Source organism: Megalobrama amblycephala, linkage group LG12 (genome assembly GCF_018812025.1).
Source record: "Megalobrama amblycephala isolate DHTTF-2021 linkage group LG12, ASM1881202v1, whole genome shotgun sequence".
NCBI lineage: Eukaryota > Metazoa > Chordata > Actinopteri > Cypriniformes > Xenocyprididae > Megalobrama > Megalobrama amblycephala.
This window is the reverse complement of record NC_063055.1, coordinates 18853695-19097487: the sequence shown is the minus strand read 5'-3', so window position 1 is coordinate 19097487 and position 243793 is coordinate 18853695. Positions and strand designations below refer to the sequence as shown.

Sequence of the window (243793 nt, the reverse complement as noted above, 5' to 3'; positions counted from 1 at the left end):
TTGGAGGCCACTGAAGTTCACTATAAGGAGAATAATCCTGGAATGTGAACGGGAATTGATTGGGTTGTTGGATTGTTGTGGTTTGCTATTGCTGTCATGCACATGACAGGTTGCCCCGCCCTCACACCCATAAACACGTCATCAGAGAAGAGATGCCGCTGCAAGAAGGAGGGGAAGTTATTTTGATTTAGGATTACAAAGGCAAATTAATAAAATAAAATAAAAATATGTGCAAGGACAAAATCATTTATAATAAATACCGCAATATTCCAAAACAGTTAGCCGATCAATTTTGATTTCATGGTGCATGCTTTAACCAACCAACTTACATCGCATAAGATAAACGTCGTTTCAATTCCTCCTGAGAGTCGAAACCATGACATTGGCGTTGCTAATACCAAGCTGATATATCTACAGGAAAACGAATGGAGTTTTCCCATAAAACAGAAGGTGGGAATACCAGCTCTTTTAACTTCAGAGTTCGTTTTATTGCTACTTTACAGTCTCGACATTGCATCACATCTACCAGCGGAGGTTTATTTGCTTCTTTTTAATCTGCCAAGATAATAAATGACTTTAAAATGGATAAAGCCTCAGACACACATTTCATCCAGTCTGTGTTGGCGCGCACTCTCTTTGACACACGCGCGCGCGAACACTCACAGGAGAGGAGAGAGAGGCTTGGGCATTCCCTCACATTCCACTTGACAGATCTGCGCGGTGAAGCTGCTGCTCCTGTCGCGAGTGCAAGAAAGACATTTCTCCTCAGCGCTTGAGGAGGATTCATCACAAGAACATAATGCAGGTGAGGAATCGCTCATATCACCTTTATTCTTAACGGCTGCCTTTTTAAAAATAGAAAAATAAACGCTGTGGCATCTTCAAGTGTCAAGTAGCCTACGAATCACAAAAACGTTTAATACAATACAATGGAATGACGCTAATAAATTTGAAAAATTATATTCCAAATATGCTGGTATGTATAATCATTGTGGCTTCAAATACGACCATTCGCTGTGTAAGAGACTGAGTTGATGATAGTTACATAATTTCACTCGAACTGTAGCTCGCGCGTCCTCAGAGCGCGAGAGGTCGCGGTGTCAATCATCTTGTCCTCTTAGTTGTGTCTTAATGTGCCATATATGATGCGTATTATTACATATAATGTACGATTACAGTTCGGGCAGTGATAATGACGGACTCTCCACTCTCCACTAATACAAATATGCTTCTCGCGCGCGCTTCAAATCCACTGAGTGCCCCTGCAATTTAGTCTGGTGTAATACTCATGGGCGAAAAACCTCTTCAAATGAAATGAAACGCTCTTTTAGTGAAGAGGAAAAACACGGAGAGTCAGAGTAGAGGGATGACAAGTTGTGCAGAAACAACTGCACGACTAGGTCGAGTGAGGTCGCGTAAATTTAGAGAGCATTGCGCGCGAGTCTCTGAAGATAAGAGGCTTATTCTCAGATTTGATTTATTTTTCCATTTTTCTTGTTTTCATATCCTCTTGGTTTGGAGAGTCTGAGCACACCTAATGCTTTGAACGTTTTACGACATTAAAATCAAATTTGTTTATCTTTCAATGATTGGGGTGATTTGCAGATTTAATTTGGACCTCAAGCATTATTTAATATAATGAACGGCTGGCATCAAGCTGTTGACTCATGTTTGTGAGTCAGAGGGTTTCAAGCTGATGAGTTTTGAACCTTGCTGTATGATGGCTTCTAGCTGTGAGAATCCTTCTCACTCACTGCATGGAAGGTTTGGCATTTAAAGGGTTCAATCATTAGTTTATGTCAGCTTTGAAATAATTGTGTGGATTAAATCCTGTTCTCACTTTGACAAATGATTGGTTGTACTCTGGGGATCAGTCCGGTGCACTTCCCCAGAGCTTTGATCTAACATGTAAAAACTAGATTTGTTCATTGTTCTCTGATGATAATGAGCGCTATGCTTTCCTGATGTTTTGAGACAACTGTATCGTTTCTGAAGGGTGCAGAAAATGGCATAATATGAATATTAAAACCATGTGTGTGAGTCATCAGGTAGTCCTGGTTGGATTTTAAGCCATTTTCTAAATAATAGTATTACTTCTTTATTATTTGTTTTTGTGTCTTGTCTGATTTCTTCATTAGTTTACTGACTGGATTTGAGATCAACATTCAAAAATGAAAATTCTGTCCTGATTTACTCACCCTCATGTCATTCCAAAATTAAACGACTTTATTTTTTTTATTTTTTTATTTGGAACACAAAATGAGATGAAGAATATCTATGCTGCTGTTTTACATACAACAGAATCAAATAACGGCCAAAAAAGAAATATGTTTTGTAGAAGGTTATTTCTTTTTTTTTTTTTAGATAGTAAAAAAGACCTAACTAAATAAATAAAACAGTGATTAAATAAATATTAAAATGGATCAAAACAATACAAAAATAAATAATGAAAATAGATTTAAATAATACATCTATCAGTGCAGTACTACTGTAACGAGGCGGGACTCAAGGTAAGATCCATCTGCAGGCTTTTATTAAACAGAGTTTGTAGTAAGACAGGCAGGGGTCAAACAGTGGCAAACAGGTACGGCAGAGAGCAGGCAGAATCGTGGTCAGGATACAGGCACTGGGTCAGGGCTGGCAGATAACAATCACAAATCCAGGAAACAATCAACAGTCCAAAGGGCAGGCAGCAGAGTATCGTACACGGGAACAAACAGGATCAGAAACAGGCAGGGTAAATAATGCTTAGAATTGCTACAGAGTAAACAAGACCTCGCAAAGTATGACAGGATGTGAGTGGCTTAAATAGTCCACATAATGTGCTGCAGCTGAGTGTGGTGATTACTGATTGGTGAAGTAAGTGCAGGTGATTTCCAGGGAGGATTGTGGGAAATGTAGTCCGGGAATGACTGGGAATGTGACAACTACAGTCAGGTCAGTAGAAAAAAATGGAATAATGTAATGTAATAGAATTTTAAATATTTTGCACTTAATATTTTCCACATATTAAAATATACTTTTTTTCAGTATAAATTGAGTCTGTATACATGAAAATACATACAGTAGCTACATTTCAAATTTTAGGATGGGGTCCCTCGCATGAGGATGGTCACATTTGAGGGTCCTGGTCTAAAAGACCTAATTTTGGTCATAACTCAGTTTGACATCAGCGATGGCAAAAACTGTTGGTTCACGACACCATTTATGAATATTTCATTTTATGTAAACTCTTTCTTTAAGAGTTAAACCATATCTAGTTACTGGTTATAACAGAGGTTCTTTTGTGAGTGTTTCTTCAGATTTAGTTTTTTTCTTTTTTCATAGCAATATTGATAATCAAAACCTCTTTAGTTTGTGTCCATTAAATTTCATCAAAGTGGATGTCAGAGCCATGGTGCCCTCAGTTACTGGTATATGGAAACCAAACACCATTCTTCAGCTATTCACACCAAATCAATTGGTATAGATTAGGTTCTTTCATTAAGGGTAATTCAATGTCCCCTCACACACACAATGGCACAGTGGCCTGGTCTCAACAGGGTCCAGGTGAGTGAGAAGCTGAATAATAAATAATTTGGGGTGGTGTGTAATCCATACTACTGCCGAAGTGAAAGGGAAAGGAAATGCCTGGAAAAGGGGAACAGAATAACACAGTGCTGCAGTGAACCAGAGCTGGTGCTACCGACACCGGCAGGGCTCATTTATCCTCTGACGAACATGATTGAAAGTGTTCAGTGCGAGGTCAGTGCTTTTCCTTTTGTTTACAAGCGAGTGCATGTGGTCATGAGGCAGCAGCAGAGAAAAAGATTGCAAGCTGCTGTTTAAGAATCACAAAGTAGCAGAGCCTTGTTGTAGTCTTTTGATTAAACTGAAAGAGAACTTTCTTTTGGCCTGCTTCACCCATAACTAAGTTGGCTGGCTGCAGTGTACTGTTTGGCCTCGCTTCTCTGAGTTTTAATCAGTCTGTGGTTCTGAATTTTAAGTCAGTGTAAGCCTTGGAACAGCGATACACACCGCCCTGAATTAAGCAAGATACATAAATTGGAAGAATGTAGACGGAGTACTAAATGTAGTATCAGCTTGTGCAGTATAGTCGCAGGGCCTCATGAATTAATGCTGATGTGTTCAATGTGAAATGCTGTACAGTATCTCAGTAAAGATGCAACACACCGTTAATTGACAGTAATGATGATATAATGTGCTTATTTCACACCCAGAACATGCATATGGCAAATAAATGCAGTAGATGCTCAATAATTTAACATAATAATATTACAACTACATTATCAATCACTCCTTCTCTATCCAGATGGTCTGACAGACATGGCAAAAGGCCTGAAGATCTATGAGTGAAGCTTTATCAGCCATGTGTCACTAATTATGAAAAATTGCTACTGTACTTGGATCAAACAAAGTGAATGTATCATATTTTCAAGTAACAGAAAAATCTCCTTCGTCTGTAGTCTTTTAATGTAGCAGGACCGACCTGCCAGCTGTTAGCAGCAGATGAGAAATGGTGCGTGTTCTCTATTGATTCTAACCTGTCCCCGTAGACCCATTATCAACAGACTTGTGCGTATAGCTGGCCAGAGACAGCAAGCCAAAGGCATTATTAAAACAGGTTTTTTACTGTGTTATTCAATAAGCATTCCTCAGAGAGGCAACTGTTTGCTTAGCATCAAACATGCATAGAGTTTGCACATTTTGTATCATGCATGTATGTAGACATTCTTCATATAAATATGTATAATCTGACATATTTGCACTAATATTAAAATTCTGCCTTATATCAATACCTGAAGCCAATAAGCCAAATGAGTGAATGTTAGTTGATGACATCTATCTATGGACATTGGTCTGTCTATAGAATTGAGTATTCAGACAGACCATGGTGTCTATATACACCAATCAGGCATAACATTATGACCACCTTCCTGTGTTGGCCCCCCTTTTGCTGCCAAAACAGCCCTGACCCCTTGAGGCATGGATTTCACTAGACCCCTGAAGGTGTGCTGTGGTATCTGGCACCAAGATGTTAGCAGCAAATCCTTTAAGTCCTGTAAGTTGCAAGTTGGGGCCTCCATGGCTCTGACTTTTGTTCAGCACATCCTACAGATGCTCGATTGGATTGAGATCTGGGGAATTTGGAGGCCAAGTCAACACCTCAAACTCTTTGTTGTGCTCCTCAAACCATTCCTGAACCATTTTTGCTTTGTGGCAGGGTGCATTATCCTGCTGAAAGAGGCCACAGCCACCAGGGAATACCGTTTCCATGAAAGGGTGTACATGGTCTGCAAAAGGTAGGTGGTACCTGCTTAGGTAGGTGGTATGTGTCAAAGTAACATCCACATGGATGGCAGGACTCAAGGTTTCCCAGCAGAACACTGCCCAAAGCATCACACTGCCTCCGCCGGCTTGCCTTCTTCCCATAGTGCATCCTGGTGCCATGTGTTCCCCAGGTAAGCAACGCACACGCACGTGATATAAAAGAAAATGTGGTTTATCAAACCAGGCCACCTTCTTCTATTGCTGCATGGTCCAGTTCTGATGCCCATGTGCCCACTGTTGGCACCTTCGGCAGTGGACAGGGGTCAGCATGGGCACCCTGACTGGTCTGTGTCTATGCAGCCCCATACACAACAAACTGTGATGCACTGTGTATTCTGACACCTTTCTATCAGAAACAAGGATTAACTTCTTGAGCAATTTGAGCTACAGTAGCTCATCTGTTTGATCAGACCACATGGGCCAGCCTTCGCTCCCCATGTGCATCAATGAACCTTGGCCGCCCATGACCCTGTCGCCGATTCACCACTGTTCCTTCCTTGGACCACTTTTGATAGATACTGACCACTGCAGACCAGGAACACCCCACGAGAGCTGCAGTTTTGGAGATGCTTTGACCCAGTCATCTAGCCATCACAATTTGGCCCTTGTCAAACTCACTCCAATCCTTAAGCTTGCCCGTTTTTCCTGCTTCTAACACATCAACTCTGAGGACAAAATGTTCACTTGCTGCCTAATACATCCCACCCACTAACAGGTGCTGTGATGAAGAGATAATCAGTGTTATTCACTTCACCTGCCAGTGGTCATAACGTTATGCCTGATTGGTGTATATACATACAATGGAGTGCAGCGCGGGACAAGATTTGATGGGCAAGTAAGGGCGGTAAGACACTTATGTGAATGAAGGTTGCAGGAGAACAAAATTAATCGTGGGACTAAAAATAAATAAAATGTTCTACATTTATTGCACAAAAGCAAAAAGTACAACTAAAATAAAATAAACATGATTAACAATCGCAAGAATAATCGGAGCGTGTGTAAGTCTGGGCAAGGCTTAAGCCCAAAATATACGTCATTTTTTATGCGAACGAATGCATAGCCTCTCAAAGTATACTCTGTACATTTGACAGTGTGTGCGAACACAGGCATTCGACACATGCACTCTAGAAAGTTTCATCTTTGTCAAGTGTCTGCTATTTTTCTTCAGAAGTTATGACCTTTTAGTTTCTGCTATCTCATAACCCTCTCACACAAGCACTTTCAATTGTGGGCGTCTGTTGTTGTTCTGTCTCTTTAGTTTTCTACTGTGAAACAATGGCCCGGGGCAGTGCTGCCACCTTGTGGAACAACTGGTTAGCGCAAAACAAATTCAATGCATATGTGCGACCTTGCACGTACAAAGTACGCACAGTTACAAAAATTGGGCGGCACGTGTACATCGGGAGGCTCATTGCTCACTGTACATGGACCCTTGTGTACGCATAAAAATTAGCCATTCCCTGTTTGCCGCTGCTTCTAATTGCTTTGAGAGGGAAAAGCTGCCCATAACTGCTGGTTAAGGATCAGTTTTCTCCATAATATAATAGCATATTGGCAAAACAGATTCGGCAAGTGATCCAGTGCATATCTGTGTATGCAACATTTGACGGAGAGCATCAAAGGTTTCTATTTACAACATGTTTTTGCAGCATTGAGCAATGTAGACAATCCCAAACATATCTGTTGATTTAACGCAATGCCCAGTTAGAAGTGTTTAAAGGTGCTAAAGAGGATGTTTTGTTTTATACATTTTTGCAATATTACTTGAAACTGTCTTTACTAACTGATAAAAGACTATTTATTAGGTGCACTGAAAGGAATAATATTAATATACATCATCTGTGCACGAGGTAGGGCCTTAAAAACATCAGCCAATCATTTACGCGATCATCGCATAAACGATTGGCCCTCTGGCTTGTCAATCACTGCCGTGACGTTCCTTGTGAGAGACCTGGGCGGATTGGCCCTCTGGCTTGTCAATCACTGCTATGACATTCCTTGTGAGAGACGAGCGTGGCTGCGCGCTCCAGTAACTTTCCACACTCCACAGGCACCACATTCAATGTTTTTGTCAGGAGACAGGAGTAACAACTGCAGATTATGAGTTACCTGCGGTGAGTCCGACATAACGAATCCACTAACACGACACAGCGAATGCCGGTGGTAAACAAACACTCGTGTTCCAATACTTGTGCACGAGTTTTGGGAGGCGTTCCCTCGAAATTCTTACGCATGCACTCGTTTCAAAAACTCAGTAACAGTCTTTGGTTTCTCAGTCGACGAAAAGATCCTCTTTAGCACCTTTAAGTTAGAATCCACTCACCAGTCAGAAAGCCAAAGTTTTTGTTCAGTGCTGAGATCTGTACGCTCGCAAATCATCTCATAACAAACGAAGTGTAGACACAATGTAAATAAATGATTCATTGTGCAGTGTAGAGAGTTTCATTGATTAGAACAGAACTGACAGATTTTTTTGTGTTTATAAAGTGTAATGTAATGCTTTAACAACAAAAAATTTATCAGGAGCGTTTATGCTGGGATGTGTAGGCGACTCGTAACTTGAAACTATTTCATGGACATACTGACAAAATCTATGTATACTTTTACCTGTGGGCTTTTGCGGGACAAAACGTGAATTACAACACTAAAACAAATGTTAGTGTTAAAACCAACAATTAGTGTTACTACAGGGTACTTTTAAGTGAGTGTTATGATGGCACAGGTAATCTAACTGTAAAATATAATACAGATACAATTAATAAAAACAGTCCAATATCAGCCAATAACTCATTTAGTACAGATATATCAGGATCTCTAAAAGAGGAGGATTACAAGCAAGCACAAATGGATGAAGGAGTCATTTGTGCATACAAACAAGGTACACTGCCCAGAACAATTGCTTTCACTGCCCCCCACTGTTCCCTGCAGCAACACACAGTCATTCACACACTCGCACACACAATGTAATAAATAGTTGTGCTCCCCTAGCAGACCTACCACCCTACCCAGACATGCATATGGAGCTGCCGTCCACCCACTCACAGATGCACCAGCTCCATAAAGCACACAGAAGCATGCGTTTTCTCCTTTCCTCACAGAGACACACAGCCACAAATAGCATCTCGGCACCTTAACGCCCCTCCTGCTGACTATCAAGGGTTACTGTAGACACGCTAGTCCACTATTACAAGAGCAGAGGACCGTCAAGATGGATCCTCTCTGAAAAGGTCATTACTCCCTTTGTGTGGAATCATGGACGAGGCATTTCTCCGGAGGCAGGGGCACGCAGAGGCATCCGAATGTTTGAATTTCCTGAAAGAGGAGAGAAAGCTTTGAAATCAATCCTCTTTTCTAGCCTTTGTCCCTTTGTCCCCATCGGTGTGCCTTTGAATCTTCACCTTGTGAGATGTTTTCTCTGTTTTCTGTCCAACTTTTCAATCAGTCTCTCACTTAGGCTGGCAAAACAATGCCAGACATCTCTCAGTCCAATCAATCAGTGATCAGTTAAGACCAGTAAAGTCCACCACTAGGATTTAGAGGCTTTCCATGTCGATTAATTTTGTCTAATCCTGAAAGACACAGGCAGAGTGAAATAGACTTGCGCTATATAACAGAGCGAATGTTTCGTAAGGGGATTTTACAGGTTGTGAAAGCCATTTGGGATGAAAATGCTCAGCTACTGTCATTGGTTTAGGGGATTTTGGGAAACTGATTTTACCTATATGTGCATTTCTCAGAAAGGAGATTTTTGCTTTATTTTGATATATATGTAACTGTCCTGGATGATCGTGGCTTGTGGTTGATCAGAGGGATTATATAAGAGACAGGATGTAACAAGGCAACACACATTCAGCTTTTTGCTTTCAAGTGGTAACAGGAAAAGAAGACAGAGAGGTTGTTTTTAGGAAAAGCAATACAAAGGGAAACTACTGGAGAAGGATGAAAAGGGGAAGACGGAGAGATATGGTATCTGACATCAGGCGTGGGAGGACAAGAAGCAAGTATGGGAAGGGAGAGATTGACAGCAAAAGATATTGAGCGGGAAAGGCAGATGGAGTTGGCGCAGGTATCAGGAGGAATAAAGGAGAGAGACATAGATAACGGAAGATGGAGAGATTATGTGTTACTTTCAGCTTTATTTTTGTGTGTGTGTGAGTTTGTCTCTGCGGAAAGAAGATGAGTGTAGTGTATCATTTACAGTACAGAGGCTGACGGCGAGGATCGAGGAGCAGCAGGTGTGTGAGCTGATTGCGGGGCCTTTCTTTCGTCTCTCCGTCTCAGGGGAGAATGTGCACAGGGTGGTCTCAGCTAAAAATAAACTCCTCCGTGTCTGTGGGACTCGTTCTGGAGCTCAAGGGCCCCTCATTGAAAGCTGCAACAAGTCAGATGCCAATCAGAGCAAGTAGTGATATTTATCAGCAAGGCCTGATTTAAAATTAGCTGGACACTCTTTAAAATAAAAGGTTCTTTATTGGCATCAATGGTTTCATGAAGAATTTTTAACATCCAACCTTTACATTTCACAAAAGGTTCTTTATAGCGGAAAAAAGGTTCTTCGGATTATTAAAATGTCCTTTATGTGAATTTTAACAAATGTTTACTGAATGGATCTTTGTGGAACCAAAAAAAACAAAAAAACAAAACCCTTTGGAACCTTTATTTTTATGAGCAGCCAGCTTTAGGTTGGATTAATATCTGTAAATAAATATTTTAGACAACCATTATACAGCCTTGACCAACTGATGTTTCAATAGCAATATTTGCGATTCATACGTTTTGTAGTTAAAACAAACACATTTAGATACATTCATGTGTGAATGTTTGGTTCTATAATTCTTTTGGATGACACTTGATGAAATATATATATATTTTTTGTACTAGAATATTTATACTTTTAGATTCCTATTAATGACTGTATAAAAATAAGACATTACATAATGGTTGAGCTTAATTAATCTCTTTCTTTTCGATTTCCATTCTTCATTAAATCATAGTCAAGACTGCTGATATTTATACAATATCAGTTTCCTAGTTGGAAGCTGGACATGAACACCTTCTCAAGTCATATTTACTACTGTGAAACTCGGAAGTAATTTTGATACCCTAGTTTCCGAGTTGGGCGTAGCATAAACTTGCTGCTGTGACTGGTATTCTTTATTAGTTTTTTCCACAACAGTTGCATCGCCTTGTAGTGCATATTTACATAACCATTTGAAGCATATTGTATGTTTTATACACAGCAAAAATATCATGTATTTGACTGGAAAAAAAATCTAGATAGTGTAGTGAATGTTTACATTGTTGTCAATGAATGCTCACGTTAATAAGATTTCCCCAAGAAATTGGCAATAATAAACCTGGTGTCCATGATTCACATTCTTTCGAACAAAAAAGCATTTCAATGCGACAAGCTTGTAATCACGACTTCAGAAGTGGCAAGTAGGACATTTTCGATAGCATGTGAAGTCAACATTAGTTCAACAGCATTGGGACTTTTTTAAGTCAAGTCAAGTCACCTTTATTTATATAGCGCTTTTTACAATGCAGATTGTGTCAAAGCAGCTTTACATTGATAACTGGTACATCATTTGGCTGCACAACAGCTCTTACATAATAGTGTCAATGCAGGCAGATCAGAAGCACTGTTGAATAAATGTCAAGAATACTATTGAATATCAAATGTCAAGTGTCCCCAACTAAGCAAGCCAAAGGCGACAGCGGCAAGGAACCCAAACTCCATCAGGTGACATCAGGTGGCAAACAAGTGGCAAATAGGTGTTAAAATGGAGAAAAAAAAAACCTTGGGAGAAACCAGGCTTAGTCGGGGGGCCAGTTCTCCTCTGGCGAACAGTGCTTTGTTACAATCAGGTTGCTATCATAAGTCTGATAGGATCGCAACAATCAAAGTATTACAGGTTACATTTAAGTAAAGATTTTTCAATTAATCTTTTTTGCAGGTTACATTGTTAGATTATAGGTGGAGACAAGTGATAGTGTTACAGTATGAGTGAGTCAGTAAACTGATTAATTCAAGAGATGCATTCAAAAAAGCTAAATCATTCAGGAACTAAAGTGTTTTATACGTGAGTCATTGAATCATTCACTCAAGCAATTCATTCAAAAACACAGAATCATGGTTGTTTGGATACGCTGTGAAAGTTCTGAACTATTTCCGTTGGTGGAGCAAAGGTAACTGGCAATATTATGTCTAAAATGTAAGAATTTATTTTTTATTTTTATTTTTTTAGAACTTATTGACCATAAAATTACACTGGCAAATTATCACTTAATCCTTTAAAGTCACCATGAAATCAAAATTGACCATTCTTATTTTTGTATGGAATATTACAGTATTATAAATGATTTATCTGTGCACATCATTATTTTTTAAATGTTCATGTAACTTTTAATCTTTAATCAAAATAACTTCCCCACCTCTTGCAGTGACATCTCTTCTCTATGTGTTCACTGGCATGAGAACAGGACAACCTGTCACTCACATGAGATCACAGCTATAGAAAAACCACAGTGATCCAACAACCCAACCAATTCCCGATGGACAAAATCAAGTCCCGCCCTATATTTTTTCTTGTTTGAGAAGCTGTTTCACTCGGATATACAATATGTCACAATTGGGAAGAAAGTCTATCGCAACTTCTGTTTCATGTCAACTTTAAAAATATTTAGCGGCAGGACAAGCTCTTAGATAACGGTAAGAGGATTCGTTTGTTGTTGTTTACTTGCCTGCGCATGTTTGTGTGGGGGGTGGTGAATATCTTATGCGTGATCTGAAGAAGCACTTACTGTATATCACAGGGCCCTTGACTTGTACTGAATAATTGATTTATCTAGCAACATTCCTTCATCACTTTCTCTCTCTCTCTCTCTCCCTCAGTAGTTAATAGGTAGAAGTCATAACATCTCTTTGAAAACTGAAGCCTTTAGGCTTGTCTTGAGTAAAGGGGCTCCAGTGCATTGAGATGGAACATAAAAGCCAACCTACATTGACTGATAATGCCTGGCAGAGTAGGGCTATCTCTTTATCTCCCTCACCACTCTATTCTTTACCCTCCTCTGCCCTCCATGTCTTTTTTTTTTTTTTTTTTTGCATTACAAATATAAACAAACTGACACGTGGTTACATAAGAGCTTGTGTTTCCTCTCAAGGACATGGTTGATCACGACCTTTAATTCCACATGCACAAACATCAGGTTTGCCATGCATGATTGCATTTGATGCAACATCTTACAGACTAATGTCTTCTGAAGGCAAACAATGACCACCAACTTTTTCATCCAGCCATTATTTTTTCATGTTCTACAGTATATATTATTCGCTTTTAACACACACACGCACGCACGCACGCACGCACGCACGCACGCACATGTTAAGTTTCCTTAGACATAGGGCCCTATTTTAACGATCTAAACGCAAAGTGTAAAGCGCACGGCGCAGGTGCACTTAGGGCGTGTCCAAATCCACTTTTGCTATTTTAACGACGGAAAAACGGTCCGTGCGCCGGGGCGCATTTTTGAAATGGGTTGTCCCTATTCTCTTAATGAGTAATGGGCGTAACGTTCAATAAACCAATCAGAGTGTCATCTCCCATTCCCTTTAAGAGCGAGATGCGCTCGCGCCATGGTGGACTGCTATTTACATGGCGGAATTTGTTGGCGATGAGTCAGTTAATATATATATGTGTGTGTATTGGCACGATTGTTCAATTAATTAGGCAATTTCGTTCATCATTATAAGTAGTAATAGGCTGAATTGAAAATAGGTAGCCTAATTCTAATACACGCAATGACTATTCATCATTACATTTTTATATTTATGTAGCCTACACAATAATATTCTTTTACACTGTAATCCTTTTGTTTTTAATATTTGGCATGTTTGTGTGATGCGCATCCCTGTGTGTAATAAGCAAAGTCAACACGCACTGTGGACGCGCCCAGAGGCGCAGTTTCTACCAACGCGCTCTAACAAAAAAATATTGCGCCATTGACTTTAGACCAGGTTTGAGTTGGTCTATGGCGCAGTCTATTTTCAGCTCCTTAAAATAGCAATGCGCCGGCAATGCGCCTGAACACACCTCTTTTTAGACCAGCACGCCCATGGGCGCACTAACTGGCTAACTAATTTAAGGACGTGGCGCTGAACAGGAAAACGCAAACGGCGCCGGACGCAAACTAGCAAACACACTTGCGCTGCGCCTTGCGTCGCATTGCGCCGGGTGTATTATAGGGCCCATAGTCTTAGCTGTAATAATACCTAACGGGTTTTTGCATTTAAAAACACAAGATGCAGGGTGGTGAAATGGACAAAAAACTGAAAGCTGAACAGCTTTTAACTTGACAGTGTTCTAAAACTGCAGCGCTCATGTGTGAGAGACAAAATGTAATAACAGTATAGTGATAACAGAAATGTTTGACCTTGGGACATGTAAACATGAGCTAGTCTCACATCTTTTGCAGCGTCTCATGTCTGAACGCTGCATTTTTAGAACGCCGCATCAAGGTAAAATAATGTTCAGCTTTCTAGAAAATGTGACCTTGCCTTTTTTTGTTCATTTCACCATCTTGTATCTTGTGTTTTTAAATGCAAAAACCTGTTCTTTGTGAATGGCCATAGGTAGTTTGAGAATGTAGGGAGACTCAGGCCACATATTAACTTTAAAGTTTCAGGAATTGAAACTGTTGAGTTTTGTTTATGATTAAACGGATTCTTCACAAAGAGCGCTTTTAAAGGTGCCATTGAACGTTTTTTTACAAGATGTAATATAAGTCTAAGGTGTCCCCTGAATGTGTCTGTGAAGTTTCAGCTCAAAATACCCCATAGATTTTTGAAATACATTTTTTTAACTGCCTATTTTGGGGCATAATAAGAAATGCGCCGATTCATGCTGCGGCCCCTTTAAATGCTCACGCTCTCTGCCCCCGGAGCTCACGCTTGCCTTAAACAGTGCATAAACAAAGTTCACACAGCTAATATAACCCTCAAAATGGATCTTTACAAAGTGTTCGTCATGTGTAATGCGTCGGATTATGTGAGTGTTGTATTTATTTGGATGTTTACATTTGATTCTGAATGAGTTTGAGGTTTTGCTCCGTGGCTAAAGCTACCATTACACATTGTTGGAGAGATTTATAAAGAATGAAGTTGTGTTTATGCATTATACAGACTGCAATTGTTTAAAAATAAAAATAGCGACGGCTCTTGTCTCTGTGAATACAGTAAGAAACAATGGTAACTTTAACCACATTTAACAGTACATTAGCAACATGCTAACGAAACATTTAGAAAGACAATTTACAAATATCACTAAAAATATCATGTTATCATGGATCATGTCAGTTATTATCGCTCCATCTGCCATTTTTCGCTATTGTTCTTGCTTGCTTACCTAGTCTGATGATTCAGCTGTGCACATCCAGACGTTAATACTGGCTGCACTTGTGTAATGCCTAAAACATGGGCTGGCATATGCAAATTGGGGGCGTACACCCTTACGTAACAGTCGGTGTTATGTTGAGATTCGCCTGTTCTTCGGAGGTCTTTTAAACAAATGAGATTTATATAAGAAGGAGGAAACAATGGAGTTTGAGACTCACTGTATGTCATTTGGGCTTGGCACATAATGCAGTCCAGTTTATGGAGTTAGTCATGTGGGCAGATGCGGGTCACAATATATTGGTCTTATTTCCAATATAAAGCATTTGGATTTATTTAGTTATATAATAGGCTTGTTCTGGTTTTCTAGCAAGACCTGGCAAAATGTGAAGGCTCATACCTCGGTTCCGTAAATAAACTGCATAGAGTATTGTAAATGCGGTTGTCACTACCTGAATTATTTGGAAGTTAATTTGGTTGTAGAATGCTGTTGTCAGTCCTGTAAATTTCTGAACTGTGTGTGTGTACAGAACAGTATTAAGCGCTTAAAGAAAACCAAATTTAGCTTCAGTGCATACATGGCCTCAGCGTCTGATTAATGGAGGTCTTTTCAGAATTAATGTAGTTTTTCCACCAGTAAACTGAATATTAAATATGAACCTAAAAAAATGTTACATTGTTTTAAATGTAGTTTAAACTATAGTAATCTCTCTTTGTAGAAAATGAATGAATTTTTGAAAATTAATTTTTGCTTCCGTAACGCTACTCTTTCCTTTACAGCAATGTTGGGACAAGGAACACTAATTATAAAGATATTATAATTTATTATATCATCGGATAAAGGAAACCTCTCACATGTTATATCATCTTAGCTGTCGTTCTGCTCATGGAAGCGGACTCAAGGGCAGAGAGCGTTATGCATGTTTGATGGTGTTTTAATGGAGCACACGGTCTTATCTAGAGTTCAGGTCCTCTTCCCCAGTACACGTGTGGCTCCACTCTTATTAATTATGCAGCTTTCCCAGCATTTAATCTATTTGTGATCAATACTAAGCACAGGTTACAATAGGAGGTTAAACAGCACTGTCTTAGGTTTTTGTTTAGAATAGCATACATCCACACTACTTCTGCAGTATGCTAATATTAGAATACCCTAAAGACCTAATACAGTTGCAAAAATGTGCAGTAAACAACAGTCTCTGACAATGTCATGTGCTCGACTTCACCTTCCACTTTCAGAGTAACTGAATTAGAATTATTAACCATTTTTATTGCATAATGCATTCTGTTTCACATACTATGGTTAAAAATAGTAGGCTGTATTGTATATACACAGTATTCAGTAGCCTATTCTGAACATTACATGCAGTAGTCCCTATGTTTGTAGTGGATTGCATCTTTTCCATTTACATTTAATCTATGCAATTGTCAGACAATTTTATCTTTTTAATTCAACTTATAAAGTATTCCTTGGGAATCAAACCCATGATCTTGTTTTCTTTTTTTTTTTTTTTTTTTTCTTTGTAAGTGTCTATGTATTTAAGTTTAGGATTTAGGTTGTTCAGTTCATGTTTTATAATTGTGACTCTGTACCTGATCTAACACATAGATCTTCCCTTCCCTTTGAAAAGAAATAATTTCCCTCAGGCTTTAATTACACAGTTCTGTCTGCTTCTCTGGCATTAAATACTAAACAAGGACATGCTTTGTATATCTGTAAAATTACTGAATGGAAGAATGGCTGGAATGTGTTTGTATTTGTTGGCAGAACCTGATTTTACTAAGTACAACATGTTCCTGGAACAACATTCCAATCAACCAATCAGTTTGAGGGAAGGTTTACAGTTTATGTCATGTTTAGGCTTAGAACCAAGGTTAGTTATTCACCTATCATTTCCCTCTAATTTTAGGGATAACTTATGGGTAGGGTTAGTTTTAGGGGTAGAGATGTGGTGAGGATTAAATGTTCGGACAGAAATGTTGTTCCAGGATCAACAAAATATGTTGACCCAGGAACACGTCTAAATCGGTAAATCAGGATGTGCCTTTTGTTGAGTGAAAGTATTAAGGATAAATACATTTTTATGTTTTCTGAAGAAAATGAGATAAGGTACACAACATGCTGGCATGATGCCAAGGTGTTGTCTGCGGTTTCCAGCACAGTGCTATTAGTGTAGTTTGGTTTATGAACTAATCAGAGCTTTTGAATGAACCTTTAAGTGAACAAACTGTTCATTAAGTGAACAACATGTTCAATGACTCATGTGAGAGCAAATAGCATTCGAGTGTGGGTTGTGAAAGAGCAATTCATTAGTGAACGAATATGAACCGGGTGGATTTTTCCATGCCATGCCCTGCAGTTGAACAAAATGTAAGAAAAAATAGATCTGTACTCTTAAAAATAAAGGGTCTAAAAGGGGGTGATTTTGCTGCGATGGCATAGAAGAACCACTTTGGGTTCCCCAAAGAACCTTTCAGTGAACAGTTCTTAACCCTTTCCCTGCTGTTAACAAGATTTTCTGTCATTTATGATGGCGCTTCCCCACCATGGACAAGTTTTTCCTGAAATCCATGTTTTCACTGTTATTACGGTAGAAGGCGCTGTTACAGACCTTCTAAAATAGTACCGCATTGCAGAATCCAAAAACAGGAGAAGGAGAAGATCTGCAAAAACCAGAAGGTGCGGATAGTAGTTATTTATGCACAAGTAAGCTAATGTGATCACCAAACATTCAACAGCATATAAATCAAAACTGCCTATAACCAATGTTCCCTCAAATTTTTTTTTCTCGATCAGCAAAACTTTTCTCTGTTGAGCGCACATTTTGGTAATTTGAGCAAAAACATACTTTATATCAGACCTGTACAATGAATATAAACAGACACACACAAAAAAAATGGTTTTATTATGCAATTGTAACATTTAACTTTAATGTGCCGTTCCTATTTTATTTGACCCTTGATGTAACTAGTGATATATTAAATAATATGTTTGAAAACAAGCAGTTCAGTCACTAAATTAAGCATTTATGTTAATTTTAGGTTACTTGAGATTTTTTCACATTGCTGTATTAACTGTACCAGTCTTTACCAAGAAATTCTATTAAAAAAATAATTTCATTCCTCCTGCAGGACAGTTCAATTCTTTATAATAATATGAGCAGTTACAATGATGGTTTGGAACAATAATGTGTTTTTGTACAGTCAATTATTAGCAACAGACAGTGTTAAACCATCAAAATTACATGTTTATTGCTTATGAATTTCCCAGATTTTATATACCAGGAGGTTTCAAGATTTTTCGTAGCAAGGAGCCCTAAAGAATACCCTTGTAAGATCGTTTTTTTTATTAGGCTTACATTATAATGTAATAAAATATAATATTTAAGTATTTAAACTTATATACAGTATTATATTATGTATTATACAGTATTATGCTTCCATTTGTTTTAATATATTATAAAGTGAAAACAAACTGAAGCATTTAAACAGATCTGATAGCTAAATATTTTTAAGAAAAGTGAACGTTAACTCTTTTATAGTTATCTAAACATCCCTGAAACCCACAGCACCACCAAACACAAAAATCTATTTAAACTGTGGTATATCACTGATGTATTTTGAGTTTGCAAGCTACACCTGTGGTGGGTGTGTGATTGTAAATGTCTCAGAGTTTTGTTAGCATTCTGTGCCCATCATCCGTTATTTCCACCACTTTTCATTAAAACATGGCGTTTTATTTCACATTTCTTTTCGTTTCGCGTTGCCTCTCGTGTTGAGGTATTTAGTCCGCAAACATTACAGTATTCTTACCGCGACTGATTTGGCTCAGGGCCAGCCAGCTCACACGCGCTCAATCGTTCTCTTTCTATGGAACTATAGACTGTAAAAAAATATGGACGTAGCGTCCGTGACGTCACCCATAGAGTTCTGAACAGCAGTTTTGACGCGTAAATGAGGCCGCGGCCATCTTAGCTGCGCGTCACAGCACGTCACTCCCGGATAACTGAAAATGAGCAAAGAGGCGGGGAGGTGGTTTGAGCTGATATGACTGGTTGCTGAAACCACGCCCGCCTAGCTCGACGCGACCATATTAGCAGCAAAGGAGCTATCTATCTTAGATACAATCTAAAATATTAATGAAGATAAGTTTTATCATCAGAACGTTCTAAAGGTTTACTGTCAATCTACGGTGTTTTTTAAGATATAGATCCTCCAACACCAGTAGTGTTGGTTGTGCAAATAACAACATGGAAAATCAAATGGGACTTCATACCTTTATAATGAAATAGAGATCGTGAGATGAATCCAATCCGTGGCACTTGGGTAAAATATGAGTGTCCATTGCAAAACAAAAAAACATGTCACATTTCTTCTGAATGATCTGCTCTCTGTCATCGTTCTTCAAGAAAGGATGCAATCTGAGCAGCGTTTGTTGTAAAACTGTATACGATCGTATCTAACAAACAAATGAGCCCGTGTCCAAAGTATATTTTTTTCAAAATAGTGCAGCAGTTTTAGTTATAATATCCAAGCAGTGCTGTCGGATTTTGATATCCTCCCGCCATTGTCATTGTAGTAAATATCACAACCAAAACTTTCAGCCAATGCCACGATCCAACAACGTGTGTTCTGTGTCTCTTCCCCATGCATGCACATCTACACAGACACACATCAGTCTCGAATGTTATGCAGCAAGCCATATTTTATAATTGTATAAAATAATCGAGCACAAATACGGCTGAGATGCCAAATTCAGCGGCAGCTGAGGTAACATGACGGCTCACAGACTGCAGCGCAATCTACCTGTCACTCAAGTGACCACGCCCTTAATTATGCAGAACTTTAAGGCTTAATATAATTTAAACGGATAAGTTATAAAAAAATTCACCCCCCTCAGAGTTGTCATGAAGGGCAAAAATAGCAGTATAGACCAAAACCACAATTTGAACCAACTTGTAAACATGTTTTTTTCTGCTATAAACTTGGCCAATTTAACATGGGACTCTATGAGATTCTGCTCTCTTTTGGAGCCTGTCCCTAGCGGCCAGTCGATGAATCGCAGTTTAAGTTACTTCCGTATTGGCTTCACGAGAGAAAGGGGGAGGTTGCCGCTTGTATGGAACCTGTAAACCGCATTCACCGGTTCAAACTCTATAGCGACAATAACTCTATAGCGGTTGTCCAGAGCACTGCAATTATTTCTCCCCACACATGATTTTCATGTCTGTTCTCTGCGCGGCAATTTTTTTTTTCTGCGCGACCGCGGCTTCAGAAGTGCGCGGCTGCGCACGCGCGCAGCTTAGAGGGAACATTGCCTATAACGTTACCGAATGAAATGTCGAACTCACAAAGAGATAAATGACTGTGCAAGATTTGGGGGTGTTGATGGACTTATATTTTGATTTTTTTCTTTTTTTTTGGTCAAAATACACATTTTAATTAAGGATCAAAAGAGTTGTTTAGGTTGTGAACAAATCATTAAATTAAATGATGCAGTTACTACCTTATAATGCACAAAACAGTCACTTGTTGCCACCTATTATAACAATTATGTAACCTGGAGAAAGACAAACATTAAATGGCTGTTACTTTTTATAGCAAAGAGGATGAATGTTCTCAAATAAAGGCATAACAGAAGAGTAAAGTACATTGTGAACTTCACACTTTTCCTTTCTGTTTGTTTTAGTTGGCATTAAATTAGTTTTTAACACCTTTCTGGTTTTATTTTATTCCTCATCGAATCTTTTTCACTCTCTGTTACTCTTTCTTTCTCATTCCTCTCTCCTTTTCTCTCTTTGCTTTCTATTTCTCTCTGTCTCTTTCTTTCTCTTCCTCCCCGATGAAATGCACAGAAATAGCTATGCAAATTTTCCCACTTCCAAAATGGTTTCATATCATCTCTATATCTTCCAATAAACCTCCATTCTCACTGTCATTTATCTGTTTTCTTCACTCCTCCACTTTGTCTTCCCTTTCTTTTATTGTATTTCTGTGCTCATTATGCTAATTGGAGTCAGTGTATCTAAGAACAAAATCCAGTGGTGGTTTTTTATTTCTTTATTTTACTCTATATCTGTTATTCTGCTTCCCCCCTCTCTCTCTTCTTTTCTATTTATATCTCTGCGTGGTGGGAGTGTTTGGTCAGAACGTTTACACTACTCTATTTGCCTCCTCCCTTTCTCCGTATTTCTCATCCTTCGTTCCTGTCCCTTATGGAAAACAATCCTCCTCTCCTGCACTCTTTCATTTTGTTCTCTCATTTACATGAGTGTATTCTGCATTCCGTCCATTTCCGGTGGTCACCAAAGCTGTCAAATGCTGCTAGGTCAATAATCTGTGTGGAATTAAAGTGTGTGTGTGTGTTTGTGTGCAAATATGTTCCCATGCACATGTCTATGCTTGACAGCATGACTCCATGTGTATGAACTAAATTGTGTGTGTGTGTGTGTGTGTGTGTGTGTGTGTGTGTGTGTGTGTGTGTGTGTGTGTGTGTGTGCGTGCGTGTGTGTGCGTGGGGAGATGAAGAGCAAGTCAGACAGCATTGGGTCAATTAGAGGGATTGAGAGAGATTATCATTGGCAAGTAGTACTGCGATTATCCCACGACTGAGGCATCATGGGAAGGTTTGGGAAAAAAATAACATGTGGATGGAGCTACAAAAAGGTCTGAATGGCCCACGCATTTTTCATGCGTTCACCTCTCTTGATGATTTGTCTCATATCAAATACAAATGAGCTTTATTGCCATGACTGTGTGGTTGCAATCCAAGGGTAAATTAACTGTTTTTTTTGTTTTTGTTTTTTTTAATATGTTCAGCTTTAGCATCAGGCTAATGTTCTACAGGTGCTGGTCATATAATTAGAATATCATCAAAAAGTTGATTTATTTCACTAATTCCTTTCAAAAAGTGAAACTTGTATATTATATTCATTCATTACACACAGACTGATATATTTCAAATGTTTGTTTCTTTTAATTTTGATGATTATAACTGACAACTAAGGAAAATCCCAAATTCAGTATCTCAGAAAATTAGAATATTGTGAAAAGGTTCAATATTGAAGACACTCTAATCAGCTAATTAACTCAAAACACCTGCAAAGGCCTTTAAATGGTCTCTCAGTCTAGTTCTGTAGGCTACACAATAATGGGGAAGACTGCTGACTTGACAGTTGTCCAAAAGATGACCATTGACACCTTGCACAAGGAGGGCAAGACACAAAAGGTCATTGCAAATGAGGCTGGCTGTTCACAGAGCTCTGTGTCCAAGCACATTAATAGAGAGGCGAAGGGAAGGAAAAGATGTGGTAGAAAAAAGTGTACAAGCAATAGAGATAACCGCACCCTGGACAGGATTGTGAAACAAAACCCATTCAAAAATGTGGGGGAGATTCACAAAGAGTGGACTGCAGCTGGAGTCAGTGCTTCAAGAACCACTACACACAGACGTATGCAAGACATGGGTTTCAGCTGTCGCATTCCTTGTGTCAAGCCACTCTTGAACAACAGACAGCGTCAGAAGCGTCTAAAGACAAAAAGGACTGGACTGCTGCTGAGTGGTCCAAAGTTATGTTCTCTGATGAAAGTAAATTTTGCATTTCCTTTGGAAATCAGAGTGCCAGAGTCTGGAGGAAGAGAGGAGAGGCACACAATCCAGGTTGCTTGAGGTCCAGTGTAAAGTTTCCACAGTCAGTGATGGTTTGGGGTGCCATGTCATCTGCTGGTGTTGGTCCACTGTGTTTTCTGAGGTCAAAGGTCAATGCAGCCGTATACCAGGAAGTTTTAGAGCACTTCATGCTTCCTACTGCTGACCAACTTTATTGAGATGCAGATTTCATTTTCCAACAGGACTTGCCAAAGTGCCAAAGCTACCAGTACCTGGTTTAAGGACCATGGTATCCCTGTTCTTAATTGGCCAGCAAACTCGCCTGACCTAGAAAATCTATGGGGTATTGTGAAGAGGAAGATGCGATATGCCAGACCCAACAATGCAGAAGAGCTGAAGGCCACTATCAGAGCAACCTGGGCTCTCATAACACCTGAGCAGTGCCACAGACTGATTGACTCCATGCCACGCCGCATTGCTGCAGTAATTCAGGCAAAAGGAGCCCCAACTAAGTATTGAGTGCTGTACATGCTCACACTTTAAATGTTCATACTTTTCAGTTGGCCAAGATTTCTAAAAATCCTTTCTTTGTATTGGTCTTAAGTAATATTCTAATTTTCTGAGATACTGAATTTGGGATTTTCCTTAGTTGTCAGTTATAATCATCAAAATTAAAAGAAATAAACATTTGAAATATATCAGTCTGTGTGTAATGAATGAATATAATATGTGACCCGCTCTGGCGAAATGAGTCGGAAGTCGCAACGTTCTATTTTAAGATATGGGCCGATAATGTGGAAAAACAATGAAAAAATCGATTTTTTTTTTAAGCTAATTTCAAAGAACAGACTTTCAAAAATAATCTCCCAAAGTTTCGTAGTCCAGATAATTGAGTAAAGGTATTTAAATGGCTATTAAATTTGACATGGTTTTACTAAATTCGCTGGAAATGAACTACTCAACTCCTCTCGTCGACGCTCCCATTTGCGTGTCTCTCTTTAAAAGCCAATAAAAATTGAATCCATATAGGTAGCACAAAAATTCTTTTTCCATACAAAACCAGAGACTTTAAACTTTCATATAAAGCCTCCAACATGCTTCTGTTGCGTTGTTTTCACCCTCTAATGAGTCTGAGTAATATGTGTTTACAACAAAAATAGCACAGCCGCTAACTGAATACAAGTATGTATATTTCACATGCTCATAACTTCATGAAAAATGCACAGATCATAAAAAATTGCACATCAATATTTAAAGCTGATTCTCAAAATTAAAATGAATCCAAAATCAATATAATATATTGCGTTGATCACAAGATATTACTCACGAAATGATTTAACATACTTGGCTAAAAACATGTCTCTCATCTCTCCGGGATGCAGTGTGTATCCAATGTTCCCGGACCCATCCATGTTCATTTTCCAATGTGGAATAACACATAATAGATATAATTTTAAAGCTTAGAATCTCATCTTTTTAATGCATCTAACCATTTTGAAAAACTCCTAACGAGTGCTGAGAAGCACCTCTAAACCGGAGTTTACCGCCCGTTGGCGCCACCTGGCTGCGGAAAAAATGAACAACAATTTTTCAAACTATTCTTTATGCTATCACCACGAAATTTGAAATAGATGCAGCTTACATATAGGAGAGTATCATCAAAAAAGATTTTTTTAGCGATCTTATTGTGTTCCTGAGTTATTCCATGTCAAATTTAAAAAAAAAGAAAAATTATTTTTAAAAAATATATATTTTTTTGTATTTATCAGCTGTTTCTCAGCAAGAAAATGTCCAAATGTAATGTAATTTATATTTTCTTAAAATTTGCTACAGTTTGGGAGTTATGAGTCTGTACTTTTGTGTGTGTCGCTCAGAAAAAAAAAAAAACTCTAAAAAAGCCTTCAGGTCTTAAAGGGTTAATTCAAATAAATACTTTAAAATAATTTGAGCTTCAGCCTGGTTTAATAGCATTTATATATAAAAAATGTCTTTGGTCAAATTAAGCTGTAAAATAAATAGTTTATCCCTTTAAATGCAATGGATTTTGAAAGATATCAACAAAAAACGGGCAAAAAACTTTAAAAGCGATTTTCTCAGGATTTCAATTGGAAAAAGAGGGCAGACGACCATAATTCAAATGGGTATATCTTTAAAACCATTCAGGGTTTTAAAGATTGACTAGGATATCATTTTAAAGCTTATTGTCTCATCTTTCCATTGATACCAAAATCTCAATTTTGAAATTTGGGTCACTGTGACTCATTTTGCTGGATCAGGTCACATATATGTTTCACTTTTTGAATGGAATTAGTGAAATAAATCAACTTTTTAATGATACTCTAATTATATGACCAGCACCTGTATGTATTTGAGGAGCAGAGAAGAGTCCAGCGCAGGGGTACTCAACAGGCCCGTCAGCATTAAATTCATCCGCCCCGTCAGCATTAAATTTTATTAAATGTATTTTTATTATAATTTGCGTCCAAAATTAGTGTGAATATTCGTTTTTTTTACACGTACACTAGGGTACTTAGCACTTGTGTTCGTGAACGCCATCAAAGGCTCGAGACTGTGCGCGCAAGTAAAAAACGAAGTAACCTTATTTTTCCATGATGAAATGCAGTTGACATTCCTCAAACTTTGTAGTGTGTAAGTTGCTGAGCATCATGAAAAACAAACCTTTTATTCTTAATGTCAATGTGTTGTAAACAGAAAGCAAGCAGCGCTCCCATTACAGATCTGTCATCACATCATTGAGCTCACAGAGAATATCTTATTTATCATGTTTACAACATTGGTTATAGTTAGATAATTCATGAGAGTGTGATTGAACATTAAAGAAAAAAATTTTTTACAAATACAAATATTGTCTTAAGTAGGCCTAAATAAAAGTCTTACGATCCAAGTTATAATTTGTGGCCCTTCGCGTTTCATTTGGTTAAAATGCGGCCCTCTTGGCCTCTGAACTTGAGTACCCCTGGTCTAGCATTCGAGTCATAGCCATTACTGTCCTAAATAGCCTGTGCAAAGCACTTCATCTTTTATAACATGAGATTTTGGCCAAATAACAGAAAAGAAAAAAAAAACTATAATCTGTGAGTTGATGAAAACGAAATGCATTGCACTTGTTGCCTTAGATGTGGTCATTCTAATGACAGACAAAACGTCTCAGGTTGCGAATGTAACCATTGTTCCCTGAGAAGGAAACGAGATGCTGTGTTCATGATGACACTTTGGGGAACACTTCTGCATAATTGCCATCTGAAGCATGTGTGCAACTAGTCCAATCTTGATTGGCGTTGCATCACCTCATGACGTTTGATGGCAAACTAAGGAAGCTATAAAGGGAAACCGGCACAAGGCAGTGTTAGTTTCTGATAGGCTGATGCAAGTTGCTCACAGGCATGCAGGAAGTATGGCAAAGAGATGCAGCATCTCATTTCCTTCTCAGAGAACAATGGTTATATTCATAATCTGAGACATTCCCTTTCGAGGGAACTCACGCTGCATCAATGACGACACTTTGGGGAACTAAATACCCACTGCGCCATACTGGCAAATGCCTGTCCTGGTGTGAAACTGAATGGCACATCTCAGGACGACATAACTTGAGCTCCAGGTGTGGAAGGCAGGTCTAAACTGTAAGTCCTTTTAAATGTGTGCAGGGAGGCTCATCCCGCAGCATCAAACACCTCATGGAGAAAGGCCCCTGCCATTAAGGCCTAGGTGGTCCGCATACCCCTCGTAGAGTAAGCTCTAACCAGCAGAGGTGAAGGAAACCCACATACCTCATAAGCTGTAGAGATTGCCTTAACAATCCTCCTACTGATTGTATGTTTGGAAGCTGGGGACTCCTTCTTGGGTGACCCCAATCATACTAGCAGCTGGTCAGACTTCCTCCACTGGAAGATCTGAGGACATATGCCTTCAAAGCCCTCACAGAGCAAAATAAGTAAAGCCTCTCTTAGTCCGTTGACACATGAGGGGGAGGATGAAAGGCCTGCAAATCAGTATACTATGCTACATTAGTTGCCACTTTAGGCACATAACCAGTTCTCAGGTGCAAGAAAGCTTTGACCCCACCTGTGGCAAAATCCAAGCAGGAAGAAGCAACTGACAGTGCCTGCAAATCTGCTATTCTCTTAAGGGAGGTTATAGCCAACAGGAATGCCATTTTGAGCGTGAGAAACTTCTCAGAGCTAGAGTCAATTGGTTCAAAGGGAGCCAGGGACAGCCTTTCCAGAACCATTGCCAAATCCCAGGCCAGGACCCTCTCATAAGCCACAGGTCTCATCCTCAAAGCACCACACAGGAAACGAATAACCAAGTTATTGTCTCCCCAAAGATCCATTGCTTAGCAGTGCATGGAAGGCAGCTATGGCTGCCAAGTAAACCTTAAGTGTGGAGGGGGAATGACTGGCAGAAAAACTGTTCTGAAGGAACTCCAGCACTGAAGCCGCTGGGCAGTCAGCTGGGTCCAGCTGGTGTTCTCTGCACCATGAAATGGAAAATGAAGGCATACAGCTTCCTCATGGAGGGAGTTCTAGAGTTTAAGATGGTCTCTGTAACCTTGGTCGAGAGACCAGCACTGACCCTCAGGGGCCAGACCCACAGTTTTTATAGCTCTGGCCAAGGGTGGTATTATCCCCCTGGCCTGCGATAGGAGGTCTCTCCTGATGGGCATCTCCCATGGGGGGCCGTCGATACTCGGGATGGCCAAAACAGGCCACCAAGAGTAACCTGACCCCTTCCTGGTTCACTCTCTCTAGAACTCCTGGGAGCAGAGCAATCGGGGGAAATGCATACAGACATAGCCTTGGCCACATCTGTACCATAGCATCCAACCCCAGCGGGACTGGGTGTGTGAGAGAGAACCAAAGTGGACAGTTGGTGGTCCTGGTGGCTCCAGGATGTCTGGTATGGTGGGCAGTGTCAGAGCAGTTGACGCAAAGTCGGGGGAGATATATGATGCTAAAGTCTCTTCCACCCTGGGCATCTTCCCATAGCCATTCTCCTTCAGCCCCAGGATCGACGAATACTTTGAAACTGTAGATTTGGAAATACGGGATGAGAATGGCCTTTTACACAATCTTGATACCTCAGTATGGAGATTGGGAAAGAAATGCAGGCCACAGTGTGAAAGTTGTGCTCTAGTTTGCAGGAAAAGCTCATTCAGCTTACTCTTTCTCTGTGCTTCCTGCTTCTTGACTGGCCAGTCGATATTTAGTTTGTTGACAGCACGAGTCACAACCTCCAAGAGCTTCGCGTATGCAGGGGAAAGAGGTGGCAAGTCCTCAATATTTCCTGCATCTATACTAAGGTTGTCTAATTCCTCAGAACTAGATAGTCCCAGCATCAGGCTCACATTCGGGGGAAGAAGCCGCGGGGTGGGCTTCCGGATACCAAGCAAGAGCACTGGAGTCAGCAAACTTTGGTCGAGAAAGGGCTGAGGCCGTCTCAAGCTCCTCTACTAGCTCATGCTATGACCCCAATGATCTGAGACACAGCGCCGCCTCTCTGGACCCGAACTGCGGGGAGTGCGAGCCTGGATGCTCTTATCAAACACGGCCAGGTGGGAGCATACATATGTCCCACATTCACTGGTCAAAAACCTTGTAACTCCATTTGAGCTTGAATTTGGTAAAATGTTAATAATATAATGTCTGACCATATAAAGCTACAATATCAACTTTGACAACACAGTGTTTAATTACTTTAAAAATACTGTATTTTTTCCATTTCCTGAAAAGTAGCTATTTTGGACATACGAGATTTCCACCCGACTGCAGCAATATTCACAATATTTTTACAATGATTTTACTGCTGATATTAAATTAAGAATAATACTGCGAATTGCGCACTTTATATTTGAACATTTCCTAAAGACTGTCATTAGGCTTGTTTTGTTATCCTACAGCATTAATGACAACATTAAGATTCAGTTCATTTCCATGAATCAGTTCAACAGTTTAACTGATTAATTTCATCATCACTCAAAAATATTCATGGAAGTCAACAAGTGGTATATTTTCATTTATTAAAATGTTTTAGTAAAATCTTTTAGTAAGTAAATATTGCAGTTTATTTATTGAGAAATTAGTGAATCATTACAAATCCTCGTTTTCATAATTAGAAACTGAGAAAAAAAAAGTTTGATTCCAAGGCAATATTCAACAATATTAGTGATCCGACTGTACTGACGCTGTTGTATGAGAACTAAAATGAGGTGGATGATTTTTTTTTTTTTTTTTTGCAGAACTGCTTTATAGGTGAAATGAACTAATTTAATAATTGATGATCTTTACAACGGAACTGAATCAACACTGAACTGACATCAGCTGAACAACAGCCATAATGCATCATTTTCCTGTTATCACTGTAAAGCTGCTAAATAAATGTAACTTGATTTGACTTGATACGTATGCAGATGAAAATTGCATGTGATTGTATGCTATAAGTTTGTAATTGTAAGATTTATATTTCAAATAAACACTGTTTTTCCATTCACCGAATATTTCTGAAAAAAAATGTATGAGAGTTTCCACAAAAATATTAAGCAGCACATTTGATAATAATATTTCTTGTGTACCAAATCAGCATAGACTGATTTCTGTTTTTTGAAATGATGCTGGGTCAGTCAACCTGATATTAACAGTTTTTCAGTTTAAATAATAAAAATGTACTTTGTTATATATGTAGGATGGGAACATTTCATAATCAGGGTATCTTCCGTTCATTCATGTTTTGATTTGATATTGAAATCAGAAAAATGAGAAAACCGCACCTTGAAAACTGACTTGATTTTTCTTTTTTCGTTCTGGGTTTGGAAACAAATAAGCAGTTTGAATATTCGATCTCTACATGTGGGCGGGAATGAAATGCCTCTTTCCGCTGAATCAGGGTATCTTCCGTTCATTCATGTTTTGATTTGATATTGAAATCAGAAAAATGAGAAAACCGCATGTTAAAATGAAAACGAAAAAACAAAAAACTGGCTTGATTTTTCTTTTTTCGTTCTGGGGTTGAAAACAAATAAGCAGTTTGAAAATTCGATCTCTACATGTGGCCGGGAATGAAACGCCTCTTTCCGCTGATTGGTCAACCAGACGTCAAACCATGTCGTCATCAGTTGTTCATCGGTTCCGCTCAACAGAATAAAAGTCCCTCGCTCTACAGCTGTACGGATTCTTAACGCGTTTATTCTACATTTAATCTAGTTCTATTTAAATATTAATTTACTTTGCTGCTGCACACAATTATCCCCATTCTACAACTTTAGCACACTGCCTGTTTTATTGAAGTGACCAACTATAAAAATCTAGCGAAGCTGCTCAACGTACTGGGCAGCGAATGTATAGGCATACATTGAATTAAAAAGTGCAAATCAGTAGCCGATGTAAATATGCAGCAGTCATAACTTTTGTTTTAGACAACACCCTGAGTTTTGGACATGGGATGAATTTGAAATATGACAGATATGAAAATATATTACATGCTATTAGTTCATTAAAGCGGTGCTATAGAGAGATGGACTTAAAATGCGAATTGGATGATTTGATGACGGAGGTGAACTCGTTTATGCCAATTTGAAATAGGCCATCACACATTTAAAAAAAGTAAAATAAATAAAGGGGAAAATGTTAAAACAGTGTTAAAAATAACCATTATAGTGCTCTCTTAAGAAGATATCAATTATACTTTATCAATATTAGGCTATATATCAAAACCCTGAAATAACACTAACAATAATGAGATTAAGAGTATTTTTATAGCCTATTTATTGTCATCTGTCTGTGTCAGAAATTAACTGTAATTGATTTAATTTATTTTCAGGGGATTTTGGGATTTTTTCCTAATCTTATTAAATATGTATGCTTTCTTTTATGTTAAGTTCTTAAATTTAGTCAATTAAATTAGAATAATATGACGCTATAGGTTGTTACCAATTAAATCAGTATCAACCAGGCTTGCAGAGGTGTCAAAGAAGCACCACCTGCAGTTGCTTTTAGATTTATGAGTTGTTAGATTGCTCAGAGACGGCAGTATATGTGTAGGAATTAAAGTTTAGTCGGCAGAGAAATTAAAACACCGGTTTGTGTGACATTCATTAATACTCAGTATTAATGAATAATGAAATAAACTCAGAATATTGCCTTAAACAAAAGTTATAACTTTAAGAAAAGGAAAAAATAGCATGTTGCCTATTATATATAGGCCTATATATATATGATACACAAGGATAACTGAATATTTGACATTTGACATGTCCTACACTTCTCTATGAAAAAAAAAAATAGAAACAAAATAGAATTGGCATAATATTCATAGCCTATCTATCATTTCATATCCATCCCATGTTGTCTAAAACAAAAGACATTTTTACACTCAATGTTTCAAAGTTGTAGGCTGGGGGTAGGCTAGTTGTGTGAGGCTGCAAAGTAAATTAATATTTATGAGATAAACTAATATTTCTCATGATGAATTAATGTCTACACAGAATTAAGCCCCGACTTGAACGATTTGTGTCAAGCCATTCACTAGTCTGGCTATTTGATGAGAAAGACATAAAATGTAGAATAAACGCGTTAAGAATCTGTACAGCTGTAGAGCGAGGGACTTTTATTCTGTTGAGCGGAACCGATGAACAACTGATGACGACATGGTTTGACGTCTGGTTGACCAATCAGCGGAATCAGGCGTTTCATTCCCGCCCACATGTAGAGATCGAATTTTCAAACTGCTTATTTGTTTTCAACCCCAGAACGAAAAAAGAAAAATCAAGCCAGTTTTTTGTTTTTTCGTTTTCATTTTAAAAATGAAAAACGAAAAAATGTGCGGTTTTCTCATTTTTCTGATTTCAATATCAAATCAAAACATGAATGAACGGAAGATACCCTGATTCCGCTGATTGGTCAAGGAGAGAGACGTCAAACCATGTCGTCATCAGTTGTTCATCGGTTCCGCTCAACAGAATAAAAGTCCCTTGCTATACAGCTGTACAGATTCTTAACGCGTTTATTATATTATGTATGTATGTGTGTGTATTTTACAGTCACAGCATATCTATGAGGCCTATTCTATTTTGAGTTTTGTTTTCATAGAGAAGTGTAGGACATGTCAAATGTCAAATATTCAGTTAATCAATAGGCAACATGCTATTTTTTCCTTTTCTTAAAGTTATAACTTTTGTTTAAGGCAATATTCTGAGTTTATTTCATTAATATTGAGTATTAATGAATGTCAGACAAAACAGTGTTTTATTTTCTCTGCCAACTAAACTTCCAATGCATATCAGAAATGTTGTGTGACTGACTCGTAGCGCACAGAGCAGTCTTTGAACAAATCAGTTGACTGAGCGAGTCAATGGCCCAAAAGATTATAGAGATCCAATTGATATATTCTTGCATGAATCAGCGTTTTGAACGAATCGCTTAAATAAATGACTCAATGATTAGCACAATGACTTGCTAACACCTACTGGCGACATTAATTTCATAATCCAGTTATCGTTTAATTTTGTCATTTAAAATTTTCTGTATTCAAAATGATGTTTAAAACATTAATATGATTACATTATGCAATTGTAATTCCTACACATATACTGCCGTCTCTGAGCAATCTAACAACTCATAAATCTAAAAGCAACTTCAGGTGCTGCTTCTTTGCTACCTCTGCAAGCCTTTGTTCGATACTGATTTAATTGGTAACAACCTATAGCATCATTTTATTGTTATTTAAATGACTAAATTTAAGAACTTAACATTAAAGAAAGCATACATATTTAGTAAGATTAGGAAAAATCCTAAAATCCCCTGAAAATCAATTAATCAACTAAATCAATTACAGTTAATTTCTGACACAGACAGATAGCAATAAATAGGCTATAAAAATACTCTTTATCTTATTATTGTTAGTGTTATTTCAGGGTTTTGATATATATCCTAATATTGATAAAGTATAATTGATATCTTCTTAAGAGAGCACTATAAAGGTTATTTTTAACACTGTTTTAACATTTTTCCCTTTATTTATTTATTTTACTTTTTTTTAAATGTGTGATAGCCTATTTCGAATTGGCATAAACGAGTTCACCTCCGTCAAATCATCCAATTCGCATTTTAAGTCCATCTCTCTATAGCACCGCTTTGATGAACTAATAACATGTAATATATTTCATATCTGTCATATGTCAAATTCATCCCATGTCCAAAACTCAGGGTGTTGTCTAAAACAAAAGTTATGACTGCTGCATATTTACATCGATAGGCTACTGATTTGCACTTTTTTAATTCAGTGTATACCTATGCATTCACTGGCCAGTGCGTTGAGCAGCTTCGCTAGATTTTTATATTTGGTCACTTCAATAAAACAGGCATTGTGCCAACGTTGTAGAATGGGGGGTAATTGTGTGCAGCTGCAAAGTAAATTAATATTTCGTGAGAAAGACATAAAATGTAGAATAAACGCGTTAAGAATCCTTACAGCTGTAGAGCGAGGGACTTTTATTCTGTTGAGCTGAACCGATGAACAACTGATGACGACATGGTTTGACATCTGGTTGACCAATCAGCGGAAAGAGCCGTTTCATTCCAGCCCACATGTAGAGATCGAATATTCAAACTGCTTATTTGTTTCTTACCACAGAAAGAAAAAAGAAAAATCAAGCCAATTTTTTGTTTTTTCGTTTTCATTTTGTAAATGAAAAACGAAAAAAAGTGCAGTTTTCTCATTTTTCTGATTTCAATATCAAATCAAAACATGAATGAACGGAAGATACCCTGATTATTTCATATACAACATTTTGTTTTCAATATCAAGTCAGTGTTTTTCAATAAAAAAAAAAAATAAATAAAAATAAAAAAAATCAAAATCATTGAGTAAACGTTTTAGAAACGTCTGTGGAAAGAAAACTGGTATCAGTAGGCTTGACCACAGCTGCGACACTAGCTCAGATCAATAGCACTTCTATTGTCAGTGGAGGGCACGACAACTTTGTTACATACAGTATGTTAGCGATGTTGAATCGTGTTTCAGCCCTGGTCACGAATTTGTTAGGTGGATGGTCAAACTTCCATGCTGGCGCCGGAACGTCATTTGCTTTAAGTGTAGTTTAGGTTTATACTGCATTTGTAGGGGGCTAGCGTTGCATGCAGATGTTAGCTGTGATGTACTTGTAAACAAAAAAGCCAAAACGTGAGACTACAGATGTTTTCCTGTTTGTACAGCAATCATTTGATAGGAATACAATGTAATACAAGTTTTCTCTCAGAACAGAACACAAAATGACCGTTGACAAATGTATCCATTTTTAACCGGTTTGGCACAGACCATTGGGTACATTGGGTTGCATTGACCCAGCACTGGGTAGGTATGTGAGGGGGTTCATCATTTGTTTTGACAGTAAAAATGACCCAAAAAAACCCAAAAACAAGAGTGTGTTGATCAAAAGACTGAAAAATGGACTGAAAAATCAGTCCACAAAAATTGCAAATAGATGAAAAGGCAAAAAAAAAACTAAAAACAAGATGAAAAATAAAGTACATTTATAGTAAGAAAGTTGACATGCTGTCTATAGGATTGGCTTTCTCACCAGATGAGAAAGATCTGAATAATAATATGTGTTAATTCAGCAGAACAAATATGATGCAAATGTGTCTCTTTATTCTAATTCTAAGTCTTTCTAATAGCTAATTTGCCATTTTTATCAGACACCCAGTCATTAATCCCAATGACACTTTTAATTCAGTCTTCTTAGACTTTATGCAGCGAGAGCAGCGGCTCTTCCATTTTTAATTTAGCCGATTACGCTCACTGTCAGGATTGAGCATCCCCCCATCCCCCCCGCCCTTTCAGCATCTCACTGCAGTGGCTGACTGATGTGTCATTTTCTTTGACAGTCCCTCTCTCACCTGGTATTTAGCTCCGCTTCTAGCGATTGTGTTTCGACCCGGCTCATGCTGCTCAGCATTTACAGCGTGGCCTAAACCAACATCTCCCTGAGAGCCAAATCAATGTCTGTGTTTATCTCTATAAAAGCCCTCTCAGGATGATGACGGGCTCCTTTGTGAGTTTATGAAGAGTGAGGCGGCTCTCCAACCTCTACCTGCCATGCTTTTGTGTGTGCATGTAAAAGAGGCTTTTGTCCTACCGTTTCCTGCTCGCTCGCTCTCTGCCGATCTTTTATTGATGGGGTTTTTATAGAGTTAGAGTCTGAATAATTGAGTGCAAGACGAATGAGCGGAGCTCTGCTGTGCAGGAACGAGGTGTAGTACAGTACGTGTCAGGGGGATTCCTTTAGTAAACAAGACCCGTCCTGGTTTTTAAAGCGTGGCGGTGACAGTTGTTTCAGCGTGGGGTCGTCACTGGAAGCAGGGGTTAAATTGACATAAAATGATCCAGAACCGCTTCCACCACCAAATTACAATTATTGGCAGTTTGTTTATCTAGTCTATTCTGTATGTGTACATTGTGTATATTGCTCCAGTCCAGGTTTTGTTGGTTCCAATACAGGTGATACTGAGGTGGGCTGAAATAACTCAAGGGGAGCAGTGAAATGCCATATTGTCCTATTAAGTTGCTCAAATGTTGGTATTTTTCATCTTGCTCTCTATTTCTTCACTTGGCAAAGGTCATTCTGAAGTCAAGCGGTGTGTATTATATGGTCCTGTGACAGGTTCTTCTGGTCACTATTCTTCAATAAGAAATATTCTGACTATACTAAAGGAGCATATTGCTGCTTAATTCAGTTCACTCTGTTACATGAACATGCACTACCTTTCAAAACATTGTGGTTGGTAATTTTTTTAAGTCTCTTATGCTCACCAAGGCTGCATTTATTTGATGAAAAATACAGTAAAACAGTAATATTGTGAAATATTACAATTTCAAAGAACTGTGTTCTATTTTACTATATTTTGAAATGTAATTTACTCCTGTGATGCAAAGATGAATTTTCAGCATCATTACTCCAGTCTTCAGTGTCACATGATCCTTCAGAAATCATTCTAATATGCTGATTCGGTGCTCAAGAAACATTTCTTATTACATTATTTTTAATTCTTATTACATTTACCAGCCCATGGACCATCCCCTCAAAGAAATAAGGACAGAAGTGGTTGAAAGTGGACAAAAGAGACGGATTAAAATACTAGGTGTAAACAGGAATGTGTCTCCTTTGTCTTAATACCAGGTGTAACCAGGGCCTATAAGTAATCATTATACATTTTTTGATAAATGTAAAGTTAAAGGTGCCATCGAATGTTTTTTTACAAGATGTAATATAAGTCTAAGGTGTCCCCTGAATGTGTCTGTGAAGTTGCAGCTCAAAATACCCCATAGGTTTTTTAAAATTATTTTTTTTAACTGCCTATTTTGAAGCATAATTAGAAATGCGCAGATTCAGGCTGCGGCCCCTGTAATTGCTCGCGCTCTCCGCCCCCTCCCGAGCTCTCAACTCTATCATTGTATAAACAAAGTTCACACAGCTAATATAACCCTCAAAATGGATCTTTACAAAGTGTTCGTCATGCAACATGTCTAATCGCGTAAGTATAGTATTTATTTGGATGTTTACATTTGATTCTGAATGAGTTTGATGGTGTTTCGTGGCTAAAGCTAACATTACACACTGTTGGAGAGATTTATAAAGAATGAAGTTGTGTTTATGCATTATACAGACTGTGTTTAATAATGAAAATAGGGACGGCTCTCTTGTCTCTGTGAATACAGTAAGAAACAATGGTAACTTTAACCACATTTAACAGTACATTAGCAACATGCTAACGAAACATTTAGAAAGACAATTTACAAATATCACTAAAAATATCATGTAATCATGGATCATGTCAGTTATTATCGCTCCATCTGCCATTTTTCGCTGTTGTCCTTGTTTGCTTACCTAGTCTGATGATTCAGCTGTGCACAGATCCAGACGTTAATACTGCCTGCCCTTGTGTAATGCCTTGAACATGGGCTGGCATATGCAAATATTGGGGGCGTACATATGAATGATCCCGACTGTTACGTAACAGTGTTATGTTGAGATTCACCTGTTCTTCTGAGGTCTTTTAAACAAATGAGATTTATATAAGAAGGAGGAAAAAATGGAGTTTGAGACTCACTGTATGCCATTTCCATGTACTGAACTCTTGTTATTTAACTATGCCGAGGTAAATTCAATTTTTTCGATGACACCTTTAAAAAGAACAGCATTTATTTGAAACAGAAATATTTTATAACATTATAAATGTCTTTACTGTCACTTTTGATCAAATTAATGTCTCTTTGCTGATTAAAAGTATTAATTTCTTAAAAAAAGAAAAAATCTTATTGACCCCAAACTTTGGAATGATAGTTTACATTCAATAGCTTTGAAACCATTATGTAAATCTGTGACATTGAATTGAATTGTATTGTTTAAGTGAGATTTTTTTTTTTTTTTTTTTTTTGGTGCAAATTTCATTCAACACTTTCCAGCTCTTTACATTTACAAGATTTAATGTTGTGTTAATTTAATTACTGTAATACTTAAAGTTGATGGTTCCCATTTAGACATTCTACTCGCTATGGCCCTATTTACACCTGGTATTAAGGTTTTGGTCGATCGGATAAAAAGTGGACGACGCTAAATACAGGTGTAAACAGGGCCTAAAACATTTTAAGCTTGTCCACTTTCGACTACTTCCAGAGGTAGTCGAAAACACATTTGACTGGATTGCTTTCGTAGAGTAAATGTGGCGTAAATGCTCATGTGGCTGAATGTGTTCGAATAGTCACAAAAGACCACCTACTCTCCACATACTGATCTAATGCTTAAACATTATGGGAAGCGCACTAGCCAGACAGGATTTAAACTTTGTCAGCTAGAGACCCAAGTTTGGTTTGAAAACGAAAAACCAAACACAATGTTCTCTCACCATTCCTGATTTCTAACACACACTGGACGCGCTCAGCTGGTCTTGCGGTTATCAGAGGAGAAGCAAAAACTGCTGCTCTCCTTTTGTTTTTCCATCATCTCTGGTCATGTTCATATGTAAACTGAACAAGCTTATTTTCTCCAGTAGATTGAAAGATCTGGAAAAAAAACCATACATTTACCCGCCCATAGACCGTCCCCTCAAAGAAATATGAACAGAAGTGGTTGAAAGTGGACAAAAGAGATGGATTAAAATACTAGGTATAAACAGGAATGTGTCTCCCTCGTCTTCTTGTGATCAGACTGACCAAAACACATCTTAATATCAGGGGTGAACAGGGCCTATAAGTAAGTCAACTTATTCTACTAACCCTAACCACTTATTCCACTAACACTAACAGTTTTCTAATTCTCCAATGTGAGTTAGTTGACATAGGTGCAACATTACTTATAGTCAACAGACTGTCTAGGGGACTAAAAAATAAAGTGTAACCAAAGTTTTTCCCTGATGTGAATAAAAATGATGCTCCATTCTCTCAAAACAATACTGTAAAACCAAAACTGTATTCAGTAGCTAAGCTGAGTAGCCTAAAATGACAGAAAAAAAAAAAATCAGCAATACTTTTGTTTCTCTCAGCTTTACACAAACCATCAATAAGAGAGAGCAGCTCCAACAGTGCATGTGTGTAAGCTCAAAGCAATGAGTCACGATTAATAACAAAATAAGACATCTTCACACAGCACCCGCAGCATGAGAGAAAACAGCGTTAGTTCTTTCAAAACAAGAAGTAGAGCAGTTCTTCAACAGTAGAAAATTCAGCAAGAGCTGAGAATGCTTGTTTAATAGTTAAGATCTGTTGCAACAGTGATGTAACAGTCTCTCTGTATTGTTTTCTGTGATTAATTTTTGATTGTCCAATCCTAGATAAACAGGCAACAACAGTGTAAAAATAATAGTCAATGGCTTGACAGTTGCATTTGTGGATCTTATCATTGTGTAGAAGCTATTATACACACAAGTGTGTATGGGGGATTGGGGACTGTCACAAGATATTTCTTCTATCAGTGGGAAATTTGATCATGGCACCCACCAGGGCCATGTGACCCAATAATATGCTTTATGAGATTGCTGTTCAAAGCAATGCTGATATGGCTTCAGAAACAATTGGTTTTCATCACTTGTCGAGATGTTTGAAATGAGTCTTGGCTTGAGTTGGTAATAATGAAGAAACAGAGTAGAGGCTGTACACAAAGGAAACATAAACTGAATTGTAGTGTAACCAAGATATTTTTGGCAGAAACTATGTTTGCTATGATATAGTTTTGTCATTTTTATAGAGCTCAAAAGCATCACATTTTATTCCAGTTCAAAATGTTACATTCTTAAATCAGATGTTAAAAGTATTGGAATTTAGCCTCTATATCTTGATTTTAATGTTAGCCCTATGTTTTAATGATGGGATTCTAAGAAGGCGTGATGTAATCTCTAATGACAGATCATCTTGTGACATAATTTCTGATTATGTCATAGTCTGCCAGTGCGCTGTGATGTCAGTGAGGCTGATATCAGGGCACAGAGCTTTTCAATGCATTACTTTTTTCATATTTTATGGTTCATGCCTGTATTTATTCACATCTCCATCGCAACAACATGACAACCTCCTGAAGAAAAATATGTAGGCATATTGGGCCTCATTTACCAATCTAACTTAGAAACGAGTGCAGAAATCATCTTATGACAGGGTTCACGTGTGATTCAACAAATAAACAATCGTCATTTGAATATCATGCCCCTAAAAATGCATGGTTTAAAAACCTCACCCGGCCATGAAGAGGAAGTAACTCATGCAAAAGAAATTAATTTTACACCAAAAACACCCGTGTCTGTGAAGTTTCAACTTAAAATACCCCATAGATTTTATTTTTTTTTTTATTTAGTTTTTTAATTGCCTATTTTGGGGCATCATTATAAATGCGCCGATTCAGCGTGCTTCCCCTTTAAATGGTCGCGCTCCCCACCCCCAAGCTTGCAACTCTATAATACATTGCATATACAAAGTTCACACAGCTCATATAACCCTCAAAATGGATCTTTACAAAGTGTTCGTCATGCAGCATGTCTAATCACTTAAGTATGGTATTATTTGGATGTTTACATTTGATTCTGAATGAGTTTTGATAGTGCTCCGTGGCTAAAGCTAACATTACACACTGTTGGAGAGATTTATAAAGGATTTGTTTATGAATTATACAGACTGCAAGTGTTTAATAATGAAAATAACAACATGGCTCTGGCTCTCAGTAAGAAACAATGGTAACTTTAACCACATTTAACAGTACATTAGCAACATGCTAACATGCTAAGGAAACATTTAGAAAGACAGTTTACAAATATCACTAAAAATATCATGTTATCATGGATCATGTCAGTTATTATTGCTCCATCTGCCATTTTTCGCTATTTTCCTTGCTTGCTTACCTGCATAAAGTCTGTTGATTCAGCTGTGTAGCTCCAGACATTAATACTGGCTTGTCTAATGCCTTGAACATGGGCTGGCATATGCAAAATTTGGGGGCGTACATATTAATGCTCCGGACTGTTACGTCACAGTTGGTGTTATGTTGAGATTCGCCTGTTCTTCAGAGGTCTTTTGCACAAATCAAATTTACATAAGGAGGAAACAATGGTGTTTGAGATTCATTTCCATGTACAGAACTCTAATTATTTAACTATGCCGAGGTAAATTCAATTTTCACTTCTAGGGCACCTTTAATACATATTCATAGGCCATTTATTCAGTTTTTCTCCGTTCACACAAGCACTGCAGGTGCGTGATGTGACAATGTGTGAATCCTCATGTTATTTTGTTTATGCTGCTATTTGCACACATAAAGCTAAACTCCTGAAAAAAAAAAAAACATTTTATGATCGTCAAATGATAATTTGATCGCAGCCACTACTCACGTCCATATTGATAAATGCCGCGTTTTGTGTGAAAACGGTCGTACACACAGTTTTCTGTCATACGCTCGTTTCATAAATGAGGCCCAATGTGTTTTATGTGTTAAATTTGTTACATCAGCACTGTGTGTCTTGATTTTCCTGAAATGGATAGTTCATGTAAAAATTAAAATTCTGTCATTATCATATCCAAAACTGTAGGACTTTTTTTCTTCTGTGGAACATAAAAGAAGATATTTTAATAAAAGTCTCAGTGTTTTGTTTATTTTTTGTCCATACAGAGGAAGTCAATTGTAACCAAAACTGTTTGATTACCAGCATACAAATTTGTTCTTATGTTCCACAGAAGAAAGAAAGTCAAGAAGAAAGAAGAAAGTTTTGGAATGACATGAGGGTGAGTAAATCATGACATAATTTTAATTTTGGGGTGTACTGTCCCTTTCAATATTCTGATTGGTGATATCATAATAATATTTGCATTGTACTGTTTGGTCATCTTTCTTACATCTGTTTGCATACTGAATGTTTGAGCTTGTCTTTTTATAAAAACAAGTGGTTGAGCGATAATGATTTTTGATGGCAATGACACGATGGCCGAGAGAGCTCAACATGCAAAACACATGCAAATAGAAAAAACACCAGCAAATTAACCTGTTGGCGTTCCAATGTACCACCTGCAGTGGACATACCTTTCAAAAGAGACCAAAACCATGCATACTGTATACTCCAAATAGTTCAAGAACAGTATGCAATTTACTTTAGGTATGCCCTTTTTACGTGTTTTAGGCCAATTTTACAGGAATTCTAAGGGGTTAAGCAAACATCTTCATCAGGTTGACAACACATGTGCTGCAAATACTCACAATGCAGCCAAATACAGAAACGCACTGCAAGTAGCGTTTATTTTGACCTGGTTTAACCATTAACTCCCTGAGGTCTGAAAACGCGCCAGCGCGTTTTGTAGGTTTTTTTTCACATTGCAGCAAAACAGACCTAAAATTCTCCGTCATTTTTTGTCATAGAGACTTAAGTAATATATCAATTGAAACTATAGAATGTCTTCTTTTATTTGTGTACACTCAGAGTAAAAACAAAATGTTGTGCTTTTTGCAAAATAAAGAAAACTAACATGATGCGTGATCTCTCGTCTCCCTCTGAACAAAGTCCAATCTGATAGTTCTCAGAAAATGAACTATAACTTAGTGAATACTAATGACAAAAATTCTGTGTTTATGTAATCTGTATGAAAAGAGACACATGTCAGAAGTCCGTGTTTCAGCTCATTATCCGCTAATGCGGCCACGCCCACGGAGCCAGCGCTATTCAGACGCAAATTCAGAGGCAATACAGGCATACATCATCTCAATCATGTATTTATTGTCTTGAAAAGTGTTTATCTGTATGTTAAAGCCATGGTTAACGACCTCTGGAAGACATACCGTTAGTTCCTGATATGTCCTCTTCTTCTTTAGAATAATTTGTGGACTAAATGTGCACAGAGAGCGCCCTCCGGCTACAAGTATGAATTGAAAACACCATTCCTGAATTGTCCTCTTCTTCTTTAGAATAATTTGTGGACTAAAGGTGTACAGAGCGCCCTCCGGCTGCAAGTATGAATTGAAAACACCAGCGCTCGTAGTAATGACAATGAATATAGAATAAACTCTGTATAGAATAAAATCTGTATAGAAAATTGACATAAACATATGAGAATCCATCAATATTTCTCCAAATGTGCTTCTTTTAAACTAAAAACCTATAGTCAGACTCTTTGCATCACAAAAATACATTACATTTTAAAGAATATAATAGAATACCATTATTTTAAATTGAGCTGAGACATGATTACAGAGGTTTTTTTCACAGCCTACCTGACTGAAAGGCCTCATTAATATGCAAGTCATTTCAGGTCATTATTATGAGATTCTTTTGTCGTCTCAGGTGTAAATCACCCATTATTCATGATGATTCACGCCTCCACGCATACTGTGTTTCTTGACAAAAAGTGACCTACAAAAACTAAATCAATATATTGTTTTATATGAACAAGTAGGCATTATAATTTTTACATAATTTTGAAGCAAAAACTCTAGCCTACAACCTCCAATACGCAGAAGTCTTGTAAACACAGATTTAATATATATTTTTGGCCTTATTTCAGTGACTTAATTAATAAGTTAGCCAGCTAACATAACATTTCACAGTTAATTGTGTATTTCGTCAGATTATTTAGGCTAATGAAATCTAAAAGGCTAAGGAATCATGTGTTCAGGGGGTTAAAAATAAACAAAAAACTCACCTTTCAGGTCATCGACAACACCACTGACAAGCAGACATTGAATAATAAGTGGTCCGTGCCAGGTTCGTCACTTGTTGGGGTCCCCTTGAAACATTTCCGATGTGGTCTGTGCTATTTGAAGTACGTTTCTGTATTTGGTTGTGTTGTGAGTATTTTCAGCACATGTGTTTTAAAAACTGATGAAGATGTTTACTTAATTTGCTGCTGTTTTTTCTATTTGCATGTGTTTTCTTCAGTTGCAGCACACTGAGCTCTCTCAGCCACCGTACAATGACGGCCAGTGCAGCTGGGTGGCCGATATATCACATTATTTATTTCAAAGATAGTAAAAACACATGTATAACAACTACTAAAATGAAATTAATATTATTTACTAAATAATATAGGCCTACTAAATAATTTGAAAATGAATATGAAAATAACATAAAATAAACAGATTTATACTTTAGATTGCAAATTCTTGATTCTGTAATCCTATTATACTATTTTTCACAAATACATCAATTTCACACAGTACTTATCAGCCAAATAGAAAACCTTAAAAGCCTTAAACTACTTATTCATCTTTTCCCCACAAAGTGGCTTAAAAACTTTGGCTGCCTTGCAAGCACTAGCATTTTTTTTTTTTTTGTCTATTTGTGTTGTTGGCAGTCATCCATAAAAAAATGCAGAGAACCCAAAAGCGAATAAGTCAATTCACGTTTGAGTGATGTCATCTACAAAATTTTTCCTCTGAACGCAGCAAAACCATCTGCTTACATATGCAATATTAACACCCCTGAGGACAATCGTCTCTGAAGTACTTTCAACACTTAGTCAAAGACCACATTGTAATATTAGCAAGACACATTGCACCATTTGCCGTTCTGATGCTGAGTAGAATTTAATTTAACACAAACACACATCTAGCAAGATTGTATTAGCTGAGTGAGAAGAAATTGGCTCTTTATCATTGTCTGTTTCTCTCCCAGGAGGATGGCAAGGTGCTGGATGGCAGTCTGCTGGGTGATGCCAATGGAGTGGAGCCTGGCACAGGCCGACAGAAGGAGAGTGGCAAATGGCAGAGGCCTCGCTTCACACGGAAAGCGCTCATGAGGTGCTGTCTGGTCAAATGGATCATCGCCAGCACCGGGCCCAAAGAGCAAGGTGAGATAGAGAAGTGGAGGAAAGGGCACAGGAGGAAATTAGGTTTTAGGAAGGCCCGCTGATGGGGTATTTCTGCACACATGACGGTGTGACGTCATATGCTGGACACACTGGACACATACTGTCCAAAAAAAAAGAACATACAATGCTCAGCGTGGTACAGGAGAGTACACCCCCTTTGAAAAGTAACATTTTAAACAATATCTCAATGAACACAAAAATATTTCCAAAATGTTGACAAGACTAAGTTTTATATAACATCTGTTTAACTTATAACATGAAAGTAAGGTTAATAATATAACTTAGATTACACATTTTTTAGTTTTACTCAAATTAGGGTGATGCAAAAATGAGTACACCCCACAACAAAAACTACTACATCTAGTACTTTGTATGGCCTCCATGATTTTTAATGACAGCACCAAGTCTTCTAGGCATGGAATGAACAATGAGGACATTTTGCAACATCTATCTTTTTCCATTCTTCAAGAATGACCTCTTTTAGAGACTGGATGCTGGATGGAGAGTGATGCTCAACTTGTCTCTTCAGAATTCCCCATAGGTGTTCGATTGGGTTCAGATCAGGAGCCACTGAATCACTTTCACCCTGTTCTTCTTCAGAAATCCAACAGTGGCCTTAGATGTGTGTTTAGGATCATTGTCATGTTGGAAAAGTGCACAACGACTAAGGGCACAGAGTGATGGTAGCATCTTCTCTTTCAGTATAGAGCAGTACATCTGTGAATTCATGATGCCCTAATGAAATGCAGTTCCCTGACACCAGCAGCACTCATGCAGCCCCACATAAGGACACTGCCACCACCATGTTTCACTGTAGGCACCATGCATTTTTCTTTGTATTCCTCACCTTTGCGACACCATACAGTTTTGAAGCCATCAGTTCCAACAACATTTATCTTGGTCTCATCACTCCAGAGTATAGAGTCCCAGTAATCTTCATCTTTGTCAGCATGGGCTCTGGCAAAATCTAGATGGGTGTGCCTGGGCTTGCCATGCATGCCATTCCTCTGCAGTGTACGCCGTATTGTGTCATCAGAAATAGTCACCCCAGTTTGGCTTCTTTAGTACTTCTTAAGATAACTGCAGTGAACTTGCATGTCGATTTTCTTCAACCCTTCTTATCAGAAGACGCTCCTGTCGAGGTGTTAACTTCCATGGATGACCTGGACGTCTCTGTGAGATGGTTGCAGTTCCATCTTTTTAAATTTTTTGTGCCACTTTTGCTACAGTATTCTGACTGATAAGTAAAGCTTTGCTGATCTTCTTGTAGCCTTCACCTTTCTGGTGTAAAGAAATTATTTTGTGACATTTCTCTTCCATGTGGTGCCATTGCTGACAGCATGAAATGGGAAGGGGTTTAAACACCCTTTTATAGCCAACTGTCTGCTGGACACCTGTGGAATGAATAATTAGACTCACCTGTGGTTGAATTCTTGTTAAATTAGACATTTGTAGTCTAAAATTTAGCTTTGCTCAAGAGACATTCAGTGGGGTGTACTCATTTTTGCATCACCCTAATTTGAGTAAAACTGAAAATTTTGTTCTCTGAGTTATATTATTAACCTTACTTTCATGTTATAAGTTAAACAGGTGTTATATTAAACTTAGTCTTGTCAACATTTTGGAAATTGTTTTTGTGTTCATTGAGATATTGTTTAAAATGTCACTTTTCAAAGGGGGTGTACTCATTTATGCTGAGCACTGTAAATTGACTAACAGTTAGATATTTAATAGAGGAAATGCAGAGAAAGCGGGATTAAAGTGGAAATTGATGGCATATTTTAAACTTCTGCACAATAATATTTGAGCTCATCCAAATATATGAGTAAATTATGAGTAATTTGTGCATAAAATGGACCTTCCTGAAAACTTGTCTCCGGATTCACAAACACTTCGTAAACATCAGATTTGAGAATCTTCTGGACTCCCTTCTCAGGCTTGGCTCCAATATATTGCATATATGCAAAAGAGAATAATAGGCCATATGCCTAACAATAAATATTCAATTAAAACCACCAAAACCAGCTGAAAAAATGCCTGGTGCTCTTCTTAAAACGGCCAGCTGGTGGCACTTGAGAGAGCATTGGAGGTGCAGAATTTTTGCAGCTGAGACACTTTGGTTGCTATGATTTGAAATATCCATGGCTTTAACGTGTATCTCATTTTGAAGAATATTACTGAATAGAAAAATGCAGTAACCAGCTATACTAACTTCTCCATTGTTGTTTAGTCATTGTACAATTAGGATGAATGGTCGGTGTAGTATTTGTCCTGCCCCTTCTCCACTGTGATTGGATGGCTGGGTAAAAAGTGACAGTGACAAGCGCTGTGTTTTATCCAAAGTTGGACAGTTTTCAACTCTCAGCTACAAAAAAAGTGAAAAAAATAAAGAAAGAAAAACAGGGAAAACGAACTTGTGAAAAATAATTATACTACATAGTGCATCAAAATACAGTGTCATCATCAGTTTGCTTAAAAGTACACAGAAAGTTCAAATGTTTTATGCACCATTTACACATGGTAGGAAGCAGGTGTAAATTTGTTTCGCACCAATTAAAATTTTGAAAATATGAATATTTTCATGGATCTGAAAATTTATGTCAGTACGCCTTTATGAAAGATTTACACAAAAATTCGTTCTGCTCGTGTTTCATTAATGATGCCCACTGTTTGAGTTCGAGACGAAAGAAAATAAGTGTTTTGATACAACTCATGCTCTATATTATTGGTCATATATCATATGATAGTTTTCTTTGATGAACAAACCAACACTTGGCTGATATTCCCTCAAAATCGTCCCTTCCAGTGAGCTATTAACTTGAGAACTGCTTCAGCTGTGAACTCAAGAACCATCAATCTGATTCATGAACAAATCATTCAGGTTAGTGTTTCTTAAAAGCATCTGAAGCTATCGTGGAAACCAGTGGCACAAATGGTCTCTACTGAGGCTTACAATGCTTTTGGGAAATGCAGGAAATGCAGGCTCAGTATCTCAAAGATCCGACTCAAAAGAAAGATTTGTTCACAAACATGCTGTGGAGAGCTGGGGCTGATGTCAAGATTTTTAGTGAATAACTTTATTTCAGTCTGTTATTCACACAAAACTTGGAATATGAGTCATATGAACCATTTTAATGTTACTTTTATGGTGCTTTTTTATTGCCACCAACAGAGAATGCATGCAAATGCATGCAATCTACATATATGACATCCTCCACCTGTTAATCACAGTGTCTCCATCAGTAAATGAGTCTCCGGGCAGCTTGTAACGACAGATGTTGGGTCTTGACCTCGAGAGGGTGACATTGATCAAACAGACCTCAGCAGAAGTTTCACTGCTGAACATGGCACAGGGAATGGATTCAAGTTAATTCGGTTTTGATCGATCTGTGTTGCCACTCTCTTCACGGAAGCTAGCCCTCTGTGGGTCATTAATGAGATTGTATCAAAATAGAGGTTAAAGCCAGCCTTCTAAAAAGTACTGCTTCTTCAAACTTTGTTGGTTTTATTAACACTGTCAGCTTTGAATGCAGAACAGTTTTCTAGCTTCTACACAGTAATTGTGCCAGTTCAGGGTAGGATATCTTACATTTCATGATGGTTACAATAATCTGGGACCAGGGTCGGATTGGGACTCATTTTCAGCCCTGGAGTTTCATGCCTTAGACCGGCCCACTTTAATTCACGACTGCCAATATTAAAATAATGTAATTAAAACCTCAGTATATAAATCTGCAGTAGTGCACTGTTCTCTACAGCCTTGTAATTAATTGTATTTTTCAAAAATATCTTCAAAAATATCTTCAAAAATATCTTCAAAAATTATAGTACAAAAAATGCTAAAATTTGATATAGAGTCATTTTTATTGTTATAATAATGTTTTTATAATGTGAACCATTGATTAATTATCTAGCCATCTAGTGGCTGCAGTTAAAAATTCATGTTATTTTCATTTTAATTTAATTAAGTGTTTGCTTTCCAGTAGATGGCAGCAATCGTCCATTTTACGTCCTTTATTAAAGTCGCTTTAACAAAAAAATTTGCTATTTTATATAAATGTATATACTTAATTTATTACAAATTGAGGCAAATAAATAACACAAAATACCATAAATGCCCCAAAATTGCACAACTTTACAGTAAAATATTAAAGTATTACATTTGTTTAAAAAAAGTTACTGTATGTTACAAAATCACATTTTACTGTCTGGTTATGTAAGCTAGTTGGAAAGAAAAATGAATATTGTTGGCCAATGTGTAATAGCATAGCTAGCAACATAACATAAGTGATAGGCCCTATATTTTATTATTTGCCTACTATTATTACAATATGAGTAATAGCTGCTTTGTATTTTGCGTGTTTCCCCTCTTCCTTTTGATTTATTTACGTTACTTAAATCGGCCTCCGGTGGCTTAGACCTTTTGCCTTACCATAATTTAGTGTTGATTTAGAACTTGTCCCGCTGTCCCTATAGACGTCACCTCATCCTTTCTTCTCGTACACTTTTGAGTGAGTTGTCTTCTCCGGGCGCACACTCCGAGTCCCTCCTGACCAGGTTAATGATATCATTGATGTTACGTAGATGACGCCCTGGGCCATTGCCCATGTCGTCCAGGCCTAAATCCGTCACTGACTGGTTTTAAGGAAAAAGTTAGGCTACTCAGCTTATTACATTTGGCCGTCGACAGTTTCTAGAGCATCGATATTTCGACCCAGTGCCATGATAACCGGCCCTCGCGGCCAAGTAAACCGACCGGCCCACCGGGAATTCTCCCGGTGCTCCCGATTAGCCAATCCGGGCCTGTCTGGGACTGATTTTTATGATTTATAGTAGGGTTTGTATGTCTACAGTTTTTGTATATTGTATTTATGTGTATTTAAAAATTGTTAGTTGGTATCTAGTGTTGGGGAAAGTTACGTTTAAAAGTAATGCATTACAATATTGTGTTACTCACTAAAAAAGTAACTAATCACGTTACTTATAAAGAGTAATGCCTTACATTACTTTTACGTTACTTTTTCTTACCTGGGCTGAGCTTGCTTGTTTGTTTTTAATAACAACAAAAAAGTACTATTTTTGGCAAATGTTCAGGCCCTTTCACCTCAAAAGTGAAATGAATAAGCCTCACACTGAAGGAAATGCATGTTTACGCCTGTACAGTAGAGGGCGCAGCTCAAACAAACCTTTCAGCTGTGCTGCCTTCCTGGATTAAAGAAGAATAGGATACAGGAGAAGGAAGTTCAACACTCTTATTTCTAAATCTAAAGTAATTTTTGCTTATTAGTATGGTTGAACTGGATTATTGAAGGTCAGCAGCAAAGACATTGGTTAATAAAGTAAGATTAAATACATAAAGTATATTTGTGTAATTTAATATAGTTATTTATTACAGGTTTGCGTAAAATTCTGAGATTGCATTTCATTGTTTTTATTCATTTTGAGGAATACTGAATGTTTTCGTGCAAGTGAGTAAATGCATGTTCACATTTAGTCTAGAACTACAATAACCATCATGTTCACACAGCGCACACAACGCCTCTGCATTCCCGATTTCGCTCAACATGGTGTAAAATGTGAAAAAGTAACTTGCGTTACTTACTTGAAAAAGTAACTTTTGTTACTTTTTGTTATTTTGTTACTTTTTTGTTGTAAATTGAAAAAGTAATGCATTACTAGTTACTTGAAAAAGTAATCTGATTACAAGTTACTTGTAATGCGTTACCCCCAACACTGTTGGTATCTATATTTTGAATTTTGTCCCGAACCCATACCCCCCCCCATATCCCTGGCTGGGATAGGAACAGTTGAGAGTGATGAGTTGGGGTGGTGGAGGGATGCAGGAAAACACTGTCATGGGACAGAGGTCAGTCGGCTATGTATATATAGGCTGATAGGGTCATACTGATTGGGTAGATTATCTGAACATGCTGCTCCCGAACTTTAATAAAACATAATTTAATATGTATTGGGACATAAACAACTTGTTAAAAAATGTTCAACATTTTTGAACATTTGTACAATACACTCACATTAAGGTGTAAGGAAAATATGTTATTCATTTTTAGTTGATGGTTAGGGTTAACATCATTTTTAGAGTCATTAAATAGGAACTTTTCTTGATAATGATGTAAAATCAAGGGCGTCCTTTATATTTACACCCTAAAGGTGGCATGCCTAGTGCCAGATGTTGCATATCATTATGCTCTTCACAGTGCTCAGCTGGTGCCGTCTAGTGGTTATATGGGGAAACAAATTTCATATGAAACAAGAACATTTATCATGTTGTTCACATCTTTTTTTGAAGACACAATGCTTTTATGAATATTTAATGAAGTGTTATTAGCTGTGATTTATATGTAGTAAGTGTTTGTCAAAATGCTTTATTGATTTAATTGTTTTTTGCTCTCAAGATTGCTGAAAGAGCTGAGATAATCACTTATAACAGCGTCAAAAGAGGCACCGAAACAGTTTGTGGCACCATTAAAAGAAAGTGGCTCTCTAGGCAAGGATCAGGAAATCAGAGATTGGCTTGCAAATGGGGAAATGAGAGAGGGCTATAGGAAGAGTGAAATAAGAGAAGAAGGATGAGAAGTGTCTCAGAATCAGGCTAGTGGCCTTATATATCTACAGTGGCCCTAAAAACTATTTGGATGCTTAAACTACACTTAAAAACATATTATGAAATAGCAACATATTAAAGCAAGTGAACATAATAAAGTATCAATTAAGTAAGATTCATGTATTTGGACAATTCCAAATTGTCAACATTTTGTAGATCAAATTCGTTTTTAATGTAAACTCTGCTAGGACACCTGTGTGAACTTCAGGGAAATTTAAAAGTAATTGAAAAAAATGAGTTTTGAGAAGTTGTAGCATCATTTGTTTAAAATCCACTTTGTTAGATAATTTGATGTCTTCTGACTGTACAGCATACTGTACATGCTTCCTGCGAAACTTGAGCATTCTGCTTGTCATCCCCCCACCTCTCTCTCTCTGATCAGTGCTACTTCCTGTTCATAGCTTTAATTCCTAGACAGTCCATGATATGTTCAGATATATACAGCAGCACTCTGTCAGGACACTGAAGACCTCACTAGCTGTTTGGTTTGGATTACTGTCCACGTCTGGAATGGTAGGTGTAACGTTATCCAGATAGCAAATCAGCAGTGTGTTCTGCATTGGGTCACATTGAGACTTTTCTGCACTTCGCAGCAAAACCCTCCAGCACTGGATCTCAAGAGTTGGTATGGATTTGTTGATTCATTGAGAAAGAAATGGATAAAGTCTAATTTGACAATCACAGAAGCCCAAAGGAAACTCCTCTTCTAAATTTTATCTTGACTGACTCAAACCTGTGGGAACTCTCTCCTAAGTGAGGAGGAAGTTTGAGGACAAAGTAAGTGTCAGACCGTTTTTGAGGTGAAGGTTTTAGAGATTTGTCTGTGTGCTGGTGATGGTTTAATGGACTTTTTCCATTGTGTGAGTTGCTGTAGTTTAACAGAATCTGTTCGGTCAGCATTTGAGACATTACTGAAGGACAGGAGACATGGATGCGTTGAACGACTGCAAGAATGAGTGTCAGAGGGAGTTGGCCAGCATGCTGAGTTGCTTTTTCGGCTTGGTCACCGGCTCTTTTGCCCAAGGTACTTCCTTTGCTGTTGCTCTTTTTACATTCTTTTAAAATTATTTGACTCCTCTTATACTGAACTTTATGAAGTTGCTGCACAAGTGAAGTTTTATGTTGTTTTGGAGATAGAACAACCAATATAAATTGATTCTCCATAACAGATCTGAGACCATGTTTTTTTTTTTTTTTTTTTTACTTTTTTTCCCAGTAAAAATGTCTAAAAGTCCTTGAGATACATTTACCTGAGAAGCAGAATTAGTTTTTTACCCTCCTGCCAAATAGTTTTTCAAGTGAAAAACATACAAATCAGGACTTACAAATCAGTCACATTATAACACATTATTTCTGGACAGGCAGTTCTATTATCACCCTATATGATGTTTTTATCTGCTGATGGTGCAATTCTGCTGGACTCTGATTCAGTGTAAAACGGTCTCTGCCCGTTATTCTGTTGCAGTGTTACACTGTCACTGGGACTGTATGTAACAGGAGCCCTTTAACTTTCACCAAGTACCAAAACGTTGTTCGGTCTCACTTCTGGTCAAAGGACAGATGCTCTAGTCTTCAAGGTGAATAATCGAATCAGTCATGTTCAATTTGTCCTGTCTTTTCCTTTGACACTACTGAGACGTACTAAGCATTATGTCTCTCAAAACCAGTTCCTTTCTTCTGAGGAATACAAAAAGATAAATTTGGCAGAATGTTCATGCTGCTCTATTTCAATGAAAACCATAGCTTTGGGTGGGGGGAAACATACCTCTCAACCTTGTCATTTTTCTACTTTCTGCTCATTTGTTTGTCTCTCTTTTTAATTCTCCACCAAAATAATTATTCTCTGTTGTGTTTCCCTAGTGAGATCTGCTCTCAGCTTCTAAAAAATCCCAGTAGTCGCCTATTAACTCAAATCCGTCATCACATCTTGGTCTATTAGCTAAACATGATTATCTTGATATGTTCTTCATTGCGCATGCTGATTTACACCACAGAGACAGAGTATATTTCATTTCCATTTTGCACATTCATATAGAGATGTAAACTCCAGGGTCAGGAGGGAATGAATCATTTCCAGGCAAGACAGAAATTGGTCAGTTTTGATTTCTGCTCTGATTTTGTGTGGAAAATCTTCAGAAGACTGTGGAATGGATTTAAGCATGGTAAAAAGTGTTAAAATGGAGCTGAATGATATTAGTGGGCCTAATTATTATAAATCTTTAATTGCTCTGTATAGATCAGGCCTAGCTAACAAAAAATGTTTGTCAGTGTTTGCCAATTAACGGCATTAAATGGTTAATTCACCCCAAAATGAAATTTCTGTCATTTATTACTCACCCTCATGTCGTTCCACACCAGTAAGACTGTTCATCTTCAAGTTCAAGGTCAAGTTCATCTTCGGAACACAAATTAAGATATTTTTGATGAAATCCGATAGGTATATTACATAGACAGCAATATAATCATCACTTTCAATTTCGAGAAAGGTACTAAAAACATTGTTAAAACAGTCGACGTGACTGCAGTGGTTCAACCTTAATTTTATAAAGTGACAAGAATACTTTTTGTGCATCAAAAAACAAAACAAAAATAACAACTTTGTTCAACAATATCTTCTCTTCTTTATCATTCTTTTATGTTGTTTACGTCCAGCACTCCAATACTGAGCTGGAGTGGTGTAACTTTGTTTTAAAAAGTGGGTGGGACAGGAATGTGTTTGGTGGTGGTGGTGGTGCATTTACAGTAATAAATGCACAAAGTTTATTGACATAGACCTCATGTTTAATATGATAGTTTCATCCTTACATCTACTATAATGCAATATATTGGTAGTCTCAAGAGTATTTACAAAAGTCAGTAAATACATGGATCTTCAATAGTCAGTAAATACACTATCTTTTATGAGATAGTCTTGATGGACTAGGAGTAGAATTTTTGTTCAGCATGCCAGAGGTGCTGGGTTCTAATCCGCCCTTGTATAATTATTATTTTTTTTTTTTTAAGTTTTATGGTAAGTTTTGATAACATTATTAAAGATCAGATAACTTTGAACAAATGTTCTATTAAATTTACTGGAAAAACTTTGAGAGAACCTTGCCAGAACGTTAGTTTCATGTTAGCTGGGGAACCACAAGCATTAAAATCTCATGACTATTTGACTAAAAATTGCAAATTCGCATTAAAAAGGGTCTGGGTTTCCAAAATTGAAAGATAATAGAGTCATGGACAATATTAGAAAGAATCTGTTGGATTTTATTTGTAGTGTTACACTCACACCACATTTTTGCAATCTGTCTACAAATAGCTGTTTGATATATTCTCTTGACTGCTTGCAGGTTTTTTTTTTTTTTTAAACCTGCGACAGGAAAGGAAATTGCGGCATCAGCAGGGGCCATCCAGGTTATGCAACATAATATGATCATAAGTCTTGCTAATTAAGCATTTATATGTGCCTTAAATAGTCAGATCGACTCAATCTGTTGTCTCATGTTTCAGTGGCCTTCAGCCAGGTCAGCCAACGAGGACACAATAGGCAGGAAAGACACTTGTGACTGCCGTGAATGTATCATATGCATCGCACTGATACACTAGCGCCTCACAGTGGACAGTGCAATCCATTACACTACACACTATTGATGTCAAGAGTTTATTATTATACTACCATTCAAAAGTTTGGAGTCAGTAAGATTTACTTTAAAGAAATTAATACTTTTATTCATTGAGGATTCATTAAATTGATCAAAAGTGACAATAAATACATTTATAATATTATAAAGATTTAATAATAAATGCTGTTCTTTTGAACTTTCCATTCTTCAAGGAAACCTGAAAAAATGTATCATGGTTTCCACCAAAATATTAGGTAGCACAACTATTTTTAACATTGATAATAATAAGAAATGTTTCTTAGGGACCAAATCAGCATATTAGAATGATTTCTGAAGGATCATGTGACACTGAAGTAATGATGCTGAAAGTTCAGCTTTAAAATGACACTTTTAAAATACAGTCAAATAGAAAACAGTTATTTTGAATTGTAATAATATTTCCATTATTACTGTTGTTACTGTATATTTGTGATCAAATAAATGCAGCCTTGGTGAGCATATAAGAGACTTATTTTAAAAATATTAATTAAACCTTACTGACCCCAAACTGTAGTGCACACAAAAATGGAAAGAAATGTAAAAAGAAATAACAAAGCTAAAAGAAAGTAAACAAAATAGAGGTAAAAACAGAAAATTTTAGAAAAAGATTTCACAATATTACTGTTTTATTGTATTTTTGATCAAGTAAATGCAGCCTTCAATAACATAAGAGACTTTTTTCAAAAACATATACTATGGAATTTTATATTTTATTAATAATAGATATAAATATAAATTATAAATTGATAAAATAATTAAATTCATAATAGGTGGATTCCCGGCAGTACCACAGTCCTACTTACCTAACTGACGCTAAAAAAAACTGCCCATGCACATTTTTAAAGACGCTTTGGTCTGTGCTCAACGCAGGGGTCTTGAAGCACATCTGTTTTATTCATATACTCGTATTAATATTTCCACCTCTATGGTGTGGTCTTGATGTGAAAAGAAAAAAAAATTCAAACATAGGCCGCAGGAGAGCGAGGGAGAGTGTGTGTTGTGTTTTAAGTGAAAGGTCATTGTAGCACTGAGTCTTTGAAGTGTCTTTCTCCCTCACATGTATCTACCTTAGTGTCTGACCCATAGTCACCAAACAGACTATTCAATGTGCTTTTTCACTGGCACTAATACACACACACTTTGTCATCTGGTTTCTCGGAGAACAGCTGTTGGTTCATGCTCATTGTGGTTCCTGTTTGTAGCATATCTGGTGTGGTTTCTGTATCAGTCTATAATGGGGAGTGTGATGGCTACGCTCTCTTTAGAAGCGCGTCGGCGTTTCTCTCGTCCCAGCTTCCTGGCTGATTGTCGTCACAGTACGGCTCGCTATCATCGCTCAGGTAACGCTTATCAGAACAACACTCTGTCTTTGAGCTGTCTGTGTTTTGTCACTTTTAATCGCTTGATACCCAGACCCGTTCATTTTGGCGTGTTAAGTTGAACATTACAGTGTTACTTTTATTGTAAAATACAAATAAAAAACAAAAGTTTTTTTTCTGGTGTTCATTGTAAGTTTATTAAGTTTATTACAGAACAAATATGGATGAAATGCAGATACATAGCTGACATGAAGTAAAGCAGTGTCCTGACTCCTGCAGTGTATCATGCTATACTACATTTTTATATTTTATTTTTGCTGGTTTTTTTTTATTATTATTCTTATGCATATAGTTGTTGAAACTAGTATTAAGTAAGAGAATTATCCATTGAGAAAAATTCATTTGTCTCACAACTGGGTTATTTAGTTAATTATCACATTCTTTTTTAATCATAAATCTGAATGTTTGTAATTCTTGAATGCTTAGACAATTATTGCAGAAGTGAAAGCAGCTTTAAAACATTATAATGTCAAAACGTTTTACAAGTTTAAGTTTACTGTAAAGCAAATGTATTGAACAAAATATTGTTATTTTATCCTGTTAGCATTCCACTGTATCATCCGTGGTACACTGTAAAAAAAAAAATCCCCATAAAATTTACAGTAGGAAACCAGCAGCTGTTTCCAGCAACCAGTAACTTTACCGTAAAAATACGGTAGCAACATTTTAGGTTTTACGGGACAGCACTTAGTTTATTGTCTATTTTACAGTTCAAAACCATATCATTTAAAGATTTATATTGTAATAATTACGGTTCATAACTGTTTATTTTACACACTGTAAAAAAATTATGTTAAATTTATGGTAAAAAAAAAAAAACAGCAGAAGTGGTTGCCAGAAATTTACAGTAAAAAAATATGGAAGCAACATTTTAGGTTTTACTGATTTAACCTAAATTTACAGTAAAAAACATATTTATTTGATTGATATAATGTTAATTTACCAACCTATTGAAGTATTAATATCTGTTTTGTACAAAACATTGATTTAACAACATTAGATGTAACGTAAAACCCTAATGCTGATTAGAAAAAACTAAGAAAAACTACACTATAAAATTGTTGTTGCCAAATTAACAGTAACTTACTGGCACCAATTATCCAGTAGTTGCTGTACTTCATACCACAGTAAAATTACCGTAAAAATAACTACAGTTTTAAGCATACTGTAAAATAAAGTACAGTATTATACTATTATTTTTATAATTACTGTTATTTTTACAGTAAAAAAAAAAAAAAAAATGAACTTCAATAGAATATACCAGATTTACCAGCATATTAACCATATTACACACAAAATACACAGTAACACTTTGTGCCAGTGGAAAATAACTGTTGAAAATATAAAAATATAAGTTTGAAGAGTTAAACTAATTAGTTGCAGTATACAACAATAACAATAAAGTGAATATATAATTTTAAAATGTTTAAAACCACATGCTGTAAAGAGGAAGGTTTTCTTTATTGCTACGACTCTTCTCGCCTGTCTCACGATGGTTCAGCCGGTCGGTCTCTATCAGCACTGCTGCGGGAGGAAAATGCTATAGTGCAGCTTAAATGGGACATGAGCGCCCGCTCTGATGTTCTTACGAACATTTATTTAACTCAAACGTATTTATACCTTCCAAATAACATTTGTATAAAACAAAGGTGACTACATGTGTTCTAAAGTATACCTACCAATTTAATGTACTTCTATGACTTTCATCTTCATGACGCTGCAGGAGGAAAAGGCCAAAAAATGAATACTTGCTCAGATTTTATGGAAAAGTATTACAGGATTAGTTCACTTTCAAATAAAATTTTCCTGATAATTTACTCACCCCCATGTCATCCAAGATGTTCATGTCTTTCTTTCTTCAGTCGAAAAGAAATTAAGGTTTTTGATGAAAACATTCCAGGATTTTTCTCCTTATAATGGGTTTCAATGGACTCCAAACGGTTGAAGGTCAAAATTACAGTTTCAGTGCAGCTTCAAACGGCTTTAAATGATACCAGACAAGGAACAAGGGTCTTATCTAGAGAAACGATCAGTCATTTTCTAAAAAAAAATGTAAATGTATATGTTTTATATAAACAAATGATCGCCTTTGTAAGTGGTTCCGAATACGGAAAGCCGAAACACTTACAAAGGAATTGTAATTTTGACCTTCAACTGTTTGGTGCCCATTGAAGTCCACTATAAGGAGAATAACCCTGGAATGTTTTAATCAAAAACCTTCATTTCTTTTCAACTGAAGAAAGAAAGACATGAACATCTTGCATGACATGGGGGTGAGTAAATTATCAGGAAAATTTTATTTGAAAGTGGACTAATCCTCAAACATAGCTCTATATTTTGCAAATAACATCAGAATAAAACATATACAGTGAAAAAATGAAAAGTTAACCTACAATAATCTTGTGGGCTTCATGAGTCTGTCACAGAGCTGTTACGTGTTAGGAGGTGTGGTTGTTTTTCGCTGTCATTTAGTACTGTATTTAGATTTACAGTAGGCTAATATATTTCCCAGAATGCATTGAAAATCTACAGTAACATACTGTACACCGCTTATACAGTTTGAAACAATTAAGAAAACAGTTAATAATGTTGTAAAAAAAGACAACATGTACAGTAACATACTAGATTTAGATTCTATAGTAGGGAACTGTTGAGAACACATTATATTACTGTAAAAACAACAGAAATCATTTACAGTGTAAGAAAAAGTTTCAACAAAGTTATCGCAGTTTCAACAATGTCACGCAGGGAATTGTGGGAATGTCAATTTGCGGTATTTCACTGCAAATTATACAATGACTTATTATACACTTCAGAAAACTGTAACATTTTTAAAAAACTAAAAAAAAAAAAAAATGTATTTTACTGTACTGTATTTTTTAAAAACTAAAAAAAAAAAGTATTTTACTGTAAAATAACATTAAATGTAACTGTCACCATATATGGTACGGAAACTTTCTGTAAACCAATTAATTGGTTTTCAACATAGCATTTGTACAGTCTTTTGCCGTTAAAATCACGGTCATTTTTTACAGTGAAGAGACCTAAGGAATGCTAAGAGGTTATACTAAATATGTATTTTACATAATTTGGACTGTACAACTGCTAGAAAATCAATGCCCTGTCTTACCAATTTGTGTTCCAAATTTGAAGTTAATTTCACAAAAAAAAATAGGTTTTCTTCAAATGGTGAATTTTGAGTGTTTAAGATTTTGATAGGTACCTAATTTATGATGATTACTAAAATATGTGATGGGGGAAAAGGCAATTAAGCGTGCAAAGTGACAGTTTACAGTGCAAAAAATCATATTTTTAGTAGACATGTTTAGTAGATTTTCCCTATGCACCTGACTTGGAGGTGTCCCCTGACACCTCTAATTATCCTTTGACCACATTGGAAAACCAAATGCCTATAAGAATAATATTCTGACTGCATAAGACGCCTAACACTATATACACTGACTGCATAAAATGCTTAAAATATTATTATTATTATCATTATTATAATACGATGGCTGCCCGTGAGACCGTAGGGTGTCCCATTTGTCCCCAGCGGACTTCTTCCCGGCAATCAAAGTGGTGTTACATCATGAAAGTGTGGACTTGTAGGAAGAACGTGAGTGTTTAGGGTGACATTTGAGACAGGGCCTATATACTGTAGCACCTAAATACTTCCTTGATGTGTAAAAATAATAGAAGTAGCATTGTTTTCCCAAGTCTTTGGGAAATTGATTTATGGGTCATAATTAGGCTGTCAATGTTAGACTTTAATTTACTACAGTTATATAAAATAATGCATTAAAAATGGTCAGTAGTCAAATATTTCCATCTGCATGTGTATTTAGCTATAAAACTGGTTGTTCTGAATCTAAAAAATTTGAGCCACAGTCAATTGACTATAATAAAATGACTATAAACACACACATGGGACAGCATATTATATATTGGACTCTTATATCTCAGAAGAAATGTTTATTCCTTATGATACATTTGGCTATTAGTTGAACATTGATATTTTTTATCTGTTTTTGCTGTTGCTTCAGTTTTATAAAAGCAATAAGCCACTTGTGTCTGTGCATTACAGTGATTTTACCATCACTCAAAATTCTCATAAATGTCTGGAATTTGAGTTCCCTCTTGATGAATACTCTCATAGATTGACTGTCTCTCAGAGGTGGGCAGGATGAGGCTCTGGTAGACGGAGCTCATTCTGACACTGTTATTTTCTTGGAGAACTGCTGACGATGAGTCGCGCCCATCCTAAACACAAGAGAACCGATCAATTCCACAGACTCATGTTTGCATGAATATCTTTGAAGTTAAAAACTCTTTTTTTTTTTACTATCACCCTACTTGCCTTTGTGTTTTCTGAGTTGCAGCCTGGATTAGAAGTGTCGCCCACCTCCAGTGTGACTTCTGCTGTTCAAAAGAGTAGTTACTATTTTCTGTGTTAAGATGGAAGCTAATTATTGTAATTATTATAAGAATATTTTACCTGTTTTGCAGTTTTGCCTGCATCTCTTGGAGAGTCCATAAAAGCAATGACACAAAAACACAATCACCGTAACAGCACAGACGCAATATAGCATATAAGTGATCCACTCTGAAAATGATAATTTATAAAATTGATTAGCATTGCGGCCATGATTTTAACCTCATGCCCCTGTTATACACTTAACATACAGTAAGGTCCAAAACCCAATTTGAATCTTTAAATAAACAGTTTTTGAAAAAAGTTTAACAAAGAAACATTATGGTGTAAGTGAATAATTACTTCAGATTCTGCATATTTCTAGGCCACTAATCAAATAAGTACATTTGTGACACTGGTCATGTGACTGTTTGTACAGATGGTCAGATGTTCTTCATCTATTGATGCTCAAGATGCACTTTGGATCATATCACTATGGATCATTATGCTGCCGGTGATCATTAAGTTGTATGCCGCTTTTGTGCTGCTGTCATTAAAGCAAAAAGGACAAAAGGCATTCTGAAATCCATGTACAGTTGAACTCAAATCAGCTTATAACAGACAGTAACTTGACATTTAAAAAATTAAGTACCAAAAAATGCAAAATAGAAGCATTTTCACTAAAGTGTACCTTATACTGTATGTTTTCTCAGTGCATCAACATCTTCACCATACTTATATTTCAAATGACTGTGGCTCTTAAAATACTGCAGAATGACTATGAAGTATTTTGAGCTGAGAATGACTGGTGGTACATTTGAGTACATACGTGTCACTAATAAAGTGTCATTGTGCGCTGGTGCCTCTGTGATCCAAAACACTTGTGGAAAAATGAACAAAAATTAAATGCAGAGCTTTTCAAGTAAAAATCAAGCTTAGAGAACAAAAATTATGTTAATAGCTAAAGTAATAATTCCCCCCAAAATACAAATTATGTCGTCATTTACTCACCCTCCTGTTGTTCTCTATAGAACAAATAACATATTTTGAAAAAATGGATGTTGAAAGTCAGTATCATTTGAACACTAACGTTCTTTAAAACGTTCTTTAATTTTGTGTTCCGCAGATGAAAGAAAAGCAGGTTTGAAACAAAACAAAGGTGAGTAAATCATGACAGAATTTGTATTTTTAGGTGTTCATTCCTTGAAACCCCTCAGAGAAGTGCATTGGGTTAACTGCTCTGGATATTTTGCAGATTGCAATATATGCAAATATACAGAAGCAAGTATATCATCGTATTCAATCCAACCACAAAGACAAGCATATATGCAGCATTTCATACTTTATGACCAGAGCTTCATTAGAAGATATTTTATTCAAAAAACAATTGTTGAACAAAATTAATGGCTACTCACTTGCGGTAGGAAATTTGAGTAATGTTGACAAAGCTTCTTACTTCTGTAAGAGCTTTCAAGGGTCTTTTTAGTTTTGGGCAAAAAGAGACTCCGCCTTAAACATACAGAGCACTCCTCCTCACTTAATTCAGAAGACAGACAAACAGATAGACAGACAGACAGACAGACTGATGATTGATTGATTGATTGATTATATTTCGCCAATATAATTGTGTAGTTACTGCCCAATAAAGCAGTCACTGTACTTTATTACAAAAAAGAAACTTCACATTTCTCTGTTGATCCATCCCAAAAAAGGTTTGCACAGTAATGTGTATTGTCCAGCAGAGGGCCCTAGGTCATACACAGTCCTCTGAAATCAAGTACTTCTCAAACAGAAGGCTGCATCCTAATAAGGCTGTATGGCTAGAGTCCTCCTCAGCATTGAACGCTGAGATGGTGTAGTGCACATGGTTATGTCCCACATGTTCCCGCCTGTCAGGATTCCGTTTTGTCATGTTTTTTATTTTGTAATTTGTCATTCATGTTCTGTTGTAGTTCTTGTCATGGTCATTGTAGTTTTTGTTAATTAGTTCCAGGTGTTTCTTATGTGAGGTAGGCCTATTTAACCCTTAAATGCATGACTGTTTCGCCAATCATTCTTACATATTCGGGTCTTTATCGACCCGGATCTATATCTAACATGGAAGGATCTCTTCCTGTCGCGATAATACAAAACTCCTCTGATATTAGAGTAACAATTACAGAAGAATAAAATAAAGCATATTTTGTTACCTTTTGGAGCTTGAAAGGGCTCCGTTTGAGCAGATGTTTTATGCCATCACCACTGTCCTCGTCAGAGCTCATTTCCCAGTAAATTCAGCAAATAATAGGCTAGTTTTATGTTTGAGGTCACAAATATGCACCCATTTGCGACCTCAAACGTATTCTCAAAACTATATAATTTTCAACATCTTCAAAATCAATATTTCGATCGCTAACAGCTTCACCAGATCCATCCAGTGACAGTAACAGTCATATTTGATTGTGTTTAGTACTTGCTCTGCAGTAAATCACTGAGCCATTTCATGTTTTTCTTATTATTTCGTTTTCTGTCTGAATGAATCGTCACTTGTGTGGAATAAAAGTGAATTGCACTTATTCCATCATCTAAGATTCAATTATTGTTGTGAAGAAAAAATATACACTCATACACACCTCGGGTCGTTAGTGACCCTATACAATTTTTACAAAAAATTAATACAAAAATAGGTATTCTTTTATAATTTTATGATTTTTTTCTCATTTCTAATTTTATGATACTTTATAATGAATTGATTGAGGAATACTAAGAAGGTTGATGTCTAACTTTAAAAAATGAACGAGGAGGAGGGTAGTATATGATGTCACGGGTCACTAAAGACCCGAGGTATGCATTTAAGGGTTAATCATGTGCTAGATCTTGCTTTCTGTGGATTATTGTTGATTCGTACGTGTGCTTTTCATGTGATTATGGATGCTTTGAGCCTATATTTCATCAAAGAATATATACTAACAAGAAGCGACACTCAGTAGAACGTTCCATTGAAACACCGGCGCCCAGCAGCGGCTCTGCGTTTCCGCCATTTTGTGGTGAAAGCGAGTCGGCAGTCCACTAGTTTCGAAGGCAATATCAGCTGCTTTGTTAAAAAAAAAAACATACATTAAAGCTGAAATCAAATTTGAATGATGACAACACAGAATAAAATACTATCACTAGTGATCATCAAACAGTTTTTACAGACTTGTGTTTAAGTCTTCCACTTTTTTCACAAAACTTTTGCTCTCTAGAAACCCAGTCAGTTTGGGTTAAAATTCTTTAAAGGTCTAGTATTAGCATTAGGCTTATAAACACTGAATTAATACCAACATATGAAATTAAATTAAGGACATGCATCAGAAAAATTGGGAATGTTGGACTATAAATATATGAATATAACAGCTTGTTTTTGCAGTTTTGTCTAATGTCCGTTAAAGCAAAAGTATCCAAAAGTGGGAATTATGGGATAACGGACACAGCAATGCATCATGTATTATAAGATCATTATGTTTGTAGCGTGATCCATTAAAACGTGCAATATATATATTTCAATTCAGACCTGAGTGACTCCCCTAGGTCTGATCTATATTGTAAACATGATGATCTTAAATGCATTAATTATTAATTTACTTTTAATAAATGTGTAAAGTTGCATAAAATGGAAATACTCAAAGTAGGCTAACTAAGTTACCTCAGATGGATAAATGGTTGGATTCCACAACTGGCAAAATAAAACATATGTAAGACAATACAACATTTACTGTAGGTGCCATAAAATTTACTGATGATTTAATTTGAAAAATGTTCTTTTGCGCTTCTGATTTGGCTGTGAAATTCGCCGATTTTGGGTCCGTAAGATGTGAAGGATTCAATGGTCCAGTTAGTATTTTCACCCCATAATGGCGGCCGCGCTACCGGAGCGCCATCTAGTGGCTGTTGCCCAAAAAGTATCAGAGTGTCGCCTCTTGGGTTCTATACTCTTTGACTTCATGTTCATTGTAAAGTGATGGATACCTCTCATATTTGGAGCTATTAAACATATTTTTTTATCTGCATATAGATCCAGATTGTTGTTTGATTTTTTTTTATTTTTATTTTTTTTTTTGAGGCCACGTTACACCACCCCATGGTCACGGCACGAAAATACTATTAAAACTTAATTTTGGAAAAAATTCTTTGAATATATAGCACTGACAGGTGAAGTGAATAACATTGATTATCTCTTCATCACGGCACCTTTTAGTGGGTGGGATATATTAGGCAGCAAGTGAACATTTTGTCCCCAAAGTCGATGTGTTAGAAGCAGGAAATATGGGCAAGCGTAAGGATAGGAGTGAGTTTGACAAGGGACAAATCACGATGGCTAGACGACTGCATCAGAGCATCTCCAAAACTGCAGCTCTTGTGGGGTGTTCCCGGGTCAGTGGAGTCCATGCCTCAACGGGTCAGAACAGTTTTGGCATCCCTCTACTGCACATGTTGATCATTTTTTGGTTCATTTGGGAACATTTTATTGATAACAAATTATTTTGAACCCCCACCCTCCCCCCACCCCAAAATATATGTTGTGCAACAATGCTACAGAATCATACAGAAAATTATCATCAAAATCACAATTTTTTTTTTTTTAAATTCAAGAAATCATTAAGTAAAAATGGAAAAACACTTGAAAGACATTGATATATTGAATTTGATACATGCATCATGTAGTGTGTCATGCCATATAATGTACTTCATGTAATAAGATTTCACTCTGTACGAAACTTCAGACAGAAGTTCTTCTCTGCTGTGAAATAGAGGTGTATGTTACAATTTTTGCACATCACTTTGGGTGTTCCTGCACACCTGTATTGTCCAAAACGCACAACGTTGCCCTGAGGCAACGAAAAGAAAAACTGAATTTCTGAACATGCAGAATAAAAAAAAACTTCATAAAACCTGACAAGGGGCTTCTCTACACCTTCATACACACACACATATTTTTTATGTACAGTACATGTCATTTTCAATAAGATTACTAAAGCAAATAATCTTGCCTTCTTCTCACACCATGTGCTCCTGTGACCATGTGTTAGAACAGGATGTCCCACCTTTAAATGGTGCTTGATAGTGACTCCCACACCTTACTGGACTGTTCTTTGGTACTTTCCTGTCCTTTCTAATTGGTTGTAATCATTTAAAGAAAAAATGAGGTTACACTTTATTTTACAGTGCTGTAGTTACATTGCAATTACTCAAAAAAGTACTGAGTACTATTAATTAACTACATGTACTTACTATAGAGTTACAGTTAGGGTTAGGGTTTGGTTTAGGGTTAGTTACTTGTAATTATGCATAACTTTACTTTAACTGTACTTTCCATTGCTTGAGGGCAATGCTGTGCTGTAGAGGGATATATATATATATATATATATATATATATATATATATATATATATATATATATATATATATACAGTACAGTCCAAAAGTTTGGAACCACTAAGATTTTTAATGTTTTTAAAAGAAGTTTCGTCTGCTCACCAAGGCTACATTTATTAAATTAAAAATACAGTAAAAAACAGTAATATTGTGAAATATTATTACAATTTAAAATAACTGTTTTCTATTTGAATATATTTCACAAAGTAATTTATTCCTGTGATGGCAAAGCTGAATTTTCAGCATCATTACTCCAGTCTTCAGTGTCACATGATCCTTCAGAAATCATTCTAATATGCTGATCTGCTGCTCAAGAAACATTTAATGTGTACAATTGTACAAAATATTTGTGTACAATATTTTTTTTTCAGAATTATTTGATGAATAGAAAGTTCAAAAGAACAGTGTTTATCTGAAATCTAATCTTTTGTAACATTATAAATGTCTTTACTGCCACTTTTGATTGATTTAATGCATCCTTGCTGAATAAAAGTATTCATTTCTTTAATTTCTTTTCAAAAAAATAAAAATAAAAATTCTTACTGACCCCAAACTTTTGAACGGTAGTGTATAATGCTACAGAAGCTTTGTATTTCAGATAAATGCTGTTCTTTTGAACTTTCTATTCATCAAGGAATCCTGAAAAAAAAAGTACACAACTGTTTTCAACATTGAAAATAATCATAAATGTTTATTGAGCAGCAAATCAGCGTATTAGAATGATTTCTGAAGGATCATGTGACACTGAAGACTGGAGTAACGATGCTGAAAATTCAGCTTTGCATCACAGGAATAAATTACTTTGTCAAATATATTTAAATAGTACACAGTTATTTTAAATTGTAATAATATTTCACAATATTACTGTTTTTTACTGTATTTTTAATTAAATAAATGTAGCCTTGGTGAGCAGACGAAACTTCTTTTAAAAACATTAAAAATCTTAGTGGTTCCAAACTTTTGGACTGTATATATATATATATATATATATATGTCGGTGGCTTACATTATTGGTACTTAAGTGGTGTTAAGTGGACGCAAAGGATACACTAGATGCATCCCTCAAAATGAGCTGAATGAAGGACTGCCTTCCAAGGATCCTTCAAAATAAGACAGCCTTCACCAGCACTTGACGTGGCATCCAAGATTTGCAGCCTTAAAGGCCTGTACACATTGGGATGAATATCACACATGCTTATCGCCAGCGTTTTTCGATTTCGATTTTCACTGGTGATGCGCAGAGTGAACATGCAAATTCATTCCCTGACAAAGAAGATAAAAATGACGATATAAAATGGCATATATACGGCATGTGACAGATGGTAGTCAGAAACGGTAGTGAATAAGTCACAATAACAGTAGTGTAAGTGAACGGTAGTGCAAATAAACATATTTATGAAATAGACATTCTCACCTATATTTCTTGAATGTAAAAGAAAAAAAAACAAACAGTAAAAATACATAAATAATACACATCTATTGGTGTGGCCAAGAACTGGCAGAGCACCCATAGCGCCCACATTCATTTTCACGGTATACTGATACACGACCTAGGAAGCTAGGGAGCTGTGATGCAGGGATAGTTTGTAGGGGTCTTCCTAGTCTACTTACTTCCTCTTCGTCGTCTTGGTATCAGTGTGTGCTGTTTTGCGCTTGAGCGCCACCAAGTTGTGTTTTACTGTAACTTTAGCAGCTCCATGCACGTGAACAAAAGCGCCACTCTCATTGGTCTGCCAGTTTTTAACACAGCGCATCAAACCAGAAAAACGAACCCGAGGCGTTTTTTTTTAAAAAATGACTCTTTTACGCCTGGCGTTTTTCGCGTCGGTGTGCACACTCACATTGGTGCCCTTTGTTTAGTCACGAGGCGTTAAACGTCTGCGATAATCGCGCACGATATTCGTCCCGGTGTGTACAGGCTTTTACTGGGACACAGCCTTCCATTTGAGAAGCACCCCTACAGTTGGCTTTTCTGGGCAGGAAATCAAGAAGTTAAAAATTGTTCAATTATCTGATATCTTTTATTTTCCATTGGTGACCTAAATGGAAAGAAAATCCAAAGCAGCAATAAAACACCCATAGACTAACACCACAATAGTTAAAATTATTTGATTAAAAATAAAAAAGAGATTAAAATGTAACTTTTCATTGAGAATAAAATGTAATTCAAATGCTTTCATTGAGGTTGCTTTCTGCTACCAATAAATGTTGTGCGGAATATTCCTCAAAAAATTATCACCGTAAATGCACAAGGAAAAAATCCACAGATTTTGTTGAGCCTATTGATGGGTATTTGATGTGGTCAAATACCCACCAACTCAAGGTAATGTATAAACGTCACTGGAAATGAATGAATGGACCAAGAGCTTATCAGGAGTAATTAGTCATTTCCTCCAATCAATGGGAGCCCATCGCAGATTCTGAAACTTTTTTGTTGTTGTCATAAAAGTTTTGTCAGTGCATTCCAGGGTGTTCTTATCATTAAAAAGTCGATCCATCACACCTCATTAAAAGAGAGGGAGAGACAGAGAGAGCACTTCTGTCGAGTCTGAGGACTTAAAGAGCAGGGCCGTGTTTGGCCTCAGAGTGCTTATGTATTAGATAGAGGACCGGCTACCTTATATCAGGTTTCATTTCTGTACGTGCAGAGTTACTGAACATGTAGAGGGGAAGTGCAGTGTTTGTATACATTGAGGGATCACTTTGCCAGACTATTCCTCCGTAGTAATAGCCATATGCTGGTTTGTTTGCTGTGAATGAATACTAAAGCACTGATGGATAAATCCAAATTTTGCCGTTTGTAATAGGAGTGCATTGGATCAATACTCGAAAGCACATCTCCCTTTAACGCATGAAATAAAAAGAGGGGGATGGATTTGTTAAAATTATATTTTAAAAGAAAAAGTCTGCTCTTTTCCATGCATCTGTGCTAAGCTTTCAGATTGTACCATTGTTTTCCTAATGTCTGTGTTCAGGTTCAATGAGTTATGTTAGACCATAGTGTCTTGTCAGCAAAAGCCTCATGCTTTAGCTCCTATTAAGAAGTGTTCATCTTCTAATGGCATTACTGGAACCTGCCCCGTTCTCCTAAAAGCTCAACATTAATTCCTATACACAACAAGCACTGACGCCAGCCATAAATACAGCTGCTTAGTCAGAGCATGTGTTTTTATGTTATTATAGTGAAAGGATGATTTTTATGTGGTTAACTCTTTTTAAATTTCCAAAAATCAAATATCAAAATGGTTCAAATAAGAGTCCTGTAAGAATTCATTCTACTGAATTATCTAAAATCCTATGTGATTTCTATCATAATTTGGAAATAATCCAAAATTCAAAAATGGATCAAATAAGAGTCACTGGGATTCTAATAAAATAAAATGCATGTTATTATAAAATGTAATACAATTCATTTACTCACTCACTCACTCCGAATTATGATAGAAGTGTAATGATTTTTTATGTGGTTAACCTCTTACTAAAATCACTAATGTCATTTCTATCATAATTTGGAACTAATCCAAGTGGATCAAATAAGAATCCACTAGGATTCTGCTGGATAAAGTAAAATGCATGTTACTAAATTTATTTGTTGGTTGGTTGGTTGGTTGTTTTCAGATTATTGTTTCCAAATTATGATCCATTGGCATTCCTTTAGGATTTGTATGAATTTTGTATCTAGTGGAGGGTGTATTGAGGCATAACATTCATTATAATTTGAAGATGACATTTCAGAAATTTAGACTTTTTCCAGAGATTACCATCACATTGCAAATATCTTCATTGTAGCACCCCGTTTCTATATACAGTACAGTAAAACCAAATTTTATTCAGACACCTTCATTAATACATTTTATTCTCTATAGTTTAAAAAAAATGGTAATAAAATATGACAAGATCTTTAAAAAAAAGTTAAACTGTCAGATAACACAAAACATGGTCAGGTCAAAGTGTCTGAATAATTTTTGGTTCCAATTTTTTATCAATTTTACTGGTAGTCCACTGTATGAAGAATTTTTGGGTATAATATGTCACAGTTTACTTTATGTTGCTATCCTCACTTACATAAATGAACTAGTGTCCTGCACCCACTAGTAAAAATATATCAAAAATGTCTGAATCATTTTTGGTTTGACTGTAGTGCTGACAAATGATTTATCGCATCCAAAAGTTTGTGTTTACATAAAATATGTGTTTGTGTACTGTGTATAATTATTATGTATATATAAATACACACACATGCATGTATATATTTAAGAAAAATTTGTTATATATAATATAAATTATATAAATATATATACAATATATACATGCAATTATTTCTTAAATATATACATGTATGTGTATGTGTATTTAAATGTACATAATTATACACAGTACACACACATAAAAAAACATTAAAAATAAACTTTTTTTGTTTATGCATTTAAACTCAAGTAATCATTTGACAGGCCAAATATATGTATATACATTTATCAACTTTTATGGCTCTTTTAAATAGAAAAACAGCTATTTGATAAAGGGCGAGGGGGAGGTGTGAGAAATGGGCTGATGCTGGCAGCAGACATCGTGTTTGATCTCACCTTCTGTTTGGTTGACTTAAAGCTACCATTAAGACTTTATTGATTCTTTTATCTAACTGAGCTATTATAGCTCTCTCCTGCTATATAATAAACAGGAAAACCTGTGAGCTAATGTTGTCTCCTCTGGTTGTCCCATTCCATGAAGAGGCCTTGCCCTGCTTAACTCAAGAGGAAGGAGAGAGAGAGAGAGAGAGAGAGAGAGTGCTCCAGATGGAACAGATATGTGGGTGGATGGAGGCTGGGAAATCGGTAGGGGAGGGCGTCCCTGGAATCTGATCCCCCTAGTATCTCTCCCTCTCTCCTGCATTCTGCCCTGTTTGGAAATGTGACTTTTCCCCAAGTCCCCAGGCAGAAGGGAAGGAAGGTAAAGAGAGATAGAAAGAGGGAGAAAGGGATTGTGGTCAGGGGAAAAAGGTCCAGTTCTCACAGGGGTCTGACTTTGCAGTCAGGGGTAGTGAGGCTAGGAAACTGAGCGATGGATAAAAGAAGGGATGGAGTGGTCATAGATGAGCAGAGAGGAAGAGACACAGAAGGAGGGGTGGGATGGACAGAGAGGTGAAGATAAACTGCCAATTGCAGATTATTACGGGACAAGAGAGGGCAAGAGAAGCGAGGGAGGGAGGGAGGGAGGAAGAACGTGAACTGTACAGTACAAGTTGAAAGAAGAGACAAAAGCACTTGATGCTGACTCTGAGAAAACAGATAAGGGAAGAGATGAGGGCGCTTGACTGACGGCAGAACCCCTGAGAAGGAGGAGACGAGAAACCGCATTCTTCGGGACCACTCCCAAGACGTATCAACGAACTTAATGGGCCGTTTCAAAGGGTTGACGGGGGCCAAGAATTGAGAACTTCACTGGATTTGCACCCAGGTAAAGAAGGATTCACTCAATCTGCAAAGGATTGGGGTATTTTTTTTTTTTACCACTGCCATAGGAAGTACATTGTAGCTTTTTTTGCTGGTTTGCACCAACCTGGTGTGACACGCAGGAGGCCGCCGAATGCTTTGGACCAGGATTCGAGATGCCAACTCAGTTCTTGTCGCAGTGACCGAGGCAGTGCCAGATGTTGATCCTGCATATAGCTAAACTGAGTATTTCTTTAATGACTTCTCCATGGACTATTATTCATGTTTGAGGCACTAGGCTGCCCATTAGTCTCAAATTTCAGTGTCAACATCAACAAAATCCAGATTTACGAGCCACTTAGGACATGAAATGAAATATGATCATTTTAACAGCAAAATTAGCACAGCGTGTCCATTGCTTCCAAGTCTTAATTCCACGTTGTACTCGTCTGGATCTGTGGACTGAATCTTCGTTCTCTTGTGCCTCTTGCTTTTCACCGAAACGTACACCCTTGGAGCAACAATCCTGAAAATCACAGCGTCGCCGCAGCACTTCTTCACGTCAGAGTTTAAAATGCTCTTGTCTGTTGTTGACACTTGCAAATAACAGTTGCAGCCCAGGATGGCTTTTACACATCTGGACTGTGTACGAGAACTGCAATCCAGCTCTTTATTTATGCGATGGGGCTTTCAAGAAAAAATGACCTAACATGGAAACACTGACTTCTCCTCTCATCTCCAAAATAAGTGTAACTAGACCGGACTCTTTTTTCCCATGCACACTGCTAGCTTGACGTTCTGCCAAAAATATCCCCTGATTTTCCTTTTAAATATTCTTCTGAGGAACTAATGAAATGAATCTTTCTTTTTGAGACACCCTGCATCTGGCGCCATGCTATATCGGCCAGTTGGCTTTGTCCTGTGTTAGTACACAGATTAATACTTTCACTTCCAGTAGCTCTCGAAGTTCTTGTGCCAAGTGTCGTAAATCATCGCAGCCATGGGTATTCAGGGAATGGAGCTGTTTGCCATCGGAGTGGTCATCATTCTGTTTGTGGCTGTTCTCAAACAGTTCGGCATTCTGGAGCCCATGTCACTGGAAGGTAAGGAGCATTCTAGAATTGAGGTCCTCCCCTTTGTTGTCATGGTGATATGCTTGACCAATGAGGCCCGTGGGGCCGGGGTTGTGTCAGGTGCACCCCGATGATGGAGATAACAAATCTGATGATTATTCTCTAGTAATGGTGTGACCTTTGTGTTAAAGTGAAGGAAAGGTATTGCACTCTCATAATAGGCTACTTTAGAATGTAATAATAGATTGTTCCTGTTGAGGTTTCATTGCTTGTGAGTTTTGAAGGTCATTGGGTCATTAATTGAAGGTCATTAATTGAATTTTAAAGCATTTTATTGCAATGTTTGCTCTACTGTATGCAAATATAAGCACAACACATACCTGTTACTCCATATGTTACAGTGAGACACCATGTGGGAACAAAACCTCCCTTTTGGGATGTTCTCAAATGTAAAAAATAATTAATAAATGACAAATGAAAGGTAAATTCATAATTATTATTTTTGACCTATATTTGCTTATTATAAATAATTAGATTGTTGTATTTATAAAAATAATTGAATGCCACATGTCCTCATTTAAGTAGTATGTTGTAGTAGTAGTTGACTTAAATAAAAGTTAAATAAAGTTGACATGCTATACATCTAAAACTGTTTTTAACAGCATTTTGTCTATTCTTTTATGACCTTATTTGTGCTTAAAATGTAGTTCTTAATGGGTAAGTTCACCCAAAAATTATGTCTTATTACTCACCCTCATGTCGTTCCACACCCGTAAGACCTTCGTTCATCTTCAGAACACAAATTAAGATATTTTTCCTAAAATCCAATGGCTCAGGGAGGCCTGCATTGCCAGCAAGACAATTAATACTCTCAATACCCAGAAAGCTACTAAAAACATATTTAAAACAGTTCATGTGACTACAGTGGTTCAACTTTAATATTATAAAGCAACAAGAATATTTTTTTAAAAATAACAAAATAGCGAATATACTCCACAATATCTAGTGATGGCCGATTTCAAAACACTGCTTCATGAAGCTTCGAAGCTTTACGAATCTTTTGTTTCGAATCAGTGGTTCGGAGCGTGTATCAAACTGCCAAAGTCACGCCCCCCAGTGGTGAACCATTGAAATTTCGAAACACTTATGATGAAATCTGAAATCACATGACTTTGGCAGTTTGATACACGGTCCGAACCACTGATTCGAAAAAGATTTGTAAAGCTTCAAAGCTTCATGAAGCAGTGTTTTGAAATCGCCCATCACTAGATATTGTTGAATAAAGTCATTATTTAGTTTTTTTGGAGTGCAAAAAGTATTTTCGTTGCTTTATAACATTAAGGTTAAACCACTGTAGTCACATGAACTGTTTTAAATATGTTTTTTAGTAGCTTTCTGGGCATTGAACGTGTTAATTGTCTTGCTGGCAATGGAGGCCTCACTGAGCCATTCGGATTTTATCAAAAATATCTTAATTTGTGTTCTGAAGATGAACGAAGGTCTTACAGGTGTGGAACAACATGAGGGTGAGTAATAAATGACAGAATTTAAATTTTTGGGTGAACTAACCCTTTAATGTCACACTGCAGGACCATTTAAAATAATGAAGGCCAAATGGTGTTTAAAATGGTGAAATGGTGCCCATTTAAATAAAATAAAAAATAGAAATAGAAGAAATACAGATTTCTCTTCATACATTCATTAAAATTTTAAACTAAAATCCTGAAATGTTCATGGACTTGCTGTATGTGCTAATACCAAATAGCTGATTATACATGTTTGGGTGTCTCTGTTATTAATGACATGTTTTAGTACATTTTTACTGTTTAGGTTTATGACATTCTAGTATGTTTTTCTTATTTACAACATACTCAAAGACAAAGAACTTATTGAAACTGTTATATTGGTGTAAGAAATACTGCATTCTCTCTCTCTCTGTCTCTCTCTCACACACAGACACACTCTCTCTTTCTCTCTTTGAATCAAAACCCAGTCTAACATTACCCTTCATTCATTATGTATGCTGTATCGAACAGGCTTTCTTTACGGCTACCTAAAAATGGGTCCATTGGTCTCTGGTCCTGAAGGGCACTGTCCATTTCCCTCTCACCCCTCGCTTCATCACAAGATCATATCCTCTCAATCATTTCTAAAAGTACATATCAGAGTCAGCGCCTTCATATAGCTGCATTTCCTCTCAGTCAGAAAGCTTGAGATTATTTTTATTTTCTTCACTCTTCCCCACATTTCTTCTGTCGTCTGGTGGACGTGCCCTGTGTCATGCGCATCTTTGTTGTCTTGAATTACTTCAAACTATCGAAACATAAAGAGTAATGTGAAGGTTGGCCTAGTATGTGCAATATGTAGCATTTGGGTGTCATGTTTTAACATTCATATTATTGGCTGGTTAATCTGATGGTACAGTCGTTTATTTTTGATTGATGTCCTTAAATGTTCTTGACATTTGTGTCTCTTCTGTTTGACTTTCGGGAACAGAAGGTTTTGGGCACTGTTATTGACAGCCAACAATCTAAATCTTATTCTAGATTCATTCTTTTTTTTCCCCTTCTTTTTCTTTCCTTTTTTTAAATATAAAATGTAAATAGTTATCTAGATCACTTTCAGTGGCTTAAGCTGGTCTTAGCTTTACTCCGAACCATATCAGGCTGGACTGATTTGCTTATTTTCAAGCTGGGAAATCAGAGTAGACCAGATAAAACCAGCTGAGACCAACAACCCAGTTTAGGCTGGTTTAATGCAGTTTTTCCTGCAGGAACATACAGCATAGGCACTAGGAAGGTCATATATTCATCCAGTGACACAACATTTTGCCATTTTTTTACATATAGTTATGCAAATAAACACTTCATCAGCTGGAAGGGTCTGAGTGCCTCATGTAATCTATACATAAATCTTCATCCACTATTGGCCCTTAAGCCGGACCACCCAATGGATCAGCAGGGGACTATTTTTAGCTCAGTGGCATCACTTACTACATCTCTGACTATTCCTGAGTGCCGTGTTTCAGGAGGGTGATGTTTATTTTGGGTTTCTGATTGGGTTTCTGGTTGTGTGAATCTAATACGCAATCAGAGACAGTGAAGTATTACTTGTGAAGGGAAGTGTGTGTAATGATCAATATGTGCCGGCTCTGTTGCATGAGAGGAATTTGATCTGTCAACTCTTATTTATTCAACTTCCTTCTCTCCGTTCATAGTATATAATGCAAATAGTCTAGTGTGGTGCACCGCAGATGTGAAGCATCAGCCACCAGAGGGTGATGTTTCCTTACATGATCTCAAACTCAGACAAGGAAAATGTACAAGTTTTGAGTTCTGGCAAGTTGTGAATTGTAACCAAGGGGGCAAGGTTCGACAGGTTAAAAAGCATTTCTCTATTGATGGCCAATAAGATTTAGGGTATAGGGATCACAAATTGTAGCACTATTTCACTTCAAGCATAAGCAGAATACAATGGAAAATATATACTACCATTCAAATGTTTGGGGTTAGTAAGATCAGTGCCGGCCCTAGCCTCTTTGGCGCCCTAGGCAAGATTTTTTTTTTTTGGCGCCCCCTTATATTGTGATTTATATCACCAAGTATTTAGACAAAATAATAAAAAATTAATAACACTTTTATAGCACTTTTCTAGATACCCAAAGAGGCTTTATGAGAAATGGATCGTAATTTACTCAAATATAAAAAGAAATCAAACAACAATGATTGAAATAATACAGTAAAAGTATGATACAGCACTAAAAATAACAAGACTAATATAAAATTCTTCAATAGCCTAAGTAAGAAAACTAACTAAACAAATCACAAATTAAACTTAAATAGCTGCAGTTTGCAAAGTTTATAAGAAGTACAAAGAGATATTTGAAATAATCCAACATAAATATTACCTGTCTACGCCTCTAGACTCACTGCTCATTTTAACATTCTATAATCGAAGATTTCACCGGTAGGTTTCTACCTAGAAATATCCATCTTGTAGTCTTAGATGATGATTCTGAACAACCAAATGATTCTACTATTATGCCAAGGTGATAAATCATCTCTTGCCTGCTAATATTGTCTCATATAGTGAACAACTAAATTATTAGGCCTTTGCTAACTGCGTTTAACCCTTAAATGCATACCTCGGGTCTTTAGTGACCCGGGACATCATTCACTACCTTCCTCCTCGTTCATTTTTTAAAGTTAGACATCAACCTTCTTGGTATTCCTCAATCAATTCATTATAAAGAATATAACAAGAAAAAAATCATAAAATTATAAAAGAATGCCTATTTTTGTATTCATATTTTGTATAAATTGTATAGGGTCACTAACGACCCGAGGTGTGTATAAGTGTACGTATATTTGCTGAAGTGATATACGTAATGCTGAAGTGATGACTCATTCAGACAGAAATAATAAGAAAAACATGAAATGGCTCAGCGATTTACTGCAGAGCAAGTACTAAACACAATCAAATATGACTGTTACTGTCACTGGATGGATCTGGTGAAGCTGTTAGCGATCGAAATATTGATTTTGAAGATGTTGAAAATTATATAGTTTTGAGAATATGTTTGAGATCGCAAATGGGCTCATATTCGTGACCTCAAACATAAAACTAGCCTATTATTTGCTGAATTTACTTTTTTTTTGGTCCCTTGGCCTCTTTGGCGCCCCCTAGCGAGATTGCGCCCTTAGCATTTACCTATACTGCCTATATAACGGGCCGGCTCTGAGTAAGATTAATGTTAATAGTGCGATTTAGCATAGTTGGACACTTGAACATTTTGAGTTTACTCGCTTCATTCGCATGTGACATTCGCTTCATTCGCGTGTGAAATTCACTACACAACAGACGCGAATTTGCGTCATGAGAGGGGCTCTCCCGCTCCTTTATGTGTCCCAGACTCTTCCACTTCTTTCTGCACACTTCCTCTGAATAAACACAACTTGTCAGCGGGGAAATAGTTGTAAATTACAGTGAATAAGCTCAATTGGATGGCTTTAGCTAGCTTGTAGTCTCAATATGTATATTTATATAGCTCAAAGACCGTTTTTTACAACTTGCCAGATTGTCCGACCTCTTCACTCACTTTCTTTCAAGCAAGATCATTTTTATTCCTGTTTATATAAAAGTATGGAGATGTACAGCGATGATGATTTTGTCCTCCATTGTTGTTTCGGATTTCTACCTCAGCTCGCTACGTCACGTCACTACTAGAGCAAGCTCCTGATTGGTTAACGCGGCGTGAATTTTCGCCAAAGTTCAGATTTTTCAACTTGCGCGTTACGCGCGTCAAGCACCCGAAGCGCTCAATTCTCGCCGCATCATTCGCGCGAACCACGGGGTGTCTATTCGCGTCTTTGCATTGACTTAACATGTAAATCACTCGCGCTTAACGCTTCATTCGCGTCTGGTGTGAACGCACCATAAGAGTCTTAAAAAATGCTTTTATGCAGCAATGATGCATTAAATTAATCAAATGTGACATTTTTAACGTTACAAAAGATTTCTGTTAAAATCCTGTTCTTGTGAGCTTTTTGGCTAGAATCTTGAAAAAAATGTATCACGCTTTCCACAAACAAAAAAAAAAGGAAAAAAAAGCAGCACTCATAAATCTAAATTCAATTGGATGGCTAATTATCCACATGGACTGTCTGTGCTTGGAACCAGAAGATTGCTGCATGCATATTTATTATTACAAATATAAAATATAGCAAGAATCATGGACCTTTGACCTTTAAAATACATTATACTGTTAATGAACTTACAAAACTGGAAACTTTAGAAGCTGAAACTTTGAAGAAAATGGCAGTTTTACAGAGGGAATTGAAAAGTTTCAATTCCCTGTAAAATGGACATTTTCTTGCTGTCATGAATTTGTTTATCTAAAAGATCACACTTGGCAAGTGAGCAGTGAATAAGGCTGCCTGTAGGAGGATAAATGAAGAACAGTCTCTGTAGATCACTGTCATCACAAAGGCTGAAATACAGAGAGAACAATTAGTCGTGGGAAACTGGTTCACAAGGCAAGGGAAGCAGGATTTAGGGCACCTTGTGAGTGTGCATCTGTTCCAACAACTTCAAATATTAAAGAGGACCTATTATGCTTCTTTTTTTTTTTTTAGTGTGTAATGTTGCTGTTTGAGCATGAAAAAGGTCTGCAAAGTTACAAAGTCCATTCCAAAGGGAGTTATTCTCTATGTCAGTAAGCACTGTTTCTGATTCTGAACTCCCTCGACTGTAGTCTTGAGTTTTCTTCTGGGAACGTACATGTCACAATATTCTTCATTTACATAACTCCCGCCCAAGCAGTGGCGTAGCGTCTGGGTATGCACGTGTATATGAGCCCGGACGCCCGCTATTACGGGCTTAATACGGGTGTCCGCGCACCGTCCGCATTGCATAATTTTCGTCATCAGGAGTGTCACAAGTTTTGTGACGGCATGGACAGTGTGTGTACTCTTCAAAGGTTCGCATGCGCGTCTGTGCGTGAGACAGAACCCGTGTACATATGTTCAGAAAAATTAAGTATAATAGAAAAAATGTTGTCAATAACTTGCTATGTTAAATGTAATAAAAATAGCCTAAATGGACCATAAAATGGTCCATGCATTGTCTTAGCGATGATCTATTGTATTTGACAAGGAATATACAAAATAAAGGGACGAGGCCTGGTTGAGTTGCATTGTAGTGTGTTGAAACTTGTGGTTTTGGTAAGGGCTGTGACATTTCCAAAACAAGCTCAAAGCAGCTGTCCAATCACAACAATGATCCAGCCCACCAGTCAGAGGACATTGCATTTTCCAGAAGGAAGGGCTTCATAGAGACAGGAACTAAACAGGGGTGTGTTTCTCATACAATGACATAACTCACTGCTTAACCAACATACTATGATGTATTGTTGTAGAAACTAATTAGCTAGTAATTACTGTTTCCTGTTGTTTGAACCATGTTAGTTCAACAATATAGGACTGTCATTAATGGCATCACTTGCAGGTGATGGAGTAATAACTTCTGCTAATTAATTGAGTCAAGATTGCAATTAATATATAAATAATATATAAATAAAATATATATATTCAAATGGAATGAAAGATATTGAATGTACTGAATGTTAGCTTGCTTATTGTGCCAAAGAGCATGAACTTGTTAAGTCCACACATCATTTTAACAAGAAACTATGCTTCTAACCACAGCTTAAGAGCTGTAGTTCCAACCACGTTAGTTTGTGACACTGTTTGTGAATGTTCATTGGAACTATGGATTTGGGAAACGCCAAATGGTATTGGTAACAATGGAACTTGCGACCATAACTATGCTTTTGGGAAACGTATCCTAGGGCATTACATATAGACTGTAAAGAGAGGTGCTGCAACAGTGTAAAATATATGAAAATAATGATGTGTTTTAACCTTCAAGCATGAAAGCAGGGTATGCTATTCTTGTAGACCCCAAATCAAAACCAAGACTTTGTAAAAGGGCATTAAATTCCATTCCAGACAAAAAGCATTTCAAAAGCATAAAACTATTTTACTTTTGTCAGGGAACATGCATTTGAAATACAAACCCGATTCCAAAAAAGTTAGGACACTGTACAAATTGTGAATAAAAAAGGAATGCAATAATTTACAAATCTCATAAACTTATATTTTATTCACAATAGAATATAGATAACATATCAAATGTTGAAAGTGAGACATTTTGAAATGTCATGCCAAATATTGGCTCATTTTGGATTTCATGAGAGCTACACATTCCAAAAAAGTTGGGACAGGTAGCAATAAGAGGCCGGAAAAGTTAAATGAGTTAAAAGAGCCTCTCAGAGTGGCAGTGTCTCTCAGAAGTCAAGATGGGCAGAGGATCACCAATTCCCCCAAGGCGAAAAATAGTGAAGCAATATCAGAACGTTTCTCAGAGAAAAATTGCAAAGAGTTTGAAGTTATCATCATCTACAGTGCACAATATCATCCAAAGATTCAGAGAATCTGGAACAATCTCTGTGTGTAATCTCTGACAGCACTGCATCACATACAGGAATGCTACTGTAATGGAAATCACAACATGGGCTCAGGAATACTTGTCGGCGCACACAATCCACCGCGCCATTCGCCATTGGCGGCTAAAACTCTATAGATCAAAAAAGAAGCCATATCTAAACATGATCCAGAAGCGCAGGTGTTTTCTCTGGGCCAAGGCTCATTTAAAATGGACTGTGGCAAAGTGGAAAACTGTTCTGTGGTCAGACGAATCAAAATTTGAAGTTGTTTTTGGAAAACTGGGACGCCATGTCATCCGGACTAAAGAGGACAAGGACAACCCAAGTTGTTATCAGCGCTCAGTTCAGAAGCCTGCATCTCTGATGGTATGGGGTTGCATGAGTGCGTGTGGCATGGGCAGCTTACACATCTGGAAAGGCACCATCAATGCTGAAAGGTATATCCAATTTCAAGAACAACATATGCTCCCATCCAGACGTCGTCTCTTTCAGGGAAGACCTTGCATTTTCCAACATGACAATGCCAGACCACATACTGCATCAATTACAGCATCATGGCTGCGTAGAAGAAGGATCTGGGTACTGAAATGGCCAGCCTGCAGTCCAGATCTTTCACCCATAGAAAGCATTTGGTGCATCATAAAGAGGAAGATGTGACAAAGAAGACCTAAGACAGTTTAGCAACTAGAAGCCTGTATTAGACAAGAATGGGACAACATTCCTATTCCTAAACTTGAGCAACTTGTCTCCTCAGTCCCCAGATGTTTGCAGACTGTTAAAAAAAGAAGAGGGGATGCCACACAGTGGTAAACATGGCTTTGTCCCAACTTTTTTGAGATGTGCTGATTCCATGAAATTTAAAATCAACTTATTTTTTCCCTTAAAATTATACATTTTCTCAGTTTAAACTTTTGATAAATCATCCATGTTGTATTCTGAATAAAATACTGAAATTTGAAACTTCCACATCATTGCATTCTGTTTTTATTCACAATTTGTACAGTGTCCCAACTTTTTTGGAATCTGTATGTATTTAATCTGTATGTATTGGTTTGTATTTATGTATCACAAAATGTAATGCTCTGCTGTGTTGTCTCGTTTAAAGTATCATTTTTATCATCATGTCAAAGTTCAAGATTCATGTTAGGGTTGTGTCTAAATCTAATTGGGACAAACTTGTCTCCTGAGTGGGAGTTTTCTCAATTCCCTCTGAAAATTGTGTCAGAGTGAACTTTTAAATAGACGTGAGAAGAATAGAGGCAAAGAAATAATGAGAGAGGAGAGTTATCAGCGCATACTGTATATGGACTTCAGAGTCATTTTAGACACAAGGCTAAGACACGATGACATCAACATAAGACACTCTTTGTTTCATCCAGGTTTTATTGACTTTTTGGAAAAGTGGACTAAATGTTTATCGAAACAGGACATCTGCCCGTCTTTGTACCTCAAATGTTATCGTCTTTACCGGATACTTATGATTCATTCATGAAACTTGTGGAATTAAAAGTCTAAAACAGGACTAACCAGGAAGAACAAGTGTTGGAAGACGTGAAGTGAAAGAGTGTTGAGGGACAGAGTGTCAGGATGAGTGTGAGGTGGGAGACGGAGGGGTTACAGACCGTGGGCATCGTCTGTCTAGTCTTCATGTTTCTCAAACTCATGCATCTGCTCGGACTAATAGACATAACTGAGACAGGTGAGAGAGAGAGTCACTAGCAAACATCATTCAAGGGGTTGGTTGAAAATAGAGCTTTTTGATATTGCTTATAGATGTACAGTACAAGTTATATATTTATGTGACCTTAAAAGAATATTCCAGGTTAAATACATCTCTGTTGAAAGCATCTGTGGCATTTTATCGAAATATCTAAACTTAAAACAGAATTATTTGAGAGGCAAAATTGCATGTAATATTCAGAGAATTAATTTTAGTTGAAGTTTTAGTAATTTCGTCATGTACTTTTTCATTTTATTTTAAATAATTATGTTTATCTTTAATTTCTTTTTATTTCAGTTTTAGTACTTTTTTAGTTTTTTAAGTTTAAGTTTTTCATTTAATATTTATATTTTCTTAAATGTCAGCTTTATTTCAATTAACAAAAACTATTTGAATAGTTTTGACTTGAGTTAACAATAACAACACTGATTTTTATTTATTTATTTTTTGATTATTGTTCTAATTTTTGTGCTGTTTTTGACTTGACAGCTGTTCTCCTTTCTCTCTCTTTCTCTCTGACCCTTTCTGTCCTTCTTTTACTTCCCTATCTCACTTTTTGTCTGTTTTTGTTAAGACGGTGAGTGTAAGCATCGGTCTATTATTTGAGTTATCAATCTTCTTTTCTTTGGCTCTTTCTTCATTATGTGATTGATGACTATGCTGCTGGAACTCGTATCCAAACACTAGCAGAGCTGAGAAGAAACAAATAGTTAAACCCACCAATTATAATTGCTTTAGTGTAATAGTATGAGAACTCATTGAATGAAAGTCATTCACATTGACATCAGCAGTCAATCACATTGAAAAAGAAAGTGCCACCCTGTCTATCAAACCTCCATCTCTTTCCTCTTCCTACCTGTCTTTGACTTTTATGCTAACTCTTTTGCTTTCACTCCCCTTCCTCTTCTCTCTCTCCTTGCAACCACTGTCTCCCTCTTTAAAATGCTCTCTCACCGCATCCCGTCCCACATCCCATCCACTCACCCCCTTCCCTCTTTTCTCTCTGCTTTCCCCTTCTTCCTCTCTCTTTTTTTGCTCTTTCTCTCCCATAGACAGCAGTGACAGTGACCTAGAGCTGTCCACGGTGAGACATCAGCCTGAGGGTCTGGAGCAGCTGCAGGCTCAGACCAAATTCACCAAGAAGGAGCTCCAGTCCCTTTATAGGGGCTTCAAAAATGTAAGTGTCTGTGAAAGAGAAGGGGGGAAATAAGGGTTAAAATTTAGGTTAAAGTTGTTTTATTTTACAGAACAACAGTAAAATCACAATAGTAACATTTATGGTTGTCTTGATTTCTTTGCTTTCAAACGTTAAACCATTGATGGTTGGCGCATGTTGCGTTCCCAATTGCAAATTATAAGCGACTCAAACACTGTGAAAATAAGCACAGTGCTGTGCTTTACTCTGAAAAATGCAGCATGTCAGACTATATATTTATATAATTACATAACAACCGTTGCAATTTGATGATTGCAATAAGCCAATCACATTCTCACAACCATGTATTGTTAAAATTCATAAAAAAGTTACCGGGCAACTGGCGTGTAACACCATTTCAATGCCGAATTTTACTTGCATTTGGCACTTTGAATTCTGGCTAACATGTGAAAGGAGTCCGGCAGATGGTGCCGCAACCTCGTAAAGTGCTGTCAGAAGCAATACGTGCATGAAATAAATGTTAGTGGTGTGACTTTTACACAGTATTTTTAAGAAATCCCCAATGGGAAATACACGACTAGAAAAATAGTCTGCTGGTGCATTTGAAATGTTTTAACTAGGGCTGTCAAAATAATGTGTTAATTTCGATTAATTAATCTGAGTAAAAATAACGCGTTAAAAATAATGCAGATTAATCCATTCCGTATTGACCTTTGAACCTGGAGCCGTTCTCGTGCGCGCGAGCTCTCTCTGTCTTCAAAGTAAGCACCATCTTTGCACTCTCTCTACCTCACACATAATAATCTAAATCAACTGACACAATGCTAAAAGTTCGTAAAACCGAATCCATGTTTCACGAGGCGCATTCGGAGAATGTTTTTCCTGAATAACCGCTGGGTGTGAATAGTGCTCAAAAGAACGTCACCTCATCTTCTCTGACAGGCGCCCTGCACGTGCAGCTGACATAAACCACACTTTCAGTAAACAAAAAGAAAATCCTATCCAGTGGTGAAGTGTTTTCTGTGTTGACAAATCTTTTGCGATGTCCTAATAACAGTCGCGATTCACACGCAACGCGCCAACGTCCGCTAATGTCCAATTCGCGACCTAATGACTCATTTGAACAGATTCATTTTAATGAATCATGACAACAACTGATCTGTCCACACAGTCTATAATGAATCATTTACTCGAACAACTCTGAAATGAGAACATAAGTGTGCTTACCCCATTTAGCAAGAGTGGTTAGTAAAATTAGCCTTAATAATCCACAGTATTTTCAGGTTATTTAAATGACAATGTGTAGTAAATTAGGCCTACCTATAAAATCAGTTAGTTTAGACTGGAGTGAGGTGAAACCAGAACAAAGCAAGTTGTTGTTAGCTAGGTGCATTCAATTGTATATGGTAGAAAATAATATTATTAGTTAATATAATTTCTAAATGCTACTTTTTAATACTTTTCAGGTTTAGCAAAAAAGCATCTTCTCTTACAAAGCTATAAAATCACTTTTTTTTTCTTTTTTTTTTTTTGCAAAGAGGGCAAGAAATAATTACAGTGAGTGATGAGTACTTTATTGTCAGTATCGGACTCGCAGATCACGTGGGTAGGGCACTTTTTACTGTTTGTGTGGATGACCATGTCTGTCACCACCGAAGACCATGTTTGACCCAGGAAAAACCTTGCATTGATTCATTTGAATTGAAAAATGTAATACTTTCACAGCAAAAATTATGTATGCGATTAATTTAGATTAATTAATCACAGAGTATGTAATTAATTAGATTACATTTTTTAAGCGATTGACAGCTCTAGTTTTAACTAATCATCTTGCAATGAATGTCATTTCAGTTCTACTTTCTGAGTATGAATTATCATATGCAGTAAAATACAACAATACTCAAGCACTGTAAAACGTTTTGCCGCAAACTCAACTGACTGGCTTCTCTCCTGTATGATTTCATATGAGTCTCTTCAAACCTTAGAAGTTAGAACTATACATGATTTATGAGCTTCTACAATTTTTGACCTCCTAACTGAACTCCTTTCCACAAAGTGATCATAGAAATAAAAAGTGTATAAATAAAAATGAATAACAGCTTTGCTCTTTGACTTGGGCTATTAAGTGCAAACAATAAGTGCAACCACAATCAAAGTACTCTCTCAATATTCAAAATAGAGATAAAATTGTTCTTCAAGCATGATACAGAGCTAAGAGATGGTTATAACTACACAGCCCAGCCTATAGCTTTCATATTGGGAGATATTTGCATGCATCAGGGAGCCGCTTTCAAAATACGGGGTATTGAAATTACGTTTGAATGCACGCTCGCGTTTTACTTTCGCTTTCACGATCGCACGTACTACTCTGTGAATAGGGAGCAGCGGTGCTGAGCATGCATTCTACAATATAAGACATTTGTCAGATGCCTAGACTCTGTTGTCTAACAAATCCTCCGCCATGGTCTTGTAAGTCATCTCGCCTTACTCTCGTCACGTGATCAGTGAACTCTGATTCCTGCTGCACTGCGTACGACTCTGCAGCTCGTGTTTGATGAGCTGGATGGAATTGAAGCGACTGTTATCCAACTGAATTAAATGTTTTTTTTTATTTCTATAAAAAGCAAACGACAGTGGAGGTGTAATGTAAACGTAGCGGTGGCATATTCTATCCTATTTTCAAGACAGATTTTTACCTTCACGAAAAATCTCATCACATTTTAATCTCATGAGATCTCGTGGCACAAGATCTGGTCACACCCCTAAAAAATGTATTAGAAAATGTAACATTTTGCAGAATATTTAGTAATTGTCTTTAGCCATTTTGCAATTTTAATCATAAAACAGTAGTAACATTAAAGGTGCCATCGAATTGAAAATTGAATTTACCTCGGAATAGTTGAATAACAAGAGTTCAGTACATGGAAATGACATACAGTGAGTGTCAAACTCCATTGTTTCCTCATTCTTATATAAATCTCATTTGTTTAAAAGACCTCAGAAGAACAGGCGAATCTCAACATAACACCGACTGTTACATAACAGTCGGGGTGTACGCCACCAATATTTGCATATGCCAGCCCATGATCGAGGCATTACACAAGGGCAGCCAGTATTAACGTCTGGATGTGCACAGCTGAATCATCAGACTAGGTAAGCAAGCAAGGACAACAGCGAAAAATGGCAGATGGAGCAATAATAACTGACATGATCCATGATTACATGATATTTTTAGTGATATTTGTAAATTGTCTTTCTAAATGTTTTGTTAGCATGTTGCTAATGTACTGTTAAATGTGGTTAAAGTTACCATCGTTTATTACTGTATTCACTGAGACAAGAGCCGTCACTATTTTCATTTTTAAACACTTGCAGTCTGTATAATTCATAAACACAACTTCATTCTTTATAAATCTCTCCAACAGTGTAGCATTAGCCGTTAGCCACGGAGCATAGCCTCATTCAGAATCAAATGTAAACATCCAAATAAATACAATACTCACATAATCCGATGTATGCATGCAGTATGCATGACGAACACTTTGTAAAGATCCATTTTGAGGGTTATATTAGCTGTGTGAACTTTGTTTATGCAGTGATAGAGTCGAGAGCTCGGGAGGGGGCGGAGAGTGCGCAATTTAAAGGGGCCGCAGCATGAATCGGCGCATTTCTAATTATGCCTCAAAATAGGCAGTTAAAAAAAATTTATTAAAAAAAATCTATGGGGTATTTTGAGCTGAAACTTCACAGACACATTCAGGGGACACCTTAAACTTATATTACATCTTGTAAAAAAACGTTCGATGGCACCTTTAAAAAAAACAGATGAGTGTCCAAATAAAACATTTATATCCATAAATAATGTTTTGTGCTAACGTTTTGAGAACATTATTAAAGATATCAGACAACTCTGATCAAATGTTCTATTAATGTTACTGGAAGAATGTTTGCTCATAACTTTGAGAGAACCTTGCCAAAACATTAGTTATAAAGTTTTGAGAACATTCCCTGTTAGCTGGGAAGAAATCAATGATATGAAAAAGTAATGTGTTGAGAACTAAATTTTAACTAAGCACTAAGTTTAAAGATAAAAGGATTTCATTTTTGCACTGCTAACGCCAAACCACTCACCACCACAATACTAGGGTGTTTGTGTTGGATAATTGTTAGCGTGTTACTATGTGGTTGTGAGGTGAATGTGATTTCACCAAGTACAACAAGATCCTGAATCTTTGTTGATCCTGGAACAACATTCCTATCAACCAATCAGATTTGAGGGGCAAGTTTACAGTTTATGTCAAGTTAAGGCTTACAATCAGGGTTAGGTGCTTCTACATCAGTGTTATTCACGTATTGCTCCTTGCAAACTCTGGGGTTTTGCCAGGGCTTTGCTAAGTGGTTTCTAGGATTCTCTGGGTGGTTGCTGGTTTGTTGCTAGGTTGTTTCCAGAGTGTTCTTGATGGTTGCTTGTTTGCTGTCCATCAAGTCAAAAGAGTCTACACCAAAGTCTCTATATTATTCTGGTCCCTAGATATGACTTGAGTTCCTCCCTTAAAGGTTCTCTAAGCGATCCTGGGCGGAGTAACTTCCTGTTGACGTTCGAAGTGTTGTCAAACAAAACAGAGGCTAGCTAGACCCTCCCTCCTCCTCCTCCCCCTCCCCTCCGTGCTTCCTGAAACAGTCATAAACGCGCATTTAAAATCATTCTTGTCGGTTATTGGCTGGAGCATGTTTATTATGTTAAGTGGTCCAGGCTGCACCAATTTGTTTTTGTTGCCATTTTCGGAGCTTGTGGCGACTACAGAGACCGCGTTTTTTTACAGTGTGTTCAGGGGACAGGCAGCTAGCGGATAGTGAGGAGATGTTTGCTGTATGTGACAAAAAATGTTTGACATCACTTAGAGCACCTTTAACATATAAGTGTATTTTTTTTCAATCATTTTATGGTTCAACAGGTGAAAACTCAAACCGATTGTTTAAAAAGTATTAGCGCACCTATCTTCAACAAGCAGCGCAATTGAGTTATTGTTTATGTCTGTAGCACAAACAGTAGTATAATTCATTTTTAAAAATGACACAGTTCATCTTTAAGGAAAAGCTTTGGGGTTGAAAATGTTGTTCTTTCTGTTTGCATAAGCAGATGTGTACAATATAGGGCAGAAAATTAGCACAATGCTCTTATTTAAAGCCTTCATGAGCTGCCAATGTGGCACAGTGAGAATTAGTCCATTATCTGTTTAATTAGATGTTTAATTAGATGTGCCTCTCTTTCCATTTAAGGAGTGCCCAAGTGGTTTGGTTGATGAGGAAACTTTCAAGACCATCTACTCTCAGTTCTTTCCCCAAGGGGGTAAATACATATGTTTTTCACTAAATCAATAAATTTGTTTATTGGTTTTCCAAGTTTATACTGTTTATCTTATCTATTTTTTATTATTCCCTCAGATGCCACCACATATGCCCATTTCCTGTTTAATGCATTTGATCTTGACAGAAATGGCTCCATTCGTTTTGAGGTGAGAATCTCTTTACTCAAAGTGTTTCTTTATTACCCTCAATTTTTATTTCTTCATTGTCCAGTCTTTGCCCTGACTCTCTCATTGGCAGGACTTTGTGATCGGTCTGTCCGTGTTGCTGAGAGGATCTGTCACTGAAAAGCTCAACTGGGCTTTCAACCTTTACGACATCAACAAGGATGGTTACATCACTAAAGAGGTGCTCACTAAACCTTCATGCTGTAATGCTCCAGAGGTTCCATCACTGATACTTTTGTCAAGTGGACTCAAAGAGTAATAAGTGGCATGTTTGTGTTTGTGTGCATGAAGGAGATGCTGTTAATCATGAAGTCAATCTACGACATGATGGGCAGGTACACCTACCCCAGTGTGCGAGATGAAGCTCCATCTGAACATGTGGAAAAGTTCTTCCAGGTACCAATAACAAGCATATTTATAAGACACTCAACACACTCAATCTTACTAGAGCATTAAGATCTTCTACACTTTATAACTTTCTTATAGAAAATGGACAGAAATCGAGATGGTGTGGTCACTATTGAGGAGTTTATTGAGACCTGTCAGAAAGTAAGTTGATGTTAGTATTTATTCATAAATGTAAATGTTTGTAAAAAAAAAAAAAAAAAAAACATTCTTACATGAATTAATTGAAATGAATTGAAATGATTAAATTATCACATGCAATTTGACATGAAAATTATGTAAATAGTTAAAACCAGTGTAAAATTATGTGAATTACTCGTAAAATGCTTATTTTGCAAATGATCACATTCAAATTTACAAATCGTATGGTATATTGTTTATATAACTATTTCTTTTTAAATTTTCACTTTCAATTCAATGCAAAAAAATGTATGTTAACAGTTTGATACGTAAACTATTGCTTCCAATTCAATGTGCTCCATTTAATCCATCATATGAAAAGTTTGCATTATTTAATTGTAAAAATGCAAACATGCAGTACATCAAGAGAAAGAACAGCCTCTGCTTTTGAAAAAAAAAAAAAAAATCTAGCTTCATGCATTCTTTTTTATCATCACTTGAATGTGGGTAAGTTTCATTAAAAAAGTAAAATTTTGAACAAAAAGCTGAGAAAATCACCTTTTTTTGTCAAAGACTACAACATTAATAAGCAATGCATTTATCGCTTGTTTCTGCTTCTTTTTCACCTGTGTTTTGTTTCGGAGATTCTGTACTCTTTCAGAAGATAAAAAAAAAAAAGCGTCTTCTTTTTCTTTCAGAAGATGCGTAATGGCGCCCCCTATAATATAACAGTGAAAACACTGAAAGCTGGAAAATTGACCATATGCACGGTTACTTTCTGGTTTTTGTTAATCCATCTTGGGCATTTCCGGTGAACTGTTAAGCCGAGCTCACACTAGAGAAGTTTTTAAATCCTAACCGAATATGAAATCTGGTTGCAGCACACACACTATGCCAAGTTCACACAACAGGATTTTAAGCAGTTTACAAATATCACTAAAAATATCATGTTATCATGGATCATGTCAGTTATTATTGCTCCATCTGCCATTTTTCGCTATTGTCCTTGCTTGCTTTCCTAGTCTGATGATTCAGCTGTGCACATCCAGACGTTCTGCCCTTGTCTAATGCCTTGAACATGGGCTGGCATATGCAAATATTGGAGGCGTACATATTAATGATCCCGACTGTTACATAACAGTCGGTGTTATGTTGAGATTCGCCTGTTCTTCGGAGGTCTTTTAAACAAATGAGATTTATATAAGAAGGAGAAAACAATGGAGTTTGAAACTCAGTGTATGTCTTTTCCATGTACTGAACTCTTGTTATTCAACTATGCCAAGGTAAATTCAATATTTAATTCTAGGGCACCTTTAAAACAATCAATGGTTTACTTTTTGATGTTGTATTTATATTGTAATGCAGTTATCACACTTGCCTAATTTACCAATAAACCAGTTTTATTGATTGCAATAAAGACCAAGCTAATGGGAACATTTGAATAAGAAACGCACAAGCAACATTTTTCCAGCACTTCAAATTCATTTGTAATGTGATAACCAAAAACATTATTTGTTCATCCTTCTGAGATTGTCCCCATTTGTAAAACTGAACATCTCAAGATGTAGGAAATCCAACATTTGATAGAAAACACTTTTATTTAAAAATAAAAAAAGATGTTAATTACCACTATAACCAGCAGATGGCGGCAGAGGAGCATGAATTACACAGAAAGTGGGCACCACACTCTCCCTTGATTTTGGCACATTTGTGAAAACTCACATTTTATTCATTGAATCTAACTAAGGTGCACTATAAATCTTTAATTTACAGTGTGTTGATGGTTTTTTCACACATAAGGGTGAAAACTGATGGTCAAATTGAATTTTGCTGAGGAGGAACACTGAGACACATCTTTTTTTTCTTTTTTGTCTTACGTTTGAATAACTAAATTAACATTAGGACTGACTATTTAAGTGACTACATTCTGATTATAAACTAAGTATTACACTATTAATGCTGTTAAAGCTACCTCAGGACATTGAAGATACCGACACACTAACAAGTGACATTTCACCGGAAGTTTTCCAGCTGGTTTATATTATTGCGGAAGTTCTTAAGAACGTTCCGTGCATATGATCAATTCCGTCAATGGCGGGGATGCGTTGTCTCATAAATGACGGAAAATTCCATCAATTGCGGGGAAAGAGTTGAGGTTGATGCCAACCATTACAAATGGTCATAACTGTTTCTTTCTGCTTTCCAGGATGAAAACATCATGAACTCCATGCAGCTCTTTGAAAATGTGATATAGGACGGGTGTGGAGCAATCTAAAGCTAAAACAACCCTCAATGTCCCAAACCACATGTCTATATACACAACTAGCACAGCAGTCACTCTCCGTCTTGTCCTGTAGCACTACTCCCATGCCTGCTGCACTCCGTAGAATCGTATATAGACCAACACATAGCCTACAGTATGGCATCACAGTTTGTACTTCACAGCAGGACTGCTTTTAAAAAGAAAAGCCTGGACGGCTGGGATCCTTCCTGTTGCTAAATACTGGCAGCCATGTGGTGGAAACTACTGATCAGAATGAACAAATGAAGTAGCAAAGCCACATTTTGTATCACTGGTTGATGGATTCCAATGGAGTCTCCAACACTCGTATGAAAATCATCACAGCTCTGGACTGCTTTCTTCTGCCTTATAAATGAGGGACATTACAAGACTTGATCTCAACCTTCCAAGACACCATAGTTTGAAGGAGAGTAAAGCAACTATGGATTTCAAGGACCCAAAGGAACGTATAGCACCAATAAAGATTTGAAGCACACCAGAGACTACACGTAATACTCACCAAAAGAACAAAATAAATGTGATGAAAAACGACCTGAAGCATGCCTATCCAAATATGTGAGATATTTGTGATTTTCTTGCATGGAGACTGAAAAAGTTGTACATTTTCTTCCTTGTAAGCCAGTAGGTCCCACAGAAGACTGTAAGCAAACTAAAGCAACTGTATGCGTGAAGTTAGATAGTGTACCAGTGTTTATAAGTTCTACTCAAACCTGTATTGCACATATCAGTGGGGCCAGAATGATTTGTTTGGTCACATTTGATTCTTGCACAGCAATGAGGTATATAAAAAAGTTATATTTACAGTATAGGCATTTTAGAAGTATTGAAGTATGTGTTTTATTTTCAGGAATGTATTTATTTGTCAGGTGGTGTCTAATGGAATGCAGGGTTTGGGCATAAACAGACATGTCCAGGTTATTAAAAATGTGGTTTACAAATGCTATTATTATTTCAAAAAAAAAAAAAAAAAATATATATATATATATATATATATATATATATATATATATATATATATATATATATATATATATATATATATATGAAACAGACTAAGATAAATATACTGTACGAGAGGCTTGTTTATCTTTATTTATTTTTTTTATTTTTTTGCTTTTGCCCACATATTGTTTTGTAAAGGTTATACAGTATATTCTTATTATTTCATGAAGTACAGTACATGATGGCAACTTTGAGCATCTGCTGCTTATATGACAGTTATATTATCAGGAATATGGGGCGGTTATTGTAACTTTACTCTTACGCAACAATCCCCTTTTTATTTTGGGGATGGTGGGTAACTATTTCACAACTATAAAAGAACAAATACTAAGGTGAAGTTCAAATTTCAAAGTTTATTAAAAGTCTGTTTTCAGTTCACTTTCAGCAACATCTGAATTGTAAAAGCTCTTATTTATTTAATCTTTATTTGGTTGGAACAGATACAGATTCATGTAGATCCAATGAATAAAAGATGCACTACTCTTAACCAAGACCAGTGTGTTTCTGTTAATGTTACTGATGCTTTTAATGATAGTCTCACGTTAAAGAAAGATGGGAAGTTGTGTGTCATTTAACCAATAACTGTGAGTTATTCTAAGAGCTTTTAACAGGCCATTCTTAAAGGGACACTCTCATTTCTCAAGGTTCTTCTTTCTTCAGATGAACAAAAAAAGTTTCTGCCAAAAACGGAGTGTCTATTTACACTAAGTGCAAATAGCGTCCCTTGTTGGCAAATGCTATTTACACTAGCTCCGCCCACCAATGTCTGGTTGTGCCACTCAAGTTTACAAAAAGACATACAGAATTCAACATTTTCAGTGGCGTAGCAGTAGCGAGTAAGACTTGCAGGCCTGACTTTTAACGCAATCGACAAGGGTTCGAATCTGCCTTTTGCCAAGCTCACATTTATTTTCAATAAAAATGAAAATAATGTTCTAAAAGTGGAAATAAACTGCGAATGAGTGTTTAACGATCATTTTTATTAATATAATCATTTACACTCTTTGATATTATTGCATCCTGTTAATGTACAAAAATACTGAGGTGCAAATATTATCTACCAATATAAAGTAATAGATAGCATCTAAATATTTATTCTTATTGCAAAGAACTGCTACTTTACATGGTGTAAATAGAATCTATCGCTATTTTCACTTTGTTTAAAAAGCATCTACAGCTATTTGCACTTAGTGCAATTTAGCCTTACATTTAGCCTTTTTGAATCATGTCCACAATTTTTTGTGTGTTCACATAGCAAGTGCCACAAAAGTCACTTGTTTTATACAACCCGACACAAAGGTTTTACACAACCCGAATTGCGGAAATGTTGGGACGTTTTTTAAATTTTCAAATCACATGAGCCAATATTTTATTCACAATAGAACATAGATAACATAACAAATGTTTAAAAGGACAAATTTTATACTTTTCTCCACTAAATGAGCTCATTTCAAATTTGATGCCTGCTACAGGTCTCAAAAAAGTTGACACGGGGGCAACAAATGGCTGAAAAAGCAAGAAATTTTGAAAAGATTCAGCTGGGAGAACATCTAGAAACAAATTAAGTTAATTGATATCAGGTTTGCAACATGATTAGCTATAAAAGGGATGTCTTAGAGAGGCAGAGTCTCTCAGAAGTAAAGATGGCCAGAGCTGTGAAAGAGTATGTAAAAAGATTGTGGAATACTTTAAAAACAATGTTCCTCAGCATCAAATTGCAAAGGCTTTGCAAATCTGATCATCCACAGTGCATAACATCATCAAAAGATTCAGAGAAACTGGAGAAATCTCTGTGTGTAAGGGACAAGGCCAAAGAACCTGTGGTTTTCGGGCCCTCAGACGACACTGCATCTCTCATCGGCATGATTGTGTCAATGACATTACTAAATGGGAGCAGGAATACTTCCAGAAACCACTGTCGGTAAACACAATCCGCCGTGCCATCTGCAGATGCCAACTAAAGCTCTATCATGCAAAAAGGGAGCCGTTTGTGAACATGGTCCAGAAGCGCCAATCGTGTCCTGTGGGCCAAGGCTCATTTAAAATGGACTGTTTCAAAGTGGTAAAGTGTTCTATGGTCAGACCAAAGTCCAAATTTGACATTCTTGTTGGACATCACATGTCCTCCGGGCTAAAGAGGAGGGAGACCGTCCAGCATGTTATCAGCATTCAGTTCAAAAGCCAACATCTGTGATGGTATGGGGGTGCATATGGTATGGGCAGCTTGCATGTTTTGGAAGGCACCATAAATGCTGAAAGGTATATAAAGGTTTTAGAACAACATATGCTCCCCTCCAGACGACGTCTATTTCAGGGAAGGCCTTCTGTATTTCAGCAGGACAATGCAAAACCACATACTGCAGCTATTACAACAGCACGGCTTCGTCATATAAGAGTCCGGGTGCTGAATTGGCCTGCCTGCAGTCCAGATCTTTCACCTATAGAGAAAAATACGTCAAAGACGCCCATGAACTCTTCAGCAGCTGGAAGCCTATATCAGGCAAGACCAAATTCCAACTCCAAAACTCCAGAAACTCATGACCTTGATGTCTTCACACTGTTTTGAAAAGATGAAGAGATGCTACACCATGGTAAACATGCCCCCGTCCCAACTGTTTTGAAACCTGTAGCAGGCATCAAATTTGATATGAGCTCATTTTGTTCATAAAATTGTAAAATTTCTCAGTTTAAACATTTGTTATGTTATCTATGTTCTATTGTGAATAAAATATTGGCTCATGTGATTTGAAAGTCTTTTAGTTTTCAATTTATTCAAATTTAAAAATCATTTAATATAAAATAAGTCTAAAATGACCAAACAGTACCAGAGGGTTGAACCTGCAAGGTGTGTGTGATCAGAAAGGAGTCAGTTATTATAAGGCCATTAAATCCCATATATTATAACAATACAAAATTCACCCAAGCAAAACAGAAAGGGAAAATCAGATTTCACCTCTCCATGTGTGATTTGCCTTCAGAAACTAGATATCTGTGGGTATGAGAATGTGTTTACATAGAATATCATGTCCTTACAGAAACGTTTTCCCCCATTTGCTGTGTTTATGTAAATCTGTGTGTGTTTTGGTTCATGCTGGAAACACGTCTCCATTTTGTTTGCCTTGGGTATCTAAACTAGGCAATATAATCTCTCTTCTCTAACCTCTGCACTTGTCACATTACTTTCATGTATCTTTTCTATTGGCTGTTCATCTTAACATCTTGTTTCTATCTTATATCATCTTCTATGTGATTGCGTGAACTGCAAATCAGTTAACATGTAGAATCTGAGTGAGGCATGTAGACCCACTAACCTACATCTAACAATTAGCACCATAGATTAGCTACTGAAGCTCTTAAATAACCAGGAAGACGACGAAGTCAACACTGTCTAGTTCTTGTTCGTGAGAGCACTATTGATAACTGGGATTATTTCCTCGTCTGTTCAGGTCTGTCTCGCTCTCACCTGCTGCTATTTCCAGGAGTGACACTGACATCACTTCCCGTATGTGTATTTCTGAGCAGATACATATTGATTCATGCCATTTACAGCCAGTGCAGATATTAAATTAAAGAAGACGCACGTGCAAACTCACATCTGTTGTGTTGCGTCAACGTCATAACAATGTTTGTGATTATAAGCAGTGTGGGATTTATATAAAAAAAAAAAAAGTAGGCTATTTGAGCGAGAATGTCATGGTTGAAATTTTTATGTAAACTTTAAACAAGAAATACAATGGAATTCATATAAAATGATCAGTAAAATGCAGAAATAATTGTTTATTAGTACTGAAATAACTAAATTAAATTTTAACAGTTATTGACTGTAGATTTATTCAGTTTACAGGCATGATGTAGCCTATTGAGATAAGCTGTCATAAATTATGACGTTGCATTATAAATTATGTAGGCATGGTTAGCCTACTCTTTCTTCTACAAAGCACTCATTTTTACACACAGCCATTAATGTTTTAAATCCCACCCCAATTATTTGCGAAATGCATTCGCGGTCAACCTGGCAAAAGGTTGTGCAAGAGAGAAAGTGCTGATGCTTCAGTGATGTTCCCCTTCTCTGCTATATAATAAAACACATTTTGTGTCTGTGGGAATTAACTTTGTATTTACTGTAGCCTACTGAAGCAAAAAAAACTTATCGATTACCAAAGTTTGGGATGTAAAGAACAATACATTTACAATTGTTAATTTTATTATGGAAAAATAGGCTACATAAGAACAAGTGGGCTCTTTGCAAACCAAATTTATTTCGTTTCCATAACATTGCTTATTCTCACCATCAGGGGGCAGTACAAAGTCATGTTACATTTTTAGACTTCCTTTGTAAGTGTATTTGGGACTGCTCAAATTTAATAATTAATCATTAATATGTGCATTACAGACATGCCGACTTAATGTAACAACATTTTTAGGCTTCAAAATCCTTCTAAAGAAATTACCTAGTCTATATGTAGACAATATAGCCTACCAAAGTTTTTTCATTTAGTGTAGCATATGCTACTGCTCTGTATTAGGCTACCAATGATAACGTAAACATATATAATAAAAGCACCTAAAACAAGTTTCTGTATTTATTCAGTGCTGCTATTGTAGGTGTTCAGATCAGATGTTCGGTGAGCTTAGTCACTGTGCTGCTCTCTTAAACGCTTCATTAAAAGCTTAGCAAACATACATAAGGAATTACACAACAAATTCTACATCTGCTTCTTCAACGGCCCTCTGTTGAGCAAACATAATCAGTGACCTTCCTGTACGCCTGCATTACATGTTCTTTTAGTGGTTTATTCACTCAGATTTAGGGTTGTAATTATATAATTTGTTTTGTAATGAACATGTTTAGTAATAATGATTATGCAAAACAGGTCACGTGTTGTTACTTCAAAACTGCACTCAAATAGCATATAGTTTTAAAACTGAGAGATGCTTCCCAAACGTACAATTCTCACTAATAATGCGAGAAATGCAGCTCAGATCATTGCTGCCATTATATCAGTATGTAGTGGTGACATAACATAATGTAGGTCAATTAAGTAATAACGTAGTGCAGTCTGAAGACCACTAGGGGGCGCCAAGGAACACCACGGATATCTTTAGTGAAACTTAAGGGCTCCTTTTAAAAATATCGTTATTTATATTTTAATATTGTTAGATGGGTTTATTTCATTTATATGTGTGTTATACATACATATATTTTTACTTACCCCTATAAGTTTTGTTATTTTTATAATTGCATATTGTATGTTGTAAATATGTCTGTTCGATCGCCTACTTCTAAGAAAGATATTAAAAAAGAGACTGAAAGCGCCATCTTTACTGTTACACCACACCGGAGGAAATGGGAGTCCTGTGAGGCAGATGGGGGGCGTGTGAAGGAGGTTGCACCATGGATTGTAAAAAAAAAAAAAAAAAAAAAAAGATTGCACTGAGCGGGCTTATGGAATCAAAGGGGCAGGCACTACACCGGCAAAAGAGATGACTGGAGTGTTGCGTCATCGCTTCTGAACAATCCTATTGGCTGAGAGTCATCAGAAGGCGGGACTTTTGAGCGTCGCGACGTCAGGGTTTGTTTTGAGCATGCGTTGAAATGCCACAGTGCCCCTTGTGTGTACGTCCGTGTGTGTTGCTATATAACGAGGAAAAATCGTTTCAGTCGTCTCCTGCTCATCAAATGTAAGCCCGTGTAGTCAGAAGACTCAATCCTGCCGAAGGCGTTTGATCAGAGAAGGTCGCTGTTTCTGTATTTCCCCTCAGGACACTCAGTGTAGCTTCCAGGTACCACGACAGACAGACAGAGCACAAGGGGAAATTACAGAACAGGAGGACACCGATTTTTTCTTCCCTGAAAGGTGAGCAGTAACCATTGAATGTATTTTGTGACGCAATGGTGTACTTGTAACTGTAAATATATGTTTTATTAATGTCAAATAGGCGTTATAATAATGGAAAATGTGCTTGTCGCACTTGCATCCCATCAACACCTCATTCCAGTCCTAGAGATGCGATACAACTATGCAGAATCTGATTTATAACTGGCTTGATTACATATACAATAAAGATGACGCTGTTATATGAACACTTACAGTTTTTCATGTTTTTGTTCTATGGATTATGTGTGTGTATATAAGACTTAATTTTGAGGTATGGATAACGTTCAGCACTCACTATCGACCTGTCTGGTGAGCTGGGCCATGTAGATGTTCAATCACTGGCTCTTTTAAAGGACCACGTGCTTTCAGCCGGTCTGATTTGAGATGTATTTTCTCATCTTATAATAACCTCAAGTGACAGCGAGTTAATCCCTCTCAGTTTTCCAGGCTGCGCACTTGCTTAAACACACATGTTTGATCACTTAATTAAGATTTAATAATGCAAGAGGACATTAAAATGCCACATTGAACTAAACCAAACACAATAGAGTATTAAGTATATGGTTCCACCCCTCAAAAGCAGTGAGACATTTATTATTTTTCTGTCATGCATCCGGTTTGGAGAAAGGATCGTTTAAATATTAAGCGTTCTTATCTTAGTTGATCAAATGAAGGGACACTTGTAATCTATGAGAGGTATGTCAAGGTTAGTAATAGTTTGATAGAAGAGGTGATCTAGGGTAAAGCATGTGGTGAGGTTCATGTCTGACGTCATCACCTGTGACTCATATGATACAACCTGTTGGACTTAGTTTGTGCCTCATTAATTATCATGAATGGATTTGGTAATTGGTACATGTTTTCCAGCATGTTTTCCAAACGGTCTCTATGGAAATGATTAGTAGGTGTAGATGTTGTCTAGTGGCTGTTTACTTTAAGTTTCTTCTATATCAGTTGTGCCCTTATTGTGCTAGATACTTTACTAGGTTATTGTTCCTGTAATAACATGGATGCAGCGTAAATTGCTGAATGGCAAATTAGTAGGACAAAAAGTCAATGGTGTTAGTGTAAGGATTTTACGGCCTTTGAAAATATTGAAATATTGGGATATTTAGTGTAGGGCTGGGTAAAAAATATTGACTTCTCGATTCTCATTTTGATTTAAAAAAAACAATATCGCTTCTTAAGTCCCAAGAATCGATCTTTTAGTCTATGCTGTTTTCAGTTGGCGCGCTTCCCATCCAATAAATCACAATAAGCTTTGTGCTTTGTCACTTTTCATATGAAACAAATTCTCAGATTTCATTATTTCAGATATCATAATTCTGTCCATTTTATTATGAAATTCAAACAAATACAAGGGTTAGTTCACCCAAAAATTAAAATTCTGTCATTTATTACTTACCTTCATGTCATTCCACACCAGTAAGACTTTCGTTCATCTTCGGAACACAAATTAAGATATTTTTGATGAAGTCTGAGAGGTTTCTGACCCTCCATAGAGATCCAACTCAACTACCACTCCAAGGTCCAGAAAGGTAGGAAAAACATCATTAAAATACTCCATGTGACTCCAGTGGCTTAAACTCAATGAACTTATGAAGCGATTCGAGTGCTTTATTTGGCAAAAAAAACTCTTTTGAATGGTAAAATTTACCACTTTATTTACAAAAAAGCGTGTTGTTCACGCAACGTAACACAACACGCATGCACCGTGAAGCTCTCGTGAACGGGTGTTGCAGATCAATATTTTTGTATGTAAAGTGGTAAATTATGTTTTGTGTTTTTTTTTGTTTTTTACACAAACAAAGCACTCGCATTGCTTTATAAAATTGAGGTTAAGCCACTGGAGTCACATGGAGCACTTTAATGATGTTTTTTCTACCTTTCTGGACCTTGGAGTGGTAGTTGCGTTGGATGTCTAGAAACCTCTCAGACTTCATAAAAAAGATCTTAAATTGTGTCCCAAGATGAATGAAGGTCTTACGGGTGTGGAACGACACGAGGGTGAGTATATCTTACCAAAATACGTATCATGTCTCATTTAATCGCTCAAATGTTTCAACCATGGAAAGGCATTAATAAAACAGCTTGAGAACAATATGTCACATTATGCACATTTACATAGGAAATGCAATTCAGTGACCATAAACTTGGTAGTTAGCTAGAAAAGTAACTCTAGAGAGGAGCGTTTTCATAAAAATATGCACCTATTTACTGTTCTTTAATATTTAATGTATTTTTGAATAAATCCATCGTTTTTTTGTAATGACACACCATTTAAATGTTTATATTTCAAAAAACTAATTGAATTAGAAACATACTGTAAGCCAATCGAATTGCAAGCTTGTGAATTGAAATCGAATCATGAATTGTGTGTAAAAATATCAAGCCCTACTTTACTGTAACTGTTGATATATTTAATGCATCTTTGCTGACTAAAAGTATTAATCATACTAACCCCAAAATTTTGAGTTGTAGTGTGTATGTTTATAATTTTCAGCTCTGAAAAAAATTTCATCAGCACAATGTTGATCTTTGTAGAGTAAAACTTTCCACAAGCCATCGTGATGACATCAGCTTGTGTGTTGAGGGTCTTATTAGAAACATTGTAACGCTTTACAATGTTTTCATTAGTTAACATTAGTTAACTACATTAGTTAACATGAACTAAAAATGAACTGCACTTATACAGCATTTATTAATCTTTATTAATGTTAATTTCAACATTTACTAATACCTTATTAAAATCTTGTTAACATTAGTTAATGCACTGTGAACTAACCCAAACAATGAACAACTGTATTTTCATTAACTTATGTTAACAAAGATTAGTAAATACAGTAACAAATGTATTGCTCATGGTTAGTTCATGTTAGTTAATACATTTAAACTAATGTTTAACTAATGAAATTTATTGTAAAGTGTTACCGGAAACATTTGGACACTAAGTAAAATCGTTGAATAATATCAAAGCTTGCTACCTGACATACAAATTTAAATCTTCTTCAGAAATCTCTATGAATTTAATTTTACTCAGCAATCATAAATGGAAATGTCATGGAAAGGATTTGATCAAACGATGTGCATGGGAACACTGCAGAATGAATTGCAAATCATGACCTCACAAATCTTCCAGTTATATGGAGGAGGTCATCTATAGCTAACCTTTGCTCTCCATCTTTGGTTCATTGTGATGTGACTATTAGTCACCCACAGTGCTTCGGGTGTTTGTGTAAATGATTCCTAAATTATCCATTCATGAGATATAGTATAATGTGTGACCAAGGCTTTGTCTGGTCAGTGACATCTCCTCCATATGGAATCTTTCATCAACCATGGAATAAAAAAAGCTGATTGCAACTTTTTTTCTCTCACATTTGCAGGTTTATAGCTCACAATTCAGAGAAATAAAGTCAGAATTGTAAGATATATTGTGAGGGAAAATTGTGAGTGTATATATCGCAATTCCCTATATGAAATATATTCTCATATGAAATATATGAGAATAATGACAATATTTTATCAGTGTATTTTATGAATGTCTGTTTGATCCCATTTGCTAAAGATAAAGCATGTTTCCAGAATAGAAACAATTTCCAAATAGTACCTGAAAACCATACTTAAGTAAATGTACAGATAGCTTACAGTCTTAAAGTATCTAATTTTAACAGTATTTCAGTATTTTACTCGTACTGGCTCAAAGATGCAGTAGTCCTCAACACCTAAGAGACATCCCGGTGAAAAACAAGACACAGTTTTGTCAGGAGCGCAATCACGATTATTTTCTAAAAATAAATCAAATTTGACTTAACAGCTTTATAAACGTCTACAAACACTCAAGTCTCAGTAAAGCTCAAGTGCTCAAAAAGGACACAAGCAAACGAATATACTTAAAAAAAATTCTCTTCAAAATAATGGATAAATAAATGTTAAATAAAATAAATAAATATTAAGTAAAATGAAATAGTCAAAGCCTTCTTGCACTGGACGTACTGGTTTCGGCCTCATCACCGGCTGCATGTCCTCATCTCATATACACCCGCGATTCACAACTACCTGTTAATGTACTCACATTTGTGTAAAGTAGCCTTGTTAAAGGAACACTCCACTTTTTTTGAAAATAGGCTCATTTTCCAACTCCCCTAGAGTTAAACAGTTGAGTTTTACCGTTTTCTAATCCATTCAGCCGATCTCTGGGTCTGGCAGTACCACTTTTATCATAGCTTAGCATAGTTCATTGAATCTGATTAGACCGTTAGCATCTCGCTCAAAAATGACCAAAGAGTTTCGATATTTTTCCTATTTACAACTTGACTCTTCTGTAGTTACATCGTGTAATAAGACTGACGGAAAATGCATTTTTCTAGTTGCGATTTTCTAGGCCGATATGGCTAGGAACTATACTCTCGTTCCGGCGTAATAATTAAGGAACTTTGCTGCCGTACCATGGGTGCAGCAGGCGCAATGATATGTTAAATTAAATCGCAACTTTTCATTTTCCGTTGGTCTTAGTACACGATGTAACTACAGTCAAGTTGTAAATAGGAAAAATATCAAAACTCTTTGGTCATTTTTGAGCGAGATGCTAATGGACTAATCGGATTCAATGAACTATGCTAAGCTATGCTAAAAGTGGTACCTCCAGACCCGGAGATCGGCTGAATGGATTTGAAAACGGTAAAACTCAACTGTTTAACTTTAGAGGAGTTGGAAAATGAGCCTATTTTCAAAAAAGTGGAGTGTTCCTTTAAGTTTGGGTGAGTAAGGCCAAAATGCACAAGATTCAGTACCTTCAATGCCCTGTAGATGGCGATTATCACTTTTTGTAGCAGAGATAAACTACTTCAGAAAAAGTTAGGTGCCATGCAAAATGTAACAAGTAATTGCATTACTAATGCTCATTACAGATGTATTGGAGTAAAGAGTACATATACTTATTCAGAAATGTAGTCAATTAGAGAGTTAAAGTAGTAAAATTTTTGTAGTACAATACTTTACACCACTGCGTTTCTAAAAACATAATTGATTGTGCTCTTTTTGAGCTTAACCTTTAAAATTATATAAACTGAAAGACAACCAGGAATGCATAAACAATTTAGATAAACAGATGTAGCTCAGAGGAACTCATACTGGATTGTGGCAGCTGTATTTTATAGCATAGGCTGTTGAGCAGCAGAAGACTGTTTTGAGTGGAATGCTTTACTTAAACAAATCTGTTGTGCTTGGTTTTGACTTGCCTAAATATTGTACAGAGAAGTTAAATGCGATGAATCCTGAAAGTTGTAGTCTTATTTTATTTTTTATTTTTATTTTTTATCTTAGGCCCTGTTTACACCTGGTTTTAAGATGCATTTGGTCGATCGGATCACAAGTGGACAACTCTAAATACAGGTGTAAACAGGGTCTAAAATGTTTTGAGCTTGTCCACTTTCAAGCACTTCCAGAGGTGGTCAAAAACACATTTGACTGGATTGCTTGATGCAGATGTGGTCAAATGTGTTCGAACAGCCCCAAAAGACCACCTACACTCTGCCTGCTGACCTCATGCGCCAACATTATGGGAAGCTGCGCTAACCAGACTGATTTTAAACTTTGTTAGCTGGAAGCCCAAGTTTGGTTTGAAGATGAAAAACATACCAAAGCACAATATTCTCTCACCATTCCTTATTTCTAACACATACTCTCAGCATTCGGTGTGAGAGTGCACAAAAGAGATGGATTAAAACACCAGTAGTAAACGGGTATGTGTCTCCCTCGTCTTCTTGTGATCCAATCGACCAAAATGCATCTTAATACCAGGTGGAAACAGGGCCTTAGTTTGAATCAGCATTTGTCAGCAGAAGTGATTGCTTACTTGTCTATCCAGACATGCCCAGAAGTGGATTGTTTAAGAAATTGCCAATTAACTGTATTGATTTCTCAGACAGCTTAACTAAGTAAAGGGAGAACCATGTAATTAAACGGTGAAGCTGAGAGAGCATGTTAACACACCAGCAGACTGACACTCACAAAATATGCACACCACTGAAAAACAAGGTCTTTCTTCCTCTTTTTGATTCTTTTTTTTTTTCTCAGTCATCTGATCACTCACAAAATGAGACTTAGTCTCTTGAAGCGAAAAATATGCCATCACTCATGCACTCTCACTCACGCTATTTCAGTCTTTTTTTCACCAGTTCTTATTCTCTCTTCTCTTTTCTTGTCTCTTTCCTTTTTTTTTTTTTTTTTTTTTTTTTTTTTAATGAGGAAACATTTGAATTTGCCTAAGTCTGCTCATCATTTACTGAATGAGCTTGTACAGGTTGTTGTTTTAAAATAGAGTCTTGGTAGTTGGGGTTTGGTAGTTAAAGGATGCAAACCAAAAACTTATTCATGACAAATTAATGAGCTACATCACTTAAAGCAGAACTCAGTAAGATTTGCGAAGCTCCCCCTACAGTTTCCTTCAGTGAATCACACTGTCGTAAATATGCCAAGCGCAGCTCTGGACTACAACGACTACAACGCACACCAGCGCAGTAGTTTTGCAAATACAGTACAAGAAAGAGGAGGTGGGTAATTCGCAAATACAGTACACTCGATGGAGGTGGGTAATTTTCGAAATTGTCTTATAAAGTCATAATATACATTGTTTTTGAATTACCGCAAAGCATTTTGTCACTCTCGCGTGAACGTGAACATGAGGCGAGATTGTTTCGGGTCGGTGCAGCTCAAGTTGCAAGTGCTGTATTCTGGCGTAGACGTGCCAGATGGGGTTAGTGCTCGCCTCAAACACACCACTACAAGTCAATTAACCATCGTAAGGACTTAGAAAACTATTTATGAAGGTAAAAAAAGTTACTTAGTTCTGCTTTAAGTTCAAAACAAAAACTCAAAAACTCAAAAAAAAAAAAAAAACATGTATTAAAGGGATAGTTCACCCAAAAATTAAAATTCTGTCATTTCTGAATTTTCATTTTTGGTTAATTATTCCTTTTAAAGAATGGAATTCTGTAGTTGTATGTAATAACAACCTATGAATTACCCTTATTGGCATCCTTTCAATAAACAACTCCTATAGAACTTGCAAAGCTGAGATCCTGTTGGTTGGCCTCAATGTAAATTGTGAGGGTATCACACCTTGCATATGTCACTGGTTTCTTATGACAGAAGGCTTCACTGACATTACTCAGTTCATTCATTGGCTTCGCTCTTGCATTTATTAGGTCTGACTTTTTCGTGTCTCAGGCAATTTGTCAGATTTGACATTTGTTTGATTTTTACATCATGTAAAGGGCATTTTGTGTCAATTTGCTTTTTTTTTTTTTTTTTTTTGAGTTACTAGATGAGTCAGGGCTCCTAAGAACTGCCAAATCATGGTTGAGACAAAACGTACCATTAAATGTATTGATTTTAGTTTGAACAATGATCTGGTTCATATTCTGAGAATTTATCACTGGTGGTTATATTGTCAATTGCTCCTATAATCCTTGCTTAAATAAAAGAAAATAATATAATAATAACCTCAAATGATAATGATTATGTCCTCATGTTGAATACTTGCCATCAGCTTTTATGGTAGAAAACGGCACTGAATTCCAAACTTCAGCACTTTGTATGACAAACTTTACTACTTTTTTTTTTTTTTTTTTTTTTTTTTTTTTTTTGAGAATTACCATGACCTACCATAATGTTGAAACAACAGCACTTAGGCAGAGGGTGAATTAACTATTGCTATATTTTCGAATGAAATGATTTTACAGTATTTTGCTCTAATGAATGGGGCCCTTTTCAGCAGCTTTCATTCATTTTCATGTAGTTGACTAACTTGACCTTATATAAGCAGACAATCAAGGTCACATGATGTGCTTGACTGCATGGATTTTAAATTTGTCTGATGACGTCCTTGATAGTGTCTTTTTTGGTCACAAAATGTGCAGACAGTGGTTTTTGTAAGTGCCTCTGTGTCCGACTGATCTATAACCTGTTTGATTCAGTCTATTTGAGTTGATATCATTAGGTTAGGTAAAGAGTTTAACTGTTCATTTTAAATGTTATCTCCCTGATATAGTTAAAGGTGCCCTAGAACTTTTTTTTTAAAAGATGTAATATAAGTCTAAGGTGTCCCCTGAATGTGTCTGTGAAGTTTCAGCTCAAAATACCCCATAGATTTTTTTTAATTCATTTTTTTTAACTGCCTATTTTGGGGCATAATTAGAAATGAGCCGATTCAGGGTGTGCGGCCCTTTAAATCTCGTGCTCCACGCCCCAAGAGCTTGCGCTTGCCTTAAACAACATAAAAAAAAAGTTCAAACAGCTAATATAACCCTCAAAATGGATCTTTACAAAGTGTTCGTCATGCAGCATGTCTAATCGCGTAAGTTCAGTGTTTATTTTGATGTTTACATTGATTCTGAATGAGTTTGATAGTGCTCCGTGGTTAACGGCTAATGCTACACTGTTGGAGAGATTTATAAAGAATGAAGTTGTGTACAGTACAATTAACAGTACAATTAGCAACATGCTAACAAAACATTTAGAAAGACAATTTACAAATATCACTAAAAATATCATGTTATCATGGATCATGTCAGTTATTATTGCTCCATCTGCCATTTTTTGCTATTGTCCTTGCTTGCTTACCTAGTCTGTTGATTCAGCTGTGCACATCCAGACGTTCTGCCCTTGTCTAATGCCTTTCATAATGTTGGGAACATGGGCTGGCATATGGAAATATTGGGGGCTTACATATTAATGATCCTGACTGTTACATTACAGTCGGTGTTATGTTGAGATTCGCCTGTTCTTCGGAGGTCTTTTAAATAAATGAGATTTATATAAGAAGGAGGAAACAATGGAGTTTGAGACTCACTGTATGTCATTTCCATGTACTGAACTCTTGTTATTCAACTATGCAGAGGTAAATTCAATTTTTGAATCTAGGGCACCTTTAAACTTATTTAGTTAAACACTGCATTTTGACTTTCACCAAAATTCATCTGTTCTTTCTGAACAGCATCAGTTGAGATCCTGTAGTTGATACACACCTCTATAAATTTCTCTTGCTGTGCTGCAGTAAATGTTGTCATGCTATCTGGTGCAGACTAGATTTAAGTCCTCCTGAGCCCTCCTGACACCCCTGTTGATTTAAATTCCCCCATCTTTCCCCTGGGGTCCCTTTGTGTTTAATTGATGCGCATTCAAGATACCCTGTGGATATATTCATTTCTAAAGGAATTTGTCATTCTTTGATATTCACTGTACTGAAACTCAATAATTTGCCCCTGCAGAGGTGCGCTGTGATGTTTAAATGTCCCCTCACAGTAGTGCAGGGCAGCGGTCCAGTGATGTCAGGCTCCTACAGTGCTGCAGTATTGTCACTAAACTCACTTCACCACTGAGAGGGCTAATTAAACGGCATATTTGAGGGAGTTAGCTGGTGTTGAGGAATGTGTTGTCGTGGGTGTGGAAAGGTCAGCTTCTTTCCTGGAAAACCAGTGAAAATCATAAATGACGACTAAACTTTTTAATGCTAAAGACAACCAAATATGAAGCCAACAATATATTTGTACCCATTATACTGTGTGAAAAATATCAGTTGTTTTAGTATTATTAATATACTTTTTACAAATATTTAGAATTAGCTTAATGAATACTTTTTTATAATTAGCTTTTATTTTTATGTTCAAGTTTTCTTTTAATGAAGTTTAAGTCATTTTGTTTGTGCTTTTGTCTTTTTTTTTTTTATTCACTTTGTTTGTGCTTTTATCATTTTTTTTTTTTTTCAGTCATTTTAGTATTTCAACTTAAGCATATTTATTTCAGTTAGTTGCCAAAGCAACATTTCTTAAATTTTTCATCTAATATTTATAATTGATTTTATATATATATATATATAATTTTTTTTTTTTTTTTTTTTTTTTTTTTTTTTTTTTAAAGGATTTTAATCATTTCTTTTAGTTAACAGTAACAACACTGGAAATAGTAAATGTTAATGTAACAATAACACATTGTTTCCAAGAGTAAATCAGTTTTTTAAATGTTATTGAATAAATAAATATTAAATTGTTTGACTTAAGAGCATTATACAAAAATACACTTAAGCTGAAACCAATTATTTAAATGTTATATGGAGAATATTATATTAAGTAAAGTACTAATATAATTACTTTTGCATCTACCCTCTAATTTCAAAATGCAAAGTATTTTTGTTTGCCCAATATTAGAATATTACATAAATGTTTAATTGAAGTCAGATTTATTTCTATAGCATTTTTCGCATTAAATATTAAAAACAGTAAATATCAATTTAATTTAGTTAATATCGAAGCAAAAAATAATGCCAGACAACCAGTGAGTGAGTTAAGGATAACGGTATAGTGTTGAAAAAGCTCCCTCCAATGTATTTACTAACTATTTAAATGTACCTTACATATCTTATTTCTTACTGTTAAAATACCTTTTTTATTATTTATTTAGTTTTTTTATTCGTCTGTGGACCCCCTAGCACCCTCTTGTGGACAGCTGTTGGGTTCTTAGACCCTAATTTTAAAACCCTTGACTTATGGGAAGGGTGAGTCACATTGTTGTGCATGATCTTAGAAAAGCTTATTAAGAGGAAGTTTGTGAGTGTATAAATGCTGAGTTTACGGTTGTATAAAGAATGTTTGTGGAATCTGATGAGTTTTATCAGTCACGAGTGACGAGTTCCTCTAAAGCTATTGACAGAGAACTGAAGAGTTCAATTAACTCAGTTTGGATTGATTATCTCAGAATAACCTGGTTTCAGTTCCATGAATTGTGTTTGACATTTGGTCATGGGAAGAAAAAAAAAAATCATACATATTACTGTTCAAAAGTTTGGTGTCAATAAGATTGTTAAAGAAGATTTCGATTTCTTATAAATGCTGTTCGTTGGAACTTTCTATTCATCAAAGAACCTTGAAAAAAAAAAATATATAACAGTTTTTAAAATTAAGCACTGTTGAACTGTTTTCAACATTGATGATAATAATACATGTTTCTTCATTTCAGCCAATTAGAATGATTTCTGAAGGATCATGTGACACTGAAGACTGACGTAATGATGCTGAATGTCTTATATATTGTCTTGATAGCTAAGTGTCTTGCTCTACAAAATGCATCATTTTGTTTAGCTTTGGGACTGGCTTTGTCACATCTTACTTCCCACGAGACAAAAAGTGAAACTTTCAACGGGCACATTATGCTAAATGTGTATGCGATGAACTGTCGTATTCTGACAGTCTCTATCAATGGACTTCACAACTGAGCGACTGTCTAGTTTCATCATTAGGGCTGTGGCAGAAATGAGCTCAGTGTGTGTTTTGTCTATAAATGTGCTGCTGAAGAGGCTGCTTGTCTAGTTTTAACCGTTTAAACACCAGTAAGCTGTAATTATGAGGGAATAGGATCATTTGTGCTTCAAACGGTAGTCACCAGTGTGTCAACAGACATTGTTGTGGGAGTATTGCAAAACAGATGTCTGCACTTTATTTTCATTCAAAAATAAAAGTCTATAGAAACTAGTGCCGAATTTAAAGCACCTCAAGTTCATCCTTTATTCTCTTCCTGTGGTGTCTTAAAGCTGTTATGAGTTTGTTGGATTAGTCTCGCTCCAGTAATAATTGTTTTCCAGAGAGATGGTGATCTCCAGGTTTAAGGTTTCGTTTTTTTTGTTTTGTTTTGTTTTTTTTTGTTATTTTGACCTCACATGAGTTAGCCAAATATTTTTGTGACTCCACCTCAGGCTCTTTCCCGATTTGTGTGGTTGCTTCGTCCTTGTTTGTAATGTTGGATTTGTTGTTTATCTGCTTGCCTTATAGTAAAATGGACCTGGTTCTGTTTGAAAGTTAAGATATTTTTGATGAAATCTGACAGGTATATGACTCGTCCATAGACAGCAATACAATCAACACTTTCAAGGTCCAGAAAGGTACTAAAGTCATTGTTAAAATGGTTGACGTGACTGCAGTGGTTCAACCTTAATTTTATGAAGCGACGAGAATACATTTTGTGCACAAAAATAAAAATAACGACTTTATTCGACAATATCTTCTCTTCTGTTTGTGTATGTGTCTGAGATACAGTACAGTCCAAAAGTTTGGAACCACTAAGATTTTTAATGTTTTTAAAAGAAGTTTCGTCTGCTCACCAAGGCTACATTTATTTAATTAAAAATACAGTAAAAAACAGTAATATTGTGAAATATTATTACAATTTAAAATAACTGTTTTCTATTTGAATATATTTCACAAAGTAATGTATTGCTGTGATGCAAAGCTGAATTTTCAGCATCATTACTCCAGTCTTCAGTGTCACATGATCCTTCAGAAATCATTCTAATATGCTGATCTGCTGCTCAAGAAACATTTAATGTGTACAATTGTACAAAATATTTGTGTACAATATTTTTTTTCAGGATTATTTGATGAATCGAAAGTTCAAAAGAACAGTGTTTATCTGAAATCTAATCTTTTGTAACATTAAAAATGTCTTTACTGCCACTTTTGATTGATTTAATGCATCCTTGCTGAATAAATTCTTGCTGAATTCATTTCTTTAATTTCTTTTCAAAAAAATAAAAATACAAATTCTTACTGACCCCAAACTTTTGAACGGTAGTGTATAATGCTACAGAAGCTTTGTATTTCAGATAAATGCTGTTCTTTTGAACTTTCTATTCATCAAGGAATCCTGAAAAAAAAAAAAAAAGTACACAACTGTTTTCAACATTGAAAATAATCATAAATGTTTATTGAGCAGCAAATCAGCATATTAGAATGATTTCTGAAGGATCATGTGACACTGAAGACTGGAGTAACGATGCTGAAAATTCAGCTTTGCATCACAGGAATAAATTACTTTGTCAAATATATTCAAATAGGAAAAAAGTTATTTTAAATTGTAATAATATTTCACAATATTACTGTTTTTTACTGTATTTTTAATTAAATAAATGTAGCCTTGGTGAGCAGACGAAACTTCTTTTAAAAACATTAAAAATCTTAGTGGTTCCAAACTTTTGGACTGTACTGTGTGTATATATATATATATATATATATATATATAATTTTTTTTTTTTTTTTCTAATCTTATTTTGATTTGACTTTTTTTCACTGTTATTTTTTTTACTTACTGTTGTAGTGGTTGATTGTTTGCCTTCATCATTTTATGTGTTAAAACGATATCAAAACTAGAGATCGAACGATATATCAATTTACCATAATCGGATATCAGTTTTGTAATATCGGCTTTACCGATAAACGCGGTAATGCATTAAATAATACAGCCATGAATGAGCACATGTTGGAAATAAAAGCACTGAATTTAATTCTCTCTCTGTTGTCTCATCATTAGTCTTGTGAAGTCGTCTGCATTTTGCTGTTAACTCAGAAGGTTGATATTTCATAATCTAGAACGACAAAAAAATGCAAAACAGACAAAAAGAAATGCAATAAAATACAATGTTTTGTTTGTTATATTCCAATATTCCAGAGATGATTCAGTTATTTCACATTATATTCTTCACACTTAAGCCTATTAAACGGCTTATAAATCTACTAAAACTGTAGTTTAAAATGAAGCATTACATTTCTGCAAAGTTGATATGACTCCTGTCTTCAATTTATTTTCTCCATTTGAAAACATTAGACATTCTACATTTATTTTGCCTATTGTTAACATTAGTGTTGCTGCTGATGCTTTTTATAAATAAAATAATTGTTATAATATGAAGATTAAAATTAACATGAAAGACTACTAATTTCCAACACTTTTTTTTTTAAGATGGCTGAAAGATTTCACTGTTAGAATTACTTTTATGTGCTTTCTTTATTTATTTATTTTACCTCATCGAAGATTTAAATTTTTAAACAAAAACAGTTTAGTAACAGTGCACTTTTTTATTTTTTGCACTTTCAGACCACTCTATTTATTGGTGTATAAATACGATTTGTTTTGTTTTCTATGCAAGGAGTGAGTGATTGTTATAAATAAAATGGTTTGTTCAGTGTCAAAAACAGAAGTATAACCGTAAATAAATATCGGTTCTGCATATCGGTTATCGGGCACATAAACACAAATTATCGGTATCGGTTCTAAAAAAAATTAACATCAGTCGATCACTAATCAAAACATCAATAAAATATTTGTTCTTAATGTAAAAGAATAGCAGAGTCCACACCACAATTACAACGATACTGGCACAGAGGAACAATGTCATTTGAATCAGCTGATTGATTGACAGCCAATCAGAATCCATCCTTCTTTAAAGAGCTTGAACATTTAAAGCGACAGACGACATAACTGCAAAATGTACTTATAATAAAAAGAATGTTATGGTGTGTTAGTGTGGACTCTAATATAGTTATCATTATAGTTCCTACCTTTAATAAGCCACATTTCCACTGCAGGAACTTCCCCCAGAAACTAGGGACTTTGGGGTGGTACGCGGTGTGTTTCAACCACAGGAACCAGAGTCTAAATGAAGTTCTGGGTAAAAAGTTCCCCCTCAGAAAGCCCCTGCTCACGAGGTAGAACTTTTTCAAAGTTCGAGAACTTTCTGGGTTGGGATTTGGGCACTGATCATGCTGATTGGTTGACTCCACGTTGCATTTTATTTCAGTTACCATTTTTAAAAGTCTGTTGCGGTGCGTGCAGTAAAGGCCAATTCACACCACACAGACAAACGGCAACAAACACCAACAAACAAGTTGGCCATTGGATTTTAGAATTTTATGAAAAATAACTCGTTCACACTGCCTCAACAGACACCAACAAACGCTGATTGAACATGTTCACTCGGGTGAAAACAAACCCCGACCAACGCCAACAGACACAGACAGGGTACACAGATCCAACAAAACCCAACAAACCTGTTAGTCTGTGCGGTGCGAATTGGCCTTGAGTTTGCTATTCGAATCAACAGTGGAGTATAAAAAATACAGCCGATGGACGAAATCCAGTGGGAACTGGAAAGTCACACGCAGTCCTACGTCACCGCACTAATTTATTTAATCTTCACGGTACTTTAGACCGCAATTAAAACACAGACAGCAACAGATCTGGGGGGGGGGATTGTTTCTGGGACAAATTGTTCTGGGTAATTTCGGTGGAAACGTGGCTATAGTTGTTATTATTCTTGATGTGAACTGGCCTTAAATCTGCTCCGATAAACCTTGTGTGACTGCAGTGTCTGTGGATAGATCCGTCCTGCTGTGTTTTGGACCGTCCGCTGATGATCACATTACTAGGACACATACTACTTGATGGGTCATGACTAACAGCAGTAATGCTGAATGTTGATATAAACCGACAGCTCACTCTGTTTGTCTACGTGCCTCACAGGCAGACACACACACACACACACACACACACACACACACACACACACACACACACACACACACACACACACACACACACACACACACACACACACACACACACACACACACACACACACACACACACACACACACACACACACACACACACACACACACGTACTTGTACACATGAGCCCCTTTCACACATTAAACCCAGTAAATTACCAGATAGACATTTCCAGGTAAATGCACAAATGTGCTGTTCAGCGTTCTGTCTTTTTACCGGTAAGATATGATTCACACATCAGTAGCAAAATATAGGTAAACTGTGATGTCAATCATCGGAAATGACCTTTAAACTCTGCGCCGTTTTCTTCGTCCATCTGGATGAGAAGCACTTTAGTTTCCACTATCTGTCCAATTTGATTTTTTTTTTTTTTTTTTTTTATCCCTGAGTGACAGGTGTAAGGTGTTAAAACGACTGTACTTAATTTTGGATAGAGCACACTTTTACCCAGCAGTCCACATAGCTAAGAGTAAATTCGCACAAGGAGGAACAGAACAGACCATTTGCTAAAGGATCTTAAAGTGTGGTCACGTTTACTGTTGATCGGCAATTTTTTTTTGTCATTTCAGTAGGAAACCGGGAATGTCTTGTGATTTAGCAATGGGTTCACCGCACTGACCGACAGAAAGCTGCTTGGTTTGTTTGTACAAACTAAGGGAAGAGTCCAAATTGTTGTCTGTGGCAATCAACTGCATGCCAGAGATCTTGTTTGAACTTTTTAAAGCTGAACAGATTTAAGCTTCGTGAAGTATTAGGCACAGATTTTCTTATATGCAAGCACTTTCAAAATATCAATATGTTTATTAAACAGCTCAAATTAGATTATTATTTGAAATTGAATTAAAAAAAAAAGGTGTGATTTGTGATTTGCATTTTGGCTGCTGATTAACACCTGTCTCCTATCTTTCTTTTTGTCAACCCTTATTCCTTTTCCATGTCCCTACCTCTTTTCTTCTGTCGTCTTCTTTTGCATCTTCCCTCTATCCTTCTCCCAGTTTAACCCCTCCCACACAGATGCTTCTGGCCGACCTGATTGGTGGGAGTGATGTGTGAACTAGGTACTCATTTCTTTACTGTCCCCAGCTGCACTTGGATTTGCACTTGGACACCTGCTTTCCAAATAAAATCAATAGACTGTCACAGATATCTAGTATCAACATTCTCAGTATCAATTTGCTCAGTAAACTGTAAATATGATTTTGTTTTAAGAAGACGGCAGCTCATTAATGAAATATCTAAAATTATTATAGTTAATGTTAGATTTAATCACAATTGGGCATATTGTAAATGAAAGATTGTTCTAACTGTAGATCTTTTTTATATATTGGACAAAATCCATGTCATTGTTTTGATTTACATTGCATGAATCACATCTAGTGTAAATTTGGTTTTAATGAAGGGGGGGGGGGGGGGGGGTTAGTGCTGCCGCTGACCCAGAGAGAGCAGTTGTCACATATAGTTATGAAACAGATTCACAAATAGTCTTTTCAACCACACAGTATTGTTATTTCTGTGTTACAATCATTTAAATTATCACAGAAGTACTGGGATAAACTATATATATATATATATATATATATATATATATATATATATATATATATATATATATATATATATATATATTATTTCAAGTAATATAACACTTGGTTCTAACCAAAACTATATGTATAATAGTTAATATGTTAAATACATAGTATAATAAAATATAGTAAATAATATTCAATAACATATTATATAATAAATCTAATATTTGTATTTTGTGTGTGTGTGTGTGTGTGTGTGTGTGTGTGTGTGTGTGTATGGGGAGCTGGATTTTTAGATCAATGAGATTTGGCTGGCCACCCAGCAAGAAATAGAAAGCAAGTGATTGACAAAATATCTATAATTATTATTAATAATATCTGATAAATTCCATGTAAATATCTAATTTATATCTAACATAAATTTATAAAATACTAAATAAAAAAAAAAAAAAATATATATATATATATATATATATATATATATATATATATATATATATATATATATATATATATATATATATATATATATATATATATATATATATATATATATATATATATATATATATATACATAACATATAATTTAACTTAATATAATGTTAATAAAAAATAATTATTTCAATGTTTCATGTTCAGTTATGCGAAGCTGGATGTTGGACCAGTGAGATGTCACAGTGATTGTGACCACACAGCAAGAAATAGAAACCAAGCGGTTTACACAATATCTTGTGGTGTGCCGTGACCGTTCCTTGTTTGGATAAGTGTAAGAGTCTGGCACTGCATGTGTAGCTCTGAGGGGGGGGGTTTGTGGACCCAGATGGCTTCGAGATACCAAGCAGATGTGATTGTCCTGGAGTTCAAGGCTACTGAGGGATCATGGGCTGTAGGGGGAGGATGAACCCGTTGGTGGTGAGATGACGTGTCTAATCACTGTCATTAATAGGGGAGGGTGCTGCTGGCCCAAGGCCACAAGAAAAGTAAACAGGACTTGACTGTTACCAAAAATCAACATCCGCTGATAAAGCGTTCTGACCTTCACCAGTCACTCGCTTTCTTTCATTTGCTTGTTTTACATCAACCCAATCCTATATTCGTCATCCCTCTTCCCCCCTGTCCTCCAACTTATTTCTTTTTTCATCTCCTTAGCCTTTTATTCATTTTTTATTATTCTTTACCTCTCAATTTTTTTTTTCCAAATCCTCTTTTGCTTGTGTTTGTTACTGTCGATGTTTGATTGCACATTAATTTTGAATAAATGGTTGTTTGAGTCCAAAACCAGAGTAATGTAAGTGTTAATATGTGAGTATGTGAATTTTAGTATGTAAACCATTATTCATTTGATATATGTTCTCAGATTTCATTGCTTAAATTATTTGTCAGTTCATTCTGCCTTTTGACTGTGTGAAGTACTCCTCCATTTTTATTTGACAAAAACATGAGATTTAAAAGGGATGATTTTCAGTGAATTATATTGGTTTATGATTATGGATTGTTTTATTTTGTTGAATAATTGCAGGAAGTCATCAGATGATTGCTTCAATTTCATAATTAATTCATGAATAACATTGCTGTGTTGTTTCACCCTAGATGATCTGGCTGGACAATCAGTGGAGCATGAGTGTGTGCTGACAGGCAGAGCAGCAGTGTTTCTACCAGAGCGTGAGAGGGAGCGGAGGAGAGGAACAGAGCCAGAGGAAGAGGAGGAGGAGGACGACAAGGCAGAGGAGCAAAGGGGAGGAATGGGTGTTGGTAAAAACACCACATCTAAATCCATGGACTCCACCGCAGAGCCTGGCAAATATGAAGAGGAGAACAAACACAGTGCACATTTCTATCCCATCCCTGTGAGTGTGTGTGTGTGTGTGTGGAATTGCTAATCATAGGGCCAAAACAATGGCTTCAACCCTGTCATTTGAGTGACTCTACAGGACAGTGTGCGTGTCAACAGCATGTATGCATGGTCAAGTGTACTTTTTTAAGTAGGACAGTGTAGTATGCAAATTGCTACTTTAAGGAGGTGCCATTTAAAATCTGGCTTTCAAGAATGCCAATAAACTACCACGAATGACAAACAGATTTACCATAATGGCATACATAACATTTATTTTTAAGATGCACACTCAAATTCTGTAATTGTAACACTTACCATTCAACTTTTTGGCTTCAGTAAGATTTTTGTGGGCAATTTTATTCAGCAGGGATGCATTAAATTGATCAAAAGGGACAGTAAAGACATTTATAATGTTACAAAAGAATTCTGTTTCAAATAAATGCTGTTCTATTAATCAAAGAATCCTGAAAAAAAATTAAGCAGCACAACTGTTTTCAATATTATTAATAATAATAATAGGAAATGTTTCTTGAGCACCAAATCAGCATATTAGAATGATTTCTGAAGGATCATGTGACACTGAAGACTGGAGTGATGATGCTGAAAATTCAGCTTTGCCATCACAGGAATAAATTACATTTATTGAAATATATATTAAAATATTTAAAAAACTTATTTTAAATTGTAATATTTCAATTTAATGTATTTATCAAATTAATGCAGCCTTATGAGACTTCTAAAAAATTGTAAAAAATCTTAGAAACTGTTTGCAACATTTGCTCCTAAAACTCCGCCCCCTTTTGGGAGCAGCAGCTCATTTGCATTTAAAAGACACACACAAAAACTGAGCGTTTTTGCTCACCCTCAAAAAGCGACAAATATAACATGCTATAAAAATGATCTGTTGGGTATTTTGAGCTAAAACTTACTCACTCATACACACTCTGGGGACATGAGAGACTTATTTTACATCTTGTAAAAGTGGCATTATACCACCCCTTTAAGTCAAATTTCAAAGTAAAACTCTATGAACCACTTTATTGTGAACGTGCTGTACAGAGCTGTCTGAAACACTGCCAGCGGGATGTTAAACAGGAAGTGTTTGTCCGGAGAGAACACAAAGTTTCTCGGTGGAACGCAAAATTTTGAAAAATATTTTTCCTCCCATCCCATATTTTTTTCCGCCACCATGTCCCTTTAGTGGCTCCGTACTACAATACTCTCTTGAGAATAGTTATTAAAATAACGCATAGAAACTGCCTCAAAAGAACTATAAAGAGGAGAATATCATGTCTGAAAGCGGTCTTTGTCACTGTCTGACATACTATAGTGTAGGGCAGGAGATAAATTACTGCATGCCTGGCCAGACGTGCCATAGGCCTATACATAACGCTTAGAGCGCTCTGAATACATACACCCCGCTCCATCCCCGGCGGCACTGGTACAATCTAACCGCAGAGCGCCAACAAAGTCCCTTTAAGACAAGTCATTTCACTCGGCGGCCATCTTTGAAACGCCTCTCGGGCATCCTGGGCATCATGCAATATCTTTGAATGGGGAAACATCAAACTCTCCAAAACTGTTCACCAACCTTACAATTAAATTTCATATTTGAAATCACCAATGAAATCTAACAACAACCGGCTCATAGATTTAGTTTCTAAACGCTCGAATCATGACAAAAAAAACTATTTTTCAGGCTGGATCAAGCTAATGCGCATGCGCAGACCTAAATGCGCGTCTCTTCGGAGGCGAGCGTCTGACTGTTTCTATAGAAACCGGTGATTCTAACAGCCGCTGAAGTGACGCGATGACTTTACCAGTCGGCGATTGGCTCTTATTTAGAAGGCGGTACTTATTCCGCCATATTGCGCGTTACACTTTCTCCCATTCAAAACAAGACGAGTGACACGTCTTGTGTTATTCTATAGTCTTTGGCGCCAATTATATAAATGGAAAATCAGAATGAGTCATTTATGTTTGTTCAAAAATCAGACTCGGACGCAACAGCCCAAACTTGTAGAATCGAAAATTAAACTGAGTGATAATTAAATTATTCTAAAGAAATGGAAAATGACAGTTTGTGGCCAACTTTTCATTTGGTTCGTTTTGATGGTGTGAACTGCAAAGCATTACACAAAACGTAATAACAAATAGATCTGTATTGAATAATATTACTAATTTAATACAGTTGGTATTTGTAAAATATTAGACCCTCAACATGTGGGTCTAAACCTCCTGTTTGTGTTATCTCATCACCGCAGGACAGGTTGATTAAAAAGCAGTACAAACCAAACAAGTTGACATGACCAACTGCTGCTTTTTGATAGTGTTTCTGTTGCGAAACTTGCAAATTTAAACATTAATAAGCATGTCAAGAAGCCCATGTTAAGTTTCTTGTGTGTGCTCTTCTATAAGAGATTATCTTTTTTTTTTTTTTTTTATCCTTCCACAGAAGTGTCCCTTTATCAGTCGGTCCACTATGGTCTGTGCTCTGTAACTTTATCTGTTTTCTCATTTAAGACATTCATGTCAAGACTCATGTTTCCCTTAGTCATGCCCAACACTCCCTTGAAGACAATTACATAACAAACACCCTTTTGTAACATTTTTTTGTGGATTACATCATTCTTTTAAATTGTTCATTAATTATTAGGGACTATAATGTTCTTTTGCAATACTCTAGTCTTTTTGCTAAGATATTTCTTTATGTAATTATTGTTTGAAAGACAAAAGGTTGTTTGTGCAGTCATGTGAAACTTTGTTCTAGTATGATGTCATGAGAAAAAAAAAAAAAAACCCTTGTACAGATAAACCACACGAAATCATTGTTTTGGTGAACTCTTCCCTACATGATTGTGGTCACTTATCTGCATAACCGTTTTTCTGAAATTTGTGTGAAATTGCCCTGGTGGGCTTCAGTGGGTTGATAAGTCTTGCCGGTGTCTGGGTGTAATGTCATGAGGTCGTAAGGTAAAACTAATATGCTTGACACTGAAACCCTGGTTTGGCAAAAAGAACCAAAGCAAAGTTAACCCTTTGTGTGCCGAGCTAACCTACATATTGTTTGATTTCTAACAAAGAAGTCCATGTCCATTTTTATTATCTTTTGTGATAAAGAATAGAAAAGTTTGCAAGTAGCGTCACCTGTTGTCTTTGTTTGTTACTTGGAAAAATATGTGATCTTTGCAAACATCTCTGTATTTGACAGGTGGTTAACGGTGCCGTGCAAACCCCTGGTGATCAAGACGCAGAGGACACACAGCTCATGGCCATTTACGCGAAAGACAGCCAGACCGAGGACAAGGTGAGACTTTTTCGTGATGCTGTTGGTGTAGAAATGACACGCTTCACCTTTAAATCAAGGGGCTGCTCGTACCAGTCATGCTTATCCACTCCGTATTAAGCCCTGTTCTGTAATAGCTCGGTCATTATGACTCTGCACTTTTCCCCCACAGAGGGATCAGGGATTTGGGAGGTCACAACATAGCAGTGGAAATTCCTCAGTGTTTGTCTTCAGTACAGCAATGCTGGTGCAACACGTTGGGTTTCTGTCTCTTTCTCTGGTTCTGTGTTGTCAGTAATATCTGTCTGAAATGAGAATTATTTGACTGGTAATCCAGATTTTCAATGTCTCAAAACAATGATAGCCTCTGATACTGTCCCTAAAACAGAGATAACTGTTGCAAGGGTCAGCTGAAGGCTAATCTTACTGCATCTCAGAAAAAAAAATGTTCAAAGACAGACAAGAATTGTACTGTGTCATTGCATAGTTTTTTAATTAGAATTTAAATTGTTAAATGAAGTTTTCAATAACGTACATATTTTCCATTACAACATATGTTAACATAATGACTCTAATAGTAAAGTCTTTCAATTTGGAACTGAATTTATTAAACCGTTTCAGTTCATTTCAGGATAATTTCATATAGTGTCACTGATCTCCCTCTGATGCTTTTTGAATTGCCAGCAGTTTTGTGTGTGTGTGTGTGTGTGTGTGTGTGTGTGTGTGTGTGTGTGTGTGTGTGTGTGTGTGTGTGTGTGTGTGTGTGTGTGTGCTGATGCCATTTATAGTGTAGAGCTCTCGCTCAGGTTCTCTGTAATAGCGATGGGTTACCCAGAGTCTAACTCCTATGTGTCTTGTGTTTCCTCTCCCCTTCAGTGCTCCATGTCAGAGACTGTGGACAGTGCAGACAGCATAGATACCAGGAGAATGGACATGATATACACCATAGAGGACACACCACCTTGGTATCTGTGTGTGTTCCTGGGTTTACAGGTACGAACGCATACACAGTCACATGGGGACCTACTTATTAGGCCATTCCTCTGTAGAGTGATGAGCCCCAGACATTTAAGATGTTCATATTCCAGCTATGACTCAACTATAGCAGTGAACTGTAGTAGTGACTGTAGATTTAGACTGTAGAAGTGGTCCTCAAATTTACTGCAGTGACATGCAACATTGAAGCAAGTAGGACTTTTAGGATCCTCGACTTTGAAGAAGTGACCCTCAACTTTCACCAGTGAAACCTAGACTTTTCAGCAGTGACATGCAACTTTGAAGAAGTGACCCAATATTTACTGCAGTTACCCTTGACTTTTGTAAGATTTGATGTTCTCCATCACAGAGATAAAGAGCTAGATATATATATTTTTCTTTCCACTGTTTCTCCTCAGCACTACCTTACCTGCTTCAGTGGAACTATCGCTGTGCCCTTCCTGCTGGCCGAAGCCATGTGTGTAGGTTTTGACCAGTGGGCAACCAGTCAGCTCATTGGCACCATTTTCTTTTGCGTGGGCATCACCACCCTGCTGCAGACTACCCTTGGCTGCCGGTAAGCGTGATTTTGTTAAAGCAATGCATGTTCCAGACATGTTGAGCAATGGGGTTACAATGGGGGATGCAGGTTTAAATCTGGCCTGCGTGGTGAATCCCATGCACTGCTTCACTGTCAGTGGAGTTTACTCAACTTACTAACAAGTAAGCACAGCAGTTAACATGTAACTTTATGCTTTATATATATATATATATATATATATATATATATATATATATATGTGATTGATAACAGTACTTGACCTTAACACACTTTTTATATATTTTATATAATATACATTCTTTTTTTCAATTGTAGTCTTTTAAAACGGCATCTGAAATAATAAACTAAGTTTACACACTTATATACTTTTTGATACATATAGATACTGATAATCATTTCCTGCAGAATAGATACACAATTTTCGGTTTTACCGAATGACATTTTTGGTTAAACCGAATGACGATATTTTCAAACAATGCTAACAGGCTGATATCTCTATCTATCTATCTATCTATCTATCTATCTATCTATCTATCTATCTATCTATCTATCTATCTATCTATCTATCTATCTATCTATCTATCTATCTATCTATCTATCTATCTATCTATCTATCTATCTATCTATCTATCTATCTAATCTATCTAATCTATCTAATCTATCTATCTAATCTATCTAATCTATCTATCTAAAGACAATCAAAAATTTTATATTTTAGTACAAGTTTTTAAAATATTACAACATCTTCAATGTTTTATAGCGGTTGTACCGAATTACCTGTTCCGGGACATGCCAATGAGCAAGTGAAAACATGAATTTTTCAAATAGTTAAAAGAGATTTAGTTACTTTGCTTCAGGACAATGTGGTGTCTGAATGATGTCATATCCTGTCATATGATAGTGACTGTATCACTTGATCCAAAATGATCACTTTATATTGGTTACTCCGAATGACATTAATGAAATTCATTTTTCCGGACATTCTTTCTCATAACAAATCAACGACTTCTACACATAATTTTAATATGATTTTGCACTGTGTTGATATATGATATATTATAAAATCATGCCAGAATAAAAAATATATAAATTTATTACATTTTAAGATATTTTAAAAACAAATTAAGTGGCTGTATTGGTCTTTGGATGGACACTTCAAAATCTTTAAAATACCTTTATATGTAGCAAAATATCATTAAAACCTTTTGGATTCAATAAAAGAGATCTAGTTGTACTACCTTACATACTTTGGATGTCATATCTTTGTTTTTTATTAATATTAAGGCCTTTGGACAAAAAAAAAAAAATGACCTGTCATGTCATTGACTCATTCATGTATTCTCGTAGTACTTATACTAACAGTATAATGGATCTGTGCGTCATGAGAGTTTTCAGTAAATGGCAGAAACCCTTCTGTTGTGTTCATGTTTATAGTACTTTGTGTAAAGTATTTTGTGTTGTGTGTAGGTGGTTTTATTGATTATTTTCAGGATGTTAGATTCAGGCTTAGTTTACAAGACCACTTTAGTTCAGCAAGTACTGCATCTGCTTCACTCTTTTTGTTCACTCCCAAAAAATACTGTAGAGAAGATAATAACATCTTCTGTAGAATAGGCTTGCTACAGTAGTCGGTTACACTGTGTTCGGCCGTACACCGATTACATTACCTGCCCACCGCGGCACCACCCCCACTGTCGATTTTGCTTTTTTAATAGAAATAAAAACCATTTAATTCAGTTGGACAACAAACGCTGCAATTTTTAACTGAAAGCGTCTGCTCTGCTCTCTGAGTCACAGCACAATGCAGCAGGTGTCGGATTTTACTCTTGTTCTTGGGTTGGGCAGGCAAGTCAGAATAATGGCACAAACGTCATGAACGCACAAAGGTGAACTTGCTGTAAGTGAAAGGTGAGAGCTATCAGGGCAGGCAGAAGTTGGCATCATTGATTCGCAGGCTGTTTTTTTTTTTTTTTTTTTTTTTTTTTTTTTCTGTGTATGTCTGGGCATGTATCATGACGTGTTATCTTGTGATAGAATCCTGCTCTTAAATACAGTAGGGCTGAGTGATGTGGCTAGAAAAATCTAGATATTTTTCAGTCTTTTGTCAATGTTCAATATATATTTCCATGATATTCATTTTCACAGAAAAAAACAGAGTGTCTCTTTCTTCCTCTTTTTACCACATTGCTGTTTCGTTAAATGTTTTTTCCTGTTGTTCCTCCACCTTACATTGTTATTTTGCTCTCTCTGTCTTTATTACTCTCCTTTTCCATGTCTTTCTCCTCCCTCTTACTGAAAGTGAAGTGACCCAGTTACCTAGATTTGAAGAGGAAGGGCGTTCCTGTTGCATAAAGGGTTTTTTTTTTTTTATTCTTCTTCCACTGGCTTTTATTTAGCACAAATTCAGCCAAAGACACAAGCTCTTAAAATGTGCTTTTAAATGCATTCTCTCCTCTAATTACATTTTTGAAGGCCGGTTACATTTTTTGAAGAGCTGCTTTTGTTGGAACAAAAACTAGCAGGAGGACTGGAGAAAATGGGTCAGTTCAATTTTAGCTGTGGTCTTCTGTGGACCTTTATGTTTTTGGTTCCAGGGTCTTTAATCGCTCTGTAATAAAGGCCTTCAGCTCTTTATAATGCTACAATTCAGACAGCAAACTGGTGCACAAGGAAGGGACACACTGTGAGAGATTTAAATCGGTGTTCCAAGCTGAAATTGGACGAACTGTTCTGTGCCTTTTATTATTTAACTTAGGCCTATGGTTTGCTATTAAATTTGTTTCTAAATGTATGTATTATTTTCATGTTTATGGCCATTACATGCCTAATATTTAAAAAAAAAATTAAAACAAAAAAAAAATTGTCATCTTAGTTTGAAATTCACAGTAATATCCATTATCGTGTGATACTAATAGATCATTAAAAAAAAAAAAAAAAAAAAAAAAAAAAAAGCTCTAATATCAACCAATAACTGTTGTAGAATTAATTTATAATGTCACAAAAAAATTGCATTTCACATAAAGGCTGTTCTTTTGAACTTTCTATTCACCAAAGAATCCTAAAAATATATATAATATTGTTTCCACAAAAATATTAAGCAGCACAAATGTTTTGTGATGATAAAAAATATTTCTTGGGCACTAAATCAGCATATTAGAATGATTTCTGAAGGATCATGTGACACTGACTGAATACAGGAGTAATCAGCTTTGCATTTAAAAAAAAAAATTAAAATATAAAATTTTAGCTTTTTTGTTATGGTATTCAATATTTCAGTAATATTAATATTCATTTATATTTCACAATATTGCTCTATTTACTGTGCTCTATCAAATAAATGGTGAACATAAGACATGTCTTTCAAAAACATCATAACAACCACAAATATTTTGTAAATATTAATCAGAATCATGATTCAATAAATGTGCTGACAAAATTCAGTTTCTGTTTTTGTATTTTCATGTAATTTGCAAACTATTAGACACTAATATTTAATAATCTAATATCTAATTTAAAATATTAACTAAAACTATTATAGTATATCAATGATACTAAAACAACATTGCACCACTGATACCTGGTATGTTACATCTGACTGAACACTTTTCCACTCAGAGAAGATAAAGAATTGATGTTTTGACCTTAAATATTCTTTTTATCTATAAATGCAGCCTTGGTGAACATAAATAACAACCACAAATATTTTGTAAATATTAATCAGAATCATGATTCAATAAATGTGCTGACAAAATTCAGTTTCTGTTTTTGTATTTTCATGTAATTTGCAAACCATTAGACACTGGGCGGATCATAGATCAATCTGGAATGTCCAGTGCCTCCATGGCCCTCATGTGGCCTCACCTCTGATTTGAATAAGGATTATTAAAACAAGCGAGTACATGCTGGTCCCTTATAAAATAAGCAGCGCTTCAGTGTCTTATCTACAGAGTTTGGATCTGTTTAAGCCCGTACCAACATATAAAACCTCAATCACAGCAATTCAGGAAACTGTTATTTCCTCCATTAGTTACCACTGTTAATATTTTGCCGCTGTAATTGATGTCGCAATACCGTTTTACGTGACGTAAAACCCCCAAAAGGTAAGCATGAATTGACGGTGAGCGGGTTATAAGGAATCTGGAACAGACGCATAGTCTGCAGGATTGGGAGGGTAAGTATATGTAGAGGTCTGATCCTTTAGGCTGTTCATGTCATAAAGACATTTAGCCGTGGCCTGTTCTGTGTCTTGGACTCAATGTTCTTTTGTGGCCACTTTGCCCAATTTGTCTGATGTCTTTCTTGCGCATTTGATCCCTCTGTTCTGACGTCACTTGCTCGTGGCACATGCTGTCTCCAGGGAAACCTGAGCGAGTGACCAAAAAAAGGGAAATGGGAAGAAGATAAGAGTGGAATGGTTTGGGCAAGTGTTGCCGTCAGACCTGTATGCTGAGTCACTGAATGTGAGCGGCCTTCATGTGTGCATTTTTTTTTTTTTTTTGTGCCTGAGGGGCTCTGTATGCACAATTTGTTGGTCATTAGCACATGGGTTATTATCATTAAAACTAAAACCATTAACATTAACACTCAAATAAAATAATAAAAAAGAACTGCTATTTGCCAAGATAAAATTTCACATTTCTGTTTAGTTTAACTTAAAGTACTATAATCATTAAAACACAACAAAATTCATAAAACATGAAATCTAATTTAAAATATTAACGAAAACTATTATAGTATATCAATGATACTAAAACAACACTGCACCACTGATACCTGGTATGTTACATCTGACTGAACACTTTTCCACTCAGAGAAGATAAAGAATTGATGTTTTGACCTTAAATATTTTTTTTATCTAGTCATACATAACTTAAACCTTTTAAAATGTAATCTGTGTTGTGCTTTAGTAAAGCGGGTTTTTTTTTTTGTTTTTGTTTTTTATGTTGCCATATTCATTGTCATGGCTGGTTCATAATGACCCTCCTTCCCAGCTGTTACTGGGAGGTAATTAGCAGCAAGTGTTAGGTAAAGATAAGAGGAAAGGAATGAGATAAAGAGAGTTTGGCCCTTTTTGTTTTTATTTAGCAACGGTCGTTACAGCACAAGCAAACAGACTTAGAAGCCCACATCAGTGATGGTGTGAGAAGTGTGTGTGGAGACATCTAGTGGTTAGAGCAAAGCACTTCTGACTGATTACAATGAATATGAATCTAATTCCTCTTAGGTTTTAGTTATTACTAGGGATGCTCCGATACCGATACCAGTATTGATACTAAGCTCATGTACTTGTACTCGTACTCGTACTCGTACTCGTACTCGTACTCGTAAAAAAAACCCCGATACCAAAGACCGATACCTCATGTGACGTAACAGAGACTCCGGCGGCAGCAGCAGAAACCATGTCAGCCTCAGAGGTGTGGAAATACTTCAAAATTAATGATGACGACACACACATTGCGAACTGAATGCTTTCAATCACAATTCGTTATCGATTAGTGATGGCGGGATAGGCGGAATCGCGCTGAATGACACAGAATAGAAGCGCTCTCTCTCGCACGTGCTCCCTCTCTCTAAATAAATGTATAAATTAATAAATGTATAGGCATCGGTATCGGCGAGTACTAGAAAAAAGTATCGGTACTCGTACTCGGTCCTTAAAAAGTGGTATCGGTGCATCCCTAGTTATTACTCTAGTTTTATAAATTATTCTCGTTTTTCTAAACTTTCTAAACTGTCCTTATGTTGTGTTTTTTGCATATTTGTATTAAATATTATAGACGTATATTTGTTAAATATAAAATATTCAGCTGTTAAAATATTTTAATATTTATAAATAATAATGATTATATTTATTTATTTCTTAAATTTATTTAGATTTTTTTGTTTGTTTGTTTGTTTTTCTAAAATGTCCCTGTGCTGTATTTTGCATATTTTTGTTAAATGTAATTTAAATATTGTTTATTTGATCAATACAAAAATATTTGGCTAAATTAATACATTATTTATTAATAAGTAATTAAACGTATTAATAAATGATTTATTTGTATTTAGATAATATTTATTTTTAAAATTGTCAGTGGATTTGCCAGTGCTTCTCATGTTAGTGGCATCAAATCTTTGAAAATATTTGTTGCTTCGTAGCAAGTTAAAAGATTTCACTTTCAATTTAAAATTTCCTGATAATTTATCTTTTTTTTTTTTCTTTTTTTTTTTTTTAAGAAAACTACAGATATTTTTGCTAGATAAGACCCTTATTCCTCATCTGGGATCATGTAGAGCCCTTTGAAGCTGCACTGAAACTGCAATTTGAACCTTCAACCCGTTGGTAACTGCTGAAGTCCACTATATGGAGCAAAATCCTGGAATGTTTTTCTCAAACCTTAATTTCTTTTCGACTGAAGAAAGACATAAACATCTTGGGTGACATGGTGGTGTATAAATTATCAGGAAATTTTAATTTGAAAGTGAACTAATCCTTTAACTAGATTTCCACAAGCAGATCTGAATATACTCTATATGGACAAAAGTATGGGGACACACCTCTTAATTTTTCAATCAGACCCATTGCCACAGGTGTATAAAATCTAGCAACCAACCTGGCCAACCTGGAACCTTTTCCTCCCTGCTATATATTACACAGTCAATTGTAAATAATATTGGAAAGTGGAAGCGCTGTGATGCTGAGATGCATGGTGTGTAAAAGTTGCCTATACTTTGCTGATTCCATTGCAGAAGAGTTCCACTAGATGAACTGGGAGAAACTGCAACGCGCAATATGGTGGGATATGTCCCGCCATCTAAGTAAAAGAGCCAATTGCTGATTGATATAGTCATTGCAGCCGCCGTTAGAGGCTCCAGTTCCCATAGAAACTTGAGACTTTTTCGTTTGGGACTGCACATGCGCATTGGCTAGTCTAGCATAAAAAATATGCTTTTTTTAATGCTATTTGAGCATAAGAAACAGCATTTGTGGGACAGTTAATGTCAGATTTTGTTGCTAATTTGACATATGTTATTTAATTGTGAATTTTTTCCAAGCAGTTTTTGAGATTTCAGGATTCCCCCATTCAAATAGATAGGACTTGGTCTTGGATGCCCAGAATAGTTGCCCGGAGGCGTTACAAATATGGCCGCGAGTGAAATGACTTTCCTCATTTCACAGACATCAAAACAGGCTGCAATGACGGCCAGATATTGCATTCAGTTAAAGGTCTGATTGTCAAATTGTCCATCCATCCATGTCAAATTTTCTTCTTTACAATAGGGTGATTTACAAAAAAAAAAAAACAATAAATGGAACTGAATGATTTGTTCTGTTATTGGTGAATCATCACTGTTTCAGTGGAGTGGAGCTTTTCTTGGTACACGTCTTTTCTCATGAGACACACATACTGTAGATGCTTTCAAGGCACAAGAGTGGAGGGTTTTTTTATGTTTTATGTGTTATGTGAGTGTATGTGTGTGTTTGTATGAGCTGTTCTTGTGATTTGATTATTGTGTTTTGTGTGTTTTGCCCCCAGACTTCCATTGTTCCAAGCTAGTGCTTTTGCATTTCTCGCCCCAGCAAGAGCCATCCTTTCACTGGAAAAGTGGAAATGTAACGCAACAGGTACATGTCGCACACAAAAGGGTTCCCGCAGGCATTAAAAAGTCTTAAAAGTCTGAAATTTGAATCTCCTGATTTTAAGGCCATGTCTTAAATATGTGTATGTTTTCTGGTGTAGCCTATTATGCAGTTTGAATACATCCAAAACTCAAGATATACAGGGGCATTTTTGCCCCCAGTTCATGTCTTATATTAATTAAGCAATATCACAAGAGCAAGAGTGCCTTTTACCAGAGTATCATCACAATTGAAAATGTGATATTGATTTTTTTTTTTACTACAGTTCAATTAAAAAAAGTAATGTTGGGAGTAACATTTTAGGCACAATATTGTCTGTTTTTGCTTCATTTCTCCAACAAAAATATTGCAAAAGTGGACCTTTGTACAATGAGCACCAGATAGCTGTGCTTCATTACTGAATGAATTTGTGTTGTTGAACAAATCAGTTTGATGAATGATTCAGTGACTCAGTCACGTGCTTTGTTCCTGAATGAATCGGCGTTTGAATGAATCGGTTGAGTGAATGATTCATTGACTCAACTCGCTCATTAAGACAATCACTTGCCGCCATCTACTGACTGTTTTAGTTACATATTTAAAGTAGCATTTTTTTAATTCATATTTAAATATTCATTTTTTTTAAACCATTAATAGAGTTAATAGAATTCATAGAATTAAGCTATTTATGTAATTGTAAAGTAGGCTATCATTTACATTTACTTTACATTTCTATATTCAAGATATAATTATTAAAGCATTTATTCTCATAGCATTTTTATGCAATTATAATTGCAGTAAGTGATGCCACCTCTAAGCTGCATTAAACAGTCTGTGTAAATGCATCAAAATTCAGCTTCTGTGTCACTTCTGCAGTGCTAAAATGGATTTTGTCGATACTGATTTAATTTAATTGGTAAGAATTTGACATAACATAAAATCCACTTGTAAAGGCAGCTCAAAAACACAATCAGCAAAATATTTTCTTATTGACAAAATCCCAAGAAATTATTTTTGTCAACCCCAAGCGTAAGGTATTCATTTTAATTTCTTCAGATCTTAAAAAGGTCTTGAAAAGCCTTAAATTTAACTTTAAAAATGTGCAGCAACCCTGTACACACTCGTGTACCTTCTCAGTAACACTTAAAACCATTAATCTGATTGTCATGTTTCTCTGCAGCTGTTCCTGTATTCAATGCCACAGTGCTGCCACACACAGAAGACATCTGGCACCCCAGGATACGAGAGGTGTGTTAAAACAAAGAGACCAAAAGAAATGAGAAGTATATTTTTTTATTAAGGAACATTAACGTAAAACTACGAGGAACTAATGGTGTGAAACTAATTAAATGAAATGAGGCTGAAAGCTAAGGTCTAGAGTGGGTTTTAACAGGATTGCCCAATAGGATTATGGATTGTAATAATTGTAAAAAACCTCTATAGGACCACTACCACTGCAAACATTACTAAAAAAAACTGGATAGTTAAAAAATAACATCCCGGACCCAGGGTTTCACAGCAGAACGTTGCCTAGAGCATCTCCCTCTATCGGCTTGTCGTCGATCCACAATACATCCTGGTGCCATCACTTCCCCAGGTAAATGCCGCACATGTACACGGCTGTCCATGTGTTGTAAAAGAAAACGGGACTCATCGGACCAGGCGACCTTCTTCCATTGGTCTAAGATCCAATTACGATGCTCTCGTTCCCATTGTAGGCTTTTCTGATGGTGGACAGGGGTCATCATAGGCACTCTAATTGGTCTGTGGCTACGCAGCCCCATACGAAGCAGAGTGCAATGCACTGTGTGTTGTGACACATTCCTCCCAAAAACATCATTAAAATTTTGAGTGACTTGTGCTACAGTAGACCTCATGTTGGCTCGGACCAGACAAGATAGCCTTTATTGCCCTTGTGTATCGAAGAGCCTTTGGCACTCAATTTTTCAAATGTGGATGGATGGATGGATGGATGGATGGATGGATGGATGGATGGATGGATGGATGGATGGATGGATGGATGGATGGATATCAGCTGTGCTGCTTAATATTTTTGTGAAAACTGCTACATTTTGTTTCAGGATTCTTTGATTAATATAAAGTTCAAAAGAACAGCATTTATTTGAAATAGAAATCTTCTGTAAAAGAAGGTTTACTGTCACTAGTATACATAATTTTATATAGTAATGTACATATAACTTACAATAAAATGTAATTAACACAAAAATAAAAGTAATAACTGTAGACACAGACCTCCTTTTGAAGTATAATGCAGTGGTAAGTGTGGTTTAAAGGGTTAGTCCACCCAAAAATTAAGTAATTTATTACTCACCCTCATGTCGTTCCACACCCATAAGACCTTCGTTCATCTTTGGAACACAATTTAAGATATTTTTGATAAAATCCGATGGCTCAGTGAGGCCTGCATTGAGAGCATTTGGCGCACAAAAGTATTCTCGTCGCTTCATAACATTAAGTTTGAACTACTGTAGTCACATGAACTGTTTTAAATCTATTTTTAGTACCTTTCTGGGTGTTTGAAAGTCTAAGTTAACTTGCTCTCAATCTGTGGTGTATGAAGTACTCGAAAACCATACTTGAGTAAAAGTATAAATATCTTACCAGAATTTTTTTTTTGATATTAAACGTACTTAAGTATTGAAAGTAAAAGTATAAGTAAATGTAAAATACAAAATGAGCAAAGAAATATTATTAAAAATTGTTCTATACACAGTTTGAGCAGCAAGATTGTGTTCAGTTTTAACTCTTTCTTACATTTTGTTTCTTTGAATTAAAAAAAATGTTTGTAATTTTTAAATATAAAAAATATTAATATATTAATTATACATTGATCATTCATGTTAAATCACAGTGCATTAAAACTAATGTAAGAGATTTTAAAATGTTAAAATGTAAATGTTGAAATTAACAATGAACAATACTTTTATTAACCTTATTTAATGTTACAAATGGACTCTTATTGTAAAGTGTTACAATTTCATATAAATCCAAACAGTCATGCTTAAAAATTACCATCTTTACACACAAAAGCATAGGTCTATTATAGGTATACCTTCACACACCTCTATTTTAGGAAACTTGATGGTTATCTAATCAAAATATGTGTTACAGCACCGATTAAAAAAGAACTGAAACTGAATACATTTCTGATTTGTTTTGTTTCTGTCGCTGCATGATGAGGATACAGTTTAAATATGCAACTTCACTGGATAATGAATGCATAACGGCGAACAAATGGATATAAACATGCCAATGAATGCTAACAATCGTGACATTAAACAGTTGCTGTTTTTGTTACATTGTTTTAACCGCTTGAGGTACTACTAATGTTAACATCCTCTCAGCCTCGACGGCAAACATACTACTGATCTCCTCTAATGCAGCATCTAGTCAACAAACTAATTACTTATTTACTAATTACTGATATGAAAACAAGTACTGTGTATACACTATATAACATACCGTTTTGTTGTCTATGTTTTAAATTCGTTTTTGAAGTGTCCCGCTCTGTGCAGCACGCAGCTTCACATCACGTGTCAAAACAAACTCTACGAGTCATCGGTGATAGTTTTTATTTCACCTCTAGAGGCCGCTCTCGTACTGTATAATTAATGACAGCGCACTTTTCTCAGTCACTCCAGCAACGGACGCAACCCAGAAAATGAAATCAACCGTGGATGTGCGCGCACTTGTTTGCACATGCTTGCTTGCAGTCTGTGTTCTTCCTACTTTATTTTGTAGTAAGTAACGAAAATACTTTGGCAAAAAGTATTGGAGTAAAATTATACATTTTATTTAGGAAATGTAGTGGAGTAAAAGTAAAAGTTGACAGAAATATAAAAACTCAAGTAAAGTAAAGATTCTCCCAAAATATACTTAAGTACTGTAATGAAGTATTATTACTTTGTTACATTACACCACTGCTCTCAATGCAGGCCTCATTGGATTTTATCAAAAATATCTTAATTTGTGTTCCGAAGATGAACGACGAAGGTCTTACGGGTGTGAAACCCTTCAAGTGTTCTAATACTTTTTATGGCCACTATAAATATTGCTTGAATGTTACATTTGTTTGTTTATTTATCTGTCTTTTAAGAGATGTTTGTGTAAACAGATTTAATATTGATCTGGCCTAAACGGTGACGGACATGAAGATTAATCAACTTAAGCTGAATTCGATTAAATGGAGCTTTGTGCTGTCTGGAGGACTTGTCAATGACACTTTGACATTAATGGCTTTTAACCTTTACCACGTTTTTGTAGATTCCTCTCTTTTTCTTCTTTATTTGGTTCTTTTAGATTGTTTGTATAATTACACTTACCCACTACCTCTTTCTCTCTCTCTCTCTCTGTAGATCCAGGGTGCCATAATAGTCTCGTCTCTGATAGAGGTGGTCATAGGGGCCTTAGGTTTGCCAGGTGTCCTGTTGAAGTACATCGGGCCCCTCACCATCACCCCTACTGTCACTCTTATCGGACTCTCAGGCTTCAGGGCTGCTGGAGAGAGGGCAGGCAAACACTGGGGCATTGCCATGCTGTGAGTACGGCTCGCACACAGACATTTGGCTGTGTATGTAACCAATCTTTGGTGCTGTGGACTCGGCGTGTAAACTCTCTCTCCCCTTATTTAAACAGAACCATATTCCTGGTGCTGCTGTTCTCTCAGTATGCACGTAACATCCAGCTGCCGCTCCCCATCTACAAATCTAAAAAAGGCTGGACGTCTTATCGTTTGCAGCTGTTCAAGATGTTCCCAGTGAGTTTCTCCACAGTAATCCAAGATAAGAAATATCATAAAGATGTAGAGAATATATAAAAAGTACCTGTTAAAAGTAATGTTTTTGAATTATGCTGTACTTAAATACTGTAAAAACAGTAATATTGAGAAATATTATTACAAATTAAAATAACTGTTCCTATTTGAATATATTTTAAAATGTAGTTTATTCCTGTGACGCAAAGCTGAATTTTCAGCATCATTACTCCAGTCTTGAGTGTCACATGATCCTTCACAAATCATTATAATATGTTGATTTGCTGCTGAAGAAACATTTCTTATTATCGATGTTGAAAACAGTTGTGTTGCTTAATATCTGTGTGTAAATGGTGATACCTTTTTTTTTAGGTATTTTAGGTATTTTTGATGAATGGAAAGTTCAGTGAACAGCATTTGTTTGCATTTATTTAATAACATAAATGTAAATGTCTTCTGTCACTTTTGATCAATTTCATGCATCCTTGATGAATAAAAGTATTAATTTCTCTCTTTTTAATCTTAACACAAATGTTTGAATGGTATCATTGTTTCCACAAAAATGTTAAGTAGCAAAAACAGTTTTCAACATTGATAATAATAATAATAATAATAATAATAATAAATGTTTTTTGAGTGTCAAATTAGCATATTAGAATGATTTCTGAAGGATCATGTGACACTAAAGACTGGAGTAATGATGCTGAAAATTCAGCTTTACCATCAGAGGAATAAATTACATTTTTACATTTATTAAAAATAGAAATCAATTATTTTAAATTGTGATATGTAATGGTACTGTTCACAGCTAAAATTAGATTACAATATTCCCTGTTTTTATTATTTTTATTATTGTTGTTTTTATTGTGTATGTTCAAGTGATCATCTCAAAATCATTTTTACTGTGCAAATGTTGCTTTCTTTAATGTATTGGCAGGTCTTTTTTTGGGACATGTTTTGATCCAGATCTCAAGAATATATGTATTGCATCTTTTATTTCCAAAATGATCCACATTTCCCATGAGTGGAATTATCATGATCATTAGTAGTCTGGTGTCTCCAGATCCCAGTAGCGTGAGTTGGCACTTTCAGAGTCTTGGCACAGCTCGTAATCCGCCGTTAGCTCTGATGACAGCCATAATTACCCTGCTGTTTCAGAGATGGGGTCTTTTTGGCCTGGGTTTTTAAATAGAAGCACAGCAGACAATGACATGGCAATGAAAGTGAGCGTGGGTTGCAGATAGAGGCAAGCCAAAATACACAAATTGATCCTTGACAATGATTTGTCATTGCAGTGTTGTCTGCTGGTGTGAAGGTTAGTGAAGGAGGTTGGATAACATGTCTGGCTTTGTGTTCAGCAGTCTGGCTTACTCATCAGAATTAAGCTTGAGTTTTTTTTGTTTTTTTTTAAAGGTGCCCTAGAACCAGTTTTAACAACATGTAACATAAGTCTAAGGTGTCCCTTGAACGTGTCTGTGAAGTTTCAGCTCAAAATACCCCATAGATTTTTTTTTTATAAATTTTTTTTAACTGCCTATTTTGAGCCATAATTATATATGCACCAATTCAGTGCGCAGCCCCTTAACCAGCATAAACAAAGTTCACACAGCTAATATAACCCTCAAAATGGATCTTTACAAAGTGTTCGTCATTCATGCTGCATGCATGCATCGATTCCTGTGAGTATAGTATTTATTTGGATGTTTACATTTGATTCTGAATGAGTTTGAGGCTGTGCTCCGTGGCTAAAACTAACATTACACACTGTTGGAGAGATTTATTAAGAATGAAGTTGTGTTTATGAATTATACAGACTGCAAGTGTTTAAAAAATGAAAATAGCGATGGCTCTTGTCTCCGTGAATACAGTAAGAAATGATGGTAACTTTAACCACATTTAACAGTAAATTAGCAACATGCTAACGAAACCTTTAGAAAGACATTTTAAAAATATCACTAAAAATATCATGATATCATGGATCATGTCAGTTATTATCGCTCCATCTGCCATTTTTTGCTATTGTCCTTGCTTGCTTACCTAGTCTGATGATTCAGCTGTGCACATCCAGACATTTTGCCCTTGTCTAATGCCTTGATCATGGGCTGGCATATGCAAATATTGGGGGCGTACACCCCGACTGTTATGTAACAGTCGGTGTTATGTTGAGATTCGTCTGTTCTTCGGAGGTCTTTTAAACAAATGAGATTTAAATAAGAAGAAGGAAACAATGGTGTTTGAAACTCAGTCTATGTCTTTTCCATGTACTGAACTCTTGTTATTCAACTATGCCGAGGTAAATTCAATTTTTCATTCGATGGCACCTTTAAGTTGTTGGGTTTCTCTCTCTTTCTATCTCTCTGTAGATCATCATGGCTATCCTTGTGTCATGGTTTCTGTGTTTCATCTTCACGGTGACTGACGTGTTTCCTCCTGAGAAGGACAAATATGGGTTCTACGCCCGAACAGATGCTCGACAGGGCATCCTGGCAGCCGCTCCCTGGTTTAAGATACCCTACCCATGTAAGTGTTTGTTGTTAGCTGCTTTTTTACAAGGGAAATTATAAGGCAGCCTCACATGTATCCTTTATGGTAAAGACAATCCTATAATACGCTGTAAGCTGGGTGAAAAAAATAGATAAAGAAGAAAAGATAGCGGGCAGGAAAATGATTTCCTTCAATACTGAAAATTGTCAATAAAAATGATTACACCTTCTCTCTCTACACTGGACGCGAACGTTGTCGCTCATGTCGCATCAGCTAAAAGCCACACCGGACGCAACAAAGCATCCATTGCACAGCATTTGTCCTTTGTGTCAGTACGTCATAAGGCCAGAACACACCAAGCCGATGCTGACGAACTAGTGGCGATGAAAGCAGACTGCGAGGTTGGCTCACGTCGGCAGCGTCTGTGTCCAAAGTTGGCCTGACACACCGAACCAACACTCAACAGCCGACGGCCAAGTAGCACGTCCGCTCTGCGCCTGCGTGAGATGGAATGCCTTTCCAAACCAGCAGATGGCAGTATATGAACAGCCAATCAGAATGATCAGACAGGACTGACGAGCTCCGACGCCAATTCAACATGTCGAATCGGCCGAAAAAAAGCAGACGAGGACCAACTTCAGCCAACTTCACTTGGTGTGTTCCTGCCTATAAATAGAACAAGGCATCGGTTTACTGTTGGAGATTTGTCGCTCACGTCGTGCCACATCCAATGTAGACAATATCACTGATTTATAATGCTTTCTATTGTCTTTAGTTGCCGCTCGTGTCTGGTGTAGACACAGTGTTAGTGTAAAATAAAAATGTTGTTTTATGCAATATTTGTGTTTTCTATTTACTTTTGTGTTAAAGTATGCTGTTAACGTAGCAACATGCTAACGCCAACTTCTATTGAAGTCATTTGTTAATCGAGCCAGTGTGGCATGTGGAGTTGTTCACTATGTAGATTGCTCCATGACATTTAGAATGCTGCCTATGTAGGCAGCTCACTAGGTTTTGGAGATAAGCTTCTGTGTTATATATGAGCAACCATCCGTTCTTACAATTACACTCAGAATATTTCTGTATACTAATATATATGACTGTTTGTGTGTTCTAGTCCAATGGGGGTTGCCCACAGTGTCAGCAGCAGGGGTGATTGGGATGCTGAGTGCTGTGGTTGCCAGTATCATAGAGTCCATTGGAGACTATTACGCCTGTGCCCGTCTCTCCTGTGCCCCTCCTCCACCTGTACATGCCATTAACAGGTACAACACAAAGACACAGGAGCGTGTGATTATAAAAAAAAAACCTGATAAGACATCTAGCATGTGCTAATTTAATTCGCTCCACATTCCCATAATGGAATCTCTTTTTCCCCAGAGGGATCTTTATGGAGGGCATTTCCTGTGTCCTCGACGGCGTTTTTGGGACAGGAAATGGCTCCACATCTTCTAGCCCAAACATTGGAGTGCTGGGCATCACAAAAGTAGGATCTTTTCCGATTTACCCTCTCTTATATTTCTTTTGTGCATTTACTTACAATGAAGGAAACACAAATATCAGTTAATTCATCAACAATGCTTGGCTTCAAGGAGCTGGATGGTAAAAGCACATACATAGAACAGCCCATGTGGCACACAGCACATAGCAGCATGTGTTAGACTGGCCCTCGGTGACTGCAGTGGATCATCAAGACCTTAAATGCTGAAGAGAGCTGTTCAAGTTGCCAGCGAACTTCATTAAAGAAATAAGCTCTGACCTGTTATGTACTCCCACAGGGCCGTTCCCACAGGAACTATTTATTACACACCCTACTACTACTAATAAGCCCATTACTTTGATTTTAATAATTTTAGTATTACAGTTGCATTTAGAATTGCTGTGATGACGCATTAATCACTGCAGTTTGGGAATTAAACTAAATATCATCTTGTTCGTGGACACTACCATTCATAATTTGGGGTCATTAAGATTTTTATTTTTTTTTCTAAAGAAATTAATACTTTTGTTCTTTAAGGATGCATTAAATTGACAAAAAAGACAGTGACAAGATGTATAATGTTACAAAAGATTTCTATTTCAAATAAATGCTGTTCTTTTGAAATTTTATATTCATCAAAGAATCCTGAAAAAAATGTATCACAGTTTCCACAAAAGTATTAAGCAGTGCGACTCTGTTCAACATTGACAATAATAATAAAATAAAAAAAATTCTTGAGCAGCAAATCAGCATATAAGAATGATTTCTGAAGGATCATGTGACAGCAAGGACTGGAGTAATGATGCTGAAAATTCAGCTTTACACAGGAATAAATTACATTTTAAAATATATTAAAATAGAAACACTTATTTTAAATTGTAATATTTCAGATATGTTCAAATATTACTGTTTTGACTGTATTTGTGATCAAATAAATACTTCCTTGGTGAGCATCAGAGACATTCAAAACAAAAAAAAACTAAAAAAAAAATCTTACCCACGCCAAACTTTTGAATGGTAGTGTATATTTTAGTTGACAGTTTATCATTTAACAGATTCTCAGTTGTTACTATATATTACTGTGTAAATAACTGTTGTGTCATTTGTGTGATTGTCATAATTTATAAGTCACTGATATCAAACTGCTCAGAAAAGAATCTTTAAGACCTGATTTTATTGAGATCCTTTAACCATAGCATGATCCACTGACATCCATTGCTTTCAAATCCTAACCTTAATGTATAAAACTTAGAAGGCCTACATGAAGAGAATCGCAACATTAGCATTAAATGAAAATAAATTGTGGGCTTTCTTCACTCTCTGTGTTTTATTGTGTAGGTGGGCAGCAGGCGGGTTATTCAGTATGGTGCAGCACTGATGCTACTACTAGGAATGGTGGGAAAATTCAGTGCTCTATTCGCATCATTGCCGGACCCAGTTCTGGGAGCGCTGTTCTGCACGTTATTCGGCATGATCACCGCCGTTGGCCTTTCCAACCTGCAGTTTGTGGATCTCAACTCGTCCCGCAACCTGTTTGTCCTTGGCTTCTCCATCTTCTTCGGCCTGGTCCTGCCCAGCTACCTCAAAGAAAACCCCCTAGTCACTGGTAGAGGCACAAACACAAATACATACATACTTTGATGGGAAACGGTTACATTTGCGTCTTGAGGAACAAAGTGTGCATCCTTATTTTTTCTTCCATCATAGGTATAGTGCAGATAGATCAGGTGCTGAACGTTCTGCTTACAACTGCCATGTTTGTAGGAGGTTCTGTGGCGTTTGTGCTGGATAATACTATTCCTGGTAGGTGCAAATCTCATAATACACTCACAATAAAAAAATGTTTGTCTAAAGCTCTGTTTGGTTTTAGTCTGTGTCCAATCAATTTTTGGTGCAAATTCGTGTCATTTAGTAGCTCTCATCCTTGAAAATAATGAAACTATGCTGTAGTTCATGTATAATTTGAAACCTCAAACAATTTCTCATTTTCTTTTTATTAACAAATGGTGGTTAATGTGGTAACATTGTAATAACATTGCAATAACATTGTAATAACAAGGTAATAACATGGCATTTTTAAAAACATTCAAATATTTGCTAATTTACATCGTTTTTTTTATCAGATACAATATGGTTTTAGTTGAAATTTTAAGTTATGAATGTTTTATAAGCTTGTAAATACCGCTGGTTCAGAACTGACCTGGGAATGCAAAAGCTGTATGCAGATTTTTAATGCATTGTGAGGACTTTTTTTGTGTGTGTTATTTGCTCTGTTTAATCACCACTTAATGTTGAAATATTAATGTTAAGACTTCTATAGTACTATATAAAGTAGAGCTGCATGATTTGGAGAAAAAACAAATTGCAAATTTTTTTCTAAAAAAAAAAAAAATTGAGCTGCACAATTTGGCCAAATAGTTAAACTGTAAAGTTACAATATAGTACTTTTTTTAATTATACAACACTTTATAATGCAATACTAATATTTATCCCTTTCTAATTTCTTCATTTTCACATTATACCATCAAGCTTTTATTTTGGCAGAAAAGCTTCTCTTCTGTTGACAAGTTTACTTCCCGTTACAATTTTGAGAAGAAGAATGCAGTGCCATGTTTCATTCTAAAACACACAATACATTAATGAATTAAATCGCAGCCTTTGCGATTTGAAAACAGCACAAAGCCATTTTACAATTCTAAACTTTTTTTTTTTCTCTTGTTGGTTATGTTTTAGTTAATTCTATTTCTATATTATCCCAGGCACCCCGGAGGAAAGGGGCATCCGTAAGATGAACCGTGGAAACAGCGTATCTAAACGGGAGAGAATGGAGTCTTACGACCTTCCGTTTGGTATGGATTTCCTGCGGCGCCATCGCATTTTCAAGTACCTCCCGATCAGCCCCACTTTCGCTGGCTACCAATGGGGCATCTTCACCCATGGCTGCCATGAATGCCATGCCAGGAGAGAGGACGAAATGCCAACAAAGCCAGAACTGGGAGAAAGTGGGGTATAGTGTTTAGCACTGGTATGTTTGTCATAGATGGTTGTCACAAGGCTTCATTCCACCCAGTCAGTGAAATCTGCGATCCAGTCCCTTAATAAACAGCCATCTATAAACTTTTTTCATCCCACAATCCTTTAAAAACTCTATCCTTTTTGATCCACTCATCAAGTTTGTCATCAACACTAAAGTTGGTTTCTTATATGTTAATACGGCTGCTGAAAACTCTGACAGCGCAGCAGCTCGGGAGCTGATCTGAAGGTGTCTCCATGACAACAGCGAGTGGATGCAATGCAGGATGTACTTGTTCATCTCTTTCTGTGTGGGAGGATATGACAACAGAGACTTGATAGATGGAAAATCACTTTATAAAACCTACCGAATTTCCAATATCAGTGTTCCTTTTTTTTGGCTGACCTGAACCGCTCCGTCTACACCAAGCATCAGTATGTAGATAATTGGATGTGTTTGAAAATAAACGACGTACTAATGAGTGCCTGCGTGCACGCGGTGGCCACTGTCACACACCTTCACATTCACAACACACACGAACATGTCCATACTCGCTTTATGCATGACACAGTCCTGGATCCCGTTAAAGCGAGCGGATCGTTAAGGTTTACTTAGTGATGCAAGGTTATTGTGCTTTATGTTCGAATTGCACTGCTTGAATTAACGCACAAAATGTAGTTTGCTTGTTCCTAATTTAACTTCCAGTGTCCGAGTCTTGCTTCCAAACGCGCAAGTACTTAAATTGAAATGAAATTTAAGTCCCAATGCCTTAAATGTAAGGAAAATGATTCAGTCATACAAATTTGTTTTAGCCATGTCATTTATGTGGTTAGTTAGCTGCTGTTTTGTTAAATAGTTAATGTTGAAGGGGGCTTTTCTTATCACCAGTTATAAGTACTGTTTTTTGCCACCTCGAAATTGTAGTGATTGCAAGTTTCAGAGGCGTACACTAGCTATGCAGTAGGTAAAATGACGCGAAAGACGAATGTATCAGTGCGTGGTTTGCAAAAGAAGGAAGACTGGAATGGAAAAACTTGATGGTTGCACTCAGGCAGTCCCATTGAAAAATGGTGGGGAAAAGATTTTTTGTCAGAATCTATTGAGCCCTCCTTTGGGCGCCACATTTTTGGTCTGTCATTTGTTTGATTATAGGTGGCACTTGCTCACTGCTGTTCAAGTGAATGTGGTTTAATAATGTAGACCCCACAAGCACTGCAGATGTGGTTGTTTTTGGGCACAAAGGAAGGGCGGCGATGGGCATTTAGTTGGCATCTATTGACAGGCGCTGCAACTGTATAGATCCTATTAAAGGGTTAGTCCACCAAAAAATGAAAATTCTGTCATCATTCTGTCATCATTTTGACTGTCGGTAACCAAACAGTTGATGGACCAACCCCATTGACTGCCATAGTATTTTTTTTTTCTTTCTTTCTTTTCTCCATACTATGGAAATCAACTGTTTGGTTCTTTTGTGTTCAGCAGAAGAAAGAAACTCAAACAGTTTTGGAACAACCTGAGGGTGAGTAAATGATGCAAGAATTTTCATTTTTGGGCGAACTATCCCTTTAAGGCCAATTCGCACTGCACCGACAGACACCGACCAATGACACATCGGCGGCTTTTGACGGATCCGTGTGTTACCCCATTGAACGTCTTTGGTCGCCGTTTGTCAAATTGGCCTTTATACTGCATTATCACAGTAATTGCTATTCATTACTGTTTAGTTGTAACTATAAAGTTGATGTTTCTCATTTTTGGTTTACAGACATTTTTATAATCTTTACAGTAACATATAGCCAACAATACAAAAAGTCTTTAAATGTACACTATCAGTTATTGTTAAACGACTGAAACCCATTTTTGAGCATCTGCAATTTTGGAGACTCTGATGTCGTGACTGTTGACATCAGGGGTCATGAAAGAGCCTTACTTGATTTAATAGTGTGCAGTTGTGCTTTCACCTCTGTGATATCCTCACTTAGAGCTCCATCTGATGGTTGTATCTGTATCAGAGGCTTGCCATCTCATACTGTATCTACTTCAGATGCAGAGTTTCTTTTGTTGGTGTGTAATTTATTTATTTATATGTACTACGTCTACTATCTACTTTATCCTTTGCTGCCTGTAAGATTGAAAGTAGGAAATGGGATAAATATCTCTCCTTTCTAAATGTTTGATTTTGATCTGCTGAAGTTGTGCGTGTTGCAGCTGCTCGGCTTGGTGCAGAAAGAAATTGCTGTTTTATATTACCACAGTCTGAATATTTACAACATAACTGGTGCTTCCTCAGTGCTTCATTCCAACTAACATGTTTGAGTTTTCTCTCTCTGTCTCTCACTCTAGCTGATCTGTAATACAGCCTTCTGATCTGATGGCGGTTTGTTAGATTTTCTTTTGTCACTTTGTTTTAACCCGAAAACCCTAATTATGCAAGGACCATTTCACTTGGTAACAATGTTACAACTGTTACTTTGTTTTCAGCCTTATGTTTTTTAAACGTTCTGTGCATTATCACAGAGTGTTTTAACTTGTTTGAGAGTATTTAAGTGACAGTATTTGGGACCTGAAAGCCAGATCTGAGTGCTTTATAAAAGGCGATAATAAATTACTTATTGATTAGTGAACACTTGGAACGGAGTGTTGCAGTAATTGAGTAGAATAAGATTTACAATCCAAATTATGTTAAAACATACAACATACCGTATGTCATAAGGTATCCATTACTATAGCACTTTTTGTTCCTAAAAGATTTTATTTTAAAACATTTAGCACTCTGAAGTGTGGTGTAATGATTGTCTGAGAATCCAAAGTAAATGCAACTGAGAAAGTGTGCAGTTTGCCTCTAAAGCCCCTTCTGTTCACACCGATAGTGCTTGCAGTGGTGTCAGTTCTCATCTCCAAACTATTTCATCCTTAAATAGTTTATTGTATTGTTATTGAAAACAGAATATGACCACTTATGAAGACCTTTTACATCCTGTACTGTTTATCTGTTAATCGTAAAAGTTTCTATGGCAATGACATACATACTTATTTGTCCAGTGATGAGGATTTTATATATATATATAAATAAATAAATTTTAACATCTGTCTTTGGCCAATATTCACTATTATTATTATTATTATTATTATTATTGTTGTTATTATTATTATTAGCACTTAATATTGATGCTACATATGATTTTGATATGAGAATATTTTGGTAACACAAGCAGTTGTGATGAATCCCAGTATCCACTGAGATTTAAAGGTTGTAATGGGTCTTAATAACATGGTGGCATGTGATTAGAAGAAAAATAACCCTTCAATTATTTTGAAGGGGTATATCTGAAGAATATACTTGGTCTATATCAACAGTAATATCTTTTTAATGTTTTATTGATTTTTTTTTTTTTTTTTTGATTTTTTTTTTACATATATATACATCATTTTGTTTTTACAGACAAAAAATAAAAGATGTTTGGAAAAAATGCATTTAATCTTAAATCATCATGCTGCAAAGCGCACCAATTTGTTACATTATTATTTAAGAGTACAACAAATTCTTCGTTGTTGTTGTTGTTTTTTGTTTTTAAATCTGTAGTTTGATTGAATATTTTTGTTAACTAGACTGTTTTCATATTGTATTTTTCTAACATTACTTCCTGTTCATGTTAATAGATTTAGAAAGAGGTGCAATGCTTTGAGACTATTATAAATATAAGAATATATATATTAAGTGCAGAATGTGCTCTATTCTTGGACCAGCCATTGCAACTCCTGTTAGTAGAAACAGCAGAAATTGTTTTGTTCCATCTTCCTAAAGATATTTAATAAGATGTTTCTGAACAAATCATAATGTCTTTTGTCTTTTTTTATTTGAGTGCATTTGTTTGTATGTATAATGAGTCCTTATGTGTGTGGGGGAAAAAAAAGGAACTATTAATATTGCTGTGTGGTTGCACGATTTAATCATTAAAAGATCGCGATCTTGATTCAAACACCCACATAATCTTACAATCGAAGTAAAAATGAATCGTGTCTATTAAACCATGAGAGCTGTCATGTAATATTTTCAGCTACACAGTATCATTATTTCTCTCTTGCAATAATTCAAATTATCACAGAAGTACTGGGATAAAAGTGTATAGTTTGGATAAACACTGATGTCTACAGGTACTAGCAGATCCCACTTCAAGTAATGATTGTATCATTACATTGTTACACCAGTAGGTGGCGACAAGTGACTGTTAAAAACATGTATTTTGTCATTGAATCACTGCTTCAAGTTGAATCACTGCTTCACTGCTTGTTCAAAAACGCTGATTCATCCAGTAATGAAACAAGGGAATTATTTATGAGTGAGCCATTAAATCACTGATTCAAGAGATTTGTTAAAAAACGCTGATTCATTCAGTAATGAAACAAGTGAAGTATTTGAGTGAGCCATTAAATCACCGATTCAAGAGATTTGTTCAAAAATGCTGATTCATCCATAATAAAACAAGTGAAGTATTTGAGTGAGCCATTAAATCACTGATTCAAGAGATTTGTTCAAAAATGCTGATTCATCCAGTAATGAAACAAGTGAAGTATTTGAGTGAGCCATTAAATCACTGATTCAAGAGATTTGTTCAAAAACGCTGATTCATCCATAATGAAACAAGTGAAGTATTTGTGAGCCATTAAATCACTGATTCAAGAGATTTGTTCAAAAACGCTGATTCATCCAGTAATGAAACAAGTGAAGTATTTGAGTGAGCCATTAAATCACTGATTCAAGAGATTTGTTCAAAAACGCTGATTCATCCATAATGAAACAAGTGAAGTATTTGAGTGAGCCATTAAATCACTGATTCAAGAGATTTGTTCAAAAACGCTGATTCATTCAGTAATGAAACAAGGGAATTATTTATGAGTGAGCCATTAAATCACTGATTCAAGAGATTTGTTCAAAAACGCTGATTCATCCATAATGACACAAGTGAAGTATTTGAGTGAGCCATAAAATCGCTGATTCAAGAGATTTGTTCAAAAACGCTGATTCATTCATAATAAAACAAGTGAAGTATTTGAGTGAGCCATTAAATCACTGATTCAAGAGATTTGTTCAAAAACGCTGATTCATCCAGTAATGAAACAAGGGAATTATTTATGAGTGAGTCATTAAATCACTGATTCAAGAGATTTGTTCAAAAACGCTGATTCATTCATAATGAAACAAGTGAAGTATTTGAGTGAGCCATTAAATCACTGATTCAAGAGATTTGTTCAAAAACGCTGATTCATCCAGTAATGAAACAAGTGAAGTATTTGAGTGAGCCATTAAATCACTGATTCAAGAGATTTGTTCAAAAACGCTGATTCATTCAGTAATGAAACAAGGGAATTATTTATGAGTGAGCCATTAAATCACTGATTCAAGAGATTTGTTCAAAAACGCTGATTCATCCATAATGACACAAGTGAAGTATTTGAGTGAGCCATAAAATCGCTGATTCAAGAGATTTGTTCAAAAACGCTGATTCATTCATAATAAAACAAGTGAAGTATTTGAGTGAGCCATTAAATCACTGATTCAAGAGATTTGTTCAAAAACGCTGATTCATCCAGTAATGAAACAAGGGAATTATTTATGAGTGAGTCATTAAATCACTGATTCAAGAGATTTGTTCAAAAATGCTGATTCATCCAGTAATGAAACAAGTGAAGTATTTGAGTGAGCCATTAAAACACTGATTCAAGAGATTTGTTCAAAAACGCTGATTCATTCATAATGAAACAAGTGAAGTATTTGAGTGAGCCATTAAATCACTGATTCAAGAAATTTGTTCAAAAATGCTGATTCATCCAGTAATGAAACCAGGGAATTATTTATGAGTGAACCATTAAATCACTGATTCAAGAGATTTGTTCAAAAATGCTGATTCATCCAGTAATGAAACAAGTGAAATATGAGTGAGCCAATAAATCACTGATTCAAGAGATTTGTTCAAAAATGCTGATTCATCCAGTAATGAAACAAGTGAAGTATTTGAGTGAGCCATTAAATCACTGATTCAAGAGATTTGTTCAAAAACGCTGATTCATCCATAATGAAACAAGTGAAGTATTTGAGTGAGCCATTAAATCACTGATTCAAGAGATTTGTTCAAAAACGCTGATTCATCCAGTAATGAAACAAGTGAAGTATTTGAGTGAGCCATTAAATCACTGATTCAAGAGATTTGTTCAAAAACGCTGATTCATCCATAATGACACAAGTGAAGTATTTGAGTGAGCCATAAAATCGCTGATTCAAGAGATTTGTACAAAAACGCTGATTCATTCATAATAAAACAAGTGAAGTATTTGAGTGAGCCATTAAATCACTGATTCAAGAGATTTGTTCAAAAACGCTGATTCATCCAGTAATGAAACAAGGGAATTATTTATGAGTGAGTCATTAAATCACTGATTCAAGAGATTTGTTCAAAAATGCTGATTCATCCAGTAATGAAACAAGTGAAGTATTTGAGTGAGCCATTAAATCACTGATTCAAGAGATTTGTTCAAAAACGCTGATTCATCCAGTAATGAAACAAGGGAATTATTTATGAGTGAGCCATTAAAACACTGATTCAAGAGATTTGTTCAAAAACGCTGATTCATTCATAATGAAACAAGTGAAGTATTTGAGTGAGCCATTAAATCACTGATTCAAGAAATTTGTTCAAAAATGCTGATTCATCCAGTAATGAAACCAGGGAATTATTTATGAGTGAACCATTAAATCACTGATTCAAGAGATTTGTTCAAAAATGCTGATTCATCCAGTAATGAAACAAGTGAAATATGAGTGAGCCAATAAATCACTGATTCAAGAGATTTGTTCAAAAATGCTGATTCATCCAGTAATGAAACAAGTGAAGTATTTGAGTGAGCCATTAAATCACTGATTCAAGATATTTGTTCAAAAACGCTGATTCATCCATAATAAAACAAGTGAAGTATTTGAGTGAGCCATTAAATCACTGATTCAAGAGATTTGTTCAAAAACGCTGATTCATCCAGTAATGAAACAAGTGAAGTATTTGAGTGAGCCATTAAATCACTGATTCAAGAGATTTGTTCAAAAACGCTGATTCATCCATAATGAAACAAGTGAAGTATTTGAGTGAGCCATTAAATCACTGATTCAAGAGATTTGTTCAAAAACGCTGATTCATTCAGTAATGAAACAAGGGAATTATTTATGAGTGAGCCATTAAATCACTGATTCAAGAGATTTGTTCAAAAACGCTGATTCATCCATAATGACACAAGTGAAGTATTTGAGTGAGCCATAAAATCGCTGATTCAAGAGATTTGTTCAAAAACGCTGATTCATTCATAATAAAACAAGTGAAGTATTTGAGTGAGCCATTAAATCACTGATTCAAGAGATTTGTTCAAAAACGCTGATTCATCCAGTAATGAAACAAGGGAATTATTTATGAGTGAGTCATTAAATCACTGATTCAAGAGATTTGTTCAAAAACGCTGATTCATCCATAATGACACAAGTGAAGTATTTGAGTGAGCCATTAAATCACTGATTCAAGAGATTTGTTCAAAAACGCTGATTCATCCATAATGACACAAGTGAAGTATTTGAGTGAGCCATAAAATCGCTGATTCAAGAGATTTGTTCAAAAACGCTGATTCATTCATAATAAAACAAGTGAAGTATTTGAGTGAGCCATTAAATCACTGATTCAAGAGATTTGTTCAAAAATGCTGATTCATCCAGTAATGAAACAAGGGAATTATTTATGAGTGAGTCATTAAATCACTGATTCAAGAGATTTGTTCAAAAATGCTGATTCATCCAGTAATGAAACAAGTGAAGTATTTGAGTGAGCCATTAAATCACTGATTCAAGAGATTTGTTCAAAAACGCTGATTCATCCAGTAATGAAACAAGGGAATTATTTATGAGTGAGCCATTAAATCACTGATTCAAGAGATTTGTTCAAAAATGCTGATTCATCCAGTAATGAAACAAGTGAAGTATTTGAGTGAGCCATTAAAACACTGATTCAAGAGATTTGTTCAAAAACGCTGATTCATTCATAATGAAACAAGTGAAGTATTTGAGTGAGCCATTAAATCACTGATTCAAGAGATTTGTTCAAAAATGCTGATTCATCCAGTAATGAAACAAGTGAAATATGAGTGAGCCATTAAATCACTGATTCAAGAGATTTGTTCAAAAATGCTGATTCACCCAGTAATGAAACAAGTGAAGTATTTGAGTGAGCCATTAAATCACTGATTCAAGAGATTTGTTCAGAAATGCTGATTCATCCAGTAATGAAACAAGGGAATTATTTATGAGTGAGTCATTAAATCACTGATTCAAGAGATTTGTTCAAAAACAAATATTCATCTAAAATGAAATAAAGTATTTAGGTTTGTTCGAGATGCATTGGCACTGCGCAGACCGATCGGTGTGACATCAAAGTATCAGAGCGATTGGAGATCAGACTACTCTCTATGATTTGAATTGCTCTCACAGTACTTTGATCATACGCTGATCGGTCTGCGCAGCGCTGATGCATCTCGAACAAGCCTTTTATGAGTGAGTCATTGAATCATTCATTCAAACCATCTTTTTAAAATAATTCATTCTAATTAAACATTTTTAAATGGACTGCAGCAATTCATGTTTTGTCAGAACCACTAGCAAACTGTGCTATTTTATTTAGTTGTCTGTTTAGAATCGTGGGAAAATCATGATCTCAATCACGATTCTCAGTTTATCCAGAATCGTGCAGACTTCAACACTGTTGAAAGTGGATCAGACGGACCAAGCACCAAAACACACTTGTAGCCAATCAGCAGTAAGGGACGTATACATTCATTAGGGGGGAGGTGCCTGTGTTGAATAGTGTCTGTGAATTTGGGGGCGGAGCTATAAAGGTAGGGGTGTGATCTTTTCGGTAGGCGTGTTTTTGTTTTGGTGACTTCAAATCAACAGAGTTTCTCAGAAATCACTTACTGCACCTTTAATAATATAATATTAGATTTTTGACCAAAAAAAATTAATGATTAGTACTAGTTAAGTGTATCAGGATGGGGGAAAAAAGATTGAGAAGATTTTTTTTAATTAATCACCATCTATTTAGGTGACAACTGACAATAAAATGTTGTTCTCTCTTTGTCTGATCTTGAAAACTCATTAAGTATATCAGGTGACACATATCTGTTCTTCACTTCTGCTTCTTCCATCAGCACAGTGTGTGTTGACCGTAACAGACTTGAGTTAACATGATTAGTCACACACAACTTAAGCACACTCAGTTCATAGATGCAGGAAAGCAGTCAGAGTAGGGGACAAAGAGAGATTTAAAAAAAAATAAACAGATGTTGTCAACAACACCAGGTTATTTGTTGTCAACTGGAAGCACATTATGAATATAGGAAGCACCGTTTATTTACCAAATTATATAATATATTATAGTCCTACAACATTGTCTAATGTCTGGACAAAACCTTAATACAAACACAGAGAAAATATTTAGAAACAAACTAAATTTGTTTCACTTTTCACTTCGTATTAGTTTTAATTCTTTTTAATCCTGAGCTCCCAATACACTTTGTAGCTTTTAAGGCTTCATTAACCCTTTAAATTTGTTCTGGACAGATGGCTAGATCAGAGGGTAGTGAATTACAAGAGATTAAAACGATATCAGCCATTCTCAGCTCACATTTGCTCATTTTCTGACCCATGATGATCTAATCCCCACTCTCAGTGTCATTAACCCATTTGTTACCAAATTTTCCACAGCTTAAAGTTTTATTCTTTGAATAGACCAATGAAGCAAACTGCAGGTGTAACAGTAATATTGTGAAAACTTTTTTACAGTCTAAAATATTTTAATATATTTTAAAATGTAATTCATTTCTCTGATGGCAACGCTGTTTTTTTCGCAGCTATTACTCTAGTCTTGGGTGTCACATGATCCTTCAGAAATTAAAGGGTTAGTTCACCCAAAAATGAAAATTCTGTCATTTATTACTCACGCTCATGCCATTCCAGACCCGTAAGACCTTCGTTAATCTTCGGAACGCAAATTGAGATATTTTTGATGAAATCCGATGGCTCCGTGAGGCCTGCATAGATAGCAATGACATTTCCTCTCTCAAGATCCATAAAGGTACTAAAAACATATTTAAATCAGTTCATGCAAGTACAGTGGTTCGATAATAATATTATAAAGCGACAAGAACATTTTTGGTGGGCCAAAAAAAAAAAAAATTATTTAGTGATGGCCAATTTCAAAACACTGCTTCAAGAAGCTTCGGAGCACAAATGAATCAGTGTGTCGAATCAGCGGTTCGGAGCGCCAAAGTCATGTGATTTCAGCAGTTTGGCGGTTTCACATGCGATCCGAATCATGATTCGATACGCTGATTCATTGTGCTCCAAAGCTTTATGAAGCAGTGTTTTGAAATAGCCCATCACTAAATAAGTCGTTATTTTGTTTTTTTTGCCGCACCAAAAATATTCTCGTCGCTTTATAATATTAATATTGAACCACTGTACTCACATGAACTGATTTAAATATGTTTTTAGTACATTAATGGATCTTGAGAGAGGAAATGTCATTGCTGGCTACGCAGGCCTCACTGAGCCATCGAATTTCAACTAAAATATCTTAATTTGTGTTCCGAAGATTAATGAAGGTCTTACGGCTGTAAAACGGCACGAGGGTGAGTAATTAATGACAGAATTTTCATTTTTTAGGTGAACTAACCCTTTAATAATGGGTATTGTCAATGTTGAAACTAGTTTGCATTGCGGAGACGTGATTTTTTCAGGATACTTTGACTAATAAAAAGTTAGCTATATAGTTCACAACTTTATAAAATAGGCCTTTTGTACATTTAGTCACACGTTACCACGAGTAAAATTAAGCTTTAATTTACTGTCTGTTCCCTATACTTCTAGTGGGCTATTGTTTTGGGGGATTCCCCACTGAACGCATATGTTCTCCAGCGCTAAAGGAGCAGCGCGAACAAAGGGGCGTCCGAGCGCGCGCTGATTGGCTGATACACTATCTGAGGTCTGTAACAGCAGATGGGGTATTCCTCCTCCTCAGACGCCCCCCTCAAACTGCGATTGTTCCCGATACGCGCACAGAAGAAGCTCGGTCCGAGCTGGACTAAGTAAAGCCCTGTATCGGTTCACATCATCTCGGATGGTAGATTTCGTTCAGACTGAGTGAAACACTGATAAGATTTAAACCCCTTAAAATCTGATCTGAGCGACGGGCATCGTGACATCGGCATCTGGGGAGCAGAGATCTACAAGAGAGGGGTGGGTGTTTGTGTTCACTGTTTTCGTAGATGTTTGTTACTCACGACGTGCTCAGACTTGGATGCTGATGTACCAGTGACTGTGTTAGGCTACTGCCATGTGTTTGCAACTTTGTATCATAATGTGTAATATGAGCAGTTGTGTATTGAAACACATTGAGAATGTCTTACTGGAAATGTAATCTAATATTCAGGCTTCAGATTACAATAGCATCTGTAGACTCTTGTCAAGAGAATAATATGCCACAGTGTTTAAAATTTAGACTTGTTTACCTCCCTGTGAGATATCTGTGATAGCAATGGGAAAGTAACTATGTGCTCAAATGACTCTCCTGGCATTATATCTGGCTAGATTACATAACCGGTCTGGTTTATCCTGAATAGTTCACCCAAAAATAAAAATTCTGTCACCATATTTACTTATGCTTATGTTGTTCCAAACCTGTATGACTTTCTTTCTTCGATGGAGCACAACTAGAGAAGTTTGTGCGTCTTTTTTCTGTTCTATGAATACACTGCTGCTTAAGATACATTTGTTTTCAAAGAAAAGTAATACGTTTTGTTCAGCAAGGACACATTAAATTGATCAAAAGTGACAGTAAAGACTGTTTCCATAAACGCCCTTTTTCCTGGAAGAAAGTATCACGGTTTCCACAAAAATATTACGTAGCACAACTGTTTTCAACATTGAAAATGATGAGAAGTATTTCTTGAGCAGCAAATCAGCATATTAGAATGATTTCTGAAGACTGAAAGCTGCTGAAAATGCATTGATGCAAATATATTAAAATAGAGAACAGTTATTTTAAATTGTAATATTTCACAGTATTACAGTTTTTACTGTATTTTACAAATAAATTAAGCCTAGATGTGCATAAAAGGCAAAAACATTAAAAAGATATTACTGTTCCCAACTTTCCAAAAAGGGCTGAATAACATCTGATTTTGCCTCTGGTAATTACAGCTGATTGGACTGTGATTACTTATGATTCAGACTAAAATTACACATCATTCAGACTGACAATTATTTCATTTGTTGCCAATGAAAATAGTTCTAAAAGAGGCCAAACCATCAAGCTTTGTGAGTCACCAAAGTGACAGACAAGTGGAGGGATCCACCTTTTTCTTAAGTTCCACTCAAAAAGACTGAAACAAATCATTTCAAATCATAAGGCTACACTACACATAATCTTTATATGTCAGTTTGAATAAATAAGCTGAACAATTTCCTTCATTTTCTATTTGCAGACGTCAGAAGAATAACGTAACGCTTGGTATTTTAATGTTATGTGCTATAACAAGAATATCTATGGAAAGAGCTTTTTTTAGTCGCTGCATTTTTTTCCTCCTGATTAGTTTCTTTTTTCCCTCTTATTTATTCCACTGTAACAGTATAAAAAAGGACAACATATACCACACATTTGTGGTCTGTTCTCCCAATTTAATTTACGATATATCCCATGAATAATTCACTGGAATGCACTAAGAATCTATCGTTTTTCTCTCCAAATCCTCTCTTTCCACGTTTGTTTTCACACGGATGCTTTACAAATTCAATTGTCGCCCCTTTTCACTTCTAATCCCTATTTGCAGTGTGTACTAGAACGTTTCTAAACCAGAAATACAATATTTATTGTCTGTCAAAATGATATTATCTTTCAATATTCCAGTTAAAGAACTGTTGTTGGGCTAACATGAATTTCAGCATGCTGCTCAACCAATCAGATTTGAGGAATGGGACTGATTGTTGTATAAAACTTTGAGTACTTTTAAGTAGTAGTCTACATACTGTACAAATCACGCAATTCTTTCAGGTCTTCTTGAACCATATGAAAACTTTGTGTTTGGACATTCTAAAAAACTTCTCCTTTTGTGTTCCAAAAATAATCATATGGGTTTGAAACAGCATGATGGTTATGATAGCTGAATTTTATTTTTTTAGGTGAACAATCCCTTTAAAACAGTGATCCTCACACCTTCAGATAGGTGGTGACACATTTGAGTGCTAGTTACTTTCCAGTTCAAAAATGAGGAAAATCAAGGGAAAAAATGAGAATCCTTCTCTTCATCTTGAAATAGTTTTTCTAAACTGCATCTAAAGTCATTTGTTTTGATAAATGTGGATTCTTTCGGTGTGCCAAATACGTTACTCATTACCAGACTAGCCTTAGGTTCTTGGATGCAAGTTAGGATTCCAGGCAGATTTCCCATGCAGCAGATTGTGAAGTAGCTGTGTTTTGTCTTCTGTGTCATATTTCATAACTCGAGAGAGTTTCAGAAACACAAAGCAGCAGCCATCAGTAAACATGCCGACAACTGTGGCAGTGCAAGCTGTTGAACACATAAATGAAGGGAAGGAAGAAGAAAGGAAGAAGGAGCAGACGTGTGACTCTCAGCATTGTTGGATGAAGCTCGTTGTTGCTCTGCAAGTGTTTTCCAGGTTGCCGTGGCGATTTAAACAATAGCCGAGCTATAGTGTTTATGAGGAGATGCTGGTTGGGGGAGGTGAGGGAATGGTGTGTGTGTGTGGATCTAGGCCAGGAAACATCAAGCAGAGATCTTGGCCTGGATCTTAAAGGCAGAGGTTAGTGAGTGGTTGCTTTAGAATTGGACAACAAGGGGGAATAACTTTCGAGCCAGCGGGAAGGAAAAAGTGGGATGGAACGGTGACCGTGGTTGGATTGGAACAATAGCATGAACAAACAAAATAATCCTGAGTAGTGTTGGGGAAAGTTACTTTTAAAAGTAATGCATTACAATATTGCGTAACTCCCTAAAAAAGTAACTAAATGTGTTACTTAGTTACTTTTTATGAAAAGTAATGTGTTACATTACATTTGCGTTACTTTTTCTCAGCTGGGCTGAGCTTGCTTGTTTTTTTTTTTTAATAACAACAAAAAAAAGTTCTATTTTTGGCAAGTGTAAAGGCCCTTTCACGCCAAAAGTGAAATGAATAAGCCTCAGGCTGAAGGAAATACATGTTTACGCCTGTACAGTAGAGGGCGCAGCTCAAACAAACCTCTCAGCTGTGCTGCTATTCTGGATTAAAGAAGAATAGGATACAGGAGAAAGAGGTTCAACACTCTTATTTCTAAATATAATCTAAAGTCATTTTTGCTTATTAGTACGGTTGAATTTGATCATTGAAGCTCAGCAGAAAAGACATTGGTTAATAAAGTGAGATTAAATACATAAAGTATATTTGTGTAATTTAATATATTGAATTATTTGCATAAAATTCTGAGTTTGCATTTCACTGTTTTTATTCATTTTGAGGAATACTGAATGTTCACATTTAGTCTAGAACTCTGCACTCCCGATTTCTCTCAACATGGGGACAGGAGAGCTGTCAGTCAATACATGGGAAAACAAAGTAACTTGCGTTACTTATTTGAAAAAGTAACTTAGATATTTTGTTGTAAATTGAAAAAGTAATGCGTTAATTTACAAAAGTAATCTGATTACATTACCTCTAACACTGATCCTGACAGAATGTATTATAGTAACATGAGCAAACACTCAAAAACAAGCCATTTTGGATGCTGAAGCGGCATAAACCACTACTTCCATCCTGTTTGTCCCACTCCACACATGTGCCCAGTAAACTCGAGCCAACCCACCAGACAGTCTGTGTTTGAAAAACATGTAATTATTCATAATTAGGTACTTTTTTCTAGATGCAGAGTTGATTTTTAGGAGAACCAGCAGATTGGGTAGTCACATGAGTCCAAAAGACTGTAAAAATAGTTCTCATGCTCTTTTTCATTCATTTTTCATAGATTCCCCTGACACATTTAATGCTAGAGTGCATAGTTGCGTAAGCGTGGAAAAGTACATGGCTCTCGAAGCGTGGTGCTCAAGTAGGCGGCTATTCAAGTGAAAAGCGTGAAAAGGGCTTATTGCATTGCAGAGACTGAAGCAGGGACATTCTTTCATTTTCTTTATCTAAATTTGCATTTGTTTTTGTATAATCGGGTGTATTTATCTAACCAACATTTGAGCATGAATAAAAAAGGGATTAAAAGAGGTTAATTGTATAAGAAAAAGGTAACAGTTCAGATAAGATTGTGAAATGTTTTTTTTTTTTTTTTTCATGTTTTTACAAATGTAATTTGTATTTAAATACATTTAAGGTTAGTATTTTTGTATTTTCTACATACATAAAATACTTGTGCCAGTCAACCTGTTTATTAGGTGGCTGTTTTCTTGTATCAACTAGTTCAGGCCCCCCAAAACCAACTCTTATGTATATATTAGCTGCAGCTGTACGACTCCATCTCGCATTGGGTATACAAATGATTAATGAATGATTAATAAAGAGCAGGATGTGATTGACGTTAAAGAGTAAGTTCACCCAAAATTGAAAATTCAGTCATTAATTACTCACCCTCATGTTGTTCCACACCCGTAAGACCTTCGTTCATCTTCAGAACAAAAAATTAAGATATTTTTGATAAAATCCGATGGCTCAGTGAGGCCTCCATTGCCAGCAAGACAATTAACACTTTCAGATACCCAGAAAGCTACTAAAGACATATTTAAAACAGTTCATGTGACTATGGCGGTTCAACCTTAATTTTATAAAGTGGCGAGAATACTTTTTGTGCGCCAAAAAAACAAAATAACGACTTTATTCAACAATATCTAGTGATGGGCGATTTCAAAACACTGCTTCATGAAGCTTCGAAGCTTTACAAATCTTTTGTTTCGAATCAGTGGTTCAGAGCATGTATCAAACTGCCAAAGTCACGCCCCCCAGTGGTGAACCATTGAAATTTCAAAACACTTATGATGTAACGAAGCCTCGTTTACTGAAATCATGTTCACCAAGGCTAAATTTATTTTATCAATTGGAATATTATTACAATTTAAAATAACTGTTTTCTTTTTGATATATATTTTAAACATAATTTATTCCTGTGTTGTCAAAGCTGAATTTTCAGCATCATTACTCCAGTCTTCAGTGTCACATGATCCTTCAGAAATCATTCTAATATGCTGATTTGCTGCTCAAGAAACATTTCTTATTATTATCAATGTTGAAAACAGTTGTGCTGCTTAATATTTTTTGTGATACAGTGATGAAATCTTTTGTAACATTATAAATGTCTTTACTGTCACTTTCGATTTATTTAATTGCTGAATAAAAGTATTAGTTTATTTAGAAGAAAAAAATCTCACAGACCCCAAACTTATAAACGGTATATATTCTGATACAGATCAACTTATTTAATGTTTATAACTGATTAATGAACAATAGCAAAATTCTTTTCTATTTTGTCTTGAATGAAACACTAAAATCCAAAATTAGTCATTTCAAATGCTACAACTGAATGGATATTCATTTTGAGATTTACTAAAGATTACATTTAACATTGTAATTAAGTGATTAGTGTTTTAAAGTCTTAGAGCTTGTACATTATCTGCCGATTCAGAGAGGGCACTGATATATCATGCATCCCTTCTAATCAGCACCTGTCATCTGATGCCCGTTATCTCTTGGCAATGACTTTTGGATGTGTATCAGAGACTAATAGCTCTTATAATGATCATCTGTAGTTCTGACAGGACTATATTTGGGATATGAAATATTCATGTCAGAATAAGCTGCTCTTGGTCTATTGGTATTGAATATTTCATCATCTCCTGATTGAGCGCAGCGAGCGGTGTGTATGAAAGATGTGGGAGGGGCCACACTCACACACACACACACACACATACACAGGTTTGTTTTGCTATCTTAGTGAGGGGATTCCATAGGCGTAATGGTTTTTATACTGTACAAACTGTACATTTCATCCCCCTACTTTACCCCTACACCTAAACCTACCCATCACAGAAAACATTCAGCATTTTTATATTTTTAATAAAACATTGTTTAGTATGTTTTAAAGCTATTTTAAATATGAGGACTCATATTTCATGTTTACATCGTAATAACAGTGTAATAACCATGTCATTATACAAATTTGTGTCCTCGTGAATCACAAAAACAAGCACACACACACACACACTAACAGCTACACATACTTAACTGAACATTCTGGGTCAGGAGATGGTAGTGTTGATAAGAAAACATGCCCGTACAAAAGAGAGACCCTATTGTTCGCTTGTGGGATAACGATCTTGTGAAAGGATAACCGTGTAGGAGTTTTGTCTGGGACTGAATGAGGCCATTAACTGTTCCATTTGGGGTCTCACTAGGACACCTGTGCCTTTTTTGTGTGTACTTGTGTGTATCGGACCCTTGAGTTCTGTGCTCATGTCTGTGTACACTAAGTAGTTCTTCTAAAGTGCTCATAAAGTTGATGGATTTCATCTTTTGTTGGTATATGATTAATGGCAGTGTGCATAAAGACATGGTGAACTTGAAAGAAACAGACACAGGGAGATAAAAGGAGGAGGGGGCAGCCAGCGAAACCACAATTGGGGAAGTCTGAAGTCTGAAGCCTCGTGTCAGTTTCCGCTGTGCAAATCGGAGAGGAAGACTTCAGCAGAGCGAAGCTATGTGTCACATGGGTTCAGCAATCGCTTAGCATTTAAAGACTACCGGACGATTAGCTGCAAAACAGCCATTTACTTCAGAGATAAGGTAATGTGTGTTCAGTTAAGTCTTCTTATGTCTAGTTTAAGAAATGCCAAGAGATAGTGAGACAGCTGATGGAAAGTATACTCTTCAGTCTGCTGATAAATGTCAGGATTTAAATCAGTGTCTTGTGGCATTTCAAATGTGCGGTTTTGTGGTATTTCAGATGAAGAGGAATAAATGCAAAAAGGTTGTGATTTTAAGTAACTTAAGCCATTTTATCATGTAATACAGAGGACAAATGACTGCTTTCTGCAGTGTTTTTCTTTATTTAAAGGAATAGTTCACCTCAAAAGTGAACATTCACTCATTACTTACCCTCATGTCTGTGTTATGGAATATAAAAAAACATATTTTAAAGAACGTTTGTAATCAAACAGTTTTGATTCCCATTGACTTCTATTGTATTTCCTGTCCTTTTAATGGAAGTCAATTGGAAGTGAAATGGTTTGATTATCAACATTCTTCAAAATCTTCCATTCTTTTTTCTTCCACTGAACAATGAATGTCATACATAGGCTTTAAATGACATGAGAGTAAGTAAATAATTACAGATTTTTCATTTTTTGGGTGGACTATCCCTTTAACACTGATTCGCTCATGCAAAGTTGTGAAACTACATACTATGCATGCAGATGGTCACTGCAATTTCCTCACTTTCAGTTCCTTTAACGTTAGGTTCGGTCTGTAAATGTGTCTCTATTAAAAAGCTTGTTTTATTAAAGTTAGATATGGTTTGACAGTGGCACTATTCATTTCAGCTTTGTTGGAATGACAGTTGTATACTGAATGTTTTAAATGAGATACAATAAAACAGCAACAGCTCGGATTCTGTCAGAGCTGTAGTCAGAGATGTAGTTGAGTAGTTGTATCAGCAGGGTAACAGTACCCCCCCTGTTGTCCTGCACCTGTCCTTGTCTCCGGAAGCTTCAGTAAAGCCCTTCCAGCTGGTGAGGAAGGAAGCCTTGAGTAGAGCAGTTTGTATTGTGCCAGGGGAACCTCCAAACATGGTTATATGCGTCAGCCATTAAGCCTTATAGAGATGATAAAAAGTTAATGTACTCTTTCATCTTTCAATTGGACATGTTACACATTTTGCATTGGAAAATATAAAGGTTTTCCTTTGAATAATACACACTATGAAGATTTAGACAGAATATCACTCATGTTTTTAGTTCACTTTATAGAGGGAACCACTTGAGCATTTCTGTGGACTGTTGGAGAACTTAACTGGATGAATTAATAGGAAGAATATTTTCTTTCGATGATTGTTCTCTTGGCTATTTTTGCTTGTAGGCTTTATATTACGCTTCATTTTAGTCTTGTGTTTCTCTGGTTTCATCTGTAATGAACCACAGGGGACAATTTTGTATTATCCTACAGCACTGATTGTATTTCAATCAATGGCATTCCTAAAAATGTAAATATATTGATCATCATTATGACTAAGCATCTTTTAACAGTTGAAATGTTTAAAGTCTGGTCAAATTTCAAGACTGTGTTGGGGGATATGTCTAGATATGGATTGGACAAATTTGGTTTGGCCACCAGCTGCTTTACAGTCCATCTCATCTTCATGGACCACCAGATCTGCCAGTTCTTGCTGTTACTCCACTCTTCCACCAAGTTACTAGCAAGTTCTCGAACACGTCTGGGGTGACACATGGTTACACGTGGTTTGTCTTGGGCAGTTTATTGCTCTGGCCACATCTGCAGTCCTCATGTCTCCTGCAGCAGGTCTATGGCATGTTCACGCAGGTGGGCATTTTCAGAGTCCGTAGAAAGGTCTAGTGTCCTAAGTTATTGTGACTGTGACCTTAATTATCTACCGCCTTTAAACTGTTAGTGTCTTAAGGACTGTTCCACGGGTGCATATGCAATAATTGTTTATGGTTCATTGAACAAGTGTTGTTTAAAGGGTTAGTTCACCCAAAAATGAAAATTCTGTCATTTATTACTCACCCTCATGCCCTTCCACACCCGTAAGACCTTTGTTAATCTTCGGAACACAAATTAAGATATATTTGTTGAAATCCGATGGCTCCGTGAGGCCTCCATAGGGAGCAATGACATTTCCTCTCTCAAGATCCATAAAGGTACTAAAAACATATCTAAATCAGTTCATGTGAGTACAGTGGTTCAATATTAATATTATAAAGCGACGAGAATATTTTTGGTGCGCCAAAAAAACAAAATAACGACTTATTTAGTGATGGCCGATTTCAAAACACTGCTTCAGGAAGATTCGGAGCACAATGAATCAGTGTGTCGAATCATGATTCAGATCGCATGTCAAACTGCCAACGGCTGAAATCACGTGACTTTGGCGCTCCGAACAGCAGATTCGACACACTGATTCATTTATGCTCCGAATCTTCCTGAAGCAGTGTTTTGAAATCGGCCATCACTAAATAAGTCGTTATTTTGGGGGGGGTTTTGGCGCTCCAAAAATGTTCTCATCGCTTTATAATATTAATATTGAACCACTGTACTCACATGAACTGATTTAAATATGTTTTTAGTACCTTTATGGATCTTGAGAGAGGGAATGTCATTGCTCCCTATGGAGGCCTCACGGAGCCATCGGATTTCAACTAAAATATCTTAATTTGTGTTCCGAAGATGAACGAAGGTCTTACGGGTGTGGAACGGCATGAGGGTGAGTAATAAATGACAGAATTTTCATTTTTGGGTGAACTAACCCTTTAAGCCCTTTCCAATAATGATCTGTAAAGCTTAATTGGAATTTACAAAATGATTTTTAAAATACAGAATACTGGAAAAGGGACGTTTCCTTTTTTTGCTGAGCTTATACTATCGGTGACCTTAAAGCTAACACACATGGACTAAAGAACACAAAACTTTAGTGAATTCATGGGATCTTTAAATGAGTTGATGAAATGTTTTTGTCTGTTTCAATCCCCGTATTCATTCCAGCATGTGCTCCATGTCTATTCTTGTCACATCCTCATGAATAGTTTACTTTCAGCTGTGACTTGCAGATGTCGGCTTCACATGGGTTTGTGTGATATAGAACAGAGCACGAGTCTCTTGTCAAGAGATATCAAAAATACATGAGCTAGTGAGGAGTGTGAGATATGCATACAATATTTGTTTGTTTTAATGGCTTGTTATTCTCTTCCCCTTTTTTTTTCTTCTCTGACCTAGATACCCAAGAGTTAATTCTTTGATGTTAAAGCAAGAAACTGAAACATTCACTTTCTCTGTTCTCCTCCCTCGCTTTCCCTCTAGAGTTCTTCCATGCAGTCGTGGCTGGGATAAAATGGATGACAGGAATGACGGCGTACGGGTTGGAGAGAACAAATTCATCAGCAAGTGAGTATAAACCTTACCAAACTCTTGGTAACATCTTTTATTGCAATGCTTTTATTGTCCTGTTGTGGTTCTGCAATAATGTATTCACTATGTAAGGGATTATGTACAGTAAGTTTGTCATTATTGTAAATAAACCCAACAGAATACATTGACATGGACATGAATATTGATTTGAATTTAAATTATTTCGTCTCAATTAATTATTCCTACTAGATTAAAGTTTCATTTAAGAAAAAGTTCATCACATTGTAGAAAAGAATCAGAATCAGTGTAGTAACCAGATTACATACTGCAACAACATAATTATATTAATCTATATAAATGTTACATTAATGTTAATTTTTAGTTACTAAATTATTATTATTATTATCTACAATCCTCATTACTTGAAAGTTTACATAGATATTCAATAATTACAAGATGGACAAAATTTGTCACCAAAAAAGTCATTTGGTTTAACCAAAATTTCGGTTTTACCGAATGACACTTTTGGTTATACCGAATGATATTTTCAAATAATACTAACAGGCTGATATCTAGCTAGCTATCTAGCAAAAAGACAATAAAACATTTGATATTTAGTACAAGTTTTTAAAATATTATAAAATTTTCCATGTTTTATAGCAGTTGTACTTTTAAAGTAAAGGTTGTATATTTAAAATACCTTTATACGTAGCAAAATATAATTAAAAACTTTTGCATTCATTAAAACAGATCTAATTGTTCTACCTTACATACTTTAGATGTCATATATGTCATATCTTTGTTTTTTATTATTGTTAAGGCCTTTGGACAAAAAAATAACTATATATATATATATATATTAGGGCTGTCAATCGATTAAAAGTTTTAATCTAATTAATTACATACTCTGTGATTAATTAATCTAAATTAATCGCATACATAATTTTTGCTGTGAAAGTATTAAATATTTCAATTCAAATGAATCAATGCAGGGTTTTTCCTGGGTCAAAAATGGTCTTCGGTGGTGACAGACATGGTCATCCACACAAACAGTAAAAAGTGCCCTACCCACGTGATCTGTGAGCCCGATACTGACAATAAAGTACTCGTCACTCTCACTGTAATTCTTTCTTGCCCTCTTTGCATCTTTGCAAAAAAAAAAGTGATTTTATAGCTTTGTAAGAGAAGATGCTTTTTTGCTAAACCTGAAAAGTATTATAAAGTAGCATTTAGAAGTTATATTAACTAATAATATAATTTTCTACCATATACAATTGAATGCACCTAGCAAACAACAACTTGCTTTGTTCTGGTTTCACCTCACTCCAGTCTAAACTAACTGATTTTATAGGTAGGCCTAATTTACTACACATTGTCATTTAAATAACCTGAAAATATTCTGGATTATTAAGGCTAATTTTACTAATCACTCTTGCTAAATGGGGTAAGCACACTTATGTTCTCATTTCAGAGTTCGAGTAAATGATTCATTATAGACCGTGTGGACAGATCAGTTGTTGTCATGATTCATTCAAATGAATCTGTTCAAATGAGTCATTAGGTCGCGAATCGGACATTAGTGGATGTTGACGCGTTGCGTGCGAATTGCGACTGTTATTAGGACATCGCAAAAGATTTGTCAACACAGAAACACTTCACCACTGGATAGGATTTTCTTTTTGTTTACTGAAAGTGTGGTTTATGTCAGCTGCACGTGCAGGACGCCTGTCAGAGAAGATGAGGTGACGTTCTTTTGAGCACTATTCACACCCAACGGTTATTCAGGAAAAACATTCTCCGAATGCGCCTCGGGAAACATGGATTCGGTCTTACAAACTTTTAGCATCATGTCAGTTGATTTAGATTATTATGTGTGAGGTAGAGAGAGTGCAAAGACGGTGCTTACTTTGAAGAAGAAGAGAGCTCACGCGCACGAGGGAGGATCTCTTATGGCGGCATTTTAATGCCATTAATGACCGAGCGCACAATTGATGCTTGCGCGCGCAGTAAATCACTTCCGCGAGAGGATAACAGATCTGCACGCGAGGAAACGGGAGCCCGCAAGCTCATTTTAAACCCGCGCGCGCGCATGACATCTCCTCTGCGCGCAGATCAAGCCCTCGCGTGCTCGGACAAGATTCGCAGCACGCGCGTCATCATTCCCCACACTCGCGCTCAATCTTCTATTTCGCTCGCGCGAACACTTTTGATTTTTGTCAGTCGTGGGGCGGGACTTTACTTATTTCAGTGTAACCTCAAATGTCATTGGTCAATTCAGTTTTTCCAGAAGTCTGTTTTGATTGGACGTCTGTTGTAAAACGATTAGACATGGCTTCATCAATGGACCAGATGCAAGTGAGTTAAACTTTATTTATTAACTGATTGATTGCATTATTATTATAATATGGCCTACCATATACATTAACTTGATTTATTATTATTTTTATGGAGCTGGAGCTGCTGGGGAAATAAGAGAACACATATTATATTTGCTGTAGTTCACCGCTACATTACCACTATACTTCCACTAAACAGTATCTGTTTACCCAGCCAAAATTATATCAGTTCTGAGAACTACAGAAATGTCAAAAGTGTCAATTAAATAGTTGTAACTATGATTCTAAATCCAGAATTGCTTCATGTGGCTTTGGATGAAAGATACATCACTTGTTCATATCAGCAAGAGTTGTTGTGTAAGCTTTTTGTTATCATTCTTTGTCAGTTTAATATATTATCAGGTTAATATATTTTCCATTAAATACAGTATAAAATGGTTTCAGCATTTCACTCTGTTGAAAGGTTGCAGTTAAAGTTAAGATACAGTACACAGTATGAATGATCATACCCCCGAAACCCAATTTAGAAATCTTTATATCTAAGACATATTTCGTTTTTTTGTTGTTGTTTTTGTAGACTATCATGGGTAAACAGATACTGTTTAGTGGAAGTATAATGATAATGTAGCGGTGAACTACTATGTGTTCTCATTTTTCCCCAGCAGCTACAGCTCCATAAAAATAATAAATCAAGTTAATATAGTATCTAATAAGGACATATTATAATAATAATAATAATGCAATCAATCAGTCAATAAATAAAGTTTAACTCACTTGCATAATACTAGTAAATACTATAGTGTTTTGGACCATACTATAGTAAAGTGTAGTATACTGTATACATTATACTATTTACAACACTTTGTTAATGAATGCTTCAATACAGTGTATTAACTATGATGAACTGATAAACTGTAATAAATACTGTATAGGCTACTTTAGTTTTTACTACAGTAAACTCGAGTGTATATTGTAGTAATATACCCTATAGTTGTAGAAAACTATAGTATTTGGGTAATTTGTTTATATTACCCTCAACAACTATAGAATTACCACAGCAAATAAAAGTACTATACTATACTATGGTTCAAAAACACTATAGTATTTACTATAAATTACTATAGTATTTTTTTCATCTGGTCCAAGCCATGTCTAATCATTTTACAACAGACGTCCAATCAAAACAGACTTCTGGAAAAACTGAATTGACCAATGACATTTGAGGTTACACTGAAATAAGTAAAGTCCCGCCCCACGACTGACAAAAATCAAAAGTGTTCGCGCGAGCGAAATAGAAGATTGAGCGCGAGTGTGGGGAATGATGATGCGCGTGCTGCGAATCTTGTCCGAGCACGCGAGGGCTTGATCTGCGCGCAGAGGAGATGTCATGCGCGCGCGCGGGTTTAAAATGAGCTTGCGGGCTCCCGTTTCCTCGCGTGCAGATCTGTTATCCTCTCGCGGAAGTGATTTACTGCGCGCGCAAGCATCAATTGTGCGCTCGGTCATTAATGGCATTAAAATGCCGCCATAATCTCTGCTCGTTCTGTCCGTCAGCGCAGCAGTCGTCTCCCTCCTTCATTTTACAGTCGAATGGTGGCTAGAACGGCTCCAGGTTCAAAGGTCAATACGGAATGGATAAATCTGCGTTATTTTTTTTTAACACGTTATTTTTTATCAATTAATTAATCGAAATGAACGTGTTATTTTGACAGCCCTAATATATATATATATATATATATATATATATATATATATATATATATATATATATATATATATATATATATATATATATTAGGGCTGTCAAGCAATTAAAAATTTTAAGCTAATTAATTACACAATGTGGCAAATTAATCACACATCAAATTTGGCTGAGAAATTACACCTAAAAGATCATTTAAAGTCATTAAATGACAAAAGCATTAGACATTACAAAAATTAGCTTCAGAAAGAAATATTATATTTGATTTAAAATAAAATGTATTAAACATAAACTTTTAGGCTACAACAGCCATGAGGGTGAGTAAATGATGATGGAATTTCCACTTCACACTTCATTGAACTATACCTTTAATGGGTTTTTATTAATAATTATTAATCATTTTATTAAAAATAATAATGAAATAATATTCTTAATCGAACTGCCAGTAGGTGGCGGTAAATGTCTAAATGAATGAGTCATTGAGTCATTCATTCATTCATTCAAACGGCTGATTCATTCAGGAATTAAGTAAATGGCTCTCTTTATGAATGGGCCATTGAATCATTGATTTTCCTGATTTGTTCAGAACGCATATTCATTCAGAAACATCCCTGTGTTGCTCGGAGATGCACAATTGTTCTGCTATGGTTTTATAAGTAACAAAAACAGACAATATTTTGTCTAAAATATAACACAATATTAACTTCTTATTTGAACTGATGTGTAAAATTAGTATCACATTTGCACTCGTGCTATAATCAGCAATCGTGTGATATTGCATTTGTTGCTTGTGTGATATAGCTTAACTATATAAATATGAGACAAAAACTCATACAGGGGCATTTTTGCCCCAATATCTTGAATTTTAGGGGCATATAACTGCATTTTATAGGCTACATCACACAGTGAGTTGTTGGTTGTTGCCCTGTATCATGTTCGTCACCATCAACTGTATGAAATGTCAGTCAGATAACCTAGGTCTGGGGTGGGGCAGGTATGTTAAATGTGTTAATAATTTTAACACATTATTTCTTTTTCCATAACTAATTGATTAAATTAACATGGTTGCACCCAACGAACTTTGACTGGATTTTAAGACACCCCCTCCCTCCCCATTCTGATACAAGATATAAGTTTTATATTTTAAAGATTAAATGAATTATTAAGCAAGACTTTGTTCTTTCTCAGGAGCAACATTCTCTCTTATTTAAAGACCTACAATCTCTACTATGAAGGAAAGAACCTGCAGCTGCGACACAGAGAGGTAAGAAAGAGTTTTTTTTTTTCACTCATTGTGTGGCAGGTGGGGAAGCGCTTGACCCCTTCTGTGCTTTTTCAATTATTCACTATTGTCAGGGGGGTAATAACTGTCTGTGACTGGAGGGGATGTGCGTCCCTGTGTGGGGGTGACTGAGTCTCCTTTTGTGTCTGTAAATGCAGCTTGCTCAGGTGCTTTGGCTGTGCCAAATTATTGTCAGTTTTAGAAATGCTGTATTTATCATTTATAAGCCTCATTTATTCTAAAAGTAAAATGGTGGCTTGTGTGTCACTTAAACCTTTGACTCAAGCCCATTATGTATCATCACTTCTGTTCATCAGGATTACAAACTCAAGTATGAGTGTATATGTATGTTATATGTATTCTGCCGGCAGGAAGAGGAGGAGCTGATCATAGAAGGACTTCTCAATATCTCATGGGGTTTGCGTCGACCAATCAGGCTTCAGATGCAGGATGACCATGAGCGAATCAAACCTCCTCCCTCATCTACCTCCTGGCACTCAGGGTGTAACCTAGACAACCAGAGGTCAGACAAACACACAGACAGACATATTTACACGAAACTACATCAATAAAGAGAAAAAGAAATAGTTTGCTGCCAAAAATCTGTATTTATTCTATGCATAAAGCTAACAAATTTTAATAAGGTTAATCTTGCTTCTCAAGTAAATATATCTAAAAATAAATAAATAGACACTAGTGTTCAAAAAGTTTGGGGTTGGTAAGATTTCTTAAAGTTTTTAAAATAAGTCTCTTATGCTCACCAAGGCTGCAATGATTAAAAATACAGTAAATATGTTATTATTATGATTGTGAAATCTTATTACAAATTAAAATAACTTTTTTTTTAAATGTAATTCATTCCTGTGATGTCAAAGCTGAATTTTCAGCATCATTCCTCATGTGTTCAGTGTTCAGTGTCACATGATCCTTCAGAAATCATTCTAATATGCTGATTTGATACTCAAGATTGATAAATATTAATATTTCTGAATTTTTTCCGTCATTAAACATCACTTTAGTAAACAAAATGGTGATTAATCAGTTCCTATCAACCATAGCATATAAACATTATCGTCATCACAGAAAGCAAGATTTCTTTCCTAAGCTCAGATCTTTAAACTCAAGTAACCTTGACACCATAGAAGCTCAGACACTGAGAGCCTGCTTTGTTTGTTGCCATAGCAACTCTATCCTTGTGATGACCATGCTCTTGGCATTCCATCATTTGAAATGTTTTGTACTTGTGTGATATAAATAATGCACACATTTCTAATGTTTTATGGTTTTGATCTATTTTTGCCTCATGGTTCCAGATGAGGAGTTCAAAAGAACTATTTATATCTAAGAGCTCCAACACAAGTATTGTTTTCAGAGATTGATACACGAAATGAAAGACTTTAGGCATCAGTTTGTGCCAGAAACGTCATGATAATGTTTTCTTAACAAGCAGTTCCCAGAATCATTTGATTTTCAGCATGTGTTCATATGCATGACACACAGATTATGACTGGAACGGGATTAAAAACTTTTTTTAAAATTGTGGATCTACTTGATTGTTGTGTTTATTACTGTCATTTGGACAAATAATAAGATTCATCAGTGCCTGTTCTAATGATTTCAGTCTTGAATAAGAGCTGATGTGGTTCAGACAGGGACAATTTTGGCTTACAGCATGAAAAGCTGTGAGTACAAATGTTGTTTGACTGATTTTTTTCTTTTTCTTTCAATGAACCAATTAAAATGGCATCTGTTGGCAGTGCCGTTTTTGGTCGTATCTACACTACCCTTTAAAAAATTGGGGTCAGTATGATTTTTTTATGAAACTAATACTTTTATTCCACAAGGAAACATTAAATTTTAGCAGAAAAGATAGTAAAGTTATTTATAATATTACAAAATGTTTTTATTTAAAATAAATTTCTATTTTTCAAAGGATCCTGGACAAAATGTATCAGGGTGTCCACAAACATATTAAGCAGCACAACTGTTTTCAACATTGATAATAATAAGAAATGTTTCTTAAGCATCAAATATCATATTAGAATGATTTATGAAGGATCATGTGACCCTGAAGACTGGAGTAATGATGCTGAAAATTATCACAGAAATAAATAAAATTTTAAAATACATTCAAATTGATTTTTTTTTTTTTTAATTGAAATAATATTGCATGTGAAATATTAGTTTTTACTGTATTTTTAATGAAATAAATTCAGCTGTGGTGACTTTGGTTATGGTTATTCCCTGTTTGTTTCGGTTTAGGGTGGGTTTGTCACGTATTTTAGTTCTGTGACCTAGTTTTCAGTTTGTTTCCTTGGTTTTTCATTGATTATGTCTGTGATTCATTTAGCTGATTGGTTTGTTTGTTCTATTTAAACTCCTTTAGTTGTTTGTCAGTTCATGTTGCATTTAGTTTGGTTGTTCCATTCCTGTTTTGTAGTGTTTCTGAGTACTTTGTAAATAAAACCTTAATTGCTGTTTAGATCCTTTTTCTCCTCATTATTTCAGCCTGACTGTGACAAATATAAGAGACTTCTTTCAAAAACTTAAAAAAAAAACGTACTGACCCCAAACCTTTGACCGGTAGTGTCTAGTGTTGTCAAAAGTACTGGTACTTCGGTACCAAGTCGGTACTGAAATTTTTAAAATGTGACGATACCAGCATTTCTGTAGTACCGGTAGTACCGAGAATCCGGGTATATTCGGTACCCACTGATAAGGCTGTTGGCAGTATTTACTTGAATATGACACGAGTGAAGCACAAAGCTTTGTTTACAGAAGAAATAATAGGTTAGCAATTAAATGTGACATCGCAGCCATGGAAACATTTTGGTTAATGCCGAATAAGAGAGGTGCGTGAGTCCATACATTTAAGCTTCGTATTCTGTTTTCCGAATCGCGATCTGGTCACCTGATTAGCAGAGAATTTAACAATATTCCATTAGTTATTCCACTGAACATGGAATCTGTTTCTTTTCCCAAATCTTCACTCACGCAGGGGATTATAACGTTTCTTTCGTTCGCATTTAGGCCTATTATAGGCTATTCGCATTCTTTACTGTGGTAAAGTAGAAAAAAACACCGTAGGACAGAAACCTTTTTGCTTGCACGTCAGTTTCTATTTAACAGAGTTTGTGCTTGTTATTAGACTTTATAAGGCGCGTCAAGTTTATTTGTGTATATCGCGTTTCATACGCTGGTGATTTTTACTTTCGTTTTCTCTGGCAGCGCTAAATCAAACATAACCTGAATGTCTTGCCCCTGCAGAGGATAAAACTCGCTCTTCAGACCTTTTACAACAAGTGTCAGTTGTTTGCAACATCAGGAGATAACGAAGATATTATTAAAGAGAAATGGTCTCATTCCTGCTCGTGTCCCACATCCCTCTCAAATCGCAAAGCGGCTATATCAAAGTAATAACGGGACTTTGGCTATATATGACGCGTCTTTGTGTGGAAATAAAAAACGAATGCTTTTTAAAATAATATTTAACTTTCTTATTATTTAGGTTACCATTATTTACCGATATTTATTTCATAGTTTTACAGGCTGTAGTGTGTTGTTTCTCTGACGGAATAGCTAAAATAAACACGCACGTCTGTTACCCCTGTTGAAAAACGAGCATATGCTGGTAAAGTAGGTTTTGAAGCTGGTATGCTGGTTTGAGCTGGTTTATGCTGGTCCAGGACCAGCTTAGGACTAGTATGGACCAGCAGCACCTACCTTACCAGCATATGCTGGTTTTTTCAACAGTACACAATGGATGTTTGAGCATTTAATTATTTATTTATTTTTTTTATATTTCAAAATTTATTTAATTGAGGTAGCCTATATATACACACACAAACACACACACTCCAAATCATATTTAATGTTTTTAAAATAGGCTATATAAAATAGTAAAATAGTTCCAATAGATTTTACTGTGGTACCGAAATTGGTACCGAGAACCGTAAAATTTTCATGGTATCGGTACCGACTACTGGAATTTTGGTACCGTGACAACACTAGTAGTGTCTATGGTACAATTTTGGATGAAAATAAGTTTAAGAAAATGTTTTTGCCAAAACATATTACAGAGTAAGGTCACCCAAAAATAAAATTTCTGTCATTAATTACTCACCCTCATGTCATTCCACACCAGTAAGACCTTCGTTCATCTTCTGAACACAAATTAAGATATTTTTGATGAAATCTGAGGGTTTCTGAACCACACTTTGGCCGCAACGCTGTTGCACATTTTGAGGTCCAGAAAGGTATTAAAGACAATAGTCAACGTGACTACAGCATTTCAACCACGGAAGCGCTGAACTGCGTATGACAACAGTTCAAATTGTTAAATAAAGTCATTATTTTTGTTTTGTTTTTGTAAACAAAAAGTAATCTTGTCGCTTCATAACGTTAAGGTTGAACCAGTGTAGTCACGGTGACTATTTTAACAATGTCTTTGTCAGAAACGCTCAGATTTTATCAAAAATATCTTAATTTGTGTTCAGAAAATGAACGAATGTTTGGGACAACATGAAGGTGAGTAATCAATGATAGAAATATATATTTTTTGGGTGAACTAAAAAATGAACTTTAAGGACATAATGTTGTGCTGTGAATCAGGGTTGCCAGGTTTTCACAACAAAACCCGCCCAATTGCTCCTCAAAACTAACCCAAAACTAGCCCATTCACATTTCAGGGGGGCTCCCGTGGAAAAATTCACATCACAGAGGCTAAATATCACATGATTTGGTGTCGCTTCAACCCCCGGACATGAAAAACAACCCGCGGCAACAGTGTAAAAGTAGCCCAATTCCGTGGGAAAACCACGGATTTGGCAACACTGCTGTGAATTGTGACTATTATGTAGTGAAAGAATTGTTCTGTTCCTCTTTATTTGTTGTCCAGTCAGGAGGGTCAGACACAGACTCCTCAATCTCTCCCTCAGATGGAAGTGACTCCCCCAGAGGACCAATCGAGCAACGGCACAACACCACACCATGAAGAAGTTGAAGAAGAAGGTAAAACTTGCTTTTTAAAACAACTGCTTTATGTAAACCTGTGACTGGTTTTCCCACCTCATCTACCGTTTTCTCCTGGCAGATGTGTGTGACGTCTCCTCTCAGCTTCTTAGAACCAAAAGTGATGCTGGTGTACTGAGACGGGGCAGGAAACGGTCTCCTAGTGACCAGCGGCGAATCAGAAGACACAGATTTTCCATCAACGGTCACTTCTACAACCACAAGGTAACTTGTGGAAAAAAAACCTTTGTGTGTGATCGTTTAAGTTCCATCTCAGTCATACAATCTCTTGTTCCTCTTTCTGTCTCTCTCTTTCAGACGGCCGTGTTCACACCTGCGTATGGTTCCGTAACTAACGTACGGATCAACAGCTGTATGACCACACCACAGGTGCTGCGGGTGTTACTGAACAAGTTTAAGATTGAGAACAGCCCAGATGATTTCGCCCTCTACCTCGTTCATACCAGCGGAGGTCAGCTGCTGTCTCCTTTTATTTTCCACTTGACTGTGTTACACTGAATCGCCATCTAGTGGACAGAGAACAACATAACTTAAACTATATTTATAGTACAGTGGAGGCTAGAATCCCTGTTGTAATCGCTGATGCTTAGGCTACGTTCAGAGTGCAGGCAAAAGTGGCTCAAATCCAATTTTTTATTTTATTTTATTTTTTTGTTAATATTGCTGTTAAAATATCCTCATATTTTGGGGAAAAATTATAAAACTCAAATGGGACCAAGTATAAGATAAAAGGTCATGAACGGTTCATTTGCAGAGCAAAACAAAGCACTCATTTAAACACATGTGACCTCAGAGACCATAATTCAATAAAAAGAAATATATTTTTTCTGCAATTATATAGAAGTAGTGAAAAGAACATTTTCATTAAGACAAGCCTTTAGCTCTTTTGTACCCTACATCTTCTTCAGAAAATGTATAAATCTAGTTGTGTATGTACATAATGTGTTCTATGTTTCAGAGCGTGTTCAGTTGAAGCGTACAGACTACCCATTAGTAGTGAGAATACTTCAGGGACCATGTGAGCACGTGTGCAAGATCTTCCTCATGGAGCAGGATCTGGGAGAGGAGATTCCCTATGAAGTGAGTGTGTATGTGTGAAGGAGGGTTCATCTGCATATCATTTTGAGTTTGGTGATACTGAAATACATAGAAATTCCAAAAGCTGACTGCAGTTGCTCTCCACTGCTTTAGGTGGCACAGTACATAAAGTTTGAGATGCCTGTTCTGCAGAGCTTTATTACCAAACTGAAGGAAGAGGAGGACAGAGAGGTTCAAAAGCTGAGAAGCAGGTAAGATCCACCTTACATGAGTAGATGGGAGAAGCTTTGAATCAGTTCAACCAATTGCTAAATGATTCAGTGTTTCAGAGCACTCAGAACACCAAATGCTGGAGACATCTGCTGGTCAAGCATTTAAAAGCGCTGGAAAGACTCAGTTACAATATCTTTGAATGCACAAATCTGATTTAAAAGCGATTTAGAAACTTCTTTTAAAAACATTAAAAATCTTAGTGGTTCCAAACTTTTGGACTGTATATATATATATATATATATATATATATATATATATATACATATATATATATATATATATATATATATATATATATATATATATATATATATATACAGTCCAAAAGTTTAAAAATCTTAAAAATCTTAGTGGTTCCAAACTTTTGGACTGTATATATATATATATATATATATATATATATATATATATATATATATACAGTCCAAAAGTTTGGAACCACTAAGATTTTTAATGTTTTTAAAAGAAGTTTCGTCTGCTCACCAAGGCTACATTTATTTAATTAAAAATACAGTAAAAAACAGTAATATTGTGAAATATTATTACAATTTAAAATAACTGTTTTCTATTTGAATATATTTCACAAAGTAATTTATTGCTGTGATGCAAAGCTGAATTTTCAGCATCATTACTCCAGTCTTCAGTGTCACATGATCCTTCATAAATCATTCTAATATGCTGATCTGCTGCTCAAGAAACATTTAATGTGTACAATTGTACAAAATATTTGTGTACAATATTTTTTTTTCAGGATTATTTGATGAATAGAAAGTTCAAAAGAACAGTGTTTATCTGAAATCTAATCTTTTGTAACAGTATAAATGTCTTTACTGCCACTTTTGATTGATTTAATGCATCCTTGCTGAATAAAAGTATTCATTTCTTTAATTTCTTTTCAAAAAAATAAAAATACAAATTCTTACTGACCCCAAACTTTTGAACGGTAGTGTATAATGCTACAGAAGCTTTGTATTTCAGATAAATGCTGTTCTTTTGAACTTTCTATTCATCAAGGAATCCTGAAAAAAAAAGTACACAACTGTTTTCAACATTGAAAATAATCATAAATGTTTATTAAGCAGCAAATCAGCATATTAGAATAATTTCTGAAGGATCATGTGACACTGAAGACTGGAGTAATGATGCTGAAAATTCAGCTTTGCATCACAGGAATAAATTACTTTGTCAAATATATTTAAATAGTACACAGTTATTTTAAATTGTAATAATATTTCACAATATTACTGTTTTTTACTGTATTTTTAATTAAATAAATGTAGCTTTGGTGAGCAGACGAAACTTCTTTTAAAAACATTAAAAATCTTAGTGGTTCCAAACTTTTGGACTGTATATATATATATATATATATATATATATATATATATAAAAGCTATTTCTGGTATTTCTGTTGTAATTATGAGAAAGCTGCTTGTTTTCAAACCTTTTTTTTATTAACAGAAACTTGGTATTGATGTATTAAATTAACCACAATTAATTTTGTAATTTCTGAAATTTCATGAACAAACCATAAACGAACCATGTATTTTAGTTCAGCTAGTTGCCAAGGCAATATTTCTCATTTTCTTTTAATTTTACTTGTACTAAAATAACTAAAACAATTCTAGTTATATTATACTAAATTATACTAAACTCAATTATACTAAATAGATAGATAGATAGTTAGTGTTAATGTGTTCCTTCCACATCATTGGCACTTTCTCAACAGGCACAGAAAGTATGTGATGTGATAGTAGTGTGTCATCTTTGTTCATGGTGGCTCAGGTCTGCTGGCAGGTTTTTTTGAACGTAAATGCCATGTGACTGCTGACTCTAGAGCCACAGAAAATGATGTCATGACAATGCTAATTGGCTGATGGCACCACAAGAAGACGCACAGTCACAAGCCTTTTACTAGTGGCTATCCTGAGCTGTGACGTCAAAGGCAGCAGACAGAGAAAAATATCAGATTCATGCTTTCAAGAGACATCCAGAAAAGAAACAGGCACTGGCAAAATATCTACTATGATATAATGAATTAATTTGTTCTTTACAATTGTATTCAGTCAGAATACGAAGATATTTATCAAAGGTTGTTAATGGAGAAAGATGCTGTTTGCAGTGCGATATTGTAGTTACATCATCTACCAGCAGGGGTTAACAGGACCTTGGAAGCCAGACAAACCTTGTCTCCTTGTTTGCATGTCTAACGGAAGATTATGGAGCATACTGTTTTTGAAAGAAGTCATATTAAATCAACTGTAATATTGTGAAATATTATTACAATTTTAAAATAACTGTTTTCTATGTGAAAATATTTTAAAATGTCATTTATTCCTGTGATGGCAAAGCTGAATTTTCAGCATCATTACTCCAGTCTTCAGTGTCACATGATCCTTCAGAAATCATTCTAATGATGATTTGCTGCTCAAGAAACATTTAATATTATTATCAATGTTGAAAACAGTTGTGTACATTTTTTTTTTTTCAGGATTCTTTGATGAATAGAATGTTCAAACGAACAGCATTTATCTGAAATAGAAAGATTTTGCAACATTATACACTACTGTTCAAAGGTTGAGGGTTAGTAAGATTGTTTTTTGGAAAGAAATTAATGCTTTTATTCATCAAGGATGCATTAAATTGATCAAAAGTATATAGTATATAAATATAACAATGTATAATATAACATAATGTTACAAAAGTTTTCTATTTTAGATAAATGCTGTTCTAAATTACATTTTAAAATATATTAAAATGAATAAAAATTGTAATAATATTTAATATTACTTTTTTTTATGGAAGCTTGTTTCTGCCATTAAATAATAAAAAAAAAAGTTATTGCAATTTTTGATCTCACAATTCTGTATTTTTCCCCCTCAAAATTGCGAGAAATAAAGTCTGAATTGCAAGAAATAAACACAGTTGTGAGAAATAAAGTCAGAATGTCAAGATATAAACTAGCAATTGAAGAAAAAAAAGTCAAAATTGCGAGTTACAATATATTTTGCATTTCTTTTTTTCTTCGAATTGTGAGGTAGAAACTTGAAATTACCTCTTTTTATTTTTTATTCTGTGGCGGAAACAAACACCCATAGTTTTTACTGTATTTTTGATCGAATAAACGCAGCCATGGTGATCATATAAATATAAAAAAAATCTTACCAACCCCAAACTTTTGGATGGGGTGAATATTGTTTTTATTGTATTTTTGTAAAAAAAAAAAATAAAATTCTTTGTGATTTAAAGGGTTAGTTCACCCAAAAATGAAAATTCTGTAATTTATTACTCACCCTCATATCGTTCCACACCTGTAAGACCTTCGTTCATCTTCAGAACACAAATTAAGATATTTTTGAAGAAATCCGATGGCTCAGTGAGGCCTCCATTGCCAGCAAGATAATCGACATTTTCAATGCACAGAAAGGTACAAAGACGTATTTAAAACAGTTCATGTGACTACAGTGGTTCAACCTTAATTTTATGAAGCGACGAGATTACTTTTTGTGCGCCAAAAAAACAAAATAACGACTTTTCAACAACATCTAGTGATGGGCAATTTCAAAACACTGCTTCATGAAGCTTCGAAGCTTTACAAATCTTTTGTTTCGAATCAGTGGTTCGGCGTGCCAAAGTCACGTGATTTCAGTAAACGGCTTTGTTACGTCGTAATTCTTCGTAATTCTGAAGTGTTTCAGAATTTCAATGGTTCACGTGACTTTGGCAGTTTGATCCGCGATCCGAACTACTGATCCGAAACAAAATATTCGTAAAGCTTCGAAGCTTCATAAAGCAGTGTTTTGAAATCGCCCATCACTAGATATTGTTGAAAAGTCGTTCTTTTGTTTTTTTAGCACACAAAAAGTATTCTCGTCGCTTCATAACATTAAGGTTGAACCGCTGCAGTCACATGAACTGTTTTAAATATGTTTTAATACCTTTCTGGGCATCTGAAAGTGTTAATTATCTTGCTGGCAATGGAGGCCTCACTGAGCCATTCGGATTTTATCAAAAATATCTTAATTTGTGTTCTGAAGATGAATGAAGGGTGAGTAATTAATGACAGAACCCTTTAATAATCCATCCATCATAGGGTTAAATAACTTTCTCTCTCTCTTTCTGAATAGATACAAGTATCTGCGGTGTATCATTGAGAAACAGCTCCAGTGTTTACCAGAGGGTTCCACCTGTATGTGACGAGCAGCTCTCAACCTTCTCTCAGAGCTTCATGTCAATCAATGGACTTCCAGGCAGAATTTCATCAGCCCCTTCCGCTCTAAATGATTGTTAATCTAAACCACTTAATATGCATTGATATTTGCTGACCAGTGAAGATGGATGGTACATCTTGTAATATAAAAATTCTTTGTATATTTTTTCCTCTGCATTATTTGGTGCTGCAGTGAATCGCATCCAGGTACAATAATATAAAAGCACATTCCACTAAACCAGGGAATTTATATTATAATGACAAGCACAAAGTAACAAAGATAAATGCTTACAACTTTAGTATTATTTGTTTGGTTAAACCCATTATAAAGGGCCATGACTGACTGACCACTTTACATGTTGTATGTATTGAGAATACATGCGGTCTGAGCCAACCTGTTGTACCACTACAGTCTGAAGTGTGAGCTCATTACAAAACTCCATTTGACCAACGTCTCTATTAGACAGTGATTAAAAAATCATTTTGTACCAGAATGGTAAGAGGTGTATCCCATACCCAAGGAAAAGACTGTGAATTTAAAGGATGACTGAGAACAGAATGAAGAAGCACAAGGGAATGTAGTGTCTGAACATCTAATGATGTTTGAGTGAGTGAGTTAGTATGACTAGTATGCATGTTTGGATACCTCAGGTGAATGTGATTTCACCAAGTACAACATGTTCCTGGATCAACGTCAATGAGGTGCTTCTACATCACTGTTATTCACCTATCATTTCACTCTGATAAGTTTAGGACTATGTTTTCAAACAGGAATTTTGTTCCGGGAACATGACTTACTTGGCAAAATCACTGTGACTGGGTACCTGAAGAGGACAGCCTGGCTGTAGTTGCTAAGAAAAGAGGTTCATATTTTTCTTTTACGTTTAGACTCTCATTCACCTGTTGTATGACTTTCCTGTGTGTTGTCATACTGCTGACCTTTCATCTGGCATGTGTTTAGTCTGTATTATAATGATACTGATTGTAAAACTAAGAATATGGTGATAATTATATTTAAATAAAATGTTATCATCAGAAAATTAAAAACTTCCACAACCAAATGCATCTGTTATTGGAGTAAATTTGTGTGTGTGTATTAGTAGGTTTGTTTACATGCCTTAATTTCTGTAAATTGGAATTAATCCAATCTGATTTCAGGTTCTGAAAGTTCTACGCTATATAAAAAATAAAAAGGTTCCAAATTTCGCAGTAATGCAGAAATGAATTATTTTTGGTTCCCCAAAGAACCTAAAAGAACCATTTTTTCTTAGTGTGAAGAACATTTTAATAATCTAAAGAACCTTTTTCCACTTTTAAATAAACTTTTGGGCACTAAAAAGGTTCCAGGGATGTTAAAGGTTCTTCATGGAACCATAGATTCCAATAAAGAACCTTTATTTTTAAGAGGATACAGTATGAACCCTAAACATTGCAATCCGATTCACATATTTGTTTACATGTGCATTAGATGTATTCCAGACAAAATCTAAGTGCTTACGTAGTGCCGAGTCGCTAATTGTCATTGTCATTTTTGACATCTAAAAAGTGGAAATTAAACGCATGTAAACACATGCATCACAACACTGCGCACGTGGGCAAGCTATTTTTGATTCTGAATTAGAAAATAGTTTGATTCAAGAGTTTACATTCTTAATTTTTATCTGTTGATCAATTTATTTTGGGTTTACACCAACTCTTCCAATACAATCGAAAAACAGTATGGACTACAACCTGAATTCCGGAACTGTTGGGACATTTTTAAATTTCAATAAAATGAAAACTAAAAGACTTTCAAATCACATGAGCCAATAATTTATTCACAATAGAAAATAAATAACATAACAAATGTTTAAACTGAGAAATTTTACAATTTTATTCATAAAATGAGCTCATTTCAAATTTGATGCCTGCTACAGGTCTCAGAATAGTTGGGACGGGGACATGTTTACCATGGTGTAGCATCACCTCTTCTTTTCAAAACAGTGTGAAGACACCTGGGCATCGAGGTTATGAGTTTCTGGAGTTTTGGTGTTTGGAGTTTGGTCCCATTCTTGCCTGATATAGGTTTTCAGCTGCTAAAGTGTTTGTGGTCGTCTTTGACGTATTTTTCATTTAATGATGCACCAAATGTTCTCTATAGGTGCAATGATCTGGACTGCAGGCAGGCCAATTCAGCAACCGGACTCTTCTATGACGAAGCCGTGCTGTTGTAATAGCTGCAGTATGTGGTTTTGCATTGTCCTGCTGAAATACAGAAGGCCTTCCCTGAAATAGACGTCATCTGGAGGGGAGCATATGTTGCTCTAAAACCTTTATATACCTTTCAGCATTCATAGTGCCTTCCAAAACATGCAAGCTGCCCTTACCGTATGCACTTATGCACCCCCATACCATCAGAGATGCTGGCTTTTGAACTAAATGCTGATAACATGCTGGAAGGTCTCCCTCCTCTTTAGCCCGGAGGACACGGCATCCATGATTTCCAACAAGAATGTCAAATTTGGACTCAGCTGACCATACAACACTTTGAGACAGTCCATTTTAATTGAGCCTTGGCCCACAGGACAGAACGGAGCTTCTGGACCATGTTCACATATGGCTTCTTTTTTGCATGATAGAGCTTTAGTTGGCATCTGCAGATGGCACAGCGGATTGTGTTTACCGACAGTGGTTTCTGGAAGTATTCCCATTTAATAATGTCATTGACACAATCATGCCCATGAGTGATGCAGTGTCGTCTGAGATAAAATCCAGTCCAATAAAGGTCTTCAGCCTTGTCCCTTACACACACAGATTTCTCCAGCCTTTGCAATCTGACGTTGAGGAACATTGTTTTTAAAGTATTCCACAATCTTTTTACGCACTCTTTCACAGATTGGAGAGCCTCTGCCCATCTTTACTTCTGAGAGACTCTGCCTCTCTAAGGGTGTACTCACACTATAGGCACAGTCGCCTTGAACCGAGTGCGATTGTCCCCCCTCCCCCGCTGGCCTGCACTTAACGTTCCAGGCTGGAGCACGCTTACGTCATATACGATGCAACTTTTTGAATGGAAGAAAATAGGAAGAAATGCAATTTCGCTAAGATACTGCCTAATATATAGGCTATTTATAATTTATGCCACGCAGCGATTTTCAATAGCAAGCATCAGAGGATTATTACGAAGGCTGGTGTTAATGGAGGAATTTGCAGCTTTACTCGCAAACTACAATTCCTGTTCATCAATAAGGTGAGAATCAGACCCTTATAAACCCAAATACACTCGAATTAAGTACATGAATTGATAAGTGTGCTATCAAAGCAGTAATAAAGATGTTTCCCATCATAATGATGACAGTAACACACACAAAAGTAGTAAATGTTTCATGCTCTGGCATGGTTAGCGCTCACACAGCATGCGCACTGCGTACAGACATCCCTCTTATAGCTAATCATGTTACAGACCTGGTATCAATTAACTTAATTAGTTGTTAGATGTTCTCCCAGCTGAATCTTTTCAAAATTTCTTGCTTTTTCAGCCATTTGTTGCCCCTGTGCCAACTTTTTTGAGAGCTGTAGCAGGCATCAAATTTGAAATTTAGCAGGCTCATTTAGTGGATAAAAGTGTAAAAATTCTCAGTTTAAACATTTGTAATGTTATCTATGTTCAATTGTGAATAAAATATTGGCTCATGTGATTTGAAAGTTTTTTTAGTTTTCATTTTATTCAAAAAAAAAAAAAAAAAGTCCCAACATTTCCGGAATTCGGGTTGTACATCCAGTGTGCCCTACATCTAATATGCACTACAAATCTAGGTATTCGACTTTTTATCTCACAGTTTTGACTTGTTTTCTCAGAATCGCATGATATAAACTCACAATTTGGACTTATTTTCTCAGAATTGCATTATGAAAAACATAAATCTGATTTATTTTCTCAGAATTGCAATTCTGACTTTTTTTCTCGCAATTGCAAGTTTATATCACAATTTTAACATTTTTCTCACAATTGCAAGTTTATATCTCGCATATAAAAAAAGTAAGAATTGCTAGAAAAAAGTCAGAATTGCAAGAAAAAATCAGAATTGCTAGATATAATCGCAATTCCAAGTAAAAAGCTGGTGTTATGCCGAATTCTGACCCCTGTCAAATTATTACCCCCCTTGTAAAGGTTAGGTATGGGGTAGGGGTTAGGATTAGGCAATCAGGTAGCGACTTCAATGAGGGAGGTAATAATTTGGCAGGGAGTCGAAATTCGGCACAACACCGAAACTGGTTTATATCTCACAATTCTGACTCTTTTTCTCGCAACTGCGATCTCATAATTCTGACATAACTCTCAGTTGCTAGTTTATATCTCATAATTCTGAGGAAAAAAGTCAGAATTGTATATAAAAAAAAAAATCTGAATTGTGAGATTTAAACTGAATTGCAAGAAAAAAAAAAGTCAGAATTGCGAGATAAAAAGTCACAATTATCTTTTAAACTTTTTTTTTATTCTGTGGCAGAAACAAGCTTCCATATATTACAAATACAGCAGAGTGAGTGAGCATCTAAATATACTTCTAGACACTTTACGTTTAGCATTATCTTGGTTATGTAAGCATAATTGTGGATATGCCCATTACTGATGTAGTAGTGAGAGTACAAAAGACCACTGTTTAAAATGCTTTTGTTTTGCAATTGTGTCTTCTCAGACTTTTGGACCTCATTGCTTTTCTTTTAAAGGCCAAGATTTTTGCAGCACGCACTACCAACCAACAAAGAAAAACATTGCGTAAGTGTCAGAACTATCAGTCTTCCACATGATCTGACAGCAAGTCCTCTCGTGGGTTACCTAACCACCATCTCTGAGCTCATGGAGAGATACAACGACCCCACGGTATGACCGCTGGGCCTAAACACGTATGTCAAATCCATAGACTGTCTTAATCCTGTTGATGGATTAGAGCGATGTTCTGATCCTATGCCGGTGAGACGGGCCGACGTAGGTTCATTCACTCAGCCAATCAGAGAATGAGCAGCGGTCAGTTAATGCCACTGTGTACGTGTACATGTGTGAGTCGTACTCTCATTCATCCAAGAACAGCAGAACAGAGAGGAGGACGACACTTGGACAGCCATCCTGAACCTTCCAAAATACATTTCCTCCAGATACGTATTCAACGTAAGTCAGTGCATTCTCCTTTTGGAGGAACTAAACTATTTTGTTTTATAGGAATGTCTACTATTATTTGTTTTGTTATTTCTAAAGGAATGCTGTATTCTTGTTATTTCTGTTCTTATTTCTAATAAAATGCTTGTATATCACGTTAATGAAGAAAATTAAATGAAAACATTTGCTTTTGATTCAAATTCAAATTCTAGTGGTTTACATTTTATAGGGTCATTGTGACCTTATACTTTTTTAAAATCGTTTAATTGTGGGGTGATGTTTTGTGGTAAAAGTCCAAAATCGAACAATTTAAAAATGAACTGTCATGTTGCATTTGTTTGATTTGAGCAGGGGCGAGAATATTCTTAAGACATAACCAAACTCTGAACTAAAACAGATTACCTTTCTAAAGCTGCCAGACTGGCGGCCCAGTTTCTAAATAGATCATGTGTTGCTCATTTTACTGACTCTAGATCATAATATACATAGAGAAATTTTATAGTGAATTACGGTGGAAGAACATCAGGTTCTCAAGTTCTCGTCAAGCAATAAAAGAGTATATATACAGTCAAACCAAAATTATTCAGACATTTGTTGATAGATTTTTACTAGTGGGTGCAGGACACTGTAGTTCATTTATGTAAGTGAGGATAGCAAAATAAAGTAAACTGTGACATATTATACCCAAAAATTCTTCATACAGTGGACTACCAGTAAAAATGCTAAAAATTTGGAACCAAAAATTATTCAGACACTATGACCTGACCATGTTTTGCTTAAGTGTTATCTGACATAATTAAGATTATTTTTTTCTGACACGGTTTAACTCTGAGATCTTGTCATATTGTATTACCATTTTTTTAAACTATAATGAATAAACTTTATTAATGAATGAAATGTTCAAGATGTCTGAATAAATTTGGGTTTGACTGTATATATATATGAATATACAAACTTTTATGTTAGATTAATTGATCGCAATTAATCAATTTCAATAACATAGAGATATTTTTTAGTGAATCATGGTGGAAGAACATCAGGTTCTCAATTCCCAAGCAATAATAGAGTAAGATATGTGTGTGTATATATATATATATATATATATATATATATATATATATATATATATATATATATATATATATATATATATATATATATACAGTATATTTATGTATATATTTATATATACACAGTATAAAAAATATTTTTTTTTTTACACTGTATATACATAAATATACTATATATATATATATATATATATATATATATATATATATACTGTATATATATAAATAAATTATATGTATACAGGCAAGGGCATAGATTTGGTTTCAACTTTGGGGGGGTTGAACGTTGGTATGGTTGTATTGTATTGGGGGGGGTTGTAACTGATGGATTTGAATATTGGGGGGGTTACCTCCCCCCCATCCCCCCCACAAACTACGCCCCTGTATACAGGTAAATAAATACATATACATATTAAAAAATTTGTATATATAAATATACAAACTTTTGTTAGATTAATCGATCGCAATTAATCAATTAGACAGCACTATTTTGTAGAGAACATATCTTGAATTTTTAGAGAACATATCTTTTTTTTTTTTCTTGTTTTAAAAACAAAAATCTTTATAAAATGTATTAAATGTATGCTTCAAACAAGAAAAAAGCCAATATGGTACTAAAAACACTAATATACATACTAAAAGTTATATCCTCTGAAAACATTTAAAAGATTTTTTACTGGAGTACATGACAAAATACTGTTTTTTGCAATTAAGAGCCTATACACATTTTAGTAAATAAGACTAATTTCTCTTCATGTCATTATTGGCCTTGTCTATGTCCTTCTCATGACACTGTCTGCGTCCTCTGTGTCCACTAATCACTGAGACACAGATCTCATTGTGACCGATGAGTCAGAGACTTATTGGTTTTTCAGATTATGTTTAGCTCTTTGCTTTCAAAGACTGTGTGCATGCGCACCCTTCAGATGATGTCATCTAGTACATTGTTACCAGCCTACACAGCACACGTGGATTTAGTCAACCTCTGACCTTCTGTTTTCACAGTGTCTCCCGGCATGCTTTCCCTATATAAAATCTTCTCTTTGATGAACTGCCTGTTACTCCTCACGGTGATGTTTCCGGTGGTCCAGTCGCGTCGGGGCGGGGGCTTCGGCCGCGGCGGAGGCCGAGGTGGAGGATGGGGCGGCAGCAGCTCCGGTCGTGCGGGCTGGGGAGGAGGCGCCGGGCATTACCGTGCTCCACCCGTCCATACCGGAGGCTCCTCGGGACACAGTACTGGGAAGGTAGCAGGGGCGGCTGCTGCCGGAGCTCTTGGAGGAATGCTGGTCGGCCACGGCTTGAGCTCCATGGCTCGACCCGGATACGGGTACGGGCACGGGTATGGAGGCTATGGAGGATATGGAGGCTATGGAGCTGGGTACGGGCACGGACATGGACACGGGCACGGGCACGGGCATGGAGGACATGACTTCCATAATGAGACAGATGTGGATTACTACACAGGTGCTGCCAGTGCCGGACCCCTTAATAGCTGTGTGACAGTCTTGGGACTCGTGATGTCCTTCTTACTTGGGTATTTTCTATCATAAAGGCCACTTTTGGCACAAGTCATTCTTGGGCAACTTCTTGCATTTCTCAATAAAAAATAGTCTATCTAATTAAAAATATGTGATAGATGCAGTGTTAAAACATGGACAAAATGCAATCAAACAAGGATTTCATTACTACTGAGGCCTCTATGCATTATTTATGCCCAAGAAATAGACCATGTCCATTTACATTGTTTCCTGTGTTTTGGCTTGGAAGTGAGTTATGATTAGCACAAGCCTGAGTCAGAAGTTTGTACATTATTTAAACATCAGATTGATGTTTTTTTTTTTTTTTTTTTTTAAATGAACAATGTAGATTTTTCATGATTTAGTTTCCTTGAATAATGGAATTTTGTATCATTTAAATTATATGATGAAGAGCAGGTAGTTTATCATCTAAAGAGATTTTCAGAGTATCATGGATATATATTTTTCTTGTATATTGTTCATTGATTGTTTAGATCTCTACTGATCCGTTAGAAACTTCTCAATGTTTTAATCTGTTTGTTCCTGCCGTTTACGTCAGCGAGCATTCAAAATAAAACAAGGCTTATGGTAAAATCACATTAAACCATTATAAGCTTGACGAAGTGTGTCGGGTCGAGAGCAAATCTTGTTAAAGGGCTCGGGCGCGCTCTTCCTCACTTCCCCGAGCTCTTTACCAAACAGCTGATTGTCTTAAACCAATAAGATTTTATTGCTTTCGCTTGTACACCTTCTTGGATCTGTTTATCAGTATGTATTTTTATTTTTGTACTTCTAAAATAAAATAAATTAAATATCCTTCCTAAAATATTTGACTTTTTCTCATTCTCATTCAGTGTGAGTGATAAGCAGGCTGAAAAATCCATCATAAACAAACATGAATTCCATGTTGGTCCAGGCTGGTTATGCACAGTAATGCTGTTCTCAAGCAAAATTGAGATGGTTCACCTACACTCCCACTTCCCATGCTGGTGTAGAGACTGAGACAGATCAGACACACAATTATTTGTCATATTTAACAAATAATCCACAATACCCCATGAGGTACCATGAGGTAGAGTTCTGCCCCAGAAGAGACAAATCATCAAGGTAAGACTGGTTTACTCAAAGGAATGTGGAATTTCACTCTAAATTCACTTTGAAACAGACAAATGTACAGATGTACAGTCCATCCTAATCCTATACCCTAATATAATATAATAACTTTGGATACTATATGTACAATCATCTATCCAATTTTCCTATGTAATCATTTGTTCCTTTACAGTGTTTATATATAATCACATATATCTTATATTGGGTATCTATGAGGTATGCTCCACACGGAGATCTGATCTCACTTTCATCAAGTCTGTTTGTGATTACATCAAGAAACAGAAAAAACGAAGACAGACTAAATCCAGAAGAACTGTGGCAATGTCTCCAAGATGCTTACAAAACTGACTTTTGCACAGTACTGTACATAAGAGTATTATAAACAGACACAATAACACTTAACATTTGAAACATATACAGTATGAAGGGAGTGCTTGTTACTTTAGGTGTGTATTAGCGATTGAGCATTGAGCTCACCTGGTCTCACCTCTCTCTATCTGCAAACTTATAAACCAAATCTGAAAAGTAAAATAGATCAGAATAAACTTGTGCAAATTGAGGGTAATAGAATCTGAAGTACATACTGTGTTGTTTAATTAATAATAATGAGAACTGGAAGGAATTGACCCTTCGCCGGGAGTTTGATTGACAAGCGATCTAACCAATCATAACGCCGAATCCACTATTTTGTCCGACAAAGCAGTCAGGAGTAAGATTAACCTCAGTGGACTTGAACTTGAAAAATGGTGTGTATTTTCATCTTTCCACATTTGAAACAACATTCCTTCTCATGTTCTTCTTATTTTATTTTTCAAATTTCTTAACAAATTACACAACTTGAAAGCTGGGACTTTGTTTAATATCATAAGTAACCTGCTCTGTCGATGTGTTGTCAGTGTGCTCTTTGCTCCGCGATGTATTTTTTCACTCTGTGTGGCATGACAGCGCCATGGCTTGTAGGACAAAGCAACGGTAACTAAGGGGGGCGGGTCTTTGCGAAGGGTCAATTGTGATAAACAATTCCAAAAAAGCAAACGTCAAATCTTAAAGCAGAACTAAGTAACTTTTTTTTACCTTCATAAATAGTTTTCTAAGTCCTTACAATGGTTAATTGACTTGTAGTGGTGTGTTTGAGGCGGGAGCTGCACCGACCCGAAACAATCTCGTTTCATGTTCACGTTCACGCGAGAGTGACAAAATGCTTTACGGTAATTCAAAAACAATGTATATATTATGACTTTATAAGACAATTTCGAAAATTACCCACCTCCATCGAGTGTACTGTATTTGCAAATTACCCACCTCCTCTTTCTTGTACTGTATTTGCAAAACTACTGCGCTGGTGAGCGTTGTAGTCGTTGTAGTCCAGAGCTGCGCTTGGAGTATTTACGACAGTGTGATTCACTGAAGGAAACTGTAGGGGGAGCTTCGCAAATCTTACTGAGTTCTTACTGAGTTTGGGTCAGTTCACCCAAAAATGAAATTCCTGTCATTAATAACTCACCCTCATATTTTTCTACACCCGTAAGACCTTCGTTCATCTTCAGAACACAATTTAAGATATTTTTGATGAAATCCAAGAGCTTTTACCCTTTAAAGGGATAGTTCACACACCGAAAAATCTGTCATCATTTATTCATCATCATTTATAAATAATGTCTTTCCCCCATGCAATTACAATGGGGACTGGAGATTTCAAGCCTCAAAAGGGATACAAAAGTACCATAAAAGTCTCCATTCTTTGAAAAAAAAGTAAAATTTTTGGGTGAACTATTCCTTTAATGCATGGTCCTAAAAAAAGGACTAAAATCCAAGTGTCCGAGTGCGTCCTGCAGTACTACAAACCACGCCCCCTACATATTACGCCCCCTGCAATAAAGCAGCCACTTAGGGGATGTCATCAGAACCCCTTCCTCTAGAAGGGTTGTGTCTAAAAGGGATACAGTAACGACTGGAAGTGAGGCAAAATTTCACAATAAAATAACAGTAAATTATTTTGCTACTTATCAGATTGTTCCACCTACCCCAACCCTAAACCTACCCTTACAATAATGCAAATACAGTAATTAAATGACCCAATATTAATTTTACGCATGCCCAGTGTTGGTCGCTGTATCCCTTCTAGTCTTTAATCACTGATGTCATTACTAGTACTGCTCTTCTCACTTTCCTTGCTTTTTTAAACTTCACTATAGCCACCTATGATAGGGCAATAGTGAAACTACAGCTCGTATTACATAGTATAACATAGATCACCAGATGCCACGTCATTATGTTCAGTTTTTAAAGTGTTTTAATTATAAAACTCAACAGTATATTTATGTTTTATGAAAATGTTTTACTAATAGCTATTTTTCAAATTCTAAAAAAGATTAGAAAGCAATATAAGTTAGCCTTTCAAACATTTCATACATAAAGCATAAAATAAATGTACCTGAAAAGATTGTTTCAGTCAATTACATCCACACTTTTTGTAGTAGTAAAAGTAGTAGTACTTGTTGTAGTAGGCGTTACTTGCAGGGGCATGGTTTGTAGTACTGCAGGACGCAGACAGACCCATCTCCTAAAATGGCTTCTTTCACATGCAAAATAACCCTAACAAAGAGCATATTCTTACACTTAATATTCACAGAATTATTTACCCTCTGTGTTTTGAATTAGGCAGAAGCCATTTATTCCCAGTATATATTACTGTAGCTCCAACTTTTTTTTCACCTAACACAATGAATAGCGCAACATCTTTAATTAATTTTTTTATATAGAGTATAATTAATAAAAGAAAGTGCAATAATGACATTATGCATTGAAGTGACCTCTTTGAGACATTTGATTTCTGTAGGAGTTTAATAAGGAGCAGCAGGATTGTTCACATTAGCCTGTAGATATGTGAGTGAAAGGGGAAGGAGAGTTGAAGGAGAGTGGAGATTCCAGTACTACTGCAGTGCTCATGAATAAATATGAGTAGATATGAATATGCATTAGAACATTAAATCAGCAGGCAATGACGACATTTGGCAATATGTGAGAATGTGTTGTTGTTGTTGTTGTTGTGTGTGTATGTGTGTGTGCTTGTACCTTGAGTAAAACGGAGCGGGACATTGATGACGAGAAGAACAGAAAGCGCAAAGAAGATGCTAAAAGGTCAAATGGGAAAGGAAAACAAACATTTGGCATGCTCACAGTTCTCCTTCTCAACTGACATGAGACAAAGAAGTTATTCAAATGACCATGAACAAAAGTCTTTTAGTTTATACAGTGTTGCATAAAAGCAGCAGGACATACAGAAGCTCTTGCTGCCATCCGTAGTCAAATTCAAATTCTCTCACATTCCTGGAAAAACAGTCTTTGCCTAAACCTCATTCACTTGCCAGTGTGTATTGTTCAGCATTTCCCAAGTTTGTGCTGTGTGATTGTGTTTGCTAGTTGTTTGTATCCATCCATAGTGTATTAAGCTGTGTGTTTGTGTTTTATATGTTTATTGACAAGTTTGTTGGAGATATGTTGATGATTTGAGCATCTGTATGGGTGTGTGTGAGTGTTTTCACAGTCATAAAGAGTTCCACATATACTGCATTGGTCTTAATACGTCTATGTTTATATACTATCTGTTTTAAGATGTGTAAATGTGCACAGTTGTCAGTCTTAAACAGTTCTGTCTGCACCTGAACGTTTGCGAACCACCTGCTCCCCATTGACCTGGTCCACGGCGAGGGTCTCCACCTCCGCCTGTTGCCGAGCTGCGCCTCCGCCTGCTGAGGGCGAGCGGTGGATCCGGTGCGCCACTCCTATATGCGCGTTAGCACGGGGATGGGGTCCCTCCCGTGCTGGACTATTCCTAGGGCTCGGAGGCACAGGGATGTGGGCGGGGCTTGAAGGTGCAGGGGGTGTGGTTGAAGACGTGATGGGCGGGATTACAGAGGGGCGTTCCCGCAGCACTGGTTGAGACTCTGCAGGGGCCGCTGGCTCTCTGGCTTGCAGGAATGGCGTAGGATCTGGCATGGCATCTACCGATTCTCTCAGCACCACCCTACGGCCGTCTACGGCGCCCATCCGGTACAGCTCTGTGTATTCAGAGTGCAGCGGCTGCGAAAGGCTTTTGCGCATGCGCCTGCGAGGAGTCTCGGGTTGCCGGATGTCCTTGTCGTTTCCCGACGCTGCGGGAGCAGTAGGAGGGGTGGGTTTGAAAGAGCCGACGGGACTGACGGAGGGGCTTATGCCTGCCGTGCCGCCGGCGAGAAGGCGTTTTTTGGTAGCGTGGAGCTGGGAGGTGAGGTAGGCGATGGTGCTGGCTCTCTGCTCCAGCTCTCCAGACAGCACAGCCAACTTATGGCTCTTCAACTTTAGCTCATCCAGGTACTTCTTCTCTCGCTCACGGATGGTGTTCTCCAATACTGAGATCATGGCGTTCTTCTGCTCCAGATCCCGCAGGAGCTCCGTGTTCTCCTGCTCTTTAGCCTTCAGCTGAGCCTCCAGCTCCTCACAGCGCTGGTGCAGCTCTCTGCAGCGAGCCTCACCATCATCTGAGAGAGAAAAAGATGTTTAACATTTAAAGGGATGCTATACACATATATATGCTCGATCCAAGGCTCTTCATCTACAGTCCTGGATGGCCAGTGTCCTGCTAAGTTAAGCTCTAAACCTAACTCAGGGGCGGCGTTTACGTACGGCGGAGTATGGCAGTTGCCATACCCTGTATTGAGACAAAACAGAGGAAATAAACTTGCTTGAGTTGGCCTTTGGCAGCAATTGCAGCTTTGAAAAGCAAATTTAGCCTAACACCGTGTCCTAACCAGATGCGATGCGGTAAGATTTCCAGCAGCAAGCAATTTATCTGTCCAAACCATTCTTGACTTGAGACAAGAAAAAATCACAGCCAATCAGATGAGCGTGTGGGCGGAGCCTCTCTGCAAGCGCACTAAACTCGCAACAAAATGTATAAGTACATTATCAAATTCCTAAACTGTTCACCTACACCATTTTAACATGATTAAAAATATATACTGAGTGACTGAAACAATCTTTTTTTATATCATAGAATACACTTGTTGTTCACCTTGTTGACAGAATATTTTTGTTTCTATTGATTTCTTTTCAAGATCTGATGTAAATTAGCCTATCCACTGGTGCTTTCAGTATGCCTATAAAGGTCACAATTCTTTTTACATGAAATAAAGCACATTTCAGCACCTGAGATTATCATGGTCATACTTTGTATGTTGTTCCAGCCACAACGCCGCAGAAACTATTCGTAAAATAGAATCGCTGCATCTCGCTGTTGCGGCTGGTAAGTACAAAAAAAAATCTGATTAACATGGGAAAGATACATTTTCTCATGTCGTGTCTGGTTAGGACATGGTGTAGGCTTAGGGCTGTTTCAGATTTGCATTGTTTCGTATTGTTGTTTCTTCTGAGCATGTCCATGGACTGGATTTTTGTCTGCAGTTTCATCCCCTTGGAATTATAAGGTTCTATCTGAGATTTTTGTCAAAATTAAGTTATTCACATATTCTTATTCTGTGACAAATGATTTACATTATGTGATGTTTTTATTATGGCTTGTACATTTTGGGACTTTTTTAGCCTGGGTGCCAGCCCGAACCCCGCCCACAACATTTTTTGGACGGGAAGTTCGGTCTGGACTCGATCCATTGTGGAGTAATTATGCTCGGCTCCCAGAAGGCCGACCCAATCAAATTGCCAGGGCTTTAATCGATGATGGACAGGCTATCTGCGGTTACGTAACCACCCACGTCATCAAAGAGCGCTTGGGTTGAATTGGTTTTCACCAACGATGACTGCAGCTGGAGAAGTAAGATGTTTAGATTCCGCTATCACGTCTGTAATAAAAGAAATCGACAGCGCATTAATTTTAAAAGACGAACAAAGAACCGCAATCAAGGCATTTGTCGATGGGAAAGATGCGTTTGCCGTCCTTCCAACGGGATTCGGCAAAAGTTTAAGTACAAGTTCAACATACGTCACTTACTGCGTTGCTCTGATTGGTTGTAGGTCTATCCAATTGAGTGCAGAGTTGTTGTTTTTTACTGGTTCGGTTCAGACGCCCCATAATTCAAGTGCAATGGAGCAGTATCAGACTCACATTCTGCCTAGAATATGAGTATGACGAAGTCAGGCTAGGACTTTTTATTTAGAAAACAAAAAGGTTCTAACTACAAAGTCGAATGGAATGCAAAAATTTTGAAGCACAATATCTCAAAACTGCTCAGTATGCAGATAGAACCTTATAATTCCAAGGGGATGTTTTGTTTAGATATAATATGATTACTTGGGAATGTCGTTGTTGTATGGCCAGAAGGAATAATGCCATACCCTAGGTTTTTTTTTAAACGGAGCCACTGCCCTAACCAAACACAAGCAAACAAGCTAATCAAGGCGTTTAGATTTACCTGAAAATTATAGGCAGATGAGTTAAATTGGGACTGGTAATAATGCCTGCAGGACACTGGCTCTCCAGGACTGGAGTTAAAGAGCAATGCTCTATTCCAAAACCCAAATGAGCTGCCTATGCATCTCCTAAGATACCTCCTTTTAGTAAAATTACATATATCCATTCTAATTCCAGAAAGCATTGCAAACTAAGCTCAGTGAAATAATAAATCCAAAATGGTGGAGAATGTGGGAAAGATCACAAATAATGTATTTCATTCACTACTGAAAAGAAGCGACAGTTTCAGTGTATTTTTATTTTTTTTTAAAGAGACTATTTAATCAAATGTTTGTGTGCTGTGTATTGTTATGCTTACTAAAGTATATTGCTTAGTAACATGATAACGTGAAACTTAATTTCAAATCAAATGCTGAGTCTCTAGTCTCCACTGCTATTTGTTGACACATTAGTGTTTAGCTATATAGATTGTTTTTAAATTGATCATGTGAGGTTCTGTGATGATTATTATGCCCCCTTAGAAGGCAGAGAAGCAGTTCACTATGTTTTGGAATAAAGCTGTTAAAAAAAATTGTGTTAAATACAAAGTCTGAAATAATGTTCAAATAAAGATATTTCTGCAAACTGAAAAAAACAAACAAACAAACAAACAAAAAAACATTTAGCCAATAGAGGGCAGCAGTGAACTGTACATCAGATATCAATAAACAAATTACCTCTCAGAAACTAATGGCTAAGAAACATCAAACCCTTTTCCTATACAGGAACAAGAACTCTCTCCCAGCACTCCCTTAAGATCTGATGTTAAGCTTTTGACAAACAGCATTTGTTGTATTATGAGAACAGCTCATTTAGCTTAGCTTAGCTCAGCACAGATATTATCGATTTCTCCATAAATTTAGCTGGATAGACACAATGAAATTGCACAGATAATTCTGAGGCATCTTTTTAAACATTACAGCATTTTATCCATTTGGAATCAGTGGAACACTGTCATTAAAAAAAAAAAAAAAAAACATTTGTTAAGATAAATACCATGTTAAAGACATATTTAGTAGCTAAATAGGGTAGGTCTGAGATAGATCACCTCAGAGAGAGAGTCCACACACTCAAGGGGAGAGGGAGCGAAAGGCAGACACAGACAGAGATCCTATCTCCAATTACACTGCTAATGGATATGAAGGTTGAGGGAATAGCATTGTCCTGCTTTACCGACCTTCAGTTTTGCAACAGTCTAAACAATTGCACGCAGGGGAGGATTTCTCTCTCTCATGTATGCTCTTGCTTTCTCTCAATTTAAATTCAGTATGCTTTATTGGCATGACAAAAATTAGAAATAAATTAATAAATAAATTAAATTAAAATACATTTATAAAATCAGGTCAAAATAATTTATTAAATTAATCAGAAAAAAATCTAGCAAATTTAACAAAACTAGTGTAAACACCTAAAGTGAAACAATAGTAAAATTAAATAAAACAATAAAATAAAATACATTTTAAAATAATTTCATAGAAAAACTTTGCATTTCGTGCATGTCAGATTCTCATATTAAAGTCATCCAGAACACTTGACCAGAATTAATGAGGGTCTCAGTTCCATGTGATCTATCTAATAGTTATTCAACTAGACATGCAGAATGAGCTCATTTCGTAGACTGACTCACTCTCTTTCTCTCACTTTCCCTGACCGCTTCATTACCACAAGAAATAGCCAGAGCAGATAATGAGGTCACACACAAACCCAGTTGGACAACCATAATATATCCACCATGAAACATACTCCAGCACAGTCATCTGAGGTCAAAGCGATAGCTTCAATATGAGAGAGTGCTTACATGTGGAACTTAAAGAAGTATACTTGATTCTTAACAATGCTAATGTCACATGTGTCACGAAAGGGCAGGTTTCCTCAAATCCATTGCAGAGTTTAGTTCCAACCCTAATCAAACACACCTAAACAAGCTAGTCAAGGGCTGCATCCGAAAACTTAAAAATTCTGCCTCTGGAGGACGTATTCCAAGGTAGGAAGATATCATCATGTTTCACGAGACGCATTCGGAGAATGTTTTTCCTGAATAACCGTTGGGTGTGAATAGTGCTCAAAAGAACGTCACCTCATCTTCTCTGACAGGCGCCCTGCACGTGCAGCTGACATAAACCACACTTTCAGTAAACAAAAAGAAAATCCTATCCAGTGGTGAAGTGTTTTCTGTGTTGACAAATCTTTTGCGATGTCCTAATAACAGTCGCGATTCGCACGCAACGCGGCAACGTCCGCTAATGTCCAATTCGCGACCTAATGACTCATTTGAACAGATTCATTTTAATGAATCATGACAACAACTGATCTGTCCACACAGTCTATAATGAATCATTTACTCGAACAACTCTGAAATGAGAACATAAGTGTGCTTACCCCATTTAGCAAGAGTGGTTAGTAAAATTAGCCTTAATAATCCACAGTATTTTCAGGTTATTTAAATGACAATGTGTAGTAAATTAGGCCTACCTATAAAATCAGTTAGTTTAGAGTTTAGACTGGAGTGAGGTGAAACCAGAACAAAGCAAGTTGTTGTTAGCTAGGTGCATTCAATTGTATATGGTAGAAAATTATATTATTAGTTAATATAACTTCTAAATGCTACTTTTTAATACTTTTCAGGTTTAGCAAAAAAGCATCTTCCCTTACAAAGCTATAAAATCACTTTTTTTTTTTTTTTGCAAAGAGGGCAAGAAAGAATTACAGTGAGAGTGACGGGTACTTTATTGTCAGTATCGTGCTCGCAGATCATGTGGATAGGGCACTTTTTACTGTTTGTGTGGATGACCATGTCTGTCACCACCGAAGACCATTTTTGACCCAGGAAAAACCCTGCACTGATTCATTTGAATTGAAATATTTAATACTTTCACAGCAAAATTTATGTATGCGATTCATTTAGATTAATTAATCACAGAGTATGTAATTAATTACATTAAAATTTTTAATAGATTGACAGCCCTATAATATATTTATTTAATTTTATAGCTAATAGCGAGGCAACAAGTCAGCTGCCTAGGTTTTCGGATGCAGCCAAGGTCTTCAAAGTTACTAGGAAATTGCAGGTAAGTGAGTTTGATCATGGTTTTAGCTAAACTCTGCAGGACAGTGACCCTCCAGGACCGGATTTGAGGAACCCTGCGGCAGGGAGACAACAGATGAAGCTCTAGTCAGCAATCAGCGGTGTAGTTATCTGTTACGGACATGTAGTTTAATGAGAATGAACCATCTGCTGTTACCTCAGTCAAGAGCTGGGTTTAAATTGGAACACAAATAATCTCAGTTATCATGTGATGGATGGATTAAGAGTGATGCTTGATCTTTAAAGTGAGAGGAATATGTGATCCTCGTTTTTCAAACCCTCTCGTGTCATTTCTGAATGTCATTCCGCATAAAAACCAGTGTTATGATGCATGACAGCGCTGTTGGTTTGAAATATCATGTCTATTGTTAGGAACATGAGCGTGGGGATCTAGTCAGCAGGTTGCAGATGATGCATTAGCCTTTTGCATTAGTGCTGTATTAGCACAGTCATTCATAATCTCATTTCCTGTGCTAGACTCAAAACTGGCTCACATCAGCCACATGCGAGAGCACAAACAACAGCCTGTCCAACCATACAGACGCTAAACAAATGTGAAACAAATTCATAATACAGTAATATTACACAGCTTGGTTTTGATTGGTGCATTGCAGAAATCTAATCTGCAGATTAATCTGATATAAAAATAAACATTGTGATAGTTACAGTGTTTTTCCTGTTGTTTTCTTTCTGTTATGATGGACTATTTTATTTTTTCGTACTTTTTTGCTATTTTCTTAGCAAAAGCTACAAGTACGATAATAAAATAATTTCAATTTAAAAATCTATATCAATATTTAATGTATTTATTTGTTAAGTTGGTGTGTAATAAAGAGGATAATGTACAGTCAGTGTCAGTCATTATCATGTAAAGAATTTGGGAAGACTTGAAGCTCTCAGTGTTTTGCCCGGATACCGCATGTCTGTGGGAACTGCGATGAGTATTCAGATTCAGCCCAAATGTTTCATCAGTGTGTTTGTGCTGAGTCTGAGAGGCTAACATATATTATACAGGGTAAAATAAAAAGGGAGAGAGAGAGGGAAATGGCAGTCCCTGTGGGCAACAGTGGGTCTGTGTATGTGTGTGCTTGCTGGGTGGGTCGCTGGTTGCCAGGTTACAAGGCACGGCTGTGGTGGTATATGTGCGTTGAGGGACACGGTTCTCTTTCTTTGCGGAAAACAAAAAAGTCTTATTTACAACCTGCTGCAAAGAGGGAGCAAGACGGTGGAAGATAAATAAAGAGACTGCCAGACAAAACAAGAAGCTTAAAAGAAATATGAACAGCCTTTCTGCATGTTTCCACTTGGCCTTCCTTCTCCTGGTTGTATGTCCATCTATCAGGCTGTCTGAGATTTCTATTATCAGGTGAATTTTTGGCACATTAAAGCATCCTAGCAACACCCGACACACACACAAACACCCTTGCGACCACATGTGAGTGTGAATGTAGACACACAAAGTGTGCGTGAGAAATCTTACCGCCTGGATCTGAGCTCCGCATTGTCAGCTCATATGTCAGGTCTGTGAAACAAAAGAGAGGACAGAGGGAGTGGACAGGACGACAAAAGGAGGAGTGTGAGAGAGGGGGGAGAAAGAGAGAGATCAAATGTTAGACTGGCAGCACAGAGCATCACACTACCTTCAATGACAACAGTTGAAGATCACATGACACAAGTCATCACCTGCAACAGGAGGAGATCAAGAGAGTGAGAGCAAAAACAGAGAAACAGCAACAGAAGAGAGAGTCAACCAGGGATAAAAGAACATGTGGGAGTCAAACAACATGAAACTTCAAATTGAAAATTCTGTAGTCTAGGATTTCATGTTGACTGTTTTGATTTGATTTGATTTGTTTTGCTTTGCCGTTTTGTTTTGTGCATTAATGAACCACACACAAAAAGGATTTCATGTTGACTTTGTTTTGATTTTAATCATTTTGTTTTGTTGTTTAGCTTTACTTTGCTGTTTATTTTGTTAAACTTTGTGTGCTGTTTTGCTTTGCTGTTTTGTTTTGTTTTGTTTTGTTTTGTTTTGTTTTGTTTTGCAGTGCTTTGTTTTTTTTTAATGCTGGGCAAACGATTAATCATGATTAATCGCGTCCAAAAAAAAAGTTTGTTTACATAATATGTGTGTGTGCTGTGTATACTTATTTTGTATATTTAAATACACACACATACATGTATATATTTAAGCAATATTTGCATGAATATACTGTACATACTGTATATTTATATAATTTATATTATATGTGACCCTGGACCACAAAAACAGTCATAAGGGTCAATTTATAACGATTTACATAATCTGAAAGCTGAAAAAATAAGCTTTACATTGATTTGTTAGGATAGGACAATATTGGGCCGAGATACAACTATTTGAAAATCTGGAATCTGAGGGTGCCAAAAAATCAAAATATTGAGAAAATCGCCTTTAAAGTTGTCCAAATTAAGTTCTTAGCAATGCATATCCACTCACAAAAATACATTTTGATATATTTGCAATAGGAAATTCACAAAATATGGAACATGATCTTTACTTAATATGCTAATTATTGTAGTCATAAAAGAAAAATCGATAATTTTGACCCATACAATGTATTGTTGGCTATTGCTACAAATATTCCCGTGCGACTGGTTTTGTGGTCCAGGGTCACATATATAAATATAAATATATAAATATAAATATTTTATATATAAATATAACAACATTTTCTTAAATATATACATGCATGTGTGTGTATTTATATATACATGATAATTATACACAGTACACACACACATATTATGTAAACACAAATTTAATTTTGGATGCGATTAATCACGATTAATCGTTTGCCCAGCATTGGTTTTTTTATTTATTTATTTTTTTTTTGTCCCCTGTGCATTAATGAATCGCACACAATAGGACCAGGACTTCATGTTGACTTTCTTTTGATTTGATTTGTTTTGTTATTTTTATTTATTTATTTATTTTTATTTTTGTTTGTTAATGAATCGCACACAATAGGACCAGGACTTCATGTTAACTTTAAAAAATGGCCATGGAGATTGGAGTGTGAAGCAGCATTGGATGAGGATCGAGCCTCTATGAGATTAACTGTATTCTCCCAGGCCTGAATATTAATCCCTGTGGCACTGTTTTACTCTATTAAGCATGGAGAGGTGACCTGGTGACAGGACTGCATGAGATGTACGTGCAGTATGTGTCTTTAAGAGAGTGCAAGAGACTTAAGTTTTTTTTTTGATGCAGATGTTTAAAACACAACAAAGTGACCTCAGGATGTCAACATCATTAAACTAATAGCAGAGCTGCTTGTCATGCATGCTTCGAAACATTTCATGAGGGCAATTCACATGTGTGGGCGAGTTCAAATCTGGCTCGAGTCACATCCTAATCCCATCCTACCCTCTTCATCCTCTATTTCCAAGTTGTCCTCTGAATAAAAAGTGGCAAAAGTCAAAATAATAAAAAAATAAAAAATAAAATAATACAAAGTGACATAAATGCACTGTAAATAGGAAATAACTTATCTTAATTGCTCAGCAAAACTATTTTACATCAGCAAAGACACTCCATTTTTAATGATTATAGTGCTTAATTTACTGTAGATAGTTTACAAATGAATAATGTATGTGTACATGAATGCTGTAAGTGGCAGTCACTACATGTTGCTCAGTGTATAGGCATGTGTGTGTACCTGTGCAGTGCTGTTGTAGGCGGCGGATCTCAGCGTGAAGGCCTTTCAGTGTGTTGGCATGGTCTTGTTGCAGGAACAGCAGGTTCTTCTGCGCACTGTGCAGTTGATTCTCCAAGGTCACACTCACCGATGCCATTATGATGATACACGGTCACACTCACATGTATAAATAAACTCACTCACATGAGCACACACACTAGCCCAGGAGACCTGTAAACACAAGAATAGAGAATGCTGAGATCATACTAAAGAAACCAAATATTCAGCTTCATGACAGTTATTACTCAGTTACATAAAGTGATATAAGCCAATTAGTCATCTAGCTCCTTCTTTCCAAAGCCCACCCTACAATGATGAGAATGATATTAAAATTATCAATACTAATAAGTTGATAATTATTTATTATTTATCATGTTACGACCAAGAGATGGCTATTTAAAATATACTATTTTAAATAATAATTAAAATAATATCAAATAAATTAAATTATTATTTTGTATCTAATGTAGATATAATGTAGATATTCATACAGATATTTCATATTAGATATTAGATTTCATATTAGATTTCATGTAGATATTTAACCCTTAAATGCATACCTCGGGTCTTTAGTGACCCGTGACATCATTCACTACCCTCCTCCTCGTTCATTTTTTAAAGTTAGACATCAACCTTCTTAGTATTCCTCAATCAATTCATTATAAAGTATCATAAAATTAGAAAATTAGAAAAAAATCATAAAATTATAAAAGAATACCTATTTTTGTATCCATTTTTTGTAAAAAATTGTATAGGGTCGCTAACGACCCGAGGTGTGTATGAGTGTACATATATTTTTTTCTTCACAACAATAATTGAATCTAAGATGAAGGAATAAGTGCAATTCACTTTTATTCCACAAGGTGGCAATGTCTGATACACAATGCTGAAGTGACGACTCATTCAGACAGAAAACAAAATAATAAGAAAAACATGAAATGGCTCAGCGATTTACTGCAGAGCAAGTACTAAACTCAATCAAATATGACTGTAACTGTCACTGGATGGATCTGGTGAAGCTGTTAGCGATCGAAATATTGATTTTGAAGATGTTGAAAATTATATAGTTTTGAGAATACGTTTGAGATCGCGAATGGGCTCATAATTGTGACCTCAATCATAAAACTAGCCTATTATTTGCTGAATTTACTGGGAAATGAGCTCTGACGAGGACAGTGATGATGGCATAAAACATCTGCTCAAACTGAGACCTTTCAAGCTCCAAAAGGTAACAAAATATGCTTTATTTTATTCTTCTGTAATTGTTACTCTATTATCAGAAGAGTTTTATATTATCACGACAGGTAGAGATCCTTCCGTGTTAGATATAGATCTGGGTCGATAAAGACCCGAATATGTAAGAATGATTGGCGAAACAGTCATGCATTTAAGGGTTAATATATATACACACATATAATTATAAGATTATAAGAAATTATTAAAAATAAAAAAATGAAATAATATCTGTATATTGTGAACCCCAAATGAATAAAATGCAAAAGAAACAAAATAACATTCTTGCATAAAGCTAAATCTACTGCTTCAACTATATCTCAGCTTTCTGCTACCTCCTTTACAGTGAACACACAAAACAACTCAAAAAGTTCCTCAAAGTCTTCTTATTATCTAAAAAAAGAATTTCACTGTGGTCTGCAGTCACATTTTTGCAGCTTAGAGAGTCAAGGCTGTAACAGATACATTCAGATCTGTCAGATACTGTAATAGGGGCATTTTCTGAGTGTCATTCCATTAAAAATATCACTTAGAGCATCTTTAACTAAACCTCTTCATCATCAAGATCTCTGCTACTCTTTAAGTCCCAGATTACATAACACAACCTTTAAAATAGTTCAAAATAACAGCCCAGTCATGAGGTCTCAATGTCTGTGTGACGGCAAGCTTCTTTAAAACAGCACATGCCAGTGCCTGGCTAAAGCTACACTCAGATGAGAGGTTTACACTAAGACAAATGCATGTCTGATGCAATGGAGTGACAGCCATGGTGAGGTCACACTCATACATAAACACAAATACATTACAGCAATCAAATTATGTTTTATTACGGATATCACAATCCCTTCCCCGAATCATCGTTCCTCTGTCTGAGAGGACAAAGAGCTATATTTAGCTAATGACACCATAATGGTTTGACATTACGTAATGCCTTTCAGAGAAGTGAGGGAGAGTCTGTAGTCAGATATGAGGGAGTATTGATTTAAGGGGGTGAATGCTGGTTTCCACAGACCCTGAACTGCTCAGGGATCATCTCCCGTCCACAAGAGCCCTTAAAGAGGTCATATCATACATATTTCATCATTTTATTTTTTTCCCTTTAAGTTTTCTGATCCACTTAAAATGTAAGTAGGGCTGGGTGGTATTGAATTTATGGTATATAGCAATAATGTGCTGCTGATTAAAATTAAGCAATATCATGCTTCTTATCAGGTCATTATTCTTTTGTTAATGATTGTGTTATTTGATTAGTTTTGTTATCCTTTCTTGTCTCATGACTATGGAAGTGTTAAGACAAAGATGCTTTAATAGAGTCATTTAAACTTGAGTTGTAAAAACAGTGCTAAAGTTTGTACAGTAAGTTTGATTGTGTCAACCATTTATGGCATTTTTCAAATATTAAAATATAAAATTAAAAATATAAAAATTTTCACTTAAAGGTGCAATATGTAAGAATTTTGCAGTGAAATATCCAAAAACCACTAGGCCAGCGTTATATATTTTGTTCACTTACAATATCCCAAATGTTTCCAACTATTTGTAAATCGTGAGAAAATTGCAATTTTAACCAAGGCTCTGGGACGTGTGAGGAGTCGCCTGTCAATTGCGTCATATCCGCGTTACCCTCGGTTTCCGGTTTTATTTGGTAGAAACCATGGAAACACCAAAGACGCTTTAATATATTACATGTTTTAATAGACAAGGGCCTATTAAATAGACAGAAAATGAATTATTGTTATATAGTTCAACAAGTTTAGTCTTATCTCAGAAGATAAAAAGTGTCCCATTCATGACTTATTAAGAAAGGCTTTGATTTAGTAAAAGGTTGCTCATAAAGCCCTGTGTAATATGAATTATTAAGAGAGATCTTACTGCCTCCATCGTTTTTTGGCAGAATCTCTCCTCTGGGTGCATTTCCTTCTATCATGATAATGCAACAGAATAAAACTGATAAATCCACCCTGTCAGAGAGACAAAGGCAAGAGGAGAAACACAAAAATAAGAGAAAGCTCCTTGGGTATAATGAGGGTCCGCATTGCTAATCATACTTCACAGTCATTCTGCTATTTGACGAAAATAAGCTACCTGCTCTCATGGGGAAAAACGTGACTACAAAATGTGAAAAATGTTACTGCGGGAACAAACTGCTGCCGTTTCCAAGTGAAATGAGCACTAGTGGCATAGAAGAGCTACTACTTAAACTCCCATGATAACACAAACAAGATTAGAGTGAAAGATTATTAGTTAATAACAACTTGAATTGCAAAAGTTTGAATTACCTTTAAATCTAGGATTATGGTCAGGATCAGGGTTAAGACAAAATGCATTCAGATTTAAATACTATTCAGACTTTTAGTCTTTATAGGAGAAAATTAAAATCACTTTCAGCGCCACACAGTGGACATTTCATCTGGACACTGCAGCAATTTATACATGCAATTATTTCAGGTTTACAACAACATCTGCATGGTCATGTTTTTCTCATGAGATCTAGTTGAACAAGAGAAAAAGGAGCAGCCAAAAATGGTAGTGTAGTTGATCAGAAGACAGAAGCAGATGCCTTAAACACACTCTCACTCTGACAGACTAACCACAGCCCTCCACCAGACAGACACAACAAAAGGAAGACTGGAATCACTCTAAAGACTGAAAGGGAAAACAAAAACACTGCAGGTTTCCGGGGGGGGGGAAACATGTATATATTTGAAAATGGACGGTATGACTAAAAAGAGGGTAAGATGATGTTAGGAGTTAGACTGCTAGTCAGTGGAACTCATGAAAAGCCTATGAGCATGAATGAGTAATGGCAGGCTGAGGGTGCGGCAAAGAGAAGACTTTAGTAGACTCTGCCCCGCTCTTTTATTAATTCACTTGCTGTCTTTCCTCCTGTGTCCTCTCTTTTTCTTGCATCTCGATTTCTCCTCATTCATATATCACACCATAAACCTGCAAATGTGAAGATATACCGAAACAAAGAAATGCAAGAAAAGAAAATTCATAATTAAAAAAACAACAACACTTGCTTTCAATTTATGAGTGAGAATTGAATGAGTGTCAACCTGAAATGAGTTGCAGCACCACACAAGAAGTTCAAAGAAATTCGACACAGTCACAAAAAAGAGGAATTTCATTTGTCCTACACCAGTTTTGTGACAAAACATTAATGCTATAATTATGAATAATTATAAATAATCATTAATGATGTCTTTAATAACGTAAGCCTGCTTTTTGTTTTAGCATGCATTTTGAATGGTGGTGGTACATGAAATGAAAATGTAATGACTACATACACTACTGTTCAAAAGTTTGGGGTCGACACATGGTTTTTGTGTTTGTGATCACTAAGATTGCATTTAATTGATCAAAATGACATGTATACATACAAATAATAATTTGGGTATAACAATTTGAAAAAAATCTAATTGAATATGTTTTAAAATCAAATTTATTCCTGTGATGTCAAAGCTGAATTTTCAACATCATTACTCCAGTCTTCAGTGTCACATGATCCTTTCTAATTCTAATATGCTGATTTGCTGCTCAAGAAACATTCCTTATTATTATCAATGTTGAAACAGTTGCTTAATATTTTTGTGGAAACTTTTTTTTTTCAAACGAACAGAATTTATTTGAAGTAAAAATCTTATGTAACATTATAAAAGCCTTTACTAAAAATTAATAATTTATAATTTCTTTTAAAAAAGCTTATTGACTCCAAACTTCTATAAATTAAATAAAAAATTCACCTAGGTGTCATTTTAGTTGTCAAAATTTAATTGTAATGGATGAATCAGATGCATGAATACCATTTAGTGTTTCAGGAAATTTTCCATGTGTTCTTGTTTTTATAAAATGTTTAATGGTAAATACATATAGAAGAAATACTACAAAACATCTCGGTTACAACTGTAACCTTGGTTCCATGAAGAGGGAATGAGACACTGCGTCGAATGACACTGTGGGAATGCTTTGCGTGATTGCGTCGTGAAGCACGTGTGAAATCAGTCTAATGGTGTGACGACTGAAGAGATGTCAGAGACGGGTGACGTCAAGACCAGGAAACTATAAAGCATGCCCAAACAGTGCAGAGCTAGCTACTAATAGGCTGAAGTAAGTCGCTGACAAGACAGAAGTATGGCAGGGTGACGCGTCTCGTTTCCTCTTCAGGGAACCAAGGTTACAGTCGTAACCCTGGGAACATCTATATCCATGCCGCCATAATGACCAGTGCCTGTCTAGCATGAAATCGTTCAAAGCACTAGAATGAGAGCACCTGAACCCCCGTTGTAGTGCTCAAGTCCAGGTCGTAGAACCTCACAAATGTGTGCGGTGAGAACCAGCCTACCACATCACAAACATCTTGAAGAGAGACTCCTGACAAGAGAGCCTTAGAGGCAGCCATACTCCTAGTAGGGGCTCGGACTGACGTGCAAGGAAAGATGGTGTCCCCTCCACAGACCTTGAGTTGAGCAACCCTCTAGTATCACTCCCCATCCTGTGAGAGAAGCATCCATCGTTAGCATCTTGCGACGACAACGAGCTCCCAGCACGGGGCTTTGGGATAGGAACCAGGGTTTCTTCCACATTACCAATGCACGTAAGCATTGCCGTGTGACCTTGATCATGCAAAAAGAATTGCCCCTCTGGGAAAACCCCCTGGTCCTGAGCCACCACTGTAGGGGTCTCATGTATAGCAGGCCAAAAGGTATCACATTGGACGCTGCTGCCATCAGACCCAACAGTCTCTGAAACTGTTTCACAGTGAGTGACTGAGATAAAGCTAGAGAGAATGGAAGAACCCAATATTGGTATCCTTCGCCCTGAAAGCAAACCTCAAAAACTTTGTGTTGTGGAAGGATGGATACATAGAAGTATGCGTCCTTGAAATCTATCATGGCGAACAGTCCTCGGACCTGATTTGTGTTATGATCTGTCCCAAGGTTAACATTTTGAATTTGAGCTGCATGACTGACTGATTCAGATGACGCAAGTCCAAAATGGGACACAACTCTCCATCCTTCTTTGGAACGATAAAGTAAAGGCTGTAGACACCTTTTTTTTCTGTCGAGGGGAGGTACACGTTCTATGGCCCCTTTCCCCAACAAAGTCTTTACTTCTTGTTCCATAACAAGAGCCTGCTCAGGTTCCACCACTGTGGGACTCCCATAAATCTGGATGGGCGAGACCCGAACTGAATAGTGTAACCCTTTTCAACTCTGCGCAGGACCCACTGAGATATATTTGGCAGTAGCTTCCATGCTGCCAGAAAATCTACTAAGAGAACCCTCAGAGGGGGCAAGCATCCCAACGCATCTAAGTTTCCGGATGGATGATGAGATATGTACTCACTGGAGACCGCTGTGCCCTGAAGCACACAAGGTGGCAGGGTTGGCAGAATGGCCCCCTGAAGGCACAGAGGGGAAATGGGCATCATATACTGCAGCGTTGACCACTTCCACCCAGAGGGGACTTCCCTCAGAGGCCTGACACCACTGGCATCAGGATCTCTTCCCCACAGCCTTCTTGGTGATAATGATGGTCTTCTGATCTGTTCTACCCCTCGAAGGCTGTAGTTGAGAGCGCCTTCTCAATCCCCCTTCTCTCTGGGGGGAGCTCGGGAAGCGACACTCTGCTTTTATGTGAGGAACTGGCTTTCGATGTTTGGGTCTGCTCCCACTCAGCAGCCCTGGAGACCTGAGAACGGCGAGGGAGAAGCTTCTGGAATGACACCACCTGCTTACTGGCCTCCTGGAACCTCTCGACGACTGTGTTGAAAGCATTGCCAAAGAGGCCGGGGGCATTAGTGGGGTGTCAATAAGGAAGCTTTCTATTTGATGGCACTATGATTTAACCAAAGGTGCCTCTCCCTGCCCTCATCAAGGTCTCAAAGCAAGTCAGCCTGGTAGGCTTGCAGCAAGCCCAGAGTATGAAGGGGCAATCTGCAGCCTGACCAGACGCTGCATATGCTTTGCCCACTACAGCTGATGTTGTTCTGACTGGCTTGGTGGGCAGTGTCGGGGCCTTTAGGGATGATGCAGTCTGAGTGGAAAGATAGCTGGCTAGCATCTCTTCAACCTTAGGCATCACCCCATATCCATGTTCATTGTGGCCAACTATAGTGGAATAGTGAGAGGTTTGTGCACTATGATTTCTATAGGAAACTGTTTTTTTTCCATGATCGACACCTCGGTGTGGAGATTGGGGGAAAAAAACGGAAGGAACATCCTGCTTCTCAGCTGCCCAGTCGATGTTTAATCTGGCAACAGCATGAGTCACAACCTCAACCCGTTCCTCATATGCAGGAGAGTGAGGCTGTGAGTCCTCAACATCTTCTGCCTCTATGCTTTTGGTATCCAACTCCTCAGAGCTGGACATCTGTATCACCGGTGCCTCACTCAGTGCGGAAGGAACTGCAAAACATGCTTCCTGACACTGAGAGAAGGCACTGGATCTATCAAGTGATGGCAGAGATAGGGCTGGGCCCGTCTCCAATCCATCTGATAAATCCATTTGCGATCCCCATGATCTATATCCCCGCTGTGCCTCGGCAGCAGAGAGACCCGAACCCAGGGGCACTCAAGCCTGAGCGCTCTTCTTAAAGAGCGGCAGGCGGGAGTGAAGCGTCCGCAATGGAAGCTGTTCATAGTCTGCACAGCCAGCAACCTCGAGCGTTGACTGTGCATACTCTGCTCCCAAACAAACAATGCAAAGATTGTATGTATCTCCACTCATGATGTAGGGTGGGCAGGAAGGAACACACAACCTACACTGCTGTGTGCTTGCCATATTATATATATAATGATAGGGGGTAGACAAACAACACCAAATAAGACACACAATTTCAAATATAGCGTTTCCTGAAGACACAGAAGCTAGCGCTGCACTGTTTGGGCATGCTTTATAGACCTAATGTGCCAGAGAATCAAGCGCGTCGCCATCTTTATAATATTGTCTTTGAAGTTCTGGTGAAGTGGATTTACTTGTTGTAGAGTTTATGAAAGTTATTGTGAGCATTGTAATGTTTAAAGCAGTTGTCTTAACAAATGTCAGTAGACCGGGAAGATTTAAAAATGAGCAGTTCATTCATAAATACGTAAGATTGCTTTGGAAATACAAACCGGAAGTCGAAAGACAACGAGCGCAGTGCTGAAAAATGGCGGGGCTGCATATGGTCTATAGTTTCCTGGTCGTGAAGTCCCCCGCCTCTGACGTCTCGTCACACCATTCGACTGATTTCACACATGCTTCACGACACAATCATGTCAATTCGACTTCCTTAAGTTCAAATCAGGGTCCTCTTTGATACCTCAATGCAAATTTGAATTACAAAATAGTGCACAACCTTGACACTGTAAACACTGTAAAACTCCATATTGCTTATACACACATCCTGATGGGGAATAATTTTTTTCAAAATCAGTTCTTCCATATTATAGGTTGACATCTACACAATCCACTAATGACATCAGTTGGGTGTCATTAATAGCGCATCTGATCTTTCCTGGCCCAGTGCATACAGACGTTACACACAGTCAGAATGACTTTGCCACAGTCAAACCTGCTGTGCTTAAAAAGATTTAAAAAAGTGTTTGCTAATGCTCAAGACGGCAGCTACATAACAAAGGACATTGACAGATGACCTCCATTACTTAAAGACAGAAAGAGAGAGACTGTGAGGCTCCATGGAGAAGGCGAAAACTATAAATAATTTATGAATAATGAAAAGTCAAGGTGTTTGTATGCCTACTATGAGTAATACTAATAATGTAAAACTGCAAGTGATGGTGTCACCTAGTAAGTCACATGAGCACTTCCTAAAACAAGAGAGCTTCCGAGCACCCACCATGACAGCATAACAACAACATATAATGAGCTACTAAAATTTGGTTCTGCTTGAATTACAGCATCATCTGAGTTGCATGAATTCCAAATGTTTGTGTACAACCTGATGATCATGTTCTTCAGCCTGTTTTGAGAAGATCCAAAGAGCATCTTGAGCTTCAGGGAAAGCAAGAACATCTGACTGTCTGAACAAAGAGTCACATGATCAATGTCACAAATTTACTTTAATTAGTGACCTAGAAAAAGTGCAGAATCTGAAATATTTATTATTCATTTTACATTTGTTTGATTTAAATTTTTCAAAATTAAAAAATTCTAAATTAGACTTAGAATCTTAGATTTTTAATGTGGACAGACTTTTGTTCAACCCAGGCTCGTTGTAAAAACATGCTTACGCTTCGTGGCACTTTCAAAATGAAATGTTCAGTAAGAGGAACTAAGAGCTTGTTCGGTTTTATCCAAAACAGATGAACAAAAATCTGTCAAAGTTTTATTACATTGGCTGTAATAAAATTGGCTGTATCATCGCAGTTCAGAAAGGTAATGTTCAGTGAGTGTCACTAAAAGGTTAACTTAAAGGTGCAGTAAGCGATTTCTGAGAAACACTGTTGATATTTGCAATTTAGGCTACACCCAAACAAACACACCCCTCCTTTCATTGCTCCGCCCCCAAAATAATGAACACGCTATGCAATACAGGCAACCATTAACAATTAGACAATTTGAGCAAGTATGGATGAATCAGCTGTGATTCAACAACAACAACATCATACAACAGCAAATCTTGGTTCTGTAAAACATATAAAAAACAATGTTACTCACGTATCGAGCAGAAACAAAGCAGCCTCTGTGTCCATTTTCAGGCCTTCCCGCTCTCTAACGTCTCTCCAGCGTTGAAAAGCTTCTCCAATATTAATGCGGATCCTGGCTCTTGCCTGACTGTAACCCTTCTTCTTCCAATTATATTCCTCTGACCTTTTCCTCTTTGGTAATACCTTAGCTATCTCTTTTCTACAGTCTTTAAATGTCGCTCTTGCTCACTCTCTCTCCTCCTCCATTATGAATGTATACGCCCTCTACTGCTGATTGGCTACAAGTATGTTTTGGTGCTCCGTGGATTGTTTTTTCTCCTATTAACACAGCCAGAACTATGTACAAGCACTTTTTTTCAACACACACAGAACAGACATCTAGCAAATTAAAAAAAAAAAAAAAAAAAAAATAATAAAAAAAATTTCAACAGCATTTCTCAGAAATTGCTTACTGCACCTTTAATTCTCTATATAGAATGTATAAAAATATACAGAGCTACTGCAAAAACAGAAGTTCAAACACTAAATTATAAAGATGGCTGTAGGGCTGCCCCCTAATAGTCGACTAATTGTTAGTCGAATAAAATAGGCTTAGTCGACCAAAAATTTTATTAGTCAGTTAGTTGCAGAAAAAAAAACCTTGTGGCAAAGTCACACAGTCCATGAGGGACAGATCATTTAAGGTGGGTCCTTGTGCTAATTACAGTATGTCAGGCAGGAAATCTAAATGTTCGCCTATCATCCATCGACCTCAAATAAGGCTTATCATCCGAAACTTAGCAACTTTACATGGCTGCTCTCTCTAACATTAACCTAGATAAATGTGTGCTATTATTAGGCACATATCCAAATGTTTATGCAGAGTGTGGAAGCTGAAGTATTAGTGCACTTACTGCATGACATGGAGGTGCCGACGCGATCACTTGCATTTTTTTCATGATAACAACTTAAAATACTCTTGTCATTTTTGGTCATACAGAAAAGAGTAATACATCATTCGAAACTGTTTACTTTTATATGTATGTAAGCTCACAATAACAAGAAAACATTGTGCCTTTGTAATATATAGAAAACAAACAGAATGGGCTTTCTACGTCTCTGTCTTCCTGAACTGAAGTGCGTCATAAAAATGAACCGAAACTCAGTGTATAGGCTACTTGCCTCACAGACAAGAGAAATATATCTATAGAAAGCTTGAAATGTCTACTTTTAAACAAACTAATTCAAACTGAATTGGTAAATACTATGTAATCCATATGAAAGTTGCATTTCTCTCTATAGGCGCGTCTATACTGCGGAAATGGCGAGGCAGCATCATCAACTTCATCTTTGCAGCCGACACTGATTCAGAAAACACTACCTTATTAATAAACAATTAAAACGTCTCCTTGCTATTTTTTCCCGACACATTGATAATCATCACTTTTGCCTGTGCTTTGCGGCAAGCAGTATGTGACAGCTTGAGCGCGGAATTGGCTATATTACGCCTATAGATATTAAATGCTCATTATGGTTTAGTATTCTCCTCAATATATATTTAAGTAATTAAATTAATCTAAATGTGCGATTAGTCTACTAATGGCTTAAATGAGTCGACTAGAAAAATCTTTAGTTGGTGGCAGACCTATGGCTGTGCACTTGTTTCTCTGGCGCATAAAGTCTATACTAAAATTTAAAATAACGTACCACCAAACCCTAACTGATAGGCTATTGTTAACAAAAGCAAATGTAATATACTTGGGAATTATACCAAATGTAGCAGTGCAGTACCAAGTGAGCTGGTTATGTGATGCAAGCATGCAAAGTGACAAAATATATTTGTTTACAAATGTATTAGTTTACAAATCTTGCACTATATGGTAAAAGTGTTTTGAGGTAATAGTATTGTACAAGGAACCACTTGAAAATAAGTCTTTATTAATCAACAATCCGCAATCATAATTTGTGTCATAATGAAATAAAAGTTGCTGGTGTTTCACTGCCAGTAGTGTTAATTTCAGCTGGAAACTGCAGTGAATAGTATGCATACATACATGTCTGGAGTTCTGCAAAAATGTAAGTAGAGGCAGTGAGGCACGTTTTTCCAGTGAGCCTATGTTGTTTTTGGATCCCACTGGCAGCTTTCTTTAAAGCATCTGACCATTATTCAAGTCCTTAACACAACAGGCATCCTATTTGGCATTTACCATACACTACAGTCTATAAATTCACACAATATTACCTAATAGTAATAACCAAATCATAACACACTGATGAGACATCAAGAAAGCATCAGAAACAGAGTGCACCCCATCACCATTTGTATCCCATATCCATCCGCTTACCGTAAATTAACCATTAAATCACAGCATTGACCATCCTTCAGAAGTGATATTCCATGGCATATGTGACGACTCACTCCCTCACCCCTCCTTTAGGAGCCATTTATGGGCTGGTAGACATTTTAGAGTGCTGATGCTGACATTTGCTCTGATCTGACTGGTGATGGTCCCTACAGTCAGAGGGTGAGGCCTCCCCCGCCCCGCTCCACATGAGACAAAAGAATCCCCCTGACATTACTTAACTCTGTTGTTCTTTCTCCCCATACTGTCTCTCACTCTCTCCCTTAACAGCTCTTTTTCTTGACCTCCAAATTCTCTCTCTTCTCGCATTAATAATCAATGAGCTGCAGCGTTAGAGGAGACTCTAGTCTTAGTCCTGATAGTCACTTCGCACACACAAACATTCAACATCCAGTGCTTTGGAGAGGACCAGCCCTTGAGTCACACCCACTACATACTCCTGCATGATGTAAGCAATATGATGACATTACGCACAACACAAAAACAGCAGCAGGTTAGTAGCAACTGAATATTATTATAGATGTCACTCCTTTTCGTTTCAATTATTAATCAAACCACTTATTACAGAATATTAAACATTTATGAAGAAGACGATACAAAAATCATGACAAATAAAATGTGGGACTTTCATGGCAGCATCTGATTGGCCAGTGCACATCAACACATGCACGTGAGAATGGCTGGAAATGAGCAGGATCATAAACAGCACCTGCATTGCGGACAGCGCAACAATCAACGAGATAAACCACCATCCTGAAAATTAAAATAGGTACATCAGAAGACATTTAAAAGGCTAGAAACACAAGACGGTGTCTGTTGCGCTTTGCGCAAAACCTGTGAACATTAGAGAAACGACAGCACGTGTTCAAAACAATACTGCATTTGCATCTGCTAAGTAAAATCAATAGGTTTTCAGTTAACAATATCATTTCAATAAACCAAAGCTTGACGCATTAATACAAAATGATTATGAAAAGACAAAACATTCAATTGATAGTGACTTCAAAGCAGGTCTTTTTTTTTTTATTTATATATTTTTGGATTATAAGTAGGCTAATATTCACGATAAATAATTAAACATAAATAATCTAAACTGCATTTCGCACCAAGATAAATCATACACACCATCCAAAAAAAGCAGCCACAATTGTGTCAATGTCAATAATGTGTTAAATGACATCTTTATGCCACTTTATAACACCCATCTTCTTCATCATCGTCGTCTCTACAGTAGTTACTGTCACAATAATCAGCCACCGGCTCATTCGAGTCGATTAATGATCTCATCCGTCTGAAAATACGCAACAAGCAACAAACAACAACAACCGCTATCAGTGCCAGCGCTAAGCCGCAAACTTAAAATATACATGGCAGTAATGTTTTCAAAATCATGTAGTAACCTACAGTAGGCATTCTTTGAAACACATCGCTTCAGTCAGCGGCTCGAGCGCGAGCAGGTGCAGCTGAGATGAGACCTGCCCCTCCGCGCGCATTACACCGGGAGCGAAGCGCAAGAAGCGGCCGACACCTACCAGAAAGACGGGCTGAGATTAGAATATGTCTGATGGGTAGAGATGGGCTTGGTTCTGCTGTCTGTGGGATGCTGAGAGGAAAGGTTTGCGGGGGGTTTTCTCCTCGCTGGGGCAGAGAGAGAGAGAGAGGGCTGTGTCTGTCATCTCCCGGAGATACAACACTAAATAAAGCGGTGCATGCCGGGATACTGAGGAAAACACGCGCACGCACTTCTGAGGGCCTCTGGTGCAGGTGAAACGCACGTACACAAGTCACTTTATTATCGTCTTACAGTTGGTGATGAATAGCTTAAATGTTATCAGTTTGATATGCAGTATAACATCTGGCGATGGCGAGTTAATTGTGTCGACCGAAATGTATTTATTCCGAAGCGTCATCATTACTATAGAAACAGCGTACGCTCGCGCATACACGTCTCCGAGAAGTCTTAATATAACGTTATGTACAATTATGAAAATTAAAGTTAATATAGTCCTCATTATATCAGCTGCATCGCATATAAACGTGATTTCAAAAAGGAACGTACATTTTGTTTCTGTTATAAGGGAAATAGCCTACCGTCATTAGTGGAGGGAACATTTTAACAGTTTCTTTGCTTAATGAATTTTGACACTCTGTGTCCCCTTTTATTTCTTTTCTTTTATTTATTTAATTTCTATCTGTAATTATTTATGTATAGGCTATTTATTCTCATTTACAGTAGAAACAATAGGCCTATATTGTAATTAAGTTTCTGGATAAAGTCATCTGCTAAATGTAGCCCAATTATGAGGATATCATGTTTGCAATGTGATATATTCTTAATAAAAAGTAACAAATGTGTTGTTTAAAAAGGTGTACATAAAAAAAAAAATAAAAAAATAAAAAAAAATAATAATGTTCAAAAACTTGTCCTTTGAAATCCACACAGTTGCCAACATGTGGAAAAAGGTCACCTGTTTAACAAATTGGCAGGTTAACCAATTTATGATAATGTTAATTGAAAGACATTAAATCATTATGCTTATCTTCATTTCTGAAAATAAATAAATAAATAAATAAATAAAAAATAGGCTACTGTATAAGTTAAAGGGTTAGTTCACCCAAAAATGAAAATTCTGTCATTTATTACTCACCCTCATGCCGTTCCACACCCGTAAGACCTTTGTTCATCTTCGGAACACAAATTAAGATATTTTAGTTGAAATCCGATGGCTCCGTGAGGCCTCCATAGGGAGCAATGACATTTCCTCTCTCAAGATCCATAAAGGTACTAAAAACATATTCAAATCAGTTCATGTGAGTACAGTGGTTCAGTATTAATATTATAAAGTGACAAGAATATTTTTGGTGCGCCAAAAAACAAAATAACGACTTATTTAGTGATGGCCGATTTCAAAACACTGCTTCAGGGATTCGGAGCACAAATGAATCAGCGTGTCGAATCATGATTCTGATCACGTGTCAAACCGCCAAACAGCTGAAATCACGTGACTTTGGCGCTCCGAACCGCTGATTCGATACACTGATTCATTTGTGCTCCGATGCTTCATGAAGCAGTGTTTTGAAATCGGCCATCACTAAATAAGTCGTTATTTAGTTTTTTTTGCCGCGCCAAAAATATTCTCATCGCTTTATAATATTAATATTGAACCACTGTACTCACATGAACCGATTTAAATATGTTTTTAGTACCTTTATGGATCTTGAGAGAGGAAATGTCATTGCTCCCTATGGAGGCCTCACGGAGCCATCGGATTTCAACTAAAATATCTTAATTTGTGTTCCGAAGATGAACAAAGGTCTTACGGGTGTGGAACGGCATGAGGGTGAGTAATAAATGACAAAATGTTCATTTTTGGGTGAACTAACCCTTTAATTTGTAGGCTAATAATTTAAACACATAGGCCTTTCATTAAATATACTTTTTTCCATAACAGTCAATTAATTTAAACTACAATAAACACTGATTTTAATCCTTACATAAGATTAGTTTTATTTTCATATATTTGTCTTTTACACATAAAACTAATTTTAAGCATGTGCAAAATAATAAACATTTGGATGATTATTATTTAAAAGGAGTTGTATTCTGTGATGCCATAACTGTTCATAACTATTTAAGAAGCCAAGTTAACATGAAATATTTTTCACTACACAATATGAATCTTGTTTTGGTTAGTGTCTGATCATGAGAACATAAGGAGCATCTTCTTGCCAAGATATAATCTCCTGGATTAGTCAAATTATAAAAGCCTTCAAGTGCAGACTGGAACTCCACCAAGAGGAACATTCCACAACAAAACCAATTTGCTTGAGTGAAGCCTTTGCATTTTCTGAAAACACAAAACAGACGTGTCCTTCATGGTGAGACCTCTCCTGCTGCCCAGTTTGTTTGTTTGTTTGTTTTTAAAAATAGCTAATTTGTGGCAGTTGTGCAAATTATTTTGAGAGTTCACATCAACATCGAATCAATTCTTAGAGCTAATCCAGTGGGGAATTATATTTAGTGTTCAAACCTGACTAAATATGTTGAACATTCTGAGCAGAGAATGTCCACAAGAGAGCAGTGTTTTACCATTTCACTCGAACATCTTGACTTTGACCTTGGATGAAAGCAGATGGAGACACCCCCCCCCTCTGTAGATGCAACTGACAAGTTAATTTTTCAGTAACATTTCACATGCCTTTTTAGGCTCTCGCATGCAGGCAGGCACGACAGAGTGAGACCTAAGTAAGAATACACATTTCTTTCTTTTTCCAAAGGACAATTAAGGCTGGAGAGCACGCTGTGGTTTTTTGCAAAAGCTTTTATATCGAACAAACACAGATTCAGATTCATACATCTAAGTCAAACATGATTCCAACCATCCATCTAAAACTTGAACCACTCTGTTGGGGGAAAAAAGTAGCTGAATCGTGTCTCGTGCTGTTTATTCATCGCTCAGTCTAACTATGGTAAAAAGCAGATTGTTTAAACTTTATATTGTATGGTTTAAACTACATTTAGTGCACTTATAATATTTAACCAACAGTGGTTGAAAAGCCTCAGTCCATATACGGTGTCTCTCAGTCACTTATAACAACAGATGGCATGTCTGCACCTACCTGCTGTGGCCATGCTAATACCCTTATAGAAACAAATCACCCATGTTCAGTTTCCACTTTACAGTTTATCTTTCGAAAACGAAGAGTGTCTATTCCCTGAGCCCAAACCCTCAAAACCTTTGACTGAACGCCTGAGGCCGAGAACAGAAGTCCCTCTGTACTTCTCTCTCCACACAAACAGACCTCTCTCTTCCTGAAATTACATTTGGCATGGTGAATTCCGCAGTGGCCCAGCTACTGTGTAAAGTGATATGAACCAAACAAGAAATCAATTTTCATAACCACTCAAGAAGAAGAGAGCGAGACTTGAGGACAGTCTCAAATAAAAGGCAGCAGGTCTGTGGGATAAATGGAATTGTTGTCCTACTCCTGAGATGTTATTGTTTGGAAATGGACTTTGAATCTTTACCCAGCTTTCATTCAGTCTCTTGACCTGGATTAAATTCTTCTCATGTCTTTATTTTTAGGGTGTCTGGCTAAAAGCCCAGAATTTGGAAAGGAGAGAGAAATGAGTAAGAGAGAGAAAAAGAGGTGGTTGAGGGCACAACCATCTCTTTTCCCATCAGCGGTAAAAGAAAACTTCTCCATTGAAACACATACCTTATTCAAGATTTGTTTTACTTTGTGTCTTATGAGTTATTTATGTTTCATAACAGGTAGCCATAAAAATTCAGAAAGAGGAAGGAGGACTCCCCAAATAAAACATGAAGACCACAGTGAACGTCCATCCAGAGGAAATCGGTTTAGTGTTTCAAAAAACACTGAATCATACGAGTGAAATCTTGTGCGACGTGGGTCAAGTTTAAATACCGGCATGCTCTTAATACACACACACACACACACACACACACACACACACACACACACACACACACTGCTGTCAGGCGCTATGGTACTAGTTGAAGATGTATGCCTGTAAATGCGTTTAGTCTCCTCAACTCCCTGAAGTGATTTCCAGAACTTTTGGCACTGTTTTCCAAAAAATTCCCAGTCCAACTACCATCAGCTATTCCAGCCACGCAAAAAATGCGCCGTTCATGCAACTCCAGCTAATCTAGTGAAAGAGACTTTGGTGAAAACTTTTTTTTTCTGTCATCTACAAGAAAAAGGAAGGGAAAAAAAGAGAGATAAAGGCTTTAACCCTTGTTAGTTCTAGTCCTCAGATTTGAATGGGACTTTACACTGTATCACTCCGCTTCGCTGTTTGCGAGTTCCAGACAGACTGTCTGTGCTTCAGTTTTCAATGACTCTTTTAGCAGGTTACATACTGTTTTAAAAAAAGTAGTACACTTTAGCAAAAAAAAAAAAAAAAAAAGATTACTTATTACATATAATATACTTTAAAAGAATATACTGAAGTGTGAACTGAATTGTTTTTCGGACACTTAACTGCATTACAATGAAATAAAAATGTATTATAACTTAAGGGATTAGTTCACTTTAAAATGAAAATTACCCCAAACTTTACTCACCCTCAAGACATCCTAGGTGTATATGACTTTCTTTTTTCTGATGAACACAATTTGAGGTATATTAATAAATATCCTGATGCATCTAAGCTTTATAATAACGGGACCAACGAGTATGAAGCTCAAGAATGTGCTTCCATCCAAAGCAAAACGTTCTCCACACGGCGGTGTGATATCCATATCCATATTTAACAGGATATAAAGTAAAATATCTAGCTTCTGCCAGACCACCTTCCGTATTCAACTTAGCAAGAAAGACTTTCCAACTTAGGAAGATTTTTTTTTTTGTAGGTTGAATACAGAAGGCGTAGGACGTAGCATAAGCGTTTTGAACTGCGAGAGGCGTTACACTTTTTTCGTAAGTTGAATACGGAAGGCGGTCTGATGGAAGCTAGATATTTTACTTTATAACTTGTTAAATATGGATATTTATCTTACACAAACGCATCGCTTCGCTTCAGAAGGCCTTAATTAACCCCCCTGGAGCGGTGTGGAGTACGTTTTGCTTTGGATGGATGTGCTACATGTGCTTTAATGTGTTAGTCAACACATCTAAATAAGTGTAAATAAGTTCTTTAAGGCACAAGAAATTATTAAAACATAATGATTTAAAGTGTACTTTAAAGTAAAATGTAATTTGACCTGATTACAAAGTGCACTTTTTAAAAGTGTACTAAGGCCTAAGTGTGTTAAAGTCACCATGAAATTAAAATTGACACTGCTTTTATATATATATATATATATATATATATATATATATATATGTAGTACAATTTTTAATGTCTTTCAGTACGATTTTTAATGTCTTTAAAAGAAGTTTCGTCTGCTCACCAAGGCTGCATTTATTTAATTAAAAATACAGTAAAATCAGTAATATTGTGAAATATTATTACAATTTAAAATAACTGTTTTCTATTTGAAAATATTTGAAAATTTAATTTATTCTTGTGTTGGCAAAGCTGAATTTTCAGCATCATTACTCCAGTCTTCAGTGTCACATGATCCTTCAGAAATCATTCTAATATGCTGATTTGGTGCTCAAGAAACATTTATTGTGTACAGATGTACAAAATATTTGTGTACAATATTTTTTTTCATGAATAGAAAGTTCAAAAGAACAGCATTTATTTGAAATATACTCTTTTGTTACATTTTAAATGTCTTTACTGTCACTTTTGATCGATTTAATGCATCCTTGCTGAAAAAAAATATTAATTTCTTTAAATTCTTCCCAAAAAAATAAAAATAAAAATTCTTACTGACCCCAAACTTTTGAACGGTAGTGTATAATGTTACAAAAGCTTTGTATTTCAGATAAATGCTGTTCTTTTGAACTTTCTATTCATCAAGTAATCCTGAAAAAAAAAAAATATACAACTGTTTTTAACATTGATAATAATATTAAATGTTTCTTGAGCAGCAAATCATCATATTAAAATGATTTCTGAAGGATCATGTGACACTGAAGACTGGAGAAATGATGCTGAAAATTCAGCTTTTCCAACACAGAAATAAATTACATTTGATATTATATTCCAATAGAAAACAGTTATTTTAAATTGTAATAATATTTCACAATATTACTATTTTTAATTAAATAAATGTAATCTTGGTGAGCAGACAAAACTTCTTTTAAAAATATTAAAAATCTTACGATCCCAAACTTTTGAACGGTAGTGTGTATATATATATATATATATACAGAATATTGCAGTATTTTTTATAAATGATTTATCCATGAAAATCATTGTTTAAAATAACTAATCAAAATAACTTCCCTCCCTCTTGCAGTGACATCTCTTCTCTTCTCTGATGACGTTTACTGGCGTGAGGGCGGACAATCTGTCACTAACATGAGATCACAGCAATAGCAAACCATCCAATGATCCAATGTCAAAAACATTCAGAAATGGCATTTCTGTGTGCTGATCAGAGATGTGGTTAATTCTGTGGCTTGATTTGGTACTATTTTTGTTGGCAAAGCAAAACAAAGTAGCTGGCAATATTATGCCTAAAAATAAAAAAGTTCTTCAATATTAATGCTTTATCACAGCATGATGATTTGAACAACAGCACTCTTGTAATACGGCTAGTAACATCTAGGAGCAACATTTTAGGAGCAGTCGTGAAGGGTTTGGGATGCTTGTTTTCTCAATTCACAAGCAAACATGCAAGAACACAAAACCAAAGTCAGCAATTTCCTTTTACAGACAGAAAGTGTCATAAATGTGTGAGTATGATTTACTGCTCACTCACCGGGTACATTCTAAAACGAGAAATCGCACATTACGAGTGTAACCATGAGGAAACACAGTGCTCTGTGAAACAGTGCCCCTATGCACACCGTACCTGTAAAAAACAACAAGCCTAACAGTGTTTAAGTGTGTGCCAGGCCAGAAATGAGGTCAGGTGTGGTTTACAGTAGATTCAGTAGGAGCAGGTTGTGAGGAGGAATGAGCTTGAACTCAGCAGAATAGAGTATGTGTGAACAGGTCCTGTTTGGCTGATCTGGATTGGGTGGTGTTCAGGTTTTGGGTTCAGTGCTGGTAAAAAGCTCAGAAACTCAATCCCACAGATGCTGATCGGACGATGGCAAATAAACCGACTCTTTATTGCCCTCATTCTGACATGCTGCCAAAACCAACTATTTTCAGGTAGTAATAGTCTTACAGTTATTATATTGGAGCTGGCAAGGCCGATCTCTCCCCAAAAACGTAAAGCTAATTTAATTTTCCAAAAGTCTTTTCCCCTTCATTTAAAAAAGGGAAGTCGTAATCACTCTGAGATCGAATTGAAAGTGTCATTTATTTGATTAGTTCAAAGCTAGCAAGCCTGCCAATGTATTCACAGCCACTGAATAAAATTACTGATTTCAGCAAACTGTGGTCCACAATGAAGTTTCTCAGCCCTCATTACTGTAGAGTTTGAAATTGAGATCCCCAGTTTTTCAAATGCACCATAAAATAACTGACTGCTTAATATTGTTTGCTTGCCAAGAGTGAAATTACTTTCAGAGCCAAAATGGAGCATTTGTTTTTCAAATGATGGTAATAGGCAAACACAAAATCCATGTGCACCATTCAAACCTACTCTATAAAAACATTGTGTCTTGTGTACCCTACGGAAGAGGATTAGGTCCAAGCAATAATAAAAAAATAAAACCATCTCGAGATTAAAGTTGTTAAATTTCGAGAAAAAACTCTTTAAATTTTCTAACAACTTTTTTTCTCATAATTTAATGACTTTATTCTCAACATTTTATCTCAACTTTTTTCTCGAAATTTAACGAGTTTTTTCTCGTAATTTAATGAGTTTATTCTCAACATTTTATTTCGACTTCTTTCTCAAAATTTAGCAACTTTAATCGCGAGATGGTTTTATTTTTTTTATTATTGCTTTGCCCTAATCCTCTTCCGTAGTACCCCTTGTGTAATTTATAATATATTATTTTCAATTCATAATAAAAATATATTATTTTATATCTATTAGTCCATACATTTTAAATTTTATGTTTAAAAATGTATTTTAATATATAAAAATAAAATAAATAATATTACTAAAACTATGCAAATAAATATATATCATGATTTAAGCATAACTTAAAAATAAAATACTGTATATTTAGCCTTTAATTACCTGTAATATTTGTAAGCTGCAAACACGTTGTCTTTTTTATTTTCATATAGTAATTTTTGCTTATAAAAGTATGCACTTGACATCCACATGCACTAACATAACTGCATCTGTGATCATTCAGTTAGGCCTTTATTTATGGTCTTAGCAGACGCCATCTTGCCAAAGCGACTTACATAAAAATGCACATATTGCATTCTGGTGCCAGACATATTCTTTTGCTAGTCTCATTATGTATAGGTACACATGTTTTACTCATAAAACACAATCAGTGGCAAAAAGTCAGAGGAAAAAAACACACACACACATTGCGGAGCTCAACTCAAGGGGTTAATCCTAACCATTGAGCTAAACCTTCTCCCCATCAGCGCTCTCCAAAGAGACATCCGTCTATTTCATTAATACCCCTCATCATGTTCAGACCAGATGTTAAAGCAAAACGAGTCTCTCTTTCTCTCTTCTGTGGTGAGGTATGGAAAGTATTTGCTGGGTTCCTCTGAGGGCTCTGCAGCTGGAACACACAGGGAGGAAGCAAGAAAGATAGAGAGATAGCACATAAACGCTGGAGAGATGGAGCTCAGAAAATATGTGTGAAAACTGAGCAGTGGTGGACCACATGTCATTGCTGTAATGAGCCATTAAAGGTGCCATCGAACGTTTTTTTACAAGATGTAATGTAAGTCTAAGGTGTCCCCTGAATGTGTCTGTGAAGTTTCAGCTCAAAATACCCCATAGATTTTTTTTTAATAAATTTTTTTAACTGCCTATTTTGGGGCATAATTAGAAATGCGCCAATTCAGGCTGCGGCCCCTTTAATTGCTCACGCTCTCCGCCCTCTCCTGAGCTCTCGACTCTATCATTGCATAAACAAAGTTCACACAACTAATATAACCCTCAAAATGGATCTTTACAAAGTGTACGTCATGCATGCTGCATGCATACATCGGATTATGTGAGTATAGTATTTATTTGGATGTTTACATTTGATTCTGAATGAATTGGGGCTATGCTCCATGGCTAACGGCTAATGCTACACTGTTGGAGAGATTTATAAAGAATGAAGTTGTGTTTATGCATTATACAGACTGCAAGAGTTTAATAATGAAAATAACGACGGCTCTTGTCTCCGTGAATACAGTAAGAAACGATGGTAACTTTAACCACATTTAACAGTACATTAGCAACATGCTAACGGAACATTTAGAAAGACAGTTTACAAATATAAATATCATAAATATCACTAAAAATATCATGTAATCATGGATCATGTCAGTTATTATTGCTTCATCTGCCATTTTTCGCTATTGTCCTTGCTTGCTTACCTAGTCTGATGATTCAGCTGTGCACATCCAGACGTTAATACTGGCTGCCCTTGTGTAATGCCTTGAACATGGGCTGGCATATGCAAATATTGGGGGCGTACATATTAATGATCCCGACTCTTACGTAACAGTCGGTGTTATGAGATTCGCCTGTTCTCGCCCCCCATTTACTACCATAGTGGGGAAAAAATGGAGGGCAAGATCTGTTTGGTTACTGACATTCTTCCAAATACCAAATATCTTCCTTAGTATGTGTGAAAAAAGTATTTAATTGGCTACTCTAGTAAATACAACTACAAACCAAGTATGCTTAGAATACTAAATTAATCTTTTGTTTCGAGATAAGTATAAAGTGCAAGTATAGGCTGAATATAATTCCATTTGTATTATTCTGTATTTTCTTATACTTGTATAAGCCAAGAATACTCAAGTATACATTTGTTAAGTATACCTCTGATAAGTACATAAAAAAAATAGACAAAAGTAAATTCTCGTATTTTTAGGTTTTTTTTTTTGTAAGGGCAAATACATACTGTAAGTGAGAAGAAATGTACAGCGAAAGTAACTATTCGTGTTTTTGGAACTAATGATGAATATTAAATTGGTTATAGGGCATGTGATGGATGTATTTAACTAAATCAAACTCTCATGAAACCTTTTGATTCCTCCTCGAGTGTTAACAACACACACACACTACCGAGAAATAATGAGTGGGCTTTGACAGGTTAAAAGTAAGGTTCCTTTGGCTCAGTCAGAGACTTTATAGACCATGCAGGTGAAGTGGTCCATAGCTTCAGGTGCTGACACTTTAAACACTATGGTGTAATGGGGCACACACCGCAACCATTTTTGTGCCACTTCCCTTTTCTAAAGTTGAATGAAAGTATATACCGTATGTGAATGCTTACAATGAATCAGGGTGGCCCACAATTCAAAATTCACAGTGAATCTTTCAGCACAAATAAAGGCAAAGATAAGAACATCTTACAGCACTGTCGGGACACTAAAGCATGTTGAATCCCATGAGCAGCCCACATGTGTCTGGAAGACCCTGGCTTAAGCTCAGACAGATCGACGCTGTCGCTATCCTGTCATCATGGCGGCTTAAATATAGAACGGTTTCTCTGTGCTTGTTCTGCTTGGTTTTGTTCCAATACACAGACTTAGCAAAAGACTCAATGTTGTCTTTTCTGCTGTGCTATACATCTAAACATTCCAGAAGTGTGTTTCACGATGAGGTAGAGTAACACTCCAGCATTCCTTATTTTCAAATGTCCAATAGTTTTGCTTTAGTATGTAACATTGCCTTAATTGGTAATACCAATTTGCTTAGATTAGCAAAAACTGTACTCTGCAATTTTTCCAACCTTCACTATCTATTCAAGAATCTCCTGCTGGAAATGTGAAAGCCCACATACTCTGAGTTATGACTGGAAGGTTTACTCTAACAAATTATGTTGTTCTAATCTGTTTTTGGGATCTAGAATGGGTTTTCATGCTCGAGTGTTCAAAAAACACCTTAATTTTCACATATTTTACATTGTTGCAGCAACTCTCTTCTTGGTCTGCCAGTAACACTCTGGGGTGCATTTCACAAAAGCGTTGTTAGCCAACTATGGTTGCAAGTTCCATTGAACTCTGCTGGTAACTACGGAACATGCGACCATATTTGGCTTTGGGAAATGCACCCCTGTTCAATTCTAGTCTCTATGAAGCCACTTCTTCCAAAAAGCACAATGTGCTCTGATTGGTCAACTGCTTTTAGTGTGTTTCAAAAATTACCAAAACCATGTTAGATCCGTGGTGGGAAAAAAAAGCATCTCTTGGACAGTGACAACAATACACTACTAATGCAACTCAACCAGGACTCATCCCCCTTTTTTGTATGCCTTGGGCGGGAATTATTTACGTAAATTGGGGAAACTGTGATGTGTACATTCCCGGAAAAAAACTCAAGACCACGATCAAGTCTTTTCAGCGAGTTCCTAAACTTTACAGACCTTTTTCATGCTTAAACAGCAACATTACATACTAAAGAAAGTTGCACATGTAAAATAAACAAATAAAACATAATAGGCCCCCTTTAAAGAAAGTGTGAGTGGAGGAAAGAGACATAAGTCAAATTTAGAGTTATAGCAGAGGGGATTTTGCAAACCTTGACTTTCTTCTGCTCATCTGCATGTTCTGCTAAACTCATGTCAGAGGAGGCATGGGAGCTTCTAATACATCTGAAAAACGACCTTGCTAGACATCCACAGCATAATGTTAAAGTCTGTTCTATATTAACTCTGGGTATAGATTTTGTATTAAGTTTTTTTGTGTTCTTTGTAAGAAGCCAGATTTTTTATCTCACAATTGTATTTGTTGTAATCTCACAATTGCAACTTTAAATCTCGCAGTGTGACTTTACTTTAAGTGTGACTCTCACAATTACAATTTTTATTTTTCACTTTGAGGCAGAATCAAGCTTCCACAGATTTTACTGAATGATCCTAAGGGACAGATTATTTCAGATCAGCACTCTCACAGAGGCATTTTGTACAGTACTGTATGTTCAAGCACCTCTCATACAGTACCTAAAGTAATAGTAAATGAAAGCACTGGAATCTGACCCCTGTGTGGCTTGCAGCTGCTCGCCCCAAACTCTCTCTGAATGATGGAGGCTGTTAAAAAAACACACTATTAAACTCCACGGTGAGCGGAGCGAATGTGTAGAGAAGGCCAAATGGCTCACCAGGGCTCCGTTACCCGGGCCTACTGAAGCAGCCCGACAGTCTTCCACTGTTTATTTGCAGCTCTCAGAGCTCTGGATATCTGATCTAAGATCAGACTGATAGGGGGTCAGGAGTTTGAACAGCTAATCAGGGTCAGAGGATCCTGTTCCTCCCTCTGTGATTTGGAGATTTGAATTCTGTGCAGATGGTGGACGCTGAAATAAAAAAAAAAACATATAGAACATGAAAAACAGAAAAGATGTGAGTAAAATAAAAGCATAAAACAATAAGGAACAAAAAAGCAACAACAACGAAACAATGTAAAAAGTACTAAACAACATAATTATCATTATTCCCATATAAGGGCTTCCAAAGTAGAATTCAACACTGTGTCTTGAGGTTTCCCAAAGCATCAATCCATCAGTGTGACCAATATCTGACGCACATTTAAACACACGGCAATAAACCTTTGGTAGATGGCAGTCCCTAACATCACACGAAGAGTACCCGTGAGTATGAAAAAGGCACCTGAATACATGTCATCAACTCTTTTTGTCTTCAGGAGACGTTTGCTCGTTATGATACATTCAAAAGACTGACTGAAAGAGACTGGCGTTGTTCCTTTTTGATTCTCACCCAAGGGATAGTAGTCAGCGTTTGCAAGAGTGTGTTCGGCTCTCCAGGGAGTTGAGGGCACTCACAGTGATGCATTTGTGGCAGGCAGCAAACTCTGTTCTCACCTAATTCTCGATAGAGTGGTGAGAATCAAGCTTTTGAATGAACCCTGTTCGGCTCTCGAGGGAGTTGAATGCATGCTTTGTGATGCGGTCACAGTGAGAAGCTCCACCTATGCTTGACTCTCTCTGGAGGGATGAGAGTTGAGAGCCTACACCTCGTGGTTCAGGTCCCGCGGCCACCGCAGCAGCAAGGCGGGATCGATCACGAAGATTGTGGAAGGAGTTCGACAGGAAGTCCTTTCCCTTTTCTCCTCCTGCTAGCTGTAATACTTTCATGTCAGTTTCTAATCTCACTGATTTATGTCTAATTCTGAGGAATTAGATGCAGAGAGAGTTGAGGTGGATGTTATTAATAAATTCACAACCTCTGCTGTCCACACACATCTCCTGAAGCAGATCTAGCCATTCTTGCCACAAAGCACATGGCCAATGAAATTGGTAATTTAATGGTTGCTATAGCTGATATGGTTGCTGTATTGTCTAGAGCAATGCTACGGGTTCAGTATGCTCCTCTGAGGCCTAGGTCCAGGGCTGGGTTGATAGATTGTAGAGGTCCTTGATGTTCGGACCCTATATTATCATCCTGTGCACCTCTAGCTGGCCTTATATTTCCAAAACGACAACGCTAACGATTTGAGGAAGTTTGCCTAGGGGTGTCCCTCTTTGCTATCTATCACTTACTATGGCAAGCGCTAGTAAATAAATAAATAGGCGTTGGCTATAGCATGTTCTACCTAAAGCAGGGTTTGGATAGCATGTCCTAGAGGACTGTTCTACTTAAAGCAGGGTTTGAGCTGTCTGCTCCAGGCTTTAGGGGTCTTGAAGTAAGGCTAGGCTCCCCTGTGGCTCCCTTGGGGTTGAGCCTCTCTTGTGTTGAGGTTCCCCCTTGGAGAGGCAGCAAAATCAGAGATGGTACCAGCTGAGAATGAGCTGAGGTAAGCTGTCTTTTGAGCCATAGGGTTGAGTGAGGTGTTTTACTCCATCCCTGACTGTCTTGGGCATTAAAGTATGGTCCTTTGCTCCACTTTTTAAACCCCAGTTATCCATGTATGCACACCTAACAAGCAGAGGCAACTTGCGTAAATAAGGGGTCCTCCTTGTTATTCTGCACTTTTTTTTAATAAAGTCATGGGAAACTGCCTGGATTCTGGGAAGAACGCAAGCAGGGTGTGAGTGCTCTCCCCTTATTGTCTTGGGGTAATTAAGCAGCCTCTGCGGTTTCTTGAGGGGTTGAGTTTATTGCAAGAATCTGTTGCATTTAAGAATATGTACCATTCTTGTACTGCAGCCTTTTGTATGAGAATCAAAGTTGTATCTCCCCCAGAGGTAATGGCCAAGGTCGTAGCTGAAATTTTTCTTCCTGTGGCAATCATTACCTAAGACTTGTGTCAAGCTGAAAGAGGCTGTCACAGCTGAGCCATTTTACTCCTTAGAGCTCTGCTTTTAGGGCTGGAATAGCCCGCAAGGGAGGAAGGTTGTACAGGCCAGGACTTACCAGGACTGCCACAAGACAGCAGTGGTGTAATGTAACGAAGTAATAATACTTCGTTACAGTACTTGAGTATTTTTTGGGGAGAATCTGTACTTTACTTGAGTTTTTATATTTCTGTCAACTTTTACTTTTACTCCACTACATTTCTTAAATAAAATGTATACTTCTACTCCGATACATTTTCCCAAAGCATCTTTGTTACTTACTAAATAAAGTCGGAAGAACACAGACTGCAAGCAAGCAAGATATCTATATTTTTACTCAAGTATGGCTTTCAAGTACTTTATCCACCACTGCTAGACAGTCTAAGTACATTTTTTTATGGATGCGCCCTGGGTTGACACTCTTGACTCCAGCTAAAAGTAATCTTTTGAGTCTGTGCTTGTGCATATTCTTACCTAATCAGGCAGACATTCCCACAGCATGGCGGAATGAGTGTTTGTTCCCCATAGCATCACAGTGTTGAGTTCCACTTCGAAAGTAAACGTCTCAGGTTATGACTGTAACTGTGATTCCCTGAGAAGGGGAATGAGACACTGTATCTTGAAATGACGCTCTGGGCAATACCATCAGCATGACCGATGTCTGATCAAAAATACAGTTAAAACAGTAATATTGTGAAATATTATTACAATTTTAAGTTTTCTAGTCACATGATCCTTCAAAAATCATTCTAATATGCTGATTTGGTGCTCAAGAAACATTCCTTATTATTATCACAGTTGAAAATGGGGTAACACTTTAGAATACTGATGCTTCATTAATGAATAACTACACAGGAACAAATGAGTAATGCATTATTAACACTCTAGTAACTACTATTAACTAACAAGTAACTCTGATGAATGAATTAGTAAGTAATAGTGCTCAGTTAAAGGTGGTAGTTCACTATTAGCTAATCATAAACTATTGTTTTTTTTTTCATACCTCCCAGAGAACTACTAAGAACTACTATATACATAATCGTAATTAATGTGAATAATGAATAATGTATAATTAATTCTAGAGTAAAGGCATTGGTAACCCACTAGTAATGACTGAAGTATTACCAAATACTTAAGAAGGAATTACTAATTATTTGGATCAGTATTCTAAAGTGAAAAGCATGATAACTCTCTAGTAAATACTGTAGTCATTAGTAAAAACACTAGTAAGTTTTTGTAAAGTATTGGATAGTAATGACTCAAGAGTTACTATATAACTCTAAAGTAACTACTTCTTATTTGGATCATCTAAAGTGAAGATCATAGTAACCCACTAGTAATTACTTAAGTGTTACTTCTAAAGGAACTACTAATTATTTGGATCAGTATTCTAAAGTGAAAATCATGGTAACCCACTATTAATTACTTAAGTGTTACCAAACATATCATAAGGAATTACTGTACAAAAACATACAAAAACATCAAAAGTTTACAAAGACTTCAGTTACTAGAGAGTTATCATGCTTTTCACTTTAGAATACTGATCCAAATAATTAGTAATTCCTTCTTAAGTATTTAGTAATACTTCAGTCATTACTAGTGGGTTACCAAGGCCTTTACTTTAGAATTAATTATACATTATGCATCATTCATGTTAATTATGAACCTGTATATAGTAGTTCTTAGTAGTTCTCTGGGAGGAATGAAAAAACAGTAATTACTGATTAGTTAATAGTGAACTACCACCTACAACTGAGCACTATTACTTACTAATTCATCAATCAGAGTTTATTGTTAATAGTCGTTACTAGAGTGTTAATAATGCATTATTCATTTGTTCCTGTGTAGTTATTCATTAATGAAGGATCAGTATTCTAAAGTGTTACCAAAAATGGTTGTGCAGCTTGATATTTTATTTATTTATTTATTTATTTTTTTGGATAATATGATGAATAGAAAGTTCAGAAGAACAGTTTATATTTGCAATAGAATTCTTCTGTAACATTATAAATATCTTTACTGTCACTTTTGATTATACTGTCAATTTAATGTATCCTTGCTGAATAAAAGTATTAATTAATTTCTTTCAGAAAAAATTCTTACTGTTTTAAATTTTTGTTTTATATAAATATATATATATATATATATATATATGAAGTAATAAATGGTTCTAAAATGCATAAAATGGTTCTTTAGGTATATGTTGCAGTTCTTTATGGAATTTAAAATGATTAAACTTTAAAACCAAAAAGGGTTCTGTTGTTATTGGAGCCAAAAAACCCTAATCTGGTGCCATTTTAGAGCCTGTTTTTGGAATGCCATTTTTGTGTGGTCCACAGAATCATCATTACACTATATTCTGTCAGTGAAAAGCACTCACCTCATTGCCATTTAGCTACTAATTTCACCATACAGCCATTTCTTTATACAGCTGTCACAACTGTCATTGGCTTTGTTGAAATAAAGCACACATGACAAAAACTACATACTTACATTCAGTCAGACCAACTGAGAGACATTTGAAATAACACAAAACTTATTTGGAGACTGGTAAAACTTCACGTGTTCTTGTTGATAATAGGTCATGTGTCAGCTGGTGTATTTGGCTTTAAAATGGCCTCTGGCAGCTCCAGGTGAGTTAGTTTGAGTATGTTGGCGGAGAAAAGCATTCTACATTTAAGACCTTTTGAAAATAATTGTGTTGAAATCCAGTGCATAGAATGCTATTTTGCCATGAAATTAGTTTATATTTACATAATAACACACATGCAAGAGTGCTGTTGTTCTGAACCTCACAGCTGTGATTTATTCAGCCACAGGCAATATTGATTTTATACAACAGTTCAATAAACAAGATTTAGTATCTTTAAAAACAAATTAAACACATAGTATTTAGTATTTTAGACACATTATATATTATTTCAAAGTAGTTCCAAGTGAAGTCAAAGCAGAAATGACTGCTACACGCAGTGGCGTTTTGTTCCTGAATAAATGTTTTTGAAGCAAAACTTATTGACTTATTTCTAAAGAAAGTAATTTGTTTCATTCCTGAATGAATCAGAGTTTCAAACAAATCGGTTCATGAATGATTCAATAACTCATTCATAAAGACAGTTCCTTGTCCAACTACTGGCTTAACTGGTGTAACCTGCAGTTAAGTTGAAATGTATATCAGCCTCACTGCTAGACCAATCCAATTGGACGACTGAAACTAATCGTTGGATAAAGAATGACCAAATATGATTTGGAGGAAAAAAGTAGCAGCCTGCACTGATTAGTTCTACTTTTTCCTATTAATCATTCGAAAATTCCATACATTGTTTGAAAGACATATTTGGAAGCAGTGAGGGTATATTTATAGCAGCTGGATATCCATTCATTTCTTTTGATTTGTTGATCTGAGAATTCTTGGTTTCATTCTTTCCATCTCTAGTCAAGATGATTAGCCAATGTATTGGCTGTATAATCATGGGAAAGCCCTTATATAGCAGCCAGTTGTGTCCACTAACTAACTGACGGTCTCGCAAAGTGTTCCTCTTGATTTCTCTGTATAACAGGAACTCCAGTTGCAGCCTTCTGGAATGTCCTGTCTCTCTCCACTATTTTTCCTTTCTTTTTGTCTTCCTGTCTGGATCGGAGCCATCTGTGGGAGGGAGAGATGCATGCTGGGAGAGTCATGTGCCATATGTAAACATTCGAGGAGCTGTTTATATGTTCCACACATGGGCTATAGAGCCTTGTCTGATCCTCAAATGCTTCTGGGTCTTCTGCTGCCCCTGACTCCGGCTACTCATCTTTTAACACCGTTGTCCAAGGAAAACAGGAGTGCAGCAGCCAAGCAAAGCCAGGCAGACTGCACCTCAGAGCTATTTTCCACATCCACTGTGTGGCCAGACCAAATACTGTACAGAGGGATTGAGCCCCATCATCCAAAAAAAATTATTTGTGGACTAACGCAGGCAAAGAGGACTAGAGTGAGACTGACGAAAAGAACCAATCATCATGCTGTCATTTCTCTTCCTAGATATGTCTGCTCCCTCAGCAGGGGGTCGAAACACCTAACAACATCTACAGTACTTCAACAATTGTTCTCAGTTTTTAGGTTGCAACCCAAAACAATGCAAATTTCAAAATGCAAATAACCACATATTAATGCATTGAAGGGAAAGCTAAATAAATAAGTATATTTATGATTAATCAAACAGTATTTTACAAAAAAGTATAAAAGTAATGATTTAGCATGATTATGCATGGCATGGAAATATTAATACATTTAAGTGTTTGAATTTTAGGATATTTTTAATGGAAGACCGTCTCAGTGTAAATAATAATAATAATAAAAAATAATTGTAAGAGATAAGTATAAGGTCAAACATATAAAATAAAGAAATACAGTCACAATTAAGAGACTTACAAGAAATAAGTAATACATTTGTTTGTTTGATAAAGTATAAAGTTGCAATTATGTCAAATAAAGTCCACATTTTGAGATATAGTGGTCAGATATAAACTAGCAATTGGGAGAAAAAAAGTCACAATTACAAGAAATAAAGTCACACTTGTGAGAAATAACATCACAATTGTGAGAACTAAAGCAATTGATAATATAAAGTTACAAGTAATAAAAAGAAAGTCACAATGTAACGTAGTTCGTATGTACGGGAAGAAGGAGGCGGGAACCGGCGAATGTTTAACAAAACTTTAATTCCAAAATAAACAAAGAACAAAACGAAAGTAATGCCGGCAGACCCTCGCGGACGTCTGCCGGCCACACAAACATAATAAAACATAAAATAATACCCAGGCCTGGTCCTCTCTCATCCTTCACTGTCGTCTCTTCCTTTTATGCTTCCGGAGCTCCTCCGTGAGAGACTCAAGGCCGGTGCGCCTCACAGGTGGAGCTCATTATCTCTCGCGCCACCGGCCTCGCGCCGTTCCCTCACGGCTCTCGCCCGCCCTGATCGCCACACACAAATTTGAGATAATTGCAAGAGGTCTTCCATAAATGGTTGTTTACTCTTCTACAACTGGTATTGAGTTGCCACTTAATGTCAACTGTAAATCTAGATCTTATCACAAAACCAGATGACAGCCACTGTACAACATCCAACCTCTCAAAGTTGAAAATCATTATACTGATGTACAGTTCTGTATTACAGACGAAAGCTTCAACATTTGAAGGTCAGATTCATCAAATCTTAAAGCTCACTTACAGAACGGTACATACATCTGCAACTAATTTTGTGAAGTGCACATTTGTTGAAAGACATCAACAACAGTTGACTCTGGTCCTTCATCAACAGTTACAGCACCAGTTAAAACTTGACTGAGATATGAAGCAACAATCATCTGACTGCCACTTTACCAAACTAACCACTAGCTTAGAGCCCTTCAGCAGCCACTCACTCAAGCCCTCACAGCCTCTGAAACACTCCATTAACCCCAGATATTCATCTCTAATGCTCCCTGATGACTGTCTGTCTGTTAAATGGATGTTGACTGAGCCACACTAAGACCTGCTCGTCTCTTCAGTGTAGCATAGCCTTACCACACATCCCAGTGTATCCACTGGGTTCAACACTCACTATCCCCTTTCAAAGAGAATCAGACCAGACCACAAGCTGCCCCCCACCCAGACCCAGCTGCCTCGGAGGAGTAACCAAATACGCTGCAGGCTCTCTGGATTAATGCCTCCACTGGGACAGTGCCTACAGAACCGCTCCCATAGACACAGTCTGTGATGCAACTGCTCATGGGGGATTTTCAAATGTAGTTAATAGAGAACCAACCATGCAAATTGGTTCATTAAATGGTTCGTTATATAAGGCAAAGAAGATGGTACTTGATTTCAGGAGGAGGCTGCAGCCTGTGAATATTAATGGGTGAGAAGGATGACATGTAGAAGTAAAGGCATGTTCACATAGAGCATTTAATGTTAAAGTGTATTTTAACATTAAAGTCAGCATAAAACGGAAGTTGGGATAGTCTTTTCTTCCCTATTATCAAGACAAGTCACCTTTTCAATTTAATTCTGCTGTAAATCATCTCTAAAATGATAAAATTGTCATTTTATTCAGCTGAAATCAGTTCAATGTTGATTCAGTTCAGTCCAATAACTGTGTATTTTATCAATACACAGTTATCATTTATTATTTCAGTTATGCACAGATTAATCATTTCTAATAAATTACTGCAATATTCCATAAAAAACTTAAATTGTCAATTTTGATTTCATGCTGACTTTAAAGCAAGTGAGTCTGTACTGTCCAATCAATGTGTTGCATTTGCATTAAAAACGCAAACAAATTTTGCAAACGAATTGTTTTTTTGTATGATGGACCAGAGAGCACTTTGCATTCATTTGGTATGCTAACTTTTTTTCATAATTTTCAAATCCTGAACTATTATCAACAGCAAAACAGAGTGGCGGTTATTAAAGTGTGCATGTTTAAATGCTGCGTAAATATATTTATAATATATAAAAATGTATAATATAATAGTATAATAGTTTTTAAATATTTGTGTTATTTTCAATACAAATATTTAAAAACAAAATATATTTATATTCAAATATAATATATAATATATATATATATAAATATATAATATATCATTATATATAAAAAAAATTGGTTTATGATATAAAAATGCACTTTGCATTCATTTGGTATGCTAACTTTTTTTCATAATTTTCAAATCCTGAACTATTATCAACAGCAAAACAGAGTGGCGGTTATTAAAGTGTGCATGTTTAAATGCTGCGTAAATATATTTATAATATATAAAAATGTATAATATAATAGTATAATAGTTTTTAAATATTTGTGTTATTTTCAATACAAATATTTAAAAACAAAATATATTTATATTCAAATATAATATATAATATATATATATATACATATATAATATATCATTATATATAAAAAAAATTGGTTTATGATATAAAAATGCAAACAATATTTGTTTATAACAAAAAATATTTTAGAACATTTAAAAATACTGTGTAAAAGTAGTTCATAAAAGAGTTCATTCAGATTCTGTAGTATTGCACTAAAACTGTTTATCTAATTAATAACAAGATATGAATAAAATTAAGAAAACAAGTGCATAAACTAAACAAAGCATCACAAATACAAAATTATATGATATATAAAATGAGATGAAACAGTTATTCAAAACCTCCTAATTTTATAGTATACATAGTAAACATTTATAGTATACAGTATATCTTATATATAGTGTTCCTCCTCTGAAGACATGGACATAGCCGTCAGGAACTCATCACCTACAAACCATAAGATCTGCTAATCGTCATGAACAGTTTATTATCACTTATAAGTACACGAGCTAGAATTTCATCAGGAAGTGAGGTTCATTTCCTCTTAATTTGATGGAGGCCACAAACCTACAGGTCTACATGGAAACGGTTTTATAAAAAGGGGCTTGTTTTAGCTTACCCCTTTTTGACTGACAGCTCGCCAAAAACCCTTGCTTCTCACATTTATCAAACTCCTGCTGCAGCTCTCCGAACAACTTCCCTCAAACAAGCTCTGAGCAGCTGGGACGAAACTCATGAAGCAGGATATAGCCAGTAGAAAATAAACACTGTAAATTTTTCCTGCCTGTTTGTGTGTTCACTCTTCTGTTGGAGGGAGCATTCAAACTGAACAATCAGAGCTTTGTGATAAGATTTTTTTTTTCTTTCAGCAGTATGTGAAATAGAGGATACATTGTTCCTGCTTTCCAGTATAAGAGAGTTTGAAAAAAAAAGTACTGCAGGAGGGTGTGTGGGTGCACAGTCCAAAAACTTTACACCAATCCATGACTTTCATAAATCATCTGAGAAAATAAAATAAGCACAGCTGAACAAGATGGTGAATATTTCACAGCCTTATACCACAAGATAATTGGCGTCAAACTCAATGCCTGAAGGAAGGAGGCAAATTAATGGACGGACGGACAGAGAGACAGATAGAGTTGCTGTGATTTATGGTACTACAGCTACTACTTTTATAGCACATATCAAAGATTACACACAGCTGAAACACTGACAGGTTACAGCCATATAAATAGTGGAGCATGTGAATATATCAGCATTTAATGTTGCATCGAAAGATTTTTATGATGAGTCTATGCAAGCAACATATTTTCCCTTTCATTCGCACTGCGGCATGCACACATATCTCCCTCACTCTCTAAATATTTTCCAATGCCATTGAGGAATCCTGTAAAGTGTAATTGACCCTGTGCAGTGATGGTGTCCAGTGAACCTGCTACTGTTGATCCAACATATGATACTCACAACTCAACTGAGTGGAAGTCCACAAAGCAAACAGACATTTCTCCCAATCTCTCTCTCTCTGTCAAGGGTCCTCTGTCAGTTTTATTGCACAGTATACACTGTCTGTTTTCTGACGTATTTGCCATAATTTGGTATAACAGAGAAGAGAATAGTTTTGTTCCCTATCTGTCACAATGTTGTATCGATATAGTGACACTATGGGTCACACTTGGGAGCTTAAAAAACAGCGGATACTTCAGAAAAGGCCAATGAGAATTGGCGAATGGAATTTTGCATGAAAGGAGATGGTTTGCATCTACTCATTCAGATTTGTTCTTCAGAGCCGAGTGGTTGTATTTACGATCGCTTCTTCCATTCACCTCTCATTTCGTCAGCTGATGTTACAGCGTATTACAGTAGTCTCTCCAACCTACGCACAGATAAATGCCGAGAGAGCTTCCCCTGGGCATTTCAGCGATCAAGAAAGAGAATGTTTTCTCTAAAAGAGCAAAGCACTGACGGAAAGTGGCTTTTTAAAGATGCCTTTCTGCCTGTGTGTTTCTGGAAGTGGTCGATACCTCTAATCCTTGGACGGCCACATCTCTGCCTTGCGTGTTTGGGCCACACCTATGCTGAGACAGTGTTTGTGGATGGTTCATGATCTCATTGTGAAAACACAACCATAGGAATTCTGTAGTCACGACTCTCTTTCTTCTATGGAGAGTCACTTCAGTTGCTCCCAATCCCTGTCCTTCTGCTATGCACAAGGCTGTGGTGCCAAGTGGTGTGAAGGCAATCTGAGTGTAACAATGGAAGCATTCCTGAAGGGTTAATCCCCATAGGCCTCCCATTCCTCGTCAAGCTTGTTCCACCTGGCTGAGTTAATTTCTCATTTGTGGCTCAGGATGAGGATGAACTATCGAATGCAGCATCGGAAGGCGGGGAGGGTGTGGAGGACTTGGCTGGGCTCCTACCTTCTGGTTGGAGTCAGCATCGGCCTCATACTGGGAGCCGGGCAGAACATTGGGCTGGAGTGGAACCCTCCGCCCTGTCCTGATCATTCGCGGCTGTTTGGTATCTGGGTTCCCCAGTACCTTTCTTCCCTGAAGTGCATGAAGAGCTTATGAAGTCATAGAAGGCACCTTTTACTGCCAGAGCCCACTTCACAAGCTCTTCCACCCACATCACCCTTGATAGTGGGGCAGCCAGCCAGAGGTTCCACAGGTGGCGTGTGCGACTGTGGTGCATGTATGCCTGCAAAACACCGCCACCAGGTGGAATCATCTCAGACTCCCATTCAGGGAATGTAAGTTCATGTTGTCCCTGACGGCCAAGGCCTATAGTGCTGTTGGACAGGCCGCCTTGGCCCTGCATGCCATGGCCATCCTGCAGGTCCATCAGGCCAAGGCATTAAGGCCAGTACACCAACCCGATGTCAAAGAACTTGCAGCAACAAAAGCCGACTGTTGTCGCCTCACATCAGGGAAAAAATATGTGCTTGAACACACCAAAAGAACTTCAGCCAACTGTCAACTAGCACACGCGTTCTGCACCTGCGTATAAAGGAGTTAACTGTTTATTTAAGCAGATGTATTTGTCTATATACATCATTCAAAAAAGGACAGCGAAACTAAGACTGCATGTATACAAACCATAAACAAAGCAGCGCTTGCTTACCGTTTTGAATATCAATCGTGCTGATCACGTTTTTTATTCTTCTCCGCTCATGTTATTCTGAAAATATTTGTGCATTCGAGTGCTCAGGTAAGGTGACGTAAAATTAGAACAAACTTCTGTCTGTGCTGTCATGACTTATTTGCTTGCTTTCATAACTTTTGCTTATATTCTCATGAACTGATTCGTTTGCTATACTGAACAGCCAATCAGAGTTCTTTCTCTCTCTGACGGCCCGACAAGGACCAACTTCAGCCGATGGTGCGGAACACACTGAGAAAACTTAGTTGGCCGACGCAGAAAAACTGCAAGACAGCCGACCGTTGGCTTGGTGTGTTCCGGGCTTTAAAAGAGCTGCACAAGGGTAGTTCTGAGCCAGAATTGATGCAGGAACTGCGCACGGTGACCAACTTCACCCCACAGGCGACAAAGGTCACAGCATGGGCTCTCAGCCAGGTGATATGCACCATGTTGATCTAGGAGTGCCATTTCTGGGTTAACCTTAAATAGATGAGGGACACTGACAAGGTTAACTTTCTCGATGCCCCCATTGTGTCTGCACAGGGACCTGGTGCTCAGAAACCTCAGTTGACAGGGGCTTCAGGTCAAATGGGAAACGAGCAAGCTCTCCCCGTTGCAGAGCATCTCTTTTCTCAGGATATCAAGCATTACGACAAAGCATGCTTGGTCTGTGCTGGCCTGGGAGAGTGGAGACTCCTTCCCCACTTGGTCCAGCCAATTTGGAGTCGATTCAGTGAAGCACAGGTAGACCTGTTTGCTTCCCAGAGTGCTCCCAGTGCCCTATGTGGTATTTCCTGACCGAGGTCCCTCTCAGCACAAATGCGCTGGCACACAGCTGGCACATAGCTCTACGAGGCAGCTGTATACTTTGAAGAACTGGTGTTCTTGTTCTGAGGTGAAGATCCACAGAGATGTCCTCCTGTGACCTCTCTGTAGTCTTGCTGGGTCTACAGAGAGCCCCTTTTGAGCCCCTAGAGTCAGTTAAGTACCCTTTATTTGAAGATGCCCCTAATGACTGCGCTCATTTCCATCAGCAGTTTTGGGGACCTGCAGGCATTCTCTGCCAGCAAAAAGTGCCTGGAGTTCAGCCCGGCATACTCTCAAGTGATCCTGAGACCCCAGATGAGCTATGTACCCAATGTTCCCACTACCCCTTTTAGGGATCAGGTGGTGAACTTGCAAGCTCTCCCTCATGATGAGACAGACCAAGCTTTATCGTTGCTGTGTCCGTTACATGCCCTGCATGTTTACATGGACCACATGGAGATCTTCAGACATTCTGAGCAGCTCTTTGTCTGTTTTGGGGGACAGCAGAAGGGGAGGACTGTCTCCAAATAGAGGTTGGCGCATTGGATTGTGGATGCTATTTCTTTGGCACACCAAGCCCAGAGTGTGCCTTGCACCTTGGGCTTTAGCGAACGGAGAAACAGTTTAATCCCGTGTGTTATCAGGTATGAACAGGTACGCTGCGGGCAACTGGTCGGGTGTATCACTTGCACACAGTGCCTTTCCCTTCCCTGAGGTGATAATGTATGCCTTTTGGTCCATCTGAGTTGGTCCATCTGAGTTCTGGCAAACCCTGAACCTTCAGCTTTCACTGAGGCCAAGTTTGGTGGAAATTCACTACCAGGCCCATTATTCGTGGTATACCCTTTTCAGGTGAGTCTAAGTGCTCCAAATGTGCTGATTCCCTGATGGTAATACCATATGATGTATTTTCCATTGTATCCCTGTCGGCACACACTTGTGTCTTCCCCTGGGCAGAGCTTCACTCTGCCACCAGTCACTGTGTCTGTAGTGCTCCTCCTTCTTCAGGTAGGACCTACCACAGGGACTTTTTTCCATGTGTGGTACTTTCCGGTAGGTTAGTCCATTTGATGTATTCTCCACACGTCAACCTCCCTTCGGGCAGGATGTGGTCTCTGTAGTGTCCTTTTTTCTGTATAAGAAAAAGAACAGTTCTCCAGCGCAAACTCCTGGTCCTTTCTGTCCTCACGTGGTACGAAGGATTATGCAGCTAACGTGGGGTGTTGGGAAGGTTACGATGTAGCTGAAAGCACTTGTCACCTGGCATGCAACAGCTTGCCGACATCTGCACCGCCAAACCTCGTAGCACAGTTCCAACTGGTTGTGATGTTTTCCATAGGGAACATTTTTGTGGAAACAATGACTGTGACGAGCAGGGCGGGCGAGAGCCGTGAGGGAACGGCGCGAGGCCTGTGACATGAGTGTTAACGATCTTCACCTGCGAGTCGCACCAGCCTTGAGTCTCTCACGGAGGAGCTCCGGAAGCATAAAAGGAGGAACGATGACAGTGAAGGACGAGAGAGGACCAGGCCTGGACTTTATTTTATGTTTTATTATGTTTGTGTGGCAAACATAATAAAACATTAAAAATTACTTTCGTTTTGTATTTATTTATTTTGAATTAAAGTTTTGTTGAATGTTTGCCGGTTCCCACCTCCTTCTTCCCATATTTACGAATTACGTTACATTGGTGCCAAAACCCGGGAGGAAGGAGAGACATGCTGTCGAAGAGCCCTCGCTGCTGAGGGGGATCGCAGTGCTGTGGAGTTCGGGCAGCACGGGAGTGTGAAGACCACGAGAGACTGCCCGAGGCGGTGGTGCTGGTGCCTAGTGACAGGTGGGACGGAGAGCTCGCTGCCGTGCTCCTGGGACGAGGTGGGGTGGCTGCCGTCCAAGAGGGAGCGGAGGAGTCACCGCTGTTCCCTCACGGCTCTCGCCCGCCCTGCTCATCACAATGACATAATTCAAACATTTGTGGTAAGATTAACAGAGAGAGAGAGAAATTAATACTTTATTCACCAAGGATGCATTAAATTGATCAAAAGTGACAGTGAAGACATTTATAATGTTAGAAAAGATTACTATTTAATACATGCTTTAATAAATTTATTAAATTCAATAAATGCAAATAAATGCTGTTCATTGAACTTTCTATTCAAAATGTTAAGCAGCACAACTGTTTTCAATACTGATAATAATAATAAGAGGAAATTTTCTTGAGCACTAAATCAGCACATTACAATGATTTCTGAAGGATCATGTGACACTGAAGACTGGAGTAATGATGCTGAAAATTCAGCTTTGCCAAGGAATAAATAACTTTATAAATATGTTCAAATAGAAAACAGTAATTTTAATTTGTAACAATAATTTGCAACATTACTGTTTTACTGCATTTTTGATTAAATAAACGCAGCCCTGGAAGAGACTTCTTTCAAAAACATTAAAAAATTATAATGCAACTTTCGGCAGATACTGTACATTTTAAAATATATTAAAATATAAAACTGGTGAACATAAGAAACTTCTTTGGGTACCGACCTCTAAACTTTTGAACGGTAGTGTATATACTAGGGAAAATTCAGGCAAATTGGCCCATTTTTTGGTTGTCATCTCAAAGTCAAATGGGGCACAATTCACCTGAATTAGCCGCAATTCATGTCAGCTGCACCTTTCATTCAGTCGTGTTTTTCTTCTTTTAGATGGTATACAGCAGCTGTGTATGGGAAGAGACTGCTGATTATACTGCAGCTCAGAGATCGAGAGGTCCACATGTTTTTTTTTTTTGTTTTTTTTTTTTACATCAGTTCTACAGCTTGGCAAAAATACACAGTTAAACCAGCACAGCTCTGTTTATGTATGTGTGCGTGTATGTGTGTGTGTAGGACTGTTTGGACAGGTGAGAGAGACCTGCTTCTGGCCCTAGTTTTGCTGAATCAGAGGACCTCTGGTCAAATTAACGTGACCACAAACTTTCTTTTATCACCTAATGTTAGGTGTTTATAGCTGTGACATCATCTGATAGAGAGTGAATGAAAGCAGAGCAGAGCAGAAGTGAGAAATGTGTCAGTGTGTGAGTCTTTGACGCGATTCACATAAAAGCTGAGTGAAATGAACATGAAATCAGTTGAATTTGATACCTCTCACATTTATTAAGTGTGTTATGTGATGCTTTACAGATGTTTTGGTTATTAAATGCAATGACCTTTAGGAATGCACTGATTTTAAAATTGAGGCCACTATAGATGTTAATGTTAATAATACCATTAAAATTCTATTTTGTAAATTTAAAAAAAAGAAACAAACTAAATTCAATCATTTTAAACACAGTCAACACAACATTTTAATGTATAGTATGAAAAAACGAAAATTCATTTTGAAATTCGCAAATGATAACATCTAACAGTGTTATTAAATTATTTTTAGTGTTTTTTTTAATATTTAATTTAAGCAAGCAAAGTATGTATTCTAGATCTAAAAATAAGGGAAATTAAACATTACTGTAAATATCCAGCCATATTTTGCATCCCAAATTACATTATTTTAAAGTGTGAAAGTACATTGTGGGCCACTGCAAGGAAAACACACAAAAGAAGAAATAAGAAAACTGATTCATCTGAAATTCAAACTAACACCTTAACTGTTTGATGCACTAGTTCCGTCTAATGTAGGCCTACTAACAGTTTCGCCCACTCCAGCCGTGCAACATTATTCATTTAAAAACAGTACGAATTCATACAACAGTGGCCAATTCGCAACAATAATCTCTGTTTTGGAAATAAAAGTCCCTTAATTAAAACCACTCGCTGTAAAAGTTTTAATACAGTAACTTTACTGGAGTTTGTTTTATGAGCTTCCCACGATAAAAAAGTCCTTGAACTCAGTTTCGGAAAACTGTCAGACAGAGTAAGACAGAGAAGGAGAGCATGGCCTAAAGTTTTATGGGAACAAGTAAAATCATCTGAGGGCAGGTTATCAGAAAAGCTCTTCACTGTAAACACTGGCCACGAGGAGTGCAAATGAGTAAATTTACAGCTGCTGAACTTTACAAGTCTACTGAAACTTGGGAATAGAGTCAAATCCAAGCAAGTTGTTTACTATTATTCAAAGCTAATGGTCTGCGGGCCATGCACCTTAGACTGTGAGCGAGTCCTTGTGAGTATAACATTAGTATGTGGGTGAAAAAAAGGGCCAATGTAATATTTTAGCATTATGACAGACATGTTTAAACAATATGAAAAAGCTTGTTAAATGAGTTTACATTCAGAATCATAACATATGACACAGACTCCCCCACTGTCAGTTACACTGCTGGCATCAATCTTTACCCAAATATAAGGGCTTCATTTACTTCCATACTGCAGAGCCTTTGTTATTTACTCACTCAAAAAAGATTTTTGATGCTGTTCACTTTATTTAAACAATTTATTTTGATTCAACACCATTGTATCAGGGTTCTGGTTTAAATGTGATTGATTCATGTTAAATTGACTTGAAACGGTTACTCTTTGACTTAACTTGATGTTTTCATATTGAAATAACATGTTTCAATCAAGTAACCCAACCAGGAGATAATCATGCAGGACTTTTACTTCCCATCATGCTTTGCAAAGGGACTGAACTGAAAGACTAAATGTTGACATAAAGTGTTATTTTAAGCATTTTTTAGCAAGATGAGAAAATGGAGTGTGTTTTTAATGGTTACTGTTCTATTATGTTTGTTTCTGTTATTTTAATGGTTTTGTGGTGGTGTGTTGAGCTTGTATAGGGTTGAGGACCAGCTAACAAGAATTCATGTCACTTTAATAATAAAGTGATCACTGTGGTAGTGTTCTGGGCAGTGTTTCCCAAAAGCATTGCAAGCCTAAGTTGATCCTGGCTGTGTTAGTGGCAGTGGTTCTACGATCAACTTAGGCTTACAATGCTTTTGGGAAACACAGCCCTGGAAGAAGCCAGTATCACTTCTAGACTGGCAACACAGAACATCACATCATGAATTT

The 243793-nt window shown here is 36.6% G+C and overlaps 5 protein-coding genes and 1 long non-coding RNA gene across 21 annotated transcripts; 5 read left to right on the top strand and 1 right to left on the bottom strand.

Annotated features, from left to right (window-relative positions):
* The first annotated feature begins 535 nt into the window (after positions 1–535).
* On the top strand, positions 536–92366 carry kcnip3a (Kv channel interacting protein 3a, calsenilin). Of its 11 annotated transcripts, XM_048210047.1 has the most exons (12): positions 540–805; positions 40557–40604; positions 43481–43655; positions 60862–60894; positions 81931–81933; positions 82409–82533; positions 87793–87862; positions 87958–88028; positions 88120–88227; positions 88338–88442; positions 88533–88595; positions 90778–92366. In XM_048210047.1, exons 1-12 carry the CDS (start codon positions 800–802, stop codon positions 90823–90825), a joined length of 855 nt encoding a protein of 284 aa, XP_048066004.1. In that variant the 5' UTR covers positions 540–799; the 3' UTR covers positions 90826–92366. The 11 variants fall into 11 exon arrangements, with proteins under 11 accessions (XP_048066008.1, XP_048066004.1, XP_048066005.1 ...); XM_048210051.1 differs by lacking the exon at positions 40557–40604 and having other exon boundaries at positions 536–805; XM_048210048.1 differs by lacking the exon at positions 60862–60894 and having other exon boundaries at positions 544–805; positions 81931–81939.
* Positions 92367–97450: 5084 nt separating this feature from the next.
* slc23a2 (solute carrier family 23 member 2) lies at positions 97451–141387 on the top strand. Of its 2 annotated transcripts, XM_048209443.1 has the most exons (16): positions 97451–97733; positions 114146–114208; positions 116269–116525; positions 119724–119819; positions 120675–120791; positions 121193–121350; positions 128856–128944; positions 130119–130186; positions 133315–133496; positions 133595–133715; positions 136076–136232; positions 137314–137461; positions 137577–137682; positions 139015–139282; positions 139384–139479; positions 140436–141387. In XM_048209443.1, the coding sequence occupies exons 2-16, from the start codon at positions 114196–114198 to the stop codon at positions 140687–140689; spliced, it is 2130 nt and encodes a 709-aa protein (XP_048065400.1). In that variant the 5' UTR covers positions 97451–97733; positions 114146–114195; the 3' UTR covers positions 140690–141387. The 2 variants fall into 2 exon arrangements, with proteins under 2 accessions (XP_048065400.1, XP_048065401.1); XM_048209444.1 differs by lacking the exon at positions 114146–114208 and having other exon boundaries at positions 97452–97733.
* Positions 141388–151773: 10386 nt separating this feature from the next.
* On the top strand, positions 151774–178827 carry rassf2a (Ras association domain family member 2a). 2 transcript variants are annotated; one of them, XM_048209574.1, is made up of 10 exons: positions 151774–152012; positions 161850–161933; positions 167124–167199; positions 167589–167740; positions 172115–172227; positions 172310–172452; positions 172546–172699; positions 173207–173328; positions 173440–173537; positions 177684–178827. In XM_048209574.1, exons 2-10 carry the CDS (start codon positions 161881–161883, stop codon positions 177751–177753), a joined length of 981 nt encoding a protein of 326 aa, XP_048065531.1. In that variant the 5' UTR covers positions 151774–152012; positions 161850–161880; the 3' UTR covers positions 177754–178827. The 2 variants fall into 2 exon arrangements, with proteins under 2 accessions (XP_048065531.1, XP_048065530.1); XM_048209573.1 differs by lacking the exon at positions 151774–152012 and adding an exon at positions 158224–158603.
* A 3551-nt stretch (positions 178828–182378) lies between these two features.
* prnpa (prion protein a) lies at positions 182379–186313 on the top strand. The gene is made up of 2 exons (XM_048210328.1): positions 182379–182912; positions 184976–186313. Exons 1-2 carry the CDS (start codon positions 182762–182764, stop codon positions 185518–185520), a joined length of 696 nt encoding a protein of 231 aa, XP_048066285.1. The 5' UTR covers positions 182379–182761; the 3' UTR covers positions 185521–186313.
* A 3112-nt stretch (positions 186314–189425) lies between these two features.
* ccdc92 (coiled-coil domain containing 92) lies at positions 189426–213787 on the bottom strand. Of its 4 annotated transcripts, none has more exons than XM_048210296.1 (4): positions 213629–213787; positions 199829–200038; positions 197611–197652; positions 189426–191120 (listed from the first exon to the last, which is right to left on the bottom strand). In XM_048210296.1, exons 2-4 carry the CDS (start codon positions 199962–199964, stop codon positions 190243–190245), a joined length of 1056 nt encoding a protein of 351 aa, XP_048066253.1. In that variant the 5' UTR covers positions 199965–200038; positions 213629–213787; the 3' UTR covers positions 189426–190242. The 4 variants fall into 4 exon arrangements, with proteins under 4 accessions (XP_048066253.1, XP_048066255.1, XP_048066256.1 ...); XM_048210298.1 differs by having other exon boundaries at positions 213501–213638; XM_048210299.1 differs by lacking the exon at positions 213629–213787 and adding an exon at positions 212079–213464.
* LOC125280004 lies at positions 213723–221287 on the top strand. Its single transcript, XR_007187507.1, has 4 exons — positions 213723–213860; positions 217184–217284; positions 217373–217507; positions 219977–221287. It is a non-coding gene; the product is annotated as an uncharacterized LOC125280004 (long non-coding RNA).
* The last annotated feature ends 22506 nt before the right edge of the window (positions 221288–243793 follow it).

Coding starts and splice junctions, on each gene's coding strand:
- slc23a2 (XM_048209443.1), top strand. Junction 120,792..121,192: donor GTGTGTTCCTGGGTTTACAG/GTACGAACGCAT, acceptor GTTTCTCCTCAG/CACTACCTTACCTGCTTCAG. Junction 137,683..139,014: donor GAGTGCTGGGCATCACAAAA/GTAGGATCTTTT, acceptor TTTATTGTGTAG/GTGGGCAGCAGGCGGGTTAT.
- rassf2a (XM_048209574.1), top strand. CDS start 161,881: ATGGATGACAGGAATGACGGCGTACGGGTTGGAGAGAACAAATTCATC. Junction 167,200..167,588: donor TGCAGCTGCGACACAGAGAG/GTAAGAAAGAGT, acceptor TTCTGCCGGCAG/GAAGAGGAGGAGCTGATCAT. Junction 173,329..173,439: donor GAGAGGAGATTCCCTATGAA/GTGAGTGTGTAT, acceptor CCACTGCTTTAG/GTGGCACAGTACATAAAGTT.
- prnpa (XM_048210328.1), top strand. CDS start 182,762: ATGAGCAGCGGTCAGTTAATGCCACTGTGTACGTGTACATGTGTGAGT. Junction 182,913..184,975: donor CCTCCAGATACGTATTCAAC/GTAAGTCAGTGC, acceptor CTGTTTTCACAG/TGTCTCCCGGCATGCTTTCC.
- ccdc92 (XM_048210296.1), bottom strand. CDS start 199,964: ATGGCATCGGTGAGTGTGACCTTGGAGAATCAACTGCACAGTGCGCAG. Junction 197,653..199,828: donor CCTACAACAGCACTGCACAG/GTACACACACAT, acceptor TTTGTTTCACAG/ACCTGACATATGAGCTGACA. Junction 191,121..197,610: donor GCGGAGCTCAGATCCAGGCG/GTAAGATTTCTC, acceptor TTTCTCTCTCAG/ATGATGGTGAGGCTCGCTGC.
- kcnip3a (XM_048210047.1), top strand. Junction 87,863..87,957: donor TCAGTTCTTTCCCCAAGGGG/GTAAATACATAT, acceptor TTATTCCCTCAG/ATGCCACCACATATGCCCAT. Junction 88,029..88,119: donor ATGGCTCCATTCGTTTTGAG/GTGAGAATCTCT, acceptor TCTCATTGGCAG/GACTTTGTGATCGGTCTGTC.